Source organism: Medicago truncatula, chromosome 5 (genome assembly GCF_003473485.1).
Source record: "Medicago truncatula cultivar Jemalong A17 chromosome 5, MtrunA17r5.0-ANR, whole genome shotgun sequence".
Classification (NCBI taxonomy): Eukaryota; Viridiplantae; Streptophyta; class Magnoliopsida; order Fabales; family Fabaceae; genus Medicago; species Medicago truncatula.
This window is the reverse complement of record NC_053046.1, coordinates 8,042,063-8,260,872: the sequence shown is the minus strand read 5'-3', so window position 1 is coordinate 8,260,872 and position 218,810 is coordinate 8,042,063. Positions and strand designations below refer to the sequence as shown.

The window sequence follows — 218,810 nt, the reverse complement described above, 5'->3', positions numbered from 1 at the left end:
TTTAACTTTAAGTTTTTAATAGATTAGCATTAGGTTTGAATATTGTATGTAATAAGCTCAAACGTTATTTTGTTGTAAATGTATTGATATATTATTAATAAAACGATATTTTATTTGTATCATTTTGTCGTTTAATTTTGTTTATATTTTAGTCATCTATATTTATGTCATCGAAATAATATAAACTGAGATCTCTTTAAAAATCCGGGCAAAGCTAATTTCGGATTATATATAATCCAAAAAAGTAAACAATTTGTTTCGGATTATATTCTGAATAAAGGTTAATTTTGAGAAAGAAATAAAACACGTGAGAAACTGATAGAGTGAAAAAAATAATAGTCAACAGTATAAATAGGTTTGCTTGTCCTATCCAACAAAAAACAATACAAATAAAATATTGAGGTTACAAATAAATACCAACCTTCTCCAAATCCTCTCCATGATATGCTTAGGGAGTGTTTACCACCGGATTCAAAAAGCTCAGAGATTTGGAGGGAAAAAAACCAATTAACCTCATCATATTCTAATTTCACCTTTTAGTTTTTAATTAAGGAATTTGTTGAACATGAAAAGGAAATAAAAGAAAATGGATTTCAACTTTGATGAGTGAAAATTCACTAGTTTTTTGAGATTTCAACTTCACTTGTTTCTATCTTAACAGAAAAATATCTGAGTTAAGAGAGAAGGAAAACATTTATCTATTGATGAAAATTTAAGGGAGGTTATTCTCCATTTTAAAACTAGAAGGTGATTATAGCCACAATCTTGAGAGGATTAACCTTTTTTGAGGCAAAATAAAGGTTTAGTTCAAAACTGCAATAAATGTAATAATTGTGTACCAAAATATTCGAGTTTAAAAAAGGAGTACTATTTATGCAAGTTTTATAAATAAGACACCAAAGGGGCAATTAAGCCAATCTTTTCATTATTCAAAATACTCAATCTGAAACGTCTAATCTTGATCAAACGGCAACGATCTCTAAGCAACGTGAATGTGAAAAAATCCCGAGTACAATGAATCTGAATTCTTCCATAGTTGGTGCTCTATTGTGACGCTATGAGGGTACACTATCTTTTTAATTATATGGCAATGCTTATCAAATCCGTAAACACCTTTTTTGATAAAGTATACTGGCTTTTTCATTCTTGCACTATTGTTACACTCAAAGCCTTGTCAATTACAGTTAAATACACTAACATCACCTTACATAGTCATAGAGTTGGGTGGATGCGTAAGGTTATGTGATGTAGAGGAGCTAAGAAACTCAAACTTATGAAACTTTGCCTCTTATTAGTCGATGTATACGTACTAATGACAATTTCATCACCTAACATTCACACCTTGTTAACATATTCTTAAGGGTTTAGGAAAGCAATGTCAAAAAAGGGTTTAGTAAGCAAACTGGGTAAAAAATATTGTATATTATGGACATTTTTTTGCATCAATCTCTTGTTTTTTTTTACAGCACTGCTATATAGTGCGACAAATTTCTTCTTGAAAATTCACGAATGCATGTGTTTATTGTGCATTGGTGTAAAGTCCGCTTTTATTGAAATACAGGAGGTTGTGGTGCTATTTTTTTTTTCAAACCGTATGAATTAAAAAAATGTGAGACGAGACTCTATTAAATATGGTTAAAATTTGAGTCAGAAATTAGTTACTGAGAAAGTTAGTAACATGATTATTAAAAAATAAAGTTGAATTGTGTGAGCCTCACCTCACGTCTACCCTAATAAATTATACTGATCCTAGGAGGTGGCATCACTCTCATAAAGGTTTGAATGAAAATGTCAGGTGAGAGCTTTATTCACCATAACCAAACGGTTCGTTGCATTGAATATTAATATTTGAAAGATCACCTAATAAAGCAAACCTAACAAATATAGATATCAATCCAAATAAACCGGTCCTCCTCAAGTTAAACACAATGGAGTAAGTTCGAAAACAATGTACAACCCTCCACCCATTTTATATACCTCATCGGTTACATAAAGATTCTTATGTTACTTCATGGACCAGTCATCAATTATTTAACATTGCGTTAGGACTTGTAATGTAAATAAATAACATCACATCATGTGTGCCCAAAATAGTATATGTGGAGCGTCATTGTTTGTTACCCATTTGAATAATTTCTCAAAAATCAATTGAATGGAAGGAAAACAAGTTCAACCATATCCCATATATAATATATGCATGATGCAACTACATGAAATGAAATGCTAAAATATCTTGTTTTAATGCACGTGTAATGTGTTCCAAACAATTGTACTAATAGCTGTTTGAGGGTTCAATTTTCAAAACAAATTTGAATGTTTGCTAAGCTTTGTGAAGAAGAAAAGTCGATGTTGTGAATAATACCTTCGATTACATTGCCGTGTGAGGTTCAGTTTTTGCTATGTACTATAGTTTTCTCTCCATGCCCGCCAACAATTAAACCTAACACATATATAACATTTTTCTTTTATAATCTCCACACGTATAACCTAAAAAAACTATTTGAAGGAATATTAATTATTAAAAATTACGGAGATTCCAATTTGCAATCCTCTGATTTGTTTGGTAGATAGAGAATGTCCTTTGTGTTGAAAGGAAAAAGCCAAGTGAAAACAACAGTCAATAGTATGAAGAAAAAACACGAGAGACATGCTTGACACCTATGAATATGGTGGTACCCATGAATATATGTCAGTCCAAAATCTAGTGTTGCATAAAGTTCAAACCAAGTTTAGGATAATCAAGTTTGTGGACCGTTCGATTCCAATCACATCATCTATTTTGTGAAGCTTCCAAATGCTTCAACTTCAATTTCCCAAAGTATCATCTACTTTACTTTTGCTTGCTTCCATCTTAAGACACAACAAAGAAGCCGTTTAGTTTAACAACACTTCTCTTTGTGTTGTTGTTTTGTTCATGATATTCATGCCTTTCAACGACCCACCCACAAAACAAAGCCATAAACAGTTTCATTTTTTTTTTAATTGAAATTGAAAACCACTAACACCCACCATCACCTCATTTATATTTGAAACGTAAACAATTTCCAAATTCAAAAAACTTTATAACAAAAAAAAAAGTAATACTAATAAAAAGGACTTGCATAAGCATAATGCATATATCAAATTAAAGTCTCCTAAACAGTTACAAAAGCCTAATTAACCTAACCTACCGCACTCAATACAAGGAAGAAAAAAATGTGTACACTAACTCGGGTCCGATTGAACCGGGTCTAAAATCTGCACTACCATTTTTATCTAATTTTTTTCTTAAACCTCTGTTTTTCTTCATAAATTTAATTAATTAAATAATAATTAATCAAAAACTAGGAACAACCGGAGAACGGGACAAACCAGTTTCAACTTCAATTTCAACACCACCAACAACCTCCTTCTTCCGCCGCATTTCAAGAACTTTCCGGTGGTGGTTTGAGTGCAATTCGCTTGAAAATGTAGGGCTACAAGCGGGTCGATATTCTGGCAGTAACCGACCCGATTTGAAACGGACCCCACATGCATTGCAAAGTGTTTTTGCTCCAAGGGGTCCACTTCTCCACTGTGGAGTCTTTGTTACACCACAATGACTGCATCGTCGCGGCGGCGCCGCCATAACCACCGCACCAACATGACCCGACCCGTTAGAAGAAGCTATTTTCTTCGGTTTCTTTACCTTAACCGAGTCAAAACTTTGAACTTGAAGCATGTTGGTGTAAATCATCAAGGGACTGGTTGGAGATGAAGAGGTTGAAGATGAAGTTGTGGTGGTGGTTGAGCTTGAAGAAGAATCGGTTGACCCGAATGGCCAAACCCTAACACCGGTTCTGGCTCTTTTGCTCCTAGCTTTGGTCTGAACCGGTGTTTTGAAAGTAGTAAAAACTGAGTTTTCTTGTTTCGGCTTAGGCTCTTCAAACACAACAAAGCTTTTAGGGTTTTTCTCCGTTGTTGTTGTTAAAGCCATTCCAGAGAAGGAATCAGAATCTTCAACGAAATGCGAAAGCCATTCCAAATCCGCTACATCGTCACTCTGGACAATAAAAATTGAAACTTTCTTCAAAACCCAACACAAAACAACAACAAAAAACATAGTTTCGATTTTTTTTAAGGTTTATAAATATTGTCTGAAATAAATAAAAAACGAATTTTTAGTTACCGGAACATTAAGGTCGTTGGTGGGTAGAGAAGAATAATCTTCTTTGAGAGAGAAAGTGGTGTTAGGGTTTGAAGTTTCATGGTTTTGTTTGAGGGAGAGACAAAGAGAGTGTTCTTGCTGTTGTTGGTGTTGTTCCTCTTGTTCTTGTTGTTGTTGTTGTTCTTCAACGTGAGAAAAGTCAAGGAGGTCGTCAACGAAAAAATCATCAGAAGTTGTTCCATTTTGAGCATTGAGTGCTGAAATTTCATCAACAAATGTTTGAGGAGTTATGTCTTTCCTTAAACTGGTTTTCAACGCTGTTTCAACAACGCACTCCATTACCGTTTTTGAAACCTAACAAAACAAAAACAAGTATAAATGTTAACAAAAATAGAAACTTTTTTATTTGTTATTAAAAAATAAGATAATTCATATGTGAATAGTGTTATACCTGTGAGTGAGGATGAGGAAGATGAGAAAAGAGAGAAAGTTTTTGTGGTGATATGGTTGAGAGAGGAATGGTGGTGGAAGAAGAATGCAGAGGATGAAATTGAAAGAGAAGAGGATAGGAAGTTTGGTAAAGCATTGAATGAAGGGTGAAAGCGTCCAAAGGATTTATTATTACTATAAAGTGCCCGTTTCTTTCTCTCTCTTCCCACTCCTAATTTACCTTTTCTTTTCTTTCTCTATCCCTAAACTAAAGTATATTTATGTGTTAACATTTCAAATACGTTTATGGTTTTCATACATAACGGTAGATGCTACAATAAATTAGGGAAATTTTTTAACATAAACCTGAAATGAAGTTTCGAGTGAGGATTCCTTATTATGTTTTGTAGGAACAGGACGATTGTACTTAGCGTATGTACATTTTAAAACTGTTTGATTTTTTTTATGAAACAAGTTAGTGTGGTCTCTGTTTATGTCTCACTCATTGTATGTGTTATCTTTTCTCACTGGTAAAACCAAAAATCGTAATACCTAGGAAACTACGATCTTTATTTTCTTAAAAAAATAATTATTCTGTTTTTAACTTTTTCTTTTCCTCTTTGGGAGAAAAAGGATTTAAAAACTCAAAGATTTAGGACAAATCTTTCACCAAATTACCTTGTTCCCTTCGATTTTATTTATAAGAAAAAATTGATTTTTTAGATTTATTGAATAATTAATATATTTGGTCTATAATATAAATCAAATACATCATTTATATAATAAATGTCAAATATTTCTCATAAATAGGACCGGAGGGAGTATGTCTTATTGCTGCCCACTGTGCTGTTCGCCGCTCGTTTTGGATTTGCCTGTACACATAACTTCTGGTGGCGTTTAATTTGGGAACAGACTCTTTTTTCCCACCATGGGAAAGTGGGACCATTAATGACAGGTGGCGGTTTCAACCTGCTAGTTAAAAATAAATAAAAAATCTTATTACTTATTTTATTCCGTTTTATGTTTTATACTATTTCATATCCTTGCTGGAATAAAAAACTGATTCACACGTTTGTCTCTTTACTCCTGTTTTTCCCCATCAACACAAAGAATACTACTATTTTTTATCATCCATCATGAATGCTGCAGGCAAACGACCCATTTCATCATTCTTCTCATAACTCAAGTTTAACTCAATCTCTTTGTATAACAATGATGGATTATTATCATGACAACTCCACATTCCTCTTTTGTAATCTGTTTGCTTTAAAACTAACACCCTTCTCTTTTTGTTTCATTTGACTATCACTGATTGATAGGATCCGAAAAAGCAATAACAATATCAAAGAATTGATGAAAAAAGAAAACTATATTTGCATCTATGAACAAATTTTCGGAAGATCAAGAAGCTGCTGCAATTAATTAATTAATTGACAACGTTGCATCACTCCCTACTCTCACCTTCAGAACCTGTCAACAACCCATATGCACCATAGCTTTGGCAAACTTTACTTTCCAGAAATTGCAGCATGTCTGAAAGTTTTTAACACCATTCTCCATCTTTCTCTTTGAAAAAATATTAATAAATTAAATTGTAAACAATATTGTGGGATATCTTTTTTTATGCCTTTAAGACCTAAAAGTTGCTTTCAAGTAGCCAGTATTTGATCTCAGCCATTTAATTTAAATACTAATATATCTATGATTAAGAACCCAATTTTTCCATGGTGGGAAAAAAAAATCCGTTCCCAAATTAAACGCCACCATAACTTCTATCCTTTACTTTTCCCGCTCTCGCTTTTCTAATCAGTCAATCCACTATATGCAAAAAGATTTTTTTTTTTTTTTTTTTTTAAGTATCTAGAATGAAGACATCCTTCTTATACTTACTTACATGAGTCTCACTTGTATAGGTTATTCATTTATAATTTTTTAATAGTAATATCTAATAAGTTCTCAATCTTTTCAACTTATAATCTCATATAAATTTATTACAAAGACTTAATAATTAATTATCAATAATTTTATATCAATATATATCTAATTTTTAAGAGTAATATTAACTTGTGCCCTAAGGTACATGTTAAGAAACTCAAAAGAAGAAATATTCTCTTAAATTTTGTGCATTTAAATCATCGAAAAGTTAAAGATTAAATTTAATGCACACAATCCAATAAATTATTTCTTTATTTGAATTATTAATTTGTGTCTTAAGGGCACAAGTTAACATTATTCATTTTTTTAGTATTAAAATAATGTAAATCTCACTTAAGAATGAGGGTTTTAAGTGAGATTTTGGATCATATAGGACCCTAAAAAAAATTCTCTTCAATAAAGGTACTTAATAAGTACCAAGTCTTAAATTGTTAAGACCTCCCATTAAAGATACTCATACTATACAAAACTATCTATATCGATTCCTTTTTTAATTTGTGTTTATCTCTCTCATTTTTAAATTTGTGTTTATCTCTTTTTAATCTTGTTTTCTCTTTCTCTATTTATTTTATCTCTAAATTTGAAAGATAGATAGAAACAATTAGGTGAAAGAGGAAGAATAAGAGAATGAGAAGAATAAGAGGATGCAAATTTATTCAAGTATACAATATATAAGAGAATATGAGCAACCATTTTTTTTATAATATTATATGTCAACATTGATATAATAATAATAAGAGTTTTTCTACTCACACCCTATATATTTCTGGTTACACCTAATTTTTTCAAAAAGTTTTTGATAATACAAAAATTGTCCTTTTATATAAAAAAAATAAAATTTTAATTTCATTCATTGTCACTCTAAAATTTCACTCTTTTACACCCACCAACGATCAAACAATCATGATGTTCAATTAATCTCTATGGAAGATTAAAGAGTGAATCAAAACATCTTTCATTCGTACTCGATTGCATATAAATAAGTGAATTTTTTCTTCTTTTTCAATAACGTTGGTTTCAATTTTCTTCTTCTTGTTCAACTGCACTGTATGACAATTTCAGTTTTACATTGTTGAGGTTAACTTAAATTCAGTTTAAGTAGGTTCGTGTAAACTTAGTTTACATAATCTACTTAAACATGGTTTACATAACCTACTTAAACTGAGTTTAAGTATGTACACTTAAACTCAGTTTATATGACCTACTTAAACTAAGTTTATATGTATATACTTAAACTGATATTACGTATAATCATTGAACAAGGTTGAACTTTTAGATGTACACTTAAACTCAGTTTACATGACCTACTTAAACTGAATTTACATGACCTACTTAAATTGAGTTTAAGTATGTATACTTAAACTCAGTTTACATGATCTACTTAAAACTGAGTTTAAGTATGTACACTTAAACTTAGTTACATGACTTAAACGGAGATTACGTAGAATCATTGAACAAGGTTGAACTTTTAAATGTATACTTAAACTCGGTTTACATGACCTACTTAAACTGAGTTTAAGTGTAACTGAGTTTAAGTATGTAAACTTAAACTCAGTTTACATGACCTACTGAAACTAAGTTTAGATGACCTACTTAAACTGAAGACGGATTTTAGGGTGTAACTAAGAAAAAAGGAAGATGTTTTTTGAAAATTAAATTTTATGAAAGGGTAATCTTATCATTTTGGGGTGCAACCAGGATTAAGCAGAGTGTAATTAGAAAAACTCTAATAATAATAACAATTTAACTACAAACCAATTTTATAGAAAAATTACAATGAAACATAATGTGTGATTGCAAATATTACAGAAAACATCGCAAAACTCGCATTGAATTTAACATGAGAGAAGAAAAAAAAACCAGAAGAAAAAAGCAAAGAAAAACAACTACGTCATAATAAAGGACACTCTTGTGGCATGATAGTAAGACCAAGGATAGACATGATAGTGGTTGATGCACCTTTACAAGAAACTCTGACTGATTAGCACCTAATTTTGCAAGTATATCCACGCAAGAGTTTCCTTCTCTAAAAATAACGATGAATGAAAATATTTCACTCCTTAACCAAATACATCTGAATGAGCTCCAAGAGGTTCGCATAGTGATGAAGCCTCGATACTTCCTTTTACACTAATTGCACTACATGAAGACAATGATGTTGTCAGGACACTAGCTCGGGATTCGCACTTTCATGACTGCAATTAAATTGAGACTTTGCGGTGCAAACATGGTGCAACGGTTAAACATGGGATTCAAAGCCAAAAGCTATTAGATAATACGTGGGAATTTATTAGGTTGAGGGGGTTTAGCTGAATCCCCTGACACACATGTGACTCCGCCAGTGTATGAAGAGAGTCAGAAAAATAAACCGTTGTCTCTTAACCAGCTTTCCAGCAAAGTTAATCTCAATCATATGGACATGAGTTTCTACATGCAAAATATTGGACAACCCCACACTACCATAGAAAGCAAATTGAAATTTTCTCTCAATTTTTTTAACTAATTCACCATATCCTGCTTTACGCGGGTTAGTTAAAGTACTACCATTCACATTAAGAACCATTTACATGTTACCAGCATACTTCATGAGTGGGCCTAATTCGCATTGAAATTAAACATGCATATAACTAATTTTTTTTTTTGGAGATTTAAATAAAAAAAAACGTGTTAAAATTATGGAGATTTAAATTTTCTGATGGAAAATATCTTATATACTATATATATATATAAAGAAAATAGCATCTTTTGCCTCTTCTAACTGATATTTTTCTCTTTCTAAAATTATCCTTAATTTTCTATACAAATAACATATATAACAAAAATAAATAGTTAGGAGTAATTTCAAATATTAAAATACACGATATGCGAATATATATGTCCAGTTTTTTCCTTTATCCTTTAAAGAGTGTAACAAATTAAATGAGTATATTTATATTTACTTTTTAATTATCTCAATTATACCTTTAAACAATTTTTTCTAAAATAAAGTTTTTTGTAATATCATTAAAGAAAATAAGAATTTAGATTATATTTTTTGTTATATTTTCGGTGTCATTGGATTAGATAATCACAGTTATTTTGATTTGTTATAATTTGAAAACAAAAAGCATTTATGTTTTTACTTTTAATTAAAATTAAAATTTCATAACAAAACACCGTTCATAATTTTCAAACGTTAGCTCAATAAAAAGAGTGAAAAAACAAGATGTGAGTGTCCGTCTTTTCGCTAGTTTAAATAAAGAAATAAAAAACTTATTTAACCATTTTGTCAAAATAACCAAATAGTTTAATTCTTTTGTAAATTACGCTTTGGGAAACAAAACTAATTTTCAACTTTCAATGTCGACATAAAATTATTTGGATAGCACTTGGGTGCCTTTGATTTTAGTGTCTTTGGGTGTATTTGTCTCTATCTCTCTCCTAATCAATAACTTTTCTCATCAAAATAATTTATTTTAATCATTTAATCATCACTCTCTTTCATCTAAAATACACTAAAGTCATTAAAGTTACCCAATACAAAGTTAGTGAAATGTCACCCCTAATTATTTTATACTGATTTTACATTCCCAACTTTTTCAAAATTGCATCAAAAAATCTCTTTTTTTAAATGAGTATAATTTTTATATTATGTCGCTATCAATTTTCTCTTGTGTCTACGAGGAAAAAAAAATTCCCAGATTAATTTTTTTTCTTTTGAAAAAGTTAAATTAGCACACTTTAATTTTTTAGATCAAATTAATTAAATTGAATCAAATTGTTATGACTTACTACCTAACTCCATATACTACTGTGTACGTATTCTTTTGAGGGATATGATATGACAGTAATTTAATTTTTAACTTTTCTTTCAAAAAAAAATTAACTTTTAACTTTGGATTTTTTTTTTTGAGAGATTAACTTTGGATTTTTTATATTTGCAGGACATGGTAAAATAAATAATATGATTTCAATGCCGTGAATACCCCTGATCATGATGAAACAGATTCTAGCTATGTTTGGATTTGGGACAATGGACATGGCATGCCTTAGAAGCAAAGAGAGTAAAAGTGATTCTAGGCAATGACACCAGATCAGCTTTTGTCCCTCAGTAACCAAACTGACATTATTCCCCAACCACACCCCTTCCTAAATTATTCTTTAGTTTTTAACCACTGTAATTACTAAATGATGAATTATTATTATCATATCCAAAATTAGGTTTACATATACTCCTTTCGTTCCTTTTTAAGTGTCTATTTTGAAGAAATTTTTTATTCCTATTTAACTGTCATTTTCCAAGTTCAATGCAACATTAAATGTTGTTTTACCAATATTATCCTTAGTTATTTATTCCGGAGAGAGAAATATATGAAATGAGATGTTAAATGAATAAGGTCACTATAGTAAAAGTATAACTTATTGCATCAAAAGTATTAACAATTATTGATTGTCTTAATTTGTGTAAGATGTCAAAAGTGACAATTAAAAAGGAACGAAGGTAGTACTATTTGCACAAACGAGATATATCCATTTTAAGTGCGAATCATATCTCTTTGGCGTGCTTATACCAAAAAGCAGAATATTTGACATGATATATATATATATATATATATATATATATAATAAATATAATCTATGAAGTATGGATACGGATACGAGTGCGAGTATGATACGATATGGGTACGGATATACGCGATTTTTTTAAAATTTAGGATACGATACGACTAAGATACGTTAATAAAAAATTTATATTAAAACTTATATGTATGTAAAATACTTGAAGAAAATAAACATTAATTAAAAAAACTCAACACAAATTTTATCTAATGTTGATTAACCGAATCACCTCTCGCATTACCTTTGTCCACGAGAAGTATGATTTTAAGTGATTCATTGAGAAACAATTCTAGTGATGCATATCTAAAACTAAATCATATACATCTCTATTGAATGTTTACAACATTGTCTCAGCTTTTTATTTTCTATGATACGTATATGTGAAGTGTCTTATAAGTATCTTTGTGTACCTGCGCGTATCCGTGGAGTATCGGTATCTGATACACTTCGTGGGTGCCCATCCGCGAGTATCCGTGGAGTATCGGTATCTGATACGTATCCGATACGGGTACGTCTCCGTTTTGGGGTATCCGGATTTCATAGTATACAATGCTAACTAGTGATATGGAGGACCGGTTTCAATGTCTTGAAGGCACTAAGGTTGAAAATAGGTTTGGTAAGGTCTACAACTTAGTTTAAATCAGGTTTTATAAAGATTTTGTTGTTGAAGGAATCATTGAATTTTGTTAACTTATGTTTTAAGAGCATCCATAATGGAGACATCTATTTTTTGGTACTTAAACGAATCTCACATGTACAAACCAATCATTTATAATTTTTTAACAATAGTATCTAATAAATACTCAATCCCTCCAACACATCATCTCATACAGATTTTTAAAATAAGATCCACGAATCAACTATCAATAATTGTATATCATTACATTTCATTTTTTTAATATTAGAAAAGTGCGGGTACCAAGTCTTAAAAGACTCCAAAAAAAATCTCCCCAATAGATATTTAATAGGAAGTTCGAGACTTTTCTCTTAGAGATGGTCTAAGAGAACTAGTAAGAAACTTTTATAAAGAATTCTTTAACATGTACATTTTATATGTTCTAAGGCACATGTTAACATTTATTTATTTTTTATTATAAAAACATAAATGTTTCAGCTACCCAAATTGAATTCAATGATTTACATCCGCTTTTATCTCTCTGTTGTTTTATATTGTGGAACCAAGAAATCTAAATTATGTAATTTGTGGTATGATATGATTTCGAACTTTCACCTATGAGGTAGAACTACTACACCTTTTATTGAAACTAAATTCCATATACTATGTCTTAGGTGGAAGTCATACACTTGTAAGATTTGTCTCCAACCTCGCATTCAATTTCTCCATCAACTCTACAAGCATGAATACATCATTTGCAAAATACTTACATCTTGGTGCTAACTCTTTGATGTGCCCCGTAACTCCGTAAGTACATCAAAAACTAAGGTAAAAAAATATGAGACCCTCTATCATACGCTTTCTCTAATTCAATGAAAAAATATGAGACACTCTATCATTCGAACCCCAGTTACACCATAATATGGAGTTAATTTGACATAAACAGGTTCCTCTCAAAGTATCTATCCTTGCTTGGAGACTTTTGAGAGATCGGTTACCTACGAAAAGTAATTTGGCAAACCGTGACATTTTACCTTTGGAGGCGCGGTTGTGTGTTTCTGGATGTGAGAACGTTGAAGATGTTAATCATTTGTTTTTGTCTTGTGTAACTTTTAGTGCATTATGGCCAATGGTGCGAGCATGGCTAGGAGTGGTGGGAGTCGATTCTCATTCAACCTCAGATCATTTTTTGCAATTTATTAATTACGCAGGTTGTTCGAGAGGGCGTCGGTCTTTCTTCCACTTAATTTGGTTGCTTTGTGTTTGGGTGATGTGGAATGAAAGGAATGATATGATTTTTAGAAATAAACAAAGTACGTTGCCATAAATGCTTGATAATGTGAAATCAACCTCTTTGTGGTGGTTAAAGGCTAGCAATGTTGTATTTAGTTTTGGTACTCATCAGTGGTGGTCGAGCCCGCTTTTATGTCTGGTTATTGACTGATTTGGTTGTAATCTTGTTTGGACCTTGACATTTTTGTGATTGTTTGACACATCTTATGCGGTAACAATTATGGTGTCCGTATTAATATATCTCATTTTTGTTTGTTAAAAAAAAACATTTGTACCAAAAAAATATCGCTACATTATACATATAAGTAAGTAGATGATAGAATATATTAATTTCCTTTAGGGGATATATCTATTATTCTATGCAGTAGGTTTTAAAAGATTCAAATAATGGTATCATATATTTCCGTACTCCAATGACGACAAAAATATCTTTGGGCGAAAAGTTTTATTATCTAGTTGATTATTTGTCTAGCACAATATCCCTAAATAATGAATTTACTTATGAATAAGTTTTAGCAAAACAAAAAAACTTTGACAAAAGAAGACTTCTTTTTATCAAACTAAAACATACCCACAATTACAAAACATAAAAAACACTTTTCCATTATTGTTCATCTTCACCAAATTGAACTATCCAGAGCGAACGTTATCTTCACAAACAAATAAACCAGCCATGAAAGTTAATTCCAGAAAATCCAGAGTATATGATTGTTCATCTTTTCCATTATTATTTTCATCTTCACCAAATTAATTACAAATTCAGAAAATTAGGAATGAAAAACCCATAAAATAAAAATAAGAAATTAAAAAAAAAATCGAAAACCATATCAATTCTTGATCAAATTAATCAAATCATCACAAAATATGGAGAAAGTAAACGAGATTTAGACGTTAAACATGGTGATGTTAGTGGTTATGATGGTTCTATTAAGAGATAGGAGGGGGGAGGAGGTAGAGAGAGAAAGTGAGAAATTGGATGATTGTGTAGTTGAAGAGAAAGGGAGAAAAATATAGTATTGAGGGAGCATGATAAGAGTATGTTCTCCATTTAATCTAAAGGTTAAAATTTACTTTTCCATGGAGGGAAAAAATTCTTCTTTCTCAAATTAAATGGCACCTGAAACATAAATCTCATAACCAAGATGATTTTTCTTTACAATTAAAAATAAAAAACCCTAAAATCAAATATACATTTTAGAGCCAATGAAATCTATAATTAGAGTTTCAATTTTTTGGATTTTTAGTTTTTAATTTCAAAGAAAATTCACATCAACAAATAATGTCACTTGGGCTAAATTGATAGGAAATTCAGAGAGAAACTACTACATTACAGATGAGAAATATATAAAGAATCAAAATCGTAGTGGAGACCAAAATAAAAAATAAGGACACTTGAGTTACAATAAAAGTTGGAAAAAGTAAATCGACAATTTGTCACAATATCCGCAAACTTGGTAACATCAGGTTTAGAGGAGAAAAAACTATCTTCCACAATTTTAGAGTCCAACTCAAAATCAAGAGGGCCTAAGTTATGTTCATAATGTCAATTGAGAGGCGAAAATTATCAATTGGTATAATACCCCTATTAACAAAAACATAATACTCTTATATAAGTAATAATAGTGTTAAGAGGAGCGGTAATAAACCTCTCACTTTAACATTTACTCTTTTATTGAATTAAATTTATATGAATTTCATCATTTTATATATATCTCATTTCAAAACTATGACACCCACATTGAATTCACATGACAAGAGCGTATATGATAGAGAAAATGTTACAACAAAAAATGTCGCTAGTACTCCTCCATCCCAAATTATAAAAAATAAAATAAAAAAAATCACACATATTAAGAAAATTATACTCCCTCTGTTCCAAATTGTATGATGTTTTGGGCATTTCACACATATTAAGAAATGTAATTAATATTGTGTAGGAAAAAAATATTATGAGTTGTTTTACAAAATTGTCCTCAATAAATGATATGAGAAAGATAAATGAAGAAATTATATTGAAAGAAGAGAGAGTAATAAATTGTTAAGGATATAATAGGAAAAGTAACATTAATTATTCATTGGTATTGTAAAGCGACATATAATTTGGGACAAATATTTTTTCTAAAGTGACATACAATTTGGGACGGAGGGGGTAACAAAAGAATTTGGACTATAGTTTTTTGTATTTTCTTTGGAAAAAGTTTTATAGGAAAATGTAAAAAAAAAATTTCATTGGCTATTGGTTATGGAAAAAATGAAAGAGAGAAAATTGAACGTAATTTGCATTTAATTTTATGAGAATAAACAAAAGTTTTTCTTGGAAAAGAGATTTTTTTAAAAAACAAGATTAAATATGATAAAAGTTTGTCTTTTTTGCTTATATTTTGGGACAAAGAAAATGAATTTTTTTTGCTTATATTATGGGACGGAGGGAGTACTCCTTTACACTTTGTTTGATAGGATGGAAATAGGGAAGAGAGAGTGAAGGAAGAGAGAAGTTGAAGAGAGATGATGAACTTCTCCTGTTTGGTAGTGAAGAGAAATAGGGGAGAGAGACTAAAAAGCTGTGGGCCCCACAAAAAAAAAATTTCTTCTCATAACTGACGAGAAATAGAAAAGAGATGGGATGCTTTTTCTGTATGCGTATTTTACCCCTCATTCCTTTTTCATTCAATTAATTTTAGAGAAATGATAAACAAACACAAATTACTAGATACAAATACAACACCATGGGCAACTATGACATTTTAACATTAAAGGAGGAACAATTTTGTAAAAGCCTATCCCACCCTTCTTTACGTTCTCTTTCTCAGACCAGCAACAGTTCTCTCACTTCCTCTCTCTTTTGTCTCTCATCGCTGCCGCACCACCACCATCCTTAACAGTTACGACAACCATCGTTCTCGTCGTCATCATCGTCGTTCACCACGACAACCGATTTCACGCCGCCGACGACCCCATTCCTCTCACACGGTCGGAAATCCGTTCGGACCACCGCCGTCCTCACCAGCAACGAATCATCACTGAGAAAACAAAGCCCATATCCGTTTAGAACTCCGACGAGGGAAAACCGAATTCAGATCCGTCCTCACTCCTCACAGTTGCAGATCCATTCAAAACTTAAAGAAAACAGGACAGAACGAGAAAAAAGCGGTGGTCAGTGCGATGTCACGACGGCGGTGGGCAGTGAAAGAACCGTCGAGATGTTGTTAGTTAACAGAGAGAAGGATGGATGGTAGAGAGATAGCTTGAAGGTGAGAGAAGGAATGGAAATTAAAAAATAAATAAAAAAAGATGTATAAAGCTAGAGTACCATATGGTGTCTGTATTGTGTTTGCATTTTTGTGTCCATTTATCATTGCTCTTAATTTTATATGCTTTTATTATACAGTAATTTTTTCCAACAGATATTTTTTAGAAAAAATATAGAGTATATGTATATGTGGTACACTGTTTAATATTTTTATAAAACATTTACGGGTTATTACACTTTTTTTGGGGAAATACTACACTTTTTATTGATAAAAAAATACTTAAATTTATATAAAAATTATATATATGTTCTATTTAAAATAAATAGTTTAATTAATTAACTGAATTTAAACAAAAGAATCAAATTAGTTTGAATAGAAATGTTATTTTAACTTTAGGTTTGTTACCTATTAAGGAGGTTTTTGGTTTGGTCCCCCTCCTTTTTTGTATTTCATTTCCTTGGTCTATATTTATTTCTTTTGATAGTCTAAAAAAAAAAAAAAAATGTTATTTTAACATAGGGATATTATAGTACTTTTAAATATAAACAATACTTCTCTCTTCTCTATTTCTCTCATTTCTCTTTTATATCAAGCAATCCATCAAATCTACTCTATTTTTCACCTTTTTCTCTCTTCTCAAATTCTCTCTTATCTATTTCTCTCTTCACAACTTCTCTTCTTAACCAAACACACCATTAGTGTTAGTATAATATCAACAACCATCAATCACTTGTGTCAAACAGTTATTCATATACAAATAAAAATATAAACAAATATATAAAATAAATTAAGGGATTGAAATTGAATAGGGTTCTATATAATTTTAGGATTAGAACAACTTTAGATCTGGAAATTTTCAAAAGCATTTAAAGGTTAGATCTGGAAATTTTAGAGGTTGAGGAATTATTATTCATGGAGATGACAGGAGCAATGAAATGGTGGATGTTTAGTTGTTTTTGTTTTTTGGCCGATTCATTAAAAAAATTCAAACCATGTTGAGTCGAAAATAATAAAGTGCACGAGCCACTTAAGTAGACCATTTAATCTCAGCCATATAATTTTAATCTAAAGACTAATAAGCATTCTCACCATTCTCATATATAACTTGCATTCTCATATGATATTTCTTATATATATATATATATATATATATATATATATATATATATATATATATATATATATTCATGAAGATATATAAAGGTGTTAATGTATTTTATTAAATATATTTATTACGACACTTATTAACAAGATCCTTTTACCTTTTACTTAACAACTAAAAAAGTTATCTCATTTTCTTAGCTTTGTCTAACATACACAAATGTTTTTTTTACCATTAGTTCAAAAAGTTATATCGTATTTTATTTAATTTAATGATAAGATTTATTGATCTAATGATAAAAATTATCTTGTTGTTTAATTTGTTGACCATAGAATTGACTCATTTTCTATTCACTTGTTTTTTACCTTCTTTCATTTTAAGTATTTTCTCTACTTTCTTTCATTTCACATTCTTTTATGATCCAAATAATGTATACATATTAAGGGTGGTTTTGATATGATAAAAAGTTATTAATACTAATCAGAACAACACAAAATAACATACGACAAATTTTTATAGTATCAAACAATTTTTGATTTTATACAATTTTTTATGGACAAAAAATTATTTTAGTAATTTAGATAAATTGTACTTGAAACAACAAAATTGTGTTGTAGATTAATGAGAGATGATAATTTTAGTTTTTATCATACTTTTAAAACAACTTTATAAATCAAACACTTATCGCTGAAATTGTCATGTCCTTCATATTAGACAATCAACTCAAGAAAAATTATCATATCCTTCGTATTTTAGCGGATGAAACGCAATTCAAGAAAAACAAATTGAGGGTTAAAATTGCATGGAAGAATGGAGCCGGCTCCCAAGTTGTTTTCAGCCTCCCCAGGTCCTTTTAGTTTGAGTCAAAAAAGAGGTCCTTTTAAGTTTCTGATGTGTGGAGTTATTATTGGGTATGGAGCTGACAAGTGACGTTCTGCATGAAACCGCGATTTCGATGATTTTTTCCCATTCATATTTTAAGTCAATCATTTTTCTTTGATTGGACTCCGTCCGTTTAAATATAAGTAAAATTGACTCTTTAAATTCATTCATTTAATAATATATGTGGTTCATAATATAGACCACATACATTATTAAATAAATAAATATAAAAAATAAATTTTACTTATATTTAAAAACGGATGAAGTATATTTTTAAATTTGCTAATAAGTATTTTAAAGATACTAGTTAAAGATTTAAGAACAGAAATAATTTGGTAAATGTTAACTTGTGCTCTTAATGACACATGTTAATGAACTCATTATAGAAATATACGTATTAAAAACCGTGCATCCAATTTCTTAAAAGCCAAAATGTTACTCTCTCCGTGTCAAAATATAAGCAAAATTCATTTTTTAGGTTCATTCATTTAATAATGTACGTAGTTCATAATATAGACCACATACATCATTAAATAAATGAACCTAAAAAATGAATTTTGCTTATATTTTAAAACAAAAGGAGTATATGTTTTCCAATCCAAAATTACTCCTTTTAAGTTCGTTAACATGTGCCCTAAAGACACAAGTTAACAGACTCAAATAATTTTTTTATAAAGAAAAAAATTATATTTTAAAGTTTCAATATTTTAAATACACAATTTCCAAAATAAAGTTTTCACTTTAGACATCTTAACAAGTTTCTCAACGACACTTGTTAACATTTTACATATTTTTTTACTCAATCATCTTGCTTGATTATTTTTACGAAAATATTATCAAATATTGTGACACAAATACAAAGTACCTTATAGTATTACCTCTGCTCGATAATGATTGAGCTTATATTACAAAATAGTTAGAAATAATGATGAATAAATCTCCTTATAACGAATTATTTGTGAGAATTAGAGTTTAGTTTTTTGATTGAACAATTTTGCTTCGTATTTTATTTATTTTTCTAATTGAATTTTAGATTATTATGGCCTATTTTTCCTAAAAATTAAAGGGTTAACACACAAAAACTATATTTTCTTTTCATTTTAAAATGAATGATACTTAGAACATCCATAATGATAGATGTTTTATCAATTTAATATCAAGTTAAATAGACACATCTACTCTCTGGTGTAAATTTTTGCTGTTTATTAATATGAGCATATGATTCAACCCATGAGAAATGTTAAGAACATTATTTTTAAGGAAAATGTTAATGAGTGTCTCCGGAGCATTCTTTAAGCATTTTAAATAGTAAGTTTTTAATAAAAAATTGTGTATTGAATGCATTGAAAGTTGTAATAGTTGACTTTTTAAGAGAATAATTGCTAAATTTAGAATGTTAAAGAGTGTTCCGGGAGCACTTGTTAACAAAACTATTTTTTTAATACTCAAGTTTTTATTGGATGAAACTCATGTTAGTCGCATAACTTTCCATGTGATCTGCTTCCAATGTGTGATACTCACATAAATTTGAATCAATAAAAAAATGTGTTAGAGAGAATGCTAAAAAGTGCTAATAACACTCATCTTCACCCCATACAGTGATCTAAAGTAACTAATGTGATTAACTTCTAACTAATCACAACTAATTCTAATTAAAATCTAACTATATCTAACCATTGACATATCATCCTTAATTAATATTAATATACAAGAGCCTAGCGATTACTTATTCTGCTTTTCTTTCTCAAACAATACCCAATTTTAACCTGCTATATCCTTTTTTATTGGTATATATTAGAATGTGAATTGATAAGATCGATATCAGCAAATTTTGTTGTATATAACCTACTATGGTTTAGAGTGGTTTTCATTCCTGTTACACAATTTCTTTCCATGTGGAATCCCAAACACTATTAGCTAATCATCATGAATATTGAAAAAAAGGTGATATCACTCATCCAAATAACCAATGTTATTAGTTAATTCTCATGAATAGGTTTCAATTTCAATAGTGGAATGTGAATCCTTTGACATATAGTATAAGTGTGGGTCAAATTCTATGCACGACTAGTATAAATCATATCAATATATTGGTCCCCACCATGAGACTAAATAGTTAAATTTTTACAGACTATACTAATTGGCCATTGTTACCTGTGCTTTCAGTACCAGAAAAACATAGGATTTATAACATTAACATGCATATCTGAACAAAGATGAGATTGAGCATACAAATGGTCCGTTCATATAAAGCAAAAATTAGAAGCAAGTAAAACAAAAAGGTCAAAAAACGTTGGTGTATGTATGTGACAAAAAGGCCACCTAACCTTATCCCTGCTACATCATTGATATGCAAATCCTTTAATAGGTGCTATTTCTAGTTTTTATCAAAATCTTGGAAAATTAAGGTGCTGTGGTAAGCTTATATGATCAATATGTAGAGAGAGAGTTATAAGATTATGTAATCACTGCAATTGGCAATGGTGTCATGATGTATGTCTTCTGTAAGAACTCGGCAAATATATTCTTTATTGCTTATGTATAAATGCAGTTTGAGTTTGGAGTAAATTAGTGTATGCTAATATGTTATGTAGTAAAATAAAAAATAGTGGATAAATAAATTATAATTTGGTTAGTAAATTGGTCATAGAATAAGGAAGTTCACAGTTTTCCCGTAGGTATTGAATGGGTAAAAAGTTAAAAAAATAAAGAAAAGATGCACCAGCCGGGAATCGAACCCGGGTCTGTACCGTGGCAGGGTACTATTCTACCACTAGACCACTGGTGCTTTTGTGATTAGTTTCTCGTTACGGCTATTTTGTATCCTAAAACCACATAACGTTTTATCTGTTTATGCATTGTCCCTATTGAGCTAATTTGATTGATTAAACTAAATTTATATATTTTTGGATCAAAATTACCCATCTCAATTAATCAATCTATGTAAAAATTAGAGAAAAAAAAACTAATCAATCCACCACCAATATTGTTTTAGACGGTGTCTTAACATATCATCATTCCATTACATGATAGCTTAATAATCCATAATTCTCGTCGTTCTAGATACATCTAGTCTTTACTGTCCATATGATCTCCAACGACCATCTACATATCTCGTCGGATTTCACGGTAGTTTTTCTTTAATCACTATATAAGTATGGCTCCACGCCACACCCAAGATATGATTACAACTATACCTTTTTTTGCACACTCTCCTTTCTTGTTTCTCTTGTTAACTTGAGCTTTGAGTGCTAAACTGTTTTGTAGATTCATTCTCCTCATTGAAGAGCCACCTCCACAACATTGGAAATCATGTTTCACAACCACTTTCTTCCGTTACTCATCAACCTGATCCACGCCAGCTCAAGTATAAATTTATGTATATCTCACGTCTCTTTCATTCTTTTACCTATTTTTTATTTAATTTAATAAAATTCAATAGTTTTATTTATTTCTTAATTTTTAGATTTTATATTTAAGAAACATCCAGTTTACCCAACTTATCACCTAACTGTGTTAAGTTGAGTTGGATTAAGTTGATTCACTATTCGACATCAGAACAATATGCTACTAATTGGATTGAGTTGATTTACTTTAACGACTAATTATATTCTACTGGAAAAACACAGTTTTGTAGAATTTAGAGAAAAAGAAATTGAAAAGTATTTGTTATTCGGAGGGGCCTGTTGAAGTGCTAGCTTTACATACTCTATATACTAGTTGAATGTACTATATATATTCTCATATTCTCAAAAACTATATATAAGTTTTACGTTCTAATATGCTTCTTCTTTTTTGTCGAAAAATGTTCTAATATGCTAAGAAGAGGATTTGATGATCCATGCAGTTCAATACTCCAAAGACTCTTTTCTTTTTCTATTTATTGATTTCTTGCACGCCCTAATTTTTTCGGATTATATAATCTAAGGTTAATTATATTTTAGGTCTCTATAAATAGGTGTGTTTCCAACATTTAGTCCCTACTTAAATTTTATTAAGTTTTTGGTCCCCAACGTTTTTTTCCATTAGCAAAATAAGTCATCACTGTTAATTGTTGCTGATTGAGCAAACGGTGAAGCACACGTGGATGCCACATCTGACTTTTTTTGTTGAGTTAAATATGTTTTTAGTCCCTATAAAATTGAGGCATTTTAAGTTTAGTCCTTACTTAATTTTAATAGTGGTTTTAGTCCTTACAAAAAATACTATGCACTCAGTATTAGTCCCTGCTCAATTCAAATTTGTTTAATTTATGCTTAAACTCTTAAGTTTTTTAACAATTTTTTGTAGACGTGTTAAGAACATTACTAAAAGTTCCTCCGCAAAAAATTATTGCAAAATTTGATTTATATGTCCAGATTTTATTACTTTTATCGTTTTAAAAAATTCATATTTAATTCGTTTCATGTTAAAAAATTCTAAATTTTAGTAATTGAACCTTTCATAGTGTTCTAAACTTATCTCAAAAAAATCGTTCAAAAATTTAAGACTTTAAGGATAATTAAACAAACTTTATTTTAGCAGAGACTAAAATTAGAAGTATTTTTTTTTTGTAGGGACTAAAAAATCTACTAAAACTAGTTACGATAGTATTTTCATCATGAAAAGATATTTTTGACTAGTAAATATTCCAAAAAAAAACTATCAATTCGGCAACAAAATCATTCATGCCCAACAATGCAAGAGAAGTCATCGATAAGATAGTGAAAATCGTGAATATTTTTGGCATTGGGATAGCCATTCCACCCATTTCGTCAAGATAAAGAAAACGTAGTCTATCATAACTAGTTCCTGCCAAGAAAAAAAGGGCGGTGCCAATAAATCCATGAGATATTATTTGTAAAACGGCCCTGTTGAGCCGAATATCATTTATAGAACCAATTCCTAGAATTATGAAACCCATATGGGATACCGAAGAATAAGCTATTCTTTTTTTTAAAATACGTTGACACGTCTACAAGAAATTGTTAAAAAACTTAAGAGTTTAAGCATAAATTAAACAAATTTGAATTGAGCAGAGACTAATACTGAATGCATAGTATTTTTACTAAAACAACTATTAAAATTAAGCAAGGACTAAACTTAAAATGCCTCGATTTAATAGGGACTAAAAACATATTTAACTGAACAAAAAAAGTAAGATGTGACATCCACGTGTGCTTCACCGTTTGCTCAATCAGCAACAATTAACAACGAGGACCTATTTTGCTAACGGAAAAAAACGTTGGGACCAAAAATTTAATAAAATTTATGTTGGGGCTAATGTTGGAAACACACCTATTTATAGGAACCTAAAACATAATTAACCCTATAATCTAAATGACATAAACACCCCATAAAAATCTCAAAAACACGTTAAAACATTTCAGATTTTAGAATTTGAATAGGGCGCGCGAGAAACTCGTAGGTGGGAAAAGTAATGACCTCCAAATTACCCTAAACAAAAGGTTATGGACCTACATGCGATATGATGTCAAGTTCAAGGCCCATACATGCGTTATGAATTTCTTTCCCCAATTCAAATAGAGCAAAATTAATACTGCGTGTCTCTCAAATTAATACTGAAAATCAACACAAACCATATTGCTCACCACCCTAGAATAGTGTGACATTATCTTTCAATTTGATGTTGGTTTTAGAGTTATTTTGAATAAATGATTATTGGAGGAGTAGAGACGGTTTTTATGATTTTATCTCTTTGATTAACCTTGTATTTTTCGTAGCTTTGTTATGTCTATTTGATTTAGTGCAGTGCTGGTTTTTGGTAAAAAAAGCAACATGATCCATGCACAATATTTAAATCGTATATGGAATCGAACCTACAACACTTCCCAGCTTGTTGTATGATTATTTCACTATTAAACTCTGAGAAAGAAACAATATGCTTCTCTCCTCAATTTATTTATTTTTTTGATATCGAAAGTAAAATCACTTTTTATTTTCCTACTTATTTGGTATGGAAAACGAAGTTGAAATTCCTTATTGGTTAATCATTATTAAGTGCTCTAATAATGAGTGTAACTGGATTAAAAAATACTGATATCAAAAGTAAAGGAGAACTTTGAGTGAAAAAGGAGAAGTAATCATACCTAATAGTGAACTAGTAGTTTGATGTTTAAGAAAGACTCATCCTTAATGATGATAATAATGCAACCTAATTGGTTATCCGATATGATGAAACCTACGAAACCAAGTCATGACACGACACGAATATAAACGTTGTTTATAAAAGATATAAATCAAGGATCTAAATACATATGTGCATCTAAATTTAATAAATTGTATCATTAAAAAATAATCTAAAATAAAAAATAACATACTATAGTTTTCACTTTCATCCATATACTAAGCTAAAAATGAATTTCAATCAAGTTTGATAATATTTTTAAGGTCAAATGCATTTAAAGGTCCTTTAAATTTTTCATTTTTTTCAAAGTCGTCCTTTAAGTTTTAAAAGTCCCATACAAGTCCTTTTAGTTTTTGAATCGTTTCAAACAAGTCCTATTGTAGATAGCATAGTTGGTAATTGCTTCCTTGAACTCATTTTTGGTACCAAATCTGGCTCCTAACACCCACTTAAAATTAGTCATCTTTTTAGGAATGACAAATGGTGGATAATGCTCTTTGTTGCTATCATCTAAATCATCACCATCATCCTCTAAAAGGACTTGTTTGAAACGATTCAAAAACTAAAAGGACTTGTTTGGAACTTTTGAAATTTAAAGAAATTGTTTGGAACTTTTGAAACTTAAAGGACGACTTTGGGAAAAATGAAAAACTTAAAGGACCTTTAGATGCATTTGACCTATTTTTAACCATGTCTGAGAAATGTCAAATGAGTTTTATGATATGTCGATGCAAATCAATTTTGTTTTCAAACACTTTTATGGATTTTCGGATATAAGTGGCCGACTACCGACGTGTGTATGTGTTGAAATTCAAGTGTGAGTGGTTACTCTCACACCAACTAAAAATAGAGAAAATATTGTATATATAAAAGAGACGACTTATATACTTATTGTCTTAAGACTTTTGATAGAGATGTCGTATCAAAGTCTCTTAGAGGTTCGGATGTTTAGCCTGTATTGCCACTTCTGACGTTCCTTAAAATTCTCCACAAGTTATATATCCAACATTTTACTCATTCATAGACGATGTGAGACTTAATCATTCACAACTTAAAATTCAACAATCTCTCCATTGAATGCGAGTCAGACGCATCACTAGCCTTTATCCACACTAGGATTTCATTTTCTCACCCCCAACTATGACTCCAATACCACTCGTTGGAGGAGTTCCGGGGAGCGTTATGATAGATGATAAGCTAAATGTTTAGGACAAGTAAAATATTTTGACACTTTATGTTTATCCAAAACCTTAAAACATTAGATATATGAATCGTCCCTCTTGTATATAAGATTTTCTCAATTCCTAATCAATGTAGAACCTTAACCGCTTACACTTAAATTTCAACTGCCCGAGATGGCAACTTGGCTATCATTAGAGGTGCATGTGGTTTATAGGATGAAACTGTTGCAAGCTCTTAGCTTATGAAATAGCAAGAAAACTGGATTGCAACAATTTTCTTCTTAAAATATTAAGATGGGTTTGAGTTGAGAGCCCAGATAAATTGAGAGGAGAAATGACTTATCATATTTTTCATACTAAATAATTTGCTTCTTTTATCACGATGTATAACTTTTTGCGCATCTTATACAGTTTAGATCAGAGGCGGAACCACCTCCAGCTAGCCTGAGCACTAGTCCAGACTTAGCTCCAACTTTTTTTGTAACAAGTCTAGCCATTACTAGAAGTTTTATCTTTTCCTGCAGATTTTGTCAAGGATTTAGGTTCTTAGGTGAGGTAATACTTTAGGATTTTAGGATCCGCAGGAAAGATATATCCGCAGACAAATATGAAATTATTCGCAGGAAGTACGTAACATTTTACGATAATTTTTTTACCAAGGCTCTTTATAATTCCTGGTTCCGCCACTGGTTTAGATTACAAAATTTAACGACAAAAAAAATCATAAAATCCTCCAAAACATGTTAAATATTTTGGATTTTAGAATTCAAACAAAATATGCAAAAACAAAAAACTCATAGGAGAGAGAGAGAAAATATTTTAATGGGTTGAAATCAAAATAATTTTTTTCGAAAATTGCTTTTTTGACATTGAATACTTCCTATTGACACAAGTAAATGACCAAATTACCCCAACGATAGTTAACTGCCTCTGACAAATGCCTCTGACTTTGCTGCTTTTTATTATGATTTTACGCGTTTCGGTCGAAAAATCAAAATAAATCGAAAGTTATTCAGAATTCTACGAAACTTTACAGACACCTCCTTAAAAATACATATAGATATTGTGAAAATTTTCGTAACATTCCAAATAAGTCTCAATTTTTTTTATTTTTTCGACCGAAACGTGCAAAATCGCAATTGAAAAAATAAAAAAAAAATCGACACTTATTCGGAATGTTACTATACTTTGGACATCATCTATATGTATTTTTATAGAGGTGTCTATAAAGTTTCCTTGCATTTGGACTAAGTCTCGATTTATTTTGATTTTTCGACTGAACCATGCAAAATCGTAATTTTTTTCAACTGTGAGTCCGAAAAAGTGACCTAGATGTTGAAATTTTTCACGCTTTTTTGCACTCATGTTTAGAACAAAAAAATAACATCTCCCACAAAAAATTGGAATTTTTCGACAAGGGACGGATTAAATATGAATTTTTAACGCGCCTAAAATTTAAGACACGAAAACATCAAAACATCAACCTAAAAATTGAATTTTGAGCTGTTTATTTGCAGACAACTCTAAAAAAATATATATAGATGGTCTGTAAAGTTTCGTAGAATTCTGAATAAGTTTCGATTTATTTTAATTTTTCGACCGAAAAGCATAAAATCATTATAAAAAGCAGCAAAGACAGAGATAGTTAACTGCCGGAATATATACCAGAACGAGTTAACTACCGCTGAAAATAATTTGATCATTTACTTGTGTCAATAGGAAATATTCAATATAAAAATATAATTTTCATTCTTCTCTTGTGGGTAACTTCTCTGTCCGAACTTCTCTAATTTGTCTGACAATGGCCCAGACCTATTCCTTTGTAACGGGCAAACCTCACTGACACAGAGGGCCCCAAACATGCGTGGGTTTCCCATCCCAATCCCACATGGTTATTACTACTGGTACTAGCTTACAACGTCATGGAGAAGACACAAAATCTAGCACTTGATCCTCCTCTAGTTGACCAAATCAATTCCAAACATAATCCTCAATCCTCATTGCCTAAACTCACAAGCTAAATTCCCTATATCCCTTTCTTCTTACTCGGTGGTTTATTATATCTTATTTTAGTTAAGGTAACCAAAATTAGTAGCTTTACATCAGAAACAATAATTTATAAACTTTTACAAGTTGATTTGATTATTTTTTATCATTTTTCAACATAGAATTTTTATTTTTGTTCTTTTATGTAATGCCCGAAGGGCAATGGTTAACATTTCCTTTAATAAATTGATGTAAATGTTAATGTGTGCTAAAAGGGCAAGTTAAGAAATTCAATGTGCTAATTTTATCTTAAACACTCTTTAAACATTGTTAATGTAACAAAAAAAACATTGTATATTGAATTCTTTAAACATTTAAAGGGACATGACATGTTAGAATGATCCATCAATTTACAAGTCCTAGACCATAAATACATAAATAATCCCAAAAAACAAAAATTATACTTTAGTATTTTTGATTATCATTAGCACAAAGAAAGCAGAGAAGATAGCTAGAAATAAGACCAAAAGGAAAAAGTGTACATGTATGAATGAAATTAAAAACCATCATAATCAGAAATTCATAAAATAAACTAAGGAATAATTACACTACTACATTCAAAAGATGATTTTTGTGTTCCACCTTGACAAAAAAAGAAAACATGAGGACACCTAAACAAACAATTATCAACTAAACTGACATTAGCAGAATCTTGTTTAAGAACAAGCAAAGGACGAGGTATCCCACCGAGCAAATAATTTCCTCCCAACAAAAGCCTCCCAAACGGAGCCATCCCAATTTCAGGAAAAACCGTTTTCAATGCAAACTGAACCGGTATTAAACCGGTGAACCGGTTATTCTCCAAAGACAAAGAAGAAAGCTTTGGCATCGTAGCTAAAAACGCAGGTAAAAAACCTTCAAGCTGGTTATTACTCAAATCAACCGCTATAAGCTCGCTTTGAGATGATTCTGTTCCATAAGAAGGAGCTTCAATGGAGGAAAATTCGTTGAATGAAAGTGTTAACTGTTGCAAAGATGGAAGCTGAAAGAATATAGAAGGAACATAGCCATTGATTTTGTTTGAACTGAAATCCACAACCTGCAGATAATTCAAATTCTTGAAGCTTTCAGAAGCTAAACTACCACTTAAATTATTGTTCCTCATTGAAATCTGAACCAAAGACGCCGGAAATCCAAACGGGTCACCGGAAAATCCATTATTACTAAGATCCATGTAGTAAAGATTTTCAAGAGAACCCAAATTAGGTATTTTTCCACTGAGCTTATTTTGTTGAAGATCAAGCCTAGTTAAGCTTTTAAGATAGTTGAAACTTGAAGGAACCGTTCCTTGAAGATTGTTGTTATCAAGATACAACTCTTCTAGATTTGTAAGAGATCCAATGGAAGATGGTATTTCTCCAGTGAAAGAGTTTGATGAAAGAATGAGTCGACTCAAACGAGTTAAGCTAGACAAAGATTCTGGTATGTTACCAGTGAAGTAGTTGTTTGAAACATCTAGTGTGTTGAGATAAGGAAAATTGTCTATGCTAAGTGAGCCTGAGTAACCAGCTTGGTCGAGAGTGAGTTCAGTGACTCGACTCAGATTGGAGATGATGGTGTCACATCTGAATCCGCAGGTGAATTTTTCACTGAAGAGATTGTCACATGGGTCAAAGGTGAAGTCCCAGGAGCTGATGCATGAGCCTGGGGTTATTGAATTACGGTTTATGTTTTGTTTGAGTTGTTTTAGAGATTTTGTGTCTAACCAATGTGTTTTTGATTCTGTGTTTGTTGATGCTAAGATGAGTGAAAATAGAAAGAAAATTAGAGGGTTCATTGTGACTAGTCAGAAAAATGTGTCTGAAATAGGGGTTATAATTTATAAAGAAAGTGAAAAAGGGTAATTTATGAATGTAGAATCAGGACCGTTGATTGATTGTAAAGAGAGTGAAAAATGTAGTGGAAAAGAGTGAATCTGGACCGTTGAATGTGTAAAGTGAATTTGTGAAGTGTAGCTCTCTTCTCCACTCAATGGAGTCAGAGATTCATGTGATGAGTGGGTTCACGGGTGGAGATTTTAGGCACTTATTATGTGAAGAAAGAAACTTTATGAAAGAAATTTAGATTTATTTTTTGAGATAGAAGAAAGGGATAATTTTTTTGATACTGGAAGAAAGGGATAATGATCAGGGATAACCTTTGTTTGATGTGTTGGGTCTTGGCCTATTGGTTTAGTGACACATTTCGGTATTTATAAATTGATGTTTGTTATACGTGTTGATTGAAAAATGAAATGAAATTAGTATTATGAGTTTGGTTTTGTTTTTTTGTATATTTGGCTTTTAAATAATGTTGGTGGCTAACGGTTATGTAGGCTTCTTATCCAACATTCTTAAATTTCCATTGCAGAATAAGATTTTTAAATTGGAAAAAGGAAAAAAAATTGAACACCCCGATGTTATTCTACACCCTTGAGAGGATAGATGAAGAAGAGAGAGTAGTAGTGATAAATGTGATACACAGAGATGGAATGGAGATTCTGAATGGTGTTAGATGAGTGCTGGTTTTTTTTCTTCTTCTAAGGGCTTCAAAAATTACAACATAACTCACTATCTTCTTCATTTAAACTCTTCTCCATTTGTATAAGAACGAAATTAGAGATGGTAAAATAGGTCGAGTCTATCGAACCAATCAGTTTAATCTGTTATTTTAAATAAACCGAGTTGATGTTTTAAACTCAATCTCTTAAGTTGGTTCACTCTAATTAGATAGAAAAGGCAGGGTGGAAATAGTGTGGCTGGACCAGCCTGCAAGCTAGTGTAAAAAATAATCATTTTTATATATATTTTTTTTTTTTGAGAAATAATATGAATCACAACATCAAATCATTTAATCATTAGCCCACCTTTGCTATTTTTGTTCTTGGAAAGTTTATTTTGGTAATAATAGCAACAAATTATGTGAATATATAAGTCAAAACATTTTAATGTTGTGGTAAAATCAACAATAAATGTCCATGTGAGCTTAGCTTAGTTGACAAATGCATAATATATGCAAGGTCTGAGGTTTAAACTCCATCCACCACAACAAAAAATCAACAACAAATTATAAAATTTTATGATTAATATGAACGAAAAACTACAAAGTACTAGTTGATAAGCTGGTCCACCAACCCTGCTACCTACAAAGAAGTGGGACGGGATGACAATTTAAACTCGGCAACTTAAGTTGACTTGCCTTGCACTATCCCATTTTTGACGATTAAAGTGAGACGGATCTTGAGTTAATTTGTTGGGGGTGTCAAAATAATATGTAATATAAGTTAAACAGTTTCGTGAAAACCTTTTGATTATAGTGTGGGGACGCTGGTTCAATTCCCCACAGGAACAATTGAGCAGGACTCGAACATGCAACTTTTCACTAAAAGCTCGACCCTCCTTCCATTGCAACCAAGAGAAAATTGTGATATATCTATGCCTAATATCATATATATAACAAACTTGGAAGATGCCATGGCTCTCATGGATCCCCAAGAAAATCCGCCTTTGGGGATGAGGTTAAACAGCGCGGGCAATCTACTTTGCCATCTCTAAATAAAATGCATAAGAAGTGTGACCTTATTCAGCTCATGCGAGGTTTAAACGTGTTCAAACCCCTCAAGCTTAACCCGAGATATGGCTAGTATTTCATGACGATCCAAAGAGTTCAATCAAAATCCGTAGTTATCCATAGTTAACTTATGAGCTCCATCCATGTTATGATATGGATGTTTTAAATATTTTTTGGTAGAATATGTAATCTTTTAACACTGCTTACAAATAGTTTAATCAAAATCAGTTTATTTAACACTGTTTCAAAAGTCAGTCGTAAGGTAGAAGAAATTATGAAAGGTTGGTGGAGATTACGGATCAAATGCCAGACAATATTGTGGCATCTTATGGGATGGCAGTGGTTGCAAAATGTGGTTTAGGCATCTGGTCCCTAAGTTAAATCATTTGTGTTTATTAAACATTTGTTTGAAACACATGAAAAAGACATTCTATTATGGCTAACTAACTTCAGAAATTGGCAAAGTCATACATGGTGGAATGGAATCAGATTATATTTTACGCAAATAATTTTTTCTATTGGTGCTTCCAACGAACTTACCCAACCATAGATAGAAAAAGCTCTATGGATGTACTATATATGTGTATTAATTTGATGGATATGGTGTCCTACATTCAATTGGCAAGTCATTGCCTCGTCAGCAGAATGATTGCTAGATAAACAACAATCACTTAAATACAATTTTAAACCATATGATTTTTTTTTAAGGATCAATTTTAAAATATGATATATACTATCCCTAAAGAAAAATGATATATACAATTATTTTTCTTTAACTATATTAATAATTTTAAATTATATTATGATTTTTTATTAATATTACTATACTACTAGTCCGCTTGTTATGGTTTTTTTAAAATAGATTTTTATTATGTAACATTTTTTTGTTGTAATTTTTTAATACATAATTTTTAAAAAATGCTTCAAATGAAAAATCCGATTGAATAACTTATCATTTAAATATTTTATCATTTTGTTATAAGTTTTTTAGAATAATATTTTTAAAAAACTCTGAAATAAAAAGTTAGTTTGAATAATTTTTCATAAAAATCATTTTTAAAAGATGTCTTTTTTAAAAAAATATTTGATTTTATTATGTAAAATATCTAACAATTAGTATTAAGTTAGTGAATGTCAAAATTATACAAGTAAATTTCCAAACATAAAAATAGTTTAAAAATACAAAGGAAAATCAATTTTTCTAAAATCTAAAACAAATGGGTTCTATATTATCTTCTTAAACACCTTTTATGTCTCTTATCTCTATTATGAGGTTTATATTGCTCCCCTAATAAAAAAAGTAAATGTTAACGAGTGCTTCCGGAGTACTCTTTAAACACATTAAATGATAAGTTTTATATGAAAAGTTATGTAATGAATGCATTAAAAATTGTAATAATTGACTTTTTAAAAGAATAATTTTCAAATTTAAAATGCTTAAAGAGTGCTCTGAAAACACTCGTTAACAAGACCCGAAAAAAATGTGCATATTGATTCTTTAATTTGATTAAATGGTAGCAATTTAGCCACTTCCATCCATTTTGTTAGTCAAAGTTAACATTTGTGACATATGATGTTGTGATTGAGTGTCTTCACATTATTATTTTTTATTTATTTTTACAAAATTGGAAAGTACCATTCATTAAATTTGATAGGTTTTATCGAAAACAAGCAAAATTCGTGTTGCAAAAATTGAAAAGCTTCACTTTAGGAACAAACTCACAAATCAAAATTAGTAGCATAAAACAAAATATTGCCTACAAAAGTGGCAGAATTAAAGTGATCAAAATATGGATATCTTTAGATTTGTAGCGTCCGGGTCATCATTAGTTGAATGAGGATTGTTATGAACATTCTTTCTAACACTCTCTAATACCAACTCTTTTATTGGGTGAAATTCATATGAATACCACACATTGGAAATAGATCATATATAAGAGTAAATGTTAGATAGTGTTCCTATCATTTCTCTTTATTGAATATGTAATGTAATGAGGCGAAGTCAATATATCGTTCTGAATGGAAAAACACCATAACAAGATTGAAAAACCAAAATATGCCTCATTAAGACGGGAAAACCAAATCACACCAAACTAAAACGACGAAATCACTAAAAGAAATATTATGTGAATAACAACTATTTAGATAAAGTTAGAGAAAATTGAAGCAAATGGATGATTTCGGATCAAAAAAATACACAAAACTAGCCCCTCTTCGATAAATGAAGAAGAAAATAAGTTGAGGGAAGTTAGAATTTCTCTCACTAAAAAATTATAATCGGATAGATGTTTTTATTGTCTTTTTTTTAGTGTGCTTGCTTTTAATATATATTGCTAACTTGTTTTAAGTCTTTAAGTTCTTCTATCTACTTAAGACTCAAACTTATCACAAGTCACAACCCCAATATATCTTTTAAGATCATACATTTTAATTGTTATTAAATTTAGTCCGACTTATCATGTTTTCTTTTTTACTTTAATTTGAGTCTAAGACTTTGTTCGAGAATTTGAATGAAAAAAGAAAGAGAGAGCTTTGAGATAAAAGAATGAGTAAAAACCAAATGGAAGGGTATACGTGCCACCTTGCTGAGATTCTATTTTATTTTATTTTTCACAAGTCCAAAATTCTTTAATATATGAGGGAATTTGGAAAATCCATTGAGGAAGAGCTTGGATGTCTTGAACGATTTAAATAAATTTTTAAATTCACTGCTTCTCTTTATAATATTTTTAAAAAAATACTAAAAAATATTCTTCTAGAGAAAGTGAAGGATTCCCCTATATTTTTCCTTTCTTTAACTCCCTCCCTCCAAACTCTGAAACAAATTGTAAGGGTTTATTGGATCAATACAAGCCTAATCACTGATTCACTATGCACGACATTAGACAGTCTATCTTGTTAGTATTTGGTTAAGCACTTAAACTACTATTTATTCACACCACAAAAATTAACAGCTTTTGAGGCAATTTTATGCACATACTCATGCGTAGAATTTATGCTGTGCTTAAGACATCAAAAGATAAAAAACGGAGGAAGTAGTGTCTAAATTAGTGTCCCTTAAATACTAGTTAAGCAAACAAATATAATAAAAATATCTTAGAAATTGTGCAGTCAAATTCTTAAAAATGTAAAATAAAAAAAAGTCAGTGCAAAATTTCCTCTTTTTATCCCCTTGAGTGCTAGTTAACATTTTTCATAATTTAATAATAAGATAATACTCGTAATAGTCATTTTGATCATTGAATGTGTAATAAGTAGTCATGATAGTCCTTTAATGTATCGAAATTTTATAATAGTCCCTGAATGTGCACTTCATTAGTCAAAATAGTCCTTGACAACAAAATAATTCATTAATATTGTCATATTAATCCTTCAATATACTTACTTATTATCATATGAATCCTTATAAGTACCTACTAATTGTCATTTTAGTCTCTATATGAAATGAGTTTTTGTGGGTATTGAGAAATTATTTTAACGTCAGAGACTATTTTGATTAACAATGTGCACAATCAAAGACTATTTTAAAATTTTTTATACATTAAAGAACTATTATAAATATTTATTACACATTCAACGATAAAAAATACCATTACCCCTATAATAATTAGAGTAGTACTTCAATTTGGAGTAGAGGTTAAGTATAAAATGGACTTGCAGGGTGTGTTTGGTTTGGGAGAAAAGTTGTGAAGAGAGAAATAGGTGAGAGAGATATTGAGAAGAGAGAAGTATGTGAGAAATATAGTAGATTTGAGGGGTTGTTTGTTACAAAAGAAAGAAAAAAGAAATAAGGAAAAGAGAAGTATTGTTTATTTTGAAAAGTACTACAATGCCCCTACATCATATAACATTTCCAACCAAATTAATTTAATTCTTTTATTTAAATTCATTTAATTAATTAATTATTTCAATTACTTATTTTAATTCAACATAATTGATAAATTTTTAAAAAATCAGGAACATACATTTGGCAAATCGCAAAATACTGTATTATAAAAAGTACAACAAAAAAAAAATTACGAATACCAAAAATAGCTTACCTTTGATGCAAAAAAATAATAGCTTCTCCTAAATTCACTTTCAAATTATATAAAGTTGACGGTGGAAAAAAAAAAAACTGACATCATAAGAGATACAAAATTAACTAAATTGGACTAGGGGCATAGAAGGAATACACAAAAATATCACTGATCTCCTTCACTTTCTTCTCAACTTTGGAGAGAAAGGATTTTATGTGGGGTCCACATGTTTTTAGTCTCTCTCCCCTATTTCTCTTCACTACCAAACAGGAGAACTTCACTCTCTCTCTTCAATTTCTCTCTTCCTTAACTCTCTCTTCTCTATTTCTACTCTACCAAACACAGTGGTAAAAATATTGGTTCAGCATGGACCACTTTTTTTTTATGGTTAGATTAGACCATGTACCAAATCTACCATGGTCCGCTCATACCAAATCTAACCCCAACTCCATCTATGTCATTGCGCCTCTCTCCCTGTTTGTCTCCATCCAAACCAGGAATGGTTCCTTACTTCCTTTCTCTTTTTCAGTGGCAGCATTAGTGCTGATGTTATGATTTGAGTCTTTATATTTTTTGTTCTTGCTTTGTATGAGGTAGAATGACCCCCCAAAGTATCAAAATACCAATTGCAGATGGTTTTTTTTCTTTCCAGATTCAAAAAATTGTTGATTTTCCATCGATCCTCACTAAATTCTTTTGTATGATTCTCCATCCACCCCCCAACAATAAAAATTGTTCTGTAGATTTTAACTTTTGAAGTGTTACTGCTACTTCTCATCTCTGTAGAAACATTGTTTGAGGGAATAACAAGTGAATAGTTGCTGCAAAAAGAATTAGGAAGAAATATGGTTGTTATGGAATTGAAATTAAACAGGTCGAAATTCATATCAAAAGTTTATCTAGTTTGGTTGAACCAATGATTACTAGTGTTTGAATCGTTTGGTAAATAATCATTCTCAGTGTTTGTGTAATTCATATGAAGTGGATAATTTCTCATTAAACATGAGAGTTGAATGAACCTGTCTAGAAAATACTCTTTGTTGAGTTGAATGTGGGTTTGAGGTAGATCACCATGTTGTTCATTAAGATTTTTTTTCCAAAATTGAAGAGATGTGAATGGTCTTCCACAAGGAAGAGAAAGAAAGTAAAGGAAACTTTAGAGAAAGTAAATAAATCAGATGTGTATGATGTATAGTATTATTGTGCTTACATGTTAATCTAATGGCTTTAATTTTTGGTCCATCATGGACCAATACTTTCATTGGTTCAGGCTAAATGCCACCTGGAGTAGATACCAGTTAATTCGAATATAGAGTTATGGTGCCATTTAATTTATGAAAGAGAGAGTGTGAAAGATAGTATAAAAAAATAATCTAGTGGTTGAGATAGTATGATAGGAATATGTTCCTCATTTAATCTAATGGACATGATCAACTTTCCCATGGTGGGAAAGAACTCTCCTTTCCCAAATTAAATGGCACCTAGAGTTATATATAACTTTTTTATCTTGTACTCTTCTCCATCCATATTAGCTTCCCTCATGCCCCATATCCCTACATGCAATGTAATGTTGCATCAAGTTAACACATACGTACAAACTCTAGAAGAATCTCACAAACAACACTAAGTTATTTTTGGTTAGCAAATTAGTGCTCTCAAATTGTGACGTACATATTCCTTTCTCTAAGACAAAAGTATTCAATTTCTTATTTATTGATGAGTCCCACTTGGACAACACATGATCAATTCTTGTCCTTGATGCTAAAACATCTCTTTAATATTGCATGTCAGGACTTACCTATGAAAAAAATATCTTGTATAAACTTTGCATGTCTATCTCGGTTAAAATAATATCTTGTTTGATTATATACTCAACTATATTTTTTTACAGTTAGATGTTAACCAAGTAATATGGTTATTTTAATAAAAATTTAGTTGAATAGAGTACAATGGGCCAATAGGGAACCATTGATTCAAAGTACATATCAAAGTACACAACTCATGGTACAAGACAAAAGGACTATTACACTATTAACAAGAAAATTGAAAACACGACCATCCAAAGTTTGCTAAATCTAGCTAGTACCAAGGAAAAGATCTTGCTTAAATCAAAATTGTACTCTTTTGAAGATGATTAGCTTGTTTGGTTATACGTTTTAATTGCTAATACCATCTTCCAATGTCAATTTTGATGCAATTTTAAGAAGCTTTGTATCCTAGCTTCATCGAAAACGCACGTCTGCATTCACTTTAACGTGTGAATAAACACGCAGATATCTTTTATGATATTCTAGATAATCAAAATAGCCTCTTGACATATCAATTTGGTCCCCTAAAAAAAAATATTAATTTGGTCAAATTAAGACAACAAATGAAGAGGATAACACAATTTAGAAACCAACCAGCCATAAAAATGAATTCAAATACTATACATTATGCAAGTCATATGAATTCTTGCACAAGCAACTAAATTAAAGCAAGCAATATATATAACATACTCACCCAACAATATAAACTTATAGATAATAAAATACAGTCATATTTTGTTTTTCAGACCACACTTCTTGCAAATAAAACATCATAAGCTAGCTTGCTAATTCTCTACCTAGATGGAGAGTATGGAACCAACTTTAGGTTTAATGTGATATTACAAACTAATTAAAGCTCAAATAACAACTTAACAAGTGCTAGCTAGCTGCTTAATTAATTTACAATGTCTAATTCAAGCAAATTTAACATGACATTGGTTCCATTAATTCAGTTGCTCAACCAAGGCGCAAATCGTCATTTTTGTAACCTTCTTCTCCATGGTGATGAGGAAGATTCAGATGAGAATGGTGCTGACAGAATGCATACAGAGTGGAAGCACCATTGGCCAATGCAACTGCTGATTCCTCGTCTCCTTCGTCGTGGAAAAGAAATTGTGGATGGATCACACATTTTTCCTTCTTATTGTTATTCCATTCACGCAATAAAAGGAAACAAAATCATTTCCTCTTCTCTATATGTAAATCATTTACAATCACAACAAAATGCAGTTTTCTATCTTTTTACTTACTAAAAAAAGTTGAAATAACGACTGAAATTAGAGACAGATTTAATAAAAGAGGTCACTAAATTTGACGTCTCTAACACTTAGATGCGGAATTAGAGACGGATTTTGTTTTTTTTCTGTCTTTAAATTTATGTTGTGTTTCAGCTTTTTCTAGTAGTATATAACATTAACTTGAAAGGAATAATGTTCTTACAAGTTCAAGCAAGAGATTTCCATTCATCTGCTCCAAGCTTCTAACCTGCATATTATTTAGATAAAGTTTTAATAGAACATTGGTTTATCAAATTCACAAGAGCAAGAAAAAACTGGATCATAGATTAAAAATATTGCTGACCTTTTTCCTACAGGTATCAGTCCGAGTTTTGATCACATGAAACTGTGAAACAGAATGCAACAAAAACACAACATGACAGCATATTAGCTTAAAGACTAAAAGGAATAACCGAATAACTGAATTTACAAGTGTAATCATTGCTAAGTGATGACGATTCATTTCATAAGAAGAATAAGCCTTAGGCAAATCTGCTAGTCACTTGAAAATTTGCTACAATAAAAGAGATCAAGTGGCTAATTAAGTCACATCTTCACAAAGAAAGTAGAAAACAATAATTTTGGAATAGTTTGTAAATTAAACTTCTGTGTTTGAGTAACTTGTAGTTTAAGATTAGTTTATGGTTCTTGTAGAAAGGGTGAAAATAAAGAGAATTATAGAATTGAACAAATTAAAGAATTTGAAGATCCATAAAATTGTAAGTATTGTACCTTCCTTTCACGTATTTTTGCAATGGAAGAATTCATATCCTCTTCAAGACTACGCAGTTGCTGGAAGCTAAGGTCATCCAATTCCATACCACCCTCACCTATTCTATGCCTTTTCAATTCATCACAACTCCACCAATCAGATTTCACCAAAAAAAAGTGCTCATAAATCCAAAGTAAAAGTATATATATATATATATATATATATGCATCATTAATTTACCTGATCTGTCTTCTAAGCTTATGGTTAATATCTTTCAGTTTCTTCAAGTTTTCAAGCATTTTCTGAAACCACACAAATTCACATTAATATCATAAAATAAATATATAAATAAATAACAAAATATCAAGCACAATTTCTTTACCTCATAGTGAGAACGCCACAGATCTATATCCCCTAAAGTCTTCTGATACTGATCAATAATCTTCTTTGTACTGGTTCACAAGTAACATAATATATTAAAAAAAAAACTCATATATAATTAAGAATAAAGAGATATATTAATAATATAACATATAAGATAGTACTTACGAGAGACCAGGGGTGATGTATTCATGCATCTTGTTATTTTTGGAGAACATGATGAGTGAAACCTTAGCATCACAAAGAACACTAAGTTCATGTGCTTTCTTGAATATACCATTCCTTCTCTTTGAGTATGTCACTTGCCTGTTAGTAGGATTCTCAATCAACTTTATCTCAATCTTCCCACGACCCATTTTCAATGATCTTCACTACTACAATACTTTAGTGTACTTGTTCTATAACTTCACTTCACTTTTTTTCTCTCTTTCACTTTCCAAAATGCAATATTAATAGATGGAAGAGAAAGAGAGAACTAGATTGCAATGAAACTAAACTATAGTGTCATCACACTTGTACTATACTGGTGTGTGACTCGTAAAGGAGGAGTGAAGTGATGTGAAGAGGGTTTCCTAAATAGGAAATGTGTTATTTGCTATGAAAGGAAAAGTAGGGTTGGAATGTAACTGCAAATAGATTCTAAATTGATGTGAATGTGAAAGTGAAAGTAGTGTGTGATCAGAAGCAAACTTCAACACAATTACATTATTGTTATTCAATGGACAGTTGGCACATTTTAATTAATTCTCACCTACCTCTTCTTACTTCAATTTATTATTAGGCCCCTAGGACACACACTATGTACAATAATATTCATCATATCATCATTAAGTTTTGTTTTGATCAATCTTCTTCATGAGGTAGGATATTTAAGTCGTTTTTCATACACATGTGGTAGGAGTATTAAGTTGTTTTTTCTTCTCTTTTCTTAAATATTTTGTTCTCTCATCTCGGAACCAATATCTATAATCGATATTAACAATGTCGATATATGATATTGAAGATCGTGCGTTCAAACATAAATGAAGTGTTATGTTGTGTTGTCTAAATTAAATTTTGATCTTGTAACTTGTATCTTAAGACACGTGTTAAACGTTCTAAAGAGAGAAATTTTGTATTGATAAAAACAATTGTTTAACGTTTAAAACATTTAATACACAACTTTTTAGACAATATTACTATATTAAATTTCTTAACATCTGTCGTAAAAACATTTGATAGCATTTTCCATTTGATTTAAGATAGAGAGTTTGAATTGATTAATAAAATAGTCTTGTTAACGAGTACCCCATGACACTCTTTAAAGATTTTAAATTAAGTAATTATTCCATAAAAATATCAAAATTTTCAAATTTTGAACCTGAATAGTAGTTAACATTTCCCTTAATTTAATCGATGATTACTTTGGCAAAAATGGTGATCTTAATTTGCTTGAATTGATTGTATACTTGGGAGCTACTATTTGTCTTGTGTGTTTGTCGTTACTCATTTATTTAAAGAACCTACTATATGGTTTGCTTGTTAGCTTTGTATAGGACATGTGATGATGATGAGTCTTCCACTGGATGTTCTATTTACTCCAAACATGGTATCACAAGTTAATCATCAACTATGTGTTTATAACCAGATTGAGAAATCATTCATGGAAAAGGAAAGAATTTGATTGCAAAGGAATACACCTCTGATTAAGTAACTAAACTGTAGATTAATTGACCATATCTATAAAAGGGAGCTGTATACATTGCCCCATGTTGTTCATGGATGACGTAATTTTAATTTATTTTGTGTATTATTAGGATTAGGATTTATGTTTTGGTAAAGTGATTCATCTTTGTCCAGTAAGATCAACTCAAAAAAGCATTGGAACATTTGATAAGCAAGACTTGAAGTGAAAATTGAAATTAAAGTTTTTTAACCCCATTAATTTACAATTGTTTTAGCTTTTGATTCATGTATATATGTGTCTAGTTTTTCATTCTTACCATGAGGTTAAGTAAGTCAAAGGGTTGTTTAAAAGCTTTCAGAAGCCGCTCATTATCAAGCCTTATGCATCGGCGATTACTCCACGTCCTCGTCAGCCTCAGGCATTATAATAGTGATCAGTATCATAGTGATCGAGGTTGGAATCATATTTATAGTGTGTGAATCTAGTCTATTAATTGATTGATGTGCATAAGCAAATTACAGATGTACGTCTTGTAGCAGACTATCCGTATGAGCATCAGCACATGTCATGTCATTATAGATGTATCTATCTATCTAACTAGCTTGTGGCTGTGCTGCTTGCTTACATATAAAATCAAATCATCAATACCGATGCACGGTGATGTGGTTAAGAAAGTTCGAAGATTTTAACGTTGTTTGTTAGCATAGGACTCGTCACATCCTTTACTTGTCACATGCATGCTTCTCATGATCATGAATTTGATTTTGAGTTAAGTTCTCAACTTACCTAAACCTGCTTCTCACTCAAATGTCCTAAATTAATCAATCAATCTTGTCACCAAAATTTATATGTGAATAACCAAATATTCATTAAAACTTCACGTTCGTTTGTTTGTAACCAGATAGTTTTGGGTTGATCATAATTAGTATATATGTGAATTGTTTTTTCAGCTATTCTGATACAAATATACAAATATGGGGACATTAAATGGCAATTATACCACTCACGTGGGTATTGCATCGTTAAGCAATCTCACAACTGCATTAATCATAAAAATGTATTCTATTAACCATTTTTAGAACTTGAATTTATTTAATCATCTTGACTACTTCATTTATCATAAAAATACTAGGCGTTAACCACTCATTTACATAGTTTCAGAAAATGACATAAGTGTATTGATTTCAAACCGACGCACATTTTTGTGGTTAATGAAGTAATGAAATTGGATGATGACATAACTCAATTTTTACTTTTTCTACCCTATGTCTTTCCTCGGGCGCCCTATTTTTTTTCCTTTCAATTTTACCCTTGGTCCAAATTTCGTTTTCCAGATTGTATTGTTAGAATTTTGCAGATATTTCCGGATTTGAAAATCCAGAATAATGTTTTACCAGAAGTTTTGCAATTTTAATCTTCAAAATTCGTAAAATAAAATGCAAATAAAATAAAAAACAGAAATAAAAAGACACAAACATAAAAACAACTCATTTTATTAATATATGAACAATACATTACAATAATTTTCAAGCTTTTTAAGCTTATTACATAAGATCCTAAATCTATTTCTAATCTCCTATGAGCCTAATTCTAATCTCCCAAGAGTCTAACCACTGGTATGTGATGGGACATACTAGTAGTTTGTCTATTGGAGGAAAACCAGAGGAGGAGGAGGAGGGAAAATGAGGGCATGAAGAAGAAAACAATGCCCTTAAGGGAGATGGGGGTGCTCAAACTTACGCTCAGACATGCCAAGATAAGAACCACACTGACCCACAGGACCCTAAGATGAACCGCACTTCGTTGCAGCGCGGTTCCATCCACATTGACCGTTCATACAAACCCTGAAAGTTTTCAACGAGACCCTTATCTATGAAAGGCCAACGATGAAAAACCATGGTTGTAGAAGGAAGAAGAGGAGGAGAGGGTGGGAGAGGGTGGGAGAGAAATGGTGGGGTTTGGAAGGCTATTTATAGGGACGGGTGGGTCAAAAACGATTGGGAGGCCATAAATTCTGTCAAAAAACGCGTTTTACCACGTTTTTTTACTTGACCACCGACAAAAACGTGTGGTGCAGACCAGCGGCCATGACTGATGCATTCCGGAATATATTTTTGGGATTAATGCGATAATGGTGGTGAACGAGGGAAAAGTTGGTACTTCCTATAGGGCTAAGGACATTCCAGAATGTAAAATCCGGAAAGATTTAGAGCCATTAATGTGGGTTTGGACGGTTACAACAACCACTAACACGTTTTCATTGACTGTATTAATGACCTAGGACTTGTTTTAGACTATAAATAGGCTTCCATCTTCAACAAATACCTTCATTCTTCACTTTACCTATTTTCTTACATTTTCTTCAAATGTTTTTTAGTTTTTTAGGGGTGTCGATGGTGTCATGGTCATTGTTGACTGTTCATAGGAACCATGCAATTGCAATGCATTGCAGCTTATGTGGGGTTCATATAACGGTCAATAGAGACCATTGACATCAAAGAAAGACACAAAAAATTACTATACATCTTTTCCGGAATCATGTTTCCGGAAATCACTAACAATCTGGTCCGGATTATGTAATCCAAACCAGAGGTATTTTAGTAAATTTTGCAGAGCGTGCGAGAAGGCAGCGGGGTGGGAAAAGTAATAGTCTATATATAATTCCCCTTCAACATAACCACCATGACTCTTATTAGTTGTATTCGTAAGTATGATGTATGACAAATCATGAAAGGTTTGTTGATGCGCATTTTCATTGATGTATTGATAAGTCACATGAGTCAATGAATAATTAAATATGACGACTCATATGAAAGAGTGAAAGTGTTCATGAATGAGAGTAAGTGAATTTCTATAAATAGAAGCAACTGCCTCTACCATATTGTCGTAAAAAATGGGTCGTGAGAAAGAGCAAACATGAAAGAGATACATTAGAATTCGAATGATTGTTTTTACCATTTGTCATCATATAATTGTTGATGAAGATATATTTTTTAATGTTTTTATCATGTGAGAATCGTAGATTCCAAGATCTTTATGATGTGTTGGTTTTCTAGAATGTAAACATAAATGTGAAGACTATAACTTACATAAGATACCAACCACACTAAATGTAATTAAGGATAAATTGTAGGTACTAAACACTTTAGTTTTGGGGATATTGGGTGTTTGATATACAAGAAATTGTACGACACTATCGCACTAGACCAGGGAGGTTGGGATTCGAAATAAAGTGAATGTTATCATTGGTAAATCAGATAAAGGGAAAAGATACAGATTAAGAAATTCAAAATTAATATTGCTATTAGTGTGAAATATCCACCAGCTTAGATAAAGTGAATGTTAAAGTAATTGATATATTTTGTAAATATGTTTATTAGTGTGAAATATACACCAGCTTTATCAATAACTAATTTATGATAAAAATTTGAGTGGTCGTACAATGGAGTCTCCTCTCGAGAGGATTAACCACATTTTTTTCATCAACAAGATTTGAAGTCTAGACTTTGCTTAAAGAATCCGAATAAAATTTCACCCGGACCACAGTATAAAACTTGTTTATACTGCCCGATCATATTCATTAATCTCTTAAAAAGTAGTAATCGCATGGTTTATGAAGCTGATTAATAATTACAAAGATATGAAAATACTCGTTCCTAAAAAAACAGTAGAATAGGTTAAATGAAATAATGAATAACGCTATAACCCTATTCAAACCCTCCCATATATCCTTTTAATTACTAGAAACAAATAGTGTTCATGCATTCTTCATAACTATTCCTAACAATTTTCTACCCCAGAGAAAATACGGGAGCAAAAAATGCACAAGGTGCTGGTGCTATAAAAGAAAATCAAAAGTAAGATTACATCTTTCTAGAGTTCCTAAAGTTGAACCATTCCCCATTACAAGGAGTATGATTACTACATGGAAGAAACTACTCAGCACAATTTTTCTGCCAAACATGCAAATATCACGAGTTTCGTTGTATACCACACATATGATGCATGTATATAGTCAATTAGGACATATGTATGGCCATAATCCTTAGGAGAAAAGCATTAAACACAGTCATTAAATACGAGGGTTAATAAGCCATCTATAACCACATTCAAATATATCAATGAGATTAACAACATTGTTCCGAGTTTGTTTGATCCTCAAAGTTGCTCACATAGTTTCCTGATTTCCTCTTCCTTTACAAATTACCAGGCAATTTTAATTTACAGGAGAGTCGTAATCCATATAATTAAAGGGATCCTGGTTTCTCTTTTATGTTTTTCCCATTCAGAAGGATAATCCTCTACTCTAGTTTTGTGAACTTATTAAGGAAAACTTGTTATCATACTTTGTCATCGTGGAACCACCACCTTGTCTCCTTGGGTGATCTTCCATTTCTGCAGTTCTTTACATAGCGATCATTATCTTCAGGGCGTTGCTGCAAAAGAAATCAAGTCGATGTTGTTAGGTCATAATGATACCCAATTTGACAATGGATCACTGACCTAAAGTAACCGGTAGAATCTTAAATAATGACCAACAATGCTTACATTCTTCTATCAAATTAATTATTGTTCAAGCACGTATATGGCCCACTTGGCCAGTAAAAAAATCTATTTGATCTAAAAATGTCAGCATCCTATATAAATGGAAGAATAAGGAAAACAAAAATTTCGCAGTACAAAATTCACACCTTTGCAGTTGAGCTTGAAAGCATCGACAGAATACTAATGCAGATAGAACTGACAGTCATTGCAGGAGACCATGAATCATATAATATATCTGCATCATCCCAAGCATATTAATATCAGCTAAAAAACAAAAACCAGCATCAGGACAATTTTATTTTCAAATAATCAGAAAAATAAAATTTGGTTCCCTATAAAGTATGGTAGACTAAAATGAATTTCAGAACTGGTAGTAGTCCTTGAAAACCACATGTGCAAACAATGGCTAAAAAATTTACCTAATATGTTGAACTAATTAAGTGTGTGTGTATGTGTGTTTTAAACTCCCTCCCCATCCCTAAACCCCTAAGCGAATGATAGAGAGAAACTATTATCAATATCTTGAATGGGCATGAATCAATTGTGGGGATCTGAATGCATTTCTTACCTCTATTGTTCCCATCACCATTTGATAGAACCCAGAAATTAAGGTAAGCAATTGGACTTTTTTGAATTGGAAAATGGTGAGGTTGAAGCTCTTACAATGGTAAAACAGAAAGCAAAAGCTAAAACCAAAGTTCAGAGAACTCCTAAACCAGAGAGAATTTCTCTCCTAACAGACTCTAACCAATTTTCTGAATGACTTCTTCAATCCCTTTCCCTCCCTCTTAGAACAGAAATTCTCTGAAATTCAGGAAATATACTGACTCACGCTCACACCTCTATTGCAGCCTTCTAGAAACAGGGCCTAATGGAATTTTCTGATTTAATTGGGTCATCTGTGTCATACGGCCCTGGTATCCTACCACCTTTGTTACCCTCCTTCAAATGCATATCATTATAACAAAAAGGAGAAATTCCATACAGAAATTTCTACATGTAACCAACGAGCATCTGACTTATAAACAAATACGAGACAAAAAGAGCATGCCGTACAACCCATGTAGGATATATCATAGCTAAAAGTTGATAGTTCATTTAGATTTAAGACCATTTTGCAGTACAAGCTCCGAGACAATTCCTTCCAACATAAGTGAGAAGAAACGGTAAACAAAAGAAGAAACTCGAGCCCAAATTTAGACCCTAGAGGAGAGGAGACAGGTTTACATATTAAAATTAAAATATACTTTAAGTTGTCAAATTGTGAATCGTTTGTTTAAGTTTTTGAAACCTGAATAATGAAGTGTATCTTACGAGTCATTTTACGACAATAAAAAACTTAAATCTACATGATTCAATGCCCAAATAATTAATAAAATGATTGAAAGTTTCTAACAATAAATAAACTTCAGATGGCACAGTAGAAAAAGTATATTGGAACGAATAGAAAAATGCCATCACAAGTCATATCATCGCAAAACCGTGATTCTTTATATGTTCTATTAAATTCTAGTTCATCCTATTGTCTAGAACAGTGAAGTTTTCTACGGTAACATCCCCCCCCCCCCCCCCCCCCCCCTCCTTCTCACACACACACACACGATTTTTAACTGTAGGACCTACGACGGAAGCCTTCATTCCAAAAGAACAAACACAGCACAATGCTAACACCAAGTAAGGTGTGTATAGAGTTGAGTGAATGGGTGACTGCAAAGCTTTTATTTAAGAATGAAAATGGAGCACCAGAATCCATAATCAAATGGGGCGCAGTTAGCAGCACTTTTTTAGTTTCTTTTCATTTAATAAGCTTATCCTTGCAAATTTTTTGTATCTCTTAAAAGCAAATAAGAAAATAAATATTAAAAATAAAAAAATCAACAAACCGCTGAACTGTGCAATTCACATGGTGATACAAAATAATACCGACTCATAAATGTATCAGCGCAACTCAAAGCAACCTAGGATCCATCACATGAAACAAATTTCTGGTTTTCCAAATTGGATTGCAATCCACAATTCTAAAGACCATACTGAAACAAGACATGGAGGCATTAAAAAGGAAAAGCACTTGGTAAGAAAAGTGAGACCCAAACTTCCATCCTTTCCCCAGATATATGATGTACACGATTTTTCGAAATTTATGATACAATACGGCTAAGATATGTTCACTATATTTTTATAATAAAACTTACAAGCATGTAAAATACTAGAAAGAAATATATTAACAAAAGCATCATTAAATTTGTCAAAAAAAAAAAAACAAAAGCATCATTAAAATAACTCAACAACTTTTGTCTGATGTTGACTAATTCAGTCTCCCCTCTCTCATTACATTAATCCACAAAAAACATAACTTTTAAGTTTGATTCATCTTTTCTAGGATACGTATCGGTTACGTATCTTATAAGAATCAGTGAAGTATCCTATAAGTATCCCGTAAAATATTTTTTAAAAATTTTTAAAATTAATTCAAATACTTCATGGGTGCGTATCCGCGGAGTATCAGCATCTGATACGGATAAGTCTCTATGTTTGGACTTTGGAGTATCCGGGCTTCATAGATGCTGTACAACAGTATTCCATCTGCTTGATCACCCGTATGTTCTTAAAATAACATTTCTAGCATGTTCAAACCAGTATTGTAGTCCCATTAGAATCTTGGACATCAAAGGAGAAAGACATACACCAGCACAACTACCATTCGGTCCAAGATTCTCTTGTTCCATATATTTTTAATTTATGTACTTTTAAAATGTAAGCTATTTTAATATCAATTTTAAGTTCTATACCACCCTAATGGATTCTTGTTGTCACTTAAACAATTTGAATTAAATGAAACTGTAAAAGCATTCAACATCTTGGAGCTTAATAGACATTTACTAAGTATTTGGAAGGATTATTATAAAGGTATTTTAGGATGATATAGAATTATTCCTTTTCATCTTTTGCTGCTTTCCACTAAATTACTATTTGTCAGGCATCAGAGAAGCTTAATCAAGTAAACAACCCGCAAGCATCTTATTTCCCAAGAATTCTTAGTGTGCAATTATATTTTGAATGTCTTGATTTCAAAGTTAAATCTAAATCAAATTACAAGAAAAGAATAAACTGTCAGCAGAATCAGTGTCTTAAAAAATGCACGGATGATCTAAAAGTGAATGCAAACAAACCACAAAAGCAACACACACCAAAAGCCATAACTCCGCAAAAAAAAAGGCTGTGCCAATACAAGAATTAAGAAAATGAATATAACCTATGAAGCACTAACACAAACACAAGACACAATAACGGTGATAATTTGAAAAGGTGAAATAATTGAATGTGATCACAATGTGTCAATTTCGGACACAAGACACGTCTCCAATGAAGTTTCAGTTCTACAGAGGATATAACACATTAACAAAATACAAAAAATAAAATATGAAACCAACACACATACCTAAACAAATATGACCATTGCTATAGATATGAGGATGCAATGGAGCCGGATGCAAGAATATCACCTATAAAATAAAACCATCAATAATTAAAACATAATTACATAAGCAAACACCAAAACATATCAAAACATAATTACATAAGTAAACACCAAAACATATCAAAACATAATTACATAAGTGGACACCAAAACATGTGCATAAAAATCAAAATAAGAACCTGTGGAGCTTCCATCGGGTAATTCTCAGGAAAATCCACCTGAAGCTGATAGGTCTCATTGGAGTACAGTGTCCCAGGAGCTCCACCCACTTCAATAACCCACCTTCCACAAATAAAAAGTACTTTTTTTTACGAAAAATAACAAATCAAAAGAGAAAGGAAAAAACAACAACTTTGAACGACCCATTTAGAAATTTTTCTTTTTTGAGGCAACCCATTAAGAATTATAAACTATTAAACTCAAAAACGGATAAAAAAACTGATTTTTTTTTTGTGGGAATTGAAAATTGAGTGGGTGAATTAGAAGAATCTGATGATACCTTTGGAGATTGTCGGTGACTCTGTGTTTGAAACCAGTTGGTGGATTAACCTGCCATTCGACGAGTTCTTTCTGGAGCCGATTACAGGCAATTTTGCTCAGAGTCTGAAAAAAAGGATCGAAAATCGAAATTGAAGAAACGAAGAAGCGAATCGAAGAACGAAAGAGTGAAATCGAAAAGGTTAGGGATTTACCTTGCGAGATGCAGCTGAAGAACTAGTCATGGTTATTGCGCTTAGAGAGATTGGAGAAAATTGCTGAATGAAGAGAGAGAGTGAGAGAAAGAGAGAGAATAAATAGTGAAATGAAATTGACGAAAAGGGGAAGGGTACCCGTGAGTGTGTGTGTGACTGTAACTACGGTTTAGGAAACTTTATGTCCCTACACTTATCACTATTTTTCCAAAAATATAAATTCCACAAATCTAAATCAAATCTTATACTACTATCTTTTTCACCAAAAAAGTTAAATTTCACAATAATACACATTTCTACAAAACTTAATGCATTTGTTTTTTTTTTCCTTTCTTTTTTAATGTTTTTCCTATTGTTAGTAACTAAAAATATATTGTATGTTTTATATAGTTAAGAATCATACGAAAAATAAGAAAATGAACCTATGTTTTTTATTTTTTTACACAACTTTGTAAAGTATATCCACTAAAAAAAATTGTAAAGTATATGTGTACATGGTAATATGATGACTTTTCAGTATTATATTTATCAACAATGAATTTATTCATATAGCAAGAAATATGATCATTCTAAGGGAGCGATCATAAGTTTAATCTGACTATATGTATAAGAAAAATTTAGTTGATATGAGAGAAATCACTTTATGTGTTTAACATATTGTTTGATAGAGATCAATCACAACTAAACAGTTGTGGGAACTTTGTAACAACAATATGGTAATAACAAGTTTAATATAAAAAACTGTTTGTAAATCTTAGCTCAACTAAATAAATTGATGATCTTGTTGTAGTTGTGTGTAAGTTTTGAGTGGTAATTTTCACTTCATCTACAAATAATAATAATAATAATAATAATGTAAAACTAATTTTCACCTAAAATCGATCTCTATTATATTTTCACTTCATCTTTAGTAATTTTCACTTCATCTTTTATATTTTTAGTAATTTTTCTGTAATAATTTTCATGACTTAATAAGTCATAAGCAACTATTTTTTGGGTGTTAAGCCTTTAATTTATATAGGAAAAGAGTCCTAATAATTTAGAGTTCGGTCAAAAGGTAAGTAAAGTTTGTCTAACAATTATTTCACTTAGAAATTAAAATCGAATTCTTTTGAATGACTCATCATTTAGAGAAATTTATTAACCACTTAAAGACAACCCCATTTAATTAATCATAAGCAATTTTATATAGTGTGCTAACGAACTTAAGTTATGTTTTTTTTTTCTTCTCTTGTTGTAGACCTCTACATTACAAAACTATGATGAAGAAAAGAAATTAAAATGTATACAAAACTCCTTACATTACTGTAATTGAACTTCTTATTTTAATATTTTAGAAGAGACTTGTAAAAAATAAAATATAAAAATGCTCACAAGCTTATCTCAAGGAAAATCTGAATAAATTTCCAAGTGGAGATAGATATACGAATTTAATTTTAGAACTTGTGTCTAGGGATAAAGAGGAATGATATGACAATGCCTCCAACATAAACCTTCCAATTTCAAACGGCGACGTATGTTTTCCACCGAATATAATATTATGTCAATTATAATCAAAAGCAAAGTATCAATGTTATGTTCCTTGATCGAAGAACAATTTTAAGGTTATTAAACTAAATTAACATGATGAGAATGAGAACGACGAGATAGTGGTTTGTTTTGCAATGAGAAGCAGATAGAGAAGCAAAAACATTAAGTTGGCTTAGAGTAGGGCTACGTGGTCTGTTGGTACCAACAAATAAAGCTAGTTGGTCCGCTCCATTTTAGTTCGTCTCACAATTAACCCGTCTAAAATAAAACGAGGTAAACCGAGTTAATTCAGTTAGGTGAGTTGAAACTCCTATTTCGTCCTATCTTTGGCAGACTGGCAACAAGTTGGTCAGTCAATTTTTTTCATTCATGTGTTATTATGAAATTAAAAACAATATTAATCAATCGAGTACAACCAAGATGAATTTCAACAAAATTGTAACTTTACAAATCGTATATGTTATTTTTGGCGCCATCATAAACTTATATATCTACAAATGCCAACTACCAAAGCAAACATGATATTGTTAGTTACGTGTCAATCAATAATTAAGAACAAGATGATGAGCATGTGAAGCTCAATCAATCAAAATAATTAGTTTCAGGAAATCAATCAATTAGTTTGCCCCAACTCAATCATCATCTCTTAAGTCATATCATGAGCATGTGAAGCTCATGTTATCATCATAACATGTGGCACCATACTTTCGACGTTTTTCTCTTCGTTAACACTCTTCTTATACTTAGCGATATTGAGTTTGGTGTGTGAATATAAATTTTTGGTGGTTCGATAACAGAAATATGATAGGAGTGGTCCAACTGATTATGGAGGAGGCTTTGATATCATATCAAATTTTTGTATTGAGTTCAACTCATCATTACAAAATCGGTTTATAAGATGAATGGTGTCGCTCTTTATAAACTCTTATCAAAAGTCATGTTTTTTGCATGTGTGACTTATGTTTTTCTCAAGCATGTGTCATTTAGGTTTTTCTCAATAGACTCCATCACGTCTAACACTATTGGATTTGGCGTGAGCATATATAAATGATGGGTGACTCAATCAAACTCTGATACCATATTAAAAACTAAATCATGTAGCCAATTGGGAGTAGAAATTAAAGCCTCCACATTTTTCAACAATAAACGACTTTTATATTTGCTAAGAATAACTACTCCTAAAATAAGTAAGGCTTGATACATTTTGGTCCCTTAACTTATTTTATTTTTTCAGTTTGATCCTTTAACTATTAAGTGTGTCAATTTGGTCCTATAAGTCTTCCTCCATTTACTAACGTGGTCCTCTCCGTTAGTTTTTTAATGTCTAAAATTTCTGATATGATTTTAACCATTTGATTGCATGTCCATTATATTTAATGGTGAACCATCAACACCTAATTTTTCACTTTTCATTATTTTCACTTCATTTCTTCATCTTCTCCCTTCATCTTCTTCAACATCACATTCATACAAAACTCATAAAATTTTTCCAGAAACAACAACAATCACACAAAATTAAACATGATTTTCGGTTCAAAAGCAAACATATCAATTAAAAAAAATCCAGAATCAATTAGAGGAGGCTGATTAAATTCATATCATTTAATAACACTCCTTCATCTTTAACCTCAAATTCCTCCTCCTCTCAGCCACTAATACATCGTTCTCTCAGCCATCAAATTCTTAGCAGGAAGCCCTTTCTTCTTCTTCCCCTTCTGATCTCCATCGGTAACAACAGTCCCGTTTGAAAGGGATGGTGAAAACAGGGGAAGCTGTAGTGTTTTTGTTTCCCATAAAGAATTCATTTTCAAACTCCATTTCAAATGGGTTATTGCTCTTATTGTTGTTGAAGAAGTAGTTGTTATTGTTGTGAAAGAAAGAGTGTGGATTTGAAATTGAATCTATGGTGTTTGTGTTTTGGTGCATGAGAAAATTGTCTGATAAGGGGATAAAATTGTCTGGTGTGGATTTGAAGAAACGGAGAGAGCAATCAGCCATAACAATAGCCATTGCAATGTCTTGTTCATGCTTGTTGTTGTGTTTAGGTTTGGCGTTAGGTGTGGACCATGAAGAATGTGATTCTTGTTGTTGTTGTGTTTATGAATTTGAATTTTGATGCTGTTTTTGATTGAATGTTGTTAATTCCAAATATTCTTTTTCATTTGATTTAAGAATTTGGTTTTTTTTTTCTGGAAATAAAACACCTATTGGATATGAAAAAATAATTTGGAATTTATGAGTTTTTGAGAGAAGTAACAGAAGAATTATGAGACTAAATTGACACATTTAATAGTTAAGGATTAAACTGAGAAAATAAAATAAATTAAGGGACCGGAGATGTATTAAGTCAATAAGTAATAATAATAGAACCATTCCTAGTGCAATAGTAGTAATATGGGTGTCGTATAATCAACTCTAAAATACAATTAAAAAACGTAAGGTCATGTAACAGAACAGTAAACATTCATTAAATATAGGTGTGAAGCAGATTTACACTTACTGTGTTTATACCCTTAAATCTTTTATCTTTTATCTGTTTTACACGAATCTTGAGTTGAGTGGAAAAGATTGTTCTTTTGTTTTTTTAGTTGATAATCAAACTCACTTATCCACATGCCACTGTGTTTGAGCTAACCAACCAATAGAACTCGGGATGAGATGATTCAAGTTTATTTCAACTTAATCAAAGGTTCCGAGTTTAAATTTAATCTAAAAAAATGTAACATTAAAATTTTTAAGGTTGAACTTTGTCACTTATTATAGTCTTATGTAACTTGAAATATTAAACTTTATAGTTGCGCGCAGATGATAGTTGGTTATATTTGAAAATGGACTTAACTTGACTCAATCCACATAAATACCAAGTTTTACCATTCTGAAAATGAACTTAAATCAGTTTTTGTTGTTGTGAAAATCAGCATCATTGTATTTAATTAAATGGATTCTTCACCTTATTGTTAAGCTTCTGGTTTTGAGAATATAAGCAAAGGTATTTGCCTGTCTGCTATTGAGTTTCCTTATTTCTTATACATGAGGGAGGCACAACTATAGGGAGATAAATCCTTGGTCTCCATTGAATAAATGCTTGGTTTATGTCATGTGCAAGAACATCATTAATTCATTTTCCATGGAGATATATCAAATATAAAGAACCTTAATTACATGATCAGAGTTGACCATTAAGGTCCATGGCATAGAACTTTTCATTTGGATAAATTTGGGGTGTTGTAAGTTGAAATTAAGGAGGATAAGATATATAAAATAACCTTCCTATTATCTGTTATTACTCACCAAACTCTGCAATCCATTATCCTACCCAATCCCTAAATCCAATTGACACTAGCAAGATAAACATAACCAAACTTATGTGCATATCAAGTATCAACAATAAATCAAGAGCTATCATATTCATAAAACAGTAAAGAAAGTGAAAATTAATTCAACTGCAAAGAACATATTAATACAACATTGAGTAAAACTTACTTTCTACATCTTGCTTCTCGGCAAAAAACAGGTTGGTCGTCACACAAGGCTCCTTTAAATTCCATTTGCGGCGTTTTGATGATGATGATTGAGGAGAGAATAGGCCAGTGGCGACGTTCCTTTAAATTCCAACAGATAGAAGAACTGATATGGAAGAACAAAATTGTTAAAAGCGTAAAAAGGCAATGTTCGTTCATCAACAAATGTTTAAATTCCAGTTTCTTGGATTGGAAGCAACAGAGAAAAGATGGAATGATGAAGTAGATTTGAAAAGGAATGAAAAGAAAAATACCTGAAAGTGAAAAATAAAGATTCAAAGCGCAGAACGGTGAAGAAAAGGAACCAGCTTCCCTCCAATTTTATGATTTTTTTTCATACATATCTCTTTTGGTACGAATAATTAATTTTGTATTTAATCTTAACATAATTTGACTCAATTATCAATATTTTTTTTTGAAAAATTTATTTAATTTTGTGTTTTGTTTATTAATGCATATATGCTACTAACACACTAAACAAAAATTTATTTACATTCCGTTTGCACCAGTTGTGACTTGAATTCTAGTCTAAAATACAGCGATTAGTAGTTTATTTATAAATTTCATTGTAAATTATGAATTTTATGATTAGCATGTACAGGCGTAATTAAACGTGTGTTAATCACTTAAAAAATTGTTAAATAGGTGATTAGTGTTGTGTTTTAATGAGTTAACAAAAACAATGTCTAGTCACACATGATACGTCATCGTTTTTTTTTTAGCGAATGATACACCATCATTTTATGTTCACTTCAGCAAAAAAAATCAAATGAGAGACCAATTTTAAAGAGTTTTAAAGTTGCACGGTCAAATTGAATGATTTTTTTTACAGGGACTAAAATCAAAGTGACCTCTAATTGCAAGGATCTTTTGCATATTTACATGGTCCGGTTTACGGTTTTGGCCAAAATCGGACCAACTTAATCCATGTACAACTTTAAGTATGTGAATGTAAATGTGGAAAAGTTTTCCACAAAACGTCTAATAGTTTTCAACTTCTGGTTTTAATAAAAATAAGCAAAGGTCTTTACCTGGAAATAGAAAGTCATCTTGAAAGATTGAAACCAATTTAGTACAGAATTATTTATAAATTACAATAATGTATGATGATATATTATTGCCATCAATCACAGGTCTCTTAAGGTATGTTTCCTGATCAAGATTATGAAGTGATAGAGTGAGGAAGAACTTTATATGGGTTGAGTATGTGGTTGGGATCCATCAAATTCTTGATCGAAGCCATCATTTGCACCTGTCAAATTTGATACAAGTTCCGACAATCAACTCACAAGTTTACATTCTCAAATGGAGAACTAACTGCAATTTGAGCCAATAATATACATACAGTTTCATGCGACTGGCTGTAGAAAATCTCGTTCGCTTTCATTAGGCCTACCCCATGCTCCGCGCTAATACTTCCACGTTTCTTAGACGTCCATTCATATACAAAAGGCTCAATTTGTGATAAAATCTGCAAAGTTTTAATGCTGTTAATCTTATATAAAATGAAAAATAATAATTTCATAACAAAAGTTCTTTCAGTTTGTTTGAGCTACCTTTTCATCGTACTGAGAAACAGAAACGTTTAAATGCAAATTACCATCTCCAAGGTGACCATATCCAATTACATTAGCCGCATCACCTGCAATAATCAAACAAAAAGTCACAATAACAAAATTGTAATAATGTTGATGTTCTAATGTCCACCATTGTGATATAATTAGTAACATTCATAGGGTTTCTACCTAGTCTAGAGCGCATTTCTTCAACAAGATTGTATAGATTTTCAACAGGTATCGATACATCATACTTGTAAACAGCTCCTGCTTTCATCAATGCCTCTGAAATACCCTGAAATTATTCAATAAGAACTGATATCACCAGAAACTTGGATAGTATTTTTAAGAGAAAAATTATGAAATTTTTCATATCAAACTTGAATTTCATTTGTTGATGACAAAATCGTTCTTGAAAAAAAGCATTTTTAATGAAATAAGTTCCTTTCCAAATTCCTTATGAAAAAAAAAAGTAAATGAATTCAGCTTCTACAGCACAACCACTGTAAGGGGACATCGACATACAAAATTTCAAACACAAGTCTATACCTGACCTGGTTTGGTCAAGCTTATTGATTCTAAAATTAAATTGTAAATGACAAAACTACTGATGAAAAAAATTGAAAAACCATCTCAGATAAATGAAACAACTGATGTTAAAAGTTAGGCACAGCAGCAACGTATCCTTGATTTCGAAGAGTATAAAGTATTCCTCATAAATGAAGAATCAAGGATGAAAAGAGTCAACCTCACGTATACGCCAAAAAGTTGATGCTTGGTTTATGTCTTGTGCAAGAACACCATCAGCTATCAATTCATTTTCCATGGACCCAAGTAGAAATGCTTCAAGCTTTTGTCTGGAGATATATCAAATATAATTTAGATGGTGATATTTGATTAGGAAAATTCAGAAGAGGGGAAGTGTAAATTACTAGACGAAAATAAACAAATCAATCAGCATAAAATGGCAAGGACTTTACTTGTCCGAAGATTCATCACTGCCTGTTGTCTCAATCAAAACATAAAAGTTATGATGTGAAGTAGAAAATGGATTCCGAGCACCTTCCAGGTGATTTGTAACCTGTTAGAAATCCAATCAGATCAGCATGAATATTGACTATGATCCGACTGCAGGAAAAAGAAAATAAAGTTACAAAGTTCTGATTCTGATAATTTTCTCAGCAGTAAGAGTTATAATTTTACAGGAGTAGTTTGTCTCAACTCAATCCTATAGATTTTTTTGTTTTTTTTTAACAAATAATCTAAAAAATTTAATGTTAAGAGTGGAATAAAACCGGCATGTTATTGTAATGATCAGATACAACTTGGTAATTCACATTACATTTGTAAGGGTTATATGAAAACCTAAACAAAGAGAAACTCTCTGTAAAGCTCTTTCTGAAACCATAGATCTAACTCAGAACTTCACAGACATTTTACAACTACTATATCAGAGCACTGACCAGAAATTATTTACATGCTTTACCATTTATGTGTGTGTTTTTTTTTAGTATGCAAATTTTACCTTTTGTTGCTTGCAAATATTTGGGATATACAAATAAAAACGTGATTTTGTTGATGAAATTACATGCATATGTGCAAAAGGATGTTTTAACAGGTGTCTATAAATCAAGACAGTTTTAATGTATTTATATGTAGCAATTAGCAGACACATACTAACTTCACCACAAAACAAGCATCAATAGAGATTACCAAATCCATTGACTGGCCATCCAAAAATTCAAACGCAGATAAAATCTCCCCAAGCTTCCTTTTTGCTTCTTGTAGCAGTTTCTGATAAGCAGTACAGAAACAAAAGTAACATGATATGATATATGCCTGTATCATTCTAAGAAAAAAAGGGGGCAAGTATACTGGCATGAACTTTTCATGAAAATTGACTATAAACTGTATGCGACTACACTAAAAAAGAAAACATGACCAGAAAAGTTTTAGATAACTTTTACTTTTATCTTAATATATAATCTTAATATATAATACTAAAGTTCACAATGCATACCCAAACCTTAAACCTATTTAGCGGGAAAAAGTGCTCATCAAATTTGAATTTGAAATTCAAATCTCACAACCACCTTTTGCAAAACCCAAATGTGCATTTATATCTTTGTCTCCCACGTTAATTTGTTTTTCATTTTCCAAAGAAGCAAACTTTATTTGTGTCATCTCTTCAACTTCAATTCACCATTTCTTCATTGTTCCATCTCCCTCTCTCTTCACCAACCCCCTTTCTAGATCCTCTCCTCCGCAATCATCATCCACACATTTATATGCTTCTCCCTTTTTGCCGATCCATGGCTCCGAGTCGCTGAACTCAGCAGCGTAACCGTTAACAAACCATCGCCGCCGTCAACTTTCATCACGTCATTACCATCACCGCCATGACAACGACTCCGTCGCCGACAGTCCCCTCGATCCTCTCCAGTGATCTCATCCTTGAGGTACTTTTGTTTCTTCCTGTTAGATCTCTTCTTCGATGAAGTCTGTAAGTAAGTGTTGGAAAACCCTTATTTCTGACACCACCTTTGTTTTATATACGTGTTTGATTTTTTTTTTTTTTTGATTGAAGGTTTGAAAAATGAGAAATCACAGAACTCATATGCATATGTTTTGCTTGATTGAAGGTTTATGAAGGAATCTTACATCAATATGACAATATCATGAAAAAGATTGTTCATGATGCTCTTAATCTAAGTAAGATCAATTTTGTTCTTAACCTAAAGCCCAATTGTGATGATTTTTTTTCTCTGTTTTTGATTTTGTGTAAATTTGTGAATTTTGATTAGAAGTTTTTTTGGACCGATTTTAGTGTTTTCGTTGCATTGGGTTTCATGTATTTTACTATTGATATATTGTTCTTCTAGGTTCACTTTTGATTCTATTGCGTGCAGCAAATTCTTATAGAGATTGAGAGCGGAGAGTAAAAATTAGAGTCAAGATAATTAAACACCATGAGGTAATTTTATCTTCGTTTTTTAGATATGTTTTTGATCTATGATATTTATTTCATCTAATATGATTATCAGTAACTTATAGGGTTCTGATGTTGTTTATAGCTCACTGGTGTCCTATTTAATGTATACCTTAGCCTCATTTTTATGTGGAATGATGCAGATCTATAGGGGGCGCCTCTTTGTGGTTATTTAGAGGTATTCTGCTGTTACGAGGTTTTCCTTTCAATGCTATTTTCCCTCTGTGTCGTGCTATTCTTCTCTTTTGATTTGTTCCTTTAATATCATTTGTTTCTAGGTTATTATTCATTTTTTATTTATATTTTGTTATCTTTTTATGTTGGTGGATAAATTTAAGGTCTTATTAGTTAATTTAGGACCGGATTCTATATAATTCGTGAAGATATTAGTAATTCACGAATTTACTTTGAATGGGGATAGAGCAATTAGTTCTACGTTTAGTATTGAAAGAATTACTATGGTCTTATTAGTTAATTTAGGACCGGATTCTATATTTTCTGGCTGATTTCTTGATCTGCAGACCATGCTTCGGATCCTGTTGGATGCATCACATGTGATTGGGTGTGGTCCTTTTGCTAGCATTGGAGTTAAATTAGCCACAGAACATTCTGTCCTGCCCACAACAACCTTTTGCTAACGTGAGGCAATTATACAACAAAACAGGCTGAAACAGAAACTGTAGCAACAGCTCACAGCTGCTGTCACACAACATTCTATCCTGCCCACAACAACCAAAAAAACGCCTATGAGGACACCAAGACCAGTCCCAGCCGAGGCACGAACTAAAGCAATGAGGATGCAGCCAAAACAGGAACATATCACAGCTGTTGTACGAGCAGTCAGCCACCAACACCAAACAGAAGGCAAAACAGCCCCAAAAGTGATGTATATAAATATAGTTAATACTAAAGTTGACTCTTATGAGTATGCCACATATCTTAAGATCATCATTGTAGGCATGTCTTAATATATACAATATAGGTAGGATAATTTGGTCAGGCGTTGGTTTAGTTTTCATCTCAACAATATGATTGAAAAATGTAGTTTCCCATCTTGACTAACTCTCAAAAGTTATACACTCAAAGTTTTCAAGTTTTATGTGAGCAACATGTTTGAAGTTTTTTACCCATTATCTTTACATATCTACTTGCAAACAATCTACTTTGATTTGGTATATATTTAAAATTTTAGTTGTCATGGCTCTTAAATGTCCTCCACGATTTGACGATTGCATCAAAGAGTCAAAATTTAACTTATTTTAATTCAATTGGTGCTATTAAATGGTTAGTGGACAATTGAGGTATGAATTCTACCAATAAGAAGATACATAACTTAATGAGGTTTATAGAGATGTTTTAGCTTAATTTCTAATAAACAACGTTGAACCTTTACATAATATTGACTATTTGTACAAAAAAAACGACATTAAAATTACAAGTTGTAATTGAGCTATTAAACTTTTGCTTTGCCTATTACATTTAGAATCTATATGACCCCAAGTGGAAATTGTGATGGTTTTCATAATTTCTAATAAACAACGTCGAAAGTACCTTTACAAAATATTGACTATTTGTACAAAAAAATGATGACATTAAAATTATAAGTTGTAATTGAGTTATTAAACTTTTGCTTTGGTCTACTACATCTACAATATATATGATCCGTGCGGCAGCACGGGTGGAAAGTCTAGTAGCAGTGCAAAGCAAATGTGTCTACTACTTAAAAAAATACTGTGTGGTTTGTGTGATGTGTGTCCTTTTATATTCGGTTTTGTTTGTGTCTGCATCTAGTAAGGTGATGAAAAAATTACAATGAATTTCGAAGACAGCGGTCCGTATTGACATTGAAGGAAAACATAAACGGCAAAGAAAGATGATAACATAGACTGCTTCCCAATCCCTCAGGATAAAATTAGCAAATTCTTAACCCGCAATAAATTAAGGTGCCCCAAAAAAGTGCAAAATCAGTCACAGCAAAATAAATTTCAAAATAAAAACACTTATCGTACCTGGCAGCAGCTATAATCTTTGCAAGCAAGAAGAGCCACATTAACTGAAGATAACTTTGGTGGGGTAAGTATTGAAACCTTGGTTACAATTCCCAAGGAACCTTCACTTCCTACATCATTGTAAAGTTGAGACGTTACGATCACAATATCAGTTAGTTTCCAGATTTTCATTATTGTTAACTACATACCTATAAATAGATGTTTCAAATCATAGCCAGTGTTATCTTTGCGCAATGTCTTAAGCATGTCAAGTACAGTGCCATTTGCTAGAACAGCTTCAACACCTGCCATATAATTAAAAGTTCGCATCAAAATAAATTCAGTAGAAACAGAAAAGAAGTGGATCAAAGATTTCACTATGGTGATTACACCTTACAACTAGCTAACGTCTAGAAAAGCCTATATCAATACAATTATCCAACTTTGGTACATTGATTTTGGAAGTTTAAATTCAGATTATATGGAGAAAAAAAACAAGTAATTCTGTCAAAAAAAGAAGTAAAAACAAGTAACAGTCAACCTAAGTTTTACGGCTTAAAAGTATTTTCTCACCAAGTACATTTCCATGAAGAGATCCATAACGAACAAGACGCAAACCACCGGCGTTAGTTGAAACATTTCCACCAATCTGGCAGCTCCCTTTAGCACCTAAGTCTAGTGGCATAATAAATCTGAATGAAAAGTTTACACAACTTAAATATATAAAGCATACATCAAGGTCTTGAGTATAACTCAAATGGGAAAAGTAAGGAAAACCAATCATCTATAACTTTCAAGACTTAAGTATTGTAAATTCTTCTTTGCAAAGTAGGCAATCTAAGACTACCCAACAAAATCATCTAATTGAAACTGTTATATGAAATTTCATCTAAGACTACCCAAAAAAACCAATGGTTTAGAAAGTGAAAAAAGATTACCCTTCATTGTCCAGGAATGACATTATATTTTCCAATATGCACCCAGCTTCACATACCAATATTCCACTAACCTAAAAAAGCCATTGGTGAACTTTCAGAACTAATCATAAAAATCTTTCATTATCATTATCATGTTTCACATTGACTTCAATTCTATTAGAATTACATAATTTACATAATTCTAACAAATTCCATTGAAATAAATAATACAGAATTGATGCAAATTGGTGTTACAATGGTAACTTGTATCATCAAATGTAACAACAAAATGTTGTGTTGAGGTGAGGTGAGTGAGTTGCATAGGGATACTCGTGAGTTATTGCTTGAGTTTACACAGAAATAACCTCTCAGCCGTATGCTCTAATTCTGAAGACAATATATGCTAATCCAAAATCGAAAAAATGCTTAAAAAGGAAATTCATAAGGCATAAAAAATATGTCTTTCAAGAAGTAAATGGTCTACCTTGTCAAAAGAAATGATATTATTCATTGAACTAAGACTAACAATCACCTGCAGGAATAGATAATACGAAAGCTGTAAGTGTACAATAGGATAGACCAAAAGAGTATAGCATGTTTCATTTGATGTAAATACTTAGTTTCTTGTGTTGCAAGAGAAAGAATTGAAGAGTATACTTCATCAAAGACAGGTACACTTCCACCTACAAGACCAGTGTTTCCACCTTGAGGAACAACAGCCAGGCATCTGGAGTTGCAATATTTAAGAATCTGAGAAACCTGCAAAATCGAAAAAATAAAACACAGAAGAAAGCTACTTTTCAAATACTTAGGCCATGTTTGGATACACAACTTAATAAACCGTATAGCATAAGCGCTTATCATTTAAATGCTTATGTATGAATTATTACAATAACAAAAGATTAAGCAAAGTCATACTTTTTCATATAAACTATAAACTGTTTTCATAAGCTATGCTATCCTGGAGAGCTTATGAAAATAACCTGAAAACAACTTATGGACATATCATAAGCTGTTTCCATGAGCTCTTCCGAACGGTCTATCAAGTGCTTATGCCGAAAGATAAGTTCAAATAAGCCAATCCAAACAGGTCTTAAGCTCTGTTTGAATAAATAGCTTAATTAAGTGCTTATAGCATACATGATTATTATATATTAGTAAGTGCTTACATATACGTAATTTTGGAGCGAATTATAAAATAAAATCGAACTAGTAAGTTGTTTGCATAACCTCTCCTATAAAGCTTTTGAAAATAAACTGAAGACAGCTTATGACAAGCTCTCTCAAACAGTCAGATAAGTGCTTATGCCAGTAAAATAAACTCTGTCCGTCCAAACAGGGTCCCTAATTGAATCACGGTTCTAAATGGTAATTGCTTATTTTATCAACACATTCAAAAGAAAAGTAAACAAAAACAAAAAAACAAAAAAACAAGTATATAAAAAAACCTGATCAGTGTTACATGGTTGTAGAATGAGTTTGCTTGAGCCTTTGTATTTATGCATCCAATCAATATTTGCAACACTAAGCTTATCTTCATCCTGTACAACATTTTTCTTCCCCAAAATCTCCTCAAAGTATCTAACATCATCATCATTCAACTCTGAGAATCTGGAACTTCTTTGAACAGCACCACCCATTGAACCATAATAACATTTTTGAAGAATTCCGCAAGAAATTCCATGACCCAGTTGCTTATTTTTGAAGAAATTTGTTAGTGGGTTGAAAAAGTTGAAAGCTTTATTCTCCGTAGGAAGAACATTGCGCTTTAATTGTTTGCAATTTTCATCAAAAACTGTTTTTGAAGTGAATTGAGAAGATGGGTTGTGTTGGTGATGATGGAAGCGTGTGAGGAAGCGAAGTGTGTTTCTGCTATTCCGATTAATCATCTTCTTCCTTTGAGCTTGATTTTGCTACGAGCTTGGAAGCTTTGTAGTAGTAAATTGGTAGCAAAATAGAAAATGGAAAATAGTTGAGAAGAAAGTGATTTGGATCAATACAAGTGATTGGTCGATTGATCACTATGAAGCACATGCACGCAAAGGATACGTCAAACATAGAACATTGACACAGCACGTATCTATTTGTTTATTTATTTAAGAGGTAATAATCATTTTCATCTTTAGACCATCCCCAATGGTTCAACACATTCAACATCATTCAACACCCACTTTTTCAATTCCCAACACTCCACATCATTTTCTCTCTCTTATTCAACACTCATTCAACTTTTACCCTCTCCAATGGTTTTTCATTCAACACTCTACCCCACCATTTTTTATTTCTTATTCTTATTTAATTTTTGTTTTTATAATTACATAAAATTATCGATTATAATTAAATTAAAATAATACAATTAACTATTTATTTTTTAGTATTATTGGGATCCATTTCACTAAAAATAAGATTAAAACTTCACTTAGTTTGCTAATGAAAGATAATAATAAGAAGAAGATAGTGAAAAACTTGGTTTTTTTTTCTGTGTCCAAATTAAATGAACCAAGTCTCTATTTATAGAGAAAAAAAAATCATGAATTTTGGTATTTTTTTTATTTTTTTAAAATTAATTTACAACGAAATAATTGAGGTCCAATTATTAAAATTATAAGAATCCGGACAACCAATTAAAACGCGCCACGTGTCCCCATCTATCCAAAACTCGTTTCTCTCTCCGCGTCTCTGAACACTCACGCGCCCTGTCGGCGCATGTGCTGCACGCGCCATCTTTCAGCCAATTGCAGCGCGCCGCGTGGCATTCCGGACTGCTTTCAACACAGTTGAATCCATTCATCTTCTCTCTCCTCTTTCTTCCAATTCAACACTCATTAAACATGCCATTGGAGAGAAAAATGGTGTTGAATGGCACATTAAACACACCATTGGACATGGTCTTACAAGTAATCACAATTCAAGTAATAGTTAAATGTATCAATATTTTAAAATAGTTTTTAATTATATATCATGTTAATCAAAGTATGCTAAGTGAATATTTGCATATGGTCAAAATAGATCACTTATATGCAAGGAAGAAACTATATCTATCACTTTCATTCATATATCTCCTAGTCAATTTTAAGATATTTAACCTCTCTTTGATCATCTTCATCGATTAAGATACTTCAATTTACACTTTAATTTATTTTAATATATCTTCATTCATTCATATGTATTACACTTTAATTTATTTTAATATAAATAAATACTATGTGGTGTCACAACATCCGAGTGCATAATATAATTGTATTGTGCTTTTCAGTTACTCTAAGATAATGATCCTTAAGATACTCTCATGTATAAGATCTCATTAAATCCTTTATGTTTCAAATAAACTGAAATCAATCACCCTTTGATTTTTAGGCATGATAAATGTTATTAACATTATTTTTCCAACACTCATTCTCTTACCAGATGAAATCAACACGAGTCACACACTTTATAGACGAGTCTCACATTTTTCTCTAAGTCGTTCAAGCTTTTCTTGGGAATATATCGTCGGTTATTTCAGGGTCAAAGTGTTTGGTATTTGAACATTAGCTCAAGACATTTTCTCTATCCCTTCTTACCCTACAAAAACAAGGGCACCTTGTGTGCTTGAACCGATAAGTATTTTTTGCTAATCTAGCCTTTGCGTCCCTCAAGACCATCAACAGATTGTACATGAATATTCACACATTGTTTATTGACTACACCCTTGAGACTAATCTTAAGTCTGGACTCACACTTTGTTGACGAACCTTATAGAGAAACCCTTAGGTTACACTACTCAAATTGATATTCTTGCTTGCGCTTTGTCCAACCCCGCTCGCATAGGTGTTTAATTCTAAGGTAGAACAATCCCCCTACTAATTTATGCATACATTCAACAACTTTAGGACATTGGTATGTTTATAAGGTAAAAAATGAATTTAGTAAACTAAATCCAAGCTTTTTTTATTTATTTATAATTTTAACAAGTTAAGCCTTATACTTTTTGTTGAGCTTGATTAGCAAATGGGCAAACCCGATATAGCCCGTTTATGTATTATGGTTTATTGAGTTAAACCTACCTATTTGACAACTCTAATTGAGTGAGTATAATGTGGAATAAAATGGATTCTGTCATTTATTTTAATTTTTTTTGGAAAATCAACATAGTGTGACACAATTAATATACTATTCGAAGGTAATTTTTGAACAAGCTCATCGGATTGCTCAACTTCTCAAATAATCCGATTATGAGTACTTCCCAATAAATTGTGTGAATCAAAGTTAGATTGGATAAATCTGAGGAACTTTTGAGCAATCCTAATGACTTGGAGGGTAATCACCATAATATTTGAGTTCCTTAGCCACGACCCCTAGACTAGACTAGATGTCACCGCACGTGCCCTATCCAGCCCGATAACAGTAACAACATCATCATCATGTGAGTTTGTGTTTCAATTCATTCATTCATTCATTCACAGTTTAAGGATATGGCTTCAGCTTTATCCTCTATCATCAACCAACCTCACACTGCTCAACGCCTTAAACTTCATTCTCCATCTTGTCTCAGATTCTTCAAACACAAACACTATGCTTTTCTCCCTTCTCCCAAACCATTTTCATCTTCACGTCCTCTTCATCTCATCACCGCTTCCAGAACCTTCTCATCGCTTTCCACCAAACCTAAAAATCCTTCCCTTCGCAACTTCATCGCCCAAGCTTCTCTCACCGCTTCCCAATTTCAACAACCCCAGTAAGTTTTTATTTCTAAATTCTCTTCTTTTAATGTATCATTCTTCATTGCTTAAGATACTCTAATAACCCTCTTGATAAAAATTCAATCTTTTTTTTGTTCTCTTACCGAATCATCAATGCAAAGATATATTTTTTAGTTAGGATTGATTACTAATGAAAATATGAAGTATGTTCACTCATTAGTCATTGTTTAGGGTCTGTCTGGATTGACTTATTTCAGCTTATCTAGTGACTGAACACTTGTTACACTGTTTAGGCTTTGTTTGACAAACAATGACGGATAGCTTGCTCATAGCGGATGAGTATATAGTGAATAGCTTATAAGCTAGCTTAAAGTGGATAAGCTTGCTATTTGAATTTGTAGCTTTTGATAAAATTAGCGGATGAACTAACCTATAAATATGAAATGACATAACAAAAATATGTTTAATTAATATATAATTTTTTGCAAGTGAAATGGCAGTGGTAAAATTGAGAGGAAAAATGATAAGCTATGAGCTCGGGAAAACAAAATGTTATCAAACGAGTTTTTTTGTTAATATATGAGCTTATAAGCTAGAAGTATGGCATTGTTAGACAGAGCCTCAGTGGAGCTTATGAAATGTCCATAAGTTGTTTTTATAAGCCAAGCTCCCCAGGATAGCTTATGAAAAACCTTATATTTACATAAAAAGAAGTTTGAATTTATTTATCTTTTATTGTAGAAATGGTTTGTACATAAGCTCTTGTATAATATAAGCTCATATGGTAAGAGCCTATGTTGTACGCGTTTAATTAAGTTGTTTATTTGATAAGAGTCTCATTCATTTGTTTTTATTTGTAGCCTCGTGGCGGATACTGAAGCTCCTTCAACTGGTCGAATATATCATGAGACATATGGATGTCAAATGAACGTTAATGATATGGAGATTGTTCTGTCTATAATGAAAAATGCAGGCTATAATGAAATTGTGACTGCTCCTGAGAATGCAGAGATAATATTCATCAACACTTGTGCCATAAGAGATAATGCAGAAATGAAAGTGTGGCAGAGGCTTAATTACTTTTGGTTTCTTAAAAGGAACTGGAAGGCGAATGTCGCTACTGGAAGGTCACAATCCCTACGTCCTCCGAAAGTAGTTGTTTTGGGATGTATGGCTGAGAGGTTAAAGGAAAAGATACTCGATTCAGACAAAATGGTTGATGTTGTATGTGGGCCTGATGCTTATAGGGATTTGCCACGGTTACTGGAAGAGGTTGAGTATGGCCAGAAAGGGATTAACACTCTTCTTTCCCTTGAGGAAACTTATGCTGATATTAATCCAGTTCGGATCTCTCAGAATTCAATTAGTGCTTTTGTTTCAGTGATGAGGGGTTGCAACAATATGTGTTCGTTTTGTATTGTACCTTTTACTAGAGGAAGAGAGCGATCACGTCCTGTCGAATCCATTGTGAGAGAGGTGGCAGAGCTTTGGAAAGAGGGTGTGAAAGAAGTAACGCTTCTTGGCCAGAATGTGAACAGCTACAATGATGCATCTGTGGTTGAAAAAGAGGCTGAAGCAGGGTCCAACTGGAAACTTAGTGAAGGATTTTCCAGCATATCAAAGGTCAGAACCACGGGCTTAAGGTTTTCTGATCTGTTGGATCGGCTCTCATTAGAATTTCCTGAGATGCGTTTCAGATTCACGTCTCCACACCCTAAAGATTATCCAGATGAACTGCTTTATATTATGCGGGAAAGACATAATATATGCAAATTGATACATTTACCTGCCCAATCAGGAAGTAGCAAAATGCTTGAGAGAATGAGGCGAGGATATACTCGTGAGGCTTACTTGAGTCTTGTGCAAAAAATACGAAGTATTATTCCAGATGTGGCCCTAAGCAGTGATTTCATTTGTGGTATGTTTTTTAAGTATCATTCTCCTTGTTTTCTTTTATTTTCTTCACTATTGATTAATTTGACTTTCTACAACTGGAACACCTTATTTTTTTGATTAATTTGACTTTCTACAACTGGAGCACCTTATTTTCAATTGACAAGTGATGGGGTTTAACATTTACTTGGTGTTTGGTTGGAGGGTAGGGAGGGAGATTGTGGATGTGAAAATTTCTTCCCACCACTCCTCTCCACTATAGTGGGAATTTGTAGAGGAAAGAAAAGGACAATGTTCTTATATTTGTTATTCTAACAACTATACTACTAAAGCTGCTTCACCTCTCTAACATTATTTCCACGTCATGTAAATCTCAATTCTAGAACTTTTTCTAGTCAATTCAATTCTAGTCTTATCATCAATGGTTTTGTAGCTCCACCTTCTATAAGGAATATTAGATTTTTTTTCTTCCCCTCTCCTTATAAACTAATCGAGGGGAGTAAGAGAGTAAAAGATTATTTCCCTGCTCCACCACTCTCTTCAACAGAACTAAACAAGTGGATTCCGTTTTCCCTCTTGTCGCAGAGATGAGAATGTTATGTTTTGGAAATAAAACCTCATTAAACAAGTGGATTCCGTTTCCCCAAGTAGTTCAGATTCATTGTATAGCAAGTCGAACATTTTCAATGTATCTTACGAAGTAGCACTTGCTCCCTTGTAAATTGCATTTGTCATATATTTTCATTGTATTTTCCCTGTATATAAATTAAGCAAGCATGTTATTGGGTGCTAAGCAACTCAAGCGCATTCAGAAAAATGGTCTTCTTATATTTTACATGGCATCAGAGCTCCTAATCTAGGGGACCCTGCTTTCCCAAACAGTTTTATCAAATCGCCTGGCTGGTACCTTGTGCTGTCAGACTTTGTTTGAACTTTATTGGGGATATTTAGATTAATCTTTCCATAACCTTGAAAAATGTCCTTCAAGTCCCAAAACACTCCACTTAATTGGGGATTTTTAGTGATTGTCGTGAATTTCAAGACAAAGATTGGAGGGGCAGGAGGTTTAGACAGTTGGACATTCTAGTTAGAGAAGGGGATGACCTTTATTATTGTGTCAAACCAAATTTGTCAACCACACTGAAAACCCCCTCTTTCTCACTAATTTGCGTCAGACTCCGTACTCTCTTGTATATTAATAACTATGTTTTTCCTGTATCGGTTAGGACATCATTCTTTTGGAGGCACCAAAGATATGCTTCTATTATTATTTCTGGGTTTAATATTGAGAGTTTTCATTGTGAAGTATGTGAAATTGCAAAGCACATTAAGTGATAAAAGATACAAATTTCCTTTTTACCTTGTTCATACTAATGTTTGGGGTCCATCTTCTATTCTAAAAGTGTTTGGGGCTCGATGGCTTATATAACCCTTTTAGATGACTGTACTCGGATTACTTAGATTTTTCTACTTGAGCGTAAATCTGAAGTGGGCACCTCTTCCCAAATTTTTTTCTCAATGATTAAAAACCAGTTTAGTGTGAGCACTTAAAGACTTAGGTCTGATAATGGTAATTGGCAAGGAGTACTCAACAGAAGTCCAAACTGTTGAAGATGACATTGACCTCCAATTGTCATCAGAAAAGAAACCAGAAAGTGTACCATTCAGCCACTATACCGCTCTCAAACTACCTCATTTGAAAAACTCTCATGAAGACATCAACCCGCAATTATTTTTTTTTACCTATACCTAAACTTCATTCCCAATAATGTTTTTGAGGCATTAACTAGGTAGAAACAAGAGGGCTAACCTTGGCGCAACTGGTAAAGTTGTTGTCATGTGACCGAAAGGTCACGGGTTCAAGTCCTGGAAACAGCCTTTTGTGTAAAACAGGGTAAGGCTGCGTACAATACACCAAATGGTGGGACCCCTTCCCGGACCCTGCATATGCGGGAGTTTCAGTGCACCGGGTTGCCCTTTTTATCTAGGTAGAAACAGGTCATGGGTATGAAGTTGGAGGCATTGGAGAAGAACAGAACATGGGGGATAGTTACTCTTACCTGAAGGGAAACAATCTGTTGGTTGCAATTGGGTGTAGATAATAAAGTATAAAGCTGATGGATCGTTTGAGCGGTACAAAGTAAGATTGGTAGGCAAAGGTTTCACACAACATACGGAATCAATTATTTAGAGACATCTGTTCCAGTTGCATTAAAATGAATGCAATTTGAGTATCATTATCTCTTGCTGCCAATTATGGTTGGGAATTAGAACAATTTGAGGTGAAGAACACATTTCTACATGGGGAGCTTTTGGAAATTCTCACCAAAGAATTGAGCAGTTCAGTTTTTGAGAGAATAGTACCCATTATCCAAGCTCGGAACGGGGAATACCCGTTCACCAACTTGAGGAGGAGTGTGGGAGATAAAACCTCATTAAAGCTTCATTTTCCTAGACCTTTTTAAATTTTCATTCCCCAAGTAGTTTAGATCCATCGTATAGCAGGTAGAACGAGATCAATATATCTTAGGATGTAGTGCTAGCTTAGTTGCTCACCCTTGTAAATTGCATCAGTCATTTATTATCATTGTAATTTCCATGTTTTGGGTGCTAAGAAACTCAAGTACATTCTGAAAAATTGTTTTTCTATTTTCCACATCATAAGACATGAAGATAAGAAATATAATCAGCAGCGAGAAAATTAGAGTAGTCCCTAGGGTAAAGAAGATAGTAGATACTTGTTGTAGATGGTTTGAAGTCTGAACATGTATGCAGAATACTTGTGGAAGCACCGGTAAAGTGAGTAGACTAGATGAGGGATAGTCCAATTGTAGAGGGAGACCAAGGAAATAAGCCAAACTATTGAGAGAAGTTTAGAGGTAAATGGTCTATTTTTGGGCCTAATACATGTCAAGAGTTGGAACTTTATGGTATTGACTGATCCATGTGCCCAACTCTACCTAGTAGGGAAAATCTTGGTTTTTTTACACATTTCCGATGACTGTCTGCTTACATCTTCTACTTGCACTCCTGAATTTATTAAAAAAAAAATTCAATGATTTTCCCCAACAAAATTATAGAGGTTCTTTTGTGGTTGAAAGAGGTCTAGGAAAGGGTTAATAAAATCTTTATTAGGGAATCTCATCATCAAGTTTTTTGTATGTACTACTGAGGAGTAGCATACTGATATTGATATGTCAATGCCATATGAACCAACAACATTCTTATTTTGTTAGAAGTACTAAAGGTATAAAAGCTCGTTGATAATTTAGCTATATCTTCTACCTTAATTGTTTTAGTTCACAGGTGAGTATTTTACAGTATAAGCAATTAGCCTCTGATTGCAGTCTTTTAATATTTGCAATTTGCAATTCTAACAGGTTTTTGTGGAGAAACGGAGGAGGATCATTCTGACACATTGACTCTAGTAAAAGAAGTTGGTTATGATATGGCATACATGTTTGCTTATAGCATGAGGGAGAAAACTCATGCCCACAGAAACTATGTCGATGATGTTCCTGAGGAAACTAAGCAGAGGAGGCTAACTGAACTTATTGAGACTTTCCGTGAGAGCACAGGAAAGTGTTACGATGAACAGGTTGGAACTACACAGCTTGTATTAGTTGAAGGACCCAATAAAAGAGCTCCAGATACCGAACTAATTGGCAAGAGTGACAAGGGCCATCGGGTTATATTTGTCAATCTGCCAATCTCAGACAGGGAAGATGTTAATACAAAACGAAATCCTGCGGTTGGCGATTATGTTGAAGTTCAGATAACAAGATCTACAAGGGCATCACTCTTCGGCGAAGCACTTGCTATTACTAAATTGAGTTCATTTTACAATAATCTGGAAAGAGAAGCTGTTGCTTGCAGCATGTAAAAGTAAAACTTTGCTGCATAAACAGTTTGTCGTCGCAATTTCTGGATATAGCAATCGTAATTTACCTCGGCGTTGACTAAACCACATTTTGTGGGAAAAACCCTACAACCATGCAATGGAGTGAAATTATGAAGTTTTCCGCGAAAATGGTTCGACTCTGCATCAAACCATACAATGTAGCACTGAGAATATTGACAACCTGCAATGCAACATCAAAACCAAATAGCCTAGGGGAGGATTGCTGTGATTTTTGTCTTTAAATATGTTGTTATAAGCGGGCTTTGATGAAGCACACGGAAGATTTAATATGGTCTTTGAATCATATTATTATTAATTTATTTGTTTAAATTTTACACCATAGTTCTTAGGAGTCTGATGTTATCACTCAATCAACCATCATATCAAGTAGTTTTCCTAGTTATCTATCTGGCCACTTGTTCCTATGTTATGTCTCAATGCTGCATGATGGAAAAAGATTAGAAAACATTTGGATAATCTTATTTGAGGTTGTCTTGTTGACATGAATATTAATTTAAGTGTTTAAAAAAGCTTACAAAAATAATTTTCTGATATGATTTATAAGCTGCTTTCAGCTTATTTTCACAAACTCCTCAAGAGAACTTCATATTTTATTAGCTGTTTTTAGTTTATGCTTCCTTCATCAATTGTAGAAACACTTCACATATAAGCTCTTGTATGCTGCTTCTACCCCAATTCTTGTCATGTATTGTATGCTATTTTTGTAAGTTGTGTTAGCTCATGCAGTGTTTGTTCCAATTTTTTTCACTGAGTTGTAGAAATAATTTATATACATCTTATTCTATAAGTACTTGTTTAAATACAACCGTGTAATTAAGTTGTTTATTTAAACAAACCTTCAATTGAAAGTGAAAGGGTTTGGGAGGCATTGGAGCCACTTGTTTCGTATTAAAAATGTTTTAACATGTATCCTTAAAGTATTGTTTAAAGAATAAAAAAAGTGAAACTTTTGCATGCATAGAACATAATATATTTATCATTGCATTTCTAAGGTAAACGTTTTTTTATATGGATTTTTTTAAATAATATTCTTAAACGCTAGCTTGTTAGCATAACACTTAAAATTTTTCATGTTATTGCAATTAGCAATTCTCTTTGGAAGGTGTAGAATGCATTAATCCTCGAAATGGTGATGAAACATTTTGTTTGGGAATGATATGATATTAAAGGTAGGAAGTCCATTTTGGGAGGAGGAGGACTATGACCCTTAGGGTGTGTTTGTTTCCTAAGAAAGAATAAGGAAAGATTGTGATGGGATGGAAAGTTGATGGAAAGATCCACTTTCTCTAGTTTGGAACAACAACAAAAATGCAAGGAAAGAAAGTTTCAGACTGGGACCCACGTAAAAATGCTTTCGGCTCACTTATGCAAAGAAAGTGAAGATGGAACATGTTATTTCATGAAAAGACAAAAATACCCATAAAATCATTGTTTTTTAATCTATAATTAGTAAGTCTTATGAAAAATACCAAGTTACCAACGGACCAAATTACCAATGCGCCATCATAAACATTATTTCTTTTCTTTCAAAAAAATAAATAAACGTTAGTGTTCTTTATTTATTTATTTATTTATTTATTTATTTTTTTGTTGAGGAAGTTAGTTATTTATTTCTATTGATGAGAGCATATTTTATATTTTTATTCTAATGTAGTATTTCATCTTTGGATAGGGTTAGTTTTGTCACTTTAAAAAATATACATCTTTTTTTCTTTTCACTTTCACTCATACCAAACACTCAAACAATCATCCCACTTTCCATTCACTTTCCTCTTACTTTCTTTCCTTTAACAATCTTTCCTCTTACTTTCTTTCCTCTCACTTTCTTTTTCTTTTGTGATCCAAACAAAGCCTTACTGTTGTAGCAGTAGCTAGTATTGAAAGTCAAACTACATAGCATGGTCCTCTCTTAGCCCTGGGTCTCCCCCTCCCTCCTTTTGATTCACATGCAAAAATAAAACACCTACATTTTATTTTTTTTTGAAACAAAAACACCTACATATTAAGTTCATGTTTTCGAGTCAAAAGTGTTTTTTTTTAACTTTTCTTTTTCAAGGAAAAAGGACTTTGGTAATGTAGAATTTGGCCAAAAGTTAAGTATAGTCTGATTAAGAATTGTTCGATTCAAAAATGAACTCAAGTATTCATAAATAATTCGTCTTTGGTGGAACTTGTTAAAATACTTTAGGTCAATTGCTTGGTTTGAGTAAAAAATGTTTGAAAAGAAGAAAGTGCATAAGAAAGCTAGAGAGAGAGAGATATCCTGGACAAGGATAGTGTTGGGAGGTGGTGAAGACTGATGAGCAACGATGATGCAGACTAGACGAAAGCACTAGTAATGGAAAAAGTGATAGATGGATGGAAAAGATGTTAACAAGTTCAGTATCCTTCCTTCATTGGACCACAAGGTTCATCTCACGTGCACACTTGCAGCCTTGCCCAGGGTAGTGCATGTGCATGTGCATGATAGTACAAAAACAACACTACATTTTATTATGTTAACAAACACTCACTCACTTGGTATCTTTACAATTTTTATGATTAATATAATGATGTATGGTTACAGTTTAGTAATTCTGACACTTATCAGATATATATAAGAAACAAATGGTAAAAATGATTTATATTCCTTCCTCATCACGGTGTGACATTGACAACATGCATCTGCAAGCAAGAGCACTGAGCCTACCATAAACTCAAACGATTAGACATTTCATTGCCACTCCTCTACAACTTCTGCATGCCAACACTCTCCAAACCCTATATGAAGCCTTGATGATATATACGTATTACGTAGAATACTTATAAACTTCTTCATTAATTTCCTCTCATTTTACAAATCGAATAATAAAAATGTGTTAGATCTAATATAAAATTATAACATCCTATTTTATAGTATGTCAAAAGAATTTAAAGTTGAGCTCATTAAAGGTAGACACATCCTATTTTATGCATGTGGTTCTTACCTAAATTGAATGTTATGTTTTACTCTTTTTGTTAGTAGCTAGGTTATGAGTGGTTTGGTGTTAATTTTGTTAGTAGTTAGGCATTGTGACTTTGTAACTGTTTTTTTTCCCTTCCTACATCTTGTGTCTTGAGAAATTTTTAATGTTTTTTTTTTTGGTTTATTAAAAAATCTATAGTGTACTTTTTTGTGTGTGTAAACCTATTGTTTTTAGGGAAAATTCGTTATGGTAATTTAGAATTCAATCGTAATATAAGTAAAAATTGATGAAAAATCGTTTCACCCTTAAATCAAACTCAGATTCTTATGAACAATTTGTTGTATAGTAGAACTTGTTGTTAACCACTTAAGTTTGATTAAATCTTAATGTATCTCGATAGCATGTAATAATTTTTCATACAATCAATACACTAATAACGTAACTTTCATAAAGCGATCCAACAATGAGTTTGTTGGACAAATATTTAGTAAAAAAAATTATTTTGGAAGAAAGTATTTAGTAAAAAGTTAACTCTTAAACACTAACAATTTTTTTATAACAAGTATTACATTATTACACTGATATTAATTTGAATTCACATTCGATCGGTTGTATTTTTCTATACATCCCTGGTTTGAATCAGTTCACAGAGTCAGATTTCAACGAAAAGAGAAAAAACAAAAAAAACAAAAAAAAAAAAAAGATGGCCAGGGATAATAACTGAAAATGAAATTACAGTTAAAAACACTCTTAAACATCAGAATGATTGAGTACTCACAAATGAGTTGAATTAGACTAACCCTACTCCCTAAGGAGAACTATATTTATAATAGGTGGCAATGGCATGGATGAATTTGGACAAGATGTGGGTAACAATATCTGTCTAAATTAAGTGAAGACAAAATAAAAGGAACGTGGCTTATAAGATCATGCCCATCTCTCATTACATGGATGGATGCTTTGGAGCCCTAGATGACTACCTAGATTTTAAATCCAAAATTTCCCTTCTATATCTTCTATACTAATTTTCAAAATATATGACAAGATTATTAAAATATCATTTGTAACAAAAATGTTAAATATAATTTGTAGCATCTTAAAAATTAAAGAGTGCAATGCACAACAACAAAAATTACAAATCTCTTGACCACACATCAATACCCAAAAGCTGCAATCTTTACTTGCACATGATTACCTTTACGAACTTTTTTTTAGTCAAGTAGTTTAATGGTTAAAAATTTTCATATATTATGATGAATAAGTGGGATATATAAGAGGCTCGAACTCCAACTTCTATATATACAATGTAATGTCTGGTCAATTGAGTTAAGTTGACTGAGACACCTTTATGGTTATTTAGCTGTGAATATAAGAAAAATTGGAAATTACTACTATAGCCAAAACTTATATAAAGAATAAAATTACTTTTTTCTTTTTCTTTTGGGATTGTTCCTTAAAATATATATAATTTCTTGACTGGACTTTACAATAATATATAATACATTATAGATTCCCTTTCTTATTTATATATACCATAGAAGTCCGGTCAAAATTATTTATACACTTTTTTTTATGAGCTAAAAAATATTTGTATATTTACTATAAGTAGATTGATCTCCAAAGGGAAGTTTCTTCCCAACTTTAAATTCTTCTGACTTGTCTTTATTCTTCTCTTCTCTCCCCTCATCTTTTTCTCTTTCACTCCCAAGAAACAAACAAACAAGAGTGTTTATCGGTCAAGTACAGCAAAACAGGTAGCTGGAACCCTTTATATATACATACAAAACCCATATATAGTCTGAACTATCTATATATATATATATATATAGCCACCTTTTCAAGGTCATATATATCTTCTAAGTACGTGATATAGTTTATTCAAAATTATGGAATGGTTTATAGGTGTATATGTGAGCATAATTGTATTGTTAATGAGTTTATGGTTTGTGAAGAAGGAGAAGAATAATATTAAGCTAAGAAATGGAATTAAAATTCCAAAAGGAAACTCAGGTTGGCCTTTACTTGGAGAGACTCTTGACTTCATTGCTTCTGGCTATTCTTCTTGCCCTGTCACCTTCATGGAAAAACGCAAGTCTATGTAAGCCTTATAAATTATAATTTATTTAATTATCCTAATTATTTTTATCATTATTGTTAATTACTATATTATTTTATTTGATCCCTTCTATCTCACACATGGATGATATGATTTTGATTTATGATTCTTAATTGTAGTATTTTGCTTTTTGCATATTCTCACATCCTTTCATAATTTCTCCACGAGGCCAATGGCATGCATGCTCACCAAATAGTGATATGTGAATCTTATTATTTGGAACCACAAAAACTTTAGTCTTAATTATGAACCAAAATAACTATTGACACAGTAGAACTTATATAAATTTTAATCGCTTACTCGCTTATATATGTTTTTATATAAATTTTTATGATATAACTTTGACCTCATTTATTGAAAATTTTGGATCAATATTTGCCACAAGGTGACTATATTTAAATTTTCAATGAAAGATGATTGTCGGCAGTCAAAATTTTGGCGCATTTCAAGTAGCATATTGGTATAGATGTCAAATATACAATTTTTCTTTTAAAAAATATTAAAATTTGTATTATAATCTGAAACGATCTCGATTCAATAATTACAAATATGTGCTAACGGCGTGAATGCATAAAATTTGGAATCCAATTTCATTTTGAATCTAGTGATCGCAAAGTGGCTTGAAAGGGTACTTCATTTTTTGACAGAAGGAAAGGATACTTCCTTCCAACAGCTATATTTTATAAATAATCAGCTAGCCTTCCTGTTTCATTGCAGCTTGCACATCTCAATGGAGTGTGGCTAATTAAACCAATGCAGATAAAGAGTTACTATAAATTCTCATATTTTTAATCTCATACCACACATATCCTCAATTTTAATATTTTAACCCTGCCCCATGCTTTTATTTTTCTAAGATTAAGATTTTGCCAATGTCGCATGAGAGATCTATTTCCAGCTAGAGTGGACTGTGTGGGAGGAAATAATAATAGTATCCATGAGATCTATATGATTGAAAGCAATTATTTTAGTAGTTGAAATGGTAGAAGTAGATGAGTAATTTAGTACCTCAAATTTTGGAATTCAACAATGTCAATCAATTTAGTCATTTTTTTGTTATTTTGGACCATAAATTTCGTTCACTTTAAAAGATGTTTATTAAAGAGATTTTGATATTCTCTAATTTAAAATAGTAATTTATTATTTCGTAAATTTGAAAGACTAAATCGCTGACCTTACATTTTTCGAAATGTTGATTAACTCAACTACATATTCATATATAATTAATTAATAATCCTTTTCAATTAGTGAAAACAAACGTGTTTTTATTTACATTTTGTATATGTAAATGCAGTTATGGGAATGTGTTTAAGACAAACATTTTGGGAAGCAATGTGATAATTTCAACGGACCCAGAAGTGAACAAGGTGGTTCTACTGAATCAAAAGAACAATTTTATCCCTGCTTATCCAAAATCAATTAGAGAATTAATGGGAAAACACTCTATACTCCAATTGAACGGGACCATGCACAAGAAACTGCATTCACTCATTGCAGTGTTTCTTAAGTCCCCACAATTTAAATCTCAAATCACTAGAGATATTCAACACTCTGTCAAACAATGCTTAGCATCTTGGACCAACAAAACAATATACATTCAAGATGAAGTAAAAAAGGTCTCTCTGTTTTTATTTAATAATGATATTTTCTTTCACTATTTTTTTTATTTGAATATATTTATTTTCTCCTAATTATCTTTTCTCTTTTGAACTTTTTGTGGATGTGCATATATACCAGATTACATTTCCTATTTTGATTAAAGTTTTGATGAGCGTTGGTCCTGGTGAAGATTTGGACTTGTTGAAAAGAGAATTTGAAGAATTTATCAAAGGCTTGATTTGCTTACCCATCAAGTTTCCAGGAACAACACTATACAAATCCTTAAAGGTCGACCCACAAACTAAATATATATAATTAATCTAATTTGTGTTAAACAATTTCATTTTTTTTTCGGAAAACATTTTCATTAATTCAAGTATATTAGCTTACATTAATTATACATTTTTTTAAAAAAAAAAATGTATTATTATAAAATATAGTTGAATAAGATAGTCATATAAAATCAGTCTCTAAATATATATCATGTTAAATCATAAAATATAATATAATTTCATTGACATATTAACTCGTTATTCTATTTAAACATGGCGAATTACTTATTTGAATATATTAATATAAAATAGACTTTTAATTAAGGAGTAAATAGTCAATTTCCCCCACGAAATTGTAAGTTTCATCAATTACCCCCCTGAAATTTCACAACGTTAGTCAATTTACCCCCTCCGTCAAATTTTTCTGTTAGTGAACATGACGTTTTGCAAATAACCCCCTGAAGTTTTGCACTTATGTGCAAAATGCCCCCCAAACTTAAAAATTTATATTATTTTTTTTTAAAAAAACAATTAATAGTTAAATATTAAAGCTAACTATTAATTTTGGAGTTTGGAAAAACTACATACATATATACATCAAAATAGGGAAAAATGTGTATTTTTAAAGTGACAATAATTATTATTTCTAATAGACAAATTATTATTTTTAGAGGTTTATAAACAAATTAATAATCAAATTTATATTTATATTTTCTCCTTCACCATCTTAGTCTTTTAACTCCTCCAACTCCTTCAACAATTTGCTCAAACCATTTAAACTACACAACCCCCAATATTAATCCACAAATCATCCCATTATTGTCACTTTAAAAAATACATATTTTTTCCCATTTTGGAGCCTATTTTGATGTATATATGCATGTAGTTTTCCCAAATTCCAAAATTAATAGTTAGTTTTAATATTTAACTATTAATTGTTTGTTTTTAGGAAAAAAATAATATAAATTTTTAAGTTTGGGGGGCATTTTGCACATAAGTGCAAAACTTCAGGGGGGTATTTGCAAAACGTCATGTTCACTAACAGAATAATTTGACGGAGAGGGTAAATTGACTAACGTTGTGAAATTTCAGGGGGGTAATTGAAGTTTTATTAATTTCAGGGGGGTAATTGATGAAACTTACAATTTCAGGGGGGAAATTGACTATTTACTCTTTAATTAAGCTTGCAAGTCAGAAAGAACTAAAGTCTAAAAAAAATCTATGGTAAGTAACATGCTAGACTAGGGTCTTGATTTTTTTTTATCAAGTCCAACTTAGATCTTGCAAAACCTAACTTGATTTAACCTACTTTCACATATAATAACAATGTCCTTGTTATAAGTAAGGTCTTAATTGTTAACAATAATATGAAGTTGAAATTAATTAGTTAGTATGTGATTAAAGTGTGTAAGTAATTATGTGTGAATATACTGTGCAGGCTAAGGAAAGGATGATGAAGATGGTGGGGAGGATAGTTGAGGAGAGAATGAAGTTAATAATGGATAATAATGCAGAAGATGATGAGAAGGTTGGTGTAGTGAATGATGTGGTGGATGCACTCCTAAGGGATAAGGGTGAGTTGTCTCAATCAAGCTCAAGTTCAAACCTGATGGTGGAAATGATTAGCCAAAACATCATCGAGTTTATGATCCCAGGGGAAGAGACCCTTCCTACGGCCATGACCTTGGCCCTCAAATTCCTCACTGATTATCCTCTTGCTCTATCCAAACTTATGGTAAGTTCACTAAATATAAAAGATTTATGTCTGTGTCCAACCAAATGTAGCTCCAAAGATGGATATATATTGGGTTGAGCTAGGTTTTGTAAAGTTGTATAACTGGTCAAAACATTCAAAGCATAAATTTAACTTCTTATTGTTAGACCTAAACGTAACCTTTTTAAAAGTTTTTTTTTTTTTTTGAGGGAACCTTTTTAAAAGTCTAAGAGTCTGTTTGAAATAGTTTTTGTTTTCAATTTTTGAAATATACAAGTCCTCTTCTCACAATAATTATCCTTTTACATGTTTTAGTTTTAGTCCTCAAAACTAAAAAAAATTCGAAACAGTTTCCAAAACTGTAATTTTAAAAAATAGTTTAGCAAAAAAGTTTTTAATTTTCAAATTTTTAAAAACTAAAAAAGAGTTTTTGAGAAGTGTTTCAAACAGGCTCTAAATATTCATTTCTTATTAAATAATTAATATGACGCATATTTAAATAGACTAATGAATATATTAATGAGATCATGCTCCATTTTGATATTTTACATGATATTTCATAGAACCTAACTTTTATGATATCATATTTTTATTTTATTTTAAATAATACGAAAAAAAATGTAGTCTAATATGGTTAAATGATTGAACATATCAAATTTATAATTTAAAATAAATTACATAATCTAATATAATAAGGTCTAATTCAGCCATTCAAAATATAAGGTCTAATTCAACCAGCAATATTGGGATTTGTGTTTATTCAAATTCGAACATAAGATTCTCCCTTTGTGTGTCAATTTTATATAAAATAAAAAATAAAAAAAAAATCTTTTTAATAATAGAATTTTGCTCGATATTTCTGCAGCATTGGTGCAATGACATATCTCCACTTGCATTATTTAATCGCAATACTAATAAGGCTCTATTTGGATAAACAACTTAATTTAAAACTTATATCATAAACGTTTATAAGCTATTTCTATTCAAAAGATAAAATAAAGTTAAATTATTTTCATATAAGCTTTAAATTATTTTCATAAGTTTGTGTCAGTAAATAAACTTAAATAAATCAATTCAAACATTCCGCAAGTCTATATTACTCTGCTAAGCAATGAAAATTTTGAAGTTATTAATCTTGTCGACTAAATATACAACCAAATAAAAATTTCATATATGATTTATCTGATTCATTTATTTTCTTATTAGGAGGAGAACATGGAATTGAAGAAGCAGAAGACTAATTGCCCAGATGGTTATACATGGACCGACTACATGTCACTACCATTTACTCAAAATGTTAGCTTTCATATATGTACAATATCATATGTTCCCTCATAAAAAATGTAATTAGCATTATTATGTTCATTGATTTCTCTTCCATCTCCTTTCCAAAAGGTCATCAGTGAAACTCTTAGAATGGCCAATATAGTCAATGGGATTTGGAGGAAAGCAGTCAAAGATGTAGAAATTAAAGGTAGTGTAGTTATTCACAAGATAAGTTATCTTTGGCCTAAATGCATACAAATAAAACAATATTGCAATTTTAACTTTTTTTGCATATGAATGCAGGGTACTTAATTCCAAAAGATTGGGGTGTTATGGCATCTCTTACCTCTGTTCACATGGACTCAAAAAACTATGAAAACCCTTATAAGTTTGATCCATGGAGATGGGAGGTAATTTAGCTTTTAAACCTATATCTATTCATGTTTATATAAGATCATATACTTACATGAAGCAATTATATATACAATGTTCTATGCTTGCAGAAAATTGGAGTTGTGCCTAGTAACAATTGCTTTACCCCGTTTGGGAGTGGACATAGACTGTGTCCTGGGTTAGAACTTTCCAGGCTAGAGCTCTCTATCTTCCTTCACCATCTTGTTACTACTTATAGGTAATATAACAGCTAACCTATAATTTTTTTGTTCATATGTTTTGTGACTTTAACATGTGATTGGTTTCTACATTGCAGATGGGAGGCTGAGAGGGATGAAATAGTATACTTTCCAACTGTTAAGATGAAGAAGAAGCTCCCAATTAGAGTGCAACCCATTAGCACTTGATTGGATTAGATCATCAAGTTTTTTTTTTTTTTTTTTTTACAAAAGCAAACTCAATTCATTTCATTAATCAATCAAAAGTTGATGAATTCAAGAAAATTTTATAGAAAGAAAAATGTATTTATTTTACATTGTATGTTATTTCAACCTAGAGGGTAACTATCAAGTAGACAAACAATAAGGTTGCTTTTTCAGAAAATAGTGTTTAGTATATATTGTGTTAGCAATTGAGTAACATCAATATTCAGAAAATAAAGGTGCTTTTGGACCCTATTGCTATCTTTGAAAATTAATTGCAAGTGGGAGATCAGATGATTGAAGCTAACTCTCAGATGATCTTGTGTGTATACATTACTTTATTTGTTTGATTCCAATGCAACTTTTGTGGTGAGTATGTTCTCCATGTGAATTTTGCAGTGCTCTTGACCCATGCTGTGACAGAAGTTCATGTTCCAGTACCTCTCTCGTTATTATCCCAATTAGTAGTGTAGTTGTAGTACAACTCTTGTATACATAGCTAGGACTAAGATAGTAAGATGTTGAATACAACTGTTAGTGAAAACTCTAACTAGGCAACAATGTTCTGTCATTGTACTTGAAGTATATTATTGCTGAAATTTTAGTAATGAAATTCTTATAAGCAAAGTGAATTTTTAACTACAAAATATGCCAGGTCTAAGAAACACAATTGAAACTGGATAGAAAACACGTGTACTGCCGTATCATGTAAAGTTAAGAGTTTTTTCTCCCACGCCCATAATTCTTCAAAAACGCTTCCGTCCGGATTTACCCATCCAGCCAGAGAAAAAACAGTTCTCCCCAGATTTATCAATTTGGACGCATTTTTCTTCATCCGGATGGGGTGTGGTTCAATGAGGATAAAAGTAGCTCTATAAAATTAATAGCAGACATTCTTCAAAAAAAATAAAATAATAGCAGACATCTTCAAACAAAAAAATGAGTGTCTGCGTATCTGAGTATTATATGTTAACAAGAAAAAACACTAGAACATACCTCCTTAAACCAGAAAGCAGAGTATTATGCAAATTAGTGAACACGTAATAGTTGTCTCAGAGGAAGCCAGGCTCCCACTAGCCTGAGTTAGATCTATCACTGCCTGCATATCTGAGTTTTGAATGAAAAATAACACTAGACCCAATTAGTAAATGATGCAACATATATTGTAATGGTTTGACTAATAAGTGATAACCATTATAATTTGCGGAATTTTTTTACATATATTTACTTGAGGTCCTGTTCTATCACTGCAACATAATTATATTATGTTTTTGGTATTAGCCTCCGGGTAATCACTGCTTCAGTGTCTTCCAATCCATAAATTGAGCAAGGGATCATAAATTGAACAATCATATTTGTTCTGTAATGTTGTAGGAGACTAGCAGTTAATGGATGAAACAATTCTAATACCAGCTACTTATTCATCAACATTAAGTTTCCAAATTATATATTTATATTCCTAAGGGCCACATTACAAAATACAATATACAAGAGATAGATTATGTTTTCAAACCTTTCCAATATTCTTTATATAGTTTAAATCTATACCAAACATATTTTTTATAAAAAGGCTTGCATTCATGATATTATGCAAACAAAACAAATCAATTATAATCAAATTTTCTCTTGTCTTTGCAACAGCCACTGATCAACTGATGGATTCAACCAACTGCAGCATTGATCTCTCAACCACTGGATTCATCCAACAGCCAACCTTTTGATTAATGAGTATAACAGAATCTGATCTTAATTTTAATAATATACAAAATGTCACAAAGTGGTTGATGCTTATCACTAATCATCAATATCATCAACCTCAAACCTATCATTTTCATTCCTAACATCCTCACGGTGATCAAAATATACACCAACTTCGTTAAACAAAGACAACAAATGCATCAACTCTTCAATCGAAAGTTTTGACGGCCTTTTATCATCAAACCCTCCCTCTCTAAGAACTTCAACAATCTTCTCTTTAAACAAACAAACATCATCTTGTTCTCCAACCAAACCAGACACATTATTAAATTCCAACAACTCCAAAACTTTCCTCTTATTCTTAAATGTAGCACCAAGTGTCTTATTCTTGTTATTAAAACAAGTCCTGGTGAAAGCCCTCCACTGATGGAGATTAACAGCAGGAACATTAACCTTTGGTCGAATTATAACGACGGAGGAATCAACTTTAGGTGACGGAAGAAAATCTCTTTTGCTTACATCCATGACAAATTCCACGTCAGCTAGAAGCTTAATGTTAACGGCTAAACGGTTAAATTCAGAATCACCGGGATTAGCCAGTAATCTTCGAGCGAACTCTTTTTGAAGTAGAAGAGTCGCACTTCGAAATGGTGTCGTTTCGTATATAAGTTTAATTATGAGTGGTGATGATATACCGTAAGGAATATTGGCTACCACGAGATCAAACGGTGGGAACTCTGTTCTCAATGCATCTTTTGATATCACCTGGAAGAAAGAAGAAAACAAAGTAGCTAAATTATATTTTGCTCATTATTTTTAGGTTTCATTTTTTGTCCTTTAAGTTTTTAAATTTCATTTTGTTCCCTTAAATTACAAACGTTTTTTCTTATAAAAATAAAAATTTATTTAAGGCAATGCTATACACAAGGTGTGGATAAACGCCAAGGGATACAAAATGCTTGAGTACCAGCAGATCCTACAAAATGCATTACAATGAAATATGCTAGCACTACTAATTTACTGAACCTGCTAGCTAAAATTGCAGAGTGAAATCTGATAATATTTGATTCATGCTCCTGGAATTCCCAGCATTAACACAGCCACAATCCGCCTAACACAGAAGAGACCTCATAACACAGTGAAAAGCACATGTGCATGTTCCTGTCACGGCTGTTAATTTTCAGGCACTATGGATGCATGACATTGGACTATTACACCAGTTCGAAAAAGTGAAATTAGCTTTTCCTTTCGTCCCTATAAGCAAACCAAATCCACGATATTCATTTGATATTATCAATCATCTTCATCAAGTTTGCCACCTTTACGTCAATATTAGATAATTCCTCGCCAAGCAAACACACCAAGTGGTAGAGAATCAAACTAAATGAGACAACGTCCTTGCATTCTGGCATTCCAAAGGCAAATTGAATGCTAAAAATTATACACCACTTCAATATTCCATACACCAGGATCATGTCAATTTAACCATTTAAATATAGAATGCCATACCGCAATAATCATAGGGCAAGAAAAAAAAATATGATCTGGGAATTCTATAATTTTTTCAAAGGCAAATAACATGTTGCATATGGAAGCGGGATTTGAAGTGGCTTCCATTTTATTTTCTCTTCTTTTGTTGTTTGTTCATACCCCATTTTTGCTATTTTCTCTTCTTTGTCACTCATAGCAAATAAAGATCTGGGAATCTAAATTTCAGCTTTTCTACTTCACCATAAATTATTTCAATATCAAATGCCATCACCATTCCCCAAAACCCTTTGAACAACTTGAGAAAACCCTTTAGCCCAAACTTACAAACGTTATACAGTTAGGCTCTTGAGTTTTATTCGTTTTTATTTTAGTCCCTTAAGTTGCAAGTAATTAGACAATTTAGCTTTGTTAAGTATGTAACTTGAGGAACTAGAATGTAAACAATTTACAAATCAAAATGTAAACAATTTACAAATCAAAATGTAAGTGACCATAATGAAACCAAAAAAATTAAAACACCAAAAGTATAAATAAACTAAATATGCATTTCATCGTGTTGTGTGTATTTTGGACTAGGCATTTCATCGAACAGGTGAAATGCATCATAAAAACGAAACTTACCGTTAGTTTGTTGCGGAGACCGCGTTTGAGTGCACGATTCTCGAGAATGTTAACCATACGTTGGTCGATTTCGATGGCTACAACCTCGCGTGAGGCTTCTAGAAGCTTGAGGGTGAGGTTCCCGGTGCCGGGACCGATCTCGAGGACCGTATCGGAAGGGTTAATTGCGGATTTTTGAACAATGGTGTCCAGAACTCGAGGGTTGGTGAGAATATGTTGGCCTCTGCTCTTGTAGAAATAGATGCTTTCTTCGATGTCTTCATGGAGTTGACGGAGTTGTTGAAGATTCCGAGGGAGGAATGCAGTGACGCGTTTTGTGGCGCTAAGCATGGTTCAAGTTGCAGTCATTGCTCTTCAAACTATGAATATAGAGAAGGTGAATTTGTTGAGAGTTAATTACTTAATATATGTTTGGTTTTGGTAGGAAATTTAACCGGGTGTAAAAAAGGGAAGGAAGGGGAAAGGAAAATAGATAAAAGTTTAGATAAGTTAGATCGCGGATCCGATCAATGTTCATAAGATATACTGCGAGGTTTAGAGTGTTGTTAGAGAGACCGATATATTATCCATTAAATGTTAAGAACATTATTTCTAACACATGCATGGGTATCAACATTTTATGTGGGGCTTATTTTGATAATTAAGTGTAGACTCTACATGAGTTTCAACTAATAAAAAAGTGAAAGTTAGTCTCTAACATTTCTCTTATCTAATAATAATGTTCTCACGGTGACAACAATAGTTAAACTCACTTCCCAATAATGTGCAGAGTTAATATGAAGTTTGAAAACAAGAGCTACAAAAGAGGGGGTTTTTGTTGTGGTCGTCAAGACTGAGGATGTGTGGGTGGTACCATTGAAAGGATTAAATTGTGGAACATCCATGGTTGAAGAAAATGAGGAGATGAGGCTGCTAAATAAAGCAAGAGCATTCCCCTCTTGCAGAAGGAAGAACCCCCGCCCGAAGTTAACTCAACATCGTTGGTGAAGGGGAACTAACCCTAGCAGAGCTAAGTTAGGAAAAACGTAAAATCCTTTGATTTCTTATAAGTCGGACTACTTAGTTTTCTTGTTAAACCCAAACCACATCGAAGGCCCACATTATGATGAGTTGTTTACTTTTATCGCCCCTCTCATATGAAGTAATAAAATTTTCTTTCATTTTTCCCTAAAAAAAAATTCGCTCATTTTCTACTCACGTGTTTATAGTTGATCCCCTCCAATTTCTTTTATTGACCAAATATGTGTTAAAGACTTCCAATGTTATTAGAATATGTTTGAAATGACAGTGAATTTGATCTAATCACGAACGTCGTAATTTTATTGAAGTCTTAAAGTATAACTTTTGCTAAAATAATGATGATATCATTATTGCGTTAAACTCACTCACTTTCAATTAAAATCTGCACTACATATATTCAAAGGAGAGTATGAACAAATGAAATTATCCGTATGTAATTTGTCTCATTGTACTCTTTATCCTTGTATATTTATACAAACAATAAGAGTAAAACTCAAGCAACAATGACAGAATAATGATATTTGAACCAAAAATATATATATGAGAATGTTAACCAGTGCCTTAAGGGTATTGATTAAATATACAAAATAAGTAAATTTTTCATAAAAAAGTTATATAATTATTATACTTGATTAAAAGTAACATCTTATATTTTCAAAACAAAATTTCTACTTATAAATTCCTTAACCATGGCCCTGAGAGCACTGGTTAACAAGACAAAAATTATATAGTATAAAACATATAATTTACAATTGTTGATGTGACTAAATTAGTGAGAGAAAGGTGATATAAAATCAACATCACATACAATGTAACTCGAAGAATTTTGTTTTATCAATTACAGCTTCTAACAAAAACAATCAATGTGAGGACAACTAACTAAACTAACACATACAATATATACTCCAATAACTAAATACAGTGATCATTTGTTTCCAACTTAGGAGAGAATTTGTTATTCATTACAAGTATGCAGTACGCTCCATTCGTTTGACCTCTATCTTTTTCATAATTTGGAAAGGAAAATCATTGTTCATTTTTGCTTTGGTATGGGGAAGACTCCAATTATATTGTTTGTGAAAAAAATAATCTAGTTTATTAATCATTCTTGTCATACTTTTACCATAACAGATTACAACAAAATGATTTCACAGGATCGCAATTTCATCGCAAAACGTGGAACTCGCATAGAAAACTGCAAAAACCGTACATGATTTGGATGTATTCAAACTATTTTTTGACTCAACCATATAGTCCGGTTTGCTGTTTTTATTTTAGCAATCGAACCAAATCGCAACATAAGAGAAATACTAATTAAACTTGTGTCACCCAACCTAGTACTCATAGAAACTCAATGAAATTTTTTATTGAATGACATTTTTTTTTCTCGTTTTTTTTTACTAAGACATGTTTTTCTCTTGATAAGTTTCTTCTATACTTTTGATTTGAAAAATGTATTTGTGTGCTTTAATTTACTTGCACTTTTACATATACGTTTATGTTAAATATATCTTGAATAATAGAAATTCAATGAGAACTTCTAAAGAATGATAGAATTTTAGTCTTTTGCATTTCTTATTTAAGATAATTGCTTTTTTGTTCATATTTTTAATTTGATATATGTTGATAGGACATTGTTGGATGAAAATAAAATCGTAATGTTGGATCAAATTTGAAACAGTATTGAAAACAAACTGCTTTTAACTTTTAACTTGATTTTAACATTGTAAACAAAATGTTGTATTGTTTCGCAACAACTGAACCAACTCAAACCACATTGGTTTGATTTTCATTTTAAAAGACAACCAAATCAAACTGCATTTTTTACCTTATAGTTTAGATGACTTTTAACCTCAAAAGCGCTACACAAACACCCATAATTATTAACACATAATAATTGATAACAGCTTTTATCTCCTTTAGGTTACATAAACATAAAATTGAAACATAACTGTTGATTCACAGGGTTCTTGCCTAATTGCCTCCTTAGAAAATGATTAGCTTTGAATATTGTAATATTCCACTAGTGTTAGCTCATAAAACCTTTGACTGCTAAAAACTTTAAAAAGCACTACTCCTTAAACTAACCTGGTTACTCTTGAAGAGACAAATTAGGCCACAAATTGCTTAAACCTTGGACTTTGCATAATTATGCCCATAAGTCAAAGTCACCTATGACTTTGTGGGAAACATCAAAATCCTTATTTTTTGTGGCGCCATGTACAAATCCATCAAAGTCCCGCCAAAACAAAACATAAAAGTAAATGAAGTTTGAGAGATCAATTCAGTTATGTCATAGAGAAATTAGTTTAATAATAATTGAAAAGGAACGCGTATCAAACATGATGGACCAAAAGGAGTTACTTTAATTTCTTTTCTTTTGGACACGATGTTACTTTAATTTCTTGATGAGAAACTTTATATATACGATGAAAAATACAACCCAAAAATAAAATAAAAATAACAACCTAATCCACTAGCATCATCAAAAGCTTGGGGCTGGCCATTATTTACATTTTATAGGTTCCAAACTCCATAGTGTACCGTGACTACTGACTAGTAACTGCATAGTGGCTTGCTCACTAAAAAAGTGCACTATTCTTAGTTTATATTAAACCTTACGGTTGAAGGAATCTCCACAGATCTAAGAGCGTGCAAAATGGTAATGAATCCAATTCTTTCTTTTTCTCAAGGCACATTCCTGGGGGTTTACAAATACAAATTACAAACACACACTCTTATGTAGCAGGTACTAGCTAGCAATAGCATGCAGCTATAGTTGTTAATGTAATTTTCTTAACTTACATTTAAGTCATGTGATAATGAATCATTGTATATTGACTCTGTTGAGAAGAGCTACCTATGCTTAGAGACCGTTTTCGTGTCTTTGCGGTTCCATGCCATTTTAAGCTAAGCATATAAATTATATTTGGAATAATTTTTCGGACAACTGTCTTTCATATTATCATTGTGTGTTTTTATTCTTTTCTAATCCTCAATTGGAGCTACATAATCCTCTGTTTTCGTAAAGAAACAAACAAATTGAACTAAAGCAAGGGTCATGGGAGCATTCAACGTACACAATGACACTTTTACAGATAAACAAATCAATATTACACATTAATATTTCATCAGAATAAAGTGGGTGGAGCCATATTTATGGATATGATATAAGAATACAAAGCCATTAACCATATACTGTAATTTTGCAAGTATATGTCAACAAAAGCATATGCGTATTTATTTTATAAGCATTTCAAATTTGCAAAACATACATAAATCATAATTATATATGACGCAAATGAGACATAAAAATTGATGGTATATATAAATGTTTATGGTATGGAATGGTGTCTAATACTTCAAGTGTGTGATCCCCGTGAGCTTAACTCAGTTGGTATGAATATTACATGTTATATGCAGAGGTCAGGGTTCGAAACCTGGACACTCTACTTCTCCACAATTTAATTGTGTGAGCTCTAGCCATTGAATTGCTTGACAAAAGAAAAAATACTTGAAGTGTGTGAAATGAAATGCAAGTCGAATACGTTACTTAAATTAATATAAGTAGGTGGCCTACAAAATATAAATTATCACAACAAACGGAGTGTGGCTAATGCCCCACCTCCATCCTCTCACCTTCAAAATTCCAATCTCCATCCGTCCTTTACGCCGTTAAACGTTGAACAAAGCTTTTTCTTTTTTAATTGAAGAAACATGTTTTTAAGGGAAACATTGAAGAGAACTAAAAAGACTAAAGTAGCCAACCTAGATTTTGTTTGGTCGGTAAAGAGTTGACTCGTACTCTGCAGGGATATGGATACAATTCTCGTTGTCGGCGTGAGAAAGATGCATATTTCATACTCATGTTTTGACCTTATAAATTTGTAGATTTTTTTTTTAAGAATTCTAGAATTTAATTTAGATTTCCATATTCCGAAAATAAAAATAAAAAAATCAAAGTAATAGCAACTTTTTTTTAATTACAAAGTGATACCAACTTCTTTTTATTTTAAACAAAGTAACACTTTTTATAAGATGCATTTTAAATTATTTATTGCATATTTTATAAAAAAAAATATCCTTATATGAGAAAAAATATGTATATATCTATTATTTTGATCAGTTGAAAGAAAATGAGAATTAAGATACGAAAATTACCTGAGTAATTTCTCCTAAAAAAAATTACATGAGTAATTTTAGAAAAAAAATAGATATTAGTAGGAATTTTTTTGACTAAAAAAATGCATCCCTTTTGTTCAAACGGAATTGTGTATACATAATCGATGAGGTAGCTTCCAAATGATAGCCAAAACATGGCCATGTGGGACTTCACTTTTTTTTACTCAATAATATGATATCATGAATATTATGATTTTTTTAGAGTATCATGAATATTATGACGTACCAACCATTTATACTGGTTAAGTCATGCTTAATCGTTTGACCTTGGTCTGATTGAGCAGCACATGCAATGTGATTTTTTCATGCTTAGTCATGGATTGTTGTTATTATTGTAGCGTAACAAAAAGAATTAGTAAACAAAATTAGAGGATCGCATGCACACACAAGTAAACAAAATAAGTACTTTTGCTTTATTTATCTTTCTATGCCTTGGGATGTTTTTATAAAAAGTGAATATTCGGTTAAGGAATAAAGATCTTTAACTCTTTATCTCCAATCAAGATATTCATCCAAAGCCTGCAGATAATTAAACAAAAAAGGTCAGCCCCCTCGTGGAATGAAAGAGTGCATGACATATATAGTACTATTCTCCATTAAGAGTCATGTCTCATACTTATGATTTTTTATGTGTCTACAATAGTCTAAAATTCTAGTGTGAAAGCATGGATCTTTTATTAATTTTTAGTTTAAGAGTCATGTTTCATGCTCATGATTTTCTATGTTTTCACTGTAATATGAAATTCTTGACTACAACGATATACATATAACCTCATAAGATTTAGTTTATGTAGATGAATTGAAATCAAATTTGGTACTCCAGAAATTACAACACAACACTAACATACAATGTACAGATGTACTAACAACTTGAGCCAAACCACACTGATTTCATAAGATTTAGTTAACCATAATTAATCTTTTCGATCTATAAAAAGATACATATATTCTCAAAAGTGTCATTTATACAAATTTACTTCAAGAGATAAAATAATTATTAAAAAATTATAGTAATTTAAGAATATTTTAGAAATGATACATCATTAAAGCCAATTGCTAAGTCGACCAATCATGTAGGGCTATGGGAGTCCATTAAGTTTGGATTCACATTCAACTCTACGTACGTGTTTGGTTGCACGATTTCATCTCCAAACGCACATTTATGGACGATTTCACCGTGATTTATAGAAGCTTCAAAAGCAAGCTTATATAGCAACTTAGTTTTTAGACGCAAAAATGGTTGACGTGCCGCTATAACAAACACACGCTAAGTTGGTCGCTTTAAGGGCTCACTAACTCTTTTGGACACTAAGTCGTAGGTGGTTTATAGTATCATTATATGTAATCACTTTATTTGTATTGATTATTGAAAGTGGTTTGGGGCAGAGAGACAGTTCCAGTTTTGTTTATATCACTTTATCATTAAATGCGCCACATTATAATTTGGAGTATAGTTTCTTGTGTTCTTCTGGAATAAGTTTTATGGAAAAATTTAAAATAAATTTTCATTGGTTATCTGTTATGGAGAAAATGAGAGGGAGAGCAAATTAATTGTAATTTGCATTTAATTTCATTTTGAAAAAAATGATTTTTTTGAAATAACATGATTAAATATGTTATTGGTTTATAATTTGGGACAAAAAAAATGAGTTTTTTTGTTTGTAATTTAGGACGGAGGGAGCACATAATTAGCATAAAAGAACCAAACAATTGGACCTACGTGGTTAATTAACTTCACCAATGACGAATTATTCAGGAGAATATGAGTTAGATTTCTTAATGGAATAATTATTGGTCAGATTTTACTTACCTCCTGATCGAACATTAGATTACCAATACTTCTTTCTCTTGAAAACCAAATAATTAATATCGAAAGAAATATATCAGCACAATTACCAAGTCATATATAAATGAGTATTTTATATACTTAAACTTTTTTTTACCCATGTACTGTAATTTTTTTTGAAGTCCGGAAACAAGTGACAAACATCATTTAAACTACTCACACATACTCCCTTCGTCCTAAAATATAAGCAAAAAAATCTCATATTCTTTGTCTTAAAATATAAGCAAAAAAGACCAACTTTTATGTTATTATTATGTTTTTTCAAACAAATCATCTTTTCCAATGTAAAATTAAATGCAAATTGCATTCAATTTGTTCTCTTTTTTATTTTCTCCATAATTTTTAACTAATGAGAATTATTTTTACATCTTTCCATGAAACTTATTTCAAGGAGAACACAAAAAATTATACCTCAAATCACTGAGTGTTAGTTTTCTTAATAAGTGTGAATTAATGTTTTTTGCTTATAAATTAGGACGGAGGGAGTACATCTATGAGAATTTAAGTTTGAATTAAGATATTTAATATAATAATATATAGTCGGTTGAGCGAGACCTTACAAAAAAACTCTACCTAATTTTAAAATAAAGAAAAATAAATAAACTGTACTTAATTATTATTTTTTGATCAAGTAGCATATATGTTAGAAATTCAACCAATTAATAACATATATAATCTTTATTATAGACCATATAAATAATTTAATGAATGAATTGAAAATGTTAATTACAATTTATTATATACCTTTTTTTTTTTTGAGCAAATTTATTATATACCTACTCACTATAATACAATGTCCCTTTTATATTTGGAAAATGCTAGATATCAAGAATGATTTTATAAGAAAGATTCAAGAATGACATGGCACAATAATCACCTTTAGATTTCAGTCTCATTTATTAATCTTTCATAAAAAAAAATACATAACACCCACCACCCATGATTTCCGACCAGGCTGAGATTTTATTGGCTAACATTAGTTTCAAGACTATTTCTTGATAAAATCTAAGGGTGATTATTCTGCCATGTCATTCTTGAAATTTTCTTGATAAAATCTTTCTTGATATATAACATTCCTCTTTATATTTACATGAACATAAATGAGGGTCAAACTAAAATACGACAGTTTCCCCTTAACTTATGCTCCTCCGGTCATGACTCATGGGTGGAAAGTTGAGACAAAATGAAAGCGGTGGGACTTAGGACTTTGGTATCATTTGAAAAGGCAAAATAAATTGACAAAAAAGATATCATGAGTTTTAGGGTATTATTATTACTACCTCCGTCCCTAATTATAAAACATTTTTGAGAATTTTTTTTGTCATTTTTTATAAGACTCATTTTCTATTTCCAACTACATTAATTATTGGTTTAAATATGTCTTTAGTCCTTGCACTTTCATCAGATTTTGGCATTGGTCCCTATATTTTTTTTTGTTTGGAATTGATCCCTGCATTTTGTAAAAATATTGGTATTGGTCCCTCTATTAACTTTCTGTTAAAAAAAACACAAAACTATTGGTATTAGTCCCTGCACTTTGTAAAAAATATTGGTATTGGTCCCTGCACTTTGTAAAAATATTGATATTGGTGCCACGTGGCGTGAAATGATTGGGCCACGTGGCACTCCGTTGGTTTTATGTTTTTTTTTAACAGAAAGTTAACAGAGGGACCAATACCAATATTTTTACAAAGTGCAGGGACCAATGCCAAACAAAAAAAAGTGCAGGGACCAATGCCAAAATCTGATAAAAGTGCATAGACCAATAACACATTTAAACCTTAATTATTTCTTTACATACATGCCCCTAATTATTATACATCTTTTTCTTCAATCAGCAATAAATAGAATGTTAAAAACATAAGCCAACCATCTTTCTTAAAGGATAAAATTGTAAAAACAATAGTAATTACAAACATATTTAATACAAATATCCACTATCTTAATTCCCGTTATTTTTTCAAAAGAGCCTTATAATTAGGGACGGAGGTAGTATTATTATTATTATTATTATTTTTATCTAATGGCTAGAACTTACACAATTTAATTGTGGAAAAGTGGAGTGTCCAGAGTTCTAACCTCGACCCCTACATATAAAATACGATATCTCTACCAACTGAATTAAACTCACGAGGATTTACGGTATTATTTATTTTGTCTACAATTAGATGGTTGATTAAGTTATGCTTTTTCTTGGAGGAGAAGAACCATAACAAATCAATCACGTTATTTTACTTTTTTTTTTTTGTTACAATCACGTTATTTTACTTTGTTAATTCCTATTTTACTATATTTTATTTTGTTGACTCCTAAATACTCCATCCGTCCTAATTTATAAGAAAAAACCATCAATGTACACTTATTAAGAAAAATAAAACATATTAATTTGAGGTATAAATTTTTGTATTTTTCTTGGAATAAGTTTCATAGAAAGAAGTAAAACGAATTCTCATTGGTTAATGATTATGGAGAAAATAAAATGTAGAACAAATTGAATGCAATTTATATTTAATTTTACTTTGAAAAAGAAGATTTATTTGAAAAAACATAATAATAGCATAAAAGTTGATCTTTTTTGCTTATATTATGGGACAAAAAAAATGTGATTTTTTTCTTATAATTTAGGACGGAGGGAGTATTATTTTAAGAGAAATGTTAACGAGTGCTTCAGGGCACTCTTTAAGCACCAAAAGCAATAAATTTTTTATGAAAGTTTGTACATTTATTGCATTGAAAATTAAAATCTTTAACTTTTTAAAAAAATAATATCTTTTTAGAAATGCTTAAAAAGTGTAACAAGACTCTTATTTTAATAATACAAGAAGTAGTGTTTTTATAAAACAAAATTGTTCATCATTGAAATTGTGTGGGGATAGGAAATGGCCGTTCTAAAGAGAATACAAAAAGGGTTTGACGGCTCACCGTTGGTTGGTTCACATGATAATATTACTAGTACCATTTTTACACAACAAAGAAGGCAAAGTGAATGGGTTTCTTTCTTTCTATTTTGTGTAGCAGTAATTGTGTTCACATGAATCACCATTCATTGAATGGGCCATGGTTCCTCATAAGTGTATTGCATTATCTATGCATTCACTAACTTAACAAATCCATGTGTCAATAAAAAAATACTCCCTAACAAGTATTTTTAAGACATTAATTACAGTATTAAAAATAATAAATTTGTATTAAATAATTATGTTATTATTACATTAACAAAAATAACAATTTATATTTTCAAAACAAAATTTTTATTGAAGAAATCCTTAAACAACGCTCTTAGAACATTCGTCCACATGACCTTAAACAAAATCATGAATAAATAAGGGAATAAGTAGGTTCCCAGCTAGGCAGGAGGGTTAACCGACACATTAGGAGTGAGTCTGAATTGTGAAACAGTTGGAACAAAAGTTGTTAGATTTTGATGACTTTTCTTATTACAAAATATACTAAAAATAAATTGGTCTCTAGTCTCTTACGTTAGAACAAAAAAGAGTGAATGAGTGAGAGTGTTGTGTGGTGTCACCATAACCTTAACCCCTTCACCATTCTCATAGGATACCACAAACCCTCCTTTTCCTTTTCGACACACACTCTCTCTCTTTCTCTCTTCCTTCACTGTTCTTTCTGATCCTACATTTGACTCTGCCATCAAAAAACAGTGCTTAAGAAATTATGGAAACTACCTCAGTTTCCAAATTTCTGTTTCTTTTTGTTTCCCTTACATTGTTCTTGGCTGTTTACTCTGATGTTACATATGACAGAAAAGCAATTATCATCAATGGCCAAAGGAGAATCCTTTTTTCTGGTTCCATACATTATCCTAGAAGCACCCCAGATGTATGTTCCTTCTAAATTAAGATAATGAAGATAAAAATTGAAACTTTACCTTTTTTTTCTGTTTGTTTGTGATTTTTTTTTACATATGCAATTACCCTTTTGCAGATGTGGGAAGATCTGATTTACAAAGCTAAAGAAGGAGGTTTGGATGTAATTGAAACCTATGTGTTTTGGAATGTTCATGAACCTTCTCCTGGAAATGTACTTTACTTTCACACTCTCTTTCTCAAGTTTTTTTTTTTTTTTTGTTTTGTTTAGTTTAGTTTTGTTTTTCTTTGTTGAATTTGAGTTTTATTTTAATTTTTGTGTATACTGAATGAAATTTGTTCAATGCAGTACAATTTTGAGGGAAGAAATGACCTTGTGAGGTTTATTCAGACAGTACATAAAGCAGGACTATATGCTCATTTAAGAATTGGACCTTATGTTTGTGCTGAATGGAATTTTGGGTACTTTACTTATTATTATCTTGAAAAGTTTGCTGTTTTGGTCTTTTGAGGGGTAATTTTCCATTGTTTAATGATTTTATGTTGTCCTGTGCAGAGGTTTTCCTGTTTGGCTCAAGTATGTTCCTGGCATAAGCTTTAGACAAGACAATGAACCTTTCAAGGTTTCTTTCATTTTTTAAGCACTTTCTTCAAAAACATTTTTTGTTAGAACATTGTTTTTATATATATGACTAGCGAAACCAAGTGGTTGAGCTCAAGTGGTTAATGAGCTTCACTGAAGGTAAAATCGATTGGGGGTACTCGAGTATGAACCCTGGAAGAAACAATAATTGGCCAAACTTTACTTACCTCCTGACCAGATTTCAGATTACGAGGGACCTTTTCCTTTAACCTGGAGGGTTAAGACGAAATATAAATATGACTAGGGACAAATTAGAAGGAAATTTGTGAAATTCCTTCATTTATCAATTGAAATATTTTTTTTTTTTTAATGAATGGTTTTGCAGAAAGCAATGCAAGGGTTCACTGAGAAGATTGTGGGAATGATGAAGAGTGAACGTCTCTATGAGTCACAGGGTGGCCCTATAATCCTCTCTCAGGTGTGTAACCTTTATTGTTAATTTGCTTTTTGTGTATTTGTTAACTATCAAACTCCCTTTAATTGTTTTTAGAAAAGGTGCTAATTATGGTAAATTTTTCTTCTAGATCTAACTCTGTAGCAACAATCATAATGATGCATATACACTATATGTTGTTTCAGATTGAGAACGAGTATGGGGCACAGAGTAAAATGCTTGGACCTGTTGGCTATAATTACATGAGCTGGGCTGCGAAAATGGCTGTTGAAATGGGAACTGGGGTTCCATGGATTATGTGCAAGGAAGATGATGCTCCAGATCCAGTGGTAAGCATTCTCATTCTCCCCCTTAAAAGTTGTTAACATTATGCACTGGTAACATGTGGTTGCATATTCAGGAATTCGGTTGATAAATTAATCTGTTTTCTGTTATGTGCAGATAAACACTTGTAATGGCTTTTATTGTGATAAATTTACTCCCAATAAACCCTACAAGCCTACAATGTGGACAGAAGCTTGGAGTGGCTGGTAATCATTTTTTTAAGTTACTTACTCCCATATTTTGGAATTGCGGAAATGAATTTGCTTAATTTTTTCTTTTGTCAAACATGAAGGTTTTCAGAATTCGGAGGTCCAATTCACAAAAGACCTGTTCAGGATTTGGCATTTGCAGTAGCCCGATTTATACAAAAAGGAGGATCCTTTGTAAACTACTACATGGTTGGTTTTCTCGTACCGATTTAACAGTCGAAAATTTGGTGATGAATTGATGACAGCCACTTGAGTAACTTACTTCGTTCATGCAGTATCATGGAGGAACAAATTTTGGCCGCACAGCTGGAGGTCCTTTTATCACTACCAGCTATGACTATGATGCTCCACTAGATGAATATGGTGAGATCTGATAGTTCACAAACACCACTTATGCATGAATTAGCAATTTTGAGTTCTAACACTTACCACACTTCACTAGACTGAAGTAACACAATATTATTCAATGCTCTAACTTCAAGATTTTGTTGTCACAGCTCACAACAGTACACCGTACACACAGGCTAAATGGCCTGAGGACTAAACTGACTACTTTTTGTTACAATAAATATTGACAGGTTTAATTAGGCAACCAAAGTATGGTCATCTAAAGGAGCTTCATAAGGCTATTAAGATGTGTGAGAAAGCTTTAATTTCAACCGACCCAGTTGTTACCTCATTAGGAAACTTCCAACAGGTTAAACTCACTTTCAAACGTTATTTCCTTTCACTGTTCCGTAAGTTCCTTTATTGACACAGGTGGGTATCCATCCTTTCTCAGGCTTATGTATACACCACAGAGTCTGGAGATTGTTCGGCTTTTCTCTCAAACTATGACTCCAAATCTTCTGCAAGAGTGATGTTCAACAATATGCACTATAACTTACCTCCGTGGTCCGTCAGCATCCTCCCAGATTGTAGAAATGCTGTTTTTAACACAGCAAAGGTATGTAACAGAAGCGTCAGATATGAAATCATCATACAACATTGATACTCAACAATCACAATTATGCTTCCTGTACACAATTTATTTACCTTCAACATCTCCATTCATAGAGATTTAACAATTTAGCGTTTTGTTAAACCACTGAATTCATTTTCTCCCTATATTAGGTTGGAGTGCAAACATCTCAAATGCAAATGCTGCCTACAAATAGTGAGAGGTTCTCATGGGAGAGTTTTGAGGAAGATACTTCTTCTAGTTCTGCAACTACAATAACTGCTTCTGGTCTCTTGGAACAGATAAACGTAACGAGGGATACAAGTGATTATCTTTGGTATATAACTAGGTAAGATTCATTTTGTAAGTTATTTACGTTTGCTCGTTAATTGATGTTATTGTCATCAATTGCCAGAAATTACTTATGCCTTTATATTTCCTAACTAGTTGAAAGTGTCATTCTTTATTTTCATCCCACATACATCGACAATGACTGTATTGAGTCATAATGCTTAGCAATTCTCTTGCATTTTTCTAGCACACTCTAGATCTCTAGCAAGTTGCATCAACCATGGAATCAAGTGGTTGATATTTCTATATGCTGTATTAAAATTGACATCTAAAATTGCACGACTTTGACATTTTGACTGAATTCCTAAGGTTCTTTAGCTTCTAAACAAAAACTACTTCTGCTGTACTAATTTATTTCATGTCAATGTGTCGATAGTGTTGATGTAGGTTCATCCGAATCCTTTCTCCATGGAGGCAAGCTCCCCAGTCTCATTGTTCAGTCAACTGGGCATGCTGTGCATGTTTTCATCAATGGTCGACTTTCTGGTATGTAGTTAGAGTTGGTTTCTTTAGTATATCTAACTTCCATCAAAAAGTTAAAGGAAACATGATATATATGATTGAAAACAGGTTCTGCCTATGGAACGAGGGAGGATAGGAGATTCAGATACACTGGCGATGTAAATCTTCGTGCTGGAACAAACACTATAGCTTTGCTCAGTGTTGCTGTTGGACTTCCAGTAAGTTTTGTTTTCTACCTTTATTTTCTGAAATTCTACTGCAGTATTTAGTACTTACTAATATCATTCATCTGTGTTTTGTGCTGTCAAAGAACGTGGGCGGACATTTCGAGACTTGGAACACAGGAATCCTAGGTCCAGTTGTTATCCATGGACTTGATAAGGGAAAGTTGGACTTGTCTTGGCAGAAGTGGACTTACCAGGTTGCTTAATCGTACTTTAGCAGCTTAAGTTGACATAGTTACAAAGAAATTTCAATTAAGATGATCTCTAAACAGGTTGGGCTGAAAGGAGAGGCCATGAATCTTGCATCTCCAGACGGTATCTCTTCTGTAGAGTGGATGCAGTCTGCGGTAGTTGTTCAAAGAAATCAGCCACTGACATGGCACAAGGTACAATAAAAATGCTTAAGGTCGACATAAATAAAATATTTGACCCCAAAAATGATGAAATAACTGATCAGTAAACTTCGCAGACTTTTTTCGATGCTCCTGAAGGAGAAGAGCCATTGGCATTGGATATGGACGGTATGGGTAAAGGTCAAATATGGATTAATGGGATAAGTATCGGAAGATACTGGACTGCTATAGCTACTGGTAGTTGCAATGACTGCAACTATGCCGGGTCATTTAGACCTCCAAAGTGCCAGCTTGGCTGCGGTCAACCAACTCAGCGATGGTAAGTTTATTTATTCGTTAATTAACATTTTAGGTGATGCATGACTTGGTTAAAAAATACCTAACATGGGTTACTTCATGTTTCAGGTACCATGTACCGCGATCTTGGTTGAAGCAAAACCATAATCTGTTGGTTGTTTTTGAGGAACTTGGGGGGGACCCTTCAAAAATTTCATTAGCAAAGAGATCAGTGAGCAGTGTGTGCGCTGATGTATCAGAGTATCATCCTAATCTTAAGAATTGGCACATTGATAGTTATGGAAAATCGGAAAATTTCCGTCCTCCAAAAGTTCACTTGCATTGTAATCCTGGTCAAGCCATCTCTTCCATTAAATTTGCAAGCTTTGGAACTCCGTTGGGAACCTGTGGGAGTTATGAGCAAGGAGCTTGTCATTCTTCTTCATCTTATGACATCCTAGAGCAGGTAACTTAACCATTTTCTTCATTTAACAATCAAACATTGACTTTTAATATTATAAAAAGTTATATTGTCTCTAGTTCAGTTGCTCAGTGTTAATAGACACTAAATTTGAGACTAATTTTGTTTTTTCCGTCTCTAATTTCTGTCAACTTTATTTTTGGATGATAACGTTGCTGATGCTATTTGTTTTTTCATTTTTACACAGAAATGTATAGGAAAGCCAAGATGCATAGTAACTGTATCAAACAGTAATTTTGGGCGAGACCCGTGTCCGAATGTATTGAAGCGGTTATCAGTTGAAGCTGTTTGCGCTCCGACTATTGCCAATTAAAGGAGCTGATTAGTTAACAAAGCACCCTTTTTAAGTGTAATTTGCAGTGACTTTATTAGCAAGTAAAGTTGAAAGAGTAATAAGAGTAGAATAGGTAAAGTGCGAATAGTTTTTTAGGGGAGTCAGTATCTAATATGCTGTGCCAAAGGCACATGGTTTTTATTTAATTTTAAGCAGTGTTGTTTTCTTAATGGGATTGTATTTAAAATTAGTCATTTATGAATAGTTGAATCTGAAACCAAGGGTCTAAGAATTGGACCCTTGTGTTGAGAGTGTGAATTTGGAGTCAGTTCCCAGCCTATATGTTTTAGTTTGATATGGCACTGGGAACAAAGGCAATTTCAGTGTTTTCGTTTGTTTTACTTACTGGAGTAAATTAAACTCCAAATTAGGTTCAAGTTAGGAATGGATCCTAATGTAACCATGAAGTTTGTTAGAAGTTTATTCAGTGCAATTTGTCTATTATATCACTATTTCTCTACTGTTTTTTACTTTACTAAATGACATTACTCTCATGCAATCAGTTTGAGATAGAAAAATAATCCATACCTATTTTGTTGAATCAAGGTATACTCCAATCAAGATATACAAATTGTTAATATCTTATAGGGTGCGTTTGATTTGCTAAAAAATGAAGGATAGGACAGAACAACTCTAGTTGTCCAGTGTTTGTTTTGTAAAACTGTTTCAGATACAGGACAAACTGGAGGCAAGAGACAGGACAAAAACTCATATTTTTGTCCCTCACCAAACCACAACACAACTTTTTGTCCTACGTACAAGTTGTCTAAAATACCAAAATAACATTGTCCCCAAAAAATAGTATAAAACAAAACATTACTCAATGCCATAAAAAAATTGTCCTGTGTTGTTATGCCTTGTGTTGTACTGTTCTATCTTGTACTATTCTGTCCAGTACTTACTGTTTTACAAACCAAACACACCCATAATAATACTATTTCATACACACGTGTTGTGACTTAAGTATGAAATATCGCAATTTGATAGTTTATAAGTAAATTCTATTTTAATTAGAATTTCAAGAGGTCAGTGGCTATCCACTTCTCCCTAACTTTGCATGGGGTGTGCATCCTTGATCTAAACTTTTTATTCATAAGTGCCACACATATGCCTTTGAAAGCCAAAGATCTAGCGCAAGTGATTGATACATAATGTCGTAAACTCTTGAGTACCGAAACGAATTTGATTCCTACTACAAAAAGACCATATCCCCTTGAATTCAAACTTTAAATCCAAAACAAATAAAACTATAGTTCCAATGGTGAAGAGGAAAGTCAACAATGTCATAAATTAGGATTGCATAATATAACATCATCATCCACCATTATTAAGACAAGAAGGAATAAAGTCTTGGAAGTCATAGACGATACGTCACCATCTATATAAAGTTGTAAGGTGCAAAAAAAGAAAAAAAAAACGTTCACTACAAGATAATAATAATGAAAATAAAGATGGCATCACAGTAAATATTATTATGTCATTGTAGATGAAGCCAACAATACCACCAACAAAATTAAACATTGGCTGATGCCACATGTTTCTCTATTGTCTGTGTCAGCTCATCTTTCTTTGCTCCTACCACTTTGCCCAAAATTGTTCCTTCTTTCACAAAAACAAACGTTGGCATGGCTTCAATAGCCCAATCTTGAGCAACAGACTGCAATTCAATCAACAAATTATTCATGATTAATATCTATTTATCGAATTTCCTGTTTTTTTAGGCAGAGTGCAAAAAGTTTTACACTGACGTCCAATAAAAATCTTTAGTATTTTACGGTCATTTTTCAAATGGGGCTACAAAGTAGGTTTATGTGACAACATGATTAGTTTTATAACGACATTACATCCTCATTAAACTCTTGTGCAAATTAATTAGAATGTGTTACCTTCAATTCGTCCACATCCACCTTAAGGAATATGGCATTTGTATACTTCTTGGCCAACTCAGCAAGGAATGGTGCAATGAAACGGCATGGTCCACACCAAGAAGCAGTAAAATCCACAACAATCTGGATCAATTAGAGAGGTAAGTACATGTTAAATTTTGAGATAATAGGGTATATGCACTAAGTTAAGATATGATGCTAAGGTAAAACATTAAAAAAAATTGATTTTGAAAGGTTTGGGAACTGGAGCATGCAATGCAGCTACAGACAGAGGAGCATGTAGGTCTATAATTACAATCATTAGATGATAGATATCTTCCCATACAAACAAAATCATCACATTCCAACATTATAAAAATCACCCTGTTGCAATTGGCACACTAGGCCTACAGCACTCACATGCATGTTTTATCAATAAGTCAGGACTTACTATATCTAATCAATCAATGATATTAGACAAGAAAGATGAACTGCAGAAGATTGTGAAATATTCATCACGCGGTACACGATACTAACATGCCGACACTATAATATTAAAAATAGAACTAATTGAATGTAACAACATGTTTTGGTGTCATATCGGATGCTAGACACGTCTTCAATCTAAAGTTTCGGAGCTACATAGGACACGTCGACACGTATATCAGACACAACATTGATACATACGCATATACACTTCTAATAATTTAAGAGAAAAAAAAAAAGCGATTGAATGTACATGTGTGGGTGATGTGTTAGTGTCCAACATTAGCATGCCTTGGACGCCAAACACATTTTCAATCTGAAATTTCAGTGCAACATATAATCAAACACTATTTCTAATCAATCAATGATATCAAACACCACACATGATATTGACATAAACAAACATTGTATACAACACTGACGTATCGACACTAATACTAATAATAATTTTAAAAATATAACTATAATTGAATGAATTGAATGTAACCACATGTGTGTCATGTCGCACACCAAACATGTCATCAATCTAAAGTTTCAAAGCTACATAGGACATGCCGACACGTACATGAGAAAGAATATTGACACATCGCATATACATCGATAATAATTTGAGAAAAAAAGTTATTGAATGAAACTACATGCGTGGATGTTGTGTTAGTATCCAACACTAGCATGTCTCGGACACCAGACATATATTCAATCAGAAATCTCGGTAATAAATATGGTCAACAAACAAGCTACAGGTGTGTGACTTAACATGATTTGCACCATCGCAGGTTGCTACATGAACTTGGACGGTTACAACCACGAGACAAAGATGCGGCAATCAAGCGGATAACACACTTATGATACAATTACGAGGTTTAACAGCAGCCTAATTAAGCCTTAACATCAACTTTTTCAAGTTAATGTTCCCCAAAATTAACATTTTTCTTAGACATTACCGTGAATTGAAGGCACCAACACAACGATCAATTTATAATAAAACACAACACACAACAGTACGTCCAAGAATTATACACATCATAATTATTCATAAACCTAAAACTACCACCTTATAACAAAAAAAAAAAACAAAAAAGAATAATGTATATAATCATGATCGCATGAGAATAATAACCAACAATAATCAAATCCATAGAAATTCTTTTTCACATCAATATTTCAATAACAGATGCATTATGTAACAAAACAAAAAGGAAAAAAAATAATCATGTCACGTTCACAAATAAAAGCCATAAATTAAGATCAATATTTTGAAGGCAAAATAAGAATAAACAAAAAATAGTTTGATGTATAATTAAAAGGTACTAATAATATACCAGTTTCTTGGATTCATTGCCCCTATGGAGGATATCGTTCCATGCATCAACGTTGTGAACGCCAATTACTTGTCCCTCTTCTGATGAACCTGCCATTATCTCTTATATTTTTTTGTTTAAGATTTTGATTTTAATCTTAATTTCAAAGAAATGTAACAAATTGTATCTATGATCACTGCTCGCTCTGTCACTGCGTTGTTAAACAAGAAGACGCACGGGTTAGGAAGACTTGTAAATAAAAGGACTAGTTTTATTACTATTTTACAAGTTTGCCATCAACCGACAAATAATCTCCATGCAGTTTTTTATTTATTTATTTTTTAATAAAATATAGCCCAATAATGTTTTTTTGTTGCAATAAGCCCAATAAATTAATGATTTATTTCATTCCATAAATGACAATCAATCTTCTTAATTTGGAATTTAAATACCATCTCATACATTGAATTCATTCAACATAAAAATAAAGTATTTCCTAATTTTTTTTTTATAAATATTTCCTATTTTATAACCATAAATACAAAATATTCTGTAAGTTTTTTTTTCTTCTTTTAATATGCATTAAATCAATCCCTCCTTTGTGCAAATCCGACTCAATCAATGCATTCTTTTTATTTTGTGTTTCCACAAGTGGTACTTTTGTGTATAACTCGACGTGAATAAACTTTGCTGATTCGGGAAACAAAAATCAACACGGGGTTATGTGTCCCTAAAACAAAAAACGTGTGTTGTGTGAGGGTGAATTGAGGATAGCTACCATCTCTTCTTTTGGTGCGAGCAGGGCCGCAGAAAGAAATTAAGTTTAAGGGGACCAAACATAAAAGTATAATTAGGCGAAGAAAAAAAATTAAATTCTAAATATAAAAAGAACAATGTTTTCTTCTAATAACTTAATCTTCATGCTTGTTTTATATTTTGGTTAGTTAAAAGACTTTTGTGGAGTATTTACCATGATCTTTTGAGAGGCAAACACTATGGATTCCATTAAGTTATTGAACAAATAGATTATCTCTCTTTCATTAAAATGATAGAAGATGGTGCATGTTTCATGTAATTTTCATCATTGTTGTCTTAGATTAAGGTGGTGTCTCCTCTGTCGTCTGATTTTTATTGTCAACATGTTTCTTGTTAAATTATTAATCAAGTGGTTGACCCTGATGATTATGGTCTTAGTTAATGTGTTCCTTAAAGATGTTTGATTTAGTTTTGGATATTTTACCTTTGCTCATCTTGGAAGTTAAGCTTGTAGGAGTATTCTTTTCCTAAAAGTTTTTAATTTGCTTTGAAAATTTGGCTCCTTTTGTTCACAATTTATTTTGGTAGAAAATTAGGTTTTTAAGTATCTCAAAATATTGAATAAACAATGTCAAGTATACAATATCTTATAAAGTTCACAAAAAATAATTATAAAGACTAAAAATAGTACTATAGACAAAATTGAAAAATCTTGGGGGAACCATTGCCTCCACTAATCCATCCCCCTTCCAGCTCTATCCCTGAATACGAGAATGCAAAATATATAGGAGTCTTAATTTCTGAAATGTTATTCAACATCCGAGACAACACAACACAAACACCAAGGTTATTTGTGTTTAGTTCAAGGATACTTTACTCCAAGGATTTAAATTTTATACATCAACTGTGTAATTTTTTTTACATATGCATTTAGTAAACTATGCCACATAAAAAATATATATATATATGGAGATATTTTAGAAACTAACTTATAAAAGTGCACTATGATGTGATTTGATTAGATACATGTTTAAAAATAAATTAAATGTATGCATTCAAAGTCAAATTAGAGTTGAAAAAAATTCCTCCCCAAACACCAAGCCTAGAATCAAACAAATTCTGGTTGAAATGATAGGACAGAGCATTTTAGAGCATCTCCAATGCGAGATGTTTTGTCCATTAGTATATTTATATTAGCTACTCCCATTGGAACAGAAGTAAGATGGATCGCTACTGAGATACAGTGCTTCTACTCTCTCTCTCTCTCATAATTGTCGGTATCATTGCATATTTCAAAAAAGAAATAATGATTGTTGCTGAAATAAAATAATGTGAAGTTCACCTTTTTAATAGGAAATGCTCCATCATCTTGATGAAAAACTGTAAACATTTGGTCCCAAAGGATAGTTTCTTTAGGACCAAAGAACATTATCCTTTGGTAGTGCCAAATACATATGCTGTATTTGCAGTATTTAAATGTTAAAAATCACACATAACATGATACCTTTGAGGAATTCCTACCGATGCAACTAATCTGTGGTAGCTAATGATCTGAAATCTGAATGCATGAAGCATATGGTTATGTTTCACAAGCATGAGAATGCATTACATTTTTATACAAAGTAGAATGGGCGCCAGTAAGAGAAGCAGATATACTACAGCTGAATATGATTCTCAAATCTGAACATAAAGTACACAGTTATGTTTCACAAACTTGGAATGTATTGCATTGCAGTTTTATACTAAATATCACTGAGAAAAATAGATACTACAACTGAATCATATCCTTAAAACAGTATGTACCAAGAATGAACCAGCCAATAAGAACCGAAGTGAATAAGAACCAAAATTTTAGGAAAGTGAAGCCTCCCAATGTGACTCCAAGAAAAAATACAATCACAAATGGTAAAATAGTTCGCAGCATAGAAATTTTGCTGACCCAGCGCCCGTTGAGTAAGATGAAAACTGCAAGGTTCACCACATTCCATCCACTGGACAGATAGCCGAGCCTGTTCAAATTATTGGCAACAAAGGAGTGGCAGTTGCATGTAAAGAGACTGTATGATCGGTGTTGGAATTCTTGCGTACTCTTCAGTAGAGCATCGTCCCAGGTCCTCAACTCGCCTCCAGTTTCATCCTGCATGTAGTGTTCCTCACCCTTGTAGGCAGACTGGCTTAAGGGGATGCAACACTGCCAGCAGTTATTTCAAACATCATTAGAGAAGCAATAAAGGAGAAGTAAACCAATGGGTTAAAAAGATGTAATGCAGTATACTACGACAGAGTTATCAAATAAAAATTACAGCGTAGCAAAATTTGAATAAATCGCTATTGTACTGCAGTAGGCTACACAGTACAAATTGTTGTTAAATAGCAGCACTATAGCATGTAGCGTAGCGGAATTTGAAAAAATCATTATTTTCCACAATCCGCGCTTGACATAAGATGTTCTTAAGATATATAGGTCTTCACAGTAATAAACATAGACAGCAGCAATTACTACTAATTTCTAGGAATTGAGCTTATTCCCAGCTCGAATGGCCTACTTGTCTCCCAGTATATGGACACATTTGAGGCTTGTTGGATACATTTGATATGGGTTGAGCAGAATCAACCCATACTCCACTTTGCACCTATACACTTCTACAACTTGTTGATGGTTCAATAACTGCAGACTCCAAGCTAGTTCATAGCATCGTTGGTGCCTTACTGTACATCACTGTCACATGTCCGGATCTCTCCTTTTCTATCAACAAACCCTCTCAATTTATGCACAAGCCCACGCAAATTAACTTCCAGCAGCTAAAAAAGGTGATGAGGCATCCCAAACTCACAATAAAGAAACTGTTTGATTTGCAAATATATGCCTTTAGTGATGCTGATTGGGATGACAGCATATATGATCATATTCAGCTTGTACTATAAGCTGCAAATAAGTTGCTTATTGAAAGATGGGCTATGTGAAAGAATCTAAACAAGAATAATAAATTAGTTAACAATGGTACCCAGAAAAGTACCTTATCTTTGGGTAGTTGAAGATATCTGGTAGCGGAACCAAATGCGAAATTATCAACACAAACAAAATTAGGACCTGCAAAATCCAAAATAACACCATCCTCTCTACAAATACCAATGTGACCAATGAAAGGAATGAACCATGAGATAACAGGAAGTGGTGACCAGACAATAGAGCACGGAAAGCGAGCTCTTCTAGGATCAATTTGCATGGTATTAATTCGTGAAAAACCATTTTCCATCATATGTTGCTGTTCTGGATCCAAATCTAATTCTGCTTCCATTTCATAAATCGAAACAACACTCACTTTACCTGCCTGCACATAATAATCGATTATTAAATTATATAAGCTAAATTGCCATCATATCTGCTTTAATTCCAAACAAACAATGATTTTTTGTATATATCATGCGAATTACGTAATAACAGAAATGAGAGAGAGAGAGAGATCCGATCGAGTTACCAGGTGAAGAAAGAAGTATGTGATGTACGGTAACTACTGGATCATTTCTGCGGCCGCGTCCAATTTCATGCCAAGATTTGGGAACTAGTTATTAATACCAAACAGAGTATCACGCGTCTCCGTAGTTAGATTTTAAGCTGCTAAAAAATTATTTTCAACTACTTTAATAAAAAATTAGTTAAAAACTAAAATATTATAAATTCTAACTTTTAATTAAATTCAATTCTACTATCCCGTAGGCTTACACAGTTGGTAGAAGTATTGTATATTATACGTAGGGGTTGGGATTCGAACCCCCACACCAAACTTCTCAACATTTAAAATGTGCGAGCTTTCGCCACTATGCTGCTACTTACATAACTAAAAAATAGTAATATTTTTTTAATTACTAATCTATCAAAATCAATTTTACATTCATAAAATTAATTTAAACATCTTCAAAGCAATAACCAAACATACACCTGATTATTGGCGTATAAGTGAGTTGTTTAGTAAGAACCCGCTTAGCAGCACTTAAGCAACAAATTTGATTGTTTATATGATATAGATTGATATCATATATATGATATTGAAGTTGCATTGAAATTCCACTTTGTCACCGACAATTAATTGATTCAAAGGGTCATTTAAGCAAGTAGTCAAATGTCTCATCTCTGACTCTTGCGTATGGTGAACCCACCTTCTATGCCCTATATATAGTACTAACGACAGTGGAAACTTTGTATCCCTAACATGGTAACTAGAAAAAAATCCCACATGGTCAAAGTTCTTAGGATGGTTGAATATATATCTGTGTGTGTATGCCTATATGCGCTTTGGGAAAATATATTTTGTTTTTCAATGTGATTCTTCTTTACAGAATCATGTTGTTAACTCAATATTAGAGTTGGATTAATGAAGATAACGTGGGAATTGAGTCCATGACCCACATTATGCATGATAGTGAATATTAAAGTTGTATCGGAGATTCACATTGCAAGACACCCTATTTAGATGTATACTAACTAGTATGCAAACCCGTGCCAAGCACGGGCTAGAATTTCGTGATATTTAAAATATTAAGTAAAGATTTGATATCATTCTCATTTGTCTGGTTGTTCTCTGTGCAATGGGTCAATCAATGCTAGTGTTGGCTCACTCGTAAGACCCAACAATGGTATCATAGCTTAGATTGACTCTGTGGAGAAGCAGAATTGGTTTATGGTGGTAGATCTCATATGCAGAGAGTCTCGTACTTGAGGGAGAAATGTTAATGTGTCAAGTGCGAGTTAAAGTCACATTGGATGTAAGAGTAGATGTTGAGTAACATATAAGTGTTATGATCCATATACATAATTTCATAAAGTTTGGGTTGAAGATGTGTTGTCAAACTCACGTGTATTGTTCTCTTTGTTTAATGTGATTATCAAACTCGATGCAGAATCTCCCGAAAGTCACAAATAAATTATCTTTTAATTTTTTGATGTCGTTTGTTTGTATTTTTTATCTTAAAATTTAGTTTTTAAATGTCATTGTTTTTCATCTGAATTTTTTTCATTCAACCTCTATTAATTTAAATTCATCAACTTTTGGACTTTGGCGGCAAGTGGCAATGGAAAATTGCAGATGTGTTATGCTGAGTTCACAAAATACATGTTTATTAGACATTTAAAATTATGTGACATTTCTTAATTGAATCAATTTTTTTAGTAAAATAATTACCCAAAAATCTCAAACTCCTTTAACAAGCTCATAATATCACCGATAATTCACACTACTCTCTCTATACTCTCACGAACATAATGCACAATAATTATTTTTTTCCTTATCTTCTCTCATGTTCAAATTCCTTTTTCAAATCCGTTACTTTTCCTTCTAATTTCTTTTTTGTCTTCACATAAAAGAAAGGAATATAAAAGGCTTAATTACTCTTTTGGTCCCTTAACTTATTTTTTGTTTCGTTTTGGTCCCTTAACTATTAAAAGTTTCGTTTTGATCCCTTAACTTACTTTTTGGTTTCGTTTTGGTCCCTTAACTCTTCCTCCGTCAACCACTTTGGTCCTTTATGTTAGGATGAATGTATTAGAGTTAAAGACCAAAACGAAATCAAAAAAATAAGTTAAGTGACCAAAACAAAACCAAAAAATAAGTTAAGGGACCAAAACGAAACTTTTAATAGTTAAGGGACCAAAACAAAACCAAAAAATAAGTTAAGAGACCAAAGCGAAACTTTTAATAATTAAGGGACCAAAACGAAACCAAAAAATAAGTTAAGGGACCAAAAGAGTAATTAAGCCAATATAAAACTCTCTTCATGAAACAATCACCAACCAACCTTCTGGAACATGGTGTTCCCCCGCTTGACCTTATTTTACCATGTAACGTGATTACGAACACGAATAGTTGCCCACATGGTCAAAGTTCTTAGGATGGTTGAATATATATCTGTGCGTGTATGCCTATATGCGCTTTGGGAAAATATATTTTGTTTTTCAATGTGATTCTTCTTTACAGAATCATGTTGTTAACTCAATATTAGAGCTGGATTAATGAAGATAATGTGGGAATTGAGTCCATGACCCACATTATGCATGATAGTGGATATTAAAGTTGTATCGGAGATTCACATTGCAAGACACCCTATTTAGATGTATATACGTGCTTAGACAACATTATCTTATCAGCTAAGTTTGAGAGGGAGATTAATTAAGACATTTGAGTGATACTTTAGTTCACCCAATTTTTTCATAGAGATCATCAAATACTAATAAGCAGCTTTGGTGGAATATTTTTTGAAAAGAGAAGAAGAATTGATTGGAGAGATAGAAAGTGGACTGAGAGGATCTAAACCCTGCAAAATCAATAGGTGATCATGCTGCTCATATCATAGCAATGCAGATAAAAAATACTGCATCTTGTAAGATATTTGTTGAATTAATGACAGGGGTTATAGCATCTCTGAAGATGGAAGAAGCAAAGAAGAATGGACAATTCAAAAGAAACCAACACTTGTGATGGCTATTAAAAGTAGTGAAATAGCTTTTGACTTTTATTGGTAGCTTATAATTTAATACAACATATAAATCAATTATCAACCAGTTGCTCTTCTTGTATACATGTTCAACTAACTAATGGACTAGATATTAATTATAGTGCATCCATGTCAGTTGTTGGAACTTGCAAAAATATCAGCTGTGCAAATATACCCTGCTACAACAAAGAAATGTGGTGATATATTGGTCACCTTAACTTAAGGGTCAAGAGACTATTACAGTTTTATTAGCATATAAATTGTTCCACTATCATCTATGAGTTGTGTTCAGGAAACAATGGTTGAATGATAGAAGAATTGTAAATATTTTCTTTCAGATGATTCTCAGGCTCAATGGGGACTATGAACTCCTCAGCAGACTTAGTTTCTTGACTTCTTCCCCAGACAACAAGGTATAAGCCAGATATAATTAAGAAAGCTCCTATAATCCTGCACCTCGAAATTGAAAACATTAAGATATCTGTAGCATACGCAAATGCACTGGATAACACATTAAGAAAGCTTCTAAAATGAAAATTTTCGATCTGCTTTTATGCTAATAACATAGAGTATTAGAGTGAATAGGCAAATTTGCAATTATATCCCTGAAATCGTTAAATTTCATTAAAATGATCCCTCCGTTGGCTTCTACCGTTAGAGGTTATAACATGAAAAATTAATTAGACATATCACATTGCACGATGATCCCACATCAATGCAACTCATTAGGGAGAAATTCGCTGAGGAAATTTAGGTCATCTTAGAGAAAAATTGTCACTAATTGCAATTGTGTATGAACTAATTATGGTAAATTAGCCTCCGAGAGACCTAAATTTCACTGACTTATCAGTGCCTTGAATGTTGGTATTAACGCGGGAAGAGTGTGAAGGGGCTGCATATGCGATTTACATGTCATGCCATAGTCCCTAACAGTAAAAGTTCACAGTGTGACTATTTTGACCGACACTTAACAATTTCGGCAATGTATTTTGTCAATTAGAAAAAATCTAGACAATTTTCACTAACACTTACAATTTTGAGTATCAATTTGCAGATTCAATCATATTTTTCCATGCTCAAAATTTTAAGGAAACAAATTGAAATTGAAGTTACTTAGATTATAAGAACATACCCTCCCAAAAAGAATTCTTCACCAAAAGCAATGGATGCTATCAAAGCTACAAGTAATGTCTGTAAGGGAAGATAAATTGAAGCAAGCACCGGTCCTCCTTTGCTAATAGTCCATATTTGTATTGCTGCTGCAAGCCCTGAAATCACCAGTCCCTGATACAAACCACCCTATTCTGTCATCTTAATAAATAGTTAAAATGAGTTCTATAGATGTCAAATTTAAAGTCAGTAATCATGATTCGCTATTAAGGCTGCACTTGGAAAAGCTTATTTGAACTTTTCTTATGACATAAGCTCGTTCACAAGTGTTTGGAAGAGCATATGAAATTATCATATGATATGTCCATAAACCGTTGTCAAGTTATGTAGAGTTTACCCCAACATTCACTTCGATGATAAAAAAAGAACTTATACGTAAACTCTTGTATGATAAGTGCTTAATGAAGTAATTGAGATTGATTTACAAACCGAGTACAAAATACTGTAGGCCTCTTCAATGGAATTGAGCTGCCAAGCTTTGGGATCCTTCTCAAGAAAGGCTGCAATTGTCCCAAACTGCACAATACCAAAGAAGCAAGTAAAAGCAGAAACTGTGAGTTGTGCTGAGTACTTTTTCAGAACAAATGCTTGCATCACAATCCAACCAGACCAACACAAACAATGACCAAAGAGAAGGATGCCACCCAAGTTCAAGTTTTTCCCATTGGCATCCTCAAATGCAGACAAGAAAATTTGTCCTTGATGTAGTGCTAAATGTGGAGCATAAATGGTAGGTCCCTTGTAAAGGGTAATGATTGAAGCTCCTCCAACAGAAGCAAGTACTCCAAGAACCTTGGCCATACCATTTATCCTATTTAAGTGCAAGCTCTCATATCTGCACTTTACATACATAATTGAACAAGTTTATGAATATTTCATCAAAAAAGGTCTGAACTTTAAGCTCTAGAGTTAAAGTGTTATAGCTTGCCTTAATATCACAGCCATGAGAAAGGTAAGGGCTGGAACAGAATTTTGCATAGCAGAAGCAAATGTTGGTGATGTGTTGTCCAAACCCAAAAGGTAAAATCCTTCTTTCATTGTTATTCTGTCAGAAGGTATCATTTCAAGTTACACAATCATGTTTTTTATTAATTTAGTACATGTCTGAATTGACGGCGATTTGGTAGAATCATGGTGTACCACCGTGATTTTGACAAAAATTACACTTTGGAGCTTCAACGAAATCTATTATACCGTAATTTTGTCAAACTCATCAACAATCCAAACATGCACTTAGTGATGAATGGAGTAGTTTCATGAAAAGAGAATTTACCCGACTAGTCCAAGTAGGAAAAATTGTATCAAACAATAACTGGTTATTTGTGGTCTGTCTTTCCTTACAAAGAGGTAAACATATAAAAACAAAGAACAAAAAAGTGAGATGATTGAACAATATAATCAATGGTTACTATATAGTACTTATTTGCTATAGGTAAAGTAGAAAGTACATGTATATACTTTTCTGTAAAATATGCAAGTGGAGCTAGAAGAATGAAAGCAGTGATGTTTCTATAGACAGGAAAAACAAGCTTGCTGACTCCTGTATTAAGTGCAATTCTGAGAAATATATGATTTCCTGCATGACAAAATTGTAAAAAAGTTAAAGCTATGTGAAGCTTAGCTCGTTCAGAAACCATATTCTTTTGAATTGTGTTGATATGGATCCACTTAGAGAAGTAGATGTTGACCAAGAGAAAATTGGGAAAATAATATCTGCTGAAAGATAGAGAGATCTATTCTAATTGTGGAAATTAAAATGATAAAAACAAAAAGACAAGTTTGATATGTTTTTTAAGGATTGTGTGTGATTATGAACTACTAGGATTATTGTCGTTATCTGATTGGATCTCAAATTTTTATATTCTATGATGTCTTTGGAAATAATATATTGATACGACCCAATTCGAGTATGGATCACACTTCAGAAATTAGAGGGAGAAATTAAAGAAAAGAGAAAGAAAATTCATTATATTTTTCATTGATTCTCATAATAAAGCATACAATGCTTATATAGACTTGTGCATACTCATAATAAGATAAGTGTACCCTAACATACTCAATATTATCCCCTAACAATAGATCTTCTAGATCCTTCTAGATTAAGGTCAGTCATAATAACTTCTAGAACTAGATGAGTCACCAGATTAGTGCTCCTTATTCTAAATATCCTATCATATATCTCTGTAATGTTATTTTAGAGCGGTTCATAAACTTTAATAAATCTGAAATTTTTTGGTGAGACCTAAGTGAAGATATATGTTTGATCTTGAATGGCTAGATTTGTCATGTGAAAGGAAGATTGCTAATAAGCAGCTCTATAATAGCATGCATTGGTAACATGATGTGTTTGAAAAAATCATGATATCATTGTAATTTTGTTGAAGCTCTAAAATGTGGTTTTTGCAAAATTAAGGTGGCTTAGCATGATTGTCAAATTTACACAGAATACAAACATGCACTAAATCTAGCAATGAAGAAGAAGAAATGTTCAAAACTTTAACCAACACAAATGCTTTGATTTCACAGTTTTTCAAAGTCAAATACTATCCTACAAATCTTCATTGGAAGCTCAATTGGGCATGCATTTGGAGCTCTCAATCATTAGTTAGACTTGGCAATGCTATTGCATAAGCAATGGTGTTTTTTGTTCATGAAAGCAAACTCAATTCATTTCATTAATTAATAAAAACATTTTAAATAATTAAGTAAATACTAATTTTTTTGGTGATTAGTCTAAAAAATACCGTTGTATCAAATGTATGACCAATCATTTTTATTTATCTTATAATAAATTTCAACGCAAAGTTTGAATCAAAGGATAAAAGATCGAAAGATATGAGTGTGAGTATAAGTGACAGGTCTAACATCTTGGTATGAATTTTTTTTTTAACACATCCTTATCAAGATATGTAAACCTCAATTAAAATAGTCGTTCAAGATTGTAATTTTGATGATCAATTTACCTCTTAACTCTACCTAGAACTCATACAACATACATATCATCCATCGACAAATATGTGATATGAGTTGGTATATCTTTGCGTTTAAGTCGGACAATAATTTGAAGTGTAAAAATTAAATTAATATTTTTTTTTTTGAATGGTGCTAGAAATCATCAATTATAACGATTAACGCCTAAAAAAAACCTCAAAATCAATTTTATGAACAACTTTCCATGGTATCATGTCTAATACTACTATTTTGTGCGACCAAAACCAAAGAGTTTTGATCCTATGAATGTCCCACAAAAACACATAAATAAACAAAAGAAGGATATACCAAGTCAAGAAGTGACTCTGCTCTGTTGAGTGTTTAAGCTGAGAAAGAAATCATGAGGAAGCGTGATTTGGCGATTCTTATGCTCTGCGCTTTCGCTATTTTCTTCTCTCTTCAGGTATTGTACCCTTTAACCCCCTAATTCACTTTCTCACTCTTAAACCCTAACCCTCATTTTCAATTCAATTGATTCAGCAAGATGGTGGTGTTTCATTCAAAGACGCGTGGATGCATCTAACAGATGAATACCCAATCAAATACGAAGCCGAACGCCTTCCTCCTCCTGTTGTCGCCGATCTCAACGGCGATGGTAAGAAAGAAGTTCTCGTAGCTACCCACGATGCCAAAATTCAGGTTCTTTCATTTCCCAATTTTCCTCAATTTTTTATTCACTTATAAAATTCCAGGTTTTATTTGGTTTCCTTCACAACTGGACATTGTCAAAAAAACATTTTTTTTCTTTCAGTAAACCATCAATGTAGTTGATGAACTATAACTCTCTTCAATTTAGTTTGTAAGTAGTCTCTAAAATTCATCAATTAATCCCTGCTATTAATGTTTGGTTCTACACCGAAGAAAGTTGACTTTGAATGAGTTGATTGTGTAAACTCTATTTGGGCTAAAATTGATTTGAAGGTAAAGTGATTTATGTTTGGACTTTGGATACATTCATGTAAAAGTGAATTGAACAGGTGAAAAATCAACTCTAGAATCAGAAGCTACAATTTCTAACTTTAAGTAGAATGTAGAATCAATTCTGGAGGTAAAATCAATTTTACTCTAGAAGAACCAAATATGTCAATCAATTTTGGGTCCTCCAAAATTAGAACCAAACATACAGAAAGTAGAGACTAAAATTGATGGATTTTCATATACTTTAGGGACTTAATTGACCGGTTTTATATACTTTAAAGACTACTTATCATATTTATATAGTTTAGGGACTAGATTGATGGTACAAGTAATATAGTAGTAACTGGATTTTGTATTTATGGTCGGTGTCTTAGATTTTGGAGCCACATAGTAGGCGTGTTGATGAAGGATTCAGTGAGGCACGTGTGTTAGCGGAGGTGTCTCTGTTGCCTGACAAAGTGCGTGTCATGTCTGGGAGACGACCTGTTGCTATGGCCACTGGCTTTATTGACCGCCATAGAATTGGACAACCACATAAGCAGGTTTTGGTTGTAGTAACATCGGGTTGGTTTGTAATGTGTTTTGATTCCAACCTCCAAAAGTTGTGGGAAAATAATTTGCAGGTATGATGTTTATGTTGTGCCATGTTTCAGTTGATAGAATTTTCAGTTAAACATTTTGATTATCTTGTTATGTTTTAGTTTACCAACTGTTTTAGTGGTTGTTAACAGGAGGATTTCCCCCATAATGCTCACCACAGGGAAGTTTCAATATCTATAAGCAATTATACTCTCAAGCATGGAGATACAGGATTGATCATTGTTGGTGGGAGAATGGAAATGCAGCCTCATGTATGTGTCACTTTCCTTCTTGTTTTCTGGTTTGTTATTCTTTTTAGCAGAGTATGTGTGTCTGTGTTCTATCTGCTGATGGAAAAACTTAGAATTTAATGTGGATGGTGTTTACCATCTTTTATGAAAGCGAAAACTCTCAACTTCATGAGTAGCATAAGATTCTGGCTATCTTGTTTTCTTGGAAGTGATGAAAATGAAAGTTCCTGAGTAATTTTATTTGATAAAGTATGATGGTAATGTGAGGGTTTGCTGCTGCTTCTCGAGTTTCAGAATTTTTTATTTGTTATTTGATTCTTTCTATGGTAATGATTTTGGAATTGTTCATCTTTGGAATTATTGGCATTATCTTCTAATCTGATGGTTCTGTTGGCTTATGTTGATTGCTTTCCATTTTCAGATTTTTATGGACCCTTTTGAAGAAATGGGAATGGGAGCTAGATTTGCTGAGCAGCATCGAAGAAGTGCTACTGAAAAGGAGGTATAGATACGTTTCTAGTTGATGCTAAATTTTATGCCCATTTTTTTACTATCTGTAGCATGCTAATTTTGGTTTAAACTTTGAGACACTATTTGCTTTATTTATTTCACTTTAATTTTGGGTCTTCAAGGTTGACCTTATTTTATGCTCCTAAACAGTCAATTCAAATTCCTATTTTGATATAAATAGATAATATAAAAGTTCACCATGTCTTGGCATGATAAAGCCAATAAATAAAATCTGTGCACCTTGCAGTAAGTAGTCTATAAATCTGAACCTTCATGATCAGGTAGCTAAATAAACAGGAGACAGTTTCACTCGTTTTGTTTAGATTTTTGTTTTTACAAAAAAATGTATCAGGTGATTTTAGTTTTCTTCCCATTTTAAGGTTGAAGACTTTAACTTGTTTATTGTGTTCCTTTTTCTGGATAGGCTTCTGAAAACACCGGAACTGTGGATTTACGCCATTTTGCATTTTATGCATTTGCTGGTCGATCAGGTGTAGAACGATGGAGCAGAAAAACAGAGGTGGTGTTCTTTTTTTTTTGTTTTCAGTGCGCTCTATTATTTGGGTGTTGTCAACATGCAAATATGAAACAATTATTTATTTTTAATTTAAAAATGCATTTTCTTGTTTTTTAAAAGAGCTGTCTTTTCTATCTGGAAATTCATTAGGTGATTAAGTGAACTTTCTCTGTCCTCCCTCTCTGTACATAACTTTATTCAGGGGGTAGCAACTTAGTTCTAGACAGTATGTTTTGTCCTGCAACAGACATGAAAACTGAAGAAAAGTTATATAGTTAAGCTCACAAAGTTCAGAACATAATGAGTTAGAGCCTAAATGTCAATAATAGATTATAAATTATACCTTTGAAGATATTGGAGTCTTGTTGCAAGCATCTGCACTTGGATTTTAACGCACTGGTGCACAAATATGTATTTTTTGAAAAGAAAATCTATCAAACAAATGGAACCACCTCCCAACCAGCATAAACTTTAGTCTTTTCTGTCTTTGGGTGGTAGTACCAGATAGATGTTTTACAATCAACATAGCGGTCCAGTTTGATTGAATATGTGATTTACGCTAGTCCAACATTTATTTTGTTAAATGATCTTGTGTATCCTTGTCCTTTTTTTTTTCTTTTCTTTTCTAATTGCTAGTATTGTGATTTAATTGTTTAGAACATTGAAGCAGCAGCTTCTTCAGACGCATCACAGTTAATTCCACAGCATAACTACAAACTTGATGTTCATGCTCTGAATAGACGTCAACCTGGAGAGGTACTTAGCTATAGCTGTTCAATTTAATCCTAAATTCCTAATGGTATATTGAATTGATGGAATATGGTAAATTGGAGTGGCATAAAATACCATTCCATCCTTTTTAAGCAGGGGAATCATTGCTTTTCTTTTTCATACATCCATTTTATTCTAATCTAGAAATATGCATGTTGATTTTTATGTTCTCCCCTTTAGCTCAACGTACTGATTTTGTTATATGTAAGTAATACTGTAATTTCAGATTTATTACTTTTTCCATTCCTTTCCTCATCAATCTTAAGTAATACCGTAGAATAGATTCCTAGTCATATCTTTATGTTCTTCACCTTTTCTCTTCAAATGATCAAACACTAAAGCAAATATTTGTTTGTTAATATGGAGTTTACTATGAGAACTCTAGTACAATAGTACTCATCCAAATCTACTTGAGTAACTTGGTCATCTCCTTCCTTTGTGTGTGGAAATAGCAGCATGTGCACATAAAGGAGTGTTTCAATCAAATTTAATATTATTGTGAAACCTTTGTATATGTTTATCCATATCTACCCAATAGATAGCTTCCTGTGACATGTGAAATTATAGTTTGAATGCAGGGAATTCAGAGAATCAATCCTGGGAGTTATGCCACATCAATGGGTACACTCTATTTTCAACCTTGATTAACGTTTGGTACTAAAGCATAATCTCAAATGTCATAGTTAACTGATATTAGATACATGCACTCATCAGGATAGGAGAGAAGATACTTTATTGAAGTTGGTCCACTTCAATCGGCATAAGAGGAAAACATTGAAGAAAACACCTGGAAAGACTATCAATTACCCTTTCGACAAGCCTGAGGAAAACCATCCACCAGGGAAGGACTCAACCAAAAAAATTTCAAACATAATTGGGAAAGCAGCAAATTTTGCTGGTTCAGCAAAATCCAAGAAGGTAATTAGAAACCATGTCATGCAATGCAACTGGTAACAATTCATTCAATTGTTGACATAATGATAATTAGTTTTAAGATGGCTACAACTGGACAACTCAAAAATTCTTTTCCAAACATGATTTCAGCTACAAGCTTTTGTTGTCTTTATCCAGTAACAGAGCTGTCTGTTTACTTTCTAACTACTGCATGTCCAATTTTTTGTTATGTGATCTAAATCTTTGTGTTGGTAATATTCTCAGCATCTGCTGATTTTAATTCATTTTGGCTAAACCTATTTTGAATTTGTTATGATAACCATTGCTTAGCATTTTTAATTTTTTTTTTAAACTAAGCACTGGTCAGATAAACCATCTCACTTGTTATATTTGTATTTGTTCTTAAAGATTTAAGTCTAGCTACATTTTTTATTTCTCATTTAAATTTTTTGAATCCTGAATTTAGGGAGCCAAGATATTTAGTTATAAAAATAATGATTAATAATAAATATGCAGTTCTCCCCATTGTCGTGTTAATTTGGTAGATAGCATAGTAGTCAATCTTGGATAGCGGTGCGTAGTGGCCAACCCCAAAAATGGGATAGCGTATAGCGGTATGACAAATAGCGGTCACCGATGTTTGATTATTTTTTGGACAATTATATGAATAATAGCAAAGTATAAACAAACTTATATATTTCTCAACAAAAAAAACTTATATTAAATATAACACTCAAATCTCACGAGACATTCATAAATCAAAACACCGAAAACAAAAGACAGGAACAAATAAAAAAAATCATAAAACAGGAGAAACCATAAGATAGAAGATAGAAGAGTGTGTTTCGCGGCACAGGTGAGAAGAGAGAAAAAGTTGAAAAATGTTAGGGTTTACGAAATCCTCAAAATGCCCTAAAAAAGGTTTTAAAAATAGGGTCAATTTGGAAATTTCCTACTAAAATAAATAGCGGCTGCTATCCAACCCGCACCGCTATAGCAGCTGAAGCGGCCGCTATTTGATTCCGCGCTATTTGATACCGCTATGCTACACGCGGCCGCTATAGCGCCACTATCGGCTGCTATTGACTACTATGGTAGATAGAAACTGTTAGGTTACCTAGTAGGGCTGATGATGTGTTAGTGGGCTCAAGTAATGAGTGAGAGGCCCATTATTTGGAGGGTGTATGAACGTGGGAAGAAGAGAGGAGAGAAGGGACTAAGGGTGCTTCCTAGCTGGCAGTTAGTTAGTATGAGGCAGAGGGAGTGAATATATTTCTTCTGAGGAGCTGTTGCTCTAGTTTATCCGTCATAGTGATTTCATTGTTATTCTAGTTTAGCCAGGCTTTGGGAGTATTTGGTATATCTACCTCGAAGATGCTAGGTCCTAAAATGATGCAGTTGGAAGGTTCGATTGCGGGAGTCTCTCTGTTGGTGATGATTTAAACACAATTTCATATACTCCTGGTGTGGTTGAAGCGTTGGGGGTTGCCTTTGGATTCATCAGATACTGCTGGTGTGCATTTGGGTGGGGGTGGGGGGTCATATGGTGCAGATATTGGGCAAATGTGTGGTTGGCTTCTGCATATCGGCCCTTATGCAGTCTTGCTGGATACATATGTGTTGGGGTTAGAAGAGGTCATGCCAAAGTACCAATTACTCTCTTAATACCTGTCTAATAAGACTCTAATGCTTTAAATTGACGAGGATTTGCATTTTTCACCTTTCACTGGCAAACATATGGGTTAAACTGGTAGATGTTTAGCGTGTTCAAGTACAAGCTGTGTTCCCATAGATGAAGTACTTCATGTTTGGGGAGTTTGATCGTTAAACTACCTAATTGTTTGTTTAAATGAATTTTGAATTCCCTCTTCTAATAATTTTAGTGCTTCCAAAGATTATAATGCATATAAAACAATTTGAGGATTATCTTGTTCTTAGGTGAAAAACAGTTTTTTTCCCATTTGAAATTAGATAAACAGAGTAGTTGTAGATTTCTACTGTGGAAAGCATAACATGTCTAAGCTGGTTAAATATACTTAATTGATGGTTTTTGTCATTAAAGTAATTTCTTTGCATACATTTTTATGTTCTCATGTTATTGCTTAATCGGAAAGGGGTTCTATAAAATGGATGGCATTTTATGGGATTCCGAGAAGCCTTTTTCTTTTTTTTGCCAGGGTGGGGGGTTTGCATTATTTGTCATAATGTTTTTTCTTTTGGAATGCAGTATCCACCATATGTTCCCACCATAACCAACTATACTAAGGTTTGGTGGGTTCCTAATGTTGTTGTGGCTCATCTAAAGGAGGGGATAGAAGTCCTTCATCTGGCATCTGGTCGAACACTATGTAAGGTAAATATAAAGCCACTGATCAGCTTGAAAATCAAAATACAAAAAAAAAAAAAAAAAGTTTACAAGTAGTTGTACAACATTTGCTCCTGTGGTTGTAGATTTGTAGTATTAAACTGCCATGGTTTCAGCCAAAATCTTATTTAGCATTCACGTTACTTTTGAAATTTTTCGTATTCTGTGAAATGACACTTCTATTTATCTCAGCTTCACCTTCAGGAAGGTGGTCTACATGCTGATATTAATGGTGATGGAGTTCTGGATCATGTGCAGGTTCACTTTTTTTCCTTCACATTTTTTGATAAACAAACAAGCCAAATCTTTATTAATTTAGCATGATAATTGTTAACTTAACGGGGGATTTTCCTCTGCCTGATGTCTGAAAGATTTATCTAATCAGGCTGTTGGAGGAAATGGTGCTGAGCAAACTGTAGTTAGTGGGTCCATGGATGTTCTACGTCCTTGTTGGGCTGTTGCAACGTCTGGCGTACCAGTACGGGAACAACTCTTCAATGTATCTATTTGTCATTATACCCATTTTAACTTATTCCAACATGGAGAACTTTATAGAGGCTTCAACCGAGGTTCAGATATGTCTTCTTTGGAGGTAGCAACACCCATTCTCATTCCTAGAAGCGATGGTCACAAGCACCGGAAGGGAAGCCACGGGGATGTTATCTTCTTGACAAACCGGGGAGAGGTACGCTCTTTTTTGTTCGACTAAATCTGGTTATGTAACATTTGATAGTTTGTTTGAGCACCAATCAAACAAACCTAGTTCTTAACTTCTGTTAACAAATTATTTCAAGTCACGCACGACTAATATATTTTGGTGGTATTTGTGAGATAATCCGTACCTCCGTACTGACTTTATGAAAATTGCTCCTTGCAGATAACTTCGCACACTCCTGGTTTGCATGGTCATGATGCTGTTTGGCAGTGGCAACAATCAACTGGTGTCACATGGTCAAACCTACCTTCCCCAGCAGGGATGATGGAAGGTGGTTTGGTGATTCCCACACTAAAGCCTTTTCCTTTGCGGTTGCATGACAATCATGAGATGATCCTTGCAGCTGGAGAACAAGAGGCTGTGGTAATATCACCCGGAGGTAGCATATTGGCTACAATTGAACTCCCTGGTTCACCTACACATGTATTGATCCGTGAAGACTTCTCAAATGATGGGCTCACTGACCTTATTCTCGTCACCTCATCCGGAGTGTACGGCTTTGTCCAGACTCGACAACCTGGTGCTCTCTTCTTCAGTGTGCTGATCGGCTGTCTCATAGTCGTGATGGGAATTATATTTGTTACCCAGCACATAAATTCCATGAAGGGGAAGCCTCGTCCATCATCTGGTCCTAGGTGAAATGCAGGACCTGAAATTTATACATTAACTTTGCAGGCGCTTACAGATGAAGCAGAAGACAAAGCGGTGTGCGCATCGTATGGAGCTTCAAGATTGTTGGAAATGCATAGAATGTAAGGAGATTTTGAGGAGGTGTTGTACTGTCTAGGATGGATGATTGTAAAATTTAGACAGAAGTGACAGAATGTCCTTCATGAGAGAAACATGATCCATTAATATAAGGAAACTATAGTCTTTGCCTACGTATCTGGCTGTTGTTTAGAAGTTATACTGCCCACACTTGACAATTGTCACCCGTTCCGAATTAGTTGATACTTGATAGTTGATGCATAACAGAAACTCACCTTGGTCTTTACACTTTTCGCTAAAAGGATTTTCTCTTGTCATTACACAATTCTTGTAAATACGACCATCGTTTATTTGCTTCAGATTTAGCAGTGTAAAACATTAAATCTAGCAACCAACTTGCTCCAATCTGTCTTGGTCTTCTTCAGAATACACTTCTTAAAAGTCAATTAAGAAATGACTTCCTGATTCCATCAAATTACCAATGTGGTTGATCCCATCATACATCAAGTGCTATGTACGTAATCCCTGTTAGTCTTTGGCATCACCTTAAGTGTTTTAGCTATTGCTTTTCCTGTGCGTCGAGAAATGTTTCAAATAACCATCTGAATGATTCAATATTGCATCATATAATATTGCAAACCCAAAATTAGTGTGTTCCTATAATGGATAAAGCTTGAAAATAATGCGAGTGGTCGATTAGTGCGATTGGTGCAATGTTGGATTCATTAACAACTGGTATTGAAAATATTGCATAAAGCTATCAACTTCTCCATATACCATGCTACATTGTCTTTTGCCTGATGATGATTTTTGACATCCAACCGTGTAAATACAATATTAGTTCTACCTCCTGCATATCTGCTCATAAGGTGAAACAAAACCTTTTGCATTTATCTATCCATTTCAACCTCATATGCTTGAACTTTACAATATTTTATGATGGCATACTTGCATGTGTATTGTTTCTACAAACTGTAAAATATGGCTATGGGTTTCCCTTAACTTTCCATTTCTTGTGCTAATCAAAATTCTTTCTTGTTCACAAGTTTTTGCAAATGGTGTCAATTTATTTCCTGTGCTTCTTATATCACAATTGTAGTGTCGTTCCCTTTTACCCCATGGGACAGCTAACTAGAAATTTGCATCAATTAAAATTTTGATGTAAAAATATTATTACTCGTTTACATTATATAAACACAATGGATGATGTTTTTATGGTTCATTTACTTGCTGAAAAAATTAGTCACGGAAATGCATAGCTATTTTTGTGATATCCCTAATATCTCTAGAGAATTAGCAGTAACAATTTGTTTGAAGAAAAAAAAAAAAAAAAAAAAGTCTCGTCGGTTAATCTCTTGGAAGGACGTGCTTTTTTCAGATTATTCTTAACTAAAAATACACAATTTTTTTAATTACAACAATCTATGAAAAAATTATGGATTCCCTAAATTTTTAAATTTTTTAGGTATTAACCATATGAAAAACCTCTAGATAAATGCACTTTAGTAAAACCCCAACAAATAATCACTTATAGCACTATAGACAGCGATATGAACCTGACAGTTTCCATTGCGGGGCACTTGATTTCTAAATCATCGTTACAGACAAAGACGCACATATTTTTGTTTTTTATCCTTAATTCTTGTCCTTTCAATTTCCAGCATATAAACTCAATCTGCATGTCCACTTACAATCAAAATTTTCAAGTTACATAGAAAAAGAAAAGAAAACAAATATTTCCCTTCCTTCAATTCTTGTATTCTTGGTAACCCTAGTTCTACCTGCTTGTACCCCTCCACACTCTTTTTTTCTTTTTCTTACAGTCTAATTTTTTAAAAGCTATTTGTTTGTTGACAATTTTTACAACTAATTGTGTTGATAAATAAAAAATCCATCAAAAAAGTTAACCGATTTTCTTAGACGAATATACCGTGTTAGCAAAATTAGTAGCATGTTTTGTTTTCACACAATCATTTCTAAATGCATAATGCACGCAAATAATAATCATACAATCATAATAGAGTTGCCATCCTAAAGATAATTGTTTGATTCGGTTCACGTATATAGTGTTAGCAACAAGGATCGAAATGTTAGTGTTTGATCATTGTTGCTAACAAATAAATCACAAACATTTCCAGATAAAAAAAATATGTAAACATTTACCAAAAACAAAAATGTGAACATATTGGGTCATCTCAAGAGCAAAGTTCAAGAGAGCAACCACCTCATGTCTCCAAACATGTAAAATTATTGAAAATTTGAGGAAACGAAGAAAATAGAAGTTTTATTAATAATAGTGACCCTAAAAATCATATTACAACTCATTCAAGTAAAAAATATTCATATTACAAGTATTCTATGTGAGATTATACTTAGCTGACATCTCTTTGACCTATATATAAATTGGATACATGATTTTTGCATAGTATTTCTTCTTCTTCTTCTAATTTTACTTTTTATTTAAATTATTGTAATTACAATTTTATTTTTATAATATTATTTATTTTAGAAAATAGTTAAATCCATTTATAACCGGATCAATTCTACTATAATAATAACAATATAAGTTAAATCTTTATTTGGTTGTGGTATATTTCAAAAGATTGATGGCGATAAAATAAAGAAACATAATATTATTAAGCGCAATAGAAAGCCTCTTTACGCTAATAATAATAATAATAATAATAATTTATACCTAATAACAAATCACCTCTGAAAAAATTAATAATTATGATAAATCTACCATTCCTTTTGTAACAAAAATAATAATCTACCATTCATTGATAATTAAACGCATGCTCAAGATCCCTTAAAAAAAACGCATGCTCAAAGACTGCTAGAGACATTCAATTTCACAGACAAAGCCTTGAAAGATATTGCTTATTTCCACCAAAACACACACACACACACAAAAAAAAAAATAAAGATTTTGAAGGAGGAGCTAGGGCCTGGGAGAGTAATCTCCAAGCATTCCAATGGGACCACCAGAAACCAGAATTGTTATGGCAGAGAGTTGAGGTGAGACCACCATTCCATAATGGTGAACTACCTAGGCTCCTATATATATATGTCCTGGTCCTGGGGCTCACCCTATACTACTGCTTATGCTGCAACAGTACGAAAATACAATCCACCCCTTTACTGTTCTCTTGGCTTACAAAAATACATAGTGCATGTTAGGGTGTTACTTTGCAGTGCAGCCATGGCTCGCTATGATTCTAACCGTGATACAAAACATAGACTTGGTGAATATTTGGATTAACGGTAAATTTGGCAGAACCTGGTGAACCATCGTGATTTTGCAAAATTTCGCTCACTAATTCCAAATATGCACTCTTTGTTTGTTGAAATCCCAATAATGTCAAGATCTCGAAATTACTTAAGTATAGGTATAACATGCACAAACAAACAAAATTGCGTTGCAACTCGCTAGGTGTAATGCACGGCCAATGTTCTCACCACATATGCCCACGGAAATTAGCATGTAGTGACGGTTTTTGCCCGTCACTACAAGTCAAGTTTCTTGTAGCGAGAGGCACACCGTAATATCAAACATGTACTATAAGTATATGTTTGTATTCACGGTAGGTTAGAGAATCACATTTGATCGTTGTAATTTTGACAAAAACTACGCTTTTAATTTGAGCTTCAACAAAATGACATGCATTAGTGTTATTTTATTAGACTCCTTGTAAATCCAAGACATGTACGTACTAAATCTATTCATACATCAGAGTACTTGATAATACTTATATGCTTCTTCCTTCAATTATAGTATGCTATTTAATTATGACAAACACGTGAACTGTTAAGTCTATTTCAAAGCGTGCATTACAAGTGGGGGTCTGCTTCCACAACCCTTTGAGCTTTATTATACATTAACAGTATATGTAGTTGTGGAAAGCCATGAATCATAATTCACAGCACCAATAAAACTTCAAAGAATAGGGCTTGGAAGTAACCAACAAAGTTGCTTATTACTTGCGTGGCTGTTTGGTAGAGATTCCTATGCCAGGGTCCAGCAACTAAAAGGAACACTATGAAGTCAAGGTGAGTACTCACTCCTTTAAATGTTTTGTAGCTTATAGAGTTGAAACTTTTAATCTAAGTCATAGAAAAAGCTATATGTTTCATCCTTTTGTTTCAAAGAGTCTAGCACGAGACTCTCGCACACGCACTAAGTGCAAAGACCGTAATATTGCAAGTTCTAACCATTATCTTATAGTATCAAATGTCTCTACAATCTTTTATCATCCTAGCACAACACGGGGCATACAATTGTAAGCCTTTGTTTTCACACACACAAAAAAAATTGTGAAAGTGTTGGGATACTTTTGGAATAGTTGAATTAATTGGTATGCTAACTAGGGTTGAATCAAAAGTTAGGAAGTACTACTAGTTATTATGGGAGAAATAATTCATTTTGAAAGTAAAGCTTTATTTGAATGAATAGGGTTTGAAATAGTAAAATATAGGCTCCAGAATTTATTAATAGGCCGGCTGAAATTAAATAATTTCCATGCTTTCATAGTGGTAGCTGGCAAAATATGTTATTGTACATTTGTACTTAATTATTATATCGAAATAAGGAAGAATAAGAATCCAAGCAAGAAGAAAATATTAAATTAAAGCCGTTGATCATATATGATTTTGATTCTTCACAATCATCCACAATTAGTGAAGTGTTCTTGTACTCTTGGGAAAGAAAGAATTAATCCAGAAATTTTTATTTCGATTAACTATTTATTTTTTACCAACATGGAATTAGATATTGTAAAGTGAGTAAAATTTAAAATTAAAAAAATCAAGAATTATTATCGTACCAAAAGAGTGGATCTTTACCAACTATGTTTTACTAGAAGGATAGAGTTACACCTCATGGTACTGGAACATCACTTTCCCAAATTCCCATCTACATCATCAACGATTAGAAAAATACATAATAAAGCTTAACATCCGAAAATATCCAAAAAATTATCACTTTTAGTAAAAAGTTGATTTCTATAATAATAATAAGAATACTAATAATAATAATGATGATAAAAAAATAATAAAATGTCCAATATTATAATAAAATATGTCAAAAACAGCATTAAGGGTTCGCATATAGACCAGACCATTTTATAGAGGTACATATATATTAGATGCGATCTATGTTTAGGAGCAAATTCATTTTTCAAAATGGTTATTATAATAATTAGTACCAACGGGAGGTTAAGTCTAAAGAAGAAACTAGATTCCAACAACATTGCGAAATAAAATTGGAATTTCAAGTGGAAATGATATCTACATTTAGTGTCATATAGTTCCAAAAATAAGATTATATCCATTACTAAAAAAACAAAAATTAGTGAGAGAAATTTTGTGAGGGAAAACATGAAATTCCTCTCTAATTCCGTCACTAAATTTTGCGACCATGAAATTTGTGAGGAATTTCATTTTTTCCGTCACTAATTTCCCTCTCTAATTTTGCTTTTTCTAGTAGTGATCCGAGAGATGGAATATGAGAAAAATAAAATAAAATTGTCCTTAATTTACTTTTATTCAAAATCACATATAACCTACTAAATTCTCATATTTCACCCTGAAGTAGGAGGCACACAAATGAATGCACATGTGATAACTAAAAAATTTAGGAAAATTAAAATTTTGAGCAATTCAAATGTTTCTTTTGAATTCATTCATTTCTAAATATTTTGTTTGAATAAAGTAAAAAATTCTTCTTTGTTAAGCTTTATTGGACAATTTTTATGAAATTTCGAAGGTTGAGGAACTAAATTAAAAATATATGAAGAGTAAAAATAAATGAAAATACAAACCAATTTGAAAACTATAGATAAATCTGCAAAATTTGAAAGTATATTATAAAGACCAATTTGAGATTCATATATGTTAAAGTAACCAAGGAATTTTAAATTCTTAATTTTTACATAGTATTTGAAATTCCCTATATTTTACTTTACCAAAATATTTCATAAAATTCCTTTATCTTGAAAATTCTCCAAACAAAATAATTTGAATTATTCTAAAAAATTACATTATCTTAAAAATTATTTCATCCAAATATACTCTTAACATTAATATCGTAACTTAGGGGCAGAGCTAGGAATTAAATTTTCAAATAAACAACTTATATAAAAGTTAAAAAATTATAAGATAAATTCAAGGTTAATATTGTCAAACAAATAGAAAAATAACATTTTCTTCTAATAAATTATTATCCATGTTTGGTTATACATTTTTTTATACTAGCATGCTATTGCATTTTTTTAATCTTCGTATTTATATTTTACTCTTAATGTTAATATTTTACAAACTTTAGGAACTTTAAAAGGCTTTTATAAAAGTCTTTTAACCAACAATAACATACTAGCAAAAAAAATTTTTTTTTGGGGAAAACCGTGACATCTGCTGGCCCCTTCTAGCTTCATCTCTAATTTGATTATTGAGCGATGGAATTAGAAACATATAAGGGTGCTGCTAACCGGTGTTCCGGGGCACTGGTTAAGAAACAATAAATAAATTATTCTCACTTAATTTACCTTAATTAAAAATATAAAAGAAAGTTAAAAAATTATTTTAAGAGCGGAGGGCGAAGGAAGATAAATTGCTGAGTTATCAGGCACGTGTATCATTGCGGGTCTTTTATGGCTATCTTTTAAAGAGTATTCAATACACTTATTTCTTACATTAAATTGTTGACTTATTTCTCAAATTAATTGAGGTAAATCAATTGAGATTCATCTATTTATTGCTTCTTAACCAGTGCCCGCACTGGGGCACTGGATAGAGAATAGTTGTGTAGCATGTATATATGAGGTTTTTTTTTGTTTTTGACAAGATATATGAGGTATTTATTGTCATTAATTATTTAAATACCTTTATATAAAATTTATTTTGCCTAACTATTCAAATCAAGCTTTTGAGAATGTAAGTTTGTTAAAAATAAGCACATGACAAACTACAAGCTAGATTTATGACTTGAATTTTTCAACCATATACTTAAGTCTTGTAAACTCTAACTCAACATAATCTCTCACCCCTATATGAGATTTTACGGATGATAGATTATTTTTCTGGTCATTTATTTTGGTTTGCTTACATAAAACAATAAATCAGCCCTTTGTTTTTTTTTATAGAGAAAACATGCCCTTTTGTGTGTGGTTTGTCTTATATATGGACCTCGCAAAAAAATCTAAACGTGAACTCTTATCAATTATAATAAAAAATTGTATATAATGATAAAAAAGATTAATCTTTTTAAATATTTTATTAAAATTTCTCTTAACATCGTTGATTACAATTTGCTAAGACATTTTCAAACTCATTTTCACACAAAAACTAATAGCATTCAGATTTGGTTACTAGTAGTTTCTTGATGAATTCTATGCTAGTACTTTACAGGGGACATGTACAAGCATAAGTAAGTAAAGATCATAGTATAAAAAAAATAAAAATAAAAGCATTGTGTCAAAAAAAAAAACATAAGTAACAAAATGGAATCAACATCACTATATCAAAGAACACCCAACATATTAAGGAGAATGTTAAACTCACCGTCCATAAATAGTAAGTGTCAAATTAATCCACCCAACATAAGACATATTCTTAATCTTAAATCTTAACTAATCAAATCCTAGTAGTGAAGCTCCCAAAAAAACAGAGGTGAATCAAAGGAATCAAGAAGGACGGAATTTGATGCAATCCAGATTTCCAGTCCCAATTTATTCAATTTTTCATTCATTTTCTTCCTAACTCATAAGTATGTGGCTTTCTGGAAATGTAGCTACATCTATTATCAGTCAGAAGTCATGATATGATCATCTTTGCTTATAACAAAAGAGATATTCTATGTTATTTGATCAATCATTTTTCGAGACAACTTCTCGAACAACTAAATAAATAAAGAAAGATAAATATTGACACAAAAACCAAAACAATAAAAAGAAAGTATGAACACAATATGGTTATGAGAGAAAATGTTATTTCAATAGTTGTACAATATTATTTCACATAAAAAAGCCAAAAGTCATAAACCTCCAAAAAAAAAAAAAAGGGTGAGTAGGTAAGTAAATGTTCATTTTTAGTTTCGATTTTTAAATTATTTTTGAAAGGTTCATATTAAATACATTCAACTTTGTTTAGTTTCAATTTTGTTCTTTTTATTTTAAAATAAATGTCGTTTACTAAGAAATGTGATGAATAGAAGAAAAAGAATAGTAATTTTTCCTAATAATCGTTGTGTTTCTCAATTTGGAAACTGGAGTAGGAGTGTATGCTTTCAGAACAATGAACACTATATTAATTATAATTAGATGGTGCAATTGAAAAAATAATCATTTTTTCATGTTTTTTTCTTTGTAATTTTTTCTCTAATTTAACTTTTTTTAGTAGTGATTAGACAAGATTTTTTTTTAGTCTTTTTTTTTCTTTTTAAAATCATGTTTATTTAAATGAATATAAGAGGCACTCAATCTGTTACAATAAGAAAAAATCCATACACTTTGAAGAGATTAGTCCAGCAATCTGGAAAAAAAAATTCGTACATTTCTAATTCCCGTTTAAGGGTTACATCTCTCTCTCTCTTCAAATATCAACCATGCGATTTAATAAAATAAAATAAAATGATAGTCACAATATTATATAAAAAGTTTAAGGGTTAAATATGTTTTTGGCCCCTATAAATATATCAACTTTTCGTTTTAATCCCTCTAAAATTTTCCTTCCATTTTTAGTCCCTATAAAATTTTCAATCTTCACTTTTGGTCCCTCTTTTAAAGTAAACTCATATGTAGAATTCATATTATTTAATAAAATTTTCCAGAAAAATTTAAAATATTATAATAATCACTCCAAAAAAAATTCAGAATTTTTGAACAAAACATGAATTTAATATGAATTATTATATCTTTTACGGTTAAAAATTCATATTTAATTTGTGTTTTGTTAAAAAAATTCTAATTTTTTAAAGGAATTTTTTTTTAGAATATTTTACATATTTCTGCATAATTTCATTAAAAAATAGGGACCAAAAGTAGTGATTGAAAATTTTATAGGGACTAAATGTTGAAGTAAAATTTTAGAGGGACTAAAACGAAAAATTGACATATTTATAGAGACCAAAAACATATTTAACCTAAAGTTTAATTAGTCATGAACCGTGATATATATCTAAAGATTATGTAGCAAAAGATTATGAAGGTATAGAAATGTAGTTTGAGTCTTGACCAAAAAAATAAATAAATAAAGAAATGTAGTTTGAGTTGGGGAACATGTTGCATCAATAGGTTACGGAAAATGCTGACACATCTTATAGCCATTCGTTTTGTTTTACTTGTTATAGTCTTCCATTGATCAAACTGTTTTCAATTATCCCAAATACATGTTGTACTCCATGGATGAAAAAATTCGAGTGTTCCCCTAAATACGTATATAGTTTTGTTGCATGTGCATTAAATATATCAACACTTTTTTTTTTTGACACAAAAATATATCAACACATTGATAAGCAACATTCCCGTAATCAACGTCAAAACTGTGCAAGGTCAGAAGGAGATATTTCACCTTATAAACTTTAATAATACTCATGCGTGGTTGGACTTTCCCATTACGCTACATGTGAAAATTAAATTGAAAATATGTACAATTATAAATTTATAATGATCAAAACTATGTTTTTATTTTATTTAAATTTCAAACCGGCAATCACACGGATAAACGGGGGAAAAAGCAGATTCGAAGTTGAAAACCAACAAGAAAATGTGATAGAAATTCAACATGAAAGAAAATATCAACCCAAAAATAATATAAAATACAAAAAAGATTTAGTACACAACAATATAGAGCCAGATCATGTCCACTATATACCGTAAAGAAAAATAAAGAAACCAATTAAAAAGCGATAGCTAGCTAGCTAGTCATCCTTATCATAAAAAAATTAAAGAGATGGAATTGATAATGGGCAAAATTAATTACACTTTTTGTTGGTTAAGTTATTTTTAGACTTGGCTCTGCTTTTTTTAAGTTTGTCTCCTTTCATATTAGACCTTTTAAGTTACAAAATTATATAATTTGGTCTCTTAGAAAAATTTCATTTTATTTTGATCCCTTAAGTTAGGAATGATGAATCCTTTCATCCTTTAATTACAAATATTAAGATATTTTATTATCTAATATAAATAACTAAAGTGTCTTAAGTTTATAACTTAAATATGATCAAAGTATTTAATATTTATAAGTTAAGTGATCAACATAAAATAAAATAAAATCTTGAGGACAAAATAGTCTAAACTTTGTAATTTAAAGGATCAAATAAAAGAAAAAGCATTCTTTTTATTTGGTCCTTTAAATTATAAAGAGTAACACACATCATGTTAGTCATACACATAATACATTTATATAAACGCCATTCGAGAATAAGGTGTTCGTAAATATAAACACTCTTTCAAATTACTATATATGTTTTTACTTTTCTCCAAATATATTCCTAAGCAATATTACTAATTTATATTGAAAGATGAAAAATTTATATTATATGTATATTAATTATACGACACATCTTAGCATGACCCTTAATTATATTATAATGGGATTGTCTAACATGTGCAATATTGCACATGTTAAGGCAACTAAAAATAGTAACTTTTTATTGAAACCAACAATTAATTATTAAAAATCTACATAATTAATATAAAATGCACAAGTTCCAAGTCAAAGTTACTACTTTAAACTTCTTATCATGTGCAAATTTGCACATGATAGAAAAACCCTATTATAATTTATTAATATATATGAAAATTGTCTCCAAATAGTAGTGGTTTTTTGCCCTAAATGTGATAATTTTCTATATTTTCTCAATAGTTGAAATCAATGCCAAAAATGTAAATCTATCTTTTATTTGTGTTTATCTCCCAAACAAATAAAATTCTTGATTTCTTTAAAGAAAGGGAGAACATCTTAACCCTAAATTCTTATAAAATGTCCTATATAATTCGACACATCTTACTTTATAAACTCGATTCAAATCTTATTTCTTTTAATATGGATTTGAGTTTTTCTCATAACATCATCAAATTAAGTTACCTGCACTAGTCCACTACAGTCTACAAGACTGTGAAATGATTAGAAAAAGCTGTAAAATAATAATAATAATAATAATAAAGGAATACAGTAAATTAAATGATAAAATACAAAAAATTAAAATATGTTTTTGTTTTATCCTAAATTCTTTAGGCTCTGAATGATGAAAAATTTGTTCAAGATCTTGGGTGGGGGAAGAATTGCGTACCACTAGAAGGCATGAAGGTATTAAGTGGAGCTGGATACAAAGAAGAAGGATCAACAATTTCCCCAACACCACTAGCAGGGACACCTGAGATAAGGTTTAAGGGCTCAACCACCCCTTCAAGGGCTGTACCACTAGAATTAGAGGCGTTTCCGGCAGCCATATTGTAACTATTACTCCCATGATCTGGACCATAATCATACAAAATTCCTCTAAAAACATGCCCTCCAATGTTTACAGCCGTTGAATATGCATACTCTTCTTCGTTCTCATCAACTGAGCTAACTCTCACGCACCTGAACTCTGCTGGAGAATTCACCACAGCTGGAAAATTCATCTCATCCAATAACCCTTTTTTTTTTTATGTTAATTAACATATTTTGAACAGAAGCAAACAAACTATTAGTTAGGTAAACATGTATATACATACCATGATGGATATTTAACAAAAACAAACATAAATTTATTGAATAATTCATGTATCTGTGAGAAAGCATCATACTCAGACATGATAAGATGTGACATATATGAACAAAGAAAAGGTGAAAGCTGTGAAAGTGTTGTTGGTTTGTGGAAGAGTGAGTGTTGTTGTTGGAAAAGAAAGAGAACAGTAGTACTACAGAAACTAACAGTAACAGCTTCTTCCCTGTCACTGATCCCATTCATTCGTCAGAACAACACTGTTTTGGAAAAGAAAAAGTCTAACAGAAATTTTGTTTTACACACGCAATCTATATTCTCTTCCAAAACTTTCTCGGTACCTTCACTTATCTTTTTCAGAAGTTTCAGTAATATATGAAAATATGTATATAGTCATAGATCAAAAGTGACAACACAATAAAAGACAACAATAATAGGAACAAAATGAACATACGATATAATATACCTGCTGAAGGGAGAGTGAGTGAACGGTTTGTAGGTAAACGAGTGCAAGCTAAAGAGGAATTGTTATTGTTAAGATCTCTGTGTCTATTTTGAGGAACAATATCTCCATGTTGTTGAAATGATTTAGGAGCAGAAAGTTGTTGTTGTTGTTGTTGTTGTTGTCTTTCTCTTCTTCTAGCAGCAGGAACCCAAGTACTCTTAACATGAGTTTGACAATCAAAACCTCTACTCTTACAACAAGTTCTACATCTCATATGAGGACAATCTTTCTTAGCTTGATTCCCACAATCTTGACAACTTATACTTCCACTTCCACTTCCTATAAACACAGTAGATCTATTCTCATCAGAAGAACAAACCCTATTAGTAGGTCCCACTCCTAACACAACACCAGAGGAGTAAAGATCTTGTTGTTGAGGTTGTTGTAAAGAAAACAACTGTTGTTGTTGATGTTGGTTCCAAATCTCAAAACCACGGTATGAATTATTAGAAACAACAGAATCATCATTCTTATTATACCAGAATTCTGTTGTTGGATTATTATTCTGTTGGTTTTCTTCTTCAGTTCTTCCTAATGAAAATAAACCAGCCATACTACTACTATTCCAAACCCTGAACGAAAATCCATATCAAGAAAAAAAAAAACCTCGATCTATATATATGTATACTTATTTTGTTTAGATAAATAAATAACAACCAATCAAATTTAACCACAAATTCACTTGAAATATATGGTTTTTGTGTACGTACGTGAGTGTAAATATATATTTGTTTCTCTCTCTCTCTCTAGATATATTTGTTACACTTACATTAACTACTAGGGTAAAGAATTGAAGGTTTGGTTAGTTGGTTGAGGAACATAGTGATAAATCACGCATTGAACTCGTTTATGTTTGTTTTGTAGACAAGAAACAAAGAAGCACAGAAACAGAACTGCAAACGCCGCCACGCCCACTTCTCTGTCTCACTCTAATTTAAGAGCTTTCATTATTCTTCTGTTCTGAGAGAGAGTGTGTGTTTAATTTTAAGAGCTTTTTTGAGTTCCGAGCACTTTGCTTCTTTTGTGTCTTTAAGTTTTTTCTGTGGTTATGTATTGTTGGAAACATCGATCTTACAAACCAATCTCACAGACAGTGTAAGGTATTAGCTAGACTCCACTTTTACTCAAAAACATTCTAATGGAATGGATGTTATTCATTTCATCTAACGGTCGCTAGGGTTTTCAGAGTTTATTGTATGCTTCAGATTGTTCCACGTGTGTAAAGATATTACTTTATGTTCCTTCGTCCTTTTCTACCGGAAAACCCGCTGCTTTTCGTGACTCCTTGTCTCTTTTATCTTCATTCCATTATTTTTAGTCATTTTGATCTCTAGTTTTGTCGTTATAATTTCTCAAAGAAAATTGAAAACCATCAATTTGATTTTAAAGTAAGATGTTTTCTGGGGTTTCACCACTTGTGGGATTAAGAGTCGGGACTTTAATAGTAGGACATGCATCCCTAAACGCTGCATCAAGTAAAATGGTCAAACATGAGAAAACGTGTTGTGACAATTTACATGCTTTTATACCATTTGTTTGTGACACTTTCAACTTCCTTCCACTAGAGGTTGTTGACCTTCTACGTAGAGTTTAAAGATTCATGCATATCAATGTCATGTCTTCTAGGTCGTAAATGTTGTTTTGCGATGATTGATTTTGCCATCCAAAAAAGCCTAGTGGCGCAGCTTGTTGTGAGCTTGCTTTCTACTATCTTCACCTCTTATTATAAGACTCTTTTGAGAATTTTATTTTTGTCCCTTTTTATAAGATCAATTTTCTATTTCCAACAACATTAATTACTTCTTTACTTACATACTCTTATTTATCATACATTTTTTTTTTCAATCATCAATAAATAACATGTTGAAAACATAACTAATTCTTTATCCTAAATGATAAAATTGTAAAACCAATAGGGATTACAAACAAATTTAATACAAATATCAACTTTCTTAATTCCCGTAATTTTGGCAAAATGGTCTTATATATACGGACGAACGTAATATAAAATAAAAAGTATTTATTAACAAATTAATTTGTAACAAAAATTATATATACTCCTATATCATCTTTACTTTTTTTTTTGTTTCAATTTATTTATCATTTTTATAATACTAATACAACATTTATTATTATTTTTTCCACAAACATACCTCTATTTACTACATTTCCTTCCTCTATAACTACTTCACAAACTATACTTAATAATGATGTTTTAGTAAATGACTCATATTTTATTCTTGAAATCAACACTAATAATCATTCCCTTAATATTTGTGTAAAACTCAAATATGAGACAGAGGGAGTAAAAATAATTTTGCACAATTTTCAAGATAAAATTTTCACGTTAAATCTCTTAATGCTTGAGAAAGAAAACACTCTTGACATCCGTATAATTTGTAGGTCTTGTAATATGGAACATATAGAGTACTCCCTTTTTTGTCTTAAATGTAAGCAAAAATGTGTCAACATTATTTTTTGTTAATTAATTTTTGCTTACATTTTAGAACGAAGTGAGTACTGCTATAATGATATATTAAAAAAAGAAAATGTCAACTGACTTTGTGGCATTTTTAAGAACTTGAAATAACAATATATTTTTTTAAATACTTGTGTAATATCAATACATGAGAAATTGTAATATTTGATTTTTAAATAACAACTTTTTTTTTAAAAAAAATATTTATGAAATCAATGCATGAGAAATCGTAATATTTAACCTTTTTAAAATTATTATTTTAAAATTTTTAAAGAGTGTCCTGATGCACTCGTTAACAATATCTTAAAAAATTAACACTATTATATCCAATAATTTTATACTAATGTTTTTGGAATAAAGTCACATGTGTGTTTGTAATTGTGGATAGATGAACAAATCAATTTGTGTCATTATTTTATTGACGTAGAGAGATTTGGGACGTTGAAAAAGAGGTAACTTGATCGAATTTCCATGGAATTAATCATGTGGCCTCCAAGATTATGTGGCAATGGAGGGAACACAGCGCCACCACGTCCTGATCGTACTTCTATTCTTTTCCTATTTTATTTTCATTCTCCAACAAATTTTTGGTATTTTTTACTCTTTGCATCCTTTTATTCGAGACCATTTTACCTACTTCATATAAATATCATTTCCTCTGTTCCACAATAACAAATGGTCCTTTTTTTTTTCTCCAATCGCAAAAAACAACACACTTATCTTACAAGAAAATAATGACACATTGAAAAACAAACCGATCTTTGTAGTAATTAGTTTCCTTATGAGGGTGATTGTGAGGTTGGCAAGGTTTATTGGATTTATAGGGATAAAATTTAGCTTCAATCAAAAAGATAAGATAAGGCCAGTTTAGCATGTAGTAGGGCTTTTCGGACCGGACTGGACTAAACCAATCCATTTGACAGCTCTATTGGAGGTTAAGGTCGGAGGAGGATGGTTTATGGTTAAAGGCGTTGGCTCATAAGTATGAGACGGTTAAGGGTGTTATCTTTGATAGTGGAGGCAACACTTCGACTTGGTGGAAGGATTTACAACCCCACAAAACCGGCTTGTGAGGTGAGGATTGTCTGCGCTTATAAACAAATTGTCAGGCCAACTCCTAACCGATGTGGGACTCTTAACACCCCCCCTCACGCTCAGGATTACACATCTGAAGCGTGAACATAAATGACGGGTGGCCCGATAACGGAAACCTGATAACAGGTGGCCCAAAGAATCGTGAAGAGGCTCTGATACCATATTAGAAATCGTGGTTGGGCTTAACACAACCCCACAAAACCGGCTTGTGAGGTGAGGATTGCCCCACTTATAAACAAATTGTCAGGCCAACTCCTAACCGATGTGGGACTCTTAACAATAATCCTTCAATGGATGGTGCCCTCTTAAGGATCAATATCATAAACACTTTATGGTTATAGTTTATCCTAATGTTAATGTAGCGGAGATGCATATGAGGGGATGGTCTGTTGTTGATGGGAATGTGTGACGTTGGAGGAGACCTTTGTTTGTTTGGAAAGAGAATTCGCAACATGAATGCATATTAGTACTAGATAATGTTTTTTTGCAGTCTAATGTTATTGACAAATGGTCTTGGAAGATTGAACTTAATGACAAGTACACAATCAAATCACAAATGAGCTTATAAACTCCTATCTCAAAGGGAAGGTTCTATTCTTGATTGCCCACAAAATCTTGATATTATTTGGAGTAATTCGGTTTCGATGAAGGTGTCTTTTTGTCTTCCAACAAAAGATAACTTGGCATTATTTCTCATGGTTTGTGTTTATGCATTAATGGATGTGATCTTGAAGAAAATTTATCGCATTTTTTTATATTTTCAAATGTGGCATTTTTTCAAAAGTTTGGTTCTCCATCTTGCATTAGTTGGGTATCTCTTGTGCATTATCTAACGAAGCTACTGCCCATGTTCAACAATTATGTGAGCTATAGGTTCGTGCTTTGAAATCAAGGGGGTGTTTTCAACTCATTTGGTTAGCTATCGTTTAGATGATTTGAAAGGCTCGCAACATTTTTTTTTTCTTTTTCCGGCAACAAGGACAATAATATTGATTTTGTTAGTGATCAAGTTAAAATTCATGTTCGGTGGTGGCTCAAAGTGAAGATGAAATAATTTGGTTTTGATCTTAATCTTTGGTATGCATACAATCATCGTTATAAATCCAAATTCATATAAGTAATTGATTTATGAGTTGTGTTATTTGAACAACCATTTGATTGACAACTTTTAAGAATCATAATTTTATAAAGAAAAAGAAGTATTGACACAAAAATCAAAGCAATAGAGAGAGAAAAAATAAAAAAATAATATGAGTATGAGTGAGAAAGTTATCACAAAAGTTATCAAAAATTGGTTGTACAAATATCATTTATCTTAATTTATACATGAATATGGTTTAATCCGTCAAAATATCCGACCATGTAAACACCTACACAGATCCTTTGAAATGTTTAGGATACATTGATTTTTCCCACTAGCCTATTGGGTTTTCTTTTGTCTATGAAGTGTTTTTTTTTCCTTTCCTTAAAGTGGTTTGTTGTTGAATCATACCAGACTCTCATTGTTTCCCTCTCTATTTTATGTTCTCCTTGTGCCATCTATTAAAATATCTTTGTCATTATTAGATAGAGTTTTAATATATCTCATTCCCTTGGCCATTTCAAAAAAATTGAATTACTATTTTTATAAAATTACGTTTCATTAATACATTGTAAACGAAAGACGTAAAGAGACTGAAAAACCACTCATTGGGATCAAGAAAAACGATAACTAAATTATTTAGTGATATGATATTTGATTATATAACATGAATAAAAATCATCTAATAAAAGAAATTCCAACTTCTCTCTAAACTTTTTTTCTTCTTCGTTTATTGAGGAGGATTGGTTTTAGGTCATTTTTGACCTAGAATCACCCCTCTATTTCTTTTTTCCCTTTTCTTTCAATCTAAATAAGTGGTTTTCACATATATCAAGTTTTTTCTTTTGTGTTTTTGTGTGATTTCATCGTCTAAGTGCGGCGTTGTGTTGTTCGTTGTTTTGAGCGGCATTTGATTTCGCGTCTTGTCGCGGTGTTCGTTTAGTTCCTATTGAAAGATTGGCATCAATCAATTACAATTTCAACCAATGATTTGAGCGTCAACATTGCAGAACCGGAGCCATGTGATTTCAGTGATTTAGGTTTTATCATATTATTTGTAGGCATTTTGCCATTTTATGCTATTAACTTGGGTGGTGTGAGTTTGTTCGCAAATTCACCCTTTACATTTTTAGCGATGTTTGTATCTATGTACTCTATCGATTTGAATGAATGAATATCGTTTTGTTTTTATAAAAAAAATTATTTAGTGATGGAATTAGTCTTGATCCTAATCAGTTGATAAACCACCGAACATTATTACGTAGAGACCGGTTTAATCCTAATATCCTATCATGTGTTTGATACGAACATGATAACCGACAATATATTATTTTATCATAATTAAATGAGAAAATTACTCTCGTTATTAATTAAATATTTTAAAAACGACATGTAATTAATTATAAATAAGTAAAGAATGACAACATAAAAACGACATAATATGATGATAATAAATATAGAATGAATTTTTAATCTTATCAAGATAGTTTCTAACTCAACATATATTCAGGATAAAAATTACAAATATAAGTTAGGATAGAATAGAAAAATAATTTATTTTATTCTATCTCTTTGATGCATTAAACATGAATTTTAAACCAAATATGATGAATATATGATACCCTATTTTCCTATCCAAACCATCAAACAAACCCTCCAAATTCTTATTATTTTCTCTCATCATTTTATCTAAAATCTCACATTAGATTAAAATCATCTGTGATCCACCTTCTAAAAGTATGGAAAATTTTCTTTCAAGCATCCTTGATCCATCGTCTAAAAATCTAAGATAAGCCAAGAATACAACCAAAATAAAAATAAAAAGTTGACAAATTCACCAATTGATATTTAGAACAAATTGTGTCTACATACACACACTAGTTGTGTTTCGAGTCTAGAACATAAGAAATTGACAACCAAAATAATAAGTTGAGAAATTCACCAATTTTAGAACAATTGACAATTTCTTTTTCAGTAAAATTGTGTTTTGCAGATTTAAAAAGAACAAATCAAAGACATGAGTTTTTAATCTGAGATTGTATTGTAGATGGAGAAAGAACGTGACAATGGATATCGATAGTAGAAGATGAAACGTGGGTGTGCAGAATTGATGGATAGAGTGGTTGTGGACACATGTGGTGTTTAAAAGGACTCATTTAATCTCAACCATCTATTTTTAATCTGATGGTTGTAATTCATTCTTACATAAGTTACTCATTCTTATGTGATATGCCCCATATATCACGTTTGCATTCCTTTCAATTGCATTGTTAGGAAAAAGAAATTACTATTTTTTTACTGAAAATATTTTAAAGCTCCCATTTAATTAGTTTTTTCTTAATAAAAAACATCACTCCTAAAACAAAGGTTATAGAGTAAGAAAAAAAGGAAAATCTCACATAATTTCTTGGTTTTGTCAAGTCCCCAACATAGCAACCTTATTTTTCTCTAACAAATTCCCTACTCCGACTATTTTGGATCATCAAGACATTCCAACCTCCAACTTGAGAATGTTTCCCAATATTTTCTTACCATCTTCTCTCCTCACCTTTCTCCACAAACTTCTCACTCAAACACAAACCTTTCCCACACAATCATACTTTCTGTGTTTGTCTATGCAGTCTCACATGCATCGACATCATTAACAAATTTTGATACATTTTTATTATTAGTTAGCCTCTGAATAAAAACTCTTATGGCATTGTTTAAGACTCGTAACAGTAGGAGATCATCATCACCATCATATGTATCAACCTTGGTAACATTAGGATTTATAGCACTATGTGTTTTTGGTGTATGGATGCTAAACTCCAACTCCTCCAACTCTATGTTTTCGTCGAAAACACAAAGCGAAGAAGAGATTACCAGCACCCGAACGGCTATTGATACATCCGATAACACGAACAACGATTTCTCTACCTCCGATGATTCACAACAAACCAAAACTAAAAACACAGAAGAATTGGTACAAACCACAACCGTTGTCCCTAAAATCGAAGAACAAAAGGAAACTCCCACGGCTGTCTATGGAGATAATCCTGGTCATCTACCCGATGATGCCATCAAATCTGACGACAAAAACTTAAACAACGATCAGAATAAACAACAAAGTGTTGTTAGTGACTCTCAGATATCAGAGGAAAGCTCGTTAACACAAAAAGAACAAGTTTCTGCAATACATGAATCTAAGTCAGACAATGATGGGAAAGTTTCCGAGTCTGAGAAAGTCCAACAAAGTAACATTGAAAGCTCCGGAGAAAACAAAAAGGAAGAACAAGATAATACCAAGTCTCAAGATGTTACAGAATCTAATGACGTAAATGTAGCTGAAAACCAAGAACAAAGCACGGTACAGCAACAAGATGTTCCAACTTTCGACACACAAGGGTCTAAAAACGATGAAGATGAAGCAAATAAAGAACAATTGAGAGAAGACAAAGGCGAGATTGAAGAGCAACAAAACTCTAAACTTTCTAAGACAGCATCAGAGAAAAATGAAGGTGAGGAAACAGTCAAGCCAAAAGCAGAGAAGAAAGGAGGGAAGTCAAAGAAGCCGTGGTCAACGCAAGCTGATCAGTCACAAAACGAAAAGAAGAGACAGAAAGGTGATGAATCAGGTGGAAATGAGAAGAAACTGCAAGACAACAAGTGGTCTCTATGCAATGTTACTGCAGGTGCTGATTATATTCCTTGTTTGGACAATGAAAAAGCCATTAAAAAGTTACGTTCCACAAAACACTTTGAACATAGAGAGAGACACTGTCCTGAGGAAGGACCTACTTGCCTTGTGCCACTTCCTAATGGTTACAAAACATCCATCAAATGGCCCAATAGTAGAGATAAGGTCAGTTTGATTCAAAGGTATATCTAATACATTTATGGAGACTTTGATAATGTCATTTTCAAAATTGGAAACATTGTTATTATGTATGAAAATAGGTATGGTACCACAACGTACCGCACACGTCGCTGGCCGAGGTTAAGGGACATCAGAATTGGGTGAAGGTGTCAGGTGAATTCTTGACATTCCCAGGAGGTGGCACTCAATTCATTCATGGAGCTCTACACTACATTGATTTTCTCCAACAGGTAGTTGCAAATTTAATTTATAAACTAATCATTTTCTAGTACTTAATAATTAGGAGTGATGCATAGACCAGAAAATGAATTTATATCTTGCTAATCATAATTTCCAACATTGCAGGCTGAACCTGATATTGCATGGGGAAAGCGCACAAGGGTGATTTTGGATGTTGGGTGTGGGGTTGGAAGTTTTGGCGGTTACCTATTCGATAGAGATGTTGTTGCAATGTCTTTAGCACCGAAAGACGAGCATGAAGCACAAGTTCAATTTGCCCTCGAGAGAGGCATTCCTGCCATATCTGCTGTCATGGGTTCTCAAAGGCTTCCATTCCCCAACGGCGTTTTTGATCTTATTCATTGTGCACGTTGTCGAGTACCTTGGCATGAAGAAGGTTGGTATCAGTAATGTTTATGCTGGGCTAGATTTTTCATTTGGTTGAGCATGGTTAATAAGGAATATGAAACTTCGTTTTTAGGTGGCAAGCTGCTATTGGAATTGAATCGGGTTTTGCGACCAGGTGGTTATTTTGCTTGGTCTGCTACTCCTGTATACCAAAAGCTTGAAGAAGATGTTGAGATATGGAAGGGTAGGACCACATATCATATCTCTATAGTCTATATGTTATTAAGAAGATAATAACTCCACATTTATTGTGCTTCCTTCTAGAAATGACCTCACTAACTAAGGCCATGTGTTGGGAGCTTGTGACTATCAACAAGGATAAACTGAACCATGTTGGTGTCGCCATTTACCGCAAACCCGCTTCTAACGACTGTTATGAACGAAGAGAGAAAAGCCAACCTCCACTATGCAAGGATGATGATGATCCAAATGCTGCCTGGTAAATCTCTATTACTGCTATGTGGGAAAAAAAGTTAGTTGATTTGATCAGTAAAATAAAGAACAGTACTTCAAAATTCTAATCTGGTTTGGTAAAATTGCAAAATGCACTATTATGCTACAGGTATGTACCTCTGCAGGCATGCATGCACAAGGTGCCTGTTAACAAGGCTGACAGAGGAGCCAAATGGCCTGAAGTTTGGCCTAAACGGCTGCACAAAGCCCCATATTGGTTAAACAACTCACAGGTTGGGATCTATGGAAAACCAGCTCCCAAAGATTTTGTCGAAGACACTGAACGTTGGAAAAATGCGGTGGACGAGTTGAGCAACATTGGTGTAACTTGGTCTAACGTGAGAAACGCCATGGACATGAGAGCTGTCTATGGAGGGTATTGATTCACCCTAGAGTAAAACTACTAAACATTTTTAATTTGATACTATGTGATAATTAGTATTAACATATAGTCATGTGGGTGTAGATTTGCAGCTGCACTGAGGGAACTTCCAATTTGGGTGTTCAATATAGTGAACATAGATGCTCCTGACACACTACCAATAATCTATGAGAGGGGTCTTTTTGGGATATACCATGACTGGTGTGAATCATTCAGCACATATCCACGAACTTATGATCTACTTCATGCAGATAAACTTTTCTCAAAGACAAAAGAGAGGTATGAGTGGAAGCACCTTTTACACCACCATTCTAGAGAAATTGCACCATATTGATTCAATTCTATTGTTTTGGCTCTCCAGGTGCAAACTTAATCCTGTTATAGCAGAGGTGGATAGAATGATGAGACCGGGAGGGATGTTCATTGTTCGCGATGAATCTAGCATCATTAGCGAAGTGGAAACCTTGTTAAAATCTCTACATTGGGAAATAACCTACTCCAAAGAACAAGAAGGTTTGCTCTCTGCAAAGAAAGGAACCTGGCGGCCTAAATCTGTAGCTTCTTCCTGATAATGGATACACCATTCCTGCTTTAATTTAAGGTTCCTTCTCATACAAATCTGAGAAGAGGCAGTAACATGCTTCAGGTTCTATGCCACAAAAGTTATCCAGAAAACAGTTACACAATTTTTATTTTCATAGCATATATATCTCAGTTTTCAGTTTAATTGTCCCGAGATACACAGATTCATACCACACACACAGATTTTGTCGTACAGGGAAAACCTACATGCAGATTTAGATTTTAGCTGTCAATATAACATGTCTTGTTATTCTGTTATATATGATTACATTAAGTACTAGTAAATTCCTAATTTATTAGATTACTCAAAACAGAACTATTGTATTTATTTTATATGGTACAAAGCCAATTTGTTTGGTACAAAAACAGTACCATTCTATTAAATGGTCATAGTTTATAAGACACAATTTGACATTGGTTCTTTGTAGGCCTGTGGTTTTACTTCTTTGATTATCAAGCCATTACTTGAGATAGATTCAATGAAACAATAGTCTGATAGAAATATTGCTGAAATCACATTCAGGTTCATAACAGAAACTGGCATCTTTTTAAAATATTTGCAAGATCAAGAGCCAATTATTGAAAACCACAATTTTATACTAATTAACAATGACAACGAAATCAATTCCAACAATTAGAGCTCCACCGCTCATGATCGTACTTTCCTATAGAACAAAATGAAAACATGAACTCTAAAACAGAATCTATGCAGAACCAGATCAAGCTAAAAATACATGTTTATCACCTAGTATAAAATACCCAAAAAACATGAAAAAGTATTTTGCCGCTAGAAGCTTGAAATCTTCGATATCGATGAAAATGCGGGTTCCCCGCATTCATACAAATTAGAGATGCTAGTGCTCCTCAGTCTCAAGTATACAATCAACTTGATTTGAGAAGTTTCTGCAATTCACCACTCTGGACTGCAGCACTGAGATCTAAATTAGAAAATGAGCAAACTTTGTAAGAACAGATAGAGAAACACAAAGGAACTTTAACCTTTTGTAATGTCATATAGATAATAGTAATACACTAAACCTTCAATTTAGCCCCTTAATTATCATTATCACCTCTATTTAGCCTTGAAAGTATGTGAAAAAAATAAGTAGCCCGTAAAATAATTTATAATCTGTTTCATTAATACTTAAGATGCTAAGGACTAATGGACAAGTTTTCATATAATTTAGGGACTAATCGGACAAGTTTTCATATACTTTAGGAACTAACGAGATAAATTTTCACATACTAAAGGAACAATTTATTAAATTCGGATTTAGATAACAATAACCCGGCAAAATTTATTTTCACCTCCAACAAGATGCTAGGGACTATTTATTATCCACTCCAACAAAGTTTCTCTCCATCTCTCTCCATTTATTCCCTATCTTCTCGCACTTTCCACCCTTGCTTTTTTGGATACAAATTATAAAGGGGGTGCATGATGGAGAGAACCCAAATGCATTATTTTCATATAGTTTAAGCACTGAGAACCTATAGGGATTGACTTATTTGAACTTATCTACTAACACAAGCACTCGCGAGACTATTTGAGAGAGCTTATGAAAACAACTTATGATATATTCCTAAGCTGTTTTCAGCTTATTTTCATAAGCTCTTCAAGATCAGTAGTGGATCCAGGATCCTATCTTAGGGGGTTCAGAATCTTGTGTTCTTGAAACTTTTGGGCTAGTGGTGCCAAGAAAAATTAAGTGGGGTTCAAAATGCAAAATATATAAGGATATATTTGCTCAGGATAGCTTATGAAAACAGCTTATAAGCTTATATGAAGATCATTATCTTCATTTTTTTTTTTTTTTTTTATAGAAATAGCATACAGATAAGCGCTTATCATGATAAACACTTATGCTATGAGCTACAAATTAAGTTGTTTATCCAAACATGGCCTAAGTATAAGAGAGTGTGATATTTGAGTACTAAATCGAGAGTTTATTCTTAGATAATAATAACTCAGAAAAGCAAAAAGCTAAGAAGCAAAAACTAACCATCTGATCCACCAATATGCTTCCCATATACAAACACTTGTGGGACTGTCCTTCTACCAATCAAATCCAGAAGAACACCCTGAATTTGATACCCATCATCTACACAAGCACAAAAAAAATTAAAACGAGCCTGAGATAAGTTTGAATAATGATAACAATTGTCTGTTTGGATTGGCTTATTTGAACTTATCTCCTGACATAAACACTTATGAAAACAGCGTATGACATGTGCTCATAATCTGTTTTCAGCTTATTTTCATAAGCTCTCCATGACAAACTGTATAGCTTACGCGATAACAATTTAACTTTTGTTATAGAAATAACTTATACATAAGCGAGGTATGAGGAAAAGAATTTAATTAGTATTCTCTGTCGGTGTACAATTATTTTACACGTGCATCCAGTGATGTCCTCAAAATATCAAAACACATGAGTTGTGACAACACAATCAACGGATGCATGTGTAAAATATTGTACACCTACGACAGAGCATATTAATTAAACTCTCATGAAAAACACTTACGCTATAAGCTGCAAATTAAGTTGTTTATCAAACAAGGCATAAATATAACAGAGTTATGATTTAAGAGATACCTCGCAAATCAAGCTCAATCACAAAAGGTTGCTCATTAAGTTCAACAAAAACACGTTTAGCACGTAAACAATACCTACAAGAATAAAATTAAACCCGAATTATTATTATTGAAACGCGTGATAATAATTGAAAATTGAAGAGTTATATATATATATATATATATATATATATATATATGTATGTACGGGCAATAGGATTTGGAGAAGATGGTGATTCTGTTGGAGTAGATTGCGTTTTGAACAAAAGCGGAAGCTGAATTTGAAGCTTCGGTTCCATTCTCAAACAAAAAGGGTAAAACAGTCAATAACGTGAGAGTTATGAACATGCTCCACCGTAACATCTTCATTCTTCTGTTCTTTCGATCGTGTGTTTCTCTGTGTTATGGATTTTCCCAATTTGACACGACACTGATTTTGTTTTCCACGCGTGTATCTAAACAGTTTGTTTGTCGTGGAAGTGAGAAATTCCAACTTCTCTATGAGGGTTTTTTTTTTTTTTTTCCCTCTCTTTCACTCATTGAGAAGGGGTGATTTTAGATCATTCTTTGACCTGAAGTCACCTCTCTGCATCTTTTTTCTCTTTCTTTCGATCTAAATAAGTGATTTTCACAAATATCAAACGTTTTCTTTTGTGTTTTTTTTGTGATTTCGTCTAAGTGCGACCTTGTGTTGTTTATCGTCTTGTGCGGCGTTGTTTGATTTGGCATCTTGTTGCAGTGTTCGTTGGTTCATATTGAAAGATCAGCTTCAGTCAATCACAGATTCAATCAATGATTTGGACGTCAACGTTGCAGATCCAAAAACAAGAGTATTCTGGTGATTTAGATTATATCATATTATTTGTAGGCATTTTGCCTTTGTATGCTATTAACTTGGGTGTTATGAGTTTGTTCGCAGATTCATCTTTTACCTTTTTAGCAATCTTGAATCTGATGCATTCTATCAATTTGAATGAATGAATATCATTTTGTTTTTGTCAAAAAAAAAGTTTGTCGTAAAAGTGTTTTTTTAGCGGTGTTATTTGTTGAACAACCAAATGAGACAATTTCTTTCTTCTCTCTTTTCATTGGTCAAAAACAATGGAGAGAGACAAAGGAAGAGAGAAAATAAGAATATAATGTGAGCATGAGAGAAAAAGTTGTCAAAAAATTATTAGAAAGTGGTTGTACAAATATTATTTCTTGTTTTTTTTGTTGACAAAACTCTGTTTTGAAACTTTTATTTTTTAAGGAAAAACTTTGTTTTGAATTTTTTATAATTATAGAAAATAATTTATACATAAATCGAAGACAAACGAACAACAAGTTGAGTCGATAAACCTTTTTCGTTGATAAAATATATCCTCTTTGATATAATGTTCATATATCTCAGAGATATAACATTGCAAAATCTTTTGAACTCTTTGTAGAAGGTCAACAACCGCTGATAATAGAAAGTTAAAATTATCAAATGGAATAGTATAAAAACATGTTTTTTTTAATGGCGGTATAAAAGTAAGTTGATTGTTAAAGCATATTTTTTGATGATTTTCATTTGATACATTTATGCATAAAGTAAGTTGAAAATTTCAATGTAAAAATGATATTTAGATTGAAAAACTATCCCTCCTATATTTATTATAAGAAATAATGAACAAATTGTTTCATTGGAGAAAGTACAAATCATGGCTTCAATCATGTTTGGAATAAAATAATACATGTTCAAATCAACGAAGAAGACTCCAAACCGAAAACCACCCCTAGGTTAGGTGTGTAAAAAAAAGAAAGTAGACGAGGAATGTTATGTTAACTACCCCACGACTTACAATTGAATTGGGAAAAGTCATACAATAATCTTTTTCAATGGTTGATGGCTATGAACTTTGAGGTGTGCAATTATAATCTTCAGTATGATTGACAAGTCATTACTAACTACTAACTTAGTGCTTTGAGATATGAGATTAGAGTCTAGTGACTTAGTTCAATCTTCAATTTGATCGATAGATTGTCGATACCTGTCGATCACATTAAGATTAAAATCGACATGTTGTTTAAAAAATTTACATCATCCGATTTTTTAATAAGAGAATTTTCAATCTTGGTCATATTTATTGTTTAAACTTTTTTAACTCTCAATTAATATTTATCTTTTTGATATTAATGAGTTTACTTTACAAATTTCAAAGTTATATTTATAAAAATATTTAAAAAGGTTAAATAAGTAAACCATCTCTATATATATACAAATATTTGATTTTAATCCCCCTAAAATATTTTTTAGATTTTTGGTCCCTCAAAAAGTTTTCATCCATGAAATTAATCCATACTTTTTAGTCAGCTCATGTTTAACCTTCATATTTTTAATGAAATTTTTCGAAAATGGTATAATATTATGACAATCTCTCTAAAAAAATATTTTTTTTTTAACAAAACATGAATTAATTATGAATTTTTATATTTTTGGTGTTAAAAGATTCATATTAATGTCATGTTTTGTTAAAAAATTCTATTTAATTTTCTTCCAATTTCTAAACAATTTATTAAAATTATGAAGGTTAGTACAAGTTGACTGGATGAATAATTTTGGAGGAATCAAAAACCTAAATATTTTTTTTTGGAAGGACTGTATTCAAAACTTAATATATTTAAGAGGATCATAACTTATTTAACCCTATTTAAAAATCCAGTTTTGATGTTTTTGTTATAAATAATACTCCCTCCGTTTCAAAATACATGTCCAATTTTTGCAATGTGCACTATTCACTTGACTTACTTTGACTATACTTTTTAACTAATATATAAATACAAATATTAACATGTAAGATGTTGTTTGATTTGTCTCGACAAATATTTTTAAAATATTAAATTTTTATAATTTTTTACTTTAGAAAATTAAAGATATTAACAGTCAAATTATGCATTGGCATATGTGAAGTGGTTGACTTGAACATGTATTTTGAAACGGAGGGAGTAGTTAAATACCAGAGTGAATAAAAATGATTAGTGAGAGTTGAGTCAACTCATCATCATGTGCTCCACTCCACCGTGACTTCTAAAGGTAAAGACAATCCAGGAATGAAAAATATCAACCGACAAATAAAGCAAAGATAACAAAAAAGAACACAGAGACTTCCTTCATTGAACGAACAAGACTTCTTCTCTGTGAGCAGAAAATTCCAAACCAAACCTCAAACAAACCTTCGATGGCAGAGGTAGCAGTATCAACAGTAGTAACAAAACTAACCGAACTTCTCTTAGAACAAACAACCTCAACAATCTCACACATATCCACAGTTCGCGACCAAGTCGAATCTCTCAAAAACCAACTATCATGGATGCAATGTTTCCTCAAAGATGCTGACGCTAAACAACAATCCAACGAACGTGTTCGTATGTGGGTTTCCGATATTCGTAACGTCACTTTCGAAGCTGAAGAAATCATTGAAACTCATATCTATAATTCCACTATTCAAACCCATTTTCATAACAAAATCTTCACTCCTTTTCATCTCTATAAACTTGGTTCCCGAATTGAAAGAATTTGTAAAAAAATCAAAGAGGTTTCTGATAGACGTGAAATGTATGGTGTTGTTATCAAAAACCCTGGCTCTAACTCTAACCCTGACGACCGTGATGGTAGCAGTTCTAACGAGAGATTGAGACATTGGAGACAACCTTCCCCTTATTATGCTGAAGAAGAGTATGTTGTTGAGGTAAAAGAAGATTTTGGTTCAATTTTTACACAGTTGGTTAGTTTGGATTCTACGAGACATGTTGTTTCGCTTGTTGGTATGGGTGGTTTAGGAAAAACTACTTTGGCAAAGAAATTGTATAATGATAGTAGAATTGCGAATCATTTTGAGATTAAAGCTTGGGTTTATGTTTCTGAGGAGTATAGGAGGAAGGATGTTTTGCAAGGGATTTTGAGAGGTGTTGATGGTGTTGCGAGGGAGGATATGGATAGGATGCCGGAGGAGGAGTTGGTGAATAAGCTTCACAATGCTTTGGCGGAGAAAAGGTATTTGGTTGTGCTTGATGATATTTGGGGGATGGAGGTTTGGGATGGGCTTAAATATGCTTTTCCGAGGAGGAAATTAGGGAGTAAGATTTTGCTGACGACGAGGATTTTGGAGGTTGCTTTACATGCTGATGGGAATAGTGATCCTTATCAGTTAAGGCCGTTGAATCATGATGAGAGTTATGCATTACTTAGGAGTAAAGCGTTTCCTGGTGCGAGTGTGATACCATCCGAGTTTGAGAATCTTGCCAAGGAGATTGTAGTGAAATGTGAAGGTTTGCCTCTTGCTGTTGTTGTGGTTGGTGGTTTGTTGTCTAGAAAGTTGAAGTCTAGTGGGGAATGGGCTAGGGAGTTGCAGAATATTAGAGGGGGTTTGCTTGAAGATCAAGAGAAGATAACAAGAATTTTAGCATTGAGCTATAATGATTTGCCTCCGCCGTTGAAATCGTGTTTTCTGTATTTGGGTCTTTTCCCAAAGGGTATGAACATTCAGACAAAAAAATTGATTAGACTATGGGTTGCTGAAGGTTTTTTGCCTCAAGAAGGTGGTGAAACTGCAGAAGATGTTGCTCAGAGGTACTTGAATGAGTTGATTGGTAGGTGTATGATTCAAGTTGGAACGGTGAGTTCGATGGGGAGAGTTAAGACGATTCGAATCCACGATCTTCTTAGAGAGCTTTCGGTCACCAAAGGAAAAGAGGAGTATTTTGGTGATATGGCAGGCTCATCATCAACATCTCAGCTAACTAAATCCCGGCGGCATTCTCTACATTCTTGCCATGAACGGTATGATTTCTTAAAACATATTGCAGATTATTCGCGTTCGTTGTTGTTCTTCAATAGAGAATATAATGCAGATATAGACAAGAAAGTCTGGATTCATTTGAGTTTTATGCAAGAAAAGAAATTGAATTTCATCTACACCGAATTTAAGCTACTCAGGGTGTTAGAATTAGACGGTGTTCGGTTAGTTAGCTTGCCAAGTACTATAGGGGACCTGATTCAATTAAGGTATTTGGGATTGAGGAAGACTAATCTCGAAGGGAAACTTCCGCTTTCCATTAGAAACTTGCTTAACCTACAAACACTTGATTTAAGGTATTGTTGTTTTCTTAAGAAAATACCAAATGTAATTTGGAAGTTGGTGAACTTAAGACATTTGCTCCTGTATACACCATTTGATTCTCCCGATAGCGGGCATCTACGGTTGGATACATTAACCAACCTTCAAAGCCTACCATATATTGAGGCTGGAAACTGGATATCAGATGGTGGTTTAGCAAATATGACCAATCTTAGGCAATTGGGGATAAATGGGTTATCAGGACAAATGGTGAATTCTGTTCTTTCTACTATACAAGGATTACGCAACCTTCATTCACTGTCACTATCACTTCAATCTGAAGAGGATGAATTTCCAATCTTTATGCAGCTTTCTCAGTGCACACAACTGCAGAAGTTATCTTTGAATGGAAAGATCAAGAAGCTACCTGATCCACATGAGTTCCCGCCGAATCTGTTGAAACTAACTTTACATAATTCCCACCTACAGAAGGAGTCTATTGCCAAACTTGAGAGATTGCCAAAACTTAAAATGCTTGTTTTGGGTAAAAAGGCATACAATTGGGCAGAATTGAGCTTCAGTGCTGAAGGGTTTTCACAATTGCATGTTTTGCGGCTCACTCTTTTGAAAGAATTGGAGGAATGGAAAGTTGAGGAAAAGGCAATGCCAATGCTCGAGTACATGGTTATTGACCGGTGCGAGAAGCTGAGAAAGATTCCAGAAGGGCTGAAGGATATCACTTCTTTGAAGAAACTAAAAATTACAGGCATGCCGGTAGATTTTGAACATAGACTTCGAACTAAAGATTTGCTTGAGTTCAAAAATATTCCAATTATCGAATCAACAACAGACATTTTATCGATTGGTAAGTTATTTCATTTCATCTTAATACAAAATCTGGATTAAACAGTACATTGTATTCGGAGGCAATACTTTCGGAAACTTACTTTTAATATTGCATATCATGCTGCAGATTGATTTCCGGCGCAGTGTTGTTGGGTGATAGGAACTTACATCTGAGGAAGGGAAGCATCTTTAAGTCTGGCATTCCATTGTACAGCTTGTAATCTTCATTTTATTTCGACAATGTACACATCACTGTAGTGAATTGTCAAGCGCCGATGAGTTTTTCCACTTCAATGATCAAAGAATTTTATTTTTTACTTCCTTTTATTAATTGGGAATGACTTCGAGTTAAACGGTTGCCATAGTCTGTGGAACTTGTACGAGTATTAATGCGGTTTGCTATAATACAGTGACATTAGGTACATTCCCTCACATTAAACAAATAGGAAAATTTTAATTAGATATTCAATTTATGTACACTGTACTTGATTTGTATATCGTCTCAACTTATATTCAATACATAAAGATTGAGCACTTCCTACTTATATTGTCTTCTTGTTTATCTCATTTCTCAAGCCTGCTCTAGTCCATGAAGAATAATTAGCATTTTTAAGCTCCTTGGGAGTTGGTTGTTTGATTAGCTCTTAAAAGCCAAACTAAAGTTTGAGTACATTCCCTAGAGTTTATTCTTTTTTTCCCTTTATGTTTCCAAATCCTGTAAGATGACACAATCTTAACGGGTACACCATGCTGATCAGAATCTTACAATACAATGTGATTTGTATCTTGATTCAATACTAAATTGAACCCAATTGATACAGATCTCTAGTGTGTATCTATTTGGACATGAATCTCATCTTGAATGAATCATGATTCACTGTAATGAATCTCAAGTCACTTTGATGAATCTCATTTCATTTTGTAGTAAGGAGAGTAGATCAGATGAACGATAGTCAGATCAAAAGAGGTAGAGGAAGACCTAGAAAAACTATAAAGAGAAACTACTAGAGAGATATTAATGAGTTAGATCCGAATATGGTTTAAGAACATTATGACATGATTTGATCCATGTAGCCGACCCCCACTTAGTGGGATAAGGCTTGGTTGTTGGTCGAACCACTTTTTAATACTGTACCCAACCACTTTTTATGACAACTTTGTATAATCAACCGGTTTTCTTTTGTCATTTGATATATCAGCTTATAATTTCGTTATGTCAATTATTTTTTACTTAAAAATGACATTTTTATTAGCAATGTTATCTTACAGTGCATAATAAGATTTAATTCACCATTTGGAAAAAAGTTGTTCTGATTTATGACTTGATAACCATGGGGTACATAACTAAAATTAAATGAGCAGAAAAAAGATAACAAAATATCAGTAAAGTAGAGAGTAAACAAGGATGAAAATATGCTTAACACTGCTAAATAGATCACCTGATTGTTGGCTATAAATACTTCATGTTATGAATCAAAGGGTTCCATGGTTCTAGGTCAAATGCAATGGAAAGATAGATTGTGTAATTCTCTCTAGGAGTCATTACTAAGAAACAATTGTATAAAAGATGATTGAAATGATACATGGGTGTTCCTATTGTTGATTATTCTCTTATTTATTATAGTTGATTTAGTTTCCTTTTTTGCTTTCCTGAGATATTCTCTCTTGTATATAAGCTTGCATACATCATTGTAAATCATTCAAGTCATTAATTCTAAATTATTCAAGTTGGTATCAGAGCTTCTCCAAGATCGATTGGGCCACCTGCTATCAGGTATCCCCTATCGGACCACCCACCATTTATGTCCACGAACCAAGCCCAATAGTGCTGGTCGTGAGGGGGTGTGTTAAGAGTCCCACATCGGATAGGACATGGCCTGACAATGTGTTTATAAGTGGGGGGCAATCCTCATCTCACAAGCCGGTTTTGTGGGGTTGTGTTAGGCCCAACCATGATTTCTAAGATGGTATCAGAGCCTGTCGATTTCAAGGGCCACCTACCGATTCACACACCAAGCCCAAAGAGTGCTGCTGGGCGTGACGGCCGATTCACGCACTAGGCCCCCAAATTTCCTTACCTATATAGAGAGTTTAGTTGTGTAACTAACTCTTAACCAAGCTTCTCAAACACTCTAACTAACTATAGTCTAATACTTCACTAGCAGAAAGTACTTTGCTCTGTGCACTTGAACTTAAACTGCAGTCTTTATAAAGTGCTGTTAGTTTTTACTTTGTACGTGCACTGCATATATACTAAAAACATGAAATATCATTTGTCCAACTTGAAGTATTGTTAAGGAAAGGGCAAAAAATTGCAATATCAAGCAAGTCCAATAAAAATTGTGTCAATCCTAGATGTATTTAGTTGTTATCTTCCACAAACTCTAGAGTGACCATTGTTGTTTGAGAACTTGTGCAACATCAATCATTTGTCGAGCAAGCACTCGAGCTTTTCCAATTCTATCTAGCACAGTACGTGCACTAATTACTTGGTATCTGGTAAAGTCCTCAACCATTTTGAGTATAACTTTCATTGGCCTTATTTTTCAAATTTGATGAAATACAAATTTGCTAACATGCAACTAATAAAAACCAGGTTCATTGCCATGCACATTACATGATGTATCTCTGTTTCACATTTTTATACACACAAATGTGTTCCCAGATCTGGTCAGGAAAGAAAGCAATCATCATCATATTATTGCAACCTCATCAAACCATAATCATGTGATTTTGGATACATCGTCTATAAGATTCATAATAACTTTCAGAAGAAAATACAGCATCCAAAATATAAGATGACGGCAAGCATCCTTAGTTTTCCAAAATCACTTTAGGACATAAATTTCATTAAAACTTCAAGACCATTAATTTCAACAACTTCGCACTTTATTAACCAATTTTTGAAACATCTTATTACATAGAATTTCTTCAAACACACAACAATGCTACCAAAAGCCCAAATTTTATACTCAGGACACAGCGACTATGCCAATGGCTTCATAAAAAAAAAATGGCTAAATAAACAAAAGATCAACAAATGTAGAATGCAATTTCACATGTGCAACATGACAACGATAGTACTTCATCAGTTATTAATCTTTCTGCAGCGTTTTCTGATTTCACCCCTTGATCCTGTTAAGGGAGTAATGTTTCCCATCTTAACCATGGACTTGGCAAATTGCTCAAAGAAAAGATCATTGCTTTCTGCATACTTTTTCACTAAATCTGCAGATACTTGATTCTTTGTCAACAGAATTTCATCAGAACTTAGGAGACCCTTGTTGGCCAATAAATTCTTGTAGTAGTTGTTGTCGAATTTTACTGGTGTGACAAAGTCTAGGACAAATAGATTTTGGTCTCCACCAGATCTTGGGCACCGAGTGCGCAATTGAGCAGCATAGTTTTGGTCAAGAGTGAAATCTGACTTGCCATTCCCAGTTTGGTTGTAGAGTCTTTGTCTAAAGCTGGTGCATCGTGAATCTCCTATAGTGTGGCTACCTATAACATTAAAAGAATTTGTTTATGTCACTGATGCAACTTTGGAAGAATCCAATACTAAAATGAGGAAAATTGAGATAAATTTTGTTGATGCATGAGGATAATATACAACTGCACAATCGCGGCTTCATCAACTATATTATGCCTATGAGACTCGATAGAATAAACCAAGTATGTGCTGAAAACAATGGAGATGAAATAGATTAGTACTAGGAGTTTACCAGATAGAGCAACTAGATCAACAATGTTAAGTCCCTTAAGCTTGAATTTTGTTAAGATGGTTTGGAATGTATTGTTTGGGGCAGGAATGTTGTTGTTTGAGCCACTTATGCTTGCACCAAGAGAATCCCTTCTTCCCAAAGGTACATCCCAACTTGGTCCACCAGTCTGAAAGGATTGAATATTAGACTTGATATTTAACTTTTGATGGTCATTGATAAGGGTAATAAAGTGGAAAACAAGAGAAAATATTTACAAGAACAGTTGAATCTCTAGCAGCAAGAGTCAAAATATCAGCACAAGAGACTGTCTGGGGACACTCTTTCTCTACGGCGGATTTAATTTCTTCAATTACTTCAAATCCTCTAGCTGAATTACGGTTTGGATTTGACCGCTTTTCGCTGATGATTGTTCCACTGCTATCTAGCAACACCGATGCATCACAACCCTGCAAAATCAACTTTTGTCATGCATTTGAACAATTTAAATTCTATAAATATGGCCATGCATATCACCAAGACCTAATATGCAACTCATAGATCACATATATAGTTAGACACTACTGTAAATTTTCTATTTGCATTCACAAGTAATGGTTGGAAAAATAGTATGTGACTGCAATTGTGGTCACAATGTTAAGGTTGTTTATGTCTCTGACCATGTCGTGACTACAACTGCAACCATATCAGCAGTATTGAAACGTAATTTTCTGCAATATATAAAAGATGACGATCATGACCGCATTTTTAAACATTGTTTACTAAATTGCAGAGACCTTGACAAAACAGTCATGGAAATGTAGTCTCAGCAAAGAAGCAGCCATGCGGGGTTCTTTAGTGACAGCCTTAGCAACTACGGACTTGACAATCTCTTCAACTTTAGGACATGATTCGTCGTAAAATTGAGGGTAGAGGTAGTCTCCTAGTTTCGTTTTACAGTGACAGCAGGGAGCAAAGACTAGTAGAGAAAAAAGCAGGAGAAAGTTTATAGAATTGACCATTATTTCTCTTTCAAGATCACTTCACAGAACAAAGTTTATTATGAAAGAATAGTTAAAGAGGTGTTTTCAACTGTATTGGATGAACACCATGGTGGAAATAATAGTATTTATAGAGAAGAATCAATATAGCAAAAAAGTATTGCATGACAGAAAACCAAAAGGAAAAAGTGTCTATGAGAGGGGAAAAAAAGTTGGAGTTGGTACATAACTAATTTTCAATTTCATATAAAATGATAAGATAAGAGTTGTTAGCTTTTACTATGTCATGTAAAATCACCCATATTGTTGTATGGAAGTAGCTTAAGGGTCTAAATCAATTTCTAAATGCAGTGAAACATGCTTTTAGTTTGGTATATTAAGCAATATACTTATATAGCTAAAAGCCTTAATGAACAACTGGACTAAGTTCACCACACGTTAATTAAATAAAAGAATGTGTAAAGCATTTTTATCCTATTCTTGCTTGCATTGTAAGACAACAGTTAATCTTTTTATTTGTTTAGTTAAAAAAACGTCTGAATCAATTCCTTTCTTTTGATGTTTCTTAAATGTTATATTACTTTTGCTTTATCATTCGACCAAACAATGATTGAGCCTAATTAATTGGTTGGACATTGATGTGTAATTTTTGATAAATGTTTAAGACTATTTCACTAGCTGTTTTTCAGTTAACCAAGCCAACCCAATTGGAGCTTAGATACTATTTGTGCAATAACCTATCAAGCACCGACACAAATATCAAACATACTAGATCGGTGTTTGTCATTGTTGGACACCGACGCGTGTCAGTCATCAAACACACCTTTAATATAAAGTGTCGATACTATATTAGCTACAAGTTAATTTTGATTGTAGAGGGCTTCCAGTCAACTATGATGTTATCTGTATTAAGAAATGTAAATAATTTTGTATGAGAAAGAAAAATTATGAATTATTTTATAAAGTTATCCTTAATAAATGATATTAGAAATATAAATTAATTTTTTTAAAGAAAAAAGAGTAATAAACAATAAAAGATATAATAGAAAAAATAACATTAATATTTTATTGATATTGTAAAACGACTTACAATTTAAAACAATTTATTTCTTACTAAAACAAGTTATAATTTGGAACAGAGGCTATGAAATAGTGGGGCAGTTGTTATGCAGTTCTTGTTCTGTGTGTCTTATTAGAGGCAGTCTACAAAGTTAAGGTAGACTCAACTGCTCAATTTATTTGATTGTAGCTCATGAATATTTTTACTTAAGGAACAGGTATGAATGGATACCTACTAAGCTAGGTGTCTTCTTCTCTTGGTTAATTTAGCATTATATTCACAACTTTATTTCTTTTCATTTTTTTTTTTGGAGTATAATATTTTTGAATAATATTGTATTATAGTATATGCTTAGCTTTGATTCTAGACTCCAGGTAAACGACAACCTTGACTATAGTAAACTGAGATTCTAAAAAAATAAGTGATTAAATTAGCTGGAATCACTTCTTCTATTTATTTTCTTTATGGCAATTTTTTTAAGATAAAATATGAGTATAGGAACGTGGCAATTAACTTTAAATCTATAAAAGATCACCGGGGATCCTTGCATATAAATCCATGCAACATTTTTCAAATAAGAATCTATAAAGTTACATGTTTATATTTTTTTGTGACAAGTGAATGCTTAGTCTTTAATTTATTCTCCCTTAATAATGCTCTCAAGGAGCTTTTACTTTAACAATTAAGTCTACCAAGTTCCCTATTCTAGGACCACAAATATACCCTTCAAGACAAAGGTGACACTCTCTCACATGAAAAACTTTGGCCATGCCTTGTGACTTGTTTAGGAGGTTTGATATTATTATAATCAATCAGCCCCACATTTTTTAACCATGCTCTTATTCTTATATTTTCAAAAGTACTTTTCAATTTAACAAGAGGATAATGTTTCATGAACACCCTTTTCTCTATACATACATTGTACCACTTCCATGTGAGAGTGTTTGAGAGACACAAAAGATAAATTTCTTGTGTGTGTAGGAACCACATAGACGCATGTCACAATTATATATGCCACCTAAAGTGGTTTATGTATCATTACCCTAAAAAGAAGTTGCCCATCATTAACTTGGACTTTATACCAATAATACGGTGCACTTTTTCTAAAAAAGGATATTGTAAACAGTTTTTCATCACAAAATATGTCACAGATAATCTAGTTTACATCAAGTTTACTGTATATGTAATTTTCTTAAAAAATGTGTACTATATATATATATATATATTTTGAAAAATGTGTACACCATAAACTACATGTTTATAGTAAAGTCAGATTCAATCTCGCAACCTACATGAACAAAAATAAAAAAAATTATATCTCCGGTGTTACAACATAGTGGTTGACTGTGAGAATATTTAGAGCAAATAGTCGCTTTGGTCATTGACTCTGCACCTCGCTGTTAGATAGATCCCTGATTCAAGATTAAATACAAAAAAGTATCTGATTCTGCACTTTCGTTATCACTTTAGTCCCTGACGTTTAAAAAATCTGTTAAGTGATGATGTGACGCATATGAGGTGTCACAAGGACCAAAGTGAAAGTCGAAAATGATCACTTTGGTCCCTGAACCAAAAATCAATATTCCCAAATTGAATATCAAATTCCTATATCCCTAAATCTCAAATCCTAAATGTCATCTAATTCTCTCTTTTGTTCAAAATTAATCTTCCATTAAACACAACTTACTGTTAGGTCCTGACTGTGCATACTAACCATCAGTTAAGTCACTGACAATGAATTAGCAAATCCATTAGCATCTATTACTCTTGATTATTGTTATATTCACATAATAATTCATATCTCTACCCCGTATGTCTGAGCATACCGTAATCAATAGCTCAACATATATTCAAATGATAATTCATTTCTGTTGAATTTCTTTTAACATAATTTCTAACTTAAAATTTGTTTTGCTTAGTAGGTACTAGTGCTACATCTAACATAAGTTGTTTATGTTTTCAAGTTTATTATCAAATTTCTCACTTTAATTTTTTCTTTAAGCAACTAAAGCATAAGTTCTTTCATGTAACTTAATAGCATGAATATGATATTAGATACTATTGAATCAACGACTTTTTGTACAAATCTGAATGTCATTGTCTATGAAAACAATGTCTTAAACTATGGTAATAATAATCACAACAGGTAACTTCAAGCCTGTGTATTTTAGTAAGTGAATTTATGCATTAGTTATTCAAATCTCTCCACCAAAAAATGGATATTGTTGTTGAAAGACACATCAAAAATCAAGCTATGACTTTAAAATACTTACATGGATTATAATTAAACACACCATTCATAATTCATTTCTCTATATATGTAATCCTGATGCCATTATATACTAAAGGGAGAAAAAGGTAACAGAACCACAACACTATGACACTGCTATAAAACTCCAAAACCTTAGTCCAACATACCATTGCCTCAAGATCAGCTTTCAAGCCAAAAAGGTCCCTAATAGCGAAGGACTTTAGTGAAATTTCGTGTTTACTGTCAGGGACCTAACTTATAGTAAGTATGCACAGTCAGGGAGCTAACAGTAGGTTGGTGTTTAATGTAAGATTGATTTTGAACAGAAGAGATAATTAGATGACATTTAAAGATTTAAGATTTAGGGATTTGGGGATTTGATATTCAATTTGGGCATATTGATTTTTGGTTCAGGGACCAAAGTGACCATTTTCTACTTTCACTTTGGTACCTGTGACACCTCATATGCGCCACATCATCACTTAACCGATTTTTTAACGTCAGGAACTAAAGTGATAACGGAAGTGCAGAGTCAGGGACTTATTTGTATTTAATCCTGAGTCAGGGACTTATGTGACAGCGAGCTGCATAATCAGGGACTAAAGTGACTATTTGCTCGAATAGTTTATATAGATGATCAGATTAGAGCTCAAGTTTCTAATGTCACCCAGTGGCGGAGCCCTTCATGGGCTGGGGTGGGCCACGGCCCACCTGGAAAATTTTAAAAAATCAACGATTATAGGTCTATTTTGCGAGATTTTATACAATTTTGTGTCGGTTTTAGGTTTTGGTTGATCCAAATTCCCGCAAAGTAGTGTAGTGGTCCACCCAAAAATTTAAATAATTCAATTATAAATCTATTTTGCGAGATTTTATACAATTTAATGTCGGTTTTAGGTTTCGGTTGATTCAAATTCCCGCAAAGTGGTGTAGTGGCCCATCCGAAAAATTTAAATAATTCAATTATAGGTCTATTTTGCGAGGCTTTAAACAATTTTTTAACGGTTAATTTTAGTGGCCCACCCTAACATTTTTTTTCAGCTATGCCACCGACGTCACCCCTCTCCGTGTGTGTCGCCACTAGGTCACTCATCTATAAATTCTTCTATTTAGTATCTCCATAAAATTTTAATTAAAAAAAAAAAGAGAATATTAATTGTAAAAAATTACCATATTTTCATTAAAAGGGCAAGACAAGAGTTCACTCATTGTGTCTGCTGTCTGCACACATTTGGCCAGTTCAACTCTTCCTCCCTAGCGCTTTTGCGGGAGCATAATATTCATGTATATAGAAACGATTTTGTCTAACGTGTACAAGCAAAATAGTATTACACCATGCACAAGTTTATTTTCAACTATTGAATCATTAAATCTCATCATATTTCATTTAATTTAATATGAGACTCAATAGTAGAAACAACCTTATGCATAATGCAAGACATATTCCCTTTGTGCACCATAGACTTGGCCATAAAAACATACACTCTAATTTTGTACTAGATATTGATTCCAATGCATACACAATATAGGACTGCTTTGCATAATGTTCATAGACCTATAATATATACATAGAAATCAATTGATCTTATCCTAAAAGAGACAAAAATTCTGATTTGCATAATTCATATATTGAGCATATCCTTTTCTTCATGTTTTGTAAATTTACTAGTTCACATGTTGTTGTTGGAACATATATGTAAAAAGGCATTTGGGAAGTCTCTTGAATGGCAGAATGTGAAAGTCAATCTCCTGCTAATCTCTTGACATCATGCTTTGTTGAGCATCCTCAATTCTAATTTACCAGAAACAAAACTGCATTAAGAAAGTAAATTGCATTATTACTATTATATATATATATTGCATTGGTAGTAAGTAGTAAAGTTAAAGTAGGTATAGATATTGCATTGGTTGTGTACATACACACTTTCTTCTATTCTGTTTTTTCTGCTCAACATAAGCCGAAATCTCCTCTTGCTTAACCAGTGAATCCTCTAAAGCCTGACAAAGCAAACAATAACGACTGTTAAACTTCCATGGAACGATAAATAAGCATTTTAGCTTTCATGGAACTAGCAAAACTTAAAGATCGATGATTGTGTTGAGTATGACTCGTATTCGCTGATAAGTAGTCAGTCGATGGAGCATAGTATTTAAACACGACATTGTACTTTGCAATCGTAAGAATTGCATAATAGAAAAACTACATCAGCCACTTTGCTGTCGGAAACGTAGGCACAATTAGTCGAACTATGTGATCAATCATTTGTGTTCTTGTGTGCATTTTATTTATTTGTTTTCTTTAGAACCAAATATGCTGATCTAACATATTGAATACCTTCTTGGTCGCCAAGAGTTCTTTTTCCAATAAATCAGCTCGATTAATAGTATTATGTAGCATTTCCTCCTTCTCAGGTGGCATTACAACAGGCTGATGATTAATGTTTGTCATTTTCTGTTCCAACTCAGTCATGCGTTTCATGACAGTCACAAACTCTGCAGGATGGAGACAGAGATGAGTGGAAATAAACTCAGATTAATAATGTTAAGCCATTCACAAAGATATGAAAATGTCCACACAAATGTTTTCATTTTGTATAGAGACAAATATTTTTATAATCGCAAACAAGGTGGAAGAAAAGCACGTGTAGGATCAGGGTTTTAAACCAAGGATCTATGTGTGTGTCGTCAACTAGCTCGACTAAGAGTATTATATATTTCCTTTTTAAACCTTAGGTTATTTTAAAAAAGAATGCATTTGACACAAATCAAGTCATATCTTAAAAGAAATATATAATTTGGTCCACCACCATGTACCTTCTGAGGTTGCCATTGGGTCTGTCTCGTCAACTTTTTTCTGAGCAGTTTTGTTATCAACTACCGGGATTGGATCCTCGTGCTTGGAAGCTTTAGTAGCAGGGACCTGTGAGGCTTATATTTTTCAGACAGTTAGAACAATGGACATTAAGAAAACTAAAAAGCTTGAGGATAATGGAGGAAGAAGTAGCTCAATATTTTAACTCCAATTTTAAAATCCAAGTAAGTTAGCTTATGTAGTTGTAAAAGGTTAAAAGACTTTTTTACATAGTCTCTTCGTATATTAAAGGGGCATTAAAAAAAACTAACATTAATTTTATATGTACATTATATAAAGTATGATAAGGGGTCAAGAACGGCTTACACACAAGCAATCGAGGGTTGCATACTCTATTATGCCATGAAAGATGTCTATTCTTAACAAGATTCAAAATGGACATTAACATACCTCTTCAGAAATCGGAGAAACTTGTGAGGTGGTGAGATTTTCCTCCAACTTGGAAGCTGTGTGGTCCTAGAGTACATCCTCATCAATCAGTTAAGAAGTTCACAGATGCCAAAAAAACACTAACACTTGCTAGAATGAGCTTTCTTACCTCAGAAGCTGTTTTCTCTTCGTCAACGTTAGACTCAGATTTTTTTGAACATTTGTGAGCCCCATTCTCAACCAACTGCAATTACATACACGCGACATAAAGTTATTAGCTGAAATTAAAAATAGAGATGCAAGAAGAGAATAGAGGTAAAAGAGAACAGTGGCAGGTCCAACCCTCAGAATTTCAGGATCTTTCCATGGGCCCTTATCCGAACGCATACATCCTCCTTCATCAGCGCATTTACATTTACCTCCTAAAAACTCAGGCAATTCACTGACAAAGAAAACACAATGGAAATTAAGTCTTAAAGATGGACAAAGAAATACGAGGAGCGTAAAAATAAAGAATCAATTTCAGATTATTTGTCAAATGAAGAAACCAGATACTGAGATATTCAATGCATTTATGAACTCACCTTTCGTCAATTATTTCAAGCAACTTACTATCATACTTGTTGCCAAGAACCTGATCATATATAAATTAATATAAGTTTCAATGACACAATTTTCCAAACACAACAAGCAGAATTAGGATAAGGTCTATAGGCTCACATTGATTTTTGCTGTGGTCTTGGGATCAAGGAAGGATTTTACAGTGTTCCACAGTATTCTAAATCCAGAACCTGCATTGATGATGAACATGCGATTCAAGGTCTGCAGTGAAGCAACCAATTTCATAGTATTACTCAGTAATCCACGATGTTTATTCACAACAAAACTTTTCCCCCATAATTCTAACCAAAAGTAGATAAATAATAATACCTCTGGATAGTTGTCACCATCAACCTTCTGAATGCGAGTAACAAGTTCCCTAGCATGTTTGCTGAAGCTTTTAAGCCCCTGTGACATTGAAACAATATTTATCTCAAGTTGCATAAAAAATTTCATGTTAAATATAATTAACTAACTGTTAACTATTTTTATGCATACCACTCCCTCCACATCCAGGATAGTCGTACTTTGATCGATGTGCTTCTTGGCAGCAATGGAACAAGCCGCAAACTTTACATCGAATGTCCTCTCAAACTCCTTTACATGGTATTTGATATAGCGATCCATGGTTGTGACTTGCATCATCTTGGTCGCATCGACTTGTCCTAATCTTTCTATATACACAGGCCGTCCTTCTTTATCTACACCATGATGTCCTTGTGGATAATATTTCAATACTTCATCAATTTCCTTGAATTCAAATTCCTAGTATAATAAAGGACACAAAAGAATACACAACATAAATTAAAGGTTCAAATTCCCTCAAGCTTCACAATGACTTTGTTGTTACAATCAAGTACCTCCGCAATAGTGTCAGCACCGAATTCCTTCCTCCATTTCAGCATGTCAGACCACATCAGCTTTGATTTATCAATTTCAAATTTCCTGGCCTTAAGGAATCTATATAAAATGAAAAATACATGAATATTCGGATAAGGCTCTAAAGCAAAGGCTTCATTGAAAATAGTATGATAGACTAAAAACACAAGAGAGAGTAACCTAAGCATCATATGATAGTCATCATGTTTCTCAGGGAGGAGGTCTTCCGATATAAGAGCTTGACGGAACTCTTCAACAGCTTTCAACTCCTCGGCATCATGAACATCCTCAATTTCAACAGACATGACCTTACTACTTCGCCTACCCTTTTTTGCCAAAGAATTCCTGAGAATGTTTGAGGCATTCATTGCTTTCTTCTTAAAAGAACCTACAACATCATATATATTGTTCCAATTAGAAGCCACTACCATAACACACTATAGATAGATTATTAAATTAATATTTATCACCTCATTCAATTGTGAAAATGCATAAAGAAGTTTACCATTCCCAGAAGCCAAAGGTTCTGACATGATGTCGTTATGTTTGATTTCTTCTGCTTATTATGTAGAGGAGTTGAAGCCAACGATAGAAGAATCAAGCACTCATATCATGCAGGGCAGAAAATTGAAAGCACTCCCAATTGCCCTGCCTGCAATTCAACCACAAACCAATATTTCATTAGACATACAACATGTTTATTTATTTAAATTTAAATCGAGTCCTGCAACCGCAATTGCAGCCGCAATATAAAGGTTTTAGAGATCTCTAAAATGACATTGCAATTGTAATTGCGTCTGCCTCGGCCACATTCACCATTTTTTCACCACAAAATCAAAGTTTGTAGCATAACCGCAACTGTGATCACAAACGCAATTAATAACAATGAATTTGCCATACATTTCTTTTAGTTCATTAGACACACAACAAGTATATAAATATTTAAATTTAAATTGAGATCCACAATCACAATTGCGGCCAAATATAAGGTTCTAGAAGTCGCTGCAATCGCAATCGCAGCTGCATCGGCCGCCACATTTTACCATAAAATCAAATTTGGCAACGTAATCACAACCGCGATCGCGATCACAAACACAATTTCAAACAATGAATTTGACAATACATTTATTTTGTTACATTAAATTGTGTCGACAAAGAAGGCAGATAAATAGAAAAACAATCAAACAATTAAGATGAATCAATTTGATACATAAAAGAGATGTTGGTAGAATTATACATTGCACATGAAAATGATAATTTCAAAATCAAAGGAACGAGAATAGGAGAAATGCACATGAAAAATAATATTTACCTCTTGAAAGAGAATAGGTAGCAGGGAAAAGGAAAGAGAGAGAGGTTATAGAAAAAAGGTTATATAATATAAAACCATTATTGTCCTAAAATAGTTAATTTTATGATAAATTGGTAAGAGACAGTGAGGCACCATTGACAAAGATGACCAAGTCTTAACAATGCCGTGAATCTCTCTGCAATTCAGAATTAGCAAACGTTATAATAATATGAATAAGATATCCAAGTAATACAACAGAAAACACCCGCATGCATGTGAGTTTTGGACACACCTAAAGATTATATATAACACCTAATGATTATATATAAGGGAAAATTCTATGGTACACCCAATAAATTTGGGTGTATCGTTACACCAAGTCATAAAATTAATAATGAATGAGTTATTTTTTGAAGAAAAATAATTATTTTTTATCATTGACAACTAAGATAATTAAATTTTATATACCAAAAGCTTCGATGAAATAAAATTTAATTTTTAATAATTTTTACTACTCATAACAATGAATATTGATTATTTTTTATGATAAAATGTAAATTTTGTAATATGATCCTTATAAACAATGAAATGATGGTTTTTCTTATGAAATGATGTTTTCTAAAATATAAATATTGACAAATACCTTTTTATTTCATTAAAGTGATCTTTAATTTATATATTTTATGAAACAAGAGTACCGGTACACTCAAAATTGTGAGTGTACCATAGAAGTGAACATGTGTTTTTGGTTTAGGTACTGCAAAGTACACTTGTCAAATGGGTTTCCCCGTATCAACTTGGTGGGTCAGCACGTATAAATAAGTTAAATCGGATCGACATGTTTGCTAAATAGACCGCCAAAATCAATTTAAATATTTAGTGTTATGCAGCTTGATGGATCGGTCCGACCCATATTTGAATATTACAATTTTTATTTTAAAAAAGAGAAACAGCGTGCAACAAAGCTACACTCTTTTTTCATATGCACCAAAAGTAATTACACAAATTATTTCTTTGTAGGACTATATTTACTAATAATGTGTCTTTCATGTGAAATTTTGATAGACAAGGAATGAACCAACATTATGCTCATATTCAAATTAATGCAAATACATTCCACATAAATTAACATCCATCAAGTAAACAACATGTCTTTACGGAGAAAAAAATAGCATTGCCCCTAAACTGGTTTCCTTATACATAACGATCGAAATCTTATAACATTACGAGGAAAAGCCTTTTTTTTTTTGGAGAGAATTCTGAGGAAAAGCTATCAACTTAAACATATACAATGATACATGAATAAACACACACACACACATATACTGATTGAAATGATGGTGTGGTAGTAGCATTCGGAGAAGCCAAGAACTCGCTAGAAACATGAACAGAGAAGTCATGAACAACGGTTATGATATTGTGTTGGTCTTTGTCCGATTTGATATCTCTGTTAGGTTCTCTCGTACAAACAAAAAGAATTGAGAGCACACACATGATCGGTCGCTTCGATAGAAAATAAGAGAGAGACTTGAATTTTTTTTAGTTTAGGCTAAACTGCAGTTTTACCCCCCTAACTTTCAGAATGGTGCGATTTTGGCCCCCTAGTAAAAAAAATTAAATTTTAAACCCTTATGTTTTAGCCCCTTTGCAAAACAGACCTTTTGGTCAATTTTGACCAGGTCAACGCGGATGTGTCATGCCACATGTGTATTTCCCCATTTATTTTAAATCAAAAAGCCAATTGTGTAATTCTTTAAAAAAATAAAAAAGAAAAAAGAAAATATAAAAGGGTTTGGCACGTGAGAGCTGCATTTTCAGATTCTAGTTCTAGGGTTAAACCACAAACCCTTAAGTTTCCAAATCCATTGTTCTTCAATAATCTCCTTCCAAAATCGTTACAGAAATCAAATATCCATCACAAATCGAATTCCAGGTGATTGTTCATCTCCGTTTGTTGCGAAAATGAAGTGGAAAGAAGATGGAAAGGCGACGGCGACGGCGAGTACGGGTTCTAGGGTGAAGAAGGACGATTCGATGGCGACTGAAGGTTCAGTGAAGAAGAAAGATTCGAATATGGAAGTTCCATTATCTCATGGAAACGTGTTCTCTGGACAGATTCCCGACATGGATGCTTCAAAGTAAGCGTTTTTTTGGTTTCATATATTGTTTAACTATAAAGCAAAGCTCATGTTACATTATTTCTGAATAAAAAAAGGGTTGTTGGAAGTATTGAATACTGTATTTAATTATGCACAGTTGAAAGCTAGAAAATGTTAATTTTATACTGCTTTTTTGGTTTACATTGCTATGAAAGGAGTATGAGTATAAATATCGTATGAAAATACAGTATTCATATAGTATAAATACGGTATAAAAATACAGTATTCATACAGTTGTAATACAATATGAATTAAATATTAAGTGATTTTTATTCAATCTTTGTAGGGCTGTTGAGGACCATTCATTGACGATAAGGTTTCACCACAAAGGGTATTTCATTTCTGACCCTCTTATAGCTTATAAGAAGGGTGAAGTATATGAATTTGGTGGTGAGTTAGACATAGATGAGACAAACCTCAAAGATTTGAACAACCTGGTGAGAGAGATTGGTGTGGAAGGTGAGTATAAGTTGTTTTATGTCAGTCCAGGTTGGGAGTTGAGTGATGGTCTTAGGCCTTTGAAAACTGATAGGGATGTCATTAGATTCATAAATGATCATATAAATCATGGAGTTGCTAATTTTTATGTTGAAGCTGATAAGGATTTGGAAGGACTTGATAGCAGGTATGTGAGTGATGAGGAAGTTATTGTGTTAGATAAAGGGAAAGAACCAGCTGACCTTGCAGAGGAAGAAGAATCTGATCCTGAGTATGTTGGTGATGGAGATGATGAGGGTGATGAGCATGAGTCTGAAGCTGAAATTGGAAGTGTTGATGGGGTGTCAATTGATGACAGTGATTTTGATGAAGAATGGGACTGGACTTCTGTGCTGCCTAAACAAACTGTGAACCCAACTCCTGTTGCTCAGTCATCCAACTCTTGTCAGGCAATTATTGGTGTTGAAGCATCAAGGAACAGTGAGGCGACAACTGAGGTAGATTTTGAAGATGAGAATGGAGACTCTGATTTTCTAGAAAGTTGTGAATCAAGTGAGGATGATGGTATTCAAAGGAAAAAGAAGAAATACAATAGGTTTAAGTTTCCTGAAAATGATGAGACTGTGATATTTGAAGAGGGACAGATTTTTGCAACTGCTTTGTTGGTAAAAAATGCTGTGAAAGAATATGCTCTACAGAAGAAGAAGAATGTTCACTTGAAGAAAAGTGAGAAAAAGAGAATTATTGTGAAGTGTAGTGATGGATGTCCATATCACATGAGATTTAGTAGGGTTCCACCTCAAACTTTTTATGTGTTGTCTAGTTATAATTCAGCACATACATGCAATAATACTGGTAGAGTAAGATTGTTAAGAACAAAGTTGCTGGCTAAGAAGCTGGTACCAACCTTGAGACACACACCTGATATGACCATTAAGGCACTGCAAGATTTGTGTAAGCGTAACTGGTCTGTAATTCTTACTAGGTTTCAGATGTATAGGGCAAAGTTGCAGGCTTTAGAGATGATACATGGGGCTAGTGAAGAGCAATATGCACATCTTAGAAACTATGCACAAGAGCTGTTAAGAAGTAATCCTGGGAGTACTGTGAAGATTAAATGTAAAGAGATAGCTGCTGGTTTTGCATTTCAGAGAATATATGTTTGTTTTGCTGCTTGCAAGAGGGCATTTGTCCAAAACTGCAGACCTTTGATAGGGCTGGATGGTTGTTTTCTGAAAGGGAGGTATGGTGGACAGTTACTATCAGCAATTGGGAAAGATGGTAACAATCAAATGATCCCCATAGCATTTGCTATTGTGGAAGCTGAAACCAAAGAGAGTTGGGACTGGTTTATTGAACTACTGCTTTCAGATTTGAATGGCATTCAATGCAAAAGATGGTCTTTCATATCAGACCAGCAGAAGGTAATTTTGCAACTTTTTACTTATTTTTATGCTCTTAACTTAATATTATGTAGATTAATTTTGTATTGTTTGTAATGATGAAGGGTCTGGTGAATACAATAGCTTCTATTGGTGATAATGTTGAGCACAGATTGTGTGTGAGACATTTGTATGGGAATTTTAGGAAAAGAAATCCGGGTGAGCACTTAAAAGAAGCTTTGTGGGCTGCAGCTAGGGCAAATACTATGCCTGATTTTAACAGGGCTATGGACAAACTTAAAAGTCTTAGTCAGGCAGCTTGGGATGAGATGAGGCAATATCCACCAGGTATGTGGAGTAGGGCAGGATACCATACTCACACATGTTGTGACTTACAAGTCAATAACATGTGTGAGGCATTTAACTCTTCAATCATTGAGTTAAGAGAGCAACCAATTATTTCACTTATTGAGGGACTAAAGTTCTATATAACTAATAGGATAGTTAGATTAAGGGATTACATGTTGAGATATTCTGGTGATATTTGTCCAATGATAAAAAAGATATTAGATAAGGCTAAGAAGGATGCAAATAATTGGTCACCAACTTGGCATGGTGATAGAGAATATGCTCACTTTAGTGTTTCTGATGGAAGTGATATGTATGTGATTAATGTCAAAGAGAGGACCTGTTCATGTAGAAGGTGGGAATTAAGTGGTATTCCTTGCCCACATGCTGTTGCAGCAATCTACTACAATAGCCAAAACCCAGATGAATATGTGGCACATTGGTACAGGTGAGTTGTGATCTTAATTTATATGCTTTCTGCTTTATGTAATCTTAATTTAAGTGGTTAATTAAGTATAATCTGGTTACATATGACAGGAAGCAAACTTTCTTGGATACATATGATAATTTTATCATGCCTTCAAATGGACCAAAGCTATGGCCAGAAGTGAACCTTCCACCAATACTACCACCTCCAGTCAGAAGGGCACCTGGGAGGCCAAAGAAGCTTAGAAGGAAGGATAATGATGAGCCTAAGCCAACAACTAGCAAGAAGGGAAAGAGAAATCAGGAGACTGTGAGGTGCACAAGATGTAAAGAACTTGGACATAACATGAGGACTTGTAAGGGTAAAACAGCTGCTGATAGGTCAATTAGACCTGGAGGGAACAAGGTAATAACACAGTTTCTGCTGTTATAACACTTTCTGATAGATAACACAGGATCTCATATTTAACACACTTTGTGATATTGTAGGATAATACTGAACTTCAACACCCTGAGGCTTCAAATGCACATGGTACAAACAACCATGCTGGTTCTGTAACTGCTGCTCATGTGAACAACCATGCTTCAAATTCACAAGACTCAAATGTACATGCAGCTGCTACTGCTGGTACAAACAACCATGCTGGTTCTGTATCTGCTGCTCCTGTGAACAACCATGCTTCAAATGTACAACACTCAAATGCACAACACTCAAATGCTCATGTAACTGCTGCAACTAGTAACACATCTGGCAAGCATGTTATTGTTGGTGATTCATCCTTGTTTGTGCCTAGAAGATCAAGGTTTGTTGGAGCTAAAAGGAAAAGTGATGAGATGGCAGCTGTGGGGACTCAACAATCTGTGAACAAAACTTAAGTTAGGAATGACAATTACTGACAATGAGACTGATGTTATATTTTGATTAATTTAGGTTATTTAATGTCAAGTACTCTATCTGATATTTTGGTTAATTTTGGTTATGTAAGGTTAAGTATTCTAAAGTACTGGTTATGATGTTTTGGTTAAGTACTATAATGTCAAGTACTCTTCATGTATTTTGTATTTGGTGAATGTGAAGTAATACTATGTTAACTCCAATGTCAAGTACTCTTTAAATGTCATGTGCCAAAGCTAGGATGCATTTCTATTCTCTGATCAATGGTTGATGTGCCATTGTTAAAAGAATTTAAAAGGAGAACAATGTCAATAATGTGCGATCTGTTCACAAACTCAGGGAGCATTATTATTTGGATTCTAATCATGCTTTCATTTGATGTGCCATAGCATTGTTATTTGAATTTAAAATGAAAGCATGATTTCATTTTATATTGGACTCTTGTTATTTATAACATATATACAATTTATTCTTTCAAAGATGTTACTTTTGTCACTTTGATTTTAGAACAAATCACCCCAAACTCAGGGAACTTTCACAAAGTCTCCTTCCTGAGAAATAGCTTTCATTACAATTGTAGTCTCCTTCCTCAGGCAACATTACAGAACTGATAGCAGAAATTCTTTGCTAATAGCTTTCATTAATTCTTTGCCAATAGCAGAAATTACATGTCCATCATAGCATAGCATAGCAACATTACATAACTGATACATTACATCATACCAAGCTTAATGAAAATCACAAACAAACTTAAAAACAACAACATCCCTAAAACTACAATTGTAAACTCCAACTTTTTCTCCTTCTTCTTCATTGCATCATTCTTCTTCAAAAGTCCTCTAATTAATTTCTTCTGCCTCTCGGGCACTTCTGGATCAAACCACCTGAAAAAACTGCATTTTCTTCTCTGGAAATACTTTCCACAACCATGGAACCTCCTTCCTGGATTTTCATCTGTCCAAGCTGTGACCAGAGGTGATTCAACACCACAATAACAAACCAACCTCGATTTGGCCATACTTGATGACCCAAAAACAGTTGAAGATGAATTGTTACCAGACATTTTCTGTTTTCAGATCTGCAAACACACAAAACAAATTGATGTGGAACTAAGAAAGGAGGTAGAGGAAGAATCGATGTGAAAGAAAGGAGAAGAATTGTCGAATAAGATGGTTGAATAAGAACAGATGAAGGTTCGGTTTATGGAGAAGAACAGATGAAGGTTGGGTTATGGTGGAATAAAAACAAGAAGAAGAGATGAAGAAGAAGGGTTGAAGAGTTGGAGTTTTTTAACGTTGGAAGCTCTCACGTGCCAAACCCATTATATTTTTTTTTTATTTTTTTAAAGAATTACACAATTGGCTTTTTGATTTAAAATAAATGGGGAAATACACATGTGGCATGACACATCCGCGTTGACCTGGTCAAAATTGACCAAAAGGTCTGTTTTGCAAAGGGGCTAAAACATAAGGGTTTAAAATTTAATTTTTTTTACTAGGGGGCCAAAATCGCACCATTCTGAAAGTTAGGGGGTTAAAACTGCAGTTTAGCCTTTAGTTTATGCCAATTATTTTTTAAACATGTCTGTCCAAAACTAGTGTCTTATGAAAGTCACATAATGTCAAATGAAATTCCCAAATTCCATTATAAAAGAGAGAAAGAAAATTTTCCAAAAAGAAAATATAAGGGCAGATAATGTCAAATATAAGCATCATTGAATGATATGCTTCATAATAGAATCATTTTTGTGATTCAAACTAAACTAAGCCATTATCTTAACTTTAAGCTATTTCTTGCTTTCTTTTATGTGGATAGTACATTTAGGAAACTATTGTTTGTTAAGTATCATCCAAAGATATGCTTCATAATAGATGTGCATTCTATATCAAAGAACTCCGACAAAATGTCCTAAAGGGGATTCACGAGTACGAGTATCATATAGCATCCAATATAGAGAAATTGGCAGGTGTGAATCGAAACTAAAACTTAGCGTGAATGAAAATATAAATATAAGAAACCCACGCAAAAAATATAAAGGCAAAGTGGTATCTCAAAGTCCTGCCAATGTATTATTTTAGATAGTTGAAAGTCATGAATATTAGATAGAATAGTAGCAAGTGCAAATGACATAATGCATTTCTAAAGTCAGTTTTTCTCTCCTGAAATGTCAATTTCTTGAAGAAATTTGAGAAGTGCTTTGAGAGCAACATCAGCATCCTCACTTCTCAACAGCTGCTCTGCCACTACTGCAGGGGTGACATCTACTTTTTCCAATAGCTCTTCAATTTGCTCGAAGAGTGGCTGATGATGTTCTTCAATGTCCAAATAATTTGAAGCTAAGATTCTGAATGCTTTGGCCTTAAGGAAGGACAGGTGAATATGCATGTCCATTCGACCAGGGCGCAACAATGCTGGGTCTACTTTGTCCTTATGGTTCCTAGTAAATACAATAATTCGTTCCTTGACCACAAACCATCCATATAGTTATGAAGAAACTTTTTAGGAGCAGCAATGCCAGCATATCCAAGACCCTGAGTCGCTGCATATCCAAGATCCTGAGTCTCATCATATCCAAGATCCTAAGGTGTTGGCGGCATGAAATTAACCTTGTCAAGTGCAAAAATACAGTTTAAATTAGTCTAAATATTTTTATTACTGCTGAATTTAGACTTAACCCAACTAAAGCTAACAAAACAAGAAGATGGAGAAATGTATTTTAGAAGAATAGTTAATATGAGATGGTGAGGGAGTAAGAAAACAAACTGAAAACATTTCTGATCTTGATTGGTTAAGCACCTCCTTGTTACAGTCAATGTCTTCAATAACAATGATGGATTTGTTAGATGTGTTCCTCGTGACTCTCATGAGATCTGAGTTACTATACACACCGCTTGAATCCAAATCATACACATCAAATTTCAGATATATTTTGCCATAGCAGCAACTAGGGTAGATTTTCCTGTTCCTGGAGGTCCATGCAATAGGTACCCACGTTTCCAAGGCTTACCAACTTTTTTATACATCTTTTTCCTCCTCAAGAATCTATCTAAATCATCAATTATAGCTTTCTTTAAATCAGGATCCAAAGCAATTGAATCAAATGAAGCTGGATGATTAAAACTACTTTGTAGCCAAGCACCTTGCAATGAATGGATCTTGAGAGTTCTATTATCTGCTTGCATAGCTTCATAAGGGCTTAAAACATGTGGAATATACTTCTCCATTACTTTATCTCTATGCTTCTCATCAAAACTTAACACAAACCCATTCTCCCCCGTTTGTTTTGGCTTAGGCTTAATATTTAACTGATATAGGATCTCATCAGCTTGCATATTGGGATTTTTAGAAAGACCACTGTTGGTTTTTTGAGTAAGCATCCATTTAATCTTGATGCCTTCAAATTCATCCACCACAGTTTACTTTCCATCAAAAGCTACGAGTGCATTGTTATGATCGGATATTTTTCCAACTTTGAGGGATGTGTAAGTTTTGGATATTCTAGTAGGGAGATACTCTGTGGCTGCATAGAAGGGATTTTGGGACTTCCATCCCAAAGCGGGTCGATTTGAAGTGAGACTTGATTTTTAGGTTGGTAATTTGAGAAGAAAGCTCGTAACTTTGAGGCAATGAAGTTTTGAAGTTTTAAGGGTATGAGATCGTTGAATACAGTTCTTAATATCATCATAAAAGTGGAGAAGGAAGCATATGCCTGGAACCATGATGATGATGATGAACCAGTGTTTGTAAAAGAAGAAGAAAAACCACCAAACATAGGGGATCTCATGGTGGTGTGTGAACTTTGATGTTAAGAGCTATGAAGAGTGAGAGAGGTAGAGAATTGTGTGAACTTTGATGTGATGAGCGATGAAGAATGAGTGAGAGAGATAGGGTTTCTGTTAGGGTTTTATATTCAACGTGTTCTTGAAGAGAGGGATTATAGATTTGTTTAGAATCTTGAAAAGAGGGTTTTCCGTTTGTGAACAAAAAAAGAATCTTGGGATCCAAGAAAATCAAGGGAACAACCTACTTTTTTCTAGGATTTTTCTAAACAAACCATAGGTGGTTAGCTGAAGCAAGGTGCAAGGAGATTAAGGGCTGAGATTGTAACCACATTTATTTTTTCTTTGAGAGGTTTTAGTTGAGATTGTAACCACTTATATATATATATATATATATATAACTTTCTCTATTGTTCTTGATCAATAGGAAGAGAGAAAGGAAAAAAAAAAAAAAAGATTGTCACACAAGTTATCACCAAATCGTTGTACAAAGAGACTTGCTGTATGGTGCGAAAGCATTAACTCACGACATAGGCACGATGAAAGCTAAGCAATGCTTTAATATTTTTTAAATAAATAAAAGTAGAAAATGGCCAGCAGCAAAATACAATCCAACGATGATTAGAGTTCGTCGATTTTCGTCGCTCCACATTCGCACTATCTATCTTTTTCCTTGTACAAATATCTTTATTCATTGGTGATGTGATAGTTAAAGAGAGATAGAGATAAAAATTGTTTGAATGTGTACCTGTATATATAACTACCCTTTACTAAATGAATAGACCTCTTTTACTTTTGCATAGGTCTAATCCGTCTAATCCAATACACACTCGTTCAACCAAACTAAGAATCTATATCATGCTTTTTTATGTGTATCGCTCCAATTTTATCGGATGTCCCCGAAGGGACCTATAACATGTTTTTTTAACAATGAAATAAAAAAATAAAATATAAGAAACTCATGCAAAAAATAAAAATATATAGGCAATATGATATCTCAAAAGGTCAAAGCTCTACCAATGCCATATTTTAGATTGTTGAAATTGTCATGAATGTTAGAATCTACTACCAATCACTTAGCAATTAATTTTTACAACAGTCCAGATACAAGTGTCTATCTTAAATAAATACCACAATAACATAAAAACAGTTTTCATTTTACTTCTTTTACTAGTAGCAAATGCAAATGACAAAATGCACTTCTAAACTTGCTGACTATAGTCTTTCATGAACAATTAAGAAGCTATAGGATCCTTACTTCTCAACAAATGTCAATTTCTTTGAAGAAATTTAATAAGTGCTCCAAGAGCAACATCAGGATCCTCACTTCTCAACAGATGCTCTGCCACTACAGCAGGGGTGACCTCTATTTTTTCCAATAGCTTTTCAATTTGTTCAAACAGTGGCCGATGATGTTCTTCAATGTCCAAATAATTTGATGCTAAGATTCTGAATGCTTTGGCCTTAAGAAAGGACAAGTGAATATGCATGTTCATACGACCAGGGCGCAACAATGCCGAGTCTACTTTGTCCTTGTGATTCGTAGGCTAAAATAATGAAAGTAAAAAGGACATCAAGCTAGTTAGAATCACATAAGAGGAAATAACATAGAGAATAGCAAATTTGTAGCAAAGAAATCAAACACAATAAAAGAAACATATAGCTTGATACATCACTTTCTGGCAGCAACACAGTGATTTTGGGACGCTGAGGAGGAATTAAAAAATATGTAGTATGCAATAGAAAACAAACGATGTAAAAGAAGAGCTATGTTCAAATTGTGAAAGAATTTAAAAAATTCAGAGAAGAAATTAAACTCGTAGAAGGGTCACAGTTTCTAGTTTCATTTTCATTTTTTAATTTTTATTTTTAAAACTTATTGCTCTCTCTAATCTCTATATTTGGTTAGTTTCTAGAATGAAGACTCTTTTTCTTCAAAAAAATAAAAAAACTGACGGACTGAAGACTCTTGAGTTTTTTATTTTATTTTTCATTTCATATATTTTGGTTTCTTTATTTTTTTTTTCATTTCATATATTTTGGTTTCTTTATTTTATTATTTATCATTGTATTGTACTTTTATTTTATTTTTATTGGCATTATTTCTTTTATTTAAGAGAAGGAATGAAACTAAATGGATTGAGCAACAAAATGGAATAGAAGTTTTATTTCATTGTCTGGTATTTTACAACGGAATTGAGGGCCGTTTGTTTTAGATTTAAAAAAAATAGATTTTTTTTTATATTTTTTAAAATGATTTTTTTAAAAATTTAATCAAAAATAATAGAAGTTATTTCAAACTTATTTAATATAATTTAAAAGGAATGAATCAGTCCTCGTGATATTAAATAAGTTGGTATGCAAAGAAATAACATCACAACATAGCAAACTTATACTTTATCCCACTTATTGTTTGCCAGCTAAATAACAGTTTCCAAAAACACTCTTGTAAAATTGGATTGCTAAACAAGTTTTTAAATTTTTAATTTTAAAAAACTAAAAAACTGTTTTTAAGAAGGGAATCAAACAGGTAGTTTTTTTTGCCTTTTGGTTTATTTGATTCGAGCTATCAAGCCGAATCAAGTTGTTCACGAGCTTGAATCGAGTTGAATTCGAGCAAAAAAAAAAGTTTATGGTAAACTCAAGTTGAGTTTCGAGCCGATCCAATTCTTAACGAGTCGAGCTGAATTGAACCTAAGTTTGACTCGGTTCGACTCATTTTCAACCTTGCTAAAAAGATACACTCTGAGTTGACATACAATTTGTAGAATCAATTTGTCATCACCATAGAAGCTAGAATTGGTTGCTTAATGTAAACCCATTTCTATATATGAAAATTGATCCACTTCAAAGCATCAACCAAACAACTTTACAAGATGGTCAAACCATGTTTGACTCATGCCAACGCACGTTCATACCAACAAAATAATTTGCTTAATTTGGACAACTAATCGGTCTTCATCCATCTCTTACCAAAAAAAGGGAATCAAGTCATCATCTCTTGCTCCGAAACTACCAAATGAATGGGAAGCTTCTACGAATGTGTCTGCACACAATTATTCAATTGACTTCATCAAATAAAATAACCTTCACCTACTAAATAAACAATCACTTTGATACCAAATGTTTTTGAAATTGCAACCTCATCTTTGGTGCCTCTTTTATTATCAACTTTAAAGGTTAAATTGATCAACACAACCTATTAAAAACTAAATTGATTAACGCATAACTCATCAAGAACTAAATTGAGTATCTCCCTCTTAAAAAATATATTTAAAGGACTAAATTATCGAAACTCTATCAATACTCTAAATTTCTTTGACTAAAACGTATATTCACTTGTTGTATAACTGTTAAAATTATGCAAGTAATTGAGTAATTTACATTGGTTTCTAAAAATTATTGAATAGGTGGTTAAGACAAAGAGCAAGCCTAAATGATTTACTCTATCGGGACTACTTAACTATATGGATGGTTTGTGGTCAAGTTGTGGCGAGGAACGAATTATTGTATTTACCACGAACCATAAGGACAAAGTAGACCCAGCATTGTTGCGCCCTGGTCGTATGGACATGCATATTCATTTATCCTTTCTTAAGGCCAAGGCATTCAGAATCTTAGCTTCAAATTATTTGGAGATTGAAGAACATCATCAGTCACTCTTTGAGCAAATTGAAGAGCTATTGGAAAAAGTAGATGTCACCCCTGCAGTAGTGGCAGAGCATCTGTTGAGAAGTGAGGATCCTGATGTTGTTCTCGAAGAACTTATAAAATTTCTTCAAGAAATTGACATTTCAAGAGTTATTATGGATGAAGGTTATAGTCAGCAACAATGTTCTAAAAACCAAACCGAACTTCGAACCAGCAAGACCTCTAGATTATGGTTCAACTGTTTTAAATCGCTTGAATCCAGACAAAACCGCAGTCGAAAGGTTCAAATAACAAAACCGCAGAAAATGTCGAAAACCTAATATAAAAGTTTACTTCAGTATTTGTTGCTACGGGTAAATGAAGCTGCACAAAAAGTGTCGTCTTGTGTTGTAGTATTTTATTTAAGATAGACACTTGTATCTAGACTTGTTTTAAAACTGCAATGCAAATTTTTTAGTAGATTCTAATATTCATTACAATTTCAACAATCTAAAATATGCATTTGCAGAGCTTTCAGATATCATTTTGCCTTTTTTTTTTTTTTTTTTTTTTTTTTCTTTCTTTCTGTGGGTTCCTTATATTGTATATTTCATTGTTAAAATGGTATGCTATAGAATCATGGTCTGATTTTTATGGTCAAGAAAATGAGAATTAATCTTCTCTCATTTGTTTTTGTTCATTCCCGTCCAACTTTAGTTAACTCACGCTGAAAAATACATCTACGTGAGTTAATTCACACATTGAAAATGCACATGCACGAGTTAACTCACGCTCGACTATTTTAACGGGAACGAGCAAAAACTGATGGGAGAAGCGCAATAACCCAACAAAATCTTGGTTTGGTTGGATGTAGTTTTGGATTGGGCCTATACAAAGTAGAGGCCCATTGAGAGGCAAATTATTTGTGGGAACTTTCTTCATCTACATTTTTTAAAAAAATTACACATTATATTGGAAGTGTATTTTAAACCACAGAAATTGGCTAAATGTTTACTTCTAAAATATACAAAATATGTTTTTTTTTTTTTTTGTGTGTTAATAGTCTATTTGAAGAAAAAAGTCTTCTAATTCATAGTTCGATGAGAGGATCAGTAAAATCTGATAAAAAATTAATCTAGTTAAGATTCAAACACGGATTATTCTGAATGATTTATTTGTAATTGCAACGCATTCTTTAATGCTTAAATAGAGCGGAGAAAGTTTATCCCAAATCAATGTACTCCAACCTCATATCTACATAAGCAACAACAAAAATAATTATAGGATATTTTAGTGCATTTTTGGTATTAAGTTAGTTTGTCATAATCACAATGACTCACTACGATTTTGCAAAAGTTAGTAACTATATAAATGAATTGATTGTTGATTGCAGAAAATCTCAATATTTGGTTATTAGATAGTTATATTATTGGTGTGAAGTATCGACTGATTTTATCGGTGACTAATATCTGTCAAAAAAATTCGTTGGACATCTTTAGTGAGGTCTCTCCTTTCAACCATATTTTCTCCATCCACAAAGGTCAAACTCGAGACTTTGGTTAAGGGATTATTCAAATCCAATTCCCTCGAACCGATGTAATGTTTCTTACTGGTGTTGCGGAATTCAGTGTGAAAATTACAGTGCAATGTGCGTCCTAATCTTATTCTTTGTGTTGCAATACTTGCATAGATAGGAGGACTAGCCATACTAATTTAGGAGAAACTTTCCTTGTCCTTCATCATAACTTCAAACGTATAAATAAAAAAAAAACACACATTTTGTCTCTATCAAGAGTACACTTCCAATAAATTAAGTAAACTTCTAAAATTATAAGTGGTTTTTTGTTAAAATGTGCAGTGAAAAAAGTTACCCAAAACACAATCAACCAAAACAAAATTGTATTGACCAAAAACAAACCAATCTAATTAATGATATCTGGAAACTCTGCCACTATCATATTATTTTAAATTGTTGAAATTGTAATGGATATTAGAATCTACTAAAAATGTAGCATTGAAGTTTTACAACAACTCAAGAATCAAGATACAAGTGCATACATTTACAATATACTAGAGAGCATAACTTAAATAAATAAGAACTGCAATAACATAAGGCATTATTAATGTCAGTAATTTGTCACACCACTAAGCAGGCTCTAAACTTCCTGACTAGTCTCTTCATTCACAATTTCTTGATCTTGAAGAAATTTAACAAGTGCTCCAAGAGCAACATCAGGATCTTCACTTCTCAATAGATACTCTGCCACTACTGCAGGTGAGACATCAACCTTTTCCAATAGCTCTTCAATTTGTTCAAAGAGTGAGTGATGATTTCCTTCAATGTCCAAATAATTTGCAGCTAAGATTCTGAATGCTTTGGCCTTAAGAAAGGAAAGGTGAATATGCATGTCCATACGACCAGGGCGCAACAATGCCGGGTCTACTTTATCCTTATGGTTCGTCGTAAATATCAAAATTCGTTCCTCTCCACAACTTGACCACAAACCATCCATATAGTTAAGCAGACCAGACAAAGTAAACTTTCTAGGCGGCATGTTCTTACCCATCTATTCCACAATTTCAAGAAAAACAAGTAATTAGTTATTTACATGTTTATGAAGATCTCATATAATAAAGTACTAGTTTAAGACAATGCATATTTCCTTAACTAGCAAAATGTAAGTCATTTACCCTTTCATATTTAGTGGTTAATGACATAAACTTAATTTTTGACAGTGGCATCAATAATACTGCAATATCATATCAGTGTTTTCGTGTAGAAAAATATGACGATTCTTTGAGCTTAAGATGCAAAAACTGATTGTCTAATTGCTCGTTCTAGCAGAGAGGTAATGACCACTGAAATTTTTACTGTTGATACTTGATAAGACTAGTCTTTTACTTGTTGGAATATGTTATTCTACTGATAAGAGGATTTGTTCAGGCCTAATGGTAGGTGAGGCAGCAAGCTCTTCGCACGCATACCTCGATACAGATAATAATTTGATAAAATAACATAATTTAATAGTTATATTTGTTGATGTCGGACACGATACATATCAACATCGAGACACACCTAATCACTCCATAACTGGTTAGTATAATTTTCTTTTTTATAATTCATAAAAAATATGCTATCATGTATACTCACATTTAAAGAACCAGAGTACCTTTTCACTTGTAATTAACCTCGTAATCTAAATAGAGTACTAGGTTAATATACATTTTTGGTTTACTTTTATAAAATACAGAACAGTTTTAAAAAGAAAGAAATGGACATACTAGTATAAGAGATTATTTCAAAATAAAAAACCTACAATTATAAGTGACCCAGTCAAAACTTTTAAAAGTTAAGGAGTAAACTAAATCGAAAATTCTTAACAGTTAAGAAACCAAACTGAAACTAAAAAAAAAGAGAGATAAATGTAAGATACATATTTTAGCAGAATATTAATTTAAAAAACAGAAATTTAATGATTATTTTTAATATGAGATAGAGAAGGAGTAACAGAACTAACCTTAATCCCATCTAAAAAATCCATATCTGGAAACTTGTCTGGTTTTGCTCGATCAAGCACCTCTGAATTGCAATCAATGTCTTCAAAAACAATGATAGATCTGTTAGAAGTCTCTCTCATGGCTCTCATGAGTTCTGAGTTTGAAAACACTGAGCTAAGATCCAAATCATACACATCAAATTTCAAATACTTTGCCATAGCAGCAATAAGACTAGATTTTCCTGTTCCTGGTGGACCATACAATAAGTAACCACGTTTCCAAGGCTTACCAACTTTTTTATACAACTTTTTCCTCCTCAAAAATCGATCTAAATCATCAATTATAGAATTTTTTAGATCAGGATCCATAGCAAGTGAATCAAATGAAGCAGGATGTGTTAAATCACTTTGTTTCCATGGTCCAGATTGCATTGAATGAATCTTAAGAGTTTTATTTCCTGCTTTTATAGCTTCATAAGTGCTTAAAACATGTGGAATATACTTTTCCATTACTTTATCTCTATGCTTCTCATCAAAACTTAACACAAACCCATTTTCATCATAGTCTTTTGACCTATGCTTATATTCCTTATACTCCTTTTTTGGATTATCAAAACCATCACCATTGTTGGAATTTTCAACAAGCCTCCATTTAAGCTTGATATCATCAAACTCATCCTCCACCACTTGTTTTCCATCAAAAGCTAGAACCATGTTGTTATGTTTGGATATTTTTCCAACTTTAAGGGATTTGTAAGTGTTGGATATTTTAGTAGGGATATACTCTTTGGCAGCATAGTAAAGATGGTTTGTACTTCCATCCCAAAACTGATCAATTTGAAGTGAAACTTGGTTATTTGGTTGGTAATCTGTGAAGAAACGTGTTAGCTTTGAGATGATGAAATTTCTAAGTTTTAAGGGTATGAGATCATTGATTGCAGTTCTTAAAAGCATCATGAATGTTGAGAATGAAGCATATACCTCAAACCATGATGATGCTGAACCAATGTTTGTGAATGAGGAGGAAGAGAAACGACCAACCATTGGGGGTCTCATACTCATGTTTGTGTATGTATGTGTTGAGAATAGTTGTTTGTTCTATAACTTAATACTTCTATTTATAGTGATTTCTATTTCTATTATATTTTTATATGGACATATCTATCTTCTTACAAAATTATTTAATAAGATGAAAAAGTGGCATTGTTTATAAAAACTTTTTTCACTTTAATTTCTTTTGAATGAAGTTGCCTTGTTTTTTCTCAATAGCAATAGGGTCACTATGTCAGCATTCACTACATTATTAGCTCAATGTATATTTTTGGTTGGTAGTACTGTATTTTGTCCTACGCGGCTTGGCTCTTCTTTTTCTTACTTTATTTCGGTGAAATCTTCTGAATTTTCATGTGCCTTGCTACATTATTTTATTCATATAATAACATTATTAATACACTCTTTAACACATATAATATATTTTTAACGTCAAATTTATAGGAAAGTGGTATGATTTGGTAAGACCTATGTTAATTTTAATCAATTAAAAAAGAATATGTTGAAAGGAGTGTGTTAAATAATGTATTGTTAACACTCAATTTTATCAATGAATTCTTTTGCTTTTTTTAAATAGAAAAAAAAAAAAAAAAAAAGCTCAATGCCTTAATGCCTAAGTAGTTTTTTATTTTACGAAACTCATCTCAAGTCAATTTAATAACTATGTACAGGCACATTCGAAGAAGCTTCATCTTCTTTTCATCGAAACAAGAGAATCTTCACATTCATGTGCAAATAGTAGGGGAACTTAAACAATTAAAACACAAATTCAATTGATCCTCCCTCGGTCCCAAATTGTATGACGTTTTGGGCATTTCACATATATTAAGAAATATAATTAATATTGTGTGGAAAAGAGATATTATGAGTTGTTTTACAAAATTATCCTTAATAAATAATATGGGAAAGATAAATGAAAGAATTGAAAGAAGATAGAGTAATAAATAGTCAAGGTTATAATAGAAAAAGTAACATTAATGTTGCATTGGTGTTGTAAAGCGACATATAATTTAGGACAAATTTTTTCCCCTAAAGCGACATACAATTTAGGACGGAGGGAGTATTAGCAATAGATCCTTGCCAAAATCTAAACTCGAAAAGTTTTTATTTTTTTTAAAACTAAAATCGGGAAAGGTTGGAAAATGAAGAAACATTTCCATTGATACTACTATTCATATATTTGCATCTATTATAGGCCAAGAAACACTCATACTGATGGAAACTACAAATTACAATATAAGAACATCACACATACATCCCTAAAAAAAAAAAAAAATCACACGTACAAGAAACAAAATAAATAAACAATAAAATCTAATTACTTACCACCACTTCATTCCATTTCATCAATTCAAAGATATCATAAGGGAAACCGGTAGTCTTCTCAACCGTCTATAAAGGTGGAACAACATTTTAAGATTTGATCGTAATTGTAAAAATGTCACAACGTCAAGGTGTTATAAACCAGTAGTATTAAAAAACCGCGTCTAGAAATTTATCCTTTTAACAAAATATTACAACAAACAGATTAAAACTTTAAGTGCCTGTTTGGCAAAGCGTTTTCACGCCCCAAACCCACGTTTTCTTCTCCAAACGCGAGTTCGGCGGTTCCTATAATGTTTGGATAAATTCAAACGTGATTCTGTAGATTGTACGGCAAGTGCTCAAACTCGGTTTGGTTTGAAGCTACAATTCTGAGCTTCTGCGGCAATCAAAAGTGAGTTCAAGATTCAACTTTTCAGTGGCTAGTTTATTTAACAAATTACCCATACCTTCTTCTCCAATCACCCCTATCAGAACTCAATAATCAACATCAACACATATATGTTTACACACCCTGTAATCGATTATGATTTGAGAAAAAATGGAGATTAGAAATTGAAAATAAATTTCAATGGAACAAGGGGAAGAAGATTTGCGTGAAAATAAATTGAAAATAAACACAGATCTGTTTACACACCCAAACTGCGTTTATTTGATTGCAGTCCCAAACTGCGTTTATTTGATTGCAATATGAAGCTATCGAATTTTTGGAAAAATGGAGAGTGGGTTTGATTTTTTATTTTTTTTTAATTCTTCCATTTTTTTTTTGTTTCTACCATTGGGTTGTTGGAATGTTAGTGTTTTACAGATCACAAAACAATTGGGTTGATTATTTCACATAAGCAATACGCTCACACATAAAAGAGGGTGTGTTATTTTTTTGTTACAAAAATGAAGAGGGTGTATGATTTTATGTATGTCAAGACCCTTTTTGTAATTTACACTTTAAAAGCAATTTTGATTTAAATCATCCAAACAACAACAACTCATAAGAATCACTTTTAAATAAGTGTATCCAAACATAAATCAATTAACCTCAAACTCACTTTTAACCAAAATCAATTCTCTCAAACTCAATTCTATCAAAATCAATTCTCACCGCCGCTATACCAAAGACACACTAAGTCTAGATAAGAAGTAACACTTTTGTTTCTGTACACATTTAGTAGCTCTTTAAATCTTATTTGATCATGACCATAGCTGAACACAATTACAAACTAGATCCTCTTTTAATTCCTCTAGTCTTTCTTTGAGTAACACCAATATTGCTCTTGCTATTCCCACCAACTCATTTGTGCTTGCAACTAACCTTACATTTTCTAGATTGGTGCTGTTGAGAAGGTTCAATTTTATTGTTATTATTATTCTCAAACATCAAATTCCATCTTCTTCTTCTTCTTAAGTAATTTCACAAATCCTTCGAGTGTCGCCTTGGCGGCTTCGTTCTTCATCAATTCCTCTGCCACTTGTGCTATGTCTCCTATTAGTCCTTCAATCTCTCCAAAGAAGGGGTTATCATGAGAAATTTCCAAGTAATTGCGGCCAAAATTTTGAAACCTTCACAAGAACAATAGGTCATGTGAATGTGCATGTACATAATCAATGAGGCTATAAATAATTTTAGTATTCTAATTTTGTTGAAATTTATGCATATTTTTGCAGTATTATTGTTGTACAAAACCTCAACCCAGCCTGCCTAAAATAGCAGGTTAAACGGACCGACAGGCTGGACCTAATTTGCAACTACTAGTTCGTTTGCTGCATTTTCTACATACTTAAACTCAGTTTAATTAGATTATGAACCTACTTAAACTGAATTTAAGTTAACCTCAACAATGTAAAACTGAAACTGTCGTACAGTGCAGTTAAACAAGAAGAAGAAAATTGAAACCAGTGTTATTAAAAAAGAAGAAAAAATTCACTTATTTATATGCAATCGAGTATGAATGAAAGATGTTTTGATTCACTCTTTAATCTTCCATAGAGATTAATTAAACATCAGAATTGTTTGATCGTTGGTGGATGAAAGAGAGTGGATTTTTAGAGTGACAATGAATGAAATCAAGATTTTAAAATTTTTTATATAAAAGGACAATTTTAATAGTATCAAAAACTTTTTAAAAAAATTGGGTGTAACAATTAGGATTTTGAGTTTCCTCCTTTTCACTATTTGACGGTTTAGTTCTCTATTTGTGGCAATTAAGTTTCTTAAGAAAACGTTAAATTAGCAAAGTAGATTAAGTCTTACCGTTAGAGTTTTTTTTTTTTAACCCTCGATAATTAGAAGAAACCATAATTTGAAATTTGATCGGGAGGTAAATAAAGTAACTAAGAATTGTTTCACTTTAGCTACAAGACTACTTTGATATTTTCCGTGAATTTTTTTCCTTCATCACTAATGTATCTAATCTATAATATATATCAGATACATTAATTATTACAGGCATAGGTTCGGATTGAATGAATTTTAAAAAGCGAATTTTTGCTTATAATAATTATATTATAATTAGTACTTTGAACATCAAATTTACAAACAAAGGCTCGGATTGAGAATTCATCATTGCAGAAATTGATTGAAAACACATGCAAAGCATGCAATATTCGCTCTTAATTAAAATATAGAAAATGTTTGGTGGACACCTCACAAAGGAGCTTTCCTCTATGTAGCGAAAACAATTTAACAAATTGCTCGCGAATGCACTCTCACAATTAGATTTTCCTGTCGCACAATACATGAGTGGTTGGTACAAAATATGGATGTGTGAATAAAAATAAGACTTAGACTACAATAAACCTCGTTATGTCATTGTGATCACACTTTCGTTACAAATAGTTTTTTCTCACAAAGTGTATATACTTTGAGAGAGAAATAGACGAGATGGTGTGATAGAAGTGATGTGATAAAAAGAAAGAAACATATATAAAATGAAGTGTTGAATGAGTGATTGAGAACATGAAATGTATAAATATTATTGTTGTTAGAATATGAACATTTTGTTTAAACAACAAAGATCTATGGTCGTTTAAAAGAAAACAATGATATATAAACACCTCAATTTACTAAAATTCGTTGAGCATATTATTTTATCTTTATCTCTATTTTTCTATCATATCACCATTCTATAACATGTATCACAACACTTTTTCTATTTCTTTTTCTTTTAAGGTGTTGATGAAATGTTTGGATATCCACCTAAGTTTCCTTCTTTAAAATATTGGCTGTTTATCATTAATGTTACTACAACAATTTTACATAATCGTATATATTGTCCACTTAGTGATGCTATAGTACAGTATCAAACACAATTTGTCCCCCATTCTTTACTTCTGATATATATGTTAAAGAGTTCTAGTACAGTTTGGATAGAAACTTACTAGCCTTTTACTTAGCAAAAGATAACAACAAACAAATTAAAACCTTAAGCCTTGATAAGCAACATTTTTGTTTCTAGACACAATTAGTAGTAGCTCTAACAATCTTATTTGATCATGTCCATAGCTGAACACAATTACAAACTAGAACCTCTTTTATAACCTCTTGTCCTTCTTTGAGTAACAACAACATTGCTCTTGCTATTCCCACCACCTCGTTTTTGCTTGCAACCAACCACCTTACGCTTTTTAGACTGTTGTTCTATTTTATTGTTATTATTCTCACACACATCACCTTCCATTTTCTTCCTCTTCAACAACTTCACAAATCCTTCCAGCGTCGCCTCCGCGTCTTCGTTCTTCATCAATTCCTCGGCAACTTGTGCAGGTGTTATTTGTATGTCTTCAATTAGTCCTTCAATCTCTCCAAAGAAAGGGTTATCATGGGAAATATCCAAGTAGTTTGAAGCTAAAATTTTGAAACCTTCATAAGAACAATAAGACATGTGAATGTGCATGTCCATTCTTCCTGGCCTTAAAAGTGCTGGATCCAATCTTTCTTTGTGGTTAGTTGTAAATATGATGATTCTCTCGTCTCCACAACTTGACCATAATCCATCTATAAAGTTCAATAATCCAGATAGTGTCAACTGCATCCATCCATCAAAATCAAGATGAGAAATAGTTTTAGTATATAATTTTAAATATTGATAGTTTAAAAAAGTGTGTAACATAACTAAATCGACCACCATTGTAATTTCAAGGACCGACAAGACAAATGTCGTAACGAATCAATTTTAACTCATCTAAAAATGAAATCAATTAACATACATACAGCTACTCTAAAAGAATTGGCTAGAATAGTTATAATTAATTTGAATACACTATCTATGTAAGAAAATAAGATCACAATCAATTATTTATGTTACTCTAGAATAACTATAATCAAATCAAATATATATGAATTAAATTATATAAATATCCACGGAATATCTTTGATGAAAATGACAAGACCAAAATAGAAGTTTTACACGAAGGATCATCCCATGAGGTTTCCACCATTCAATAACAAAGACCTTTGACAGCAAGTATTGTCAATTTTTCCTCTTGCTATTTATGTAAAACAGAAAGGGACAAACCAAAGTAGAAGAACAATAAAGATAAAGTATTGTCTAAAGCAATTGCGTGGATTGATAGTGAAATGGCATTTTGGAAGTAAGTTTTTTATGCTTAAATATATTGCTTGATGATGATATATACCATAGAGTAAATGCTTTTGAGAACTTTAATTCAACTTTAGTGAAAAAAATGTAAAAAATATTAAATTAAATTTCAACATAAACCAAATTTCTTAACCAATTATTGAACTACACGTTAGTTCAATGGTCCCGAGTACCTATTCAGGGTGTGCTATGGAATACAACAAGTTTCCACTTGTGTGCAAGAGAAAATTAAAGGAGAGAAAGTTTGTACAATAATAAGAAAAATTATGTGAACCTGTCAAGTCAAGGTCTCAATCAAAAGGACAAGCAATACTACTTTGTCTCTTTGCATATTTCAATGAATCAGAACCCACATGCTAGCTACTAAAAAAATATGCCATTTTAGGCCAATAACTCACACTTTGCTATTGTGAAGTGTGAACACAGTCATATTCCACAATTGGAATTCTTTTTCTTACTAAAAAAGTTGTATCAGCAACCAAATTAAAGAGAACTTTCATTCAATTACATGAGTGAATTAGAGCCAAAATCAACAAGAACTAAAACTTGTTCCTAATTTCATGTCATAATTTTTTCTTTTGCTTCTAATTATTTTTTTCTAGATCCGCTAAGGTCTAGTCAGTCAAGTGGTTGAGTCACATTGATAGTGATATTGAATTCCATTGCTACTGATAAAAAATTTAAAATTTTATAGTAGTTAACTTTATATGTTCTATTTTCTAATATGTATAAAAAATGACAGTTCAATAAACAAATATTTAAAGAATATACAATCTTAGTGTAATAGTATGCTTGGACCTGCGGCTGCATTACATTTGTCCTGTCCTAAAGCAACTCTAAAGTGGAATTATAGAAGCTAAAAAATGTAGCACACATTAACTTTGTTTTCAATGTAGTCACTAAATTAATTTTACATTCACGTAAAATTCACTGTTTTATCACTTCACTTCACTTTTATAAATGCATTGATATGGTATGAAAAAATATATAGGTCTCCAATTGGTTGTGAAAAAATTAGTTATTGAATTATAATAACAATCTCTCTAAAAACATTAGTTATTTTCATTGATATGTTATTTTTAATAAACAAACAAAAACAGGACAAATCATTTGACTCTGATAAACATGTTAGAGTGAAGAGTTAAATGATATGAAACACGAATACAAACATGATATTGACACGGATACGTTGACACGGATAAAGTTTTGAGAGAATGATATAATTTAATGGAATTACAAGTGTTTATGTCGTGTCGGTGTCGGACACGATACATATTGAATGCCGGAACACGCCTTTAATCAGAAATGTCCATGGATCAGAGGACTTAAATGCAACCAAGAAAATTTGATTTACTTCTATAACTAAGTTATTCTAGAATTACTAGGTAGAAAAATTAAAATGCTATGAATGAATTATAATGAAAGTTAATTAGTAAGAATTACCAACCTGTATATCATTTTGCTGTTTACGTCCTTCTCCATGCCTCCTCTCAGGAATATCAATACTGCAATCAATATCTTCAATAACCAAAATAGACCTATTAGCAGTAGCAAGAAGCAACTTTCTAAGATCAGAATCTCTAACAATGTTACCAAGTTGAAGATCAAATATATCAAACTTCAAATAATTAGCCATAGCAGCAATCAAACTAGATTTCCCAGTTCCTGGAGGACCATACAACAAATAACCACGTTTCCAAGCCCTACCAACTTTCTTATAAAACTCTCTTCTCTTCACAAACATGTTCAAATCTTCTATAATAACATTCTTCATGTCTGGCTCCATAGCAAGTGTTTCAAATGTTGAAGGATGTTCAAGATTTATTGAATCCCATTTCACACCGCTATAACAATAAGCAGTGTTTAATGTATGCATTTTCAACACTCTTTCTTCATCTTTCATTTCTTTAGCTTTATCAAGAATGAAAGGAAGATAAGAATCCAAAACAACTTCCTTATACTTTTTGTGAAAACTTAGTTCAAAATATTTTTTCTCTGATCTAACAGATACACTGTTATTATTGTTGTGCATATCATTTGCACTGTTTTTCTCAGTTTCAGCACAAATGAATCTCCATTTGAGAGGAAAACCGTTGTAAATATCGGTTAATTTTTCGCCTTTTTCTAACCGAATAGTGAGTTTTTTCTCTTTTGGGACTTTGCTGATTTTGAGTCTTTCATTTTCAGGGGTGACTTTAGTTGAGAGATAAGACTCAGCTGCATCATAAACTTGGTTACGTGTTATGCCTGTTGATTCTTCTATGATGAGTGTGAGTGTAGGGGAACGTGGTTTAATGAGGTAGCGGAAGGTGTTGTAAAGGTAGCCACGAATTGGTTGAGGGATGAGTTCTTGTGCCATGGAACGAAGCAGCATGATGGAAGCTGTCATGGATGCATAAGCTGAGAAAATTGTAGATGGTGAAGGCATTTCTCTTTGAGAAAACATTATGTTTGGTTTCTCAAGTGAAGGGAGATAATTGTGTTTTGTAATTTTGATTCTATCCTATGTTTCTCAATATATATCATGGTATTTATTGGACACAACACAACTACTTAGGTCCCGTAAAGTTGCAATTCCTGTTAGAGAAAAGCTAATTTTGTGTCTTTAAGGCACCTGTTAAGGGTTCTGGCTAGGGTAGGCGATTTTAATGGGTCTCCTACCATAAGAGACTACAATTTTTTTATTTTTTTTTTAGTTTGTAAATTGGTTGTGAGCCATTGGATTTAGAAAGAATATTTTGAATGGCACGTATTTCTTGACAGGTTGACCCACTAGGATAGTATATTTTAATCTTTAAAGTTGATCTTTAATAACTTAAATGATTTTGCAAACAATTTACGTAAAGGGTGTTATTGTCAACTATATACACCATTTAATGAATGAATCTAAAATGTTACTCCCTCCGTTCCAAATTGTATGTCACTTTTGAAAAAATATTTGTCCAAATTGTATGTCGCTTTACAATACCAATGAAAAATTAATGTTACTTTTCCTATTATATCCTTAACTATTTATTACTTTCTCTTCTTTCAATTCCTTCATTTATCTTTCTCATATCATTTATTGAGGACAATTTTGTAAAACAACTCATAATATCCCACACAATATTAATTACATTTCTTAATATGTGTGAAATGCCTAAAACGTTATACAATTTGGGACGGAGGGAGTAGTTTTTGCTCATAATAGTGACCGGAGGGTGTACTCCAAACACAACCCTAATTAATACTACTAATTAATATTAGATGCATTTATTATTATTTTTTCAAACATAACCCTAATTAATACTACTAATTTACCTTCTTTTTTTTTTTTACGTTTATTTACCTTGGAATATGAAAAAGTCAAATTTGAATATACTACTAATTTACCTTATATCAACGTTTATTATTATTTTTTCAAACATAACTCCAATGCCAAAGCATGACACAAAAACACTTATTTGGATGCATCACGATGAAAGAATGTTCAATGACTAATCAATCTAAAATATCTTCTAAACAGTTAATAATGTATGAGAGCTACCAATAATCAAATCATGTGTGATAGCAATTTTTAATCACTAATATTAGGGTTAATTAAGTTTTTGGTCCCTATAAATATCTGCAGTTTTAATTTTAGTCATTATAAAAATAAATCACACTTTTTAGTCCCTGCAAAATTTTCCTTTAGTGTTTTTAGTCCATGTTAAATTAAAATTTGTTTAGTCATGAAGAAATTGTGAAGGAAGATGTTCTTCTCGTTTCAAAGGCAAGGAAAAGAGGAAAGGTATTACTTTTGAACTACCCAAAATAACCCCTGCACTCAATTTGTATATGTGATTAATATAATACTGATTACCTGCAACAACAGGTAACTAATACTGGGTTGACCTACACATGTAAGTTATAAGACCAACATAAAAAAAAAAAAAAAAAAAAAAACTTGTAAAAGCATGTCATGCACCATGCAAGACCCATAAGGGTCGTGTACCTTAAACGGCGCCCCTGTTAAGATACAAAAAATAAAGAAACATAGTATTAGAAATTGTTGTTTTTCGATTTCATAAAAGTACTTAAAAAAAAAAATAAGGTTGAGTTACGATCAGGTTACAGCCACACGTTGATTCAATGTTCAATTACGTACCGCACGCACAGTATGTGGGGACTACGAAAACACTTTCTAATAATGATTAAATTAATTATTTAATTTATCATTTCTAAATAATAAAATATATATCAATATATATGTACCCCGTTAATAAGAGGTACGCCCCCACTATATAAACACTATGTGTGAGATCCATCCGATGTGGGACTTCCAATTTTCAATTCACACTATACTAGTTGTACCCACTATGGAATTTTGTATTTAGTCAATTACTCAATTTCCACACATCTTCCAACAGAAATTGTGCATTTAATATCTAAAAAGTTTATTTTCTTATAAAAATTATTTTTCATTTTCATTTGTAGTTTTTAACTTGTGCCCTTAGAACACAAGTTAGCATGACTCTTTCTCTTACACATTCGGGATATTAGTAACCGCTTGATAAATATTAGAAAGTTTAGATTCTAATTTGATTTTACGAATAATAAAATTAAAATATATATTTAATTTTGACACTATTTGATATTAATCAGACAATCACTGATGTTTTGAATGTCTTAGTGTGGATAATGACGATTAAAGAGAATCTATTAATCGTCGGTTCAGTATATTTAGAGGCATAAAATAAATTTTATAATTAAACCTTTAAAATAAATAAAAAAATCAATTTTTTTAAATTAAGAGTTGAATCTAGGACAAGTAAATAAAATATGTGATCTTTCTATCCAATTAAGCAAGCTAGAGAAACATTTACAATTAGATTATCATATTACATGGCTATAACTAAATTGGAATTTTTTTTAGGCTTTTTTCTATTTCAAAATTTTAAGGCATAAAGCTCCAACTTGGGTTGCCAGCCCTCTATCCATTCCTAGGTAGGTGCATATGTATATGTGTGGAAGCGGAATCCTCTATCCAGTGATTGACGGTGCTCATGATTCTTTTAAGGTGCCATTTAATTTGGGAAAGGAAAGTTCTTTCCCACCGTGGGAAAGTTAATCATGTCCATTAGATTAAATAGGGAACATATTTCTATCATACTCTCTCAACCACTAGATTATTTTTTTATATTATCTTTCACATGGATGTGTAGGGACATGAAAGAGAGAGTGTGAAAGATAGTATAAAAAAATAATGTAGTGGTTGAGAGAGTATGATAAGAATATATTCCTCATTTAATCTAATGGACATGATCAACTTTCCCACGATGGGAAAGAACTGTCCTTTCCCAAATTAAATGGCACCTTCTTTTAAATCATCTTTATTGGATATGAGTGTGATAAAGAAAAAAGATATATCTGATGAAACAACGGAAGAGATGTGTTTGCTCCCGTTGATTATATGAAAAATAATGACATATTTAGCTATACTTTTTGGTGACCCTTTCATGACACATTTTGCAACTTGCAATTATAATATACTTTTTGGTTTTTAAACAACTTGCTCAAGTTCACCTTTACCTGTCATTTTGATCGTCTACATTTTCTCTTTTGTGATTTAATAATTCTCCCTTTATTTTTTCTCTTAATTTACATTGAAAATATATCATTTATTATCGTGACACAATCTATTTGCGAAGGTTTTTAACGACCTCCAATAACTCCTAACCCTTCGCTCAAATCAGTTGTTATACCCAACCCAAAAACTTTAGTTATCATAATTCAACTAGTGACCAAAATTATAGTAGTTGGTAGTTCAAAACTCATTCCATTGTTATTTAATAAGCATAGACACTTTCATTTTTGTGCATTCACGTTAATTACCTCACCTATTTTATTATGTTAACTTTATATACACACATCAGTGTGAATAAGCAAGCAACCTATTTTTTACTAGTTCATTGGCTCATACATATGAATGAACAAATGTGTCCACCACATGCTAGCTTAGCAACTTTCGGAAAGTGAATTAAAAATTGACCCACTCACTCTGATTTGTATGTATAATACAGCACGCTCAAACATGACCAAACTTTGTATGGTCACAACATTTGTCTTTAACAAAGCAAAAAATATATTTAAGAATTAAGAAAAACATAAAAAAGAAAAAGGGAAACATGGAAAGGGACCATGATCTTGTTTACTTAGAAGGCTATCCAACTTCGATTTGGTTTGTTTATATTATATTATATTTTGAACAAATTTTCCACGACGTGTCGAACACACAAACGTACGTTACAAGAAAACGACAGAAAAAATAATCGAGTCCGAAATTTCTTAATAAACATTTTGTTTTGTCCTATGAAAAGGAATGGCTATGGTATAAGATGCTTTTTTATGTATGCAATTAATAATGACTTGCATAAATAACATGGTTGAATATAATTCAACTTATAGAACTAGTGGCACTATATAACTAAAATGTGTAGTCCATACGTGTCATGGTACACTGTCAAGTTTTTTTTTTTTTGTCTATATGTTCATTTTGGGTTCAATGTACCTAAATTAATGCATACCGTACAAACTAACAAGGCCAAACTTTTTCCATTATTATTACGAGTATTGTTTTGTAGGGCAGCGAAATAGTATTTGAGGAAGGAAGTGAATAATTGATGAACACTAATTAAATTTTTGGAGGTGAAACAAACACTCCCTAAGTAGATGCTTTTTTTTTTGCTCAATAAGGGAAGGGAATCCACGATGCTATTGCAATGTATCATAGAAAAGTAAAATAAAAAGAACGATATTAAGTTGTCCAGCAACCCTTGAATGAGATGGTAAGAGATATATACTTTAATTAGAAGTTTTGAATTCGAATGTGTATTTGGCAATACAAAAATGTTAAATCTTTTGAGCGAGAGTGCAGTGAACCACTTTTAGCTTTTTATTTCTTAGTGAGAGATTACACTAAGGTAAAAAGCTATAGCTAATTATTGTGAATTTAGGACTCAAAATCACACCAATAAACTTAGATGTGTAGAGAAAGTATTAGTGACAATCAGTAACCAAAACAATCACAATCAACAACAATAGATCTTGATCTAATCTAGCAACCAAGTGTAAAGAAAAACCACAATCGAACCAAAAAATAATAAGATAAAGAGAGTAGAGAATAGAGAACACATACCAAAAATTTGTTCACTCAGTTTGGTTCAATAATGACCTATATCTGAAGGAGAGAGAGATCTCCACTTCAATATCAAGGAGTTTCTTTAAAAAGTGATACAAAAGAGTTGCAAGAAGTTAGCTTCAAGAAGCTCTCCAAGGGCAATCCTAATTTCTACCATTTTTTTGAATCTCTTTTCGTGACCAAAAGACTAAATGATTTCACTATCCAAGGTGTTTTTCAATGTTTCGTAACTATAGAATCTAACCCCAAAAGGAACCAACCCTTAATTTTTGATTTATAAAAATCTTCTATTTTGTCAACAATTCTCTACCTTGACTTAAATTAGTGACGATGTCAATTTAACCATCAAACACATTCCTTCTTAACCTTGACTTGAACTACTCCTTAAGACAAAATCAATCAAGTTCAAATCCTCGCTTGAATCTTGATCAACACATCGACTTCTACTTGCATCCAACCACATTGAATAGTCTCACAAACTTCGACGTCTGATTCTTCTCTTTGCATCCAACTGCACTTTGTAGTCCCACAAGCTTTCACCTTTACCTCTCAACCCTTAGAATGCCTTCTGTCCTCTTGAATATCCTTGCATCCAACTACACCAAACTTTTTAGTTAATTCCACAAGATTCAACATAACCTCTTCAACCCATGGAACGTCTTCCGCCATCTTCAAGACCTCATAGCCATTTATCCTAGGAGAACATGACATGTTACATGTGTGGTCGTTGGTTGAAGTCCCTTGTTCCATATGCGACATAACCGAGTAGAACACTACTACATTAGTTCTAAAACATAAACAAAAAGTTCAATATACTTGATTCAACCATTTCTTGCGGGATTGTAGACTGTCATAAAATAGTCATTATATCTCGGATTAAGCCCAAAGAATTTAAGTTTAATACTGATCTAGTTACAACACCTTGAATATGCTTAGCGCATGATCTATATACTTGGTCTGCTTTCCCACCACTTAGGATAAATAGTGTAAAGTAATATGGTACCAAAGAGAAAACTAAGTCATTTTTTTTATACTGTAAGCACATAATACACTCGATTTTGAGTACGACACACTACTGTCATATGTGCTGGATGTTCTATCCCACTAATATGTGGTTCCATGTTAGAATACAACTCCATTATCAACTCAACTAATTTTTTTTAATTGATTCCTAAAATGAATGCCAAAGGAAAAAAGTGATTTTAAATTTTAATCAATGAAAATCAAGGAAATTACAATAACCAAAACCAAAATTCTCTCATTTTATTTGAAAGAAAACATAATACCACTCAAGAAGATGTCTACCATAATTATCGCTTAAAAAGTCACATTATAGTGCAAGATGTATTGGGTTCATCCCACCTATTCATGTACACCACAGCAACTGGCTGGCCCTGGTACTGTGGGTAGCAATAAGGCATCTGCGTATAGAGCACATAAGATATTTGGTCCAAACTCACTGGGCTGGGCTTATCCTTATCTCCAGGCTTACTCTTTTCTTCGGGCTTTTTATTTTCCGCGGGCTTTTTTGCAGCATCCGTTTTCGGAGGCGCCGGCCCAGGTGGTAGAGGGGCAGGGCCTGGGGGAGGCCCAATACTCACAATTTCAGCATGTTTTCCTGCTTTCCTTATTCGCACTATTATGTCATATGGGTCTGCATCCCCTAATATTGTCAATGTTCCCTTCACTTCATCAGCTTCAATTTTATCTATCCCTGCAATTCAATGAAAAAAATCTCAACATATGTTTCTACTCAAAATCTTTATAGCAAGCAATAAACATTTAAAATGTTAATTCAATCCATAACAAATATAGGGAGATAATGTGTGTATAATCTAAATGATATGGTTACCTTCAAGAGAAGAGACAGTTTTGATGAGTTTCTTTTTGCATTTTGGACAATCGATATTAACCTTCAATACAGTTTTCTTAACCATGGAGAAATTATCAACCAGCTTTGTTGTTTCTGATCTCACTAGAATGTTTAAGTAAAATACTACTAATACACAAGGTTTTTCAAATTTTACAATAACTTTGGTCTATGGTGTTTTCAAGTAGTAGTATTATATATAAATTAATGTTTATTTCGGGTGAACCAAACGAGGAAGGTATAACAGGCCACTTTGACGGTTATTTAATGGTTGTTTACCGTCCTCAACGAAACAATATCAAGACTACGTATTTGTGTCTTTTGTTGTTTGCTTTGTTTTATGTTTGTGGGTCTAATAATAATGTTTAAATCATCCTTATTGGTTTTTTGAATACGGTGATAGTAATTGCCTTTTGTGATTTTGAGCAACTTGCATTATAGTGCTTGAAAACAGAAATGGAATTACTCTAAATAATTACTCCCTCCGTTCCAAATTGTATGACGTTTTGGTCATTTCAGTATTAAGAAATGTAATTAATATTGTATGGGGAAGAGAAATTATGAGTTGTTTTACAAAATTATCCCTAATAAATGGTATGGAAAAGATAAATGAAATAATTGAAAGAAGAGAGAGTAATTAATAGTTAAGGATATAATAGGAAAAATAACATTAATATTTCATTGGTATTGTAAAGCGACATATAATTTGGGACAAATTTTTTTTTCCAAAACGACATACAATTTGGGACAGAGGGAGTATCAGCATAATTTTGTCAACTTACATAGATGAAATCACCATTAATTTTGGTGGACTGGCCTAATATTTTCTCCCTCCATTAAAAAGGGTCATGCTAACTTATGCACTAAAGTACAAGTTAAGAAGATAAAAAAAGAAATGATAAAGAAAATTTGTTTTGAAAACATGAATCAACTTTTAAAACATCGAATACACAAGTTTCAAAAAGATATTTTTACTTTTAACTTTTTAACTTATGTGTTGGGCACGAGTTCATATTTTCCTTTAAAAAATTAAGATATTCGCTATGCACAATTGTAGAAATTAATTCATTGAATATGAGAGAACCATAATAGTTTATACGACACTCTTTATCCATGTTGAGTATCACTTTCAATTATTTCATATAAGTAAAGAAAAAGTTGTAAATAAATAGTGTGGCATTTTTATAAAATTACTCTTTTGTTTTTTGACGTAATATAAAATTACTCTTATTAATCATTAAATCCTGCCTATGTTAATCATTGACGATTTATACCAATCCTTTGGTGTAAATTGGTGTAAATAAGGGAGGAAAAAAAAACTATATATAGACTTGTTAAGGGGCGAGAAAGAGAACAGGAGATTTAACTCAAATGAAGTGTATAAAAAATGAATAAGATATTTAGCTAAGAAAAAAAAATATAAATAATAGATAGAAAAATTACTTCCACGACTTATTTAATAAAGATATGAGATTCTATCGGACTCTAATAGGTAGACATTACAGAGGATGATCAAAATTATACCTTCTATCGTCGGAGTCGAGAACGAGAGGCAAAAGAAGTGTTGAAAATGATCAATAGTGGAAAGAGAGTTGGGTTAAGGGAGGGATTTTATAAATATAATCTTGTACATTAACAAATGTTTTTACTAAAGAGTGTCCTAATAACGTTATTTTAGGATTTTATTTAAAAAATAATTGTCTTGGAAATACAACCAATTTCTTTTGTCAATGCAATAATTATACAAATTTTTATATAAACTTGTTACTTTTAGTACTCTGATTAATGCCTTTAAGATAAAGCTATGTTTTCAACAAAAAAAAAAAAAAAAGAAGAAGATAAAGCTTAAAAAATGATTCCATTATCATCTTAGAAATGTTACATGCAACTGTTTCTAACGGAGAGACTGATTACACAATTTACGTAGTTTTGGCTTCAAATTAGAACACTTCGTGAACAATCGATCCTCGTCTTTGTCAAAGTTCATCTTCTTCTGAGTATTCTGTCACTTATTCGCTGCAAATTTGCAGAGAGACTGATTACACAACAGTTTCCTACGAAGGAATATCAGATGAATCATCAACCAAGATTGAAGATAATCCCCCTGCTTCTAATTCTTTCGAGGATTCCTGTACTCGTTGGCAACTCTGACTGAGAGTTATCGCGGTTGCGATTCTGATTCCGCCGGCGAAAGAACCTCAGGTGACTCATCATTCAAAATTCAAGATAATCCCTGCTTCTAATTCTATCGAGGATTCAGTTACTCGTCCTGCAACTTCGATTGAGAGTTATTGCAGTTCCAATTTTGATTCCGTCGGAGAAGTAATCTTCGGCGAAAGAACCTCAGGTGACTCATCATTCAAGATAATCCCTTGCTTCTGACTCTTTCGAGGATTCAGTTATTCATACTCATGCATTCTCTTAGTAAGATATATAACATGTATAAATATTTATAAGAGCTTTAAAATTTGAAAATAGTATATGTTAATAGATAAATTTTTTAGTATAGATGAATTCAAATGTGAGACAAAAAGAATAATAAACATTTTAAATTTTTATGCAAGTATTTACACATTTATTTGATTATTTTTTTTTTAAGATTTATTTGAAAGATAGTAGATAAATAAATGTAATAGAGGTCAAAATTTAGAATGACTCTATATCTCTAATATATATAATATTTATTTTCACATGGCATGCATGACTCAAAGAGTAATTTTTAATACATGAAAAATTAAGAAGTATGTATTTTTTGTAGATTTCTTGGTGGTTCATGCATATAGTTGGTGGTATTATTTCTAATTGAAATGCATGATTTAAAGAGTCATATTTTTATATTTTTTTTGTCAGAAAAGAGTCATATTTACTTCATGATTTGTGTGATTTACATAATATTCAAAATTTGTTTTTTAATTTAAAATCCATGATATATTAATTGTGTTTTTGTCGTTTCTTTAATTATTAAATCTTACATATGTCGTTGTCTGATATGTATATTTAAAAGGCTTCTCATTGTTAATTGATCCATGCAAAATCAGTTCACAATATTTAATATTGTAATGGCTAGTTTCTTGGCAGAATTGAAGTATTTATTTTTTAGATCATTTTTATCAACAAAAAGAAAAATTTGTTGTTTATTGGAACTAAAGATAGTTGGTGATGCTATTTGTTTGTTTTGATGTTTCTTATATTTATTTGTCTATTATGATATGATATGCAGTAAATTGACTTTTTTTTTTTTAGATATATGAAATGACAAATAACTATTAAAACTTACACATAAGTATTTGAGGGATCAGAGTTTGAACCTCAATCATGATGTCTAGCCTAAAACTTTTAGTATTTTACTAGTTGATCTAAGATTTATGGACACATGACTTGTAACTTTAACTAGTTGTACATGTAGTCCTGCTATAGTGCTATTTTCCTGTTAATTTACAACTTAAATTTTTTATTTTCACTTGCAAACCCAAGTTTATTGTTATTGCTTTACCCATGAAACCTTTTTTTTTTTTTTTTTTTTCAACTAACCTAGTGGCTAAATTCACACACATTATGTGTGGAGATGTGGAGAATTTGGGGTTCGAATCCCAACCCCTGCACAAATTGTCCCTAAACCCTGGTAGTTACCAACTGAGATACACTTACGGGACATCATTGAAACATTTCGAATAATATGATTACAGGAAAGACGCTGTTGTTTTAGGTTGCTCGAGGCACCAAAATTTTTAGAACCAAAACAACATATGGCTCATTTGATCGTGTTTTAATCGATACAAAATGTTTAGATAAGAGTATACTATGCATCATCCTTACGTGTATGAGTTTTACCATCTCACCCTTGAGTTTCTCACATTTTTTTACTATTTTCAAACCAAACAAATAAGAAGCAGGATACATTTGTTGTTAATGTTGGTGGTGATGAGTGTGAATTTTTTTTGGAGAAGAAATATTTTAAACGTGCTTGAGTGACTAAAGCACTTGAAAACCACGATATTCGTATACACTCCATAATAATTAATATACGATATTTTACAAGGAGATATAAGAGTCCAACAATTTGAAGAAGAGATATGGAGTATTTTATTTCGAACTATTTATTTGGTTCTCAATTTCATCCTTCATATTCAGTTTAAATGACTATCCATGTTATAAACATGTTTAAAATTTGAGTTTTTCCCTTGAAAAAGGGTGTTTAGGAGGTGTTCGGATTATGTAATCCGGAAAAATCATGTAATGTGCCCTATTTTTTGAAATTTCCAGATTACAAAATCCGAAAAAATCATAATTTGTGAAAAACTCAAATTTTCACCATATAACAAAGGAAAAACTGAATCCGAATTTTAAAATCTGGATTGCACAAGGGCATTTTTGGAAAATTTACAGGGCGCGCTAGTCATGCATAGGGTGGGAAAAGTAATACTCAAATTATCCCAACTTTTGATCTCACGATGAGGACAGCCCACATTTGCGGTCCTTGATGCATCATATTGGCCCAATTCCTCCTCCTGATCTATCTGGGTTGTCTGACCCGTATCAGACGTTGAGGTGTACCGTCCATGCACTATCAATGTCGTCACATTTTGTAAACGAGTTTAAAAGGACAAGGTTTTCCATATGTTAGTAACTCTTGATGCTGATTATGAAAGTTCTTAGTAGTCATATTCTCATGTTGTTAAAGTGATACATCCTAAGCCATTTTCGCAAATATTTAAAAAGTTTTTATTTTTTATTTTTTTTAATGTCGTCACATTTTGTAAACGAGTTTAAAAGGACAAGGTTTTCCATATGTTAGTAACTCTTGATGCTGATTATGAAAGTTCTTAGTAGTCATATTCTCATGTTGTTAAAGTGATACATCCTAAGCCATTTTCGCAAATATTTAAAAAGTTTTTTTTTTTTTTTTTCCGGTTGTGAATGATACGAAAACTAGTATAATTATTACTTTATTCTATTTTGAGGTTTAGGGTGTCACGATCTCCACAAACAAATATCATAACATTTATATTATTTCAAATTTTATAAATAAATACATGTTATCATCATGCAAATTAACACAAATAGTTTAGAATCAAGAAGTAATTATGCAAACACACAACAACAACAACATAAATCAAAGATATGCAAGCAGCTTCTAGGTCACACTTTTTTGGTCAATGATATGCTCACATTAATGAATTCAGTTCTCTCCTTAGACATGCGATCAACTAAAATTTCTAGATATCTTCCAAAAACTTCTTCAATGATAGTTTCTCCAAAGTGACTGACCAATAAAGGTTCAGCTACGGCCCTCATACATTTTGTGACATTGTATGCCCCATCAATGAGTGATTTAGATAAACTACTTCTAAAATCAACCTCATTCCAATCATTATAAGCATTCCAATGTACTTCTGTTACTTCCAGACGATCAATAGTGAATGACCCTTCTCTCAAAACCTCTAATTTTACTTCTGATGGAGATGGTGTGTACTGAGGAATGTTGAAAGTGTCCATTTGCTCCTCCATTATAATTCCCTACAAGACCAATAAATTTATTTTCGTAATTCCTTTACGAGAAGTAGTTGACATGTCATCGTGAGCTTAGTTCAGGGTGTAGGGACAATGTATAATATATGCATGAACCGGGTTGTCATGAAAATTATTTTTAATTTATAAAGGGTAAAATTGAAAGAAAAAAAGAATTATAAGTCATAACTCAAATGCTAAATTATAAGTTAGTATAATAAGCTTATTGCTAAACACATCTCTTTTTACCAAACAAGTTTATAAAATACTCTAATATAAGCTATAAATTTAAATAAGCTAATTCCTTATAATTAAGTTGATAATTTGCTCAAGATTGATTTAGCAAATATGTACCTCCAAGACCATGTCATTAAGGGCAACAGCAAGAAGCTCCCAAATATAGCAACACTCTTTGCTATATTTATCATCACTTTTTCTTCCCAAGATTGTGAGAACCATACGACCCCCGTCAACAAGTTCTTCTGCACGACACTTGAGAAACAATGAGAAATCTCTTTGAAATTGCTCATGGTAAGCGTTGAGCACGTTTGCGGGGCTTGTGGTAGCCATGTAAATGTTACCCTTATTATTCTCTACACCTTTAGGAACCTAAGTAATCACCAAACAAATAACAATTATTTTAGTTTCAAATCTATTATATTTGTTCCACTCCTAGCAATTTAAAAACAAAACATGTGTTTTGGGATACTATTTAATTTATGAGGACTGCTAACAACAATCTATTTTCAATAATTCCTCTATCACTTATTTTTTAGGTGAAATTCATATGGATCTCACCGCCTTATGTGGAACTCATTTTTAAATTGTATGGTTGATACTGATTTCACACAATATAATTTAGTCTATCTTTGTTTTTATTCAAAATAAAAACTTTCAAAAAAAGAGAGATTGAATTTCTATTACGATTGAACCATAAAAGTTATCTTTATTTTTTGAAGGATAAAAGTTATCTTTATTAAAACCTAAGTTATTGTTGTGGAGTATCTATTGAGTTTGTTGATGACCGGCCTTTGTCAAGAAATTTGAAATATTTTAAGAGATTCAAGTTCAACTTCATTTAGACTAACTTAATATAGGGGTACATATCTTTATTTTTGTGACACTTTTTTTTAGATTTCAATTTTTTTTTTCTTTATTAGTCATTCAAGTAAATGTTCTTTTTTGTGTTTCTTAACATTTTTACAAAGAGTATTATGTTTTTACCAAAATTTGATTATGTAGCTGCATTTTTATTTTTTTTTGACAAAATATAGCTGCCTTATGAAGTTTCAACTTTTTGATATGCGGTGAATATTAAATCTGAATTTTTTAAACATCAAAAGCTCAGTAAAAGTAACAAAAATTTGGATCAAGCGTCAAATTTTGAGCTCACTTTTTTGTACATAAACTTTTTATATAATGTTTTAAATATGTTTGAAAAATCATTCAAAAGTTATGTTAATTTAACAACATAGATTAAAATTGTTTGTAGGATAATTTTGTAGGGATTAAATAACGCAACTTTTTTATGTGGACGAAAAACAACTTAAAAAATTTGTAGGGTTAAAAACATATTCAACCAAAAAATAAAAACAATTTATTTATATCAATCTTCAAATACTATTGTTTTTTTTTTTACAAAATCAATCTTCAAATACTATGCTAAAACTAAAATATATTTATTGGTAGGATAGAACCTGTGAGAGCCATTGAAGGCTGTAAGAGGAATGAATGAAATGCATTGTTTTTGTTGGAAAAATCCTGCCATAAAAAGAACCAGGAGCCCCATAGAAAAAGATTGGACCACCAATCCCATCTTCCACTTCATCATTTAGTTTCTCTGTGAACCTATCAAGTAACCTAAAAATGTTGTTGAAATCATTCCCTTGAAGATCATTCATGAAGACTTGGTATTCTGGAGACTCGTGATTATGTTCTTGGCAAAGTTTATCAACTAATTTGATAACTTCAGATATCACCAACAAAGTGTTTGGCCCAGAAGAACAACCCAAATCTGCAATACCTAGCCTTTTTGGGAACGTTTTGCAGTAGAGGTTCTTTATGGCTTCATCTCTCATTTCTTTTGTCAAAGAAATAACCTTTTTCTGTACCATATAAAATTTTCGTCGTAAAACAAATATAGTAAAATACAGTGTTATAACTTATATATATGTTGTCTAAATTTTGTAATATGAATTGATATTTTACGTGTGATATTTTACCTGAAGTAAGGAGTTATTTGAATAGCTTGTTTCTCCAATTCCTCCATTCATGTGGAGTACTTGTTCCACTTTCATCCTTGTTTCTCTCTTCCCCACCTCACTCATTCTCTATAGTTTTTTGTTTTTTGAGGAATCTTTCTCTATAGCTTATTTATTTGTTTCGAATCTTGATTTGATGAAAACGCAAAGGTACCGCACATATATATATATACCTATATGGATGCGATTTTTTAGTTTTTTAATTGTATACTTGTTCATTTTTAATTGTCACATTTTCAAAAAGAAAATATTTTTATTTACCTGTTGTTTTTAAATTTTGATGCCATATTAATTATTTATTTGTCAATATTTTCTGTAGTTATTGATTGCATAAAGATAAATATATATTAATTAGACTTAATTATATAAATATGAATACCAATTAATATATGAGGTGTTAGTTTTTTTTTTTTTTTAGGTGTTAAATTCAGTGGTAATAGTTTGGTTTTGTAATATTAAAGGATTGAAGTAAAAAATAAAATGCCAACTAATATCTTAATATTTTATTATTCCATAATAATTAGAGAAGGTTAGTTTGTCAAAAAAAATAGAGGATGTTAGTAAATATATTTTTTACAAAAATAAAACGGAGAAAATTAAATGAATTTAATTATCGTTATTAGTTTTTTTTTTTTTTTTGCTTATAATTAAGTTAGGAGAAAGTATATCAAACAAAAATTGCACCGATGTTTCTTAAAAAAAATTGCACTAATGTGTAATATATTTTTTTGGGCAATACTGACGTATAATATAAAAATTTAAATCAATCGATCACCTTGAAGATATACTGCATGTATTGGCTGGCCAATAAACCATATAGTAATGCACGTTCCTTTATTTTTTTTTATTATTAATTAATACATGTTCCTGTTATGTCGCGTACGAACACATTGCATTTTTTTTTTTTTTTTGAAAAGTAGGTAGAAAGTACTAACCTACCAAAAATATATATAAATAGGAGTGTGAACTAGTAACAAAAAAAAAAAAAAAAAAAAAGGAGGGCCAAACCAAACCTCTCTAATGGGACACAAACCTAAAAAAAAAAGGAGGGCCAAACCAAACCTCTCTAATGGGACACAAACCTAAAATTAGTCAAGCCTAATCTATTCCTACCAAGATATGACCTTATAAACAAAGGAGGTTCATACCAAAGAGTGGGATTAGCAACATTAGCACCTAGACTAGCCAAAGAGTCTGCACATTCATTACCTTCTCTAAATATATAAGATACCAAAAAATTCATTCTACGAATGACTTGCATACAATTCAACCATCTATTACGTAAATGCCAAGGAATAATAGCATTGTTTTTGAAAGCCTTAACTACCAACTCTGAATCAGTTTCCAACCAGAGGTTTGTCCATTGGTGAGTGTTGGCTAGCTCAATAGCACGCATGGCTCCTGAAAGCTCAGCATGCAAGGAATCTCCAGGTCCAGTATTTTCTCCAAAACATATCATGAATTCCGCTTTGTCGTTTCTGAATATTTCTCCACAAGATGATAAGATCCCATTTGTGGATCCATCAGTATTACATTTTACCCAAGCTCTAGGAGGAGGTTGCCAAAGAACCTCTATGATTTTTGGAGCTCTAGGAGGATGAAGGGAAACATTAAACTTCTTCAAAATGATAAAATTGGCAATGCTGGGAGAGGCAACCTTCTTAGATAGATTTCCAGAGAGTGCATCATTTGAAATGATATAAGCAATTGAGGATCTCCATGGAATCTTCTTGCTTTGAAATCTTATTTGGTTTCTTGCAAACCAAATGCTATTAAAGATATTAATCAAGGCAGAGGTAACCACTATCTTACATTGAGGATTCCAAGATCCATTACAAATGTTCCAAATATCATCTTTTGTTTGAAAATTTAAAGAGCAGTTGAAAGTAATGTCAAACCACCTCCAAATGTGTAAGGCATAAGGACATTCTAAAAATAAATGAGTGGAGGATTCAGAGCTAACCCGACAAAGAGAGCACATGGAAGGAATGTAACATCCCCTGGCAGTGAGGTTCTCATCAGTTGGGAGCTTATCCAACATAAACCTCCAAACAAGCAGTGATTAAGAAGCTCTTCTAAAGTAGAAATTATAATATGGTCACATGATCAAATAAAAATTGTTTGGTCAAACATACATGAAGAAATATATTTTAGTAATAAAGAGGAAATTGATATAAAAAAAAATGATTGAATATTTTAAAGACCATCTTTTTATGTGTATGCGTCCAAACAGTATTGATTTGGTCTTGTGACTATAGAAGAATACCTCCTTCTAAAGTGAGATTTCATATTTTTCCTCGATGATTGGATATTTTATCTTATTATTATATTGTGTCACCACCACAAAAAAAAAAAAAAAGTGTTATGATCGATTCCACTTTAAAAAGTTTGGTGAGAACTTTTTTTTTTAAGGAAGTTTGGTGAGAACTTAAGTCTCGTTAAATAGTCTTTTTTTTCTTTTCAGTATCGTAGTAGTTAGAAAATTATCTTTTAAAGATGAATAAATAAGGTGAATAAGTAAGGAGTGAGTTGGGGGTTTGAACCCCTCCATTCCATATATAATACAGTGTCTCTATCAATTAAGATACGATCATTGAGACCGGTTAAATATCTTATGTTCCAGACCGATTAATTGCCAAGCCCGCCACCAAATAAGAACTCACTTCTACATAAAGTGAGTAGAGTTTCCTTCTCACCTCATATCCTCTCAGCTTCATTGAAGACACATAATGACCCTACGGTTCGTAACGACAATCATTTAAAATATTCATAGGTGTCATTCATAAGGAGTTCTTGACAAGCTCACAAGGTATACATTCTTCTTCCTTAAACCCCCCTTTCTTGCTCAAATAATCACTTGAGTGTCGGAGTGCGTGCATGTACTTCCATCGACCCACTTTCGCTATGCGTAACTTTATCCTCCTCAAGTAAATTGTTTGTTTGATTAAGCAGTGACACTGTCTGTGGTGATATATAGTTGACAAAGAAGTATTTTCTTCTTGGGATACAATTACAATTTTTCCATATTACACAATTCTAGTGCTTACGAGCTTATTATAAGAATGCATAGAGCAGTTCGTAATTAAATGAAGCAGAGTCACAACTCTCTAGTTCTCAATATCTGACATGAGATGGGCGAAGACAAAGGAGTTATACACTCCACAAAAATGGATTTATAACAACTATCATACCAAGTCGAAACTTCTCAAACAACTTGCTAATGTATGTATCAATTATAAATTATATGTACTTCACTAATGATTTTTCAGTTGGAGTTTGTACTTGTTCCTATTATGTAGGAGTCTATTACAACTTAAATCAACGAATCTAAACAAATCCACAACTACCTTGAATTCAACAAACTGAATTTTCCCTCCAAGATCAATGCTCTTAGTTTTCATAATTGTCACCAACAACAAATTAAGTACAACCTACATCCTATAATGGATATAGTTTGCACCTCATTGGGGAAGAGAACTTTGCTATAAGTTCCACCACCGAGTATAAATAAAAATTAGGTAAACCAGAACGCACAGAGGATACAATTTACGCGCCTCTTCGAGAAAGAGAACTTACCACAACAAGATCCACCATCGATGGATTAATCGTTCAAATTTTCCTCTGATGCGAAATATGAAAAAATGTCCATGTAGAAAAAGAAAAAAACACATATATATCCCTGTAGTTTGATATTCTTTCTAATTTTTTTTGTCCTCCAACAGTCTAGTGACACAAAAGATGTTGATGTGGCAAGAAATCTTGTCACGTGTCTTTTTGCCTCTCATTAATATTATTTGCGCAATTAATTCAACATTTTCTACTCTGTATTTGTCCTAATAAAAAATACATGAATACATGATAAGGGTACGTTAGTAAAAATGTTAGGCTTAAATGTGAAAATGATTCTTGCAAATATCAAGCGTTTTGATTTTTGTTCTTGTAAAAGTATTGTTTTTGTTTAGTCCTTACAAATATATAACTTTTTCTTTTTTTCTCCTTGTTGTTTTGTTCTAGTCCTTGCAAAATCGACTCATATTGGATTTGACCATTATAATACGTAGAATGTGTAATTTTAATCCCTCAAAATAACGACAAAAACGATTATTATAAGCACCAACTTCAATATCAATATATTTTACAAGTTCTAAAACAAAAGATTCTATATTTACAAGGATTAAAATTAAAATCAGAAATATATTTTCACATGGACTAAAATCAAAATGCTTAATATTCGAAAGGATCATTTAAATTTTTTTTTGTGGTGGTCGGGGTTCAAACCCAGGACCTTGCATATTTAATGTATTGTCCATACCAACTGAACTAAGCTCGATAGGACAATCATTTACATATACAAACCAACATATTGTTCTATTATTATTATTATTAAAAAATCTCTCTATTATTTATATATTTTTAATGTGTGAAATGACCAAACACATTGGTTACGATTTGAAGCAAAGGATTAATACTATTAGATTAGATTGGGTTGCTTGCTCTCTAAAAGTTACACAAAAATTGTAACAAAAAAAGTTCCTCAAAATTCTTGCAAGGGCCAAGGCCATGGGAAACTACTACGGCTCTGTTTGGTTATCCCAAAAAAAGAGCTTTTAGCTTTTAGCTTATAGCTTATAAGTTCGTTTGACAAAAAAAGCTCTGTTTGGTAACACTTTTTCACCATGAGCTTATAGCTTATTTCACGAGCTTATAAGCTATTTTTCAGAAGCTATTCCAAGTAGCGTTTGAGCTTATAGCTTATAGCTTCTCACTTTTTCTTCCAATTTTACCCTTATTATTTCATTTAAATTGTATTTTTATCCATTATAATTTTTATAATAAGCTACGTAATAAAGACTACTATCCCTTTATTCTAATTTTTGTATATATATTAGCTGACCTTTTTTTTTTTTTGAAAAATATATACCTTCGTTTTTTTTTTTACGAAACGAAATACTATTATTCTATTAGTGTTACTTTTTTTTTTTTTTGAGGTAAGTGTTATTTTCTTTATTCTCTGTTATTAGTATTACTCTATTAGTGCTACCTTTTTTTTTGTTTTTGAGGTAAATGTTATTTTTTTTATAAAGTGGAAACACTTAAATGATAATAAATATAAGATAAAATTTTAGTGAATAAAATTTAATTTAATTTATAATACATAGGATATATTAAATTAATAAATTTAAAGTATTTTTTTAAAGAAAAATTATTTTACAAAATTACAAATACTTAAATTAATGATATAATTTTTATTATGAATTAAGAATACCCTTTATGTCATTTTACATTTATCAGCTAGTTGAACCGCTATTTTTACCAAACACTTCAGTTAGCTTATCAGCTAAAAGCTATCAGCTAGCTTATCAGCTATAAGCTATCAGCTAGCTTATCAGCTAAAAGCTATCAGCTAGCTTATCAGCTATCCGCTATTTTTACCAAACAGAGCCTACATAACTCCGTCCCTCGCTATAATTGAAGAGTTTCATCTTATAAATAAAGTTTCCAAATGTAGAACTATAAACTCTCACATCTCGAAATTGAGCCTCCTTTAAATTATTCACGCTCATAACACATGCGATTAAAATCCTATAAAACTTTTATTTTTATATTTTCGTATGTGTTCTAAACAAATCCTTATCAATATATTGTGACGTTGATAGAAATCATCTTCATCTGTCTTCCTTAAAAAAATGTGAAAGCTACATTCTATTGGAGTTTAATTTAATATAATTGGTATCCATATTCATAACTTAGTTGATATTAACGACGTAACTAACAATATGTAAGAATTACGTTTAAACTCTGAATTTTTCATTTATTTATTTTAAAGGATTAATTTTTATCCATTAAACGTGCCAAAAAAGAGAGGTTATAATTGAAAAATATTAAATTTATAATTAGTCTTATTTAAATTTATATGTATACCACCAATAAAGGGGATACATGATTATTTTGATGTAGCATACTTTTTAATATACCTAAATTATCCTCAAACAAATTTAGCCTTAAATAAATCAATTAACTGTGCTTTGATTGTTATAAATATGTCTTTGTATTTTTAACAATACAATTTTCTTCCAAATTTAATTTTTTTCTAAGGTGAATAAATGAGAAATGTATGGTTTAAACTTCGTCTCATGCATATCGCAATGCATAGGCGCTACGAACTGAGCTAATATCATTGATGTAATTTAAATCTCCATCATAATTTAAGAAACTAATTAAACAACTAACTATAATTTTAAGATCAATATTCACCCCCTAAGGCCCCTATTATTAAGGAAATCATCTGGTTCTCCAAATCTTCAACTGGATCAAAGTCAATACTAATGGTGGATCTAGTAAGAACCCCTCTAATGTAGCAGATGGAGGTATTTGTAGAAATGGAGAAGGCATTTGTGTAGGATATTTTGCCCAAAACTTAGGTACAGCGCTAATGCTTTTTATGCTAAGTAAAGGTTACAATCATTTATGGTTGGAAACTGACTCTCAATTGATTTACTTGACACTCAAGTGTTCTAAAAGGTTTTGGTCTAATCCCCTTTTCTTTTTTATACTACCTTTTACTTTTGTTTATCAATTCAATCATGCTTACTGAGACGTATACTATTTATATTTATTAATCAAAACGGGTAATTACATTCATTTTGAGAATTTTATCTAACAATAAAAAGACATATCATTGATTATGAGGTTATGGGGTTCAATTCTCGTTAGTGTTGTTAAAGAGATTTAAATATAGATCACTAGACACAATTCTTTCATTCTAAATTTTTTCATCAAAAAAAAAAATCTGGGTCTG

The 218,810-nt window shown here is 32.1% G+C and overlaps 24 protein-coding genes, 1 long non-coding RNA gene, 1 other non-coding gene and 1 pseudogene across 29 annotated transcripts; 8 read left to right on the top strand and 19 right to left on the bottom strand.

The window, feature by feature from the left end:
- Positions 1–3,078: 3,078 nt before the first annotated feature.
- Positions 3,079–4,804, bottom strand: LOC11412173 (GATA transcription factor 5). Its single transcript, XM_003612059.4, has 3 exons — positions 4,578–4,804; positions 4,148–4,480; positions 3,079–4,021 (listed from the first exon to the last, which is right to left on the bottom strand). The coding sequence occupies exons 1-3, from the start codon at positions 4,710–4,712 to the stop codon at positions 3,317–3,319; spliced, it is 1,173 nt and encodes a 390-aa protein (XP_003612107.1). The 5' UTR covers positions 4,713–4,804; the 3' UTR covers positions 3,079–3,316.
- A 16,146-nt stretch (positions 4,805–20,950) lies between these two features.
- On the bottom strand, positions 20,951–21,021 carry TRNAG-GCC (transfer RNA glycine (anticodon GCC)). Its single transcript has one exon. It is a non-coding gene; the product is annotated as a tRNA-Gly (tRNA).
- Positions 21,022–28,076: 7,055 nt separating this feature from the next.
- On the bottom strand, positions 28,077–29,747 carry LOC11426470 (probable leucine-rich repeat receptor-like protein kinase At1g35710). The gene has a single exon (XM_003612055.4). It carries the CDS (start codon positions 29,362–29,364, stop codon positions 28,120–28,122), a length of 1,245 nt encoding a protein of 414 aa, XP_003612103.1. The 5' UTR covers positions 29,365–29,747; the 3' UTR covers positions 28,077–28,119.
- Positions 29,748–37,622: 7,875 nt separating this feature from the next.
- LOC11426468 (agamous-like MADS-box protein TM6) lies at positions 37,623–40,004 on the bottom strand. Of its 2 annotated transcripts, none has more exons than XM_003612053.3 (7): positions 39,502–39,732; positions 39,335–39,404; positions 39,193–39,254; positions 38,973–39,081; positions 38,545–38,586; positions 38,404–38,448; positions 37,623–38,100 (listed from the first exon to the last, which is right to left on the bottom strand). In XM_003612053.3, the coding sequence occupies exons 1-7, from the start codon at positions 39,687–39,689 to the stop codon at positions 37,921–37,923; spliced, it is 696 nt and encodes a 231-aa protein (XP_003612101.1). In that variant the 5' UTR covers positions 39,690–39,732; the 3' UTR covers positions 37,623–37,920. The 2 variants fall into 2 exon arrangements, with proteins under 2 accessions (XP_003612101.1, XP_013453542.1); XM_013598088.3 differs by having other exon boundaries at positions 37,642–38,103; positions 39,502–40,004.
- A 5,067-nt stretch (positions 40,005–45,071) lies between these two features.
- On the bottom strand, positions 45,072–49,880 carry LOC11412171 (probable ubiquitin-conjugating enzyme E2 16). Its single transcript, XM_003612052.4, is given in 7 exon segments — positions 45,072–45,380; positions 45,382–45,435; positions 45,691–45,779; positions 48,984–49,047; positions 49,202–49,304; positions 49,522–49,625; positions 49,715–49,880. Coding segments are annotated over 7 exon segments (519 nt in total). The 5' UTR covers positions 49,745–49,880; the 3' UTR covers positions 45,072–45,305.
- Positions 49,881–55,767: 5,887 nt separating this feature from the next.
- On the bottom strand, positions 55,768–64,277 carry LOC11412170 (D-2-hydroxyglutarate dehydrogenase, mitochondrial). The gene is made up of 14 exons (XM_003612050.4): positions 63,664–64,277; positions 62,873–62,974; positions 62,700–62,747; positions 62,237–62,307; positions 61,872–61,990; positions 61,508–61,603; positions 61,320–61,429; positions 58,035–58,115; positions 57,302–57,402; positions 57,070–57,178; positions 56,511–56,616; positions 56,322–56,407; positions 56,111–56,236; positions 55,768–56,017 (listed from the first exon to the last, which is right to left on the bottom strand). The coding sequence occupies exons 1-14, from the start codon at positions 64,102–64,104 to the stop codon at positions 55,928–55,930; spliced, it is 1,686 nt and encodes a 561-aa protein (XP_003612098.2). The 5' UTR covers positions 64,105–64,277; the 3' UTR covers positions 55,768–55,927.
- A 2,174-nt stretch (positions 64,278–66,451) lies between these two features.
- LOC11408076 (CDK5RAP1-like protein) lies at positions 66,452–73,173 on the top strand. Its single transcript, XM_003612049.4, has 3 exons — positions 66,452–66,932; positions 67,758–68,815; positions 72,171–73,173. The coding sequence occupies exons 1-3, from the start codon at positions 66,670–66,672 to the stop codon at positions 72,671–72,673; spliced, it is 1,824 nt and encodes a 607-aa protein (XP_003612097.2). The 5' UTR covers positions 66,452–66,669; the 3' UTR covers positions 72,674–73,173.
- Positions 73,174–77,373: 4,200 nt separating this feature from the next.
- LOC11405666 (3-epi-6-deoxocathasterone 23-monooxygenase CYP90C1) lies at positions 77,374–83,719 on the top strand. The gene is made up of 9 exons (XM_003612048.3): positions 77,374–77,755; positions 79,068–79,389; positions 79,511–79,660; positions 81,083–81,379; positions 82,565–82,654; positions 82,754–82,832; positions 82,928–83,034; positions 83,128–83,255; positions 83,334–83,719. Exons 1-9 carry the CDS (start codon positions 77,544–77,546, stop codon positions 83,422–83,424), a joined length of 1,476 nt encoding a protein of 491 aa, XP_003612096.1. The 5' UTR covers positions 77,374–77,543; the 3' UTR covers positions 83,425–83,719.
- Positions 83,720–85,025: 1,306 nt separating this feature from the next.
- On the bottom strand, positions 85,026–87,735 carry LOC11405665 (ribosomal RNA small subunit methyltransferase, mitochondrial). The gene is made up of 2 exons (XM_003612047.4): positions 87,250–87,735; positions 85,026–85,902 (listed from the first exon to the last, which is right to left on the bottom strand). Exons 1-2 carry the CDS (start codon positions 87,577–87,579, stop codon positions 85,234–85,236), a joined length of 999 nt encoding a protein of 332 aa, XP_003612095.1. The 5' UTR covers positions 87,580–87,735; the 3' UTR covers positions 85,026–85,233.
- Positions 87,736–97,750: 10,015 nt separating this feature from the next.
- On the top strand, positions 97,751–103,564 carry LOC11405663 (beta-galactosidase 3). Its single transcript, XM_003612044.4, has 19 exons — positions 97,751–98,137; positions 98,243–98,338; positions 98,474–98,586; positions 98,681–98,747; positions 99,093–99,185; positions 99,347–99,490; positions 99,603–99,691; positions 99,778–99,883; positions 99,970–100,057; positions 100,273–100,391; positions 100,476–100,640; positions 100,808–100,983; positions 101,362–101,471; positions 101,556–101,665; positions 101,758–101,868; positions 101,944–102,057; positions 102,141–102,343; positions 102,430–102,766; positions 102,969–103,564. Exons 1-19 carry the CDS (start codon positions 97,973–97,975, stop codon positions 103,092–103,094), a joined length of 2,532 nt encoding a protein of 843 aa, XP_003612092.1. The 5' UTR covers positions 97,751–97,972; the 3' UTR covers positions 103,095–103,564.
- Positions 103,565–104,377: 813 nt separating this feature from the next.
- LOC11405991 (thioredoxin H1) lies at positions 104,378–106,990 on the bottom strand. The gene is made up of 3 exons (XM_003612043.4): positions 106,789–106,990; positions 105,002–105,124; positions 104,378–104,772 (listed from the first exon to the last, which is right to left on the bottom strand). Exons 1-3 carry the CDS (start codon positions 106,882–106,884, stop codon positions 104,629–104,631), a joined length of 363 nt encoding a protein of 120 aa, XP_003612091.2. The 5' UTR covers positions 106,885–106,990; the 3' UTR covers positions 104,378–104,628.
- Positions 106,991–109,075: 2,085 nt separating this feature from the next.
- LOC11412169 (protein RTE1-HOMOLOG) lies at positions 109,076–111,153 on the bottom strand. Its single transcript, XM_003612042.4, has 3 exons — positions 111,003–111,153; positions 110,541–110,855; positions 109,076–109,714 (listed from the first exon to the last, which is right to left on the bottom strand). The coding sequence occupies exons 2-3, from the start codon at positions 110,820–110,822 to the stop codon at positions 109,292–109,294; spliced, it is 705 nt and encodes a 234-aa protein (XP_003612090.1). The 5' UTR covers positions 110,823–110,855; positions 111,003–111,153; the 3' UTR covers positions 109,076–109,291.
- A 2,856-nt stretch (positions 111,154–114,009) lies between these two features.
- On the bottom strand, positions 114,010–116,955 carry LOC11408075 (protein WALLS ARE THIN 1). 2 transcript variants are annotated; one of them, XM_003612041.4, is made up of 6 exons: positions 116,641–116,955; positions 116,456–116,518; positions 116,111–116,227; positions 115,612–116,017; positions 115,145–115,296; positions 114,010–114,462 (listed from the first exon to the last, which is right to left on the bottom strand). In XM_003612041.4, the coding sequence occupies exons 1-6, from the start codon at positions 116,817–116,819 to the stop codon at positions 114,288–114,290; spliced, it is 1,092 nt and encodes a 363-aa protein (XP_003612089.1). In that variant the 5' UTR covers positions 116,820–116,955; the 3' UTR covers positions 114,010–114,287. The 2 variants fall into 2 exon arrangements, with proteins under 2 accessions (XP_003612089.1, XP_024640907.1); XM_024785139.2 differs by having other exon boundaries at positions 116,631–116,764.
- A 1,394-nt stretch (positions 116,956–118,349) lies between these two features.
- On the top strand, positions 118,350–126,721 carry LOC11412168 (uncharacterized). The gene is made up of 13 exons (XM_003612040.4): positions 118,350–118,576; positions 118,654–118,812; positions 119,466–119,714; positions 119,823–119,942; positions 120,343–120,423; positions 120,856–120,951; positions 121,606–121,704; positions 122,287–122,340; positions 122,434–122,637; positions 124,841–124,966; positions 125,171–125,236; positions 125,364–125,663; positions 125,856–126,721. The coding sequence occupies exons 1-13, from the start codon at positions 118,514–118,516 to the stop codon at positions 126,330–126,332; spliced, it is 2,094 nt and encodes a 697-aa protein (XP_003612088.2). The 5' UTR covers positions 118,350–118,513; the 3' UTR covers positions 126,333–126,721.
- Positions 126,722–130,239: 3,518 nt separating this feature from the next.
- Positions 130,240–139,854, top strand: LOC120580738 (uncharacterized). Its single transcript, XR_005646494.1, has 2 exons — positions 130,240–130,451; positions 139,475–139,854. It is a non-coding gene; the product is annotated as an uncharacterized lncRNA (long non-coding RNA).
- LOC11426467 (protein SHI RELATED SEQUENCE 1) lies at positions 137,498–139,479 on the bottom strand. The gene is made up of 2 exons (XM_003612038.4): positions 138,572–139,479; positions 137,498–138,036 (listed from the first exon to the last, which is right to left on the bottom strand). Exons 1-2 carry the CDS (start codon positions 139,161–139,163, stop codon positions 137,657–137,659), a joined length of 972 nt encoding a protein of 323 aa, XP_003612086.1. The 5' UTR covers positions 139,164–139,479; the 3' UTR covers positions 137,498–137,656.
- Positions 139,855–145,411: 5,557 nt separating the features above from the next.
- Positions 145,412–149,700, top strand: LOC11416704 (probable methyltransferase PMT27). The gene is made up of 8 exons (XM_003612035.4): positions 145,412–147,109; positions 147,205–147,354; positions 147,470–147,740; positions 147,825–147,935; positions 148,016–148,190; positions 148,314–148,580; positions 148,671–148,865; positions 148,948–149,700. The coding sequence occupies exons 1-8, from the start codon at positions 145,961–145,963 to the stop codon at positions 149,153–149,155; spliced, it is 2,526 nt and encodes an 841-aa protein (XP_003612083.2). The 5' UTR covers positions 145,412–145,960; the 3' UTR covers positions 149,156–149,700.
- Positions 149,701–149,722: 22 nt separating this feature from the next.
- Positions 149,723–152,210, bottom strand: LOC11408074 (glutaredoxin-C3). The gene is made up of 4 exons (XM_003612034.4): positions 151,952–152,210; positions 151,766–151,839; positions 151,172–151,270; positions 149,723–150,106 (listed from the first exon to the last, which is right to left on the bottom strand). Exons 1-4 carry the CDS (start codon positions 152,110–152,112, stop codon positions 150,051–150,053), a joined length of 390 nt encoding a protein of 129 aa, XP_003612082.1. The 5' UTR covers positions 152,113–152,210; the 3' UTR covers positions 149,723–150,050.
- A 2,578-nt stretch (positions 152,211–154,788) lies between these two features.
- LOC11413653 (disease resistance RPP8-like protein 3) lies at positions 154,789–158,215 on the top strand. Its single transcript, XM_024784648.2, has 2 exons — positions 154,789–157,689; positions 157,798–158,215. The coding sequence occupies exons 1-2, from the start codon at positions 154,947–154,949 to the stop codon at positions 157,800–157,802; spliced, it is 2,748 nt and encodes a 915-aa protein (XP_024640416.1). The 5' UTR covers positions 154,789–154,946; the 3' UTR covers positions 157,803–158,215.
- A 2,322-nt stretch (positions 158,216–160,537) lies between these two features.
- Positions 160,538–162,691, bottom strand: LOC11412353 (peroxidase 72). The gene is made up of 4 exons (XM_003612030.4): positions 162,166–162,691; positions 161,647–161,838; positions 161,393–161,558; positions 160,538–161,171 (listed from the first exon to the last, which is right to left on the bottom strand). The coding sequence occupies exons 1-4, from the start codon at positions 162,388–162,390 to the stop codon at positions 160,759–160,761; spliced, it is 996 nt and encodes a 331-aa protein (XP_003612078.1). The 5' UTR covers positions 162,391–162,691; the 3' UTR covers positions 160,538–160,758.
- A 4,141-nt stretch (positions 162,692–166,832) lies between these two features.
- Positions 166,833–171,886, bottom strand: LOC11405662 (phosphatidylinositol/phosphatidylcholine transfer protein SFH12). 2 transcript variants are annotated; one of them, XM_003612029.4, is made up of 15 exons: positions 171,713–171,886; positions 170,906–171,052; positions 170,581–170,788; positions 170,382–170,481; positions 170,020–170,286; positions 169,852–169,929; positions 169,642–169,743; positions 169,506–169,555; positions 169,264–169,363; positions 169,091–169,165; positions 168,943–169,008; positions 168,495–168,600; positions 168,016–168,173; positions 167,601–167,678; positions 166,833–167,492 (listed from the first exon to the last, which is right to left on the bottom strand). In XM_003612029.4, exons 2-15 carry the CDS (start codon positions 170,931–170,933, stop codon positions 167,478–167,480), a joined length of 1,431 nt encoding a protein of 476 aa, XP_003612077.1. In that variant the 5' UTR covers positions 170,934–171,052; positions 171,713–171,886; the 3' UTR covers positions 166,833–167,477. The 2 variants fall into 2 exon arrangements, with proteins under 2 accessions (XP_003612077.1, XP_024640050.1); XM_024784282.2 differs by lacking the exon at positions 171,713–171,886 and adding an exon at positions 171,638–171,678.
- Positions 171,887–179,395: 7,509 nt separating this feature from the next.
- On the bottom strand, positions 179,396–181,130 carry LOC11405661 (AAA-ATPase At2g18193-like; annotated as a pseudogene).
- Positions 181,131–184,564: 3,434 nt separating this feature from the next.
- LOC120580616 (AAA-ATPase At3g50940) lies at positions 184,565–185,140 on the top strand (the record flags this gene model as incomplete). The annotated part of the gene is made up of 1 exon (XM_039834628.1): positions 184,565–185,140. A coding segment is annotated over one exon (525 nt), but the record flags the coding sequence as incomplete, so codon positions are not given.
- Positions 185,141–186,683: 1,543 nt separating this feature from the next.
- LOC11412855 (AAA-ATPase At3g50940) lies at positions 186,684–189,356 on the bottom strand. Its single transcript, XM_003612024.4, has 2 exons — positions 188,267–189,356; positions 186,684–187,315 (listed from the first exon to the last, which is right to left on the bottom strand). Exons 1-2 carry the CDS (start codon positions 189,305–189,307, stop codon positions 186,905–186,907), a joined length of 1,452 nt encoding a protein of 483 aa, XP_003612072.1. The 5' UTR covers positions 189,308–189,356; the 3' UTR covers positions 186,684–186,904.
- A 4,556-nt stretch (positions 189,357–193,912) lies between these two features.
- LOC11412166 (AAA-ATPase At5g17760) lies at positions 193,913–197,736 on the bottom strand. Its single transcript, XM_003612023.4, has 2 exons — positions 196,661–197,736; positions 193,913–194,640 (listed from the first exon to the last, which is right to left on the bottom strand). Exons 1-2 carry the CDS (start codon positions 197,657–197,659, stop codon positions 194,128–194,130), a joined length of 1,512 nt encoding a protein of 503 aa, XP_003612071.2. The 5' UTR covers positions 197,660–197,736; the 3' UTR covers positions 193,913–194,127.
- Positions 197,737–203,610: 5,874 nt separating this feature from the next.
- LOC11412854 (heavy metal-associated isoprenylated plant protein 2) lies at positions 203,611–204,414 on the bottom strand. Its single transcript, XM_003612022.4, has 2 exons — positions 204,225–204,414; positions 203,611–204,086 (listed from the first exon to the last, which is right to left on the bottom strand). Exons 1-2 carry the CDS (start codon positions 204,307–204,309, stop codon positions 203,698–203,700), a joined length of 474 nt encoding a protein of 157 aa, XP_003612070.1. The 5' UTR covers positions 204,310–204,414; the 3' UTR covers positions 203,611–203,697.
- Positions 204,415–209,221: 4,807 nt separating this feature from the next.
- On the bottom strand, positions 209,222–212,149 carry LOC11416968 (S-adenosyl-L-methionine:benzoic acid/salicylic acid carboxyl methyltransferase 3). Its single transcript, XM_003612020.4, has 4 exons — positions 211,973–212,149; positions 211,448–211,855; positions 210,105–210,359; positions 209,222–209,759 (listed from the first exon to the last, which is right to left on the bottom strand). Exons 1-4 carry the CDS (start codon positions 212,075–212,077, stop codon positions 209,382–209,384), a joined length of 1,146 nt encoding a protein of 381 aa, XP_003612068.1. The 5' UTR covers positions 212,078–212,149; the 3' UTR covers positions 209,222–209,381.
- Positions 212,150–218,810: the final 6,661 nt, after the last annotated feature.

What these genes read in the sequence shown, in the direction of transcription:
- LOC11412173 (XM_003612059.4), bottom strand. Translation starts at nt 4,712, where the DNA reads ATGCTTTACCAAACTTCCTATCCTCTTCTCTTTCAATTTCATCCTCTG. An exon ending in TTCCTCATCCTCACTCACAG is followed by an intron (nt 4,481 to 4,577) that starts GTATAACACTAT and finishes TTGTTTTGTTAG; the next exon opens with GTTTCAAAAACGGTAATGGA. An exon ending in CCAACGACCTTAATGTTCCG is followed by an intron (nt 4,022 to 4,147) that starts GTAACTAAAAAT and finishes TTTATTGTCCAG; the next exon opens with AGTGACGATGTAGCGGATTT.
- LOC11426470 (XM_003612055.4), bottom strand. Translation starts at nt 29,364, where the DNA reads ATGAACCCTCTAATTTTCTTTCTATTTTCACTCATCTTAGCATCAACA.
- LOC11426468 (XM_013598088.3), bottom strand. Translation starts at nt 39,689, where the DNA reads ATGGGTCGTGGGAAGATTGAGATAAAGTTGATTGAGAATCCTACTAAC. An exon ending in CAAAAATACGTGAAAGGAAG is followed by an intron (nt 38,587 to 38,972) that starts GTACAATACTTA and finishes TCTGTTTCACAG; the next exon opens with TTTCATGTGATCAAAACTCG. An exon ending in GAAATCTCTTGCTTGAACTT is followed by an intron (nt 38,104 to 38,403) that starts GTAAGAACATTA and finishes AATAACAATAAG; the next exon opens with AAGGAAAAATGTGTGATCCA.
- LOC11412170 (XM_003612050.4), bottom strand. Translation starts at nt 64,104, where the DNA reads ATGATTAATCGGAATAGCAGAAACACACTTCGCTTCCTCACACGCTTC. An exon ending in TTTGAAACATCTATTTATAG is followed by an intron (nt 61,430 to 61,507) that starts GTATGTAGTTAA and finishes ACAATGATGTAG; the next exon opens with GAAGTGAAGGTTCCTTGGGA. An exon ending in AAGATTATAGCTGCTGCCAG is followed by an intron (nt 58,116 to 61,319) that starts GTACGATAAGTG and finishes ACTGCTTATCAG; the next exon opens with AAACTGCTACAAGAAGCAAA.
- LOC11408076 (XM_003612049.4), top strand. Translation starts at nt 66,670, where the DNA reads ATGGCTTCAGCTTTATCCTCTATCATCAACCAACCTCACACTGCTCAA. An exon ending in TCCCAATTTCAACAACCCCA is followed by an intron (nt 66,933 to 67,757) that starts GTAAGTTTTTAT and finishes TTTTATTTGTAG; the next exon opens with CCTCGTGGCGGATACTGAAG. An exon ending in AAGCAGTGATTTCATTTGTG is followed by an intron (nt 68,816 to 72,170) that starts GTATGTTTTTTA and finishes CAATTCTAACAG; the next exon opens with GTTTTTGTGGAGAAACGGAG.
- LOC11405666 (XM_003612048.3), top strand. Translation starts at nt 77,544, where the DNA reads ATGGAATGGTTTATAGGTGTATATGTGAGCATAATTGTATTGTTAATG. An exon ending in TTCAAGATGAAGTAAAAAAG is followed by an intron (nt 79,390 to 79,510) that starts GTCTCTCTGTTT and finishes CATATATACCAG; the next exon opens with ATTACATTTCCTATTTTGAT. An exon ending in CATCTTGTTACTACTTATAG is followed by an intron (nt 83,256 to 83,333) that starts GTAATATAACAG and finishes TCTACATTGCAG; the next exon opens with ATGGGAGGCTGAGAGGGATG.
- LOC11405665 (XM_003612047.4), bottom strand. Translation starts at nt 87,579, where the DNA reads ATGCTTAGCGCCACAAAACGCGTCACTGCATTCCTCCCTCGGAATCTT. An exon ending in GTCTCCGCAACAAACTAACG is followed by an intron (nt 85,903 to 87,249) that starts GTAAGTTTCGTT and finishes TCTTTCTTCCAG; the next exon opens with GTGATATCAAAAGATGCATT.
- LOC11405663 (XM_003612044.4), top strand. Translation starts at nt 97,973, where the DNA reads ATGGAAACTACCTCAGTTTCCAAATTTCTGTTTCTTTTTGTTTCCCTT. An exon ending in ATGATGCTCCAGATCCAGTG is followed by an intron (nt 99,491 to 99,602) that starts GTAAGCATTCTC and finishes TGTTATGTGCAG; the next exon opens with ATAAACACTTGTAATGGCTT. An exon ending in GTGTTGCTGTTGGACTTCCA is followed by an intron (nt 101,666 to 101,757) that starts GTAAGTTTTGTT and finishes GTGCTGTCAAAG; the next exon opens with AACGTGGGCGGACATTTCGA.
- LOC11405991 (XM_003612043.4), bottom strand. Translation starts at nt 106,884, where the DNA reads ATGGCAGGTTCATCAGAAGAGGGACAAGTAATTGGCGTTCACAACGTT. An exon ending in GCAATGAATCCAAGAAACTG is followed by an intron (nt 105,125 to 106,788) that starts GTATATTATTAG and finishes TAATTGATCCAG; the next exon opens with ATTGTTGTGGATTTTACTGC. An exon ending in TGGATGTGGACGAATTGAAG is followed by an intron (nt 104,773 to 105,001) that starts GTAACACATTCT and finishes ATTGAATTGCAG; the next exon opens with TCTGTTGCTCAAGATTGGGC.
- LOC11412169 (XM_003612042.4), bottom strand. Translation starts at nt 110,822, where the DNA reads ATGGAAGCAGAATTAGATTTGGATCCAGAACAGCAACATATGATGGAA. An exon ending in TTCAACTACCCAAAGATAAG is followed by an intron (nt 109,715 to 110,540) that starts GTACTTTTCTGG and finishes AACTGCTGGCAG; the next exon opens with TGTTGCATCCCCTTAAGCCA.
- LOC11408075 (XM_003612041.4), bottom strand. Translation starts at nt 116,819, where the DNA reads ATGGTTTCTGAACGAGCTAAGCTTCACATAGCTTTAACTTTTTTACAA. An exon ending in TTCCTACTTGGACTAGTCGG is followed by an intron (nt 116,228 to 116,455) that starts GTAAATTCTCTT and finishes ACCTTCTGACAG; the next exon opens with AATAACAATGAAAGAAGGAT. An exon ending in CCTACAGTATTTTGTACTCG is followed by an intron (nt 115,297 to 115,611) that starts GTTTGTAAATCA and finishes GGTTTGTATCAG; the next exon opens with GGACTGGTGATTTCAGGGCT.
- LOC11412168 (XM_003612040.4), top strand. Translation starts at nt 118,514, where the DNA reads ATGAGGAAGCGTGATTTGGCGATTCTTATGCTCTGCGCTTTCGCTATT. An exon ending in TGTGGGAAAATAATTTGCAG is followed by an intron (nt 119,715 to 119,822) that starts GTATGATGTTTA and finishes GGTTGTTAACAG; the next exon opens with GAGGATTTCCCCCATAATGC. An exon ending in TCTTGACAAACCGGGGAGAG is followed by an intron (nt 125,664 to 125,855) that starts GTACGCTCTTTT and finishes TGCTCCTTGCAG; the next exon opens with ATAACTTCGCACACTCCTGG.
- LOC11426467 (XM_003612038.4), bottom strand. Translation starts at nt 139,163, where the DNA reads ATGGCTGGTTTATTTTCATTAGGAAGAACTGAAGAAGAAAACCAACAG. An exon ending in ACTCACTCTCCCTTCAGCAG is followed by an intron (nt 138,037 to 138,571) that starts GTATATTATATC and finishes AAAAAAAAAAAG; the next exon opens with GGTTATTGGATGAGATGAAT.
- LOC11416704 (XM_003612035.4), top strand. Translation starts at nt 145,961, where the DNA reads ATGGCATTGTTTAAGACTCGTAACAGTAGGAGATCATCATCACCATCA. An exon ending in ACATTGATTTTCTCCAACAG is followed by an intron (nt 147,355 to 147,469) that starts GTAGTTGCAAAT and finishes CCAACATTGCAG; the next exon opens with GCTGAACCTGATATTGCATG. An exon ending in GATGATCCAAATGCTGCCTG is followed by an intron (nt 148,191 to 148,313) that starts GTAAATCTCTAT and finishes ATTATGCTACAG; the next exon opens with GTATGTACCTCTGCAGGCAT.
- LOC11408074 (XM_003612034.4), bottom strand. Translation starts at nt 152,112, where the DNA reads ATGAAGATGTTACGGTGGAGCATGTTCATAACTCTCACGTTATTGACT. An exon ending in TTCTCCAAATCCTATTGCCC is followed by an intron (nt 151,840 to 151,951) that starts GTACATACATAT and finishes TTATTCTTGTAG; the next exon opens with GTATTGTTTACGTGCTAAAC. An exon ending in GCATATTGGTGGATCAGATG is followed by an intron (nt 150,107 to 151,171) that starts GTTAGTTTTTGC and finishes TTTCTAATTTAG; the next exon opens with ATCTCAGTGCTGCAGTCCAG.
- LOC11413653 (XM_024784648.2), top strand. Translation starts at nt 154,947, where the DNA reads ATGGCAGAGGTAGCAGTATCAACAGTAGTAACAAAACTAACCGAACTT.
- LOC11412353 (XM_003612030.4), bottom strand. Translation starts at nt 162,390, where the DNA reads ATGGTCAATTCTATAAACTTTCTCCTGCTTTTTTCTCTACTAGTCTTT. An exon ending in TCCATGACTGTTTTGTCAAG is followed by an intron (nt 161,839 to 162,165) that starts GTCTCTGCAATT and finishes TTGATTTTGCAG; the next exon opens with GGTTGTGATGCATCGGTGTT. An exon ending in CTAGAGATTCAACTGTTCTT is followed by an intron (nt 161,559 to 161,646) that starts GTAAATATTTTC and finishes CAATCCTTTCAG; the next exon opens with ACTGGTGGACCAAGTTGGGA.
- LOC11405662 (XM_003612029.4), bottom strand. Translation starts at nt 170,933, where the DNA reads ATGTCAGAACCTTTGGCTTCTGGGAATG. An exon ending in ACCTTTGGCTTCTGGGAATG is followed by an intron (nt 170,789 to 170,905) that starts GTAAACTTCTTT and finishes ATGATGTTGTAG; the next exon opens with GTTCTTTTAAGAAGAAAGCA. An exon ending in TCCTGGATGTGGAGGGAGTG is followed by an intron (nt 169,930 to 170,019) that starts GTATGCATAAAA and finishes TCAATGTCACAG; the next exon opens with GGGCTTAAAAGCTTCAGCAA.
- LOC11412855 (XM_003612024.4), bottom strand. Translation starts at nt 189,307, where the DNA reads ATGAGTATGAGACCCCCAATGGTTGGTCGTTTCTCTTCCTCCTCATTC. An exon ending in ATTTTTTAGATGGGATTAAG is followed by an intron (nt 187,316 to 188,266) that starts GTTAGTTCTGTT and finishes ATTGTGGAATAG; the next exon opens with ATGGGTAAGAACATGCCGCC.
- LOC11412166 (XM_003612023.4), bottom strand. Translation starts at nt 197,659, where the DNA reads ATGTTTTCTCAAAGAGAAATGCCTTCACCATCTACAATTTTCTCAGCT. An exon ending in AACAGCAAAATGATATACAG is followed by an intron (nt 194,641 to 196,660) that starts GTTGGTAATTCT and finishes GGATGGATGCAG; the next exon opens with TTGACACTATCTGGATTATT.
- LOC11412854 (XM_003612022.4), bottom strand. Translation starts at nt 204,309, where the DNA reads ATGGTTAAGAAAACTGTATTGAAGGTTAATATCGATTGTCCAAAATGC. An exon ending in AACTGTCTCTTCTCTTGAAG is followed by an intron (nt 204,087 to 204,224) that starts GTAACCATATCA and finishes ATTGAATTGCAG; the next exon opens with GGATAGATAAAATTGAAGCT.
- LOC11416968 (XM_003612020.4), bottom strand. Translation starts at nt 212,077, where the DNA reads ATGAGTGAGGTGGGGAAGAGAGAAACAAGGATGAAAGTGGAACAAGTA. An exon ending in GCCTTCAATGGCTCTCACAG is followed by an intron (nt 210,360 to 211,447) that starts GTTCTATCCTAC and finishes GTGATTACTTAG; the next exon opens with GTTCCTAAAGGTGTAGAGAA. An exon ending in TTAATGACATGGTCTTGGAG is followed by an intron (nt 209,760 to 210,104) that starts GTACATATTTGC and finishes TTGGTCTTGTAG; the next exon opens with GGAATTATAATGGAGGAGCA.